The following is a 243,796-nucleotide window of genomic DNA, read 5'->3' as shown; positions in this document are numbered from 1 at the left end:
CTTGTAAAATTGATTTTGGCTTTCATTCAATTAGATTGTTTTTTATTTTATAAAAATGTTTTTGACTCTGTTGGCTAGTAATTTTACCTAATTACAAAATTATTTTATTACCTGATGAATTTATTTTATTAAAATAAAAGTGTTTAGTATATTTGATCTTAGTTAATATTAAGTTGGAATATAATAACTACTTTTACAAACTTTTATCTAAAAAAATAACTTTGTATAAAATATTTGAACATCATCTAAGTATTACTTTTTCTGTGTATGTGTGCGTTAAAGATTTTTCAATTCCTAGCTAAAGAATATATCTTCTAAGAGGTGGAGAGATCGTTGAAGTGGATATCATTTCTAACAATAAAACTTTTTTTAATATACACATGATAACACAATTTAATTCCTATTAACATATTTAAGAAACTCAATTATTTATCAACTTTGTCATATTTTTGTTAATAACTAAGTGCAATATATTAATACTATTTATTATAATCTATTTCTATATATTCAAAAAAATGAGTCTTTATTTTTAAATGAAAATGTTTTTAAGAGTTTTTTTTACTATGTCATATGACTTCTAATGCATTAATTATTATTTTTAAATTTAATATTAATTTAATTTTTTATTTTCCAAAACTTATTTTTTTATTTTTAGACATCTTATCTTTTTAGTTTAGCTTTACTTAATGTAATAAAATATTTAATAATAATATTTTTTTAACTTTAAAAATAATCATATAATATTTGGGGGCGTGATTTGATCAACCAGAATATTCCGATTTGTTTCTTAATAAATGAAACAAAGCCTAACCAATCCTTTTTGAGATTTTTCTTTTTGGTGTGAAATTAATGCTACAAGAATATGGAATTTGAATGGAGAACCATACTTGAAAAGATTTATATATTTGGAGAACTACTTTACAGTTAAGATATTAATGGGAGGGACCAATTAACTATAGGAAATAGAAAAAGTTCATATGCATTAAGCTGATACTCAATACAGTGAAATAGCTAGGCCATATTATTATATCCCAACTATTAAGAGTATAAATACGAAAAAAAGGCCATGTATGCAACGAAACAAAACAAAACAAAACAAAAAGAAATATAAATAAGTGTAATGCGGTTTTAATATTTGATTCCAAATGTGTAATATAAAAACTTAAACCAAGTATTAAAATATTATTACTCTATAAGTTTTAAAGACTATGGGGCTATATATTTTGTTGCATATAGCTTCCTATTTCCAGTTGATTTCTTTTAATATATAATGATATATATAATTAATTAGAGTATGATTTACTCTTCTTTTAATATAGCATGGTATATATTTTGTTGGCTAATTTGATTAAAATTGACGATGTATTAATAAACTCTCATTAGTTTAAGTACAGCTAACAAAATGGAGAATACTCTATTTAAGACTGAATTATAAAATATCACGTCTATTCATGCCTCAAAGATAAATCTTCGAGTTAGGTTTAACGTTGAGTTTTATAATTCCATAAAAAAATATAATGCAAATAAGTGAAATAAAAAATTAATTTAAACTAAAAATTTAACATTTAAATCTTATTTTTTTTAATAAAAGATAAAATTTAGATACAGTTTATTTTAATAAAAAATAATATTTAATATTATTGCATGTTATCAAATAAAATTTTAATTTTAATAGATGATAATATTAACAGCACTTATAAGACAATACATAAATTTATATCTTACCATCTTATCGCCTCTGCTTCCAAGACTCTTCTCCATACAATTGAAGCCAATGCACATATGATATATATGATGTATTGATTGCTTGCTCTCAAGGGAGAAAAATTGTTCGACACTCGAATAACAAATTCAAAATTCAATAGGCAGAAACATTCTAAGAGATAAAATTAATTAAGCAATAAAAGATTGACTTACCAATCCAAATTACATTCAAATTTCATGTTTAGCTTTGGATTGACATGGAGCCGTGGACATTAACAAACCTTGACTATGACAAAGCATGACTTAACAAATTTGTTTATCCTCAATTAGGACAATAGTAACATTATTGATGAGTGAGCAAATCAATTGAAAAAAAGGCTTTTGGAGTGGGCAAAAGAGTTACGTGCTACCAATAATAAAGATGAAATATGGCTACAAAAGGACATCCGGGTTGGTAATTCAAACCAAAAAGAGAAACAAGAAATACAGGATTCAATTCATTTTTTATCCTAGCTAGCATAAACTAAACCATACAAACTACAATAATTTTTCTTTTTTATTTTGTTGTATCAAACAAAGAGTGTCAATAAATATATGATTCAATTCATTTTCGGTCCTAGCGTAAGCGTTTTTTTTTCTCTCTCAATTTTATTGTATAAAAAAACAGAAACAAAGTGAGGATTAGTTTGGACTTAAACAATTGACCTGGCTTGCGTGGACGTGATAATGATTCGTGATCGTAGGGACTCCATTGACTTTTGAAAGCAAGGATAGTACAACTACAACGCCAAATTCCTAAACTCAGTTCAAAAAGTTTTAAAAAGGGATATTCAACTGCTCCCTCTCTCATTTCATTATGGCCTCATTCATGTTCAGCCACGTACCACACTAACCAAGCATACCCTCTATACAACTATTCCTCAATAACTATGCCTCACCCAACTACTGCATCCTCCTCCTCTAATCACTTATTATTTTTCAATTTTCTTTATTTCTAAGAGTCAATCTCTGCCCACCGTTGCATTCCATACACCTCTACGAATATGTTCATTCAAGAAACGCTCACTGCTATCTTAAAGATACTCCTTCAAAGAATTAAAAGTAGAACATTTTTATTTAAAGATCATTAAGGTTTTAAACGTGGATTCAATCTAAAATGAAAGGAAGTAGGTTTTAAATTTAAGTGATTTGTTTGTTTAAAATACTTTAATTAATTTAAATTTATCTTTCTTTTATCTATATATTTTGTAATTAGTTACTAATGTATCTATGTAAAACTTTTATTGTTTAATAAAAATGTTTGTTTTTAATTTTTTTTAAATATTAATCTCAATTTTTAGAGTTAAATATAGGTAATTATATTAATATTAATATTCATTAAAAATTTATTTGTTATATTTTTATAACAATATAATTCATGTGTTACTTTTAATAAAAGATTATTTTTAAATATTTAAACTTAACCATTCAGACCAAATTAGCAAAACCCTTAATTTTTTAACCAGATCAGTCAAGAGTGAAGACCTTATTTATTACTATAAGGCCATTTTCTTTTCCTTATATTTCCCATGCTGTGTTACCTGACCCACGTTGACCTTCTTATTGCTCAATATCAGCTTATATCTCATCTTCATTTAACTCTCTCAACGAATAACGGGACATTAATGGCAACTGAGGAGCTTCGCTGCAGTGTTGTCTTCTCATTTGCAGTCTCTCATCTCTCATTTGTCACCCATTTCAATGCTTTTTAGCAATACGCATGCAACAAATGCCAACGCATGCCTTCCCATGCATCCATATCTCTTCTGCCAACACATACACACTTTAAGAGTCAATCATAAAAGCACGCATAGCCCAAGAACAACCACAAACCATCTTCCAAACCCCCCAAAAACACCATAATGTTACTCTGCTTTCATCTTCATCATTAATAACAATTTTATTGCAACTTGAAACCAAGGGATATTATATACCTCACCACTTTGGTCAAGCTTGTGAGTGTTTGAAAGGTGAGAAATTGAACCTTCACCCAAATGCCACCAACAATGAGGATTTCAACACATGCAATAGTTGTGTTCCTTTTGTGGTTTTCTTCTACGCTACTAGTCCTTGGGCAGGGTAACTTAGATAGTGAGACAACATTGAGAGTGCTTTTGGAAGTGAAGAAGTCTTTTGCGGAAGACCCACAAAATGTTCTAAGTGATTGGTCAGAGGACAATACAAACTACTGCACTTGGAGAGGGGTGTCATGTGGATTTAACTCAATTTCAAACTCTTTAGATGATGACTCGGTGCAAGTGGTGGGTCTCAACCTTTCTGACTCGTCACTCACTGGGTTAGTATCCCCTTCACTCGGTCGTTTGCAAAACCTACTCCATCTTGATCTCTCTTCCAACAGCCTCACGGGTCCCATTCCACCTAATCTCTCCAACCTCACTTCCTTGGAATCTATGCTTCTCTTCTCTAACCAACTTACGGGTCAAATTCCCATTGAGTTTAGCTCGCTCACGAGTCTCCGAGTCATGCGACTCGGTGACAATGCATTAACGGGTACGATTCCCGCGTCTCTTGGGAATCTGTTCAACCTGGTCAACCTTGGTTTGGCTTCCAGTGGGCTCACCGGGTCGATTCCACCTCAACTCGGTCAACTCAGTCTCTTGGAGAATCTGATCCTGCAGGACAACGAGTTAATGGGCCCGATTCCTACCGAGTTGGGGAACTGCTCAAGCCTCACCATTTTCACTGCAGCTAACAACAAACTCAATGGGTCAATTCCGAGTGAACTGGGTCAACTCAAGAATCTGCAAATCCTCAACCTTGGCAACAACAGCATTTCACGGGAGATTCCGAGTCAACTCGGAAACATGAGTGAACTCGTTTACTTGAACTTCATGGGAAACCAGCTCGAGGGTGCTATTCCACCGGCACTAGCTCAACTGGGAAATCTTCAAAATCTGGACTTGTCAATGAACAAGCTCGGTGGAGGAATTCCGGTGGAGTTAGGCAACATGGGTCAGTTAGCTTACATGGTTCTGTCTGGTAACAACCTTAACTGTGTCATACCAAGAGCCATTTGTTCCAATGCAACAAGTTTGGAACACTTGATGCTGTCAGAAAGTGGACTTCATGGTGAGATTCCATTTGAGCTGAGTCAGTGCCAGCAACTGAAGCAACTTGATTTGTCCAACAACTCACTCAATGGGTCCATTCCTCTTGAACTTTATGGGTTGCTTGGGTTAACTGATCTCTTGCTGAACAACAACAGCTTGGTTGGTTCCATCTCTCCCTTCATAGGAAACCTCAGTAGCTTGCAAACTCTCGCTTTATTTCACAACAATTTGCAGGGTTCTCTGCCTAGAGAGATTGGAAGGCTTGGGAAATTGGAAATTTTGTATCTTTATGATAATAAGTTGTCTGGGGCTATACCTAAGGAGATTGGCAATTGTTCTAGCTTGCAAATGGTTGATTTCTTTGGAAACAATTTCAGTGGGGAAATTCCCATCACTATTGGAAGGCTGAAAGAGTTGAATTTCCTTCACCTTAGGCAGAACGAGCTTGTGGGTGAGATTCCAGCCACCTTGGGCAACTGTTATAAATTGAACATTCTGGATTTGGCTGACAATCAGCTCTCAGGTGCAATTCCTGCAACGTTTGGATTCCTCAAGGCATTGCAACAGGTCATGCTCTACAACAATTCTCTTGAAGGTAACCTCCCTCACCAACTGATAAATGTAGCAAAATTGACCAGAGTGAATCTTTCAAAGAATAGATTGAATGGTAGTATGGCTGCATTGTGTAGCTCTCGGTCCTTTCTTTCTTTTGATGTTACCAACAATGAGTTTGAGGGTGAAATTCCTTCCCAACTAGGAAGCTCACCATCCCTTGAGAGGCTGAGATTAGGTAACAATAAATTTTCGGGTGAAATTCCTAGGACATTGGGAAAAATCAGTGAGCTTTCATTGTTAGACCTCTCAGGAAATTCACTCACTGGACCAATACCAGCTGAGCTTTCTTTGTGCAACAAACTGGCTTATATTGATTTAAACAGTAATCTTCTGTTTGGACAAATACCATCATGGCTTGGAAGTTTGCCCCAGTTAGGGGAGCTTAAGCTTTCCTCCAATAACTTTTCTGGACCTCTTCCATTAGGCCTATTCAAATGTTCTAAATTGCTGGTTCTCTCTCTAAATGACAACTCTCTGAATGGAAGTCTTCCAGCTGATATTGGTGATCTTGCATACCTTAACGTCCTCAGGCTTGACCATAATAACTTATCTGGACCAATCCCTCCGGAGATAGGTAAGTTGAGCAAGCTTTATGAGCTCCAGCTCTCTAGAAATAAGTTCAATGGTGAGATGCCAACTGAGATTGGAAAACTTCAAAATCTTCAAATCATTTTAGACCTCAGTTACAATAATCTCTCAGGTCACATCCCAACTTCTCTTGGGACGCTGTCAAAGTTAGAAGCACTTGATCTTTCCCACAATCAACTCACTGGAGAAGCCCCTCCACAAGTTGGTGAAATGAGCAGCTTGGGAAAGCTTGATCTCTCTTACAACAACCTTCAAGGAAAATTGGACAAGCAATTCTCCCACTGGCCAATTGAGGCCTTTGTAGGAAACCTACATCTTTGTGGAAGCCCTCTTGAGCGCTGCCATGGCGATGATGCATCAGGCAGTGAACCGTCAAGCCTAAGTGATTCATCAATAGTGATTATCTCTTCTATTTCAACTCTAGCTGCAGTTTCACTTTTGATACTTGCTGCAAGAATCGTCTTCAAAAACAAGCAAGAATTTTGCAGGAAAGGCAGTGAAGTGAACTATGTCTACTCTTCCTCTTCATCGCAAGCACAGAGAAGACCACTGTTCCAACTAAATGATCCTGGAAAGAGAGATTTCAGGTGGGAAGATATCATGGATGCCACGAACAATCTCAGTGATGATTTCATGATTGGATCAGGAGGTTCAGGGAAGATCTACAAAGCAGACTTGGCCACCGGAGAAACAGTGGCTGTCAAGAAGATTTCATCCAAAGATGAGTTTATGTTAAACAAAAGCTTCATAAGAGAAGTTAAGACACTAGGGAGGATTAGGCATAGACATCTGGTGAAGCTGATAGGATATTGTAGCAATAAAGACAAAGAAGCAAGTTGGAATCTGTTGATATACGAGTACATGGAGAATGGAAGTGTATGGGATTGGCTTCATGGGAAACCAGCCAAGGCAAGCAAAGTAAAGAGGAGCCTTGACTGGGATACAAGATTCAAAATTGCTGTGGGATTAGCTCAAGGAGTGGAGTACCTCCATCATGATTGTGTGCCAAAGATCATTCATAGGGACATCAAATCCAGTAACGTATTGCTAGATTCCAAAATGGAGGCACACTTGGGAGATTTTGGACTGGCAAAAGCAATCATTGAGAATTATGACTCCAATACTGAGTCTAATTCTTGGTTTGCTGGGTCTTATGGCTACATAGCTCCAGGTAGTGATCAAACTGCTGATTTGAATTTACCTTGATATATTGTCGTTTTCGTCTAACTTCACTTGTTTGATATTGGCTTTATTTTCAGAGTATGCATACTCCCTACAGGCAACAGAAAAAAGTGATGTTTACAGCATGGGAATCGTGCTAATGGAGCTTGTTAGTGGTAAAATGCCAACAAATGAATTTTTTGGTGCTGATATGGACATGGTGAGATGGGTGGAGATGCATATTGATATGCATGGCTCTGCCAGTGAGGAATTAATAGATCCTGAGCTGAAACCTCTTTTGCCTGCCCAAGAGTTTGCTGCATTTCAAGTGCTTGAGATAGCCTTACAGTGCACCAAAACTACACCACAGGAGAGGCCGTCTTCAAGGAAAGCATGCGATCTTCTCCTCCATGTATTCAACAACAGGGTGGTGGACTTTGAGAAGATGAATTTGGATCATTACAAGTGATTTTGTTTCCAAAGGATTGATACAAATCTTAACATTGTGAAAGAGTTGCGCTCATGATACTTATTACATTTTTTTTTTCACATTAATTAGACGTTATCCAGGGAGACACTGGCATTGTTGCTGTTATTTAAGTTTATTAAAAGGCATTCAACTCGGTTAAGAATCAAATTTTCTAATATTTAATTAATCAAAAGATATATTTTAATAAATTTTATCTTATTTTATTTTGTTTCTACCGAACTAAAAATCATACAATTCACATTCTTACTTTTAAAGGTCTCCTCGCGACCACCTAACCATCTTGAAACGGAAAGACAAGCCTGGGTGGATAAAAATATACTTGCTGTGTTGAACCGGCACTTTCTTGGTTCAAACTCGGGAATTGCCGAGTCTTTTAAGTTAAATCTATCCTTCTCAATTACCTTACCCATCCCCAGTCCCAGCCTTTAAATAAATGTTAAAAATATTGTAAGGAGAATAAACGTTACAAAGAGATGAAATGTAAATAAGTATTAAGGCACCATAAATCCAAGTCCTTGAACAACTACACTCAGCTTCCAAGGTTTTTCCAGCATTGAACCTAAAAATATCTTCTTTTAATCTTTCAGGTAATTATGCTTTTTAAAATATTAACCACCACCGAGGCTAATGGAATGCATTTGAATCAGGACATCCAAAAGCACCTTTACCATAAAAATTAAACTAGTCATCAACGGCGGGCACGACCACAACGTAGCTGTCCTTTCAAAGTGCAGTTATAATTCAGTTTACTGGGAAACCACTCGTTTCAGCACAGTGAAAAAAAGAGAGCAGTTATACGACCAGAAATATTTAACAGAACTCAACTACAATTTGTAAGGATTCACCAGTGAATATTAGATCAGTAGTGAAGAGAATTACTCATCAATCCAACACTCAAAAAATATGACCACACAAACTTTGGCAAAAGAAAATAAAAAAATCTATCTAGCATTTTTCAGAAACAAACTTTCATGAGATCACTAAAACCCCACAATCACCAAACTAAAGGCATGCACACATATTGGAGTCACAGTTACCATGATATTACAGTCAAGCAAGTTATCGCGTTTAATCTTATTACTAATGAAGCCACAAGGCCATAACATTGTCATCTAACATTTTCCCTGCTTGCAAAAGCTTGGGCACAAAATAGGTTGATTGGCATGAAAAAGATTTAACAACCTTACAAACATGGCAATTTGAAATAAAAAATACAAAGGTAACAAGTTCAACATATTTCATGATTATTTTCACAAACTGCTGCAATCCTTTAAGACATGCATTAATCGTCATCTCCATCTGCAATGCAATATAACAAATAAATAGAATGCAATGAGATAATAAAATGATGATGTAAAAATACCAATGTAATCCAAAAACACCATATCCAGAGCATTCAGCTGAGGAGCAGCTAGATCCAAAAACATTTGAAGCATAAACTCATCATTGACGAGCAAGGAACATGCTTTAGAGATTACCATAAAATTCTACAATGTCAAGCAATTGAATGACAGTAAAACTAAAATTCCAGACTTGAAATGCTAAAAGAGAATTAGTGACCAATCAAATAAGAGCACAACAACAACAACAAAAGCCATATCCACAAAGATCACCAAAAATCCCATCATAGCAGCACATAAAAATATCCAATAACACATTAAGAAAAAGGGTAACAAGAACAAAATTCGAGTAATCAGTTCCCCTAACCATCAGAAGAATCACATTTCTTGCTAGGCTATTCACCATCTCCACAGATTAAAAATTTAAAATTGTAGTGGCCACCACAAGTTAAAAAAATTGTCTGTAGTCTTCTAATAAACCATCTATCGAGAAAACAAGCAAAATCTTCATTACCATTCACCACAACATACAACTCACTTAACTTAAAAAGAATCATATTCTTCAGCACAGAGCGCCACTGTTTTACATGGAACTACATTTCGAGATCACATTATTTAAGTGAATTACACACTTACATAGGCTACATCATCCTCTTCTATTTAACAATTTTCAAACACCATAGTAATTTAAGAGCAAACGAAACAGTAATATTCACCTCACAAGCGATCTCAAGAAGAGAGATATTTATCCAAATCCAAGGTCACGAAAACCTAAATCAAAATGCATTTCATATATTATCTTGTTGAGGCAATTGAAGTGAAAAGAAAGAGAACCTATGTAACGTCTTTCATTAGCGGCCTTGGCTTTTTCGAGCATCTTATCGAGGTCTTGTTCGACCTGAGCCTCCCATTTGAGAAGCTGATTGACGAAGACGACGCCCAAGCCCATTCCGATGACGTGCTCCCATGGATCTGAATTAAAAAACAATTAATAGAATGAAAAATGGAATTGGAATTGCAGGAGAGAGAGAGAGAGAGATACGGCGCATGTAGGGGAGTTTGCGGAGAGCGTTGGAATACATCTGAGTCCCCAAACCCAGTAAGGCTCCGATCGCTGTCGCACTCAGTACCATTTTTCTTCCTTCTCTCTGCCACACACCAAACACTCGGCACTTTGATTCTACAACTTCCTCAACCAAACCAAACCTAATTTTTTCTCAAATTGGAATTTCTTTTTTTCTTTTTCGGAAAGAAAATAGGCACGCCTTCTTGACGTGGCTTACAAATTACAATGTATACAAGTTTTATTATGCTTTGTAGATCGAAAATTAAATTGTATTCTTAATTTTATATTTTAATCTCAAGAATTAATTTTAAAAGAGTATAAAATATTCTTTCAAGTTTATAAGTATTATAATAAATTCATTTTTATTTTGATTTAAAATAAAATATTTTTATTAAATTAAATTAAGATCTAATTAAATATTATAAACATGATTTAATTTATTTTTATAAATTTATATTTTAAAAATTGTTTATATTATTGTTTATTAATAATGTGTCTTATATCCCTACCCCTCATTACAAGAATTGCCATATTATGAATAGATATATGTCATATTACTATTAAATAATAGTAGAAATTATTTTTAAAATTTATAAAAAATACAACTTGATATTTAGAAGTGACATCATGTTTAACTTTATCTAAAAGTCTATTTTGTATTATTTAATTTCTAAATATATTAAATTACTTATACTTTTTTTTGTCTTTTTTTACAAAAATATAAACAAGATATGAGTAAAATATAAATAAGATTAACATATGGGAATCAACAAATTATGAGCAAGTTAATACATTTAGGTGCACTTGAAAATGTAACTTAATTAAATACATATTTAATAAACTTTTTTATTTAAAATTCTATATCATAAATTTAACAATAAATTTTCTTAAAATAAATTATAAAAAACTAATTATAATAAGATATATTGAAAAGCTTATTAAAATAAGTTTAAAATAATTTATAAAAATTATGAGCTATTTTCATAAATTCTTTATAAACTCTTTAATATTTTCTTAATACTTAAATTGTACATAACAAAAATTTTAGGAATTAAGATAACTTTTTAAAAACATAGAAAATTTAGAACCCAACAAAAACAATTGGAAAACTAAGTCGCAGGATATGAAAAAAAAAATCTCTCATAAAATTACAAATTACATTGCCATGTAAATTATAAATTTCCACGTATTCAATAATGAAACTGATTATATTTTCCTTTATTTTAGTCTTCAAATTCCTATCTGCTCTGATAGCTACATATCATGAGAACATTTATGAATAATACTCTGTATATATACACAAATATACAACCAATATGAACATACTCAACTATAACTATACAAAAGCATTGGCATTGAGTGCATAGGGGAACTAGGCATCCATGTATGGTGTAAAGGATTCTATCTGAAAGTTTCTGTTTTGTATTCTCCTTATGATGAATGGTGTCGCTGTTTGTTTTCATGTCCACTTCTTGTTATATAGACAAACCCAAAAAAACTAAGGGCAAGAGAAGAATCGAAGTTTAGATATTTGTAACAGCTTTAAATCTGTCATAAAACATAGTGAAGGAGGGCATGTCTTGATTTGTTCAAAGCATTGCCTTGTCCATTGTAGAAAGACTCAGGATAAAGTATGGATAATAGTATGTATTTATTAAAAACTATTGAATGTACATAATACATTTTGAAAAAAATCTCGTGCATTTCTCCTTTTGAAAAACATAAGTACATAAAGTACCTGGTAATGGAGAAGTAACAAACTAGTATCATTACCCAGCACGGATATCTTGAATTTTAGTTAGACTTGGAAAATAATATGGAGTGAAGATGGTTGAGGAGAGTAGAATGAGTGCATGCTCTAAAACACGTTGAAAATCATGTAAACATGAATCCAACGCACAAGCTGTACACAAGAAGTAACGTTGAAGTTAACGTGAATTCATGACCATACAACGTGAATCCAGATAAGTACTAAGAAATGGAACTACTCTCGACTCATTTTTAATAGAAAAGGGTGGATTTCCTTCTTTGTAGTTTATTAACTTTGAGGACTTATTCCCCTACAACTAAACCATGCCCACCATGGAAGATTCTGTGTCAGCATATACTCGAACAACATCTATGATTGGAGATTGACATTTTGGACATTTTCCACTGTTCCATTGCAACTCATTGGCACACTTGAAACATGCACACATGTGACCACATCTGTAAGAAATAAAGTGACAAGATGAGTACTACGTTTTAAGATTAGAAATAAATCAATTTAACATGATCATTCTTCTCAAAAGGAAATACCTATATAAAAGTGAGTTTACTTTCTTCTCATTGCAAATGCAACAGTTGCCTTTCTTTGGTGTTCTGTTATGGAACTTCTTTTCTTCTTCTGTAATTACAATCATGTTTCATATACATAAGGGAGCAAAGACCTCTATTAGAAAACAAACTTTTCTACAGGTAACTTTATTGTGAAAAAGAAAAAGGCATAAAATGAGCTAAGGCAAAATTATTATTTTCATTCCATTTCCAGGGTTTTTTGTTAAGAAAACTGACCAAAGGAGGAAACGAAATGTTATTCATAACTTTACGATAATCATGTCGTGTTCCAAAATCAATTATTAAACTTTTTTATTCATATATAAATTTATTTATTGAATCAAGGAAAGTAAGTTAATTGTTTAGAATAATGGCACCTCTTGCATTTAAAATGAGTCAATATTTCGGTACAAGACATACATCAACATATAGACCAAAAACAAAGAAGATTCATATTAATTAACATTGTTAAACAAAAATAATCACAGACCTGTGTGAACCTCTTGGTTCTTAGATTGTTGTAATTGCATTTGCATCTGCATGTCCATGCAACATTTTATTGATTTCCTTAGCTCAGACATCTCATGAAAAAGTTGATCCATCTGTCCTCGCAATTCATATATGAATTCCATTTCCTATAATCCACAATAGAATTGTATTGTTAAAAATATATTTAAACATGTAATCAGATTTATTTTCTGGTTAACAGTAAAATAAGACTCACAATTGAATGGTGATTTATGGATGAAGAGTATTGTCGATTATCTTGATAGAATGATTGAGATTGATGAGAAGTTGGTGGTGAGGACATAGACACAAGTCTATCAGAATCATCTCCAGCATCATTGTCTCTGTAACTCCATGATGATGGGGAAGGTGCATGCAGTGATGAAGAGGAATGATTAAAATAATCACCTTCATGATCTGAACCACTAATGATGCTCTTCTCTTCTGCTTCTTCTTCCTCATTTCTCCTCTCCTCTTCCTCTTGGACTCTATCCATTCCATCTTCTTGACTTTTGCTTCTAAAATGCAAGTGTTCTTGAAAAAATGCCATCAACTGGTCCATACTCCCTTCTTGATCTTCCTCATCACATTGACTACTAATTAGGTGTGACTTTGTTCCCATATGAGACTTCATCAATCTTTCCAACCTTTCGTGGAAGCCACTAGAAAGCAAAGTTGACACTGTTTTTCTGCAAACATAATCTTACCATGAATTAGTGCTCAATCAGGTATGTAATAATATCTCCACATGAGTTCTGTTATATGAACATCTAAAACGTAGAGAAACATAAGTTGATTATAATTTATGAGAAGAGTTTTATTCATTTTACTACTTAATTTTTTATTCTTATAATTACTTCTCGAAACGTTTATCCAAACTAGGCCTGGTATATGACACTATCAATTTTCTTTATCTTTCTTTCTTTTTCTTAAACTTTTTTCTATACAAGCATCTCAACAAATACTGCCAATATCAAAGAAGACACCAAAAAATGTCTCATTTTATATGTACAATAATTGTTTTCTGATATATATTAAGATAAAAATTTGTGTACCTTTCAAGGAGCTTACGTATCTCATCATTTGCTGAACTAAAGTCAAGCTTTTCCCTATACCATTCTTGCCTTCGTTCTTCCCAATAGCTTCTAGGCCGAGAAATATGACTGGTCCAGTCATAACTAGTTTCGTCATAATGCTGGTTACTTACCTCTTCCTCTTCTACTGTGTAATCATAACTACTTGCAGCATATTGCTGGTCACTCACCTCTTCCTCTATTGCCATCTCATCGTAATTGATTTCAGTGGTATCACCCTGTCGGTCATTTGTCACTGCCTTATGGACCATCTCATAATTTGCATTTGAATCAACCATGGATGAAGATGTCCTAATAGTTTCTTTAGGATCATAATTTTTAACTCCAAAGAATGTTCCTCGAAATGTGACATCTGAACTTGGATGAGCTTTACTATTTACACTAGTTTTAGACACGAAGTTTCGTGTAGGTTTTTCATAGCGCATGCCAGTGCTTACTATCTCTCTATTAGGACTTCTTGGATTGGATTTTTCAACCAGAGATGGAGTTCTTGGCTCATTTCCTGTGTTAAATCTTTCCCTGCATTTAATTAAAAGATTTATGCCATGTAACATCACAAACAGGAGTTGAATTATGCATCTTGTAGAGTTCTTTTTTTATTTGGTTCAACCTATTTTTGTTAGCTTACTAAGAAAGTTCTTAAAAAACAAGCAATTGTTTCTCTAATAAAAAAATATTTACAAATCATGCTAATGTTAACCTTCCATTACGTCTTGGCCATTGGTATATATATATACATACTGTATATATGATAGCCGCAGATGGTTTAAGGGTCCACATTAAGAATAGGAAGTGTTGCTATTTTTACTTCATAACCTCTAATCTAATTTAAATCATTCATCATATTTCCATGCTAATTGGTATTTATAGAGGAACTCACACAAAATCTTCAATGCATTTGCCATACCTTGACAGTCATAACTTTTTTTTTTTCCATTTTTAACTACTAGGCCAATCAAATCAATGATGTGGTAGTGTCAAAGTCTCAATTACATAAGAAGTACAAGATGAGACCAAAAAAATAAATAATAAAAAAATGGATTTTTTTCTATTCAAGTGTTATTCATCAATCACAAAAGCAGGAAGATGTCATCTTTGATTAAAAATTACTATACCTAAGTTGCATAATTGCTGAAGATCCTTGTTGTCTGTTCACTTCAGATGCTGCCGGTTTCTGGCCAGATAGATCAAAAACAGCTATTCCACGTTGTAATAATCTAAGTCGAAGCAATGACTACATGCAAAGTGTGATACAAAGAAAATTAATTGCAACAGAAAAGTACTTAAACACCACCCTACCTTTTTATCCAAGTATAAAAATGAAGAAGCAACAAGCAAGTACCCCTTTTAGGACTTGTTTGGATATGACTCATATAAGTTCTTTTCAACTTATTTGAACAAGCTTTTTGGTATAACTCATCAAAATAATTTATTTTCTGCTTATCTCAATAAGTTTCATAAATAAATTAATGACATAAGTCATCATTTTAAAATAACTTGTTGATTAAGCCCTTCAATAAGTTATGTATCCAAACACACTTTACCTGAATTCGACCTCTTTGTGTGAACTTGGAAACTGCACCCCGCCTTGCAAGATTGTTGAGCTCTCCATGCCGGTTACTCTCAAACTGCATAAGCAAATCATTGAATGCTTGGCGTCCCCTAATACGCGGGGAACTTATGACATGAGCAAAAGCTCTATGCTCTTGTTGCTTTGGTTTAGAAAAAGGATCGCGCTCTCTGTATGGAGATCCACGCTCTCTATATGGAGATCCTGTCACACTACTACAAAGCTCATGATCATTGTCATCATTCAACAACACTTCTGAACTTCGCATTTGATTTGTATCCGTAAGTCTCTTGATAATATACGCAACTCTACCCCTCTCGTTTTCAGCAACATCTAAAGTACTAATTTTTGGTGAAGAACATGATTGATCACTTAGTCTTGTTTTATTATATTCCTCCCAATCTGGGAACGATTCCTCATTAAGGGTTCTATCACCTTCTTCTAAGACCATGCACTGTTCCTCCACAGAAACTGCATTCTCATTACTGCTTGCATCAGAACTAGTCCTTCTAGGGGAATCTGAAGCATTTGGTTTGGTGCAATTGTTGGATTGGGTTTTAAGCCTCTTCTCCCATATCCGAACAAGGAAAGAAGCACCAAGGTTTGAGATTTCACTTTCAAAGGAGCCATTAGAACGTGTAGGGGACACTTCTTTTCTAGAATTAAAACTTGATGACCTTGAAGGAAATTTGTCCTTTACCTCCACCTTGTTATTCTCAAGTGTTGTTGCCATTTTTTGTGCATGTTGTCTGGCAGTCGCAGCCCATCGATCAATGACTTTTGAGTGCCTTGGGCTCACCAATGCAGACAATGATGATTCATCTTTTTTGATATTGTGAAGCCTATCTGTGAAACTCAGGTTTCGAAGGTTATCGTTCTTAGCAACTCTTGAGACCCAAGGCCAAGTATCAATTTTGTTGGTTGGGTTTTTAGAGTCATTCTTTGGTGCAGAATCAGATATGTTAATGTTGTCTTCGACCATGTTTTTCTGAAATGCAGCATGTGTTGTGGAGCATGCATCACGACGATTAACACAACCAAATGGTGAAGATGGGGTGACTTCAACCTGGGGTGATATCATTTTCTCTTATTCTATTGGTTGGTATTTTTATGTTCCATACCCAAAACCATTGCTAGGGATGATCAATGGCTATGTGAAATTAGTTTTAAGAACACAAATCAATCAAAAGAGGAAGAATAACCCATTTCAAGATGAAGGGTGGCGGAATTGATGAAAACATTCCAACATCAAAAATCAAAATTTTCTTTGCCAAGAACCTCTATTTCTCAAAACTTTCTTTGTCGAAATGAAAAGACAAAAACAAAATGCAAGGAAATCAAAATTGCACAAAGTGGCAGAGAAAGGGTCGTTCTTACACTAAAACATAAGGAACAATTTAAGGCTAAGAAATTGCCAACAATGATCATCGCTAACTTATTTTGTTTTTATTGCCTATAGTTAGAGCATTTACAATGACGAATATGAAGTAAGAGGGAGAAAAAGAAGGAAGAAGACTAGTTTGTGTGAATTAGGAATCTGCGTGGAACTTGTTAAGATGGATTTATTTCCATCCTTGTCTCCACCCAAATTTTAGTAGGTAATTTTTCTTACCTGAATCCACCTCAATCAAACTTTGATAGTATTAAAACAAGGCTGGGTTCAGTTTATATCAAAATATATCAATAGCATTACACACTACTATATAAGTTATAAAAATAATGAACTATAAAATTATTAAAAATATATTTTATTATCTATTTTAAAATACATAATATCAATAAAAATATGATACCATAATTTAAAAATATCAATATTAAATTTTAAAATCTTATTATTAATACAAAATTTCTTAAAAATATAATTGAAAAAATAGCATACTAAACTGAGATAATATAAGATATAATTCAAATTTGTTATTAAAATATACTATATTTAATTTTAAAAACTAAAATTTAAACTCGTCAAAATTAATGTTGAGCCAAAAAAAATTAGAGAAATAAGTTCAGTCTTATACATCGCTAAATATATTTGCAACCAACATATTAGTCACTAATTAAAATCGGTAACTATTTCGGTAGTTAAAAAAATTAACAATCAATTTTTATATTTTAGCTACCAATTTTGTTGGTTGTTAAATTGAATTTTGTTTGTTGTGTGTTATTCAAATTAATATTTTCTCTTTTAGTCGTATATATTGATATTATTAATAATATTAAATAAATTTTTATTATATTATGTATATATATTTAATAGAAATTGTAATTTTAAAAAATAATACAATAAAATTTAATTAGTATCTAAAAAATGACTTTAATAACTTTTTAGTTGTTGTTCAATTTTCTTTAGTTTGTCTTTTTTTTTTTTTTAGTCCCATGCTGTTTTATATTATATTAATATAATATTATATATCATTTTTATTAAGTTAATACATTTAAGATAATTTGGATAAATAGTTATAAGTTATAAATTTTTAAATAAGTTATCAACTATAAATTATAAATTTTCAGTTAATTTTATTAAATAAATGATCAAATCAAGTTAAAAAATATCTGTCATATTTGTTAATACTAATTTTATGCTACAATATTTTGTAAAAATTGAAACGTATATTTAAGTTGAAAATTATAAATTAATTTTTAAAACTTAGTATTCTAAGAATTAGGAAGTTGCTCTCCACGACTGGACAATTTTCTGTGATGTATATCCTCGAATGTCCCACGATCTCATTAATAATAGTCATCATGATTCATGAACAACAGAATTGGCACGTCCCAAAAATTTAAAAAAAAATTTAAGGGTAATTATTGGCAGCGTCTAATAATTTATTTGTTTTCCCGGTTTTTTCAATTAAATAGGTTTTAAATTAAAAACTAATGGTTGAAGAGAATCATACACAATTTTTTATGCAAATTAAATGGTAGTAATATTATTTTCGTTTTTCGAACAGGCTATAAGATGAGAATTGAGAAAGGCATCAAATGGTTCATAGGTGATTTCCATATTTTTAGAGCTAATTCAGGAATTTTAATTTTCCTTTTATGAAAAGGATCCTTTACTCTTATCGGACACAATTATTAGTAATATTTAAAGATAAATATTAAAATTTAAAAATAATTTTTTTTAAAAAAAATACTTTTTTTAGTATTTTAGGATGTTTTGCTATGAATAAATTCAAGCAAATTTAACAATTCAAATTGAAAATTTTAAAACTAAATAGAATAAAATTTTAAAAATTAAAAATTAATTAAATTAAATAACTTTTGTATTTATATTTTAGAATTTAGCTTATATTGAATCATTAAAAATAATTATATACGCATGATACATAATCCGTTTCATTTCCTTCCTATTTGAAGAGCTCTAGATGAATTAATATTTTGACAAATATTAAACAATCTTCCCAAATTTTTTAAAATATATTAAAATATTTGTATTCTAAATTGTAATATGCTATTAGTGTAATTTTTTAGTTACTTTTTTATAATCTTAAATAAATTGTTTTATTCAATAAATTTTTTTAATCACTATCCTTGAAAAATTCCTATTTTTTTAATTGAATTTGTTTATAAAAAAATAAGAAATTATTTACCATGAATTTAATTCAAAGTACATAATAATTCTTCCATAAAATTTTAAAGATGGATAACCCCTTATTTTTGTACTTTATAAATAAACTTTATTTTTGTAGGAAATGGAAAAGATGGCGACATCTTTTGGAGGAAAGCAGAAAAAGCACATAGCAATAAACGAAGACGACGACTTGACTTATGACGCAAGACGAGGAGTGTCAAGGAAGGAAACGAAACGACCACCATTTTCTACAACACAGTGCTACTACTATCCACCTTTTTATTTATCTTTACATTTTTTGTAAAATAAAAATAACAAATATAACTCATGCAAATTTCTGAAATCCCTTAACACCAAATAAAGAATAACTTGGTTTAAAATTTAAAATAATTTTTATATTTTTTAATAAAATATATGATTCAAACTAATTTATGCACATACTTTAATTATATTTAACAACTTAAAATGAATTTTATTAAAATTATTTATACTTAATTTTAAATTAACCAGACACTTAAATAAATACTTAATGGCAATTTTTCAATATCAAAATAGTTTAATCAAAAGTTGCTACTCAAGAATTAATTTTAGCCTGTTTTTAACTAAAAATTAGTTTTACAACTTTGGTGAGAACTAAATATTTTTTAAAATCAATAAATAATTTTTTATAATTTTAGTAAGCAAGCTTATGATAAGAAATTTAATAGAAATTTATATTATTATAAAAATTTAAAATAAAAATATACTTAATAAATTATGACATTTAAACATTTAATATCTTCAAATTTTGATTTTATTTACTTTTAAATTTTTAAATATAAACCAGTGTTCTATTTAAAATAGTGTTTATCTTTTTAGCTGTGGTGAAAATCTTTTGGGTTACCAACACTCTGTTTTACTCGATCAATGTTGAGCAAAAGGCGTGGAGAGAGAAAAATGATAATGGGTGTCAGTCTTCGGATCCTCTCGAAATTTCCAGCCTCTGTAACATATTTCTCATAAAACAAAATCTATAGTTAGTCAAATTCATATTTCACGAGTTCAATGGTTATAAAGCCTCTTTTGTTATCTATAAAGCCTCTTCAGTGCACGTACGACAGGCATAGTACGAGGATTCTTTCACCTTTCTTTCTTGTTAAGGAATCCATTTCTTGTGTACAATGTATTGTGCATTTTTAGGGGTCTAAATCAAAATCGGTTTTTGATCAAACCCTTTGCAGTGACTTGAGATTCTTTGCCAGGAAGGAAACACCATGAGTCGAATATCAAGGAAGAAGATGGCCACTTATGGTGATCATGGCTTCATAGACACTATATTTTCTTGGTCTCTTGAAGATGTTTTCAATGAAGATCTTTACAAGGACATGGTTTGTTTATCACCCTTAACTTCTTTTTCTTTTCTTTTTTGTTTTCTTGAGCTAAGCAACTTGTTAATGATTAACAAGTAATAAAAGTCACCCTTAAAGGCTTTGCTAATGTAAATATATTTGGTGTGCAATGCCTTGAGTTGAATGGAGTGTTAAGAGTGGGTTTAGTGCTGTTGTCCAAGTCTCATTGGATTGACCGTGGACCTTGACGTCACTGTTAATGGTTTTCGACCGCTTGACATGCAGGTCTGGTTCTGGTAGAATAATTCTAAAGTGGAAAGTGCTAACGCAGCACTAGTTGAGAAATCGAAAGTAGAAAAAAAAATTATTGGAAAAAATAAAAATGCGCCCACTCCAGTGATTTCCAATGCATCTTAGCATAATTTTCAATAAAAAATTATTATTCATTAATTCCCTAGCTACTAGTTAGCATGATCATTCTAAATCTTCCAACTTTTTATACCTACCAATCTTCCTAATTACTAAATGAAGAAAATATTAACTAATTTTTATTTTTCAAGGTAATAAACACATTTATTTTATTTATTTAAATACTTACTTTATTAATAGAGGGTTTATTAGGAGGATATATGCAAGATAATATACCAAAGCTTGTAACGTGTTTAAAATTTACTTTGAAGAATAGGTATTTTTACATAAGATTTTGCATACCACTCAAATAATATCGTTTACATTTTACCTTTTGTAGGTGAAACATATTGACCTATCGTTCAATTCAGTTGAGCATTATTTTGGGTCGTATATGTACCCGTTGTTGGAAGAAACTCGTGCACAATTATGCTCAAGTATGGAAATCTTATCAAGTGCACCTTTTGCTGAAGTAGTTTCTCTTGAAGAGGCTAAATCATATGATAAGACACTCTACAATGTTAAAACTGATATCTGGAAAAACAGGTTCTCTGGACATGGAAAAGATCTGTACAAGACATTGGTTGGAGATATTTTCATTTTGGCAGATTTTAAACCTGAAACTGTTAATGATTTACAAAGGGAAGGGAGAATTTGGACGTTTGTATTGTCAGATGGGATTACAGAGGAGGTTGACGATAATGATACTGAAATTATGTCCTCTTTTAAAGTTGCTGCATCTAAAGACATTGACCTCAACGAAGAAGGGCAAAAATCTTTTTTTATAGTATTTTTGACAAATATAATCCCCAATAGAAGAATATGGAATGCACTACACATGTCTGGAAGGTCGAGGCTAATAAAGAAAATTTTATGTGCAGGTGATGTGGTAAGAAAGTTAATTTCATGTTACGGTTTTAAGAAATGTTTTAAAGTTAATATACTGTAATAAAATGATGAGTTGTTGTCATCAAAGATTGTTCTTGTGTTAATCTGTATCAAAGCATATCACTGCAATAATGTTCTGGTTATTTTAATATTCAGTGTTAATTGTCTATTATAGTTATAGTGGGAAGCTGTTTTGCACAGTTTCTATTTATGTATCAGAAGATTCACACCAACTAGCTGAAATGTTTATAAATTGTAAATGAAATTTCCTTGTTAATCTTTGTGGAGACAATGTGGCACCTTTAAGTAGAACATATTTTGAAGTTTAATTGTTGCTACTAGTCTACTAATGGATATGTGCCGGGGCACAGGTCGAGGAAAGTTGTGACTACTGCTCTCTGGGGATGGATCTTCTACAGGATGATAGAAGATATCAAAGGTTATCATCAGAGTTGAATGAGTCCCAATATAAGGCAATTTGTGCATGCCTTTCTTCTTTTCACTGCAATCATAAATCTACTGTGGATCTCATTTGGGGTCCACCAGGAACAGGGAAAACTAAAACTTTGGGCACTCTGCTTTCTGCTCTTCTGAAGATGAACTGTAGGGCTCTTGTTTGTGCCCCAACGAATGTGGCCATTAAAGAAGTAGCATCACGTGTTTTAAGCATGGTGAGAGAATCATTTGATAGAGATTCTGATGCTTTGTTCTGTGCATTAGGAGACATGGTATTATTTGGAAATCGTGAGCGGCTCAAAGTTGGTGCAGACATTGAAGATATATATTTGGATTATCGTGTCAAGCAGTTAACAAAGTGCTTTGCACCAATTACTGGTTGGAGATATTGTTTTGCTTCAATGATAGATCTTCTTGAAAATTGTGTTTCCCATTATCATATATTCATAGAGAATGAGTTGAGAAAGGAGCAAGATCATGCTGATGATGATAATATATTTAAGACAAGAGATGATAACACCTTAGATTGTAGTGGGAAGATGTGCAAAACTTTTCTTGATTTTGTGAGAGAAAGGTTTCTTTCTGTAGAAGTCCCACTCACAGACTGTATTTCTATCTTATGTACTCACGTAGCCAGAAGTTACATTTTGGACCATAACTTTGAAGATTTGATTTGCCTTTTACGCTCAGTTAATTCCTTTGAGTCTTTGCTGTTTCAAAGTAATATTTTTTCTGAGGCACTGGAAAATATTTTTTCTCCTCCAGAAGGGCAACCCAGTTCTTTTGAGTCATTTGTGAGTGTTGAATACTTATTGTACAAAAAGAGAACTGAATTATTGTCTTCTTTATGTACCCTAAAAGATTCACTCGGTGAACTAAACTTGCCAAATGTTATGAACGAAGAATCAATTAGAGTGTTCTGCTTACAAACACCCTCATTAATATTTTCCACTGCTTCTAGTTCCTTTAAGCTGCATTCTGTTGCCATGGAGCCACTAAACATTTTGGTGATTGATGAAGCTGCTCAGTTGAAGGAATGTGAATCAATCATACCTCTACAACTTCCAAGCATAGACCATGTTGTTCTTGTTGGAGATGAATGCCAGCTTCCAGCAATGGTTGAAAGTAATGTATGTGCACGCTACTTTATTTTCAATATCCCTGGTTCTTACATCTCCACTTTTTGAAGCCTACAAAGATTTCCATTGCTAATTAGTAGTTATCCTTGTCTTGGTTCTGTCTAAGGTTTCTTTGGAAGTCGGTTTTGGAAGAAGCTTATTTGAGAGGCTGAGCTCACTAGGTCATTCAAATCACTTCCTCAAAATACAGTACAGGATGCATCCAGCAATAAGTTCCTTTCCAAATTCACGCTTTTATTTAAGCCAAATTATTGATGCTCCAAATGTTGAGAGAAACTACAGAAAGCAATATCTCCCAGGATCAATGTTTGGACCCTATTCCTTTATAAATGTAGTTGGTGGCAGTGAAGAGTTTGATGATGCTGGACGAAGCCGGAAAAATATGATTGAAGTGGCAGTTGTGGTGAAAATAATTAAAAATTGTTTTAAAGGTTTGTGTGAGCACGTGTGTGTGTGTGAAATCTCAGTGGTGATCTATCATTTTAATGCATTTTCATTTCCTTCAAAGGACTGTACTACTCAATAAAGAAGATGTTCATTGATTTCAAAACTACATAGTTGGAATTCACTTAATATTAGCAGTATTCGGAAAAATAGCTTTTTTCTTTTGTGAACATTGTTGACAGAAAGGTGCATGATGAATATACCAGAAATTTTGATTTGTTAAAAATAAAACTTTTAATATGCATATTTTGTTAATAGTAATGTACTGCATGCTTTTTCCCTATGCAGCATGGTGTGACTCCAAGGAGAACCTCAGTATTGGTATAGTGTCTCCATATGCAGCTCAAGTTTTTGCGATTCAGGATTTAATTGGACAGAAGTTTGATAGGCACAATGGATTTAATGTGAAAGTGAAAACCATTGATGGTTTCCAGGGAGGAGAGCAGGACATTATTATATTATCAACTGTAAGAACTAATCGCAGCACTTCACTTCAATTCATCTCCAATAACCAGAGGACTAATGTCGCTCTTACAAGGGCTAGGTAGAGTTACTATGTAGCATTTGTTTTTGCATTTTTTGTTTTTGCCCAAAAAGAGTTTGTATTTGCTTCTAGACAGGATGTAATGCTGGCATTTTGATGTTAAACAGGTACTGTTTGTGGATATTGGGAAATGAAAGGTGCCTAACAAATGAGGAAAATGTCTGGAAATCTTTGGTCCTAGATGCTAAAAAGCGTCAATGTTTCTTTAATGCTGATGAAGACAAGGAATTGGCAAAAAGCATCTGGGATACGAAGAAAGAACTGGATCAATTAGATGATTTGCTAAATGCAGATAGTTTCCTTTTCAAAAATTCCAGGTGGAAGGTATTTGTAATCTCATTCTCGTAAATTACTTATTGTTCTTGTTTTTCATATTCTTGTGTTTGACCTTTAGTTCACACTCATGCCTTCCATGTTTTTGCAGGTTCTTTTCAGTGATAACTTCCTTAAATCATTTAAGAAACTGCGATCAGAGCAGACTAAAAAGTCAGTTATTAGCCTCTTGCTCAAACTTTCCAGTGGGTGGAGACCCAAAAGGATGAAAGTGGACTTGCTTTGTGGAAATTCATCACGTATATTAAAGCAATTCAAAGTTGGAGGTCTCTTTGTTGTTTGTTCAACAGATATAGTAAAGGAATCAAGATATACTCAAGTTTTAAAGATATGGGATATACTGACTCTGGAGGATATACCTAAATTAGTGAAGCGTCTTGATAATATATTTGGAAGCTATACTGATGATTTTTTAAGTCACTGCAGTGAGAAATGTATAGAGGGGTAAGTGCTTTGAGTTACATCCTATTAGATATAAGCTGTTATAGCTAGCTGATATCATGCATTTTGCTTCTTTTCTAGGAATATGGAGGTCCCAGTAAGCTGGGAAAATTCAATAGAGATCCTTAAATTTAAGAATCTTGATAATAATGGATATGAAGCCGAATTAAGTGGTTGTGATCAAAGGATTTATGTTGAGAACTCAAAGGTTGAGGAGAGTTTGTTATTAATGAAATTCTACTGCTTATCATCAGCTGTAGTTACCCACTTGCTTTCCAATAGTAACAGTGATGAATTGGACCTTCCTTTTGAAGTATCAGATGAAGAGCATGAAATAATCCTCTTTTCTAAAAGTACATTTGTATTGGGTCGCTCTGGGACTGGAAAAACCACAGTTTTGACTGCGAAGCTATTTCAAAAGGAGAATTTGCACCATATGGCCATTGAAGCAAGATATGGAACTTTTAGTGCTTCAGTTCCCTGTTTGAATCATGATAGAAAATATGAAGAGAGTTGGACGGTGAATGACAGGCCTGTCTTACACCAGTTATTTGTTACAGTGAGTCCTAAACTATGTCAAGCAGTAAAACATCATGTTGGTCGATTAAGAAGGTATGGGACTTCTTGTATAGACTATGTTTGCTTTCTCCTTGTTAGATTAATGACAAGTAACATGTCTTGTTGAATTTGACATTATCTGGCTATCTTTTGATTAATCTCTCATGTCTTTCATATTAGTTGCCATTATCTGGTCTGCGTGTCTTTCATTTATCACTTTAATACTTGGATTGGTTGGAACTGAATGTTTACTTTGTCATATTGCATACGTGCAAACTTGTAAATAATTTATTGAGAGATTTTTGTATTTTTATATTTTCTCCATCTCTTATACATGTGGATTGTGGTATAAGTTTTTGTGTGGAAAGGGAACATGTGAAATTTGGAGTTCTTTATGAAGGGTCTAAGTCTGTAGGTGTGATTTTTTAAGTGCAAAGCGTGTCACAAAATGGAATATTTGAAGCTGTATTTATTGCTCTCAACCCTGATAATATAAAGTTTATGGCGCCCCAATAATTCAATTTTTACTGCATGAATTGCAATTTTTCTACTGAATTGCATGATATAAGGTATATGTAAAGTTTCTTCAATGAGATTTTTGTATTATTGTCTGCATAAGAAACTATGTAATGGTATTCAAGTTAACCATCAGAAGTCCTTAATTCTAGTTATCATTTTAGAATAACAAGTGCAACCCTTTTGAAATAATTATTCCTCATGTTTTTTCATTGCTTCACATAACTTTGATTTATTGCATAGGTTTTATGCATGGTTTGTTTGGAATTAAACATTATTATAACTTGTGCATACAGATTCATTTATGGTGACAACATTTCTGCTGAAAGCAATTCTATTGAGGACGACATTGATGTTGATACATCAATACAGTTTAAGAATATACCAGACTCTTTTAAGAATCTTCCTAGCAACTCATATCCCCTGGTGATAACATTTCAGAAGTTTCTAATGATGCTGGATGGGACTGTGGGGATTTCCTATTTTGAGAGATTTGTTGACCTATTTTCCAATAGTCAGAACCTTGGTGTAAGATCCGTTGCTTTGGAGTCATTCATAAGAAAGAAGGAGGTGACTTATGACAGGTTCGATTCATTATATTGGCCCCATTTTAATTCCCAGTATACGAAGAAGCTTGATTCCTCTAGAGTGTTCACTGAAATCATAACGCATATAAAAGGAGGGATGCATGCTATGGAATCCAGGGATGGTAAGCTAAGCCGTGAGGAATATCTTTCCTTATCTGAAAACCGTGCATCAAGTCTAATCAAGCAGAAAAGAGAGATCATATATGATATTTATCAAAGTTATGAGAGATTGAAGATGGATAGAGGGGATTTTGATTTGGCTGATATTGTGATTGACCTTCATCGTTGACTCAGAATTAATAGATATGAGGGTGATGAGATGCACTTTGTGTATATTGATGAGGTTCAAGATCTAACCATGAGTCAAATTGCTTTGTTCAAATATGTGTGCCACAATGTAGAAGAGGGTTTTGTTTTCTGCGGGGACACAGCACAAACAATTGCAAGGGGAATTGATTTTAGGTTCCAGGATATAAAATCTCTCTTTTACAAGAAATTTGTGCAAGAATCAAAGGGAAGCATTTATAATGACCAAGGAAAAGGGAAAGGAAAATTTTCTGAAATCTTTTTATTGAATCAGAACTTTCGCACTCATGCTGGAGTGCTGAAACTATCTCAGAGCACCATTGAGCTTCTTTTCCATTTTTTTCCTCATTCTATTGATGTTTTGAAGCCTGAGACCAGTTTGATATATGAGGAAGGTCCAGTTGTTCTTGAATGTGGAAGTAGAAAAAATGCAATTGTAACTATTTTTGGCAATAGTGGACATTTGGGTGGGAAATTTGTTGGCTTTGGAGCAGAGCAAGTAATTTTGGTACGAGACGATTCTGCTCGTAAGGAAATCTTAGAGTATGTGGGGAAACAAGCTCTTGTTTTAACAATTTTAGAGTGCAAAGGCCTCGAGTTTCAGGTTGTCATCATATCATCTTATCGAATTCATTGCTATTGTGTATGTTATGTCTTTTTAATGCTCTGCTGTGTTATATTTTCCAGGATGTATTGCTGTATAACTTTTTTGGCTCTTCCCCTTTGAAAAATCGATGGAGGGTGATATATGAGTATATGAAGGAACAAGATATGTTAGGACCTACAGAATTGAAGTCTTGTCCAATTTTCAATGATTCTAAACACAATCTCTTGTGCTCTGAACTTAAGCAGCTATATGTCGCTATAACTCGTACAAGACAGAGATTGTGGATATGTGAGAATACTGAGGACTACTCTAAACCGATGTTTGATTATTGGAGAAAGAAATGTCTTGTACAATTTAAAGAACTGGATGATTCGCTTGCTCAGGCAATGAAAGCTGCAAGTAGTCCAGAAGAATGGAGGTCACGTGGCAAAAAGGTTATTTATATAACTGACCATCACATTCATTTTATAGTAATAAATTAAATTAACACATGTCATGCCTTTTTTTGTTTCATTAGACTGAATCATTATTTTGTGGTGTCAGGTTGCTTATTGTATTTTGCTTTGAAATCAACATTATCTTTATACGTCATGAATTATATCATACTATTCTTGAATAGTTTAATACTAAGTGAATCATGCAGCTAATTATTTAGATGTTATACTTCTGTCCCGCAAATTTTTTTCCCTCCAAATGATATCATTGCACTTTGGCTGTTCCTTTGCAGCTTTATTATCAAAGTAATTATGAGATGGCAACAATGTGTTTTGAAAGAGCAGGGGACTCTTATTGGGAGAGAAAGTCTAAGGCTGCTGGTCTTTGGGCAACTGCAAACCGTCTGCGTGATTTGAATCCTGAGGATGCAAATGCAATTCTTAGGGAAGCTGCTGAAATTTTTGAAGGCATAGGCATGGGTGATTCTGCTGCCCAGTGTTTTTCTGATTTGGGGGATTATGAAAGAGCTGGTATGAACATGAGCTTTGGCATCTACATCAATATTTTTATCCCATATGCTGACGAATTATAACTATTTTACTTGTTTTAGAGTTTTATTTATTTTCTTTTTAGGAATTAAGACATCATTTTACAAAACAGTGAATTTATATCCTACATGGTCATGTCTTGTGCTCGTTGGCTGGTGTTAGCCAGTTTGCAGATTGGAACCTGCTTATAAAACAGAAAAAAAAAAATGAAAGAGGAACGATAATTTAACTAATGATTATAAAAGTTGAAACTCGTGTAATGAATACAAAATCTTTTACATGTGGACCTATGATATATGTACATGTTAAATACATACAAAGATCTGATTTTATATGCTCCTTTTGAGATCGGTCTCCTATTTTTACCTTTTTTCATTCAATTCAATGAAATCCTTTTTAATTTTCAATTTTGAATCTCATTTCCGAACAGTATCACAGGAATAAAAAAAACCCATCAGCTGTATCTTGCTTTTCTTTTGCATGTTTAATAAGCATTGTTGGATACTATAAAAAATCAGTTGACTTTGAGTCATTGGGACTATCTCTCACTATCCAGTTATCTTAAATACGTATTTTTAAACTGATGCCGTGCATAGCTTACCCATATGTTTACATTGATGTTTTTTTTTTAACAGCATGTAATTGAAATTGAATAAATATTTGTTTCTTGTTTTTGCAACTTTTTTATATATTTGTAGGAATTCTAGTGAGATGCATGTCTATTCCTTTTTAACATTTCTCAAATTTTTGTCGTAAGCCTGTTTTAAAGCTTTAAAAGGAAAATATTTTCTTTTTTCAAATCTCTTTCTCAATAAGCTGTAAAAAAAAAAAAAAGATTATCTCTCTAAATTAAGCTAATCCGAACACTCATTTTGTTAAACCTATTGTTTCTGTTAATGTTTAACTTTAAAATATTACCACAAATTTCAGGGACTACTAAAGTGCAGCAAGATATGAAAGGTTTATGCAGATGATAAAAGTGTTTATTTTGTACAAAGGGGAAACCCTTGGAAGGAGAATTTCCTTTTTTCTGTTCAGTTTTGTCATCAATAAAAAAATTTCATTCTTGTGTGCTGTATATATTTTATGCATTTTCATATTTATGATTCAATCGAATTTTTGAACTTTTAATATACAAGAGTAATCTTGTTTCTGCTGACATGACAGGGAAGCTTTATTTGGAGAAATGTGAGAAACCTGATTTGAAAAGAGCAGGGGATTGCTTTTATTTAGCTGGATGCTATGAAGTTTCAGCTCAAGTGTTTGCTAGAGGCAGTTTCTTCTCAGACTGTTTGAATGTTTGTGCAAAAGGAGAATTGTTTGACATTGGCTTATATTATATTCAACACTGGAAACAAAAGGAAAATGCTGATCATTGTATGGGTAAAAGTCATGAACTATACACAATAGAGCAAAAATTTCTGGAAAGCTGTGCTCATAATTACTTTGAACGTAAAGATACTAGATCCATGATGAAATTTGTTAGAGCTTTTCACTCAATGGATTTGAAGCGTGAGTTCTTACAATCTTTAAGTTTACTTGATGAGCTTCTTGTATTAGAAGAGGAATCAGGGAACTTTACTGAGGCAGCAAATGTTTCTAAGATGATGGGTGATGTTCTACATGAGGCTGATCTATTGGGAAAAGCTGGTAAATTCAAGGAAGCTTGCAAACTTTTGCTTCTCTATGTTTTTGCAAATTCTCTTTGGTCTGCAGGAAGCAAAGGGTGGCCCTTAAAGCAGTTTGCCCAGAAACCTGAGCTTTTGAGTAGAGCAGTATCATTTGCAAAGGAAGAGTCAAGCAGCTTTTATATGTTTGCATCTACAGAAGCTGAAATATTATCAAATGAGCATAATAAAATTTGAGATACTGAATCATTTGAAAACTTCTCACATATATGGCAGTATCAGAGGTGAAATATTATGTTGGTGGAAGCTTTTGGATGCTCATTTTCAGCTTAACTCCTCCAAGTTTGCCTGGCTAAACAGTGTGTTTGATGATTTTATGGAAGGAATGATGTTGAAGAATCAACTTTCTGTGGAGACATTGTTTCATTGTTGGACATGTTGGAAGGACAACATTGTTCATATATTGGAATATCTTCCAGGTCTCAAATCACAAGATATTCATGAGCACAGAAGTTATAGAAAATTTGCATTGAATTATTTGGGTGTTCGGGAGCAAACTTCTATTTTAAATGGCATTTATGTTTTGTTCATCCCTGATGCTAACTGGGTGACAAAACTGGGTGATAGATTTCTAAAGAAGACCGGAAGGCTAGCTTGTATTGATGTTGAAAATTTAGTTTCTGCTGCTCGGAGTTACTGGTGTTCGCAATTGTTGTCTGTTGGCACGGAAGTCTTGCATGTTCTTGATGCACTCTACAAGTTTTCAGTTAATAAACTTCTTTCCGAGTTTTGTCAATTCAGGTGTTTATTGCTTATCTATGAGGTCTCAAAATTTCTCCTTGAATCCAAATGTTTTAGCCACAGCCATGGTAACTTGAAAACATTGGAGAAATTTTGCAGAAATCCAATTGACTATTTCTTTCGCTATTCAGTTCCTCTAGACTGGAGGAAATCCCTGATAAAAGACATGGTTTCTCTTCGAACAACTGAGACTTGTCAGGATTTGGTTAAAGAGGTCATCTATGAAAACATTGATAGGAAAGATAGGCTGACTTATGGTCAAATTGGAAGGGTGGTAGCTATGATACTTGGTACAGCTAATCTGAAAAATGAATTGTATATGGACATTATGACAAGATTTAAAGATAATCCAGTCTGGAAAGAGTTCATTAAGAGCTTGCTGTGGAGTTCAGCTCAAGAAACTTCAGAAGGCAATGCAGCAGTTAAAGAGAAGCATTGCATGTTTAAGTTTTATGAAGCATTGCAGTACACTTACAATGTGAATTGGATCAAGGAAGTTGACTATATATGTCCCAGTTGTTATATGTATCTCATTGACCGCCTTCTGCTCTTATCATCATGCCATAAAGGGTTCATTTTTGCTACAAAATCATCTTTTATTGAATGGCTCATTCACCAGGGTGACAATTCCCTTTCAAATTTAAGTTTAATAGCTGACGTACGACCAGACATAGAAGATGTCTATAAATTCATTGCCAGAGTTGTCTGTGAGTCTCTTTATGATCAAAATAGCACCAAAAATTGGATTGGAAAATCAAACCTAGATGTGAAGAATTATTTTCCTTTGTTTGTTCTGAGATCAGTTGTTTCAATATGTTTGCTTCATCTCATTTCTGGGAAGCATTTGGAGTTACTTTGCCATCTGTTAGGGAATAGCCATGTGATGTCACAACTGCCATCGGAATTTCGTAATGTTCTTCGGAGAGGGAAGAAGCACCTGGGTTTGAAAGTCTTTGCTGAAGCATTTAAAATGATTGGCAATCCCTTGGTTGTTGCCAGGTTACGGAACACTTCAGAGATTTTGTGTCCAGATGCTGTGCATGTGGATTTCACAATATGTCAGCAAAGAGAGCTCGTATTACAAGTGTTGTTTCCGAGTAGAGTAGACAGTGTGGTTGTTGGAGAAGCTTCTGACTCAACATCTAAGGAGTATTCTTCAGTAAACTGTTCCAGTCTTTCAAATAAAAGCTCTGTTCCTGTTTCTGGTCAGACATCGGATAGTGGATTTAAATGTGATATTAACATGTCTCTGAGTGTTGACTGCTTCTGGGATATGTTGGAAAATCTACATTTGGCAGTTGATGAATTGTGTCTTAGTAAGGGACCACCTAATTCTGCAATAATAAAGGTAAGCCACATTTTTTTTACTTTGTGTTGAAATACAAAGTTAAAATGTGACTCTATCGAAGTTCAATGTATAATATATATTTTTTCACATCTTTCTGCCTCCAGGAGTTTTTAAATACTTGGATTGAACGATTGAGTTGTTTGATACATGGAGATGGTGGATTGTCTCAAAACCCTGCTAAATTTGAAAACAAAAATGAAATGGAAGAGATGGTGAGCATGCTTGATGAAACGAAGCAACTTTCTTCTGCATTGAGTGTGACGTAAGTTATATAAGTATGACTATTTAAATTTACTTATAATATGTAAAAGTAGGTTTAACCAAATGTTCAACCTGGCCAGTTCTTTAATTGAAATATTATTAAAAAAGTTTTAATCCATTTTAACAGACGCCGTATTGACTAAAAATTCGTTACACATTTTGTTGAATTATGAAATAGCGAAGTTATATGCAGTGCAGCGAATGATGTCGTTGATAATGTGTATAATGATCCAACTGAGAGTAAGTGGTGTTAGTAGTAACATTGGTGTGCTGTTTGTAGAATAATGGCCAAGCAATAACAACACATAACAAAAGAATAACCTTGTAAACACAAATTTAAAATATTTTAAATGTTATTATAAGATAAAACTTCATATGTAAATTAACATTCTTTTTATAATTTTGTTGGATTTAATCTTTAAAATTAATTTTGAACATTTTAAAAATAATAAATTTTATTAATATTTGTTATGTTTTAATTTGTTAAAAAAAATCGATTTTAATTATTTAAAATTAATATATATTTTTCTATAACAGCAAGTATGATAATGATGACAGAATTGGACAAGACAGTGAATATTTAATGGTGGGTTCAAGATTTTATTAGCGCATGAGAATCTTAAATTTCACCTTTTTTTCTAGCAGTGGTTGGATAGTGTCCAATTTTTCCACAATCCCATGAACTCATGTTGCCGACCGATGCTCTTGGAAAACAATAGTAGTATGTAATATTGCATGTTGTTATTCAAAACTATATGCATACAGACTATGATTCATTGATCTAACTCAATGAATTAAATTTTACGAGCAAATGAGTTGGAATTGATTATTTTAGTTTCATTTTTTTGGTTTGTTAAATGAATCAAAGCTTGACACATGTCTATTTTAGTTTTGATATTTATTATTCAAGTTTAATGTGTATTTTTGTTTATAATATTTAGAATCAAACTTTCATATATTTGTTTTAAAACTTTCAAGAAGCTTGGCACGTGATTTGTTTACATACGGTATTAGATACCTATTGAAATTTAGTTATAAAATTTAAGCATATAATATGAACGTTTCCCATTGAACTCGAGCATCTTATAAATTAAGAAATAAAAATCTAATTTATAAGAAAAAACAAAAAAGATAAACTCGTTTTTCTCAAATAGTCAATTTTATTGTTATTAAATTAAACTTCACGCTAACTCAAGCTGCATCCCTCCCCATGCATACACGTGCTCCACGAGTTTATTACTTATTTGTGTTCCACTTGTCCATACAGAGGACTACTATATTGATTTAGGATAAAATATAATTTATAATTTTATCATATTTCAACTTATTGTTATTACATAATTCCAAGAGTAATAACATAATTCCAAGAGTAGTGTTACATGTGTAATAAAAGTTTACAAAACTTTTTATTTTGTTTTTTTTTTATTGTCACATCATTCATTTTATCTCATGCTTTCCTTTTTTAGACCTCTATCACATGGGCAAATTTGATAAAAATGTTATGATATGTTGTTTTTGACAATAAAATCATGATCATGATTCACGAAAGCAGTTTTAGTCTTTTAGAGTCCATACACTATACATCTCACATTTCTCACTTTTACACTAAAAGTGTTAATTTTATCGTTTAAGATCAAAGTTAAATAATTAATTAAATAAAAACTTATTTAAAATGTTTATTGTGTTTTTTAATTTTAATATAAAAATATTTTTTTAATAAAAAATTGCTTATTCTTGAATGTTTAAACTTAACCTTAAGAAATAAGGTTAACAAAAAAATTTTATATACATTGTACATGCATAATATATATTATAATATTTTTTCACAAAAGTTTCACAATAAACAAAAATATATATATTATAATATTTTTTCACAAAAGTTTCACAATAAACAAAAATAATCTAGCAAAAGAAAAAATTTCTTTTGAAACTTTCATGCGCTTTTGCTACAGCGTTATCAATTTATTTCATGTAAAATAATAAATTTCACAAACATGTATAATTAAGGACAGATTTAGAGAATAAGAGTAGGTTCTGGTCTCCTTCGCTCCTCTCCCCAAAATGCTTTTTTATCTAATTCATCTGTTAAAAAATTGTTGATTATTTTATTTTTTATATAACATTTTATTCATGTAATTTAATTGAGATATAACATAATAAAATGTCTCATTAATAACATTGTTTATTTTTTATATTTTTTAATAAAATTTTAGCTTATAAAATTAGGACTTCTAAAACTAAAATATAAATATAATTATTGCATCGTCATTCACATCAACTATATATCATCAAGTTGAATATTAATAATTACATATTAAAAAAGATAACAAATTACAAATTGAGGAACTGGATGACAAAAAAATTAAGAGACTTATTTAAAAAATAAATTAAGAAAAAGAGTTCAAATAAAAAAAAATCTTGAATTTTTAAGAAATTAAAATTGTCCTTAAAAAATCATGAATTTTAAAGAAAAAGAGTTCAAATATATATTAAGATCTTGTAATAAATAGATAATTTTTTAGTAAACCCTAAATTTTTTCCTCGACTTTTTAAATTGAAAATTTTGCGTAAATTATTTAAATATTTGATGCTTGTAAACACTTTCATTGTGCGCATGTATTGCCTGTGTGGAGAAATAACCATGGAGATAACCCCCTCCCCAGAAAAGAAAAAGACAAACAAACAGGTGGAGGAATATGCACAAAGAAGCAAAATCCATGAATTAAAAAAGATATGCATTTTAAAGCACATGCTATCGCAATGAAATGAGGTCAATCATTGGGCAAACTATTACTCACCTTCATTTTAAATGAAACGAAAGAAAAATTATTCCGCTGTTTATGCATACCAAAGGAGCTTAAGATTTTCCATACCGTATTTCTCAAATGAAAAAATGTTAGCTACTTGCTCTCTCACACCCTTAATTATAAGTTAAAATTACAATAACAACTAAGTCTAATCCCACGAAAAATATTAGTTAAAATTAATTAAAAAAACCCATTTCCATCTCAATCTTTCTCGATATATAAGCAAGTCTACAAGTTTGTAACATTTTTTAGAAGAAAATCTGGTTTCTATGCATCAAGAAAACACATGAAAAGAACATGGGATATTGAGGCTTAGCAGAGTCGGTAATATCAGGAAATCATTTTCCAATTTCCTTTCCCAAACCAATTGGCTATAAGCTTGGAAGAATTGGTATTCAATAATCCATAGACAAATTATGTTGGAAAAACTGTTTTCTAAAATTTACTAAAATTATTACAATTATCATCATATACATAATCAGTTGGGGGAGGGAAAGATGCAGTACTATTCATAAATCAGCAAGATGAACTTGATAAGTGACACTGAAACAACAATATCCAATATTTACAAAGAAACATACAGAATAGGAATTCCAGGAGGAAAGGCTGGTGGGAAAGAGGGAGAGGCTGAGAGAACGGGAGGGAGAAGGGTGGGTGAGAGGGAGAAGGGGGCCAGGAAGGGGCCAGGAAGGGGCTGTGAGAACGTGAGGGAGAGGAAGAGAAGGAGAGAGCCATGCAGTTGGCGCCAGGGAATCCGTATCTACTCAACACACAGTTTGACAAGAAATCAAGCCGTTTATTACATGGGAACTACACATGGAGCACAAGTCATCATCTGTCTCCTCCAAAACAAAGTTACCAGCTACCCCTACCAAACCTCATTCAAAGAAGATTGATAACATGATAAATTTTAGAAAATTATGGCTAATCCAACCACATCAAGTTAACAGCATAACGGCATAGCCATGTTAGAACAATCATGGAATAAAAAATTGAAAGCACAAGTATCATTACTTCCACTTCGCAAGCCTTCACAAAAAAGTGTGGTGGAGTTCAATAGAACTCAATTGTCATCCTTTATTTCCCTACCATTCTAAACATACAAACAAGTTTTACACCCACCCAATACTTAAAAGAGTGGCATAGCTAAAGTAAAATAATTTAACTCAAGTGCAGGTAAGGATAACAAAACCCCACACAAAGATTACACAGCAAAATCTCGTGCTTGCATCCACCACCCTTATTCCAATCGCCAAAAAGACCTCAAATTATTACTCATTATTATTATTGTTATTCTCAGCTCTCGTCGGTACCAAACAACTTCATCCTTGACAAAGGGGTCCTCAAGTATCCATCAACCTCAAATTTCTTGGGACTCAACTCCCTGTACTTTGCAAACTGGTCCCTAGCCTCATCGTTCTTATCAAGCAAGCTATAAATCATGCCCCTACAAAAATAAGGCCTGAAATCACTAGGGTCCTCTTTTGTGAGTTGGTTATAAATCTCCAAAGCTTCGTCAACGTTCTTCTGCAGAAACTGAATCTGAGCCATAATCAACCTCACGTCCCTCGCTTCCTTCGCCTTCTTCTCTTCCTGCGCCACTCTCAGCGCCTCTTCCAACCTCTTCATCACCGCTTCCCCTTCCCCACACCGGTCCATCAGCAAAGCGTTCTCAAACAATGCCTCAAACCACAACGGATTCGACGCCAAGACCTCCTCGTAGTACCCACGCGCCGTCTCCAAATCGCCGGTTTCGCTCGCTAACCTCGCCGCGAGAAACTTCCAATCGGCGACCTCGGGTTGTGCGGAGATCAAGCGTTTCAGGATCTTCAGCGCTTCCTCGTCGTCGCCGAGTTCGAGCTTCTGCTGCAGCAACGACTTGAGAGCATCGACGGCTTCGGAGTTCGTTTCGAGGAATTCGGATAGCGGCGGCGTCGTTTCTTCGGCGAGTGGTGGCGGAGGCTGAGCGCGTGCAGGTGAGGCGGGGAATTTGAGGGCTACGGCGGCGAATATTGCGGCGCCGGCGATGGTTTTGAGGATGGGCGCGTGGGAGGAGTGATGGGCGCTGAGGGTGAAGCGAGGGCGAAGTGTTGGAGGGAAACGGAGAGTGGAGGGAGAGTGTGGGTTTGTGGTTGTGGGGTTGGGGTTGGGGTTGAAGGGGAAGATTGAGGATGGTGCAGTGGCCAGCGTTGAAGACATGGTGGAATTAGGGTTTATGGAGAGAACAATGCTTATTGCAAAGAAGAAGATAGGCGGGGTTAAGGACTTTTGTTTTGGACTTCTGAGGTTTCAACGTCGCAACTGAATGGTTCGGTGGGTAGGTGAGGAATAGGGGTCGATCGCACGAAGTGCTACTATTTAGACTAAACCTCTTTATTTTAGTTATGATAACATTTGAATTCAGTATTTTAGTCTTTAAAAAAATTTAAAATATTATATTAATTTTTAATTTTTATTTATTTATTTATTTTAATTTTTAAATTTATACTTTGTTAAAAAAATATTATTAACAGAAAATGACTTATTACATTAAGTGTCATTTTAAATATTTAAACATAAAAAAATAATGTTATTTAAAAAATGAATGTGATAAAATATTTTTAATCATCAAAAATTGGAAACATGAATTTAGATAATATTTTTTGTGAGATTATAACATTTATATATAGAGTTCTTTATAAATATAATCTTAAATATTAAATTATTCTGTTCCTTAATACTAAAGGAAAAATATCTTTTTGTATAGTTATTAAGTATAAACACAACAGAGTCACAAAATTATTAATTAAATATGTCAAACTTTTTTTTTTCTGGCATTGGGCATGACTAGTATTAGGCATGAAATAGAAGTAAACAAGAACCACATTAGAGTCAAAAATTGTGATGGGAACAATCTGTTATATGAAGAAGTATTGAATAATTATCACATTAAAGTAGTTGAAATTTTGCTACAAATAGATCTTCGTTATTCCTTTTCTTCTAATAAGATTCCAATATCAAGGTTGAATTAGTGTCTATGAAATTGTTAGTAAGTGACAATAACATTTCTCCTTTTTTGCTATTACTAAAGGTTAATAATGGCTTGAAATATGTTATTATAGAGAATCCTCTTCTTAATGATAGCTCTGAAGTTCTTTAGGGGGCAACAACTTTTCAATCAAACTCATGCATAACAATGTTATTTTTAACAATTAAAGGTGTTTGTCAAGTTCATCTCTTTGTTATTATTTCTTAATAGAGTTTGAGTTTAGAGATTAAAATAAATGATGGCGAAAAAAATTGGAGCGTGATATTTTAAATTTTTTAAAGATTAAAATGCTAGAATCAAATTTTTTTCAAGGACTAAAACGAGAGTTTAATTTTTACTTTTAGAATAAAGTCATCTTTAATTTTAAACTAATTTTATATTAATAAAGAGAAATTAATGATTTAAATAAAAATTATATTGATATTCCTTTAATAATAAGTATTTATTATTTATTTAATAAATTTTTAATATATAAAATAATAATTATTGTTAATTTTCTAATAGTAATAAATAATAAATTATTAATTTAAATAAAAAATATTAATATTTTGTAATATATTAAAAAAATTACAACTGTTAAACTAAAAAAAAAAATCAAATATCATTTAAAACTATAGCAAACGCATTTCTTATATTTATATAATAATTAGTGTTTTATTAAAAAATTATATATTGTTTCTAAATTAAATTATTTTAACATCTTAAAGAATAAGAATTATTTGCATATTTTTTAAATAAATTAATAGATTTTTATTTATTAATATAAAATTATTAATTATTATTATTTCATATGTAAATATTTTTTTAATTTACTAAATACTGTAAAGCTTTTTATAATTTTTATATTCTTTGTTTATAGCTGAAGTTAGTCGAATTAGTTGAATTTAATAACTTATTATAAATATTATTATCAATTTATTCATCAAATTATATACTTTTTTAAATAAATTGAATTTATGAAAATTTATATAAATAAAAAATATTTAACAAATTTTTTTATAAAAAAAGTTTCATTATTAATATATATATAATATTATATATTTATAAATATTTAATTTATCTAAAATTTATATGAATGATAATATTAATATGTAACTTTTTATTAATTAAATTGATAAAATTTAATATTTATAAAAAAATTCAATAAAATATTTTTATATTATAATCCTGTTATGTTAATTATTTATTTTATATATTTATTGTAAAAGAAATTGTTATATCTACATAAATTCTAAGATTTTCATCAAATCATAATACATTATTTTTAATATAAAAAAATATATTGATATTATATGAGAGAAAAAGATAGTGATATTCTATTTATATAATACGTCATTTATATTACCTAATAATTTTTTATATAATTTAAAATTTATCAGTTGGATTGTTAAATTATATAATTTACGTTAGTAATTATATAAATTAAATTTTATATAATTTAAATATTTTTAAATACAATATTTAACATTATGTATTTATATATATTTAAAAATATATTATATGTTACCATAAAATAATATGATAAAGTAGTTATTAATTTATTTTTATATAAAATTTATAAAATTAGTTTATTTAATAAAAAATTCAAACTAATTATTAAATAGATAAATTTTATATTATATAAAGAAATTATTAAGTAACGTGTTTAAGCTTAACACTTATTTATGTATAACGTTGTAAATGCATTTTTTAGTAAAAAATAAATTTATCTGAATAAATAACAATTTTGTAATGTTAATTGCAATGCTTATAATATTAGAGTAAAAAAATTAATTTCAATGAAAATTAATGCTAAAAACACATAATTTTCTATATTTAAATTTAGTAAGAAAAAATTTCACTGAAGACCATTACACACATGAAGAAAATCTTTTTTGATAAGTAAATAAACAATAGATGGATATGTTTAATGAACACAATTTACTGAAAATCTTTAAGGATTGAACTGTGAACAGTGAACTTACAAGGACTAAAGATTTATGTATTAATTTATCAATAAAAGAAAACAATGTGGTTAAATTTATTAAATATATAAAAATTAATCCGATATAATTTCTTCCCTCGAGATTTGAGGTATGGATAAATAATTTTTTTTAAATATAGAAAAAAATATAATTATACGTAATGTTACAAATAATATAAAATTTTAAAAATAAATGCTAATAATATAAATTTTAACGTATTTTTTAATGATTAAAATTATTAAAAATTATAATAATATAAAAACTTTTAATTTAAAAATAAGAAAATATTAAAAAATCACACGATTTTTATAATTTTAAATAAATTTTAATGATAAAAAGTGTGTAAAACATAAGTCTCTAACATTCATATTTTTGTATATTTAAATAATAAAATTTTATTTATTAATACTAATTCTTACATAAAATATGCTTAAACATAATAAATAAAATTACAATAAATACTACAAATAAAGACAATAAGTATCTTAAAAAATAACAATATTGGTCACGAAATTATTAAAAAAAATAGTAACTTAATTATCATTTTAACATTTTTGTTATATATAGACTAGATATATAATGTGAATTTTTATATTAAAAAAAGGAAAATTACTAAAATAATGATTTTTTATTACTTTTTAAAAAAATATTAATTTATTATTTTTTAACTATTGTTAAATTTTGATTTTTAATTTTTTTAATATTTAAAAAAATCGTTAATAACATTTTTTGAAACTTTATAAATTTTTATAGTTACATATTTTAGTCTTGATGGCGATTTTTAAATTTATATCTCCATAATTTTTAAAAATGCTATTTTTTAATATATATTATTCTTAAACATGATATGAAAAATAATCCATATAATGTCATTGAAATCTTAAATTGACATTAGCAAAAAAAAAATAAAATCTTAAATTGACAAAATAGAAACTTATTATTTCGATTAAAAATTAGTTGTAAATTATCGTTACACTTACCTTGCATCATAATAATAAGGAGAAATAGAGGAAAAAATAACTTGGAAAGGGTGAGAGAGAACGAGGTCCGGAACAGATAGCAAGAATTTTTGGAGCTCCAAACCAGATCGGACTCCTAGCTAGCTCCTTCCACGCGCCGCCGTGCGCTCTCAAATCTCCCGTCATCTCCGCCGTCTCAACTGCCGGCCTTCTGATCTGGTGCGTTCTATTTGCCCCTTGTTCTGAGCTGTTAAATTTGCGATTTAGTTCTTTTGATGTTGATATTGGTTACTTCGATCCTCTTACGAGGAATTTCTGCGCATAATTAATTAAAATCACTTTAAAGAGAGACCAGATTGTTGAACATGTATTTCAATTCACATTCCGTTTCTCAATTTATAGATCCTAATGGTCTTGATGCTTTTGTTTTGATTGGGATTAATGACAAGTAAGGGATCTTAATTTCAATCGATTACATGTAAAGGGTTCTAGATCTGTGATTATATACTATTTACTATTTAGATTAGAAGCATTCGTAGATTGACTTAGAATTACAATTTTAAAGTCGAGGTTAGTTTGGTTCCCATGAAAAATTGGGGCAAATTATTCAGTGAAGAGTTTTGCATGAAAAACGCATTGTTGAGATTCTTACTCTTAATTTTAAGGGAATACAAAATTGATCCGTAGTAATGAATGGATATGTTTCATACATTTTATTTAGAAATGAATTGCATTTAATTGTTCAATATTATTTACTGTTTAATACCTATGGCTAGTTGACAGTCTCCCCATCTTTTTATATCATATTCAGTCATACCAAATGGCCAACAGAGTTCAAATTCCTACCAACAACTCAGCACTTATTGCCATGATTGCAGATGAGGTAAGAGTGTGTCAATGTTGTATGTGCTTTCTTCGAGTATTGACTGCAGAACATCAGATATGTGTGTGTTTGAGATGTATGCCCTTTTAGATTTTCCTTGGAACATTTTAAATTTCAGTTTGTGAAGGTTGAAATAATTATTGAGGCAATTTTCTTTGATAATCATTATTCACTATCTCCACTTCAATTTGTAGCTTGGAAAATTGAGTTTACCGAGTTGAAATATGCTGATTGTTGCTTCATGAGAAAACATTGTTAAGTAGTTTATGAAATACAGAAGTTGTATTGTGTCACATGATCATGTTGTCTAAAAATCAGGATCTGGTACTGAATAAGAAAACAAATTTCTACAGATGTTCATTATCTTAGCTAATATGTTTTTAAGATTGCTGCAAGAGCAAATTGCAATTTCTTTGGAGACCTTTTTGGCTATCAGTTTAGTAGTGATTATGCACCACCAAAGATTAATTAATTATGAAAAATAATACTATTTTGTGTGTTCCTGGCGTATAAAAATGTAAGGCTTCGGATTTGATGGGTTAGGCTTTAAGGTTTCTTGAATGGTTCAGACTCAGGGGTTAGAGAACAGTGGATTGAATTGATAGGTCATTGGATATATGAAGGCAAGGATTGTAAGCCAAGACGGTTTAAGGAGACAAGCTGATGACAATTCAGATGTTGTGTGAGCTGCTAATTTGGCTTTTTATGATTTGACAGCTCCTTGGGTATATTCAAGCAAGAATTACCAGGAATTGGTAGAAGAGAGTGAAATATTAAGGTTGTTCCTCATCCAAAAAGATTAGATCTGTACCTGATAAAATTGAAGAAAATAGAAATTGTGTGAAAAAAAATAAAATTAACCCAGGTGTCACACTTAGGCCCTGCATTTGGTTTGATTGCATTGATCACACAATCAGAGAGTGATCTGCTGCCATAACACATAAGTTGATTGCTATTTATATTTTGATAGTTAAGTGCGTCAATAAAAGAGGAGTATAGGACATGTCAAAACTTAGGGGTTAGTAGTCCTAAACTTCAGCCTCAAATTCAATTACCTCAAGTCAGACATCCAGCAACTAACATACATAATGGAACCCCTAAATAGAGATTAAAAAAAAAAAACTACAAAGTAAACCCATACATTGACAGTTTGACACAACTAAATTATTGACTTAACAACCCTGACAGCAAAATGCTGAAATATCGCATTAGCTTAAAATTACCATTAATAATTAAAAATAGACAGTTGTCTAATCTTTATAAGTAAAAGCAAATATAATGTAATAAGAATTGTAACATTACAATTAGCCACAAGCAAATCGAAATTAATTAGTGAGATATTTTATTTTTAAGCTTATATTTTTAATGTTTTAATGATGACATATCACACACCACTTCCCCATTCCATTATAGTTGTAAATTTTGTAATTTGTATTCATTCTGATTAAAATGATTAACACATCCTGAAGGCTTATGGCTACTAATTTATTTTACTCAGGATACTGTAGTTGGATTTCTGTTGGCTGGAGTGGGAAATGTTGACTTACGTAGGAAGACAAATTATCTCATTGTGGATTCAAGTATGCCACTGAACTATATTTTACTCACTATTTTGTAATCTGTGTGTATGATTGGTATCAAAATCCCCTAAACTACAATGTTTTTCTTGTTAAATTGTACATCATGAAGTAACTCCTAACCTGCTTTACTACCATCCAAATTGTTATAAATACTCAATAAAAAAAATATGCCTATGGTCTTTTATGTTCTTATAAAGGTTTATCTTCAATTGAAGACATCATAAGAATATTGATGTACTCATACTAAATGGGATATGTGGAGGAGTAAAGGGCTTGTTTGATTTGGATCTTCTTTTATTTTCACTAATATTGTTTGTTTTCACTCTTATTTTCAAAGATTTTTATAGGTTATTTTCACCATTTCCTATACAAATATTTAAAACAAGAAATGAAGTAAAAACAACGTAGCATGTTTGTAATTATTAGTGAAAAAATAATATTTTTTACACCAAACAGACCCAAAGTTTCTATATGAAAGTCCTTGTTCCTTATCTGCTGCAGTACATGTCTACACAAAGGATAGAGAATACAATTTTATAGCCTAGATCCTCGTAAGAAATTTACATATCATACTTTTGTTGTGCATGTGTTATTTTTTTTTTTTAACTTTCTCACTGGTTATTAATGGACATCCTAGCTATGGGGTTGATTTGATTATGTTTTTGTTTTATCTTGACTTTGATTTTCAGAAACAACTGTCAAACAAATTGAGGATGCGTTCAAAGAATTTACAACACGGGAGGATATTGCAATTGTGCTGATTAGCCAATATGTAAGTCACATTTCATGGCTATAAAAGAAACGGGGCTGGCTGTTGTGCACCCTCATGTTAACGAACACTATATCTGCAGTTATTAGTTCCTACTCTCTGAATCTTGACCATATTATTTCCAATAGCCCATTTACCTACTGTTAACTATTATAGTTTAGCAAATTTCCTACTTTAAAATCGAAGTTATTGTTGTGAGAATTGAGAACCCCTGGAAGGAATCTATTTATATCCACTACAGTAATCTGTTTCCTCACATTTGTTTCAATTATTGGGTCCCTTTTTTTTATTTGTCATTCAGCCATTATGGTACCGTAACTGATATTCGAAAAGTGTTTTGTGCACTTTGTTCTTTTTTCAGCATCTTTTTGCTCATTCGTCTTATTAGCTTGGGCTGTAACCACCCCCCCAGTTGCCTCCACAAAATCAAAATCGTGTACTTTCTTTCACTGTGCAGGTTGCAAATATGATAAGGTTTTTGGTTGATAGTTATAACAAGCCTGTTCCTGCAATACTTGAAATCCCCTCAAAAGACCATCCTTATGATCCTGCACATGATTCGGTTCTTTCGCGAGTAAAGTATCTCTTCTCTACCGAATCAGTGGCATCCGGGAGACGCTGAATTCCCTCTTTACAGTTGCGGCTTTTTGGGTGTTTATTGTTTTTCTTTGTACATTATGGTTAATAATTTCTTAATATTCATGAGTTCAAGGTAGCTTAAATAATTTGTGCTGTCTGGGGATTTACCATTCCTGTCATACAATTTCTAAAGATGGGCGGATATTTTAGTGTCATGTCAGACTCAGATGAATGATTAGCTTGAAATGTGCACTTATATCGTTGCTCACTGACTAATTTCAACCGTTTGATTGAAGCTTGTATGTTGTGGCATGTGGTATGGTGTTGTTTGGCAATGCCTAATGCATTGTTTTCGTCTTCCGCAATCGCATCTCTTCAATCAGACGCATAAGTTGTCACAAATTGGTTAGTGTTGTTAGCTTGTTATGATGGACTAGCGTCGAATTTATTCTTATTTGCTTTGTAATACGTAGTAAGAAAACATGGATATTAAAAGTCATGGTTAACAATAAATTAATCAAATAGCATATATGATCTTCCAAATTTCATATGTTGAGTTGAGCTAGAAAGTTGAAATTCTGATAACTACGAAATTGCCAAAGCTTGATTGTATCCATTGGTTCAGATGAGCTACATGTTTGGTTAGAGCTAGAATGGGTTTCTCGGCATGTGTTTAAGTATTTACAGATTTTATTTTCGATGATTTAAATTTTATAAAATTAATTTTTTGAGTTAAATGGAGTTTAAGTGAAGTAATTTTATGTTTAAAGTTTATATCTAAAAAGTTATTTTAAATCATAAAAGAGAAATTAAATTAAGGACCAAATTTGTGTAATAATAGGTGATTTTGGTATTGTTTGGTAATCTTCCCAATAAAGGGTGGCATAACTAGCCGAAGTGTGAAAGTTTCAATATCGTACATAAGTTTTGTTTTTAATTAACTCATCTAAAAACATTCAATATTTTGCTTCTAGCCTTCTACTCAAATGGAATTTTGATACTCATCAAAAACTCATTTATGCGTAATGCCTAAACATCATGTCATTCAAGCAAAATCATGATTAAGTAAGATGAATGTGCATCTGCTACGGTTTTAAAAAAAGCATAACGACTTCTTTTTTTGTTTGGGGGGAGCAAATGTGTAAAAAAGAAGAAGCAAATGTGTATTTATTATTGCTGTTACTTTTTCTTACATGCATTTGTGTCTGAATACCAGCCTTAAAAAACTAAAAGAAATGCATAATAATTTTTTTTTTTAAATTACAATAAAATTAGAGTGTTCTCTGATGACTTGTATAAGAATAATTATATATAAAGAGCGCGTACGAATAATGCAAACATATTCCTTTGGGACTCATAATTCTCATCTATAAAATTATTGGTAGGCCTGACTTTGATTTAAATAGCAAATTTATTTTATATATTTGATAGAAATGGAACATTTTTATTAATATAAATTTTGAAAATAATCACTATTATTGTTTAATAAAATAAGCTAGTATTATCAGACTTTTTTTTTACTTATAAATTAACCGTATAAGTACTGAATAGAAAATAAGAAAAGTGATTAAATGTGAATTAAGTATATCCAATTTCTTTTTATTCATCGAATTACTATAAAATATTTTGTTTTAAAATTGTTTATTTTCTGACTAATCATTATTTGGAGGAAACTAATTTTTAATTATATGTTTGAAAATTTTAATTTAATTTTGTTAAGTATTATTAATTTTAAAAAAAATTAAATAATTTAAAAAAATTAAGCTGAAGCGAACATAAATCAATCTTAAAACAACTTTTACCTTATCCAGATACAGATAGGTTATAATTAAAAATTAATAGTTTTCTTCTTAAAATTAAATATTTAAACAATTTATAGTTATAATTTGAAAAATTAGAATAAAAGTTTGCCCATTAATAAACAAAACATTAATACCGAAAAGGAAAAAAAGAAAAAGAAAAATCTAATCTAAAGAGAGAATGCAGCTGCTGGGTCATAATATCGCCTGTTTGGCCATGGTTTGGACTTGGCTTCGGTCATCCGTAGTTATTTTAATTTTAATATATTTTATTTTCTTTTTTGGGTAGCCAATATATTTTCTTTTTAAAAGTGGCAGTTCAATAAAGTAAATATTCACTATCTATACATCAAAGAAAAGAAAGGTCAACGGTCCCTCTAGTAACTGGTGCGGAGATGGGAGTGAGGTTTGGGAACTGCTTTGAGCAGCAGAAACCTCAGGTACGGTCTCAACCTCAGGTTTGGACTCTCCCCTCTTCTCCTTTCTCTCTTTTCTCTCTCTATAGTATGGATAGCCGTTAACAATCTCAATCTGAATCTCCCTCTCCACTCTCTCTCATTCATTCTCTCCGATCCTACCATGCTCCCTCTCTCTCTCTTTCTCTCACTCAAACCCTCTTACAGTGACGTATCGAAGCAGCATCAACCCATCGACTTTGGCTGAATTCAATTCACTACCTCTTCAACACTGCAAATCAAAATAAATATAAAATAAAAATGGGTGCTAGGGTTCCGGTGCAGCACTACAATCTCAACTCTCCCTCTTCCTTCATCGAGAGCCCTCTTCACGTTCTCAATGCCGTCGACGCCAGAACTGCAGCCTCCGCCATCGATGACATCGCCGCTGATGTCCACCGCGCCGACGACAGTCACAACGACGATTCCGCCTCTGCCCCCGTCGTGAGTGCTTCGTTTCCCCACTTTTTATTTTATTATCTCCTTTCAATTTTTTTCTCCGCTGTATGAAAATTCTTCGATCTTCTTGTAGGATTGCATGAACGAATCCCATAGGAGCTGTTTGCCACTTCACAGTGTGGAGGTTGACGAGGATCGCACTAGTCTCGAGACTAACGAGTCTTCCAGGGGCTCTTATGATATCTTGACTGTTGAGGGTAAAACTCACTGCAACTTCTGAATTATGATATTGTTCTACATGTATCTGGTTTTTGAGTGGTGAAGATTGAGTCTAGGTGAATTGATTTTAGCTCAACTTGGAACTAGATGTTTCGCCTATTGAATCTGCCAGGGCGAAGTTTTTGCAAATTGTTGTGGATCATTTTATTGAGGACCGTGTGATCGAGGTGCCTGATTCTGACGCTGATTACACTGGCCAAGACAAAATGAGTAAGAGGAGAACGAGAGAGATCCAGTATGAAGGAGACCCAAATTTTGCCCTGCCTTTGATGTACGTGGCAAATATGTATGAAAGTTTGGTTAATGATGTGAATATTAGGCTTGCTTCCTTGAATGGAATTCGCGAGAAGACAATTGGGGTAGCCCTTGAAGCTGCTGGTGGTTTGTATAGAAGATTGGCTAAGAAATTTCCTAAAAAAGGTATTACATTTTCCCACGTACCCTTTATGTATTCAAGATAGATTTGACTTGTTTCTTCTTCTTGTAGATGATTTTTCTATTCCATACTTAATGTTTGTGCATGTTTTGGGATTGTTTTTACTTTTTGGAGAAATAATTGTGAATTTTTCAAAAAATCTCTTAGAAAGCTGATGAAAACAAGTGATTGTTTCTCCAAAATAAGTTGAACCAAACATGCACATTCATCTTTCTTGTAAATAAATTAAATTTGTGACTGCATGTGCAACTAGCAGTAGTGGGAGGGATTTTTCTTTTTTCCTTTTCCTTTTTCATGGCTGTTTGATTATGATGTATTGATTACAACATGATGTCCTTTATTTGAGTTTTCCTCATCAGGACCATGTACATTTAAGAGAAGAGAACTGGCGACTTCTATGGAAACAAGGACAAGGTTCCCAGAATTAGTTATACAAGAAGAGAAGCGTGTTCGCTTTGTGGTGGTTAATGGATTAAAAATTGTTGAAAAACCAAATAACATTCCAATTGATGATGCTGAGTGGTAAGTTGAGTTTTGTATTGTTCTTACATCTATACTCTTTTAATTGTTGTGGGCCCTTTTGATTGGCAAGGTTTTCTTAGGTAAGAGGATTCAATATCTTTTTCCCTTGAGCTGGAGATCTACAATTGGCTCATTATGATTTTCCCTTTTTCTATATTCTTAAGTGTGTAACAATGGATGCATAGGACAATGGAAATAGACCAAGGTTGAAAGTGAAAATAGTGGCATTCATCTTGATGCAAATGTAGTTTGGTCTTTTTTGGTGGTTTCTGTCTAATAACATAGATTATTATTTCTGTTTGTAATGTCTAGCAATCAGAAAAGCAACATATTCTTGAGGGATGAGGAGGGTCCTTCTAAATAAAAAAGAAAAGAGAACAGTGGGCCAAAGTGACTCATAAATGCAACAAAAAAAGTTCTGTCTCGCTGCATATTAAGAATGAAACTTTCCATGAGATTAGTCAATAATGCAAACATATCCTGTTACCTGATGTTTCAAAAAAGATACACCTTTGGAAGTATGAGCGTTCCTCACCAACAAAACACACCAGAGAATTGCATGAACCAGACATTGCTATGAAACATTTCCTCCTTATGCCTTTGAAAATCTTGAAATTGTATTTTGACTTTTTCAAGGTAAATAAGAAGGGTATTGCTATATCAGAATATATTAATCAACAGAGAGATCTAAGGTCCACAAATTCACAGCAAGTAGGTCCATGATTTTTGATGATTGATGGGTTTGGGATTCAACATATTTGGTCTAAACCATACATGCTCTGAAACCTGGATTACATGGTACGATAATGAAGTAGTTTCTAAAGGAAAAAAGGCCACATGTTTATCCTCCAAAGCAGATATTATTTTAAACATTTAGTATTGGGCATGATTTACTCGTATATATCTTATCAGATTAGTTTTTTGAAAGTTCATGTAATTTGTGTATTTATGCATTATCCTAAACAACTGAATAAAGTGTAGTTGGGTGACACTGATATTAAGCATATCTGATACAAGTGTTTGTATTCTACCAAGACAAGATACATTTGTTAAAGATGATTTTTGGAAGGATACACTTAAGGATTCTGATTATTAGAGTTTACACACGCCTTTTATGTAACAAATTTATAGAGATAGTTCCTAAACTACATGAATTCTTTCTAGATTCCATCATGAATCATACTGCACTTCTCTAGTCAGTTTCAGCTTAAGGATCACTTTCATACAAGTGGAGACCTTTAGGAACCTCAGAAGTCGTAGTTTTATGACTATGTATGCATCTCAAATGGCTTATGGTGTGAAATATTGATTTTGCTGTTGAAATTTTTGTCTCTGATAATTTATTTTGCTGCAATACTTGGATTTAATTTGTTAGTTATTATTTCCCAAGCTATGTATGCCTATATACTGGGCTATTTGTAGCCCCAGAAAGACAAATTTCTGTAGGTCCATCACATGGGTTGGCTCTTAGGTCCCCCCCCCCCCCCCTTATTCTATTGAGAGTTTTTTGGGTTGTTTGTTTCAAGTTTCTGACTTGTAGAAATTTAGCTATTCTGTTTAATTTTTTTGCTATATCAGAATATTGTATTGTTCTGAAATTTGGTTTTTGACTGTAGCTGACCTTACCTAGTGGGATAAGGATAAGGCTTGATTGTTGTTGTTGTATCAGAATATTGTATTGTCCTGAGAAACAGCACTTACATTTTATATTGTATTTGTAGTTTCTCAATACATGAAAAAATTTATTATGTCAATTGTAACTGTGCTGTGCCATTTTAAGGAAGAATATTGATAAAGATTTTTTTATCTGTTGATGGTTTATGTTTTATTATCATATGCCTTTTTGTTACTGCATTAGTTGAGCTGTTAACAGTTCTCTCTGACGCCCAACTTGACTGTGCCATTTTAAGAAAAGCATATTGTTGAAGATATTTGATCTGTTGATGGGTTGTGTTTATTGTCGTAGAACTTCTTAATATTGTATTCTGAAACTACTGATGATATTTTAAGAGATTGTGCATTGATTTGAACTTTGCAAGGTGTGTAATGCTTGGTCTCACTGGCTTTGTTTTTGGTTTTAGGTTTAAGAAATTAACAGGTCGGAGTGAAGTAGCTATCTCAGCTGATTATTATAAATTTTACTCTCCAAGGCACAAGTATAGGCGTGGTGCATCAATTTCACTTTCAAATATCCCAGAGATCCCTGTATGTGTGATGTGCCTCATATTGGAAAATGAATTGCTTTCAAGATGCACAATATATGACCTGCTGCAGTTTTTTTTCACAATGTCTAAACTGTAATTTCTAAATTTGAGCCATCATAGAATAGTCTTACTAGCATGCCCTGATTATGAATATATTGTGCTGTCACCTGATACCTGCATAATTATGATGGATATGTCATGACGTATATTATACTAAACGAAATGATAGGATTAGAGAGTTCATTAATTGTAGCTGCTGCACTTCTCTGTCTCCAAATTCTATCTAGTGTTTATGCTATTGACTTATTTTTGCAGAGTTATCATGGAGCAGACAGTTCTAGTACATTGGCTACTACTCAAGGATTTCGCTCAGTAAGTGATATATATAAGTTATTGTATATTACTGTCATTAATGGTTTCTCTTCAGATGCCATGATCAGTAGATGCCATTTTTGTACAATTATTTGGGTGTGAACTGCAGATGACATTAGTGACTTCTCCATTAATTTAAGTGGGATCAAATATAAACTTGTTTCTAGTGGTGATTGGGGTCTCTCCTTATTTATAAACTGACAACATAAAAATTCTATTTAAGCACTGACCGTTAGCTTCCTTTTTTTTTGTGTGTACTTCTGAGAATTGGGTTTGCTTACCCTCTTTTCATGTCTATGCCTCAATTATGCTATCTGTTGCATAAGTTGTGCCTGGTGTGGATCTTGTAACATTTTTTTGCTCTTATTTTTAATAATATTTTAAGAGCATTAACTTTATATGGGGACTTTTTCTTAACAGCCACAAAATCAGCAGCAAACCCCATGCAAACACCACTTGCAATCACTGCCACATCAACCTCAGTTTCACCCAGTTCTCCAAAACAATCAAACTATACACCAAAGTCAGCATGCAGGGCCATATTCTCATAACCATCAAAATGGTCCTCCCTCACACCTATCTGAAATTTCTCATGCTCACCAGCCAACATCAATATCTCAACACATGACTTGCTTACAACCACTCACAGGTGGTCATGTTGGTGGACGTTTGCACATGCTGGTGAGTTTATTCAACCAATGTTGTTTTTAATGTAGATTATGGAACTTTTCAAATGAGTATAGTGTTTTTGCTATTCAATTTGCATCTCTAAAAGCTTGGTAAGACGAACTTATTTATGCTGTTTTGTGTCATTTCTCTAATTCCTGAGTTAAGGAGGAACCATGGTACAAACTTTTGGCTGCTACATAGTATTAGCAATAGGTTAAAAAAAAAGTATCTAAAATATGAAATTTAGATATTTGTACCTGTTGAGGTAAGGAACCATGGTGTATGTTTGGAAGAATTCCATTTTGAGAGAGTTGAAAAAACACTATCCTATGGAAAGGTTCTCCACATATGCCCTTTCTCAAGGCATTATTTTTGGACAAACTCTGATTTTTACTCTTTTTGGATGGTAAATAACATGGAGCACGAATCAAACTCATGTTTGAATTTAAAATGAGATACTCTCAGCTACTTTATTGTATTTTGCTCTGGCCTATCCCTCCTTTGTTGTTTCAATATTTAGACATAACTGAAAGAAGATACTTGTTTTGGATTTCTCAATAGAACTTCATATTAGTATTAAAGGTTCACTAGATCTGCCTTATTATGTGTAGTAGTAAATATGGCACGGTACCAAGCCAATGGATTAAATATCTCTACAATGCTATACGAGTCTCCACTTGAATAAATTTATTGATTTTAATAATTTTAGTTGTTTGACATTTCATTGAGCTACTTTTTCTTTTGCTTGAGTTCTTTCATGTTGCTTATTATACAGCCACCAACTCCTGCAAAGTTTTGTGACGAATGTGGGGCTCCGTATTTGAGGGAAACATCTAAGTTCTGCTCCGAGTGTGGTTCAAAGAGGTTAGGAACATGACAGGTTTGGATTAGTTTTACTAATCCGTTCCCATTTAGCATTTGCCCTCGTCATTTTTTTATCACAGATGTACTCAGGTTTTGGATATTATTAGTTTTCGTGATATTTTCACATTGTATTTAGCCTAATAAATAGAAAAGTGTAGTTTTCACTTGATAGGTCTGGTCTGGTAAATAGTTGTAGATAAGATATATAGAATTTGCTCGTGTGAGCTTTGTGAATCTGAAAGCAGAACTTCAAGAAGTCCTGAAATTTGAGAAACTTGCTTGTTTTGGCTTCTTGCTGTTTCGCTAGTAGTATGCTCAAACTGACTATATTTTTACTAATTAACGACTTGGGTGTGGTACAATCGCGCGTTATATATTTCTGAAGAGATTGTTGATTAAGATTTTGCAGATACAAGAAGCTCAGGTTCCATCAGGATTTGTCTAGCTGCTTTTGATTCAAGTTTTTAACTTTTTTATTATAAATTTTTGATAAATGAAACTTTATTATGAATTAATATTTTTATAATTCTTTTATAATGACCATAATGCTGTCAGAAATATGAAAAATTGGATGGTTCAAAATAACTACCAGCAGAAGCAGGCGCTGTTCTGAAGCATGGCAGTGTGAATTGAAAATCATTGACTTTGAACTTGTTTGGTTTTAGAAAATGTTTTCTTTTAGTTAAAAAACTGTTATCTTATTTTCATTCTATTTCTTAATTTTAAAAATTTATACAAAAAATAATGAAAAATAAATTTTTCTTATTTTCATTGTTTTTCTTACAAATTTTTTAAAATGAACATAAAATAATAATTAAAATAAAGTTTTGATTCTTTAAAAAATTGACTTTTTATTTGGTCCTTCCTCTTTTTTTTTTTTTTTCAATCTGGTCTTTAAGAAATTATTTTTTATTTTCATTCGAATCCTCTATTAAAATAATATTTAAATTTACTCATAATTTGACTAAATTATAATGTAAATAAGATGTGTCATAATAACGTTATATCTTTCGTATTTACAAATGAAAATTAGTTTGTAAAGTTAGAACTTCTAAATTTGATATCTAAAAATATGAAGAAAATAAGATTATAAATGCGATCTCATCATTTATATAAACTGTTATTATATTAGTCAATATGAATATTGTAGAGGTAATGTTAGATAAAAGTAACAAGCTATTGATAGACGAATTATATAGAAAAGGGAAAAAAATAGATATCTTATTTAAAAAATTAAAAATAATAAGTCAAATAGAAAATTTATAAAATTTTAAAGGGAACATAACCTTACTTAAGCCATGAAAACATCAATTTTATGGATCTTAATATTTTATATATTATTTGTAACTACTCAAGTTAATCATCCTTGAATCTAGTGACCTTGTATTGAGACAACCACTTCTCTCCCTAAACTTTTTAATGCGAATAAAACATCCTGATGGCTATATACATATATGTCTTTTTCACGTACAAACAAGTATGGCGTGAGAACAAACGAATCCCAAATCTCTCCACCCATTGGAAGGTCCACAAATTTCTAGCTAAAAGCTATAGACCTTTTTGCCTCCTTAATGTGACCTTTATCCTGATATCTAAATACAACAACAAAACCTTATCACATTAAACAAAATCAGTAACATGGATCATACACCACTGCTAGCTTAATCAAAAACTAAATTTTCAACAATATTATCTATTATGAGATCAATTTTGATTATTTCCTCCAAGGTTTATTTTAGTCTCCTCTTTTTCACAGGTTGAAAGTCCATAAAATACAATCAATTCTTCTCATTGATCCTTCCATTTCCAATGGCCTACTTTGCATATGTTCAAACCATCTTAATTGATTTTTTGCCATCTTCTCAATAGGTGTTATTCCAATCTTTCATCATATGCGATGATTTCTTATCTTGTCTTTTGCCGTGTGGCCACACATCCATCCAGCCTGCCATTTAGATACACCCTGCACAAAACGAAACACACAAGACCATATAAGGTGCATAAAATGCCTCAGCTTCCAAGCAAGGAGACAACCTAATAATGCTATACCACTGGTTATCAGCCTTTTAGCTTAAATAAGTAGTTGGGTTATAATTGGCATGCACATTACAACACATAACAGAAGAACTTAAAAACTGTCATATATGCAGTGAAGTACATACAAAAGCAAAATCAATTACAGCAACCCATCCCTCATCGCCTTAGAAGTAATAGCAGCTTCCAAATCGGACAATTTGGAACTCCAACAGTTAGAAGGCCTAAACCAGAACAAGGAAGATATCATAATTTCAGTCAAACAACCACTAGAATTGTATATATGTTCCCCACCCACCAAATGAAAAAAAAAACATGGTAAACCTTGCACTGCCACCTGCCAACTACAAGCATGTTATCTCTGTGAAGAGTAAGTGGAAAAGTTAGAGAACAGGACTAGAACACTACTAAAGTATAAAAAAGAAAATAACATAACCAGCCTCTGAATATTTCATGAAAATAGGTTTCCAGAATAGTGTGATTAAAAAATAATAGGGTAAAAAATGATGTAATCCTAATAAACCTCCCATGTAGGAAATATCAATTTACTCCAATGGACCTACCTAAACAAAATCTAAAAAATATGGGGTAATGTGGAGGTATTGCAAGAATTAAAATAGAACAATACCAATCACTAGAAGAGTTTGTAAAGTTAACCAGAATATTTCAATGGTTCATTTCAGGAATACATTCACATTGAAGAAGTATAATATGAATTCAGAAAGGAAGAAAATCAAGTAGAATGAGTTGTCCTGTGTGTTAAGCAGGAATATGGGAAAAAGAAATCTTAGCAGACCTATCAAGTTAGAAAGAAAAAAATCAAATTCTAATCTCTTAGAGCAATCAAATTAATTTGTTATATTAGAGACGGAAGTAGTACCAACACCACAATTATCAGATATAAATTCAGAAGAAATAACAATGCTGACAATTATCAAAATAAAAATTGCTTCGCTGTTGTATGAACTATGTGAAAATTGTTCAATAAAAAGTGTTTACATTGTGAAATGTATAGAATGAATCACAAAAGTGGTGCTTCTCTAACAGAGCTAGGAAAGATTTTACAAGGAAAGTCGTTTGCTCATTAAAACAGAGAGAAATTTGCTGTACAGGGCCTATATCTAAAAAGGGAGTACAGATCACCATTATGGTTGCATGTGTTGACATTATTATAATTAATAAAATGCTAAGAAAGTATCATAAACCTTGCATGTCAAAGTGGTGAAAATGGCATCCACTATAGCTGAACTTCTCTACATTTTCTGTATTAAAGTTGTGATGTTCTGAGAAAATCAGTTCCTGATTCAGAAGCTCGAAGCTTGTGCAATTAACACGTGTAGAAGTGAAGGCACTGTAACAAGAGGAAGAAAACCATAAGGCAACTTGCATCAAGTACATAACTTGAAAGAATACAAATCTAAGCATATAGAAGAACGATGAATGTCCAGTACCTATAACTGTGATCCCATCTTAGTAGTTAAAATATTTGCCAATTTGATTTCAAACCGGGAAATCGTCATGTTATGGTTGTCTTGATAATCACATGAGAAAATGAATATTGAAAAGAAACTCCCATGCACGATGTATGTGAAAATTTTAGTACCTTGAGAAATGAGAATGCATCAATTAGAACAGGCACCTGCCATTATATTATGACGCATCAAATTCATTTCAATAAGCTATTCAACTTTGGTATAAAATGAAGTAATCTATATTGTGGGCCACCAAAATGGAAATAGTAACCAAAGCATGCAAAATTGTTTTCCCTCTCAAGTGCGTACAGAGGGAACTGCTATGTCAACAGTCCCAGAAATTAGGCCCCTTCTTATCATATCATCATGAAGTGCCTGAGCTTCATTAATATCTCCTAACTCATAATATTTTCTCAATAGACAAATGCAGAGAACTTGATCAGGAATGATGCCCTTCCTAAGCATCTCATCTAGGAATGACTTTGCCTGTTGTACTTTACCACAATGAGAAAAACCCCAAATTAGTGATGTATAAGCATGCAGGTCTAGCTCCATACCCATTTCAACCATTCTATTTCTCAAACTCAAAGCTTCTTCAGGATTGCTATGCTTCAGGTTCCCATCAATCAAAGTAGTGTAAACTAATTTATCTGGACTGATTCCCTTATCCAGCATCTCATTGAACAGTGTCTTGCCTGCTTCAATACAATCATTTTTATATAGACCATCAATCAGAGCAGTATAAATCATAATATTAGGTTGCAAACCAGTGCTAGTCATGTGGTCAAAGTAACTAACAGCCTGTTGGACTAAACCATTTTTGCATAAACCATCAATTAGTACCCCATATGTTACAACTGTTGTCTCAATACCCAAGTCCTGCATCTCTTGTAATAGATGAACAGCCTCTGCGGTTTTCCCAACTTTAAAATAAGCATCCATAAGGGTCGTATATATATAACTATTTGCAGTTAGACCACAATCCCTCATCTCATGTATTACAGCCTCAAATTCTTGTATTTTTTTTTGGCTACAAAGGCCCCATATTTTGGTTCCATACAACAACTGGTCTGGTTTGAAGTTCTTGTTCATCTCCTCTAAAATATTCATTGCATTTTCTATCATCTTAGCCTTGATATATCCATGAAGAAGAGAAGTATAAATTTGCTGATTAAGAGTCACTCCAGCTTTTAACAGTGCCCTAAATAATTCCTCTGCTTCTTCCATTCTTCCATCTTCACAAAGGCCATCCAGTAATGCAGTGTAGGTGACAATATTTAAGCTAAGTCCAGCCTGCAACATCTCACTTGCTAGTTTAAATGCTTCATTCAGATCACCTATTTTACAATTTGCATCGATCAAAGATGTATATGTAAATTCATTAGGTTGAATACCAACACGGATCATGTCAACAAAAAATTTAATGGCTTCCAGCATCATGCCTGCCTTGCAAAATGCATCAATTAGTGTACTATAAGTTACAACATTTGGTTTCAACCCTCGTTGCTTCATCTCATGCAGATACTCAAAAGTTTGAGGAATTCTTTCAAATTTAGAGAAGCAATTAATTAGAGAATTGTATGTTATCACATCTGGTTCACATCCTGCATCCTTCATTTTCCCAAATATAACAATCGCTTCAGTTAATAACCCTGCCTTTCCATACCCATCAATGAGAGAATTGTATGTAACTACATCCGGCATGAGACCCATACGTTTCATTTGTTCAAATAAGCTCCTAGCAACACCGAAGTCCCCATCTTTGGCCAAACAGCCTATCACTATATTATACGTGAAAACCGAAGGCAAAAGGCCGGCCCCAATCATGTCCTTGAAAAAACTCAATGACTGTTTCCCTTTGCCTGACTTTGAAAGCTTGTGAAGAAGCTCATTACAGGACCTCACTTTTGGTATAACCCTGAACTTGTTCATCTTCCAAAAGCATTGCCTAGCCTCCTCAAGCATCTCCAACTCCACTAAAACACTAAACAAAGCATCAAACACTCCGGACCCGGGCCTACAAACATTCCTGGTCGACCACAACATGTCAAAGGAATCACATCCTGGAAATTCCCGCCCCAACATAATCCACTCCTTAATTACACTTCTGGCATCAAGATAAAACATCCCACAAAACAAAATGTGAGCCAAAACGCAATAAGATTCTGTGGCGTGGCGAAACCCGGCACGAGCCCCTGCCCACTTGAAGAATTTCAATGCTGCTTTTGGGTCCCCTTTCAGTTTCACCAAAACCCTAGACACCCAAATGGGTGCCAATGCGGAATCAAACATGGGGGGATCCTCTTGTTGCATGAAACTACGCATTGATTCGGAAGCAATGTCATCAAAGGAAGGTTTTGAGACAAAATGGTATCTTATAACGCAGATAAAGCTAGTGAACCAAATCATGGGGTGTGAAAAAAATGAATTTTGAGAGTAAGAGGATGAAACTGTGAAGAGAAGCGGAAAAGGCTTTTGAGGAGGTGAAGTGTAGAAGGAGCTTACTCGGAGTGAGGCCCTGCCACCGATGTTGCGCAGAAACAGCAACATGTTTGGTTGAACCAATTTCAATTGGGTTTTGATTCTTCATATTGGGGATTGGTGTTGATGGACCATGAAGATTGAAGTGTTCATTGCTTGTGTTGATGGACCAAGAATCGTTTGAATGAATGTTATTAGGGTTTATGAGAAATACAGGGCATTCTGGTCATTCGATGTTCAATTTCGTAGTACTTTAATCGGCTTTCCTTTTTCATAATTATGTAGAAGTGACCATTTATTTTATTTTATTTTATTTTATTGTCTTGTAAGCCATAGCATAGAAATTATAAATGAAAAATATTGAAAATATGTTAAAATATCGGTGAAGTTTAAAAAATTTTAATTTTAAATAAATAATGACAATAATAATAATAATTTTATATTATATCTTTATTTTATAATTTAAAAAATAATCCTTAAAAAATTGCTATATTTAAAATTAGTCTCTAAATTTTTTTAACAAATTAAATGAGTAAAATATTAATTTTATTAATAACTTTCATCCATTAAATTTTGGGTTAATTAATAAAGTTTTAATTTAATACTTTATATGATAAATATACACTTATTCTAAGTAGTATACAATATTTTAAAATAAATACTCAAACAAATTTTTAATTTTGATAAAAATTTTGTATTTAAAATTAGTCTTTTCGATTCAAATTTAAAATAAATATTTTTATGAAAATTTTATTTTTTAAAATAGAGTGCGTTCCTTTATTTTTAAAATATAATCTCTTGTAATTTTTTTTTTGTTATTTTTTTAAATATACCAAAAAAAAGTTAGTTCCTAATAAATTTTTTCATGGTTTTTAGTTAATAATAAATTAAATAAATAAATAAAATTATCTTCTATAAAAAGTGTAGATGAGAGACATAATTTTAAAATTTTTTAATTGTGTTAATCAAAATAAAGGTATATTAAATAATACTTAGTTAAAATTTTATTATTTATTTTCACTTATTACTATAAATAAAAATAATGACTAATATTTTTATTTATTTAATTATTTTTATTAAATATTAATATTTTATTAAGAATAAATTTAGAATAAAGAGATATTTTAATATGTTATAATTTAAAAAAAATTAGTAATATATATTAAGATTTTATTATTATTTTTTTCACATATACAATTGATCTTTTCAAGACTTTACTTTAAGTCATTACTAAAAATTAAATATTTTACTAATATTTAATATATTATTATTAAAGAGAATATTATTCTACTGAAGTTAAATTATTTATTTTATTATATACTATATTATTAAAACTTAATTTTATTTATTGTTTTTATATTAGATTTCACAATTGTTTAAGAATTTCTCATGCAAATTTGATAAAAACTAAACATTAACAACAAAAAAAAAGTTTAATTATAAATACAACCACTTTATAGAAATAAAAATTTTATTTAATTATTCATTTTAAAGTTTTTTTAAAAAATGTTATTTTTAAATGTTGTATTGTTTATAATTAAAATTAAAATTTTATTTTAATAAAATATTTTCACTGAATACTACCGCAAATTGCCAAAATAAAACTCTAATTTGATGAGAAAAATTCATCAATCATCAACGGTATATAAAGAATTTTATATACATTCATTTATTTTAAATCTTATGTATGAGGATAAAAGTCTATCGTGTGTCCATATCTGCATCAAGGTTGAGTTGAAAATTTTCTTTTGACTAATTCAGGATTTAACGGACAAAAATTAACGACAACGACTTGATATATTATTTGTTTAATCTTTTAAGAACTAAATTTTAATTTGTGTTAAAAAACTAATTTTAAACGTTGCAGGTCTAACATGTATGATCTTTCATTTTGTTAAAAATTATAATTAAATTATATTAAAAAATTTATAAAAATATGTTGATAATGCCTTTTATTAATTTTTTATGTTAATATTTTTTTTGTTATTTTTTATGTTAATATTCTAATCAATATCGTAGAAACACTTATTATCGTTCTCTAATATATGTAGTATTTTTACATCTGTGCTTCATAGAAACATACGTTTTTTATACGAAGAAAGCCACACGCATCTTTCTTACTGTTTAAACTTCATAGGTAAAGTTTGATAATCTCATAGTTTTTAAAAAATATATGCTTTTTTCTATAATAAATGATATTGAAATTTCGCTAAACTTTAGATGAACATCAAGCACACTCTAATTAATTACATAGTCTCATAAATTTAGCTTTGATGACCTATTACTGTATCATGCAATCCCTTGGCTCCATGATTAGGCTCATCAAATTTAAACTCCACTCTTGTCATCATTTTTCCGAACTCTAAACTTTATAAATTTGATTTATTTTGTATTTGAAGAATAATAATTGAATAGAAGTAACACAAGGGATTACATTATGGGAGTGGGAAAGTGGACCACAAAAGCATCTGATGGGAGCCAAAGCACTTCAATAGGCGACAGACAGGTCTATTACTGCATCTCATTGTCCTCTCTCTCTCTCTCTCTCTCTCTCTCTCTTCCTTGAAAGTTGTAACATTAGAAACCGCTGTCACTTTTGCAACTTAAAGCTACAACCCCAAACAGGTACTTGCTTAGCTGAGAGCTGAGGGGAACACACTGCATTATGTAAAGATTGTATTTTTGCTCCAACAAAGACTACCCTTTTGTCAAATATGGATTACGAAAGGATCCAAAAGCCTCAGGTTTCGTCTTCATTTTCTCTTGATTTTTCTGGGCTTGATTTGCATTTTTTAATCTTTAAGTCATATATTATACTTGGAAACTGAGTGTGGTTGTTGTCAGAGTTGTTTCTGTTCCCTGAGTGCACTGCAAAGTGCAAACACTTGTTTTGATCTGTTCATTTTGATTTGTCTTTGTTCTTATGGGAACTTGGGTTTTGCAGGGTGGGGGGGGATTTTCACCAGGAAGATTGAGGAGCATGCTACTTGGTGTGGAGAAGAAGAGGAAAGAAGAGGAAGAGCTTGGTTCTACTTTCACCATGAGATCTCAGAATTCAGACATGGATGAATCTGGTAGGAATGCTCTTTTATTTTATTGCTCATGTTTCCTTTAAAATATGTAATGCTGCCGCGAAGGTTGAGAAATTGTAAATCTAAGATGATAAATTTTCAGATTTTAAGATTTGTTTGAATGTGATTTTTTTCTACATCACCGTTGTTGCATTGTTGATTGTGGTGTTTTCATTTCACTCCTTGTGGAAATTTAGTAGCATACAGTTGTCAAAAGACATGTCAAGAAGGAAGATGAACAGCGGAATCTTTCATGCACTGACAATCAGCCAACAATATACAGAAAAGATTTTCTCATTCAATCTCTTGGAACATGAACAAAGATTAGTGTCTTTTATAGATGAGACAGATACTGAAAAACTAAAGGCTAAGAGCTGAAAAAACTAACCATCTAAAGAGGAGGGAAAAAACTAACTAACTAGCAACCACCAGCTCACCAACTAACTTACTAACTAATTACATCTATTAACACCCTCCCTCAAACTAGAATGTGTATATTCAATATTCCAAGTTTGGAAATACAATTGTTAAAGGGACCAGGAGCAAGAGCCTTGATTAGAATGTCTGCTATTTGATCTCTTGGAGGAAATAGTAACAAGTGAAGAAGCCAATTTGGACCTTATCATGAACTGGGTGAGTCAGTTTCAATGTGTTTTGTCCTCTCATGGAAGACAGGATTGGCAGCCATATAAACTGCAGATTTAGTTTTCACAAAACATGTTTGACAGGTTTGGAATGAGTGACACCAAAATCCTTTAGAAGGAAAGTAATCCACAGTTCTTGACAAGTTGCAAGAGCCACAGCTCTATATTTTGCCTTAGAGCCTGGAGATAATTGGTTATTTCTTGGACTTCCAGGATATTAGAGATGATCCAAGAATGAAACAAAAACCAGTCCCTGATTTTTTGGTGTCTAACAAGCACCCCAATCTGAATCAATGAAGCAAGGAAGGCTGAAATCTGAGTTAACTGGAAAGAAAAGTCTTTTTGCTGAATTACCCTTTATATACTTCAGTATCCTAAGGGCTGCTTGGAAATGAACAATTATTGGGTTGGCAAGGTACTAACTTAGCTTGCTAATAGCAAAGCTAATGCCAAGTTTGAAATTTGTTAAGTAAATCAATTTGCCTAGCAACCTTCTATTGCCTGTAATATCATGATAAAGAGGTCTAGAATCATGTTGAATTTTAAAAGAGTGATCCATAGGAGTGGAACATGACTTTGAAGCTAAAAGTCCTGTTTCTTGAAGCAGATCCAAGGCATATTTTCCCTGATACAAGTACATCCTTTTGGCAGATCTGACAACCACAAATCTAGGGAAGAACTTAAGGTTTCGAAGATCTTTAATTCCAAATTTTGTGTTTATAAGGAGTTTGATGTTCTGAATTTTAGAGAGATCATTCCCTGCCAGAACTAGGTCTTCCACATAAGTCAGGATGGTAGTGAAACCTATGGTGGTTTACTTGGTGAACACTGAACAATGAATAATCAGACTTGGATTGTACATATTCAGAGTCCATGAGAATCTAGGTAAGTTTCAGATTTCATTGTCTGTTAGCTTGCTTCAAGCCATATAAGAACTTGGAACTAACTTGGAATTTGAGACCTGTAATCCATCTAGCGGCTTCATATATACTTCTGCAAGATCACTATGAAATGAAGAAAAGCTATGTTCACATTAAGTTGATGCAGATGCCATTGATAAGTAGCAGCAAGAGACAACAATACTTTGATGGTTATCATTTTTACCATTGGATTGAAGGTGTCCAAGAAACCAATGCCAATTGTTTAAGTGTATTCCTTTGCATTAGTCTGTCTTTGTGTCAATGGAACCATTTGCCTTGTGCTTCACTTTGAAGATCCATTTGCATCCAATAGGTCTCTTCCCATCAGGAATAGTGAGGGTCTAATCTGATTTTTAATCAAGGCTTGCAATTCAGTCTGGACAACATTTTTCCAGCTATCATGTAGGATGGCCTCTTGGTAGGACTGAGGTTTATCAGTAAAAGTGGTGTTTAAAGAGTAGTGTTTATGTGAAAGTGATAAAGGTTTATAAGAGAGGTAATGAGAAAGAAGATACCTGACAATATTTGAAGATGAAGATGCATTTAGGGTGGCCAATGTGCAATGATAGTCCCTTAGGTAGTTGGGAGGTCTCCTCTTTTTTTGAGAATGTTGTGATGGTGGATTGAGATCTTGTGTTTTCCTTTCTTTATTGTTATGATTCTAATGAATTTGTTTCTATGGCAAGTTGTTGAGTATGGGGAGAAAGTATTTGAGGGATTGTTTGACGTGGTGTTAGTGAAAGGAAATCATCAAAAAAGTTATGTGTTTGGTGGGAATTGAATAGAATCATTAAGAACATTGTTTTGAAGTTTAGGAAAAACCTGCTCATAAAACTGGACATGTCTAGATATGAAAACTCCTTGAGTTTTCAAATCATACAATATATATCATTTGATCCTAGATTTAAAACTTAAGAAAACACATCTTGCTCCACTATCTAATTTTTTTCTGTGAGATGTTGCTGTGTTTGCAAAACATAAACATCTAAAGACTTTTAGGTGTGATATGTTTGGTGATTCATTGTATAAGACTTGATATGGAGATTGATTAGAAAGTAATGGTGATGGTATTTTGTTGAGAGTATACAAATTTACAAGATTAAACTCAACTCCATTATTTCTCCTAATTATTCTAATCTTCTTATTGAATTGTGTTTCAACTAAAGATACAAATTCAGCCACAAGGTTTCCAGTTTCTGACTTATGTTTCATAGGGTATATCCAAGTGAACCTAGCTTTATGTTCAACTATAGTTAAGAAGTATCCATGTACATGCATGGAGAGAGTGACAATGGGATCCTGAATATCTAAATGAACCAGTTTAAAATTTTCAAAATACACAATTTCACTATCATTAAAGTATGTCTTCTTTTGTTTTGACATGTGACATATTTCACATGGTTCAACAGACTTATTGCAATCAATAAAGGGAAAATATTTCTACATCATACACATTCTTTCATAAGAGGTGCCCTAACCTAAGATGCCAAAGATTATTTTTATAAGCGTGAAAATTATTTGCATGATGATATTCAACATGTTGTATAGGGGAAACATTTGTTGCATATAAGCCTGATTTCAACTCAGCTGCACCAATATTGTAATCCTAAATCTGGCAAACAATATCAGATAAGATTAACTTGCAAGAAAGAGATTTGGTTAATTTTGATACTGTAATTAGATTCAATGTGAAGCTAGGGATGTATAAGACATCTGTCAGGCAAAAGGTTCATAGAAAAATATAGTTCAACTGATACTAGTTTGGACATGGCTGCCATTTTGTAGTTTTATGAGAATTGGCTTGATAGGTTTATGTCAATGGAAAAAGCTTAATGAATTGCACACATGATCTATGGTACCTGTGTCTATGACCCAAGAACCTTTATGAAAGGAATTATACAGGTTGTAAACCATACTTAAGGGTTTTTTATTATTTGTAACACTTGTGAATTGATTAATTCCATAATTGCCATAACTATTTGATTGCTGAAATAATGCTAACAAGGATTGATGTTGTTCTAGAGTAAAACTCAGACTAGTACATTTTCCAATCTCCTTTTGAGAAGTGATGCTTTTCTTTTCATCTAAGTTCTCATCTTCTTCTTGACCAATAAAATTATTCACAACATGTTCCTTCTTCATGTTGGATGGATACCCATGTTTTTTGTAACATGTGACCACTCCTCACACGCAAAGTGTGAGCACTGCTTGTAGGTTCTACCTCCATTGCCTCTTCCTGAAGGATGCAAGGGCTTGTGATTCCTCCAACAAAAATCCAACTGTCTTTCTTGCTAGATCAATAGACAGAAAACTCTATTGATGGATGGTAAAGGATCCATGAGCATTATTTGAGATCTAAGTACCTATGGTCATTGAGACCTTTCAAGAACCTTATAACATAATCTCCTTCATGATATTTCTTGATTGTGGAAATCAAATTGCATGAACACTTGACTTCACAGCTGCATTTGGGAGTAGGTTGAAAATTCTCAAGTTCTTGCCATAGACTCTTCAGTTAAGTAAAATATGCAGTATTTGATGAAATTCTCTATTTCAATGAATAAATTTCGTCCTAAAACTCTGAAATTCTGAAAACACCTCCCTAGTAGTACATTTCTTTTAGGTCATTCCAAACCTTTAATGTTATGATATTATAAGGATTGTCATATATATACATGTTTGTTAATTGTTATTGTAATAAAATTTCTGTTACAGGTGGTAGCAGTTCAGATCATTGTAAAGATGTAGACATTGTGAGCGTCCTTCCTGAATATTCAACTTCTACTATAGCTCGCACCAGTAGCATAGAGGCAGTTGGTGGTGATCGTATTGTGAAGGTGAATGCAGTAGCGACTTCAAGGAATAGAATCATAGAAGATCCATCTTCTGATTATGATAGTGGGCATGATAACATGAGCATGTTCTCATCCATGTTTGAATTTCAGAAGGCTGAACATGCTCCACAGAGAGTGCCAGTGGGGCCATTCTCTAAAGCAGCTCCATCTAAATGGGATGATGCCCAGAAATGGATAGCTAGTCCAACGTCAAACAGGCCAAAGACAGTGCAGTCCCAGGGGCATGGTGGGCATGTTGGAATGCGTAAAGTTGGTGGTCTTGCTTATGGAAGCCGGCAACCTTCAATGAAGGTTGTAGTTGAAGTTCCAGATCAAAGAGAAATTGCTTTAGATGAACCAGATACCAAGCAAATTGATACAGATCAAACAAAAATGGAAAGTGGAGGACAGAAATTTGTGAGTTGGGAGGCAGATCCCTATGCAATTGAAAATTCTTGTGGTAAATGTTTGATCTTATTTTTAGAATTCTCACTCAAGCTATAACATAAACAAACTTTATGGTTTATTCAAAATATGTATAAACTTTATTTTTCTGCTAGATTTGTAACAAATTATATGGTCTTTATACAGTCTTTTATTGCTAATGCATTGTGTTTTTGCTGGACATAAGATCAAGATTATAATTCAGGTAGATAGTGTTAATTTAGTTAATAACTTATTTTCAGGTTTGTAGTTTTCTTAAATTTTTATGTTGAGGTTCTTTATGTTTTCATTAATGCCTATTTGGGGCTGGTTATTCAACCTGGGCCTTGATTTATGGTTTACATGGACCCAAATTTGATGAGACCTGTATGAATGATGTACTTCGCTATCAAAATAGAAAATAAAAGAGATTTTCTGGGGAAATCCCAGCTGCCAGGTGTGTGCTGCACCTCTTTATCATGGGAAAATTTGTAACCCTAAGGTAATACTGATTATGAGAGTGTGGGTAATTCTTTTTCAAAACATGGTCAGAATTAAATGCTAATTTTCAAGGCAGCTAAGTATTAAAAGAAATAATAATGGAATGGTAGTAGTACCCACTTTTTGAGTACAGTATAACTATAAAATTTTCCATTATGATGTTCCAAGAACTATTGGTGAGATGCCGAGGGTTTTACCCTTCTTTTATTTTGTTCTTTAGTTATATTAATTTTATCAACAACTTGGATCAGATTTTTTTGGTAGGAAGAATTAGACCGTCATGGCATCAAATCCTTTACTGTTCATTGCTTGAACATGTGATATCCTAAATGCCATCAATCCCCAACTCCTAATCCTGGAGGTTTTTTTCATGGCAACCTAAGAGCCACCAAACTAGACCTGCAGCGTTTTCCAGTGCCTTCAAACCTCTTTCATTGACAAAAACCCAATGAATTTCCAATATCTCTGATATTCCCAAGAAAAAAGTTTTGATAATTTGGATCCTATGCCTTCTGCCTTTGACTGCCCTGCATCACCAGTGAAGTGCTTAAATTTTGTTGATATTCTCTTATGATGTTCTGCATTGGCATGAGATAATCAGTTACCATCGAGGTGGATATACAGAATTGACTCATACTTTTCATATGGCATTGCCACAAGATTTTCCAATAAAAGATGTAGACAAAATGGGGAGGTGGAGTGTGAAATAATCCTCGGTTAAAGGTAATATCAACTGGCTGGATGTAGACTTATATGCTAGCCCATGATTGCTGATGTGAACCAGGCAAACTTGTAGGATCAAACTTCTTAAGAAAACATGTATTTTTTGTACATTTTCTTGTGGAGGTTAAATTAGGGCTATATGATAGTGTCTGTCTTTAACCTTTGGCTTCCTGAATTAGTTGTTCCGGATGCATTCACCAAGGCCATTAATTAAAATGTTTGATCTTTTTATAATTTTGCATAAACCTTATTATTTTTGGACATTTTAAGATATCATACTCTAAAATCCATAAATTTTATTGACAATCGTTACTTACTTTGCTGTTGATTAGAGTTCAAAAGTCTCCTGTCATATAACCTAGGTCAATAAAAATTGGGAGAGATGGACAGGTCCCACACTAAAACGCTTGAGAAATCTTTCTATATTAAAATGACATCCAAGAGCTAGAAGTTGATAATACTATGGACATAATTGCATTTGAAGAAGTTTAATAAATTGTCTAATTTAATTTTGTAATTACAGTTCATATAGCTGACTCTTACTTACTCTGTCATTCACTTTCTGCTATTTAATATTGGCAGTTAGTCTCAGCCAGCATAATTCATCTCTTGTGGTCCAGAGTGCAACTACATTTGTTCCTCCCCCTTCAACAGCTCGATCTGTGTCAATGAGGGATATGGGTACAGAAATGACCCCCATTGCTAGCCAGGAGCCATCAAGAACAGGTACACCAGTGAGGGCAACAACACCAATTCGCAGCCCAAATTCTTCCCAACCTTCCACTCCCACCAGAGCTGCCTCTGCATCTACTTTAACTGATCCACACATTGACAATCTAAATCTCAACAAGAATGAGTTGTCTGAAAAGGAGCTACAAATGAAAACCAGGCGAGAAATAATGGTCCTTGGGGCACAACTAGGCAAAATGAACATTGCTGCATGGGCTAGCAAAGAAGAAGAGGATAAAGATGCATCCACTTCCCTTAAAACTAAAACAGAACCACCTAAGAGTGTTGTTGAAGCACGTGCAGCTGCATGGGAGGAGGCTGAGAAGGCCAAGTATATGGCTAGGTCAGTTTATTCTAATTATTTATGTTAACACTGTCCATTAAATTTTTGGTTTCTATCTTGTGTCTTATATTGCTTTAAAGATATAAGTCCATTGATATACCTCTTCTTAATATCATAAGGTTTTAGGATCATTGGTCCTTGACTCCTTGTTGGGGTATCAGAGTTTCTATGACCAAGTGATCAAGGGTTTGATCCTTGTTGACCCCATCATTGATCATTAAATTAAATTTTAACAATTAAAGTGTGCTGCCCAAATAACTCTTTCATGAGGTGCTCTGAGAAATGTCAGAGATGTGAAACTATTAATGTGCCTTCACCTAATAGCTTAAGCTTTCAAGAGAATTGGTCTTTGACATTTGTCACTTTTTTCCCTATAACTAGATACATAAATATTTGCCAAAAGAATCTGGATTGATCACTCTCTCTCAGTGTTCAACCCTAGAAATTAATATTTCTACCACATTTCTTCTGTAAGTATCCCTTAAGAAATTTTTTAAGGTACCGGAATTTCTATGTTCATTTTGAACAATTCATCATAAATGACTTAGTGATGAGAATCTAGAAGAAGTGATAAAAAAGGAAAAGGAGAGATATAGAAGAGGAAACAAATACAGTTACAAAATTGAAGTGTTTAAACACTATAAACTGCAGTGCAGAACTTTAGTACACTAATTCTTTGATTTACATTGATTCCAATCATGTCAATCATCTATATAATTGACCAGATTTTTGGAACATGAGACATATTTTATGAGCATTTAAACCATTTCATAAACATATAGATTATATTACTTTGTATTGCTGCATTCTAAATTTTCTCTGAAGCAGGAATATGGTGTTAATGGCACAGGTTTAGGCGTGAGGAAATGAAAATTCAGGCATGGGAAAATCATCAGAAAGCAAAAACAGAATCCAAGATGAGAAAAATTGAGGTATACACCTTCTATTATTGTTACTATTTTTGTTGTTTCTAACATGGCTGTTTTAGTTTTTTGGACAACCCTTTGGATGTTAACCTCTAATCCTGATACGGATTATCTCAGTTTGACTTCAATTTTATCTATACTTTCTTTGCAAATATCTTGCAAGGGACAAATTGATCTGCAAGTAGAACACTAAAGAGGAGTAATACAGTTTGCTGAAACATGTCATGAATGCAATATATATATATATATATATATAGGATTAAGATCTTATTACATTAGTGTAAATTTAAAAACTCTTACACTCAATTTGAATCTTTCATTTAACTTATATCTAACAAGTTATAATTTATTATTTCACTGACCGTCAGATGTAAGTTAAATGAAAGACTCAGATTGAGTGTAAAAATTTTTAAACTTATACTAGTGTAAGAAAATTATGACCCTATATATGTGTGTGTGTGTGTTTAGTAATTTTTCAATCTCTATTTTGTATTTATCTACCTTCTCATACTTATAAAAGTCTGGGTTCCATAGATGAGATAATTGTGATTCATGATAGTGTCTAGTAATAGGAAGGTGAAGGAAATACCTATCCTGATATTGTATTGCTTTTGGAGGCAATGAATATTTCATTAATCAGGAGTTTGTCTGAATATTGTTTCAAAAATTGGGATTGTGCGCCTTCTGCTAGTAATCAGGAGGATGTAAACCATTTGGGACACTAGCATGGATCAAAATAGTTTCTCTTCATGAATTTATCACTTTAATTGTTTTTGTGGGTAAAGGTCATGGACGTTGGTAGTTAATTTACATTAAGTTGTGTTACGTAAAAATGCTGAATTTTGTTTCTAAATTGGTATACTATTGTGACCTTAAAGAAATAAATTTTCTTGCATGTATGATGCATGCTCTGGTGTTGTGCGTAATAAGACATCTTGTGCCTACATGATGGCTTTGGCTTAATGCGTTAGGTGTGGCTTAGAATTGTTCTCGTGTTACTGATTGGAGCAAGGTTTAGTAAAATTCTAACGAGTAATTAGATTTCTAATGATAAATAAAGTAATCAAAGTAACTCTTATGGACAACTCAAAAAGTTTCTTGGTATAAATTATCAAAATAAATTATTTTTTGCTTATTGCGATGACTTTGTCGTTAAATATATGACATAAGCTATTGTTTAAAATGAACTTATTGAATGAACGCTTAAATAAGTTGTATATCTAAACGTGTCCTTGATATTTACCTAAAAGAAACTTGGGTTTGTTACTCAAAAATATAACAATCATAATACACTGGTTGCAGGTAGAAGTTGAAAGAATACGGAGTAACGCACATGATAAGCTAATGAATAAATTAGCAGCTGCACGGCACAAGGCTGAGGAGAAGCGAGCCACAGCAGAAGCCAATAGAAATCATCAAGCTGCAAAAACTGAAGAGCAAGCAGAGTATATACGAAGAACTGGTCATGTCCCTTCCTCATATTTATCATTTTCTTGCTGCAGTTGGTGCTCTTAAAGAAAGGCAATCCTTGTCAGTGTTTCTTTTTCTTTCTATAGCTATGCGATGCCTTTTGCTGCTTTATGCTTACACCCAAGGATGTTTGCATTTCCCTCATGGTGTAAAATGTTGCATTATTATGCAGAATAAATGCAATTAGAAGAGCTATGTCATTCGTCTAGTTTTTATTTTCTTAATTTATTTTGGGCTTCATAACTATTCCTGTAAATATCTCCCACTAAATATTATTGTATGGCCCCCATAGTCAAGAAAGACGCTTAAAAAACGAAGCTGTGTCATGTCTATGCAAATATAGCAGTCGGTTGAACTTCTGCTTCGTGATCACAAGTGATTTAACTAATGTGGATGTGGATTTTATGCTATGCATTGTTGACTTAATTTGAGTTAAAAGAAAAGAAGTTTTATTGTGGCAACAAACTAAGAAGACAAACTCTTGTTATGAATGTCTTGAACTCTTGATAAATAATTAAATGACGTAAAAAATTAATATGAACATAATCGTTTCCCCTGTTAAGGTAGGAACCGGCCGTAGTAATCCAAGTGGAATTTGGGGAAAGAAGCAGAGAGTAATTATGTTGACACTCCTAAAATGGGTTGTGGTTTAGGTGGAGGAATAGAGACACATGAATTACTCAATAAGCATTGGGTTTTAGGAGGATGAAACCCATAACTTTTGTATCTTGAGCATGCTTAATTTGCTCCGGAGGTTGATGGTGAAAGTAGATGCTAGTGCAAATCGATGGAGTAAAAGATATCTACAAAAACAATCGAACCAAATGAAGCTGATAGAGATACTTTTCAAAGCATCCAACATCAACTCTGCTTGATATATCTATTCATCATTGTCCAAATATGTATTTTCCTTATAAAAAGATAGAGCTGTAAGTTGTTAACGATTATTTTGGACAGGTTGGTTTAGCCTTTCATTACACTGTATGCTAATTTAAAAAGAGAAAAAAAAGAGTCAAACTCAAGAAGTTTTTAAAAATTATTAACCAGTATAATAATTGCATTTTTCTATAATTTATATGTGGACAGGTAGAAAAATTTGAATTTGAGGAGGGGGAATTTGGCCCGCTAATTTATATATGCAAGTATTGGTGGTAATGGTAGCACCAAGTTATGATTTTTGAATTGTTTGAGAAGTTCGTTTGTTCATGATATCTGTCTTTTATTTATATTTACTATCTACTAGGAGGGAAATAGATGCAAAATTCAGTGTGCATTAAAACCTATGGACGAGTAACCATGCAGTGAAAAAAAAATTGAATTTTAATAAATAATGCGACATATTTATATATAAATATTGGACAAATCCTAATAAACATGTTTTTTCCAAGTAAAATTCTAGTTATGAAAATTAAGAATGTATTTAACTTATTTTTTATTATGTTAGGAAAAATAGACACAACTAATATAATAAAACCTATATCAGTATTTTTGCATGGTCTATTAATTTTACTTTTATATCTTTTGTTTTTTTGTAGCATAATATTATTATGTTATCTGTTAGCCTGCAAGGGTTGAATGTAAGTTCTACCTTTTTGTAGCATAATAATAATGATGGGGGAGGGTTTGGTTGGAAAAATCCTTAATTGATATTTTGCTCCGTTCCAATATTTTAAATGAGAGGGTAAATCAATTCTTTTAAAAGAATTGAAGTCAAACAAATGGTACAGATGCAGATATCACCCAGAGGAAGATAGCTAAATATATGAAATTTAACTATTTTGAGGTTTTAAATTGAAAAGTTATATATATATATATATATATATATATATATATATTAATAAAATATATAAAAAATATTTTTTTATGCTGCACGTGAATTGATAAAATAATTTTATTTATAATAATAAATAATATAATTTGATTAATGCTGCACTTTTTAATAAAAAAGTTATTGTATTTTAGTTTAATCCACCGATATCTTTTATTGGAAGTAATCATGTTACTTCATGTTTGTGTCGGGTAGAATTATTACGGACAACAAAATTATTTCTATTTCTCTTAGTATTTAACAAAGCTACATTCACTATAACTTGGACAAAAAATTATTATATTTAAATGCTTGAAATTAATTTATAAAATTAAAGTTAATAAAATTGTAAAAAAATAAACACAATATTTAAAAATAAAAAAGTTTAAAATGTCTAAATAATTATTCATTGTCTTAATATATATATATATATATATATATATATATATATATATATAAAATGTTATACATCTTAAATTTTAAATATTATTTTACTCAAATAATAATTGATCACAACATTAAGAGATTTAATATTATTTTGCATAAACAAAGAAAATATTTTTATGTATAAATAATAGATTTGGTTATTAACTTAATATGTATTTTATTATATTGTGATTGTGAAATATTTTACATAATTTAAATATTTATAAATATATTTTTTAAAATTTATTTATTTTTATAATTTTAAAATATATTACCATTAAATTAAAGTAATATAATAAAGTATTTATTAATTTTATTTTTATCTAAATTTTTATAAAATTAATCTAATTGATAGGAATTTAAATCAACAATTCTATGATTAGTCTCTCGTTCTATAAAAATTTACAAAGTGACGAAGTATTTAAATTTTACCATCTATCAAAATTAACTATTAAACTTAAATATTATAGTTAAATGTCATGCTTAATTAAAAAAAAATTAATTAATAAACTTATGTTAAATTTTCTTTACAACAAAGTCAAAATCTCTTATTTCATAAATCCTACAGATTCATTTATAGATCTAATACTTACTTAAATTGTCAATAGATGACTAATTATATATAAAAGAATACAATTATTTTTAAATTTTCTTTACAACGAAGTTAAAATCTCTTCTTTCACTCTATCTAAAATTATTGGAAAGCATAGATATTTATTGAGATAAAAATAAATAAATACTTAAAAAATTACTTATAACATTATTATTTAATTAAAGTTAGAATTTCAGTTTAATAATATGCATAATAAAAGTTTGCATGTATTTAGGATCAACACATTAACATTAAATGTTAAAACATGTTACTTATGTGAAACATTAAGTTTAATTGAAAAACAATACAAATAATACACATAAGTGTTGTCCTAATCTTTATTTTTTGGAGTTTTTCTTATTTTTTATAATTTTCAATGATTTTTTCTCTTTTGAGATGAGAGTAATTAAATTCTTATATATTTAAAATAAAGTTTTTATTTATTTATTTTTATATAAAATAATTTTTAAATAAAAATATTTAAATAAATAGTTAAAAAATTATTAAATAGTATAAACTTAACATCAATAAATCATGATTATCTACGTGTATTGTATTAAAAAAATTTAAAATTAATAATAATTAATTGACATTACATGTAATAAATTCATAGTCATATATAATAATAAAATAGTTATTGATTGGTTATAAATAAATTTATAAAAATATAAAGTACAATTATTTTATACTTTATAATATTGTTAAATATAACAAAATAAGATTATATATATAATTTGATACATGATAAAATAATATAAAATAATAATTTTATAATTAAATTGATAGATATTATAATTTATATAAAACTATTAACCATGTAAGTGTAAAAATTACTATAACTTATGCAATGAAATTTAATTTCTCTTCCTGTGCATAAATATGCATGCACATCCAAAAACTCATGCATCATAACCCAAAAATAAATGCTATTATAATATTGGTTTTCGGTCATATAAAAAAATAATAATGTGTATCAATATTTTTGTGAAATAAAAGTTCTATTTGTGAATTCTTTTGTCTTTCTATTAGTTTGGTTCAATGTAAAAACATGAATGATTCTAAATTTTTTGTTTCTGGTTGAGAATTAAATCCTAAAGTAAAAATTTTATATTATTAAATAAATATAATTTCATGAAACCATCTTACTTTATGATTAACCTCAACGTATAACTGAGATCTTTGTTTTTCATTCCACAACTTTAAATATTTTTAAACAACGATAACAGTATAATGATGTTAAAAATGAAATTAAAATCCTTCTCCACCCTTTTTTCTTCTCAATAAGTGCATAGTAAATATTTATATTTGTGAGTTTGCTTATTTTACACATATGTTCTCAAATTCTTTAAACTACATTTTTATTTCAAACTGATGAATATAATTCAAATATACAAAAAATAAATTATTATTATAAAATAATCAAATCAGAGAACTAGCCTCAGTAGATTATAAATCAACGTATACCTGACTAAGTAAAATTTAGATTGAGTTCATTAAAATTAAACTAAACTAAAATTTTTGAACATTGTATATTCTATGATAAATTAAAAGTGCCATTAAATAAATAATTTAAAATATTTATTTAATAAATTTATAAAATATCAAATTATAAGTTTATAATCTATTTTAATAATTTTAACTAAATTTAATGTATGATCATTAAATATGACTGGCAGATATTATTTAAATTTATTGAATTAAATTTAAATATAACTCACAAGAAATACAAGTGTATAAAAAAGATATATATAATTTGTTAATAAAATGTGATGGTGATAAAGAAGAAAGGACAATGGAAACCGAAATTGAAGTGAGAAGAGCGTAGATGAGCTGAGGGGTGGGTGATGGACTCATGGAGGTTTACAGAGAGAAGACCAATAGAAACAGGGCAAGTGTCCCGTTGCCACTTAGGCATCAAACATAGAAATGGAATCATTAACACACACACCAACAGACATATTAATCTCAATTTTTACAAAAATTCTGATAAATAAAATAAAATAAAAAACCAAAACCAAACCAGGCTTACCCTTACCCCTTCCTTCGTTCCCTTAAAGCCCATCACATTCACATACTCAACTCTCTCTTTCTCTCTCTACTCTCACCCCAATTTCTGTGGCGGCTCTCTCTCTACTTCTTCTCTTCTGAGATTGAGATTTGGATCCATCTTCTTCTCCTTCTTCTTCTTTGATTCGATCTCCTTCTTCTTCTCACGATCTCTGTTGGGTTGGGTTGAGTTGAGCTCTTCAACTTCAACTTCAACAACAGCCATGGTAGCCCAACAACCTCAACCTCAGCCTCAACCCTCTTCCCAAGATGAGGCCTTGAAGAGGAACACCGATTGTGTCTACTTTCTTGCTTCTCCCTTGACATGCAAAAAGGTTCTTTCTCTCACCTTTTTCTATTTTGAAAGAATTTTTTTTTATTTGGGAATTTTGTCTTTTAGGTTTTGTTTTTCTGGATTCGCGTGTTTCGGCAAATAGTTTTGGGGGTTGCTCTTATTTCAATTGGAATAATTGAATTTTGGTAAAAGGGTTTTTGCCGGAAGTTTGCATGCGAATTCTCAAAATTCGTGTATTTAGGCATAGTCTTGAAGAATCTTGTTGATAGACTGTGGATTTTTTTTTTTAATATTATTATTGGTGCTGTTGTTGTTATTGTTATTATTATTTTGTGGATTATGTTTCTGGGTATCTAGTTTTGGGAAACTCTCATTGATCATCGTGTTATTAATCTGATCTCTGTGGACTTTATTTATCTGTATATTTTTCACTTTGTCCGTTTATTTGATTAATTGAGGGGAATGATGGAGAACGGGGTTCTTGAAAACAATTTTTTTTATGTCTATATATATATATATATATTAAATTAGATCATGGATCCAGCTAGAAACAAACAAAGGGTTAGATGGATCAAGTTTAGTTTTTTCTTTCCCCTTAATATTTTAGAGTATTATTCATTATGTTATGATTTATTCTGAAAGCAATATTTAATTAGCGTTTTCAATGAACTTCCATTGAAATAAAAAAATTAATCACACTACTACCTGGAAGTGGCAAGAGTATATGTGAGTCATGATGATAGATAGTGTTCTGTTGGCGAGATCTGCCATTCACCAGTGTTGCCAACTATGTTTTACGATTAATTCTTTAAGTTGTTATCATTAAATATATTTCAACATTTTACTGAAATAACTACTTGTTTCATAATTATTCTATTAAATGCGTCTTTTCTGTGTGTTCGTGTGCAAATTAAGTTTTTTATTATATGGCGTAACGTTTTGGTTATGCGTTTTGCATATTAAAAGAAAAACTGTTTAGTTAACAAGAATGTCATGCTATCCAGTCATAGATACTGGTTTGTACTTTATTGCTGGCATCATTTTGATTTGTTTTCTTCTATGTTGGAACAGGGAAATGAATGTGAGTACCGACACAGCGAGTACGCACGTGTTAATCCTAGGGATTGTTGGTATTGGTTGAATGGCAATTGCTTGAATCCCAAATGTTCATTTCGTCATCCGGTGAGTGTCTTTTTATACTTTTTTGTCGATTTATGAACTGTTATCCTCAGTATTTAATTTCTTTGTAAGGCTGTTGTTAACTGCATTTTGTTTTCCCATGCAGCCTCTTGATGGGTTATTAGGAACACAGACAGCAACGGCTGGTGGACCATCTGTACCCCCACCACAGATTCCAACTACGACTGCAACGCATGCTCCGTATAATTCTGGTAAACCTGTTCCCTGCATTTTCTTCCAAAAGGGGCTTTGCTTAAAAGGTGACAGGTGTGCCTTCTTGCATGGACCGAATCCTAACACTGGTAATAAAGCAGCTGCTCAGGTCCCAATGACTAGCCAAGGAGCTGAGAATCCTAGTTTTAAGAGGCCTTTTGGTGTAATTGAAAAATATGCTCAGGAAAGGAAAAGTTCCCAGGGAAATTTTGCAAGGTCAGTTGGGGGCCATGATGTTAAACCTGCCCAACAAGTTGAAACTGCTCCACAAAGAAATATGCTTGAATTGGAGAAGCAAGGGCCACCACCATCAGCAGGATTTGATAATGAGGCTTCCAGATTCAAGATAGCTAGTACTCCACCTCTGACCAATGGGCCTTCTGCTGTGGCCCAGTCAAACCGTCTGCATCAAGCTCGTGTGCCAGATGATCATAGTTTCCACAGTGGTAAGGACGGTGATGAGTTTCTCCGAGAATCCTCTCCTGGGTTTGATGTTCTTGTAGCTGATGAACTTAGAAATTCTGATTACTACCATGAGGATGAATTTGGTAAAGCAAGAGCTCAAGATGAAAGGACCTTAGACTCTTTGGATGAATATGATTTAGGACATTCTGCTAATTATAGTTTAGCGGCTGATATTGATCAAGAAAGGTTTCGTGTGCCCCAAGGTTATGAGTCATATGATCACATGCAGGAGCCATATGTTTGGGAGCAGCAGCAGCATAGAAAGGCTTCAGCCCATTTAGAAAGAAGGACTCACCATAGATCTGGCAGTCCTGAAAATGCTGAGGTCTCGGATCTTCGACATCATTTATCCAAGCGCAGGAAGGTCAATGGTTTGAAATCTGTTGTCACTCATGATTATGACCCTGAGAGCCACAGTGAGGAACAAGGTCACCGGTTCTTCTCTCGAAAGGATTCGCACCAGTTACCTTTGAATGAGAGCTCCCTCAGTAATCGCTTCCGAGGCAGGATAAAACTTCCAGCAAATGGTGGTAGTGATCACACAGACAGGGAAGACAGGGGAAGAATCCGGAGCAGATTGTCATCTGGAAGGTCGCAGGCCCCTCCCCAGGGAAGGGTCCAAGACAGAATAAAAGGAAGGTTGCAAGATGATGAGAGGAAAAGCTTCAGGGACCGATCAATGGGGAGAGAATTGATGGGTGATAGAAGTGATTTTGCTGGGCCAAAAAGTCTTGCTGAACTTAAAAATGGGAGGAACACCGAGAATAAGGAGCAACATTTGCTGGGAAAGAGAAAAAGTTTGAGGGATTACCCCCAATCTGAAGATGATCTTCAGTTTGAAGGTCCAAAACCTCTAAGTGAAATTCTGAAGGAGAAGAGAGGAGTTGGAGCTGGTGCGGCCTCTCAGAATGGCAAATCATCTTACAATAAGAATGAAGAAGCTACTGAAAACAAAGATCATACACTTGTCTCAAACCCACAAAATGGAGGGTTGTCTGAGACTAGGGGAGAGATCAAGAGCCATCTGCTAGTTAATGAAAAAGAACCCAAGTTTCAGGCAACTGATGCAGTTGGAAGAGACATTGATAATGCTGATGCAACTCATGGCCAATCATCTGAGGATGGAATGATCTATGATGAAGCGGCGGAGGATCAGGAGTATGAAGGTGATGATCAGAGAGATGGGGACTATGATTATGAGCAAGGTGATGAAGGAGACTATGACTATGAACAAGTTGAGGAGGGTGAAAATCAAGAGCAAGAGTACATGGATGATGAAGATGGGGATGACTTTGCTAAGAAGATTGGTGTCATTCTTACATAATTATGGAAAAGCTAAGAATACACGGATGATATGAATGTGATCTGGTGGACCTCTCAAACTTGTCTAGTTCTCTCTGACTGAGCAGCATTTCTGCTTAAAATTTGCTTGTAGAACTTGGGATATCATTATCAATTTATTTTCTTGTATTAATTAATCCTTTTTATTTTTACTGTGTTTTTCCTCTGATTGAATGGATATTTTTATGTAAGCAATGGGGCATTTTGCTGTGCTCTCATGCAGAGTGCAAGCCTGTAACGTTAGAAAGTTAATAATAATATTCGCATTTACTCCATAGTTTTCTAATACCTTGATTGATCTGGTCAAATAATGTGCTAAGGGAAACATAACAGGTGGCTTTTCAATCTCATAATCTCTTTTTGGTTCTTTAAACACTTTAATTAAACTTCTTAATTAAAAGATTCTGATATCAAGTTGATTGGACAATATTTTAAATGCCTAGACTTTTCTTGGTACAAGCCATTGTAGCATTTGGAAGTGGTGCTTCAATGGTTTGGTTACGTGTTCTATATTTAAGTAGGAGAACATAGTGACACTAATGTTCAGTTCACAAGAAACAAGTTTAAGTTGAATTTCTAGTAAATTTTCAGGGTAAAAGCTGGATTGGCGTTGAATCAACTATTAACTCATTTATAAATTTTATTTTCAGTTGTATTTTATGATATATAGATAAAATAATCTTTTAACATTTTGTTTTCAAAAAAATACACTTTAATCTATTTAACTTAACATTCTTAGATATGTTCTTGAAAATATTTTTAAGTACATTTTATTATAATAAATAATATTATTTTAAAGTTATTAAATTATTCTTTCTTCAAAAATTTAATTTTAATTTGATATCTTATGTAACTTAATCACTTCATCTTTATGGGGTATGCTCCCATTCAATCAATTCAAGGGTGAGGTCTAACATTTCTTACACTTAGAAATTTTTTAAAATTCTCTTAATGACATGTTTTTAAATTTTTTCAAATTGAAAAATTTTGTATTAACTTTTTTTCTTTTTTCTTTTTTTCTTCACTTCCTTATCTTTCAAACTCTTTCCTTCTCTTTCTCTCCAAACTAATAATTAAAGTCTAAGGGGTTGTTTAGAAAGAGAAATTTTGGAGGGAAAAAAAAAAGACATTTTCTTCTAAATTTAATGAATAAAATGCATTCTTTCAATTTGAGACTTTGCCTATTATTGATTTTTTTTATTAAAAAAATTATTTTAAAAATTAATTACTAAAAAATGTAAAAATATTTATTTTAAATAAAATTATATAATTATCTAATATTATTCACTAAAAAGATAATCCTTATTTAAAAATAAAATAAAATTTTCCACTATAAAAATATATACACTTTATACTTTGACCACTATTGAATAATATTTTTAATTTAAAATTTATATTCAATCCTGAGAGATGGAGTGTCGTCACTTAGGGTTTAGGGTTTAGTAGTATTGTCCTTGGAAAGAGACTTTTGTTAAAATTAAGAGAGAATATAAAAAATTAATTATAAAATGTCATAAATTGCACTTCTCTCTTTTATGAAATTTCTGTTTTTCTTTTTGGTTTACTTCTCTCATGTCTCGCTTATTGTAAAAACTATACTACCTGCATTGTTGCCAAGTGATAACACTCTCCTGCGAGTGAATTTTAATTTTAAACTTTAAAAAAATTACTGCTTAAAAAAGTTATACAAGTTATATATACAACATGTGTTAAGTCTTATTTTTGCAATGGATAATCTCATTTTATTATTATTTTTAAATATTATTTATCTGCTAAACAATATTAGTTAATAATGTTATAAAAATGTATTGCATGTGCAACACGTATCAATGCATGCGATGTGTATTGTTTTTGCAATGGATAATCTTATTTTATTATGATGTAATAAGAATTACTCTAAATAGATAAATTATTTTATTATTATTTTATAATAATTATTGTTTAAAAATGCACATTTTTAATCAAAAAGCCTACTATTTTAGTTTGTAAATTTTCACCTAAATAAGCTTACCTTGTTTTTATAGTTTGCTGTAAGTTTTAGAGGTGATAAGACAAATTGCTTTCATTGTATAACCAAGTTTGGCTATGGTTTTTTGCTCTTTCCGATTCACTCTTTAGTTTCAATTTGAAACATGAATAAACAACAATTGATGGCGGTGATGTGCTGGTGCTGAGGCCTATAACCACGTCTTGAAAGACAACCTAAGCTTTTGAAATATTTTATGTAAGAAAACCATAGGTTGTTAATAGTGTTTTGGTGAAAAAAAAAAAACACTGCTCTTAGACGAGGCTTAATAGATTAAAGTGTAATGTATTTTTCTTTTAAGGGAGGGTAGTACAATTATTTAAAATAAAAAAGGAGGAGAACGTAAACAAACATCGCTTGGAAAATGATAATGCAATTTATTCTATAAAAAAAATATTGGTGAAAGGCTTCATAGGTTCATGAAAATCCTACACAATTAAATTCTAACTCTTCATAAAATTTTGATACTAATCAGTGTTAGTTCATGAAACCTTTTATACTTGAAAGGTTATGCCTCTTTATGAGTGAGTTTTTTTTTTTTTTTTTTCATCCGGTTCATTTTCTTTTCTTTTGCCTGAATGTACAAAAGCTAAAATTAAACTGTTATTTTTTGTGAAATTTATTGCGAACCGTGAGTGTGAGGGAAAATTAATTTTGACTTCATCGGACCTTTTAGAGAAATTTTATAATTTCTGACTTTAGGCTAAAAGAATCTTTTGTGTTGTTGAGTTAATTATTAGGATTGGAAGTCATACTCAAGGTCAAGATCGTTTCTATATAAAAAAAAAATGCAATCAGCCCAAATTTCATCCAAGGTTTATTAGAATAGGATAGGTGGGGCAAATTAAGCTTAAAAAATGTTGCTTACACTTCAGTTATGTTATACATAACTTTCCTTTTGATCTCTTCCAACTTGTAGCCTTCAAAACAGTACAAAAACTGCATCTTAATGAGTTTTGGATAGTTTTTATCAACTAATACTCAATAATTTCCTAACCACGGGTCCCAAACACGTGCTTGTGGACAAATGATATAAATTAAACCATAGTTTTATTATTCAAACCTACCATTCTTTCAGTGAACAAAGTCAAACCAAACATTCAAGTACTGACTGGCTGATATTCGATACTAATACCGGTTGAAGATGGAATTACATGCTGAAGCAGGAAATTCACAACCAAGAGCCTCGATATCCCCCATCCAGAAAGCAAGCTTTTGATTAATGGCATCATCGAATTCCAGAAAATATGTCCCGGGTACGAATTCTTTTGATTAAGGTTCTTGCAAGTATGTTTCTGTAATCTTAATGCATATATTTGTGGTATGTCAATGATTATTTGATGTTTGAGTATTTGTCAAGAGAGAATAATTCAACTAGGAAAATTTCATTATGCACTGCCACCGTTGTTTTTTGCTATAACCAGAAACATGGCTTTTCAAGAGCCATACTGATGTTGTATCCAAACATGGCTGCTGAAGAAAGAACGTTTTCAAGAAGTGTTTGTTCATTCCACTTGGTCGGGTTAAAATTTTAGAGATAATCAGATACATCTGTGTAATTCCCAAAGTTAGTTAGCCTAATATATCTCTCTCCCAAAATAGAGATTTAGCCCTCGTCAAAAAGAAATTTTAAGCTTCACAGAGAAATGGAAGAAGGGATATTTAAAAATTGAATGAATTAGTTGGAACTTGACCGAAAAGGAACAGTACATTTCACCAAATTGTAGCAGTTACAGGACTTGAAAACTCTATTATACAATATCAGTGTCCCTTTCTTCCCAAAAGGTTGCTCATTGTGTTGAATTGCTGAACCTGAAACAGCAACCACATTTTCCTAGAGACAATGCAAATATCACATACATAACACAGCCCAACACGTTTGACAATCCACAAAATTGTCACGTTTCAAAATCTACAGACCTTAGGAGAACTATAAAACCATGATATTAGCTTTGTCACTCAAAAGAAGAAAGACCGACTTCTCTGTCCTCTAGAAATTATCCATGGAGGGAGAAACATCAACGAAAACAGAGAATCACTAAGGACACCCTCTGACTAAGTTTCCTCCATATGTTAATCTGTTCAGCGAATTGGGTGATATTGTGTGATACCACGTTTCGGTGGCAACTTCCTCAAAATGAAAAGGACCAAAGAAGAAGGCAATATTTCCACCAACTGCAGCAAAAATGTGCAAAAGATAAGAGAAATTGTATTTGAGAGACCTACAACAAGTAGAACAAGCCTCTTTTTTTATCGCTTACACTTGAGACTGAATGTAAGAGTATGGGGAAAATTGCAATTCTAAAAACCTAACAGCAATTCAATCCTTTTGAATGGACATCAGTAAATGTATTTTCCATTTTTCACAAGAAATTCCATTTGTGGTCAAGAGTTGCTCAAGATATATCCCACAACAATAAAAAGCAATGACTTGATCATCCAATTTACCAATGTCCTTGCCACGTAGCTTTGAAGAAAATAAAAAAAACCTTACCAAGAATCAAGACTAACCTTAACTCATGCCAGAAAGATAATAAGATGAATTTTGGTAGGGTAATAAAAGTATTGCCCATATAAAGTCGGAAACAATTCAACCAGGAAATATGTCAGATTTCAACACTAAGCTCAAACCTAGGTAAGTCATAGCCCAAAATTGACCTAGGTATAGAAATGATAGTTTGACCGTACAAACAATGAGCAATAATGGGAAGTATGCCAACAAAAACATCACAATGAAGAAATACAAAAACTCACCAAGTAGTATATAAAATTAAGAATGGGATGGTCCAAGACATCAAGGTCAGCAGCTTTATCAAATGCATTAAAGCACATCTGAAACAATATAATACAGTCAAACACAATGTAATAATCATGCGACAGATTGAGGTCTATCATCAAGTAAAAGGAACAAACCATAACACATCTGATAAGGAAACATGAAAAGCATATGGTAGTCACATAGCCAACCTGCATTAGAAAGATCAGGTAGATTAATTCTGGGTAAAGGAAGGGAAGAATAGGGGGAGATAAATATAGGAAAATTTCCTTGTAAAAATGAATATAGACCTCTTGCAGCTTCTTTCGTCGCCCTTTGGATTCAACAGGAAAGCGTTGCAGCATCAAGAATAGTCTGTCATATAACACACTCAGAAAATATATGCAAAAATAGATAGGGTAGTGAGATGATACTAAAGATGCATACACATAATGCAAATAGAATATAAAAATTTCCTTAATTGACACATAATCAAAATGATAACAGTATGGACCCTTGACACTTCTGGAGGGTTGCGTTTTCCAGTAAATGCCCATTTCCTTTTACTCGTTCCCCATGCAGTCAAAAATTCATCCTTGACAATCCCATCTGGAGATCTAAAGCCCCCACTGAGGTTATAAAACTGATAACTTTTTGTTTGGAATCCAGTACTTATTTATATCCACTCATTACTTCTCACATCAGTCTCTCTCCAAATGCATTGTTTACAACATAAACCCTGAAACTATCAACCACTCATTTGTGTGCTGCAAAGTAGCTACTTTTGTTCTGGACCAATTTTGGGGTTCTTGATGCGAAAAGGGTGAGCTACTTCAGCGCTGTTAAAAGGTTTTGGTTAAGAGAGAGGCAAAATTTGAGATACTGAATGATTTGCACTTTACACAGTTTTTTTGGTGCTTTGGAGCAGAAATCCCTCAATTTCAAGGATTTCATTTGCTATTAAAAATGCTCAGGATAGGATTAAATTTTGGCCACTAGTGTTTTGCATAAATATCAATGGTGTAGCCATCTCTGACATGTACATAGATCAAGTAGCATTGCTGCATTCTTAGCTCCTTTCTAGTTGTTCTCTGTTATTTCTGTCTTTTCTAGTTGCTGAAGAAATCTTATCCCATTTTCCTCTTCTATTTTTTTTTTCAATTAAAAAAAAGGAAAAAGAAAAAATGGCATTCATAAACAACATTAGAATTCTTTAAAAAATCTTGCACAGCAAGGCATCTTTTACATACAACAATCTAGATAAGCTAAATACCATTCTAACATACATGGAAATATTTTTGTTGAATGCTTTAGGATCAAGGGACATTTTGAATTGCACCCAGAAGACACAGAAGAAAACAAAAACAGAGCAATATATCAATGCAGATAAGTCAACTATCTCTGCTTACAGATATGAAAAATTTATCTGCTTACCAGGGACTAGTAAGTAGTAACTAACAGGAAAAAGATAGATACTACTTTCCAGATATTTCATCATCTTAGCACCAGATGATATCATGAACAGAATCATAAAAAGGCTTCACAGGGTTTTTTCGTCAAGTTGGAGATCTTGGTTAGAATCATATATCAGATTGAACAATTACAACAATGAACCATTTACATTGGATAAAGAATCCAGATAATCCACACTAATAGCTTATGAAGTTACACTTTAGCAGCTATTGAGAAACATGACTATACCAGTTTTATAGAAGGAAAACCAATCAACAAAATATACTTCTTCATGGTGCCTATGTTTTTGCACTATCTGATTTTTCAGAAAGGTAAATTTGGAAAACTCACACAACTACTAAATCTGCTAATACGAATTGAATTTTTATTTTTACTATTCAGAGTTCAGACAAGGCACAATTTCTATGTTAGTGTTATTCTTAAACCTGGATGCATTAATTTAATTCCATAACCCAAATTATGTTAAATGTAGTTGAAAATTGGAAAAAAAACAGTTACCTCCCACCATAGAGAAGAAATCCAAGGGCTGCAAACAATGAGACCCCTACATATATGCATAGAAAATCAGAGTATGTCATGGTCAGTTAAATCGGATACTTAACCCACCGCCCCCCCACCCCCCTAAAAAAGGGGTCCCTTAACAGATATAAACCTGCAAAGAACATCTTTGACAGGATGACCAGCACGCTGACTGGCTTCCACCATAATATCAACCACAAAGCAATCTGAAACACATCAAACAAAAAATAAAGAAAATAAAAATCTACTAATTGAAAACCAGTTAACATGAAAGTAACAGCTATTTAAAATAATAAAGGTCAATGGTTCAATTATTAAACATAATTTTGAGCACAATAATGAAATGAAAGAAAAACATAAACAAGAATATTCATAGAAATGAAATAACATGATACCAGAGCAGTACCATTCACCTCACAGGGTTTCCCTTTCTGCACTGTAGAGTTTCATAGAATTCCTTTGTATTTAATTATCTCTATGTATTCAGAATATCCTTTTTATAGAGTAATTTGTCTGTTTTTTTTTTTTTTACGTAAAAAGAAAAAAAATTCAACAGATCATGACCTATATCACATTTCAAGGCTACGGAAGCCTCTAGTGGCAGCCATTTGAAGATTTAGGTAGTCAGCAAGGGAATATTAGTGATCAACCAGCTATGGTTGACCAGCACCATACGGAGGACTGGTGCAAGCATGAATGACTGATGGTTTATTTGCATACGGATGTGGTGCTTTTTTTTTTTTTTGTCTAACCACAAATATCCTTCACAAAAAGCAATCTTGTTCAATTTGAGAACATCCACATTGTGGGGGGACTAGCTCTCTCAACGAGAATTCTTTCCATGCACAAGGTTTAAACCCAAACCTAGCTTAAGGAGAATCAAGAAATTTATCCCTTGAACCAACCCCCATTGGTAGGGATGGGTGTGTTTGGGCTCTATAGAGAGAGTCACAGTGGGTGGCTGGTGCCTCAACTTCCAACATAGACAAGTGTAAACAATTGTCAGGTAGGTGTGTCAGTGACTCTACCAATGTGTCTGGGGTAGCTGTTTCAGCCTTTTGGTGGGATTTGGTTCCATTTGGTGACTTTCAAGTCTGGGATTGTGTTTTTCCGGTCCAAGCAAGATCATCCCGTAGCTTGTTAGGAGCATTGATGACAAGAGTGACTCCCTGGAAGGAAAGGCTGTTTGGGTTTGTACAATGATTTCTAGTAATTTTCTGGTGTTTTGTTCCCTCTTTGTGCTTGATGTGACATGCAGTGACTGTTCTGCTGTTTGTGTGACAATTATGATATGTGGAGGGAGTTGTGTGGGGAGAGGAGCTGCATAAGGTACTAAGGCATTCATGATAGTGATTGTGTTCATGTAGAGTGGTGGGTGCACAGGTATACAAGTGTTGTCCAATAATGTAGGGTGTGCTTGTGTCCAAGGAGCTCTGTCCCATGTTTTAATAGTGCAGTGAGCAAGGATAAAATCAATTTTGCAAACAGTAGCAAGATCTGAATTAGCAGGAGCTGCAAATTGTTTTAAGGGTCTAAGTCTATCGTGGGGTCATCATTTGCCAAAGGTGATTTTCATATGGTCTGGCATTTCATATGAATTCCTGGGATTATTTCAGCAAATTTTCTGTGTTGGGGGGGGGGGGGGGGATTCTGGGTTTTATTCCTAATCTTGTTGTTAGGTATATGGATTGAAGGCTTTGAACCAATGATAGTGACCGTTTTGCTATTCTGGTGGCTTATGTTGAAGGGTTATGCTCTTATGCTCCACTGCCCTTCTCTTGAATCTGGCGATGGATCACAATGGCCTTGTTGACCAGTAGTTGATTCAAGGTTGGCTAGGTCACTGCAATGGTTATCCTTTCATCCTTGTTGGATTGTGTTTCTCAGTTGATGCTCCTCTTGGGGTTGTTAGCAAGAGAAAACACTCTTTCATGCTTACCTTTTATGTTTGATCCATATGGAAGGATAGCAATGCAAGTCCAATACAATAGGAGTTAGCACAGTCTTTGAGGAGAACTTTCAGAGATCACATCAAACCACAAGTTAAACAGTTTAGGTATCATAGACTCATCTTACAAAGTGATGGAGAGATTGCAGGGATGTCAGAGGAATCAAGCTAGGTTGATTGAATAGGGAAGTACCTCAACAATAATTTGTGATGGCTAAGTGTCTGGCAACTTCAAAGGAAAAGTACCAGACAGCTAGAAAACTAGCAATGGTAATGCTATATGGCAGTGGGTGATAGGCAGTTAAGTGACAACAAAAGCCCAAAAAAATTGAGAATAATGGATAAAACATTATGGAGAGCCTAAGCTGTCTACATGATTTGGCATATTAGGTTGACCAACCCTATAATTTTTTTTGTTGGGGAAGGGGGGTGGGGTGGGGTGGGGTTGGGTTAATATTTTTTTTTATAGCTTATGCTAAGTGCTAACCCAACTGCGTTGAGGGAACTAGCAAGTCTAGTGTGTTTAAGAATGTATAGAGATCAGAAGTTTGAGAAACCGTTGAACCTGATATATTATGCACATGGATCAGAAGGAAAAAGACCCAAAAGCCATCACTTCAGGTTGTGCACATCAGCCAAATCTTATCCTAAGCTAGAACCCAAAGAGTCAGCCCACCAGCCATGCCATCGTACCTGACACCACTGCCAGTATGTGCCACAGAGAAGCCCCTTTCCAGTGGTGTCTTCCTGGTTGGATCTGAAGCAACAATTTCTTCATCCATGGGAATCAAAGACTCAGAGAATGTTTGATAACCTCTAGAAACATCCCCCATTTCCATTTGAAAACTGGTAAGAAAATAGATCTGAGAGTGAGAGAACACAAGCACTGAAAAGTTCTCCAGGGTTGGGGAAAAATTTGTGGACGGATAGACAGATTTGACTTTTATAAGATCTAAATATCAGCATCCACTGTATATATCGGATCTCCTATCAGAAATGGATACTTCCAGAAGTGCTATGTGAAGGACTATTTTGTGAAGCATCAGGATAAGGTAGGCTAACCCATCTTCGATGGCTCTGGCTGTACCTTTCTAGCTGATTGACTGTATTGTTTGACATGCTATCAACTATGGTTTCTACAAAAGCTAAGAAATACAACATAAAAATGGAAACAGACAGCAAGCAACATCCATGGCCACAAAATTCAAAAAAGAAGTGCAACAAACAGTGGTGAGTGGTGACCACAAGTGAAATCATGGGCAAGATTTTTCACCTGAATCACATAAACCACAGCATTGACTGTATAGAAACTTGGTCTGAGACCATCGGTGGATACAGCTCGTGCCTGCAGAACATGTAACACCGAAGTCATAATCAGGCCACTGAAATAACCATGTTCAAATGGAAAATGGAGAAAATAGTCCATGCACCAGAAATTAAACTTGCCTGGTAATAAATCTCAGCCCAGAACAGGACCAACAGCGCATAAGTTGTAAAGAAAGCAAGACTAGGCATGTCCAGTAAGATATGTTGGACAATCTACAGACACACACACACACACAAAGTTGAGCATTAACTATGTGATTACAAAAGATAGAATCGGAAGGGAAATAGACGAAACAATCCATTCCTACCTCTGGCTGAAACTTTTGCACATCCCGACGGAAAACGAAAACTAAACACCGAACTGCAAAACCAGAAATAGCATGCATATTGCACCACGGTATTTAAACCCAATCATCCAACAAATACAAATAGATTCAAATTTTCTTTTATAATAAAAAGAAAAGAAAAGGAAGATTAGAATGATACAAACCCCCATTCACCAAAAAATTGAGAAAGTGAAAGACCTTCTGCGTGGTCCAACCATATTCCGGTACTCTCAATTGTATTCGAACTAATTGAACCTACAATCATAAAAAAATATATGAAACCCTAACCGAACTCAAAATCGAAATCCGGCAAGAAAAGACGTCGAGATTGTTGGAGAATGAATACCAGAGCAACAGCGGCTACGATTCCGTAGAGGATGGCGAGGACGTGGAAGATTCGATCCTGCCAGAGCGGGGAGTCGTTGATGTCCCGCCACCAGTTGGAGGATTCGGTCAAGTCAAGGGCGGCCACGGCAAACACTGCCGTCGCCGCCTCCGCCGGCACGCCTCTCGCCACCATGGAATCGGTGAATGAATGATTGTTCAGAAAATGGGAGGAGCTTTCAATCTTCTTTTGTTAACAAAGAAGGAAAGAAAGAAGAGCGAAAGAAAATCCAATTTAATCTTATTATTATTACTATTAACGTTTTCTGACAAATATTAAATTCCCTTTTTCCTTTTTAATTTATTATTATTGCGAGAGAAGTAACGGAAATGGATTAATTAGCATCGTATAATATTTGGATTATAAAATGAATTTGATATATCAGGGCAACTCATTCGCATGTGTAATACTATTTTTCAATCCATAAAAGACTTGTGTCCTCTTATTTGCGTTGGCGCTTTTCTGGCTTAGGAATGTTTATGCTTTCTTTTTATTTGGAATGCAAAATCTAACGTCACTCATTTATTCACACAACAACTCATTGATTGTTGCATGTCCAATAAGACTCTCCTTCCCACGTTTTCAAAATGTATCCATATGATATAAGTGCTTATATAATAAAATATTATTGAATAATAAGTTGTGATTTCCAATACACCCTAAATAGAAGATTTTGCAACTAACATTTTTTTTATTCAAAAACCCAAAATATAAAGAAATAAATAACCAATTAGCAAAAGTTATGCATTTATTAAACGCAATTATTTATTTTATGAATAGACTAATCGAATCAATTGGTGAATCCAATTGTAATAATACTTAATTACTTGAACCCATTATAACTCTGCTGTTCATCTACACGTCACCAATAACTATTTCATGATTGGACAAAACCATGTTTACGATAAAAATCATCATTATGTTATTTTTCTTTGGTCGTTGGCTAGAAATATTCACAGATAAAACTGAGAGTCAACCTCAAATTAAGGGCAATTAAAGAAGTTTTATTTTTTTTATAATAACAACTCTAGGACTCGACCTCCTAGCATTGTAGATAAAACTCGCATGGAGTCGGGCTATTTTCATTATGACCAACCTTATTAGATGTGTCGGCGACCTTTTAAACAAAAATTTAATTGATTCTCTTTTGTGCAACTTGACAGCTTTAACTCGTTTCATTTACTTTTGAGTGTATTTTTTGGAATCTAAGTATAGCAAAGAAAAGGGAAAAAAAAATTTAAAGGAATAATTACCCACAATATTAAATAAGGTAGCAATTTTAAGTTATTCAAATAACAAAACATAATTTTGATGCATTTGATCAAGTAAACACAATTTTTTTCATTAAGGCATAATGTTTAAGAAATTGTGAAAGGTTGAATGTACTCTCTGGTATTCTCGTGGATGAATATAATGCTTCGCAATTTACCCCTTAATGTGAATCTTTTGCTTCGAGGGGTCATATCAATTGTAAAAAATATTACAAACATTTTGCACATTAAATGGTCATGAGCAGCTCAAACCGTTACGAGTCTCTGACACCCCCCCCCCTCCGACGAAGTTTCTAATCGCAGAGTAAGGTTGTTGTCCACTTCGAACCGTCATGATCGTTAATTTTATGGTTGAACCATTGCTAGCTGCAACTGCACACACCTTTAACGCTGAAATCAATTTTAAATTATTTAATAATATATTGATCATATCTTAGAACAATTTAAAGTATCTTGGATTATCTCCTGATTAATTTTAAATTTCCTCATTATATCCTAAGTTTAGTTCTCATTTGCACATTGCCTAGTGTTTTCTTTCCTTATTCAGTTAGGATTATGATTTAATATTAATAAAAATAAAGATCAGTGCTTTATGTTTTTAACACATTGTAATACATTACATCAATTTAATGTCAACGTTTAGTCCCCGTGTTCTCCTTTTTCTCCCTCTATACCTAAAACCCTATAATTTCAATGCTTACCATCCCGTTCGTTCCCAAACAAGATAGAAACTTCGCCTCATTCCATCATAAAATACCCAAACAATGGTATGATAATTTTTTTTTTTCCATTTCATCTCATCCCATTTCGTTACACCTATCATAATATACTTTTTTTTCGGTCATAACCTATCATAATATCTTAAACATAGCCTTAAGACAAATATTCTAATACACTCCTCATTTGCCTTTTCCTCCACTCTCCTTATTTCTCGGTTTAATCAATTCACCCACATATTATCTTTGCACCAAAAGATTTGATCTGATTTCCCAAAGACGTATCAGCTCATCATGTTACCGACAATTTGTCAAGGAAATTGTTGACATATCATGTATCTTTCTTAAGTGTAGGAAATTTTCTTTTTTAACTAATGACATTTTTATCAAACATACATACGGAGCTCCAGGACAGGAGACCCATCATTTCTTTGCAAGCACCGAAATAAGGCTCCTATAGTCAGTTTCTAATATTATCTCAACCTGAAGTCGAGATCATGATGTAGTATAACCATGACATCTTTTACTATCAACCACTGAAATTAACAAGCCTCGTCGTTACAAGAGATTGGATAATAAACAAATCATTTTAAAAAGGAATAAGAGAAAACATCAATTACCAATTTAGTCAGAGTCTTCATCCTCAAAAGCAGGAATTCTACGAAAACGAGCTAAGGACCGACCATCTGGATTTACATTTTTATCTGGCATTATTGATCTCTTTTGCTTAATTGAAAAACCAAATCCAGAAACTGAATCATATAGGCCTCCCATGCTCATATCCTTTCTAGTGTTAGCATTTTCATTCGAAAAGCTGCAAAAAAATCCCCCATTTTAAAACTGATTGGGAAATAACCATTTCATTACTTGTTCTCAACAAGATATTCAAACAAATATCTAAATAAATGTATGCAAACATGTAATTTGCCACTTCATGGTTAGCTGGGCTGGTCCCAAATTTTACTTAATTAACAATACATTTCAATAATAAAGCCAAAACCCACAACTTTTCCAAAAGCTTAAGCTAGGCAAATGAATGTTTTACATATCTAGCACACCCTCTTATGCAAGATCCCTCACCAGCTCACGCAATCTTGAGTTGAAATTTAACCTTTTTTATAAAATGAGGGTAACAAGGATTGAACTCTAGACCATATGATCATACAAGTTTTACTAACATGTCACCAAATAACTCTCCCATTTTATTACAGCCCATTTATGGTTTTTATATCGAACACCGACCATAGGCTTTCCAATAATAGTATGTATGTCATGGATTTCAAGATTAATGAAAAGGAAAACACTAAATAAATAAATATAAGAACCAAATGATATAAGTTGAGAATCAATTTGTCAATCATATTCTTCCCTCTTAAGATGGCACTTGTGCTTATTGGTTCGCACTTTCTTGCGAAAGTATTCTACTTTTTAGTTAAAATAAAATTTATAGGTTAACTTAAAAATTTGATCCCTATACTTAACACATTTTATGCAAAGTATTATAAAGTGTAGAGACCAAAGTTGTTTTCATGTAGGGACTAACATAAAAAACTTTGTACAGTATAGCCAAATTTAACACCAATTAACAGTAATTTTAACCAGTTTTATATTATAGTATTTTCAATGATAAAATTTCACAGGGATAGGACTGATCCAGAAATCATCTTTCTCTATAATATTAGACCAAATCACTCCAGGAAAACAGAAAAAAAGAGATTAGCTTGAATTCTTGAAAGTATAACCATTTAGTCAAATCTTTTTTGTAAAACTATAGTCCCTATTAAAAGAATCACAAATTGAAATATATACTTAATACAACTAAAAAAAATTATTTCAAAAGGGAAAGCATGACAAATTCCATCACAATTAGAGAAAGACTACTTGCAAACCAGAATAGTCGTACCATTCTCGAATTATTTTAAAAGCTTCTTTTGTAGCATATGGCAGCCCAGTCTTCGGATCACGGTACCTACATTAAGCCAAAGAGAATTCATTAACAGTATGTGGGGTATAGTGGGAATAAACTAGGAAAATCTTCCAACCAATCTACTGAAAATTAATGACAATCATAGAAATGGTTATGCATGATGCAATTTCAAAATCCAAGCAAGAATCAACTAGTCTTCTAATAAGAAAGCATAATGTGGCCTGGGCAAGAAATCAGGTCTGACCAGACAAGAAAATGAGGAAAAAATGATCAAACAGAAGATGATGAACAAAAAAGCAACCTGAAGTTTGATTACAACAAACAAACAAGAAGAAAGCAATATGATGCATAATTCATAAAAAAGATTATTCCATAACCTGGATGTATCACCAAACTTTAAAAAGACTGTCATTTATCCTACAAAGATTATAAAATCTTAATCTTGTAAGAATTTAGACTTCCCTTCCTAAAAAAATAAATGAGTTCTAATTACATGCAAATAACATACAAGCCATCAAAACACCATCAGAACCAAGAACTGCAAAATTAGAAAAGGAAACCCTTTGATAAAAGACAAAATTACTTAGACAGCTTACTAATACTGAGTGCACAAAAGTGATAAACGTCCTGAACATTAGAAAAGAAGCTAGAGAAAACCTTCATCAAATCACCACTCAAAATATTCAAACAACCCTAATTAAAGGCCATGGTGAAACCATCAGGACAAAGAGCATCTAGATCCACACCCCAAAAAGCACTCCTCATGTTCCTCCTCAAAAGGTGCCTCTAGATGTTCATCCTTATGATCAGCTAAAGGCTTCCAATCAAAAGAAATTCATAAAACCGAGTAACTTTGTCATTTTAACTTCTACCATGTGCCACTTTTTTAAAGATACTAAGTTGGCATCCCCTCCTTGGCCTCATTTAACCACCACATATTGATATCTCTTTTCAAATGCAACAAAACATCTCATTACTTGATAGAGAGGGAAAAGAGAAACAACACAGCCAAGGAAAGGGACAGGATATCCTCTTAAACAGAGAAACCAAAAGAAAACAGAAAGGTAGACAGGCACCTAAGAAATGGCAACCAAGTTGTCCAGTGTTTCATTGCCTATCACAAAGTACACTAAACAAATCATGGGCAAGAGAAACATAAAAAAACATCATACTAATAGTCCAACATTGACTTTATATGGTTCACCCGTAATTTTTGCAAGGAATACAAATTAAATGAATCATCGTGGCATCCATCCACAGTGAATGCCTTTTTTTTTTCCTTTTTGTTACAAACTGCTGTCAATGCCTAACTTATGTTATTGCCAAATGCTGTGTGTTTTGTACCACACAACCCTATCCACAGAAAACGAATTCTGAAGCAAGATTTACATTACCATTTCTCCACAAATCTCAAATTTTAGGTGACTTTAAAATCCTCAATCTGTCATACCAATTAATCAATGTAAACGTCTTTTGAGGATAAATCACTTACACAAGAAACCAAAATCTTAAACCATATGCCCATCAGATATAGTAAGGAAAAATGCTATATACACACAATTAGGCATTGATATATGAGCTCTTACTTGGCAGGCAAACCAGTAATCGTGCAAACAGGTTGCTCTGGATCTGAAAAGAAATATACATACAATTGTATAAGTAAAAAGAAAACTTGTAAAATAATGTTATTTTGAGCCATGTTTTGCTTGATTATCAGAACAGAAGGTTAACCCACACATCTTGTTTCGAGAAATGCATTACTGAATCTTGATTATTAGAACAGAAGTTTTATCTTTCAACAATCCAAGGTCAAAATAAACTACTGAGAAATACGTGGACAAGTAATTTTTCATATTTTTGGTTAATTTATTTTAATTGTGTATATTTCAGATCTTCTATACCGCATATTTTTGTTTTTTATTACAAGATTGCAAGTAAAACCACACAAATATCTAAATTCTATTCAATTTTCCCATATGGCCATATTTTCTATGCAATCAGGGTACTCTTGGTATGTTGCAACTAATACAACAATAGTCAAGCCTGATCCCTGTTGAGTGGAGTCAGCTACATGGAATTGAGCCTGCCATTGAGCTCAATCATGTATCATATGTTCATGAACGAGTACCTTAAACACTTCGTAATAACCTTTCCAAGTCCAACCCTGCTGTTTTTGTCCTCCCCTCGTACCCATTTCTAATGTGGTGCCGTCACTAACTTCAGATTTTACCAAGGTCTATAGAGTGTGCAGGTGATTTGCTCTCACATCCCCAAACTATTTTCAACTATTGTCCATCATTATCCTATATAGTTGCCACTCCAACTTTCTCCCTAAAGAACTGATCATTTTATTTTTGGTATAGAAGCCACTCCAACTTTTTCCCTAATGAATACACTCCTTAGCCTATCCATCTTGTTATAGCCACTCATTCATTGCTTCATTCTCATTTCAGTGAACTTCAATTTTTGCTCATGATTGCATGTCTAACTACATTTTGGTAAAGCCTTCATTTTCAGTGTAATACATTCAAGGTCCCACAAACTCCTAAAACATTTCTCTGCTTCATTCATCCTGTTTGGATGTTATGTTTGACTTCATTAATGATCCTCCCATCCTTTTATAAAATAGACCCTAATTATGCAAAGCACTCAGTTGTCTGTACAACTGTACTATCATCAACTCTCCTTTTCCCAACTAAATTAAAATCCACTTAGTTTGTATTTGAGCTACTCAATTGAAATTCAGTAGTCTCCAGAAAAACCAAAACCTTTCTACTCAATTTCAACTGAGAATTTACTGCCTCATTAATCTAATCCTCTAGAACAAAAGGATCAGGGATATGTCCAGTGAGTTTTGTTTATTAGAACAAAAGGTATGGGTTAAATTCAAACCTTGAAGCAAGCCTGATGTTGTAATCAATAACTAAATTAAATTTAATCAAGAAAAAATCATCTGAGTGGCCAAATATGGTGTAAAAGCAATGCTATAGCAATACCACAGGGAATTTAATTTCACTTACTGCAAAATTAATGGATAAATTCTTCAATATAAAAATAAACCAAACTGTCAATCTTCTTTGAACTATTAGTGGTAAGAGGGACTCACATTGTACAGATGTTGTGGCAATCTCAAAATGAAACGATGCCCCTTTAGCAAACTCTAAATACGAACAACCTGGAAGAATTAACAGATTGCTATATGAAAAATGACAACAAAATAAGCAACATTACCAAATCAACAACGAAGGTAAAATGCAGTATCCAAAGACAGTATCATTGAGTATAGAAAAATCTTACCATCTTTTGAAATATATCTTATCTGTGGACCATTATAAACAGTTTTATGCACAATTGCTCTTCTCTTAACTTCTTCCTCTCTAGCCAAAACACGCTCCAGATTTCGCAAGTTCATAATTTCTGCAAAGTCAAAATTATAATTGAAACAGTGAACGATCATTGGGAGTTCAAATAAGCAAAAAAACACAACCAGCAGATGTTAAGTGTCACAATCTTGACCTGTTTGAGCAGCTTCCAAAAGCATTTCCTCTTGTGTCATTCTCTTCTCCGCACCCTCTTTTTTTCTTTTCACCGGCTGAGCCATTTGAAAAAAAAAAAAAAAACATTTTCAGACCAGAATCACAAAACTGGTAACACTATAATGAAATAAACCCTTATCACAAAAAACTCAACCTTCACTGCCCCAATAAATAGTAATACAAAAACACTAAACCATTGAGCATAACTTATTTACATCCTAGATCAGCAAAACAAATGTCAATTACTATTTCCTAAGGCTACGCAAGTGATCAAATAGTCAGGAAGAAAACAGATTGAGTGACAAAATTGAGAAGAGAAAGAAAGAGAATAGACCTTCATGGTTGCTTGAAGTGCTGCACGAATGGCATCTCTCTCAGCTTGGCGAACAATGACGGAAGTCCTGGTGGACTTCCGAACCATTCTCTCTCCAGTATCATCATGCTGTTCCTCTGCAACCTTGGGAGAATTTTCCTCCTCCTTGGGAGAGTTTTCCAATTTGGATAAGATTTTCTTCTTCTTCTTCTTCTTGGCGAGAATCTTCCCGGGAAATATGAGTCGCTTCTTTTTATGCATTTTTTCATCGACATCGTTTATCGGAGGGTCCTGATCGTCGGGTTCGGACTCCTGAGGAGAGAGGAGGAAGAAAGAGGTGATTGATGAGATGAGATGTGATGTGGAGTGTTAGAAAAGAGTAAGGGTTAAACGGAATACGTGTTCGTCGAAGTCAGAGTCGAATTCATCGGCGATTTCAGGCTCCTCTTGGTAGTTATCGTCGTGGTCGTCTTCTTTGAGAGCGTCCTGGTTCCAGAAGAGGTCGTCTTCGTGGATTTCTTCGTCGAGGAGTTTCGTGAGTCTCTTGCCTCTCGTCGCTCGAGACGCACGATCCAGTAGAACAACGCCTCTCTCTTCTTCGCCTGACTTCTCCATCCTCCACCCACTGCAACGCCGTGATTGCTTTTGCCTATGTGCTCATCCGGGTTGCCTTTTTCGCTTTTATTTTTTTTGGGGGAATTATGGGAATAAAAATTTGTATATTTATGATAAATTATCAAAATGTAAATGTCCATTTCTTGTTTATTTAAATTAAAATATTTTATAAACTTAATTAGTTTTAAATAAATTGGTGAATATGCTTACTTTAGAAAAACAAATTCATAATCTTATTTTCTTTCTCTAGATGGAAATCCTTTAATTTTTATCCCTAAGTTAGAACTTTTTTGGATCCTTTAGTATAATAAGTTTATGTAGAAGAAAATAAAATAAAATAATTGAGTGTGCTTTCTACGTTTTATTTGTGCTCAGCTCAAGTTTATGAGTGACTTTTTTCTTTAATTTTTAATAAATGTAAAGCAATCATGGAATATAAATATATTTATTATATGTTTAATAGAATAAATGTTTTCAATAAAAAAGTATTTTTAGTTACTTAAGATCAATTCAAATTATTCTTGTGAATAATCAATTCAAAGAATCAGTTGATCGTGTTTTTTTTTAGTTGTTAATCAAGCCTAAGTATATAATACATCGTTTATTGGATAATTTTACGTACATAGAATTGAATTTGATTAATTTTGTATAAAATTCTAAGGATTACTTTTATACCGTGAAATAACTTGTCTCGGTTGAACAAAATGTTATGTGTACTGAATAATTACACAGGCAGTTAGATTAAAATCAAAATATTATTTAATGAAGTTTAAATTAAAAATATGAATCAGTGAGCTTATTTCAAATTTTCTTTTTATGATTGGCTAAAAGAACCTACGTTCTGTTTGAAAGCATTGCAATTTTTATTTTATTTTTTTGGTGAATAAGCATTGCAATTTATATGAACTAGACATTGGGTTGGAGTATCCCTTTTATCCTATTTGAATTATCCTTTTGCTGATAGAATAAAAAAAGACACTGATACTGTTAGATGCACTTAATAGTATAATAACAACAACAGCCGAACTTTCATAATAAAATCACTGTGGTAAAACGTTCAAAAATGTAATACAACATTATCGATTACATATATCTCAATCGACATCGATTTTGAAGAAATCGAACAAAACAAATAATGAAATAAACTATACGATTTGCACAAAATTTTTCGGAAAAAAAAAAATAAAGCAAATATAGTTAAGACTCGAGTATTGATGGAGTTAGAACAAGTAGTGAAGGCTCCTTATTTAATTGTCTCAGTGAGACGTAACCCTCCCTAGCTAAGCAGCCATGATTTTCTGACGCTTATTGGATTCTTGAGCAATGATTTCCCTATGTGCTTCCAGTGCAGTCTTCTTGACCCCAGTGTCAACCAAGGCCTTCTTCTCTTCCTTAATATTGGTCACTTCTTTGGGGGGAAGAACCTTTTCAAGCTCATGCACCACATTTTCTATGTCAAGCACAAGCCGTTCAGCAAGGGTGCGTGAAAACTCTGCCCTTATCACCACGCGCAGCACGTTGATGTGTTGAGCTGCTGGTGGCATTGGATAAGCCGGAACGATCCAACCGTGGCGCCTCAACATCTCTGATATCTTGTACTCGTCGTACTTGGTCCTGTCCTTGAGAGAAAATGCCACCACAGGAACACCATCGTCTTTTGAGAGTATGTTGAAGCGTCCATTATTCTCCAGCCGTTCCTTCAGCAACATTGCATTTTCTCTGCAGTTCTCCATTATGCTCCGGTACCCCTAGTAAGTCAAATGAGAGCATGTAATGTAACATCAGACACATGTTGAACTGAAAAAATAATCGTTTTTTCTATACATGTACTTATATTACAAATATTATTTTATAATATAATTATAGACTCACCTCTTGGCCAAGGCGAATTAGTTGATAATATTGAGCAATGATCTGACTAGAACCTGCAAGTGCAAGTCAATTTTAGGCTTATACAATAACGTAATTAACTCAATGGTATAAGCAAGTGTTAAGTAATCAAGCATCAAGAAATATAGTTTGTGATTACCTTTAGAAAAATTGAGGGTGAAGGTGGGTTGGTCAGCTCCGAGGTAATTAATGTGGAAGACAAGGTCCTCTGGCAAGTCTTCCTTGGTCCTCCATATAACCCAACCAATTCCCGCATAAACAAGACCATACTTGTGGCCACTAACATTAATGCTTTTCACCAATGGGAGTCTGAAATCCCATTCTAGCTCTGGATAAAGGAAAGGAGCAATAAAGCCACCACTAGCGGCATCAACATGAATAGGCGTATCCCATCTATAATATGACAAGTAAAGCAAATTAATTATTACAGGGTAAAGGAAAGCTACAGGTAAAAATATTTGAATTGGAGAAGACTCGAGAGCTAATTAGTGGAACATTACTTACCCAGTTTGCTTGTTTTTTTCCATCAGTAGGTCATTTAAGAGCTTGACATCTTCGAACTCTCCATTATAAGTTGAACCCAGGATTGCAGCCACACAGATAGTGTTCTCATCTACCAGTTCAACGGCTTTGGCAGGGTCCATCACGTAATACCCTTCCCTCACCTCCACTTCCCTTAACTCCACCTCAAAATACCTAGCAAATTTCTCCCAACATACCTGCACATATAAATTATGCAAAACGAGTATCAATTATAAATAACTCATAATTCTATTATATCTTTAATTCAATCCTATACCACTGATTAGCAATTCAGCATCGATAATAATTCAAAAATCAATATATTTATTTTATGGCAAAATGATTCTCATACAATATTTGGTGGAAAATACAATCAAATTTGGGAATGAATAGTTAAGCAACCATAGTACGTAACTGCTGATTTACATGGCCAATATTTTGTGGGTCAAAATCTCAAAATAATTGTAATCGCCCATTTAAAGGTGATCTGAGATGGGACTAGATCCATCTGACATAATGCTACATTCTCAATTAACGGGACAAAAATGTGACAATGGGAGGGACTCTTAACGTTCGAGGGATGCCAAAGTTTAACGATGGGAACCCGAAATGAATACCTGCACATTGGAACCAGTGACCAAGTTGGGCTTATCATAGGGTTTTCCCTCTGCCTTCCGCTTGTTCTGCCACTTCTTCTTGAATGCAAGACCCGCCAGCATTATGGCCTCTGAGGATCCAACGGTTCCAGCTCCAACTGCAGTCTCATTTTCTCCAATTTCAGCATGGAACAAACGTGCTATCATGTTCACGCACCGGTTCTGTTCCAAAAAAAGTACAACACCAGGAAAACTATAAGTGAGGGGATTAAAATAACAAAGATAATATCTCTTTCATGTTCCAAAATACTAGGATTCAAAAGGAAGATTCTTCCTCTTTTGGGGGACGGCCTAGATTTTCCAATAAGAAAAGAGCAGCAGCCTCCAATATAAAAATAATTATATAATATTAAGCAACCACGTAAGAACAAAATAAACATTTTTTGTGGTTTGAACTTCGAGATTTTCACTGAACTCAAATTTAATCAGTCAAATCTTATAAATATCGTAATGGTACAAATGGTATGTTATATTCAGTTAAGATGAACAGAACTCATATTGTTTCAGTTTATTTTAGGAAAATAATAATAATAATAATAATAATAATAATAATTTCTTAAAAAGAATTGAAAAACATGTGCAGAGTCCAATATATGCAGGTATATGAGAAGATGAGAAAGTACGTGAAGGTCAGTGGTGACAGGATACTCGTCCATGTCGACATAGTTCTTGTTGATGGATTCCATTATTAGCTTGTTGCACTCTTCCTCCATGGATGTGGTGACAAAGGAAGCCAGGTTCAGCTTTGGAATGGCATCAAGCTGCAGTTCATCGTGTATGTTCTGGTATGCAGCTTCCTTGGGCATCGAGTTCTCCGGCATGCAGAACCTACATCACCAAAAAACTTGATCAATTACAGTAGAGTTGGATTTACGTTTGCAAGTATTTCAACGTGCTTCTAAACTAACATTAACATCGCAGAAACAAAATAAAATCAAAGGCATGAATAAGTATGAAAAGCAAATTAAATATACCTAGGAAGAGAGTCCGTGGCATAAGGGGAAGCAAAGTTGGAATGGTGGAGAAAGAGGTCAGACTCAGAAGGTGGTTTTGGAAAAACCATGGTGAAGTGTGTATGATATGTTGTTGATATTGGAGACAGGAGAGAGAGAGAGAACAAAGAGTTTGTAAGGTATTGTTTGTTTGGATGTTTGATGAGGAGGGTTGAAGAGGCACGTTGTGGTATTTATAGTAGGTGGGTCAGAAGTCAGAACTCGGAAGGGGAGAATCGTTCTCGCCTTGCGAATTTTCTCTGCCTGGATTAATTACATGTGCCACAAGACTTTGAAACTCTCTTCATAGCTTTTTCCTTTTCTCATTATTTTCTAGAGAATGAAACGCAAGAAAGTTATTTGCGCGTTCTTATATTTTCAAACATTTTTAATACAATTTTACAATAACTAAATTTATTTATTTATATATAAATCAGAAGGAAAAACTACTTTTTTCTTTCCTTTTAATATTAGCCTCCCCTTTCAACCACAAGGTGGTAAGAGTGTAATATGTTCTCCTCAAATTTAAAAGTCTTATATCATGGATTTATATTTTTAAATTTAGATTTTTAATTTTAAAATACTCACAATACACAACTAGCATGATAATATTTGTTAAACTTTATTTAATTTTTTTACCTTTTCTTTTCTTTTTGACATTCCTTGACAAATATAAATTAAAAAAATTATTTTAGTAAAATACATTACTATTTATTTATATCATAACACAATTAAATTCGTTTTCGGATATACTTCTTTCAAAATACAATGAAATGGTTAAAAGACTTTTTAGCACAATTTTTTAATATTGTTTTTAATCATGAAAAGAAAAATCAAAAGTTTGGATTCATCAAAGGTAAGCGTTTGGAAACATCTTTTTTTTTAGAGTTAATCATTTTAATTTCTTTAAAAACGTTTAGAAATTTTAAAATGAACTCAACAAAACGCATATAGAATCCTCAGCTTTTGCGGGTAGATATTATGCCTTTATATTAGATCGTATACATAATTTCATAATAATAATAATAATAATTTACAAAACATGCAGAAAAAAGTATTAATAATATCATGGTTTTAATTATTCATTAAAATTTATTAAAAATTATGCAAATTTCATTATTGGTTTATTATTTATTACTCTTAATTTACTAAAAATATAAAGAAATATTAAATTAAGAATAAGACTTGCATAATTTTTATAATTTTAATTAGTAAAAAATATGTTAAAAATTGCATTTTTATGGTTTCTCAAAACTAGCTACTAACAACCTATAAGCGTTGGTAAACCGGGTTTCACGTGAACGGACTTTCAGTTGCCGTCCATCCATGATTCGAAATTCGAAGCTCATTTACGACGACTGGCATGAAATTGATTTCACACCTAACATACGGCATGTTTAGATTAATTTTTAAAAATTTTTATTTTTATTTTTTTTACAGTTGTTAAAAACAAATAAATATTTTTAAAATAAACGAAACCAAACATATACTTACAATTAATTAAAAGTCAATTCCATAAACTTTTTAACCGATACTTATAAAAAGTCAATTTATATATACTATTTAAAAAAACCCTCATATAAAAATTTTATAGGTTGAGAAACATAAATCAATTTTAATTTTAAAAAATTAATTAATATTATATGCTCAATTCATTTTATTATCATTAAAAAATGTAAATTAACTTAATAATCTAAACATAACATGTAGTCTTAGAAGAAAGTAAAAACAAAAACAAAAGAAGCCCATGGAATCCGCCAACAGTAAGTGACTCATTTCGGGGGAAGTTGGTTAATTATAAACCCAAAAAAAATGGAGAGAAGACTCCCAGAGAACATTTACTCCGATTAAGGCTTTGCTTAAAGTGTACACGTGAAAATGAGTTTTTTTTTTATATTTATTAAAGTAAATAAAAAGCACAACACTTAAAATACTTTATTATTTTAGTAAGTTAACCCGTAGTTTCAAGTTTAAATATTTAAAACAAAAATACTACACATAATGATTCTACCTACTGCAAAGAATAGCTATAGTTTTTCCTAGTTACACATTAAGCTGCAGTTTTGGGAAGAAGGTTTGAGTTGGTCTCGAGAAGAATGGAGAATCTGAATTTCCAAAGGGCAAAATAAGGAGCTCATGGTTTTGTTACAAACTTGTCATCCTACGCTCCATCTGGTTTCCTTTCGCTCACTGTATCACATTTATCGAGACGTCTATGCAATGGTTGGTACTGGTAATCAAAACCCTTAGAAAACTCTCACTTCTACGCATCGTATATAGCTCATTTATAAATTCACTAAATTCCACAAAACACTTTGAATTAGATTACCGTTTAACTTTTACACAATCATTACGTAGTTGTTGGACTAACCTTTGGAGAAACTTGATTAACAAGTTGGTTTCGTTTGTGCCGTAGAAAAGGGAACAGAAATACTGGGAAGGAGAAGAGGAGGAAGGCAAAACCAGGGGGAAAAAGTCTTATGAAAAGTAAAAAAGAAACCCTCTTCGTCAACGTCAAGCATTGAAAGTAAGAACTCAAGACTCGTTAACAATTTCAAATAACATTTTCAACATGCTCTGATTTTCTCCTCTTCCCATTAACTCATCTTCAAATGTAACCAAAACAGTTTTCCCCGATTCAAATAATTTTTATCCACCTCTCCTTTGTTTTGTATTAATCTGTACTATAAATTTTTAAATATGTTTTGATTTTTAAAACTTGACTTTTCATTCTAATTTTTATAAAACTTTTATTTTTTATTCTAATTATATTTAACAAAAATTATGTAACTTTAATCACTTATTATAGGTTTAAAGCATATGATATTTTTATAATTTTTAGATTAAAAATAAAATCATAAAGTTTAAAAAATGACATATTTTGAGCGATTAAAAATAAAAAAAAAATTGTCAAGATTTGGAACTTGTCAACTTTTTATGTCAATTTTCCCATTATTAGTTGAATTTTTTTATTTTTTATTTTTTTCGTAATGGGGATGGATTGCTTGATTTATCCACTGTTTTGATTTATCCATTATTAAATCACGTGGAATAAAATTTTTAAATGAATTTTTCTAGAATCTTATTAAAACTAAACGTAAATCAATGAATGCATTGTATCAAAGATCTTTGCCTGTAAACCTGTGGAGGCCCTGTAATTAATTGTCCTCGGTTACTAATTTCTGTTAGCTGATTTTTATTTTTCGTATTTGGACAAAATGCTCAGAAGAATTAGGTACTGAACCGCGTTATTAGATTGTATAATTTTTAAGCATGCTCAGATTAGATCTAATGAGTTGAAAATATCCCTTTGGTCTCCTTTAGGCTTTAACTGCAAAAATATTAATCTAGCGCTGACCATTGACCAAATGGATATTGATGTTTATGGTAAGCTATGAGATCATATTTATAAATGTCTTGAGACTAACTAGCAAGCCTTCACAACGAAAAGTTCAGCATGGTTAAAGGTCAACGTTCAGACAGTTTGCTTGGGGTTTATCACAATGGCCATGAAAAAAAATATGGTTATATATCCAATCATATTTAACACAATCATATTAGTATTTAACACAATCATATTTTCACTCTCATTCTTAAGCTTAGACGACAATATTAATAATGACTAATGGTCAACATATAAGATGAAAAAATATTACATTAGCTCTTAAAACTATATACACAGTGGTTTATTTTTTAATTTTATAAAATATAATTTATTTTAGTCACTAAAATATTAGTATTTTAAAATTCAACAATTAATAAAAAATAAAAATAAAAATAAAAATAAAAATATCGTATTCATATAATTTTAACAAATATTTGAATAGTCTCCTCATATGACTAACCGAGTAAGGCGACTTTTTTCTTTCTCATATTTGAAGGGCCGGTACTAGACAACCCGTATTTTATTAAAAATGCAAACGGAATATATTTACTGTATAATAATATGAAACATATTTAACAACTATTTAAAATACTTATTATAACAAGACAGCTTATAAAAATAATATATATATAATTTATTAAATTAAATTATTTATTTATTCAATAAAATATATATTTTAAACTCTTATGTAAAAAAAATTAAATAAATACTTAATTAAATTATGTGTACAAACATACCCTCCATGCCTTTTAAAGAAAGCCCAAAACGATTACGTATTAAACTTAACTTTAAACTCCCATCCCTTCACACATGTTCGATGTTTTAAAGTTTGACCAGTCCCTGCTCGAAATGTATTGGTGTGTATGTGTATAGAGAGAGAGAGAGAGAGAGAGAGAGAGAGAGAGAGAGACCAGTATAAGCCCACGGACCCAAATTAAATGGCCCAAGAGTAACATGACCCACCCATATACCGCCTCACCGTAATCTTTTATTGATTGGGCCTTTTAGTGATGCAGAACTTGCGTTCGATTAAGACAAAACAAAACTTGAGAACATTTCATTTGTTGAACAAAACGACAAGTCGTTAAGAAAGTTTGTTGTTTCAAGCGAAAAAGATAAATCAGAGACATTTGAGCTTGCTTCTTCTCTTGGTTTGCTCACCTTATTGGAAGACCTTCATCTCTCTCTCTCTCTCTCTCTCTGGCATTCTTTATTCTGCCTGCAAGTTACGTCTCTGTCGTACAAACTCCATTTGATTTGCAACTTGCAAGCAACACAAAACAATTGTGGCGTTTCTTGAGCATTTCGAGGATATTTGTTTTTTTATTATCCTTAAATTGCACCGTTTCTCTCACTCTCTTTTCGTAGGAACGAGTGATGGGTTCCATTGAGCATGATTTGTCGCTCGCTGAAGAGGCTCTTCTTCAGGTCAGTCACCTCGTAAGAGCATTCTTACTCTCCCTAGGTTCTCAATATTTCTAATTTATTATTGAGGGGAGTTTCTGAATTTGTAAGGGTGAATGATGAATCCTGTTTAAGTTTGGTTTTGGTCAACCATCTCATTTGGCTTTGCAAATAAAATAATATGAAGCTTTCGCTGCCCTTTTTATTGTTTTCATTTTGGTTGGTGGAGTTTGTTTGTTTTAATTGGAGAGATTTCATTTATGTTTCATTCAATTCTCTGTACTTCAACCATTTTCTTATTGGCCCTCAATGATCCGTTTTCACTTTTTATGATTTCTAGTTTTAAAATAGACGTGAATTGGTTAAGTTAAATGTTTTTGTTGTCAATCCTTTTTGGTCTAAAATTATGTTACTTGATTTGGAAAAAAAAAAAATTTCAGTCACAACTCACAATCGAATCTTGACATTGTAGCGATATCAATTACGGCACTTTGATGTACAAATCTACTATTTAGTTTATTGTCCATTTCTATGTTTTCCCCCTTCGTGTTCTTGGTAGTTAAGCGTTAAATGGTGATCTTCAAGATTTAAAATGTGGAACAAAGAAGTATTTCAGTATAGTCGATGCCTTTCTTGACCTTCCTGTCGAAACTTTGCAAAGAATTGGTGTTTGGCTCTATGATGATCAATTTGTTGTTTTATATCTAAAGGATGAAGAGCGCAAACAATACACAGGAGATGGCTCAGTTGACTTTAAAGGGAGGCCTGTTCTTAAGCAGAATACTGGCAATTGGAAAGCTTGCCCCTTTATTTTAGGTAAGTTTTTTAATTTGTTGTTATCAATCTAAAAATACTTTTGGTTGACCGCATTTTTATATAATGTGAATCACAGGGAATGAGTGCTGTGAACGTTTGGCGTACTATGGCATTGCGACAAATCTTGTTACCTATCTTACCCACAGACTGCACGAAGGAAATGTCTCTGCTGCAAGAAATGTCACCACGTGGCAAGGCACTTGCTATCTTGCACCTCTCATTGGAGCTGTTTTGGCAGATGCTTACTGGGGACGATACTGGACAATTGCTATTTTCTCCATGATTTATTTCATAGTAATACAGACTGAGATAGCTTTATTTTTCCAATCAAATAATTCTCTGCACACATCTCTCCCTTGATATACTTCTTTCTTCCATTGCACTGCTTCTACTTGACATCTTCTAACTTTCTTAGCATGGAACTGAGGAACTTTTATGGATTTCTTGAGTACTGAATAAAATTTTCAAATGCATCATCACATTTGAAAGGTTATGGGGTTAATACAAGGAACATGCGGTGTATGTATCAGCATGTTGGTATTTTTTGTCATCATTTTGTTTTCTGTGAGCCTTTTGCTCCTACATGCTTTGTTTTATGGTCTTTAAAATGGCTATTTCTTGCAGGGGATGTGTACATTGACTCTTTCTGCATCAGTTCCAGCACTGAAGCCTGCAGAGTGTTTGGGTTCTGTATGCCCTCCAGCTACTCCTGCACAATATGCTGTGTTCTTCTTTGGTCTCTACCTGATTGCACTTGGGACTGGTGGTATAAAACCATGTGTGTCATCTTTTGGCGCAGATCAGTTTGATGATACTGATCCCCAGGAAAGGATTAAGAAGGGATCCTTTTTCAACTGGTTTTACTTTTCTATCAACATAGGTGCCCTTGTATCAAGCACTTTTATTGTGTGGATTCAAGAAAATGCTGGCTGGGGCCTTGGATTTGGCATTCCTGCTTTATTTATGGGACTAGCTATTGGAAGCTTCTTTATAGGCACGCCCCTCTACAGGTTTCAAAAACCAGGGGGAAGCCCTCTCACAAGAATGTGCCAAGTTGTGGTAGCATCTGTCCGGAAGCGGAATCTGGTTGTCCCTGAAGATAGTAGTCTCCTGTATGAGACACCAGACAAGAGCTCTGCAATTGAAGGAAGTCGGAAACTGGAGCATAGTGATGAACTAAGGTAATTGTTTTGCTTCCTTTGTGTTTACTGTTGGAGTGTTATTAGCTTACATGGTCACAATACAGGAAAAGGTGTATCTTATTATGCATGTTAACTTATGCCTCATTGAATTTGTCTTTCAACCAAATTCAAAATTAGTTTGTAAAGGGTAATGTGGTGTAAACGAGCCCTGTTTTTACATCATGGAAACAGAGGTTGTTCATTAGGCTCTTACGGGCCAGTTACAGCATTGCTAGACCTTTAGGCCTCGTTTATCACCCAAGATAAGGCCAGATGGGATAGGATAACTAATATTAGCTGGCTTTATTTGTTGTTGGCAGTGCACTATAGAGAGCACAACACTATCTGGCCATGTAAGCTTGTCAGGTGATTTCCGTATGACACTATTTATGTGATGGCACCCCTACTATAACCCTTGTGGCATCTCTTTTTCTTCTCTTGGACTGTCACTTTTTTTTGTTATGCATACACATCCATCCCCTTGTCAGACATGGTAGCTATCACAATCATCAAAGTAGGAGCACTTTTTGGAGAGAACACACATCCATTCTCTGATGGATTTATTCATATTATTCTCCAACATTTCAATGGATCTGCACATTTTCCATTTTTTTTATGAGCAAGTTTTAGAGTATCTTAAACCATCATCGTTATATTATCCAGTGAATGAGAGGAAGACCCAATTGTGTTTGAGAATGTAACTAGTAAACAGTTTACTATTATTCTTTCTTTTTCTCTTTCTTTCTTATCCTCCTTTTTGGATTTCTTAATTCATATCTCAAATTTCCTTCCCCACATCTCTCTGGTTCTATGGTTAAAGTGTAATCTCAGGTGTGATTCTCCCACAGCTGTGCATTTTTATGTTATAGTAGTAAAGGAACCAAATTAGGTTACCCTAATTTTGGTAGCATTTTGATGTATAAAGGGTATTTGTGAACAAATTTTCCAATTCAATTTTAGTTAGTAATCAACAAAAACATGATAGTTTTAAAATGCTAATTAGGTGGATAGTTTTTATTTCTTGTCTTGGATGACTTTACAAGATTTATTTGCATGTCTTGGATGGATATCATCGACGATGACCTTGCTATATTTAATCATTTTTTAAGAGGGATAACAAATATATCAGAGTCTTGTCAGGGTTTCTCCTCCAAGTAGGGTAATGGAAAATTCATTGCTTTCTTGCTTCTTTTCCCTTTTTTAATAAGAATATTATTGGTTGGGATAGTTTTGTACATTAGATTGCGTGTTAACAATTTTCTGTTAGAAAGTCTTTGATGAGTTGAGAAATCCTCTGCTAATAATCTGTTATTCTGTATTATTGATAAGACCTAAAGTATCCTTATCTGCTTCAGAAGATTTAATACATTATTAGCAAGGTTTTGCTGTTCTCTAAAACTCCATTTCCTTTGTTTTTAATGAAGGTGCCTTGATAGAGCAGCTGTAGTGTCTGATGCTGAGACTAAAAGTGGCGACTATTCTAACCAGTGGAGAATCTGCACTGTGACGCAGGTGGAGGAATTGAAAATCTTGATCCGCATGTTTCCAGTTTGGGCTACTGGGATCGTTTTTGCTTCTGTTTATGCTCAGATGTCGACATTGTTTGTGGAACAAGGAACAATGATGAATACAAGTGTTGGTTCCTTCAACATTCCTCCAGCTTCCCTCTCAAGTTTTGATGTAATAAGTGTTATTTTTTGGGTCCCCGTCTATGACAGGATTATTGTTCCCATTGCAAGGAAAATTACAGGCAAGGAGAGGGGTTTTTCAGAATTGCAAAGAATGGGAATTGGGCTTTTTATTTCAGTCCTGTGCATGTCTGCAGCTGCTGTGGTGGAGATTGTGCGTCTGCAGCTTGCAAAAGATTTTGACCTGGTTGATAAACCTGTTGCTGTGCCCCTTAATATATTTTGGCAAGTCCCTCAATATTTCTTATTGGGAGCAGCAGAAGTATTCACATTCGTTGGGCAGCTTGAGTTCTTCTATGACCAATCTCCAGATGCTATGCGGAGCTTATGTAGCGCATTGTCGCTTCTGACTACTTCACTTGGGAATTACTTGAGCTCTTTCATTCTTACTGTAGTAACTTACTTCACTACACAAGGTGGAAATCCTGGATGGATTCCAGATAACTTGAACGAGGGTCATCTCGATTACTTTTTCTGGCTTTTAGCTGGACTTAGCTTCTTAAATATGTTGGTGTACATAGCTGCTGCTGGAAGGTACAAGCAGAAGAAGGCTGCTTAGGATTTTTCGGGCATTAAGTGTACACACGTTCTGATATTTCTCTATGTTGAAATTAATTAAAATGTCTTGCAATTACAAAGGAAAATCTGTGTTATGCCCTCTCTCATGAAGCCTAAAAGTGATAGGATTGCTTGCTACCCATTTAGGCTTATTATGGGCAGTTAATGTTCACTTTTGAAACTTTTGATAAAGAAAAGATTGATACCCCTTTCAGATTGTAGTGTTTGATTGACGGGAAGCAAAAACAAGTAGAATGAACTACGGGGAGAAAAGTCGCGTCAGCTCATAAGCACAGTAGGAATCGGAATAATATGAGAAAGTTTTATTATAATGGATAACATATGAATGCTATTAGTTAGCAGAATAAACTTGCTATGTTGAGGCCTTTCGGAATATTGGTGATTATTGATCAATGCGGTTTGAGTTCATCAAAGGCCTTATATACGTGGATCTAATATGCGTTTCATGTACTAAAAATAATAATAGACGGTGATTTGAGGCCTTTTCTGTTTTATAGGAAAAGCCTTGTTACTTCAAGCACTTCTAATTAAGAAGATAAACAAATTTCTACTGGGGTGTGTTTCGTGTATAGAATTGGAATAACTTTTATGTTTTGGTTATTGAAAAAAAGTTTAAGTGTAGGGTTATAATTGGAAGTTGAAGTTCAATTTTATTCTGATGTTTTTAAGTAGGCGTAGCCATGAGTGGAATTATGTTGCTCAAGTTAAAAAAAAAAACAAAACAAAACGATTCATTGGCATTGGTGGCAAGATAATGATGATTGGAGGTGACAGGAGTGGTGATGAGATTCCTTACAATTGAAGTGATAATAATGATAATAATAATAATAATAATAAGTGTGATAAAGTCGAAAAAACAGTTAAATATTACGAAAATAAAGTTAAGACTTATGATTCAAAAAATAGGTGTTAGGAATTAGAAAGGATCATTATTAGTTATATTATAATTTTATAGAATTAACTCGTAAAATTGTTATTTTAATTCTGACAAACTTTAAAATTAAAGTTGGCTTAAATATACTTTTTAATTCTTATTAATATGAGAAATTTTGTTTTAATTCTTTTATTGATTAATCTTTATAAATTTAATAAATTTTTATGATGTAACATACAATTACTCATATCATGATACAAACCATTCTAAGGTGACAAATAACATAACTTATCCAAAAGTATTTTTAAAAGTTTTAAAATTTATGAAGATTAAGAAAAAAAAAGATATAAAACTAAATTTGACCATATTTATAAAAATAAAAATATAATTTATGTATCAAAATTCAATTTCACATTTGACTCCGTGTGTGAAACAAATGCATTGACCAGAACGTTTTACTTTGTGTGTATATATAAAGAAAAGATCTGCTGACTCAAAGCTTTTAGAATTACGTCCAAGTTTTTGCAATTAGTTAATTTTCATCTAATGACTTAATATCATGCTTGGTAATCTAAAGAGATACAACCGTGCACTCATTGATTTTGACAAGGAAAAAGATTAATCAAAGCAAAACTTCACTATCCCAACAAGGACAGATTTTGTCATTTGGGAGTTGATATATAGAAATTATCAGGTAAACTGAATTAATAATGGACAAAAAAAGGGGGAATTGATCTAATCAAATGTTGGTTTGTATTCTCGAAAATCAGTTCACTTCCTCCTCTTTTAACTGTAAATTCTCCTCTAATTTATCATCTGTATTAATATCACAATTTCTTATTAAAATTCTTTTGCTAATGATTTGAGTGACTCTTTTAGGATAATGCAATTAATGATTTGTGTGTATTTAGTCCTCTCCTTCAGTGTTGGAGGAACATACTTTTCAGATTAATTAAATATAAATTAAATAGTGTGTAACGTGATTATATTAATATAAGATGTTTACTTTAATTGTTCATAGCAGGTTTTTTTAGACAAATTAGTTTTAATTTCCACGGATTAATAAAATTAAATTTAAAATATCTTTCACAAATAAATTATGAATTTAATTAAAATATAACAGCATAAATATTTTTATATTTTCCTTTAATTAAAAATTAATATATCAATAAAAATAATCAATTTTTATACTTATTTTAAAATTTTATATATCTTATATTTTAATTATTTATAATGTAAAAAATTACATTAATAATACATAAAATATATAATCATAATTTGTTTAATATTCATTTTTTAAAATGGTCATGCAATTAACTTTATAATATAAAAATAAATTAATTATAAATGAAAGAAAATAAATTTAAATAATTTGAAGGGCTATCTTCTCTCTTCCATAAAAATTTAAATAAAAAAATTAATTCATATTGTGTTTAAAGAAAATACTGTTTTTAGAATAAAAATAAAAAATAAAGTATTAAGAATAGACATTTCTTTGATAAATTAATTAATTATAATATATTTTAATTTATTTTTCACAAAAAATATATATTTTATCATAAATTATAATACTTTAAATATATAATAATAATAATAATAATAATAATAATAATAATAATTATTCGTCTTTTATTTTGATTACACGCATGTATATATGCAATAGTTGAAAAGAGAAAATAATTCAAATGGGATAAAAATGTGATAAAAAATTTTGAATTAATTTTATAATTTGTAATTCGAGAAAATAACTATTTTAATATGCATGTGTCATACTGTTTTGGTTGCAGAGAAATCCATAAAAATCTAAACTATAATTTGTTATACTCTATAATTCAATAATTATAATAAACTAAAGTGTATAAAAAAACTGTTTTGATCATAGATTTAATATAACTTTTTATTGCAGTAAAAAAATTAATTATTATATCATAAGTAAATATTCTACAATCTTATTTTTTACTTAAGTTTTAATATTATAATTATAATATTATATTGTAGTAATAATTATATTTATATTATAATCAAAGAAAAAGAAAAAATAAAAAAGTGAATAAAACAGTAATCAAATTTAAAGTCTCAATCATGTAATTGTAAAATAGAGATAAAAAACTTGTTAAATATTGTGATGAAATATATAATAATAATAATAATAATAATAATAATAATAATAATAATATATTATTATTATTATTATTGTTGTTGTTGTTGTTATTATAAAAACTATATAAAAGTTTCTTAAGATTAAAAAAAATACTCTTAATTTTTGTTTATAATATAGAAAATTCAAAATTAAATTATTATATATATACATATCATATTAAGAAAAAAAAATATTCGTTATGAACAATTAATTTATATTATTTGTTATGTATTCAAACTAATATATATAATAAAATAGTTATTCATTGGCTCTAGATAAAATTATAAAATATAAACTTTAATTTTGTACGCCTCGTGATATAATAATTATAAAAAACATATAAATATTTTTTATTATTGATTTAATATTTTATATTACAATAAAAAAATTTACTATACAATAAATAAATATTGATTATACATAACAATTGAAGAATATAATATAATTAAAGAGAGAAAGAGATATGAAGAAGTGGGAAAAATAACTCTAAAAATTAAATAAAATAGACAAACAATAATCAAAACAAAGTCTCAACTCTAGAACTGCGAAAAGGAGTACAAACTTGCTCAATAATTAATTTTTATTACCTATTATGAATTTATACTCGTACATAATAGTAAATAATTTGATTTAAATTAATATATAATAAAAAATTTACGATTATTAATTTAATGAAAAAATTTATATTATAGTAAAATATTTATTATACTTTAAACAAACATTTGATTATATATGATAATGGAGTAATAAATTATAATAGAAATAAATAAACAAATTAGTTCTCAAAATTAAAGTCAAATTTAATATTTAATTTTAAAATTGAAAATTGGAGATATAATATTGTTTTTATATATAAGAATGATTACATTGGTGTAAGAGACATGTAGTCTTACATAATTAATAACTTAACATAAAATATAATTTTTATTGATTTAACTGTTGAATTATAATTATAAAATATCTAAATTATTTATGTTAAATTTTCTCAAAATTAAAAGATTATAAGAATGTAATTAAAGGATTTTTATTTTTATATATTTTAAAAGTATGTATTACATTAATTTTAATTTATATGAATAAAATATTAAATAATTTTGAATTGATATTAATTTTTATAAATATAATTTATGTATTTAAAAATTTTAATCAAATTATTTTTTAATAATAAGTTATCTAATAAATATTATTAAACAGTGTAAAAATAGATATAATTTATCCTTGTATAATTTGATATCTCTTATTATTATTATTATTATTCAAAAGTTCTTTATAATAAATTTTTTAATGATCAGTTGAAAACATTGAAACTGTAACCATCGGTTGCTGAATGAGCATAGTAAATAGAATTTCTCCTTCTTTACTCTTTTACTCGGAAAAATTAAAAAGAAAAATAAAAATAGAACAGTGTTAAAATAGATGTCTTTTAATTCAAAATGATTCTTTAGTCTTGTATAGTTAATTTTTCATGTAAAATATATGTTAATTTGATTATATATTAGTTGATCATATAGCAACAACAGATTTGACTGCATTTAAATCAACCAGCTAAAATAAACACTTCAGCAGTCGTTGATATGACTGCAATGATATGATATACATCCAATAATTGACATAGTAATCTATAACATTTTTCTATTAATTTTCTTGATGTAATAAAGGAATATATTTTGATGTTTAAAAACAAATTTTTAATAATTTTCTGAAATAAATAGAAAACTTGTAACAGATTTTATAAGAAAGGTTATAATTACTAGTGAATTTCTTGTACACTATATAAGGAATATTAAATTAAAATATTATTTCAATAAAAATATAGTGCATCTTTTCTAAATTGAATACATTTTTAAAAGTTAATCTTTTAAAAATTATAAAAAAAATTTAAAACTCAATATATCATAATAAAAAAATTAATTCTTAAAATTATTCATACTTAAATTAATTTTAAAATATTTGTATGTAAAAATTAGGGTCAACAATTTAATATTTTTTTATAAGCAAAACAAATATTATTAAAAAAAATTTAAAATTTATATACAAAAAAAATTACTTACTCAAAAAAATAAAAAGTAAAAATATCAACAATTTAATATATATATATATATATATATAAATTTTTTATATTAATATAAATTTTAAAAAATTATACTTAATTAAAATTTTTTATTTAATTTACATCTAATAGTTAATAAAATAATAAATTATAATTTATTAAATATAAATTAAATATAAGAATTTTTATTCCCAACCTCCTCTTAGATTATATGATCGACCTTTTGTTACTTTTAGTTTTTTGGGTAAAATATATTTTTGTTCAGTGGAAAGCGATGTTAAAGCGTCGTAATGATTGAAAGCTGAGTAGCAAAATGTTAACATCCTGATTGGGCCAAATGTGTTAAACCCATATTCACTCATTACCTTCAACACCTGTTTTGGATATTTATATAATATATTTTCCATTTATTTACCTTTTAAATCACAAAAACAAAATATTCAAATTGTATAATTAGGAAAATATGTACCCATCTGTCTATCTATCTTGAAGTTGAAATGCGACTCCATTCTGATCTAAAACGAACTGCAGGCGGTGCAGTATAGTCTTTGAATTGGATAGGGTTTATTCATAATTATATATATTTTTCTCGATGATATAAATCATATATTTTAAATGAAAGGACCGAAAATTTAGGTCTCTAGATGCGAATATGCTAACAGATTAATATGACTTCCACTTTTCCTAAAAATGGTACTCATAATAATGTGACTATTATTATTATTATTATTATTTTATAAGCATATGAATTTTATTACTGGATGATGAAAAAGATAGAATCCTATATTTTATTATTTTGTCTAAGTTATTCTATGCATTATAAATTTGTATGCATTGCAATAATATCTGAATATACTCTATCCTTCGTTGTCCATAAATTGTACTTCTCTGGCGCTTGCACAGCAGATAGAGGCTTCCACCAAAGATATGTGTTCTGTGGGTGATGATGATACACTTTTTCTGGAAGAGGGTCTTCTTCAGGTTCATCTTTCTTTTTCTCCATGCACTTGCTAAGTTTTATCTTCTTGTCATGCTACTTCTTACGTTCTACAATACAGGCCATGCCTTCATGATTAGTGACATAATTCGGTTATGTTTGACCAAAAATTCCAACTACTTTTGAGGATAATTGGACATGGTTAATGCTTACACACCAAACTGGTTTTTTTTATGAGGCAGTGTTTCAGTTACTGTTGCACCAAACCACCATGGTTTGGAAACTTTTGAAAAATAAGTGGAAGATTAAGTCTTCAAGGATACTTCCTGGGTGAGTTGAAAAAATAACCACTTTTTTTTTTTTTTAAAGAATTTTAATTAGTTTTTCATAATAAACTGACCCAAACATGCACTCATCTTTAGCTTTGATGATCAATAAATAAATTAGACTGTGTAAGATTCGAGTAAATAATTGGTATACATTGCCACTCGATTTTATGGTTATATAGTCAATTTCCGTACCATGTTTATGAGGTGAGATGACAGTATTTCAAAACAAGTCCAAGTCTCCAGTTCACACAGGTGATTGATTCCCTTTCCATTGATTTGTCAATATATATATAATTATATTTTAAACTTGAGCAGACCAATCAATCATCTGTTTTCGCTCTATATTTTAAACTTTTTAATCATACATAAGAGATTTGTTTTGATTTGTTTTGTTATTTTATTTTAGTTTTGGCCAAAAACTACGTTATTGGTTGATTTAGATCATATCAGAAAATATATCACTCCCAACTGAGATGAGATATCATTATTAATTTTATTTTGAAGGATGATGAAGTGAGTGACCAATACACAGGGGATGGCTCAGTTGACTTCAAAGGGAGGCCTGTTCTTAAGAAGAATACTGGCAATTGGAGAGCTTGCCCATTCATCCTAGGTATGGTTTTTTACATTTCTTTTATATATTAAATAATCCTTTTTGAAGATTGCTAGCTACACACTGTTATTGGTTGAAATTTATTAGAAACTATAAGATTATGAATGTGGCTCCTTAAATTAAGAGTGAAACCCATATATTTTATGACTTTCAATAAATTTCAACTAATAATATAGTGTATTAAGAAGAGTGTATCAAAAGTGTACTGCTGACATGTCTCATCCTTTTTTGTTTATATAAATTTTATGTATATAAATCACAGGCAATGAATGTTGTGAACGTTTGGCTTTCTTTGGTATTGCAACAAATCTTGTTACCTATCTCACCACCAAACTACATGAAGGAAATGTTTCTGCTGCAAGAAATATCAGCCTATGGCAAGGCACTTGTTATCTTACACCTCTAATTGGAGCTGTACTAGCAGATGGTTACTGGGGTCGATACTGGACAATTGCAGTTTTCTCCATGATTTATTTCATTGTAATAAACTAAGATGCTGAAATTACAAATATGCTTTGTTACATAATTGTCTTTTCATGTTGCAACATGTGATATGGCTGCTGCATGCAGGGGATGTGTATCTTGACACTTTCTGCATCTGTGGCAGCTTTGAGTCCTGCTGAATGTGTGGGTTCTGTGTGCCCTTCAGCAACAACTACACAATATGCTGTGTTCTACTTTGGTCTATATGTGATTGCACTTGGAACTGGTGGTGTAAAATCATGTGTGCCATCTTTTGGGGCAGATCAATTTGATGATACTGATTCCAAGGAAAGGGGTAGAAAGGGATCTTTTTTCAATTGGTATTACTTTTCTATCGACCTAGGCGCTGTTGTATCATGCAGCTTCATTGTGTGGATTCAAGACAATGCAGGATGGGGTCTTGGATTTGGCATTCCTGCTTTATTTATGGGATTATCTATTGGATGCTTCTTTTTAGGCACACCTCTCTACAGGTTTCAAGTACCAGAGGGAAGCCCTTTTACAAGAATGTTCCAGGTTTTGTTTGCATCTGTCCGCAAGTGGAATTTGGTTGTCCCTGAGGATAGTAGTCTCCTATATGAGACACCAGATGAGAAATCTGCTGTTGTAGGGACTCGCAAACTGGTGCATAGTGATGATCTGAGGTATGAGTTTTATTTTATCTGTAAATTACTCTCTAAAACATTTATTCTCCCATAAAATTAGTTCCTCAAAAATTCTTTTTGTTTCCAGTTTAGTCTTCTCTAAGGACAATTATGGTAACATCTTAAATTTTTTAGGAATTAATTTGATGTCAAGTTAAATGTTTGAGGAACTAATTTGGTGTGAAGGATTAATTGATAATGACTAAAATTTTTGAAGGGTTGGATGATGTGGTGACCATTTAACTTTGAAGGACAGAATTAAGGATTTTATCAAAAGTTATTAATGTTAATTGAATGATAATTTTCTTTTTTGAATTCTGGTGGTTTTGGGATCTACATGCAAGGGAAAACTTTTTCAGCTTTTCGCTTTACTTTGAAGTTTATGTTACTTTGTAAACATTTAATATGAAAGCGCATATTCTAATGCTAAGGAGTAAAGACTGATCGCTAGTTGTGTTTTACGTTTTGTGTTCTCACTTTATTGCCCAATAGTCATGAAGCATGATTAGACAAGTACGTGAGTAAAATGAACAATGACTCTTATTCTAAATTGTGAGAAATGAAAATACAAGTTTTATTTGCTTGTTTCTTGCATGTAATGAAATGCTGAACAAGTTGTACTTAATTTTTTCCTAGTATGAGTATTATTAAACTTTACTCAAGGTTTATCCTTGCAGTACTCTGTAATGGCAGATTCGGTGTTTTTTTGTTTCACCAGTTTTCTAGGACAGATTGTATGTGAACATTTTCCTTTTTGTCTTAGTTGCACTGAGAAATCCTGTGCTAAAATGTTAAGTTTTTTAGACATATTTTCAAAGTTTCGTCCAAATAATAGTCTATATTTGATAATGGCTAAAGTATCCTCGCTTCAAAGTGCTTTCTTCCAACTACAAACAGGACTTTGTGGTCAGAACCTTCTTAAACTCCTTTTCTTTTCTCTTTTGTTTTCATTTTAATGAAGGTGTCTTGATAAAGCAGCTATAGTGTCGGATTATGAGAGTAAAAGTGGTGACTATCCTAATCCATGGAGACTTTGCACCGTGACACAGGTGGAAGAATTGAAACTCTTGATCCGCATCTTTCCAATTTGGGCTACTGGCATAATTTTTTCTGCCGTTTATGCCCAGATGTCAACATTGTTTGTGGAGCAAGGAACAATGATGGACACAAGCATTGGTTCCTTCAAATTACCCCCAGCTTCCCTCACAACTTTTGATGTGGTAAGTGTTGTTTTGTGGGTCCCTCTCTATGACAGGATAATTGTTCCCATTACAAGGAAATTTACTGGCAAGGAGAGAGGTTTTTCAAAGTTGCAAAGAATGGGAATTGGCCTTTTTATTTCAGTCCTGTGCATGTTAGCAGCTGCTGTTGTGGAGATTATGCGTTTGCAGCTTGCAAGAGAACTTGACCTTGTTGATGAACCTGTTGCTGTACCCCTTAGTATATTTTGGCAAATTCCTCAGTACTTTTTATTGGGGGCAGCTGAAGTATTCACATTTATTGGGCAGCTTGACTTCTTGTATGACCAATGTCCAGATTCTATGAGGACTTTAGGTGCTGCACTGTCACTGCTGAATTTTTCATTGGGAAATTACTTGAGTTCTTTCATTCTTACTATAGTAACTTATTTCACCACACAAGGTGGAAAGCTTGGATGGATTCCAGATAACTTGAACAAAGGTCATGTTGATTACTTTTTCTTGCTTTTAGCTGGCCTTAGCTTCTTAAATATGTTGCTGTACATAGTTGCTGCCAAAAGGTACAAGCAAAAGAAGGCTTCTTAAGAATTTTCATGGTTCAGGCATTTATTAGTAGTGGAAGCATGTGCTGAGGTTTCCTAGGGTCATTGTCATGATTATTGTGTATGTATATATGTCCTGCAGTTATGTACACTTCATCCATTTATTTGGGTTAAATGTGGCCCTGACCCTTCTCACAACACCTCTAACTTTAAGTGAGGACTGAGAAGGTTACTTGATATACACATATATATAGGACTTCAGATTATTGGACTCAATAAAAAGTTTGACATTTTATGTATATAATGTATATATTCTGTTGTTTGTGGTCATTGTGTTGATTTACGGGAACAAAAAGCAAGGGGAATGAACTCCCGGCATAAAAGTAGCTCACAGCACAACATGAGTCATAAAAAATTTGCTACTTTTTTTAGAGTGGTGGCAAACTATTGAACAACACAGTTCATTATAGCCTTATTAGCCCGGTTCTAAATTTGCCTTCAACAATTAAGAATAATGCTAAATTAAATTTTTAATCAGTGTACAAGAATATTTTTCCATGCTTTGATGTATTCTACTATTTCTTCCTATTCAGTTGTAAACAAGTTTTTCTACGTAGTTCACTTTTGGTCGTTATCCCATGGACTAGAGACACCCAATGGTCTAAAATACTGTTAAACAAACCTTTAGGAGCTTCGATATTGATTGTTAATTTTAGGTCATTAAGCAAACGAGAATTACTCTGACATCTGTTTCAAAAACCTACGAAACGTTTTCCGGTCGTAAATATACAGCGAACAAGTTCTCAACTTCGTTTCAAACTCACCAAAGAGATTTCTGAATTGGGTTTCAACTTTTTACCTACCATTCTTTGTAGACATTAATGTTATAAAAATTGAATGCGGATGATGACGGGCTCTCACGAGACATTTAAAATTATATCATCCTTTATTCGACAACACTTAAATTAAATCTCTTCGTTGGTTGAGATAGTAGAGAATACAATGGAACCTTTGGACGAACTCAGATCACTGTTGGAAGATGGTCTTCTTCAGGTTCATACTTAGCATGCTGCACATCTGTATATTACATTTAATCGTCATGTTGATACTTATCTTCACTTTAAAAGTAAAAAAAAAAAAAAAGTTAAATGCTACGTGACTTTTATTCTTTCAATAAGAAGTTGCAGTTGGCGTCATAGTTCACCCCCCTCCAAAAAATTTTATTTTTTTTATGTGCAGTCTTCAATGCTTCTTTAGAGTAGTTATTTGAAAGCACTGGAGGGCTTTGGTCCTTATCTTATATATAAAATTTAATTCAATCAATCTTCTAGACGAAATAACAAGAAATTGTAGATTCAGCTCCTATAGTTACACTCCACTATTTATTTTTCTCTGCTCTGCAGAGTTTGTTTAACTTTTATCAGTTGTTCAGTATCACTGTTACAGTTGTTTCCTGTGTTATCTGTACATGTTTCAAATTTATTTATATTATCCTTATTAACGCTATTATTTATTTTCAGTCTGAAGACTGTCTTCACACAGGAGATGGGTCAGTAAACAACAAGGGAGAGCTTGCTTTTAAGAAGGAAACTGGGACATGGAAAGCATGCCCCTTTATTCAAGGTGATCACTGATCAGCTGCTCTTGTTCTCATGGGATGTATACAACAGTGTATTTTGAATTTGACATGTCTACATCTGATACAGGTACTTTCTTTTGTGAACGTTTGGCATATTATGGGATTGCCAGTAATCTTGTCACTCATCTCACCACAAAACTACATGAAGGAGTTGTTTCTGCCGCAAGAAACGTTACAACTTTTCAGGGAACATGCTATCTTACTCCTCTCATCGGATCCTTCTTTGCCGATGCTTACTGGGGAAGATATTGGACGATTGCAGTGTTCTATGGAATCTATCTCATTGTAAACTCAATTAAAACTATGATTTGTGATTCTCATATTGAAGTCTAGATGGACTCTGTAGTTTGCATTTGTACTTTACTCAAGAGTGTTTTGGGTCAAGTCTAATGTCCTTCTCTTCCATAACTTTGCATTAAAAGGGATGTGAGAACCTGCTGATCCTTCCTCAATTTATTCAATAATGGGAGGCCTTCTACATTTGATTCTGTCTTCACTATCTAAAACTATGCATATTAAAATTTCCTTTTATGTATCCTAGCTAGTAGTTATTATTTGGTAATGGTTTATTCACATGCAATGCAATGAATCAGTCAGAGGTTAAATTTTCCATATTTTGTTTGGAGCCCTTGTGTTGAGTTTATATAACAGTCTTAATCATCCATTATCTGCACTAATTGTTTATTTGTCTATTTCTTTTTATATAGTTTTTTGTATTTTTAGGTGATAATTAATTTGTGCAGGGAATCTGCATATTGACTCTTTCAGCAACCATTCCAACATTGGAGCCAATGGAATGTGTGAATTCTGTATGCCCATCAGCAACATCAGCTCAACGTGCTGTATTCTACTATGGACTATTTTTTATTGCACTAGGGACTGGTGGGATCAAGCCATGTATTTGGCCCTTTGGAGCAGATCAGTTTGATGATACGGATCATAGGGAAAGAGCAAGTAAAGGATCATTCTTTAATTGGAATTATTTCACTAGTAACATTGGTGCACTTATATCAGTCACTATATTGGTATGGATTGAAGAAAATGTTGGATGGGGCCTTGGATATGGCATTGTTGCATCGTTTGTCGGTATTGCAATCATAATTTTATTTCTTGGTACACCTGTCTATAGATTTCAAAGGCCAGGGGGAAGTCCTCTTACAAGAATTTCCCAGGTGGTTGCTGCTGCTTTGTGCAAGTGGAAATTGGAGGTTCCACAGGATAGTAATCTCCTCTATGAAATTGCAGCAGTTAGGAGGGATACTTCCATTGAAGAAATTCCTAAACTAGAGCATAGCAATGGATTGAGGTATCTCATAGCTTTTAACTTCTATTCATATTAAATTGTACTATCTTTGTGTTCCTTTACTCAATACATAGGTAGTATGAGTATTGTTTCCTTATTATGCATCCCAAATATATGTCAACAGAGAAAATTTTCCGCCATTTTAAAATGTAGCGGTACTATTTATGGAATTTGAATTTTAGGTGAATCTAGAAAGGAATCATAACTTTGCTTTAAAGGGGGAATGGATAAGGAGGAGAGGAGGTGCTCTATAGTCTTAATTAATAGTGTATGATTGTAGGTTTTGGAATCTTTCAACTGTTTATTTTTCTTAAGACAAAGAATGAGGCAACCAGCACTAAATCAATTAGAATTTGTTGACACAAACTAGTATCAGAAGGTATTGAGATATTTCTTTTTCCAAGTAATCTCAAATATCCTTTTTTATTTTCATGATCATCTTTCCAACCAGAACCGGGACCATCTTAAACCGAAGTAATCTTCCGTTTTCTTACTCATAATCCTGTTATAAAGAAATGGATTTTTCTCTCTTTTTTCTCGCTCATAATCCTGTTAGAAATTGCATGGAGGTTAAAGTCCATTCCTTATTCCTGTTCAAATCTATAGCAACAGGCGGAAATACAAATATGCTTCCAAACTTTGTTCTGATTTGGCAAAAGAATAGCTTTGATTTGAGGATTCACATTTATCTAATTCCATTTATTTTGCACTAGCATGATGATTATCCTTGTAAGTGTTCAAGATTCTGTGCTTTGCAGGAAAAAAATGACCATAAAATTCTCTACTTAAATGCAATTCATGCCCTTTAGAAACTTTTTTTGTCCAGGTTCCTTGACAAAGCTGCAGTGATATCGGATGCAGAAAAAGAGAGTGGTGAAGTAACTAATCCATGGAGGCTTTGCACGGTAACGCAGGTGGAGGAGTTGAAGATTTTGATCCGCATATTTCCAATCTGGGCAACAGGAATCATTTTCTGTGCGGTTTATGCTCAAATGTCTTCATTGTTTGTTGAACAAGGGAAGATGATGGACACAACAGTTGGTTATTTCACTATTCCTGCAGCCTCTCTTTCAACTTTTGACATAATTAGGGTCACTATTTGGGTTGCCATATATGATAGAGGGATTGTTCCAATTGCAAGGAAACTCACTGGCAAGGAGAGGGGCTTCTCAATATTGCAAAGGATGGGAATTGGCCTGTTCCTCTCCATCATTTGCATGTCATATGCTGCTTTTTTAGAGAGTAAGAGATTACAAATGGCAAAAGATCTTGGATTGTTTGATGAAGATGTTCCTGTTCCACTAAGTATATTATGGCAAATACCTCAGTATTTCTTGCTTGGTGCTGCAGAGGTATTCACCTTTGTTGGACAACATGAGTTTTTCTATGAGCAAGCACCAAATGGCATGCGTAGTTTCTGCAGTGCATTGGCACTGCTTACAAATTCAATTGGGAATTACCTCAGCTCTTTGATTCTCATTATTATTGATTACCTCACAACGAAGAATGGAAATTGTGGATGGATAGCAGATAATTTGAACGAGGGTCATCTTGACTACTTTTTCTGGCTTCTAGCTGCACTCAGTTTCTTAAACATGGTGGTGTATATTGTCTATGCTAGATGGTACAAACCAAAGAAGGCTTATCATAGGAGTTTTCCTCAAAGGAATTCACTGTAATTGCAAGCACTTTTTTAATTGATTATTTCTTTCAAACACAAAATCATTACGAACCGCACAGCTCATCTTACAGAAGATGGTGAGAAACAGACAATTTTGATGCACTAACCAATGTACATGTCTTACAAATCAAATGGAGTGCTACCCATTTTTGAAATCAGAACATGTGCCAATTTACTACAATGAAATTAAATGAACTCCACTAAGATAATGTTGAAATACTTGAAAGAGTATTGCACCTACAAATTCCTATCTGAGATAATGATAATCATATAGTTCAGAGAAGTGATGCCTGCCATAAATTATGCAAGCAACATATCCCTATCCATCATAACTGCAATGAGGCTTTATATTCCAGCTTATATTTAAATGTTGGTCTCCGTTCCCAAAATGTTGAGGCATACATTTATACATACAATTCTAGAATAAGTTTCGATACTAAGAAATATACTAAACATCATAACGATATCCCTTTATCTTTTTAACAACTATGTAAAAGAAATTTTGCCAATGCGTTGCGTAAAAGGTTAATGTAATCAGTGTCATCGATTTCTCCATTGAAGCTACCGCTGACTGACAACACCAAAATTAAAAATATGCGACGATCAAACATTTTTTTAATAATAATTTATCTATATTTTTTTTAGGCCGGTTACATTTGATTTTGGTCAGGGTCCATAAGCACAATAGTTTGAACCTAACGAGACATTTGTGGCCCAAGGAATGAAGGGCCCGGCCCACGCTAATAAAACCCTTGGCAAATGATGACACCGTGAACTTGTTGGAGCAGAGGCATCTCTTTCACAAGGGTTTATAAGAAAGTAGTGGTTCCTTCCTTGAAATATCAAAAGTGCTCACTGCAAGTAAGGTGAGTAAAATGCTTTTGATTTGCATCTAATTGTTCAATTGGGTTGGATTTAAAATCTTGATAAAGTGTTTCTATTCTTTTATTTTATTTCACAATTTGCAGTTTCATTTTCAATCACTACATATTGATTGATTCTTGTGGTTGTCGGAGAACAAGGAAGCTGCGAGAATATTGGGAAAGTAAGGGTAGGTAAGATTGATTGAATCGTAGAGTCCTCATAATCATATAACATGATTCACATTCTGTTTGCATAATTTGCAAAGCATATTGTTTCTGTTTCTTTGTTCCAGTTTCGTACTATTCACTTTCAACGTTCCTCAACATGGGTTATTGGTAGGCGTTGAGGCCACTACAAAAGAAGAGTGGGGGAAATAGATACCTTTGATCTTCAATAAATTATAGAATAATAATGACCTGTTTGGCTGCAACTGCTGGATTAAAAGCAGACAATCCTCCTTTCCCGCCGCAGACACTATCTTTTTATTCCGACGCTGTATAACCTTCACTGCGACCCAACTTAGTTAAGAGTGTATGAATAGGAAAAAAGTGAAAGTCACCCTGTCATATTATGTCCCTTGGTGCCTTGAAATAATTAATTGTACTTCACCAAAATTGTACAGAGTAAGTGATAGTGGAAAGACATTCATAGATCAACTATATTGTGAGAAACCAAGTACCCTCTTGACTGCTAAAAGAAAGGGTAACGCCTTGCTCATATGCAGTTTAACTACCATTACATATTTCTGGCCCCTCCTTTATTTTTGAAATAATGCATGGATTTGTGAGCTCAAGGATGTAATTGGACACGAGCCTATGTTTTATGAAAGTGCTTTGATTAAGACCACCGTGGATAATGCAAATAGCAGCTGACCCCTAAAATGCTACATCAAAATAGCGAATAGTGTGATGATTGCTGTTTAAAAATTTATAATATTTATATATAAAATGTTATAGACACAAAATTTTAGTATAAATGCTCAAGAAATTCTCAAAATTAATCACATAATAATGGTTCAAAGTAAAAGCGTAAAACACTATAGCTTCTATTCTTGTCGTGAAGATGCCATAGAAGGAGATTAGAAGTCTGGAACAGCAAATAAAGCGTGGATTGTTCAAGTCCTGACTTTCTAAGTAACAGAATGTGAACAAAAAAACAGGGTGTGAAGGTGATCAGCAAAACAGGGCATGAAGTTGTGAACAACAAAGCAGTGTTTGAACAAAAATGCAGACCTTGAACAGCAAAGCAACAGTAAAACAGAGCTTGAACGGGAAAGCAGAGCAAATGTTGGAAAAGCTGATTTCTCTGGTGAACACAGAAGCAGAGGAGATGCCGGAAAAGCTGATTCCTCTGACAAAGTGGAGTGGGTGAGCTGGCAAGGAGGGGAGAAACCGTTTCTGTTGAGGTTCCAACTTTTCATGCAGGAAAATGTGGAGGAAGACAATCGGTTTTATTATATATATGTTTTATGAAGGAGAAATCCTTTATACCCTTAAAAATGATCAAAACGGTGCACTTTATTAAAAATAGAAAAGGGTTTCTTGCTTTTCCAAAAATTGCGTGATAGCACACACAACTTTTCCCTGTTCTAGCTGTGAACCACCTGCAACCTTGCGGTGTGACAAATGACCCGCGACTTGGCAGCAGTGGCAGCCGACTGCTGTGCTGTGCCTGTGCCTGTGTGCCTCTATAGCGCACTATTAGCAACTATGATTAAGACTAATTATTTAGGATTGATTGCCTGTCTAATGAATTACAAGCATTGACATAATGCAATAAATTGCAGAGCAAACGCCGTTTGGTCTGAAATGGGTTATGTTTCTGGTTAAGCTTAGGTATGTAATGGGAGTCTAAACTGACTTCTAAGCCCCTTATGGTCGCATAATTGACTTATTGTTCTAAATTAGAGTTTGCATAAGAATTTTTTGTTCTCAAATATAATGTTGATTATAGTATTATTTCAATGTCCAAAACTTGAAATTGGGCATATTATTGTATCTTTATTGTTTATGAATTTGTTTAGAGTGAAGTGATAGATTTTTCTGTACGCAGCACAAACTTCTGTTGACTAGAAGAACCTCAACCTTCAACAACCTGCCAATTAACTGTAATTCTTTTCACCCCTTTCTCTTTGTATTGTTGAAGTTTATCGTTCAGTTCTTTCTTAGCAGCCACTGTATCAATTTGTCTATTAGACAGTTCTAGTTATGTGAGCCGCACCAGTTTTGACTTTTGCAGGTTTACATGAAGATGAACATTATTGATTTTATTTGGAATCAGGTTTTATGTGCTTTATTAATTTTCTGATTGAGAATTCTCAAATTTTCCTGACTGTTTATGACTCTTCATGTTTGGATTTGACTCTGAGATAGGAAATATGGTCTCAAACAACTAAACTAGGAAATGTCTTCATGATTGAACCTGTGAAAATACATCCCAAGACTCACAACTAAACCTTGATTTCTCAAATTATCAAAAATTATTCCCTATATCCTCAGTTATAAACAAGGAATTTCCAGCACATAGTACCATGTAAATGATAATAGGAAATATCATCCAGCAGCATTTGAATTCAATGCTTAATTTCTATTCTTCAAATCTTTGGAATAGAAGTATGTCTTCACTTTAGAACCTTTGGTCATAACATCATTTCTAGTAGTTTTCTGTAACTTCAAAACGAGCTTCCTCCTCTCTGCGTCAATCTTCTATATTTTCTGTGACCTAGGTGCTGCTGCGTGGGTTTTTGGTTTCTCTTCTTTTTTGCCTTTGGTTTTGTACTTCTGTTGAGGTTCTTGCTTGTGGTTGGGTGTTGTGGCTCGGCATTCTGCAATATTTTGTGATTGCACTCATTTGTTATTTCTTATTTGACTAATTATGTGTTGTATTGGATCTTAAGGCTATGAATTTTGAGTTTATGTTTAGTTAAATTATGTGATTTAGAGGTTATTTTCTTTATCTATGTTATTTTCTATGTTTATGTATATGTTTAAGCGTAGTTTTGAACTTCTTGGATGATCTTACAATCATTGTTATGATCACACGATTTATGATCTTGGATCCCCTCTCAATCCTATGTAGGATTCCGATTTTGACAACATTGAATCAGAGACCTGTAGCAAAATGTTCTCTTACTACAAGAAAATATCCTCACTCATGAAGTCAGTCTTAATAATAATCTGAAGAAGCAAGCTGTATAACCATCCTCCCCTTGAGCTGTATTGAGAATAACATTCAAAGCTTCCTTGTTGACTTCTTCTCTAGAAATGCTTCTATCAAGTTTAGCATTCAATTCATCTGGGTTAATAAGTGATAGAAGTGAGGGCTAGAATTTATGGTGTTCATGTAGTTCAAATGAAATTTATACTTGAATCTTTAGATTGATTGAAACTTATCCACATAGAAGGGTATCCCTAGAAAAAGAAATCTTGTATACTTGGATATATTAAATCGTTTAGTTGGTTTTATTCTCATGACCAAATACAGTTCCCCTATGATTTTGGGAGTTGTGCCTCCAAATATGACACTTTTTTGTAATTAATTATACTGCTACAGGCATTTTAACGTAATCTACTGATTCAAGTTGGATGTTTATTGAAAAAAAAAAACTTCCAAAAATGTATATCTATGTTGTTGCAAAGTTATTACAATGCTTTAATACGACTGAGAACTCACTGTAAATTCCTTGTCTCCTTTCTTCTGTTCCCCTTGCAGCTGTTTTGATTGCTTTGAATCACTTGGAGAATAGGGAAAAGGAGTGCTAGTTGTACTGTGTGTACAAAACCTGAAAGGCTAATTTGTTCAAGCTGCTTTCTGATCTCTCTCTAATGTCCAGTAGGAAAATATAGCCAAAAAGGCTTATAGGTGTCAGAGGTTCTGTAGAAATTCAAAAAAAGGTTTTACCCGCTGGAGGATACTGTTTTAGTTTTGGGAATCAGCAATTTGAAATTACATACAAATGTCACTGGCTGCTCCAAGTTCCCTTTTGAAGGTGAAGGAAATGCATGGAAGAGGGAGGGGAATGGTTGCCCCTCAGCCTCTTAAAGCTGGCCAAATTGTCCTCAGAGATTCTCCCATCCTGCTGTATTCAGCTTTGCCCTTTATCACACAGTCTTTGTCATCATCCTCCTCCATGTCAGCCTCCTACTTCTGTGACCACTGCTTTCGAACCTTGCCTCTTCCTGTACAGGGAGATTCTACATTATCCCAAGTCTCATGCCCCTCTTGTTGCCACTATCGCTTTTGCAGCTCAAATTGTCTCTCAAAGGCACTGAAATCCTCCCATTCTTCTTCTTGGGCATGTCAAGCATTATCTCGTCTCAGAGCCAATTCTCTACTGCTTGAACAGCCACTTGAACGCCAAGTCCAAGCTCGTTTTCTCATTGCTGCCTACAGCCTTGCCCATATCTCCCCTTCAGACTTTCAAATTATGCTTTCTCTTCAGGGTTCTCCTGATGATGCCACCATTGCTGCAGCTAAGTTCCTACACCCCCTTATTGAGTCACTTGCTCTTAGTAGCCCCCTGAATGGATTTTCTTTAGAACTCACTTCTGCACTTCTTGCCAAGGACAAACTTAATGCCTTTGGCATAATGCAGCCCTTCTCTATCGATGATGACCAGAGGTTTGTGAGAGCTTATGGTATTTACCCATATGCCTCCTTTTTTAACCATGATTGCCTTCCCAATTCCTGCAGATTTGATTATGTGGACACTAATCCACCTGATGACAGCCATAATACTGACATTATTATTAGGATGATTCATGATGTTCCTCAAGGTAGGGAGATCTGTTTGAGTTATTTCCCTGTGAATGAAAACTATTCTAGTAGGCAGAAGAGATTGAGCGAAGACTATGGCTTCACCTGTCATTGTGATCGATGTAATGTTGAATCAAACTGGTCAGATAATGACAGTGTTGAAGATAATGCTGAGGATGAAGATGAGAATATGGATGAGGATCGATCTGAAGCATCAGACACTGACAATAATCCCATTGGAGATAATAATGATTTCCCACATGCTTATTTCTTTTTAAAATACATGTGTGATAGAACAAATTGCTGGGGAACTTTAGCTCCTTTACCTCCACAGGGTGATACTCCATCTAATGTCATGGAATGCAATGTCTGTGGGAAATTGAAGAGTGATGATGACTTTGAAATTGATAAAGGGCAAGATGAAGTTCCCATGGAGGACTAAGCAGCTAGCTAGGATGCTACTTTTGTGAGCACCCTGCATTTCTCTATATGTTTAGATTATTTTTATTCTATTTATTCTTTTGGCACCATCTTTTCTGTCACCTCTACGACTCTGTTTGCATTTGTTCATTAATTTCGGTGCCCACAATTTTCTGATATATTTTAGCTTGCCCGTAAACTTCTTGTGGTTGTCAAGTGAACAATTCTAAGGTTTTCCTGTAAAAGACATTTGTCGTGCTATTACCACTGTAAAACTTATTTCTGGAGACTTAGATCTGTTCTGCAATTTTAAAAGCCTTATCCGTGCACCATTTGATTCACGATTTTATTAGGAGATAGTAAGCATCCAATTAGTTATTTCAGATATGAAGTAATTGGATACCAAGGGAAAAAATTGATTATTCTTTTATGGCCATAAGAAAACTTTTTTTTTTTTTCTTATTTTGGTAGTTATTACAATTCATTTCTGATTTGTTAAGTATTTCTTGACGATGTTATTGAATTATTGTCAAACCATTAGTCTTGAGTCTATGTCTTAAGTGAAAGATAATGCCAATGCTCAACAACCGTAGCAAGGGAAGGTATAAAGAATAGGAAGAGCTTTTGATCTTAAGGAATGATCAAGAATTGGAGTACACATGCCTTGCAAAAAAGTAAAAGCAGCCCTAGTGTTAAATAGTTGATTTAGTGAGTGGTTTAATAGTCAATTCTAATAGAAAGTTATCATTTTTTACCCTTTTATTCCTGCCTTTTTGTGCGCATCTTGTATATCACACCTATCAACACTTTTTCTTTTTTTCAAAAATAATTTTCTTTAGAATTTTAAAAAGTATCTCTTGTTAAACTGAATAAACTTTCTATTTTCTCTTTATTTTTATTGGTGTCCCTCACACAATTTGAATTTAATTGGTGTCCCATTACTTGTTTGCGTCCAATTATACACGGAATGTTCACCACTTTTTCTCATTTAATTATGGGTTTATTTACAATATTAATTTATTGTAGTTGTTGTTGCATGTAGATGAGGGGAGTTCTTCCTTGATTTTGCGCAAATTACAGACTGCACAAGCGGAGACCAATGCTGCTGCTACTCAGGAATCAAATGGAACTATTTTGTGATGTTTTTAAGAGTATAATAGCATGCTCTTGCTGTGGTTGGTTGCTTTATTTAAAATTCTTACTTTAAAATTGCCGACAAAATATTACCATCCCCGTTTTTGAAATTTACTTTTTTATAACAAAAGTCCCTTGCTCACAATGCTTGGCAGTACTATTTATTCATATTATTTTTCACTTAAAAATTAAGTTAATATGTCAAGAAAAAGTCAAATAATTGAGAAAACTAAATTAAAAAGAAAATATTTTAATTTGATAAAATGATGTGGATACACGAGGTATTATCACATCTACAGAAGTTTGTGGTGTGTGTACATTTATTCCTTTAAAAGAGAGTTTGTTTTACTATAAAATAAGAAAAGTTTTGCAAGACGGATAAATAATCAAGTAAAAACCCTCTTTACCCATCAAGTAATCCTTAAATTTTTGTTTAATCAGAACCGGTTGAAGACTTGAAACAATTTGGTTTTATTCGACTGAAGCACGATGAAATCAGAGTAGAATTCATATGGTTACGTTTTGAATAGTGAAAGAAATCCAATATTCTCCAGAGATTTGTGGGAAATCAACATCAGTAATACCTGCCACAAGAAAAACCACCAACTCATACCAACCTAACACTTGAATCTTAATTCTCCATTAATTGATGGCTTAACAGACTCTCCAAAATAGTCATTCTGCATTAATACAAAGCAACTTATGAGATGAAAAAGATAGCGTTACTTCATTTGATACTGTTTTTTTAAATTTAATTTTAAGGTCAAGAGCGAATTTAATCTTTTTTTATAAGGTTTAAAAATAGAAAAGTTTTGTTTTCCTCATAATTAAATTGTACCGAACTTTGACCTATCATTTCTCTCTCTCTATTAGGTCATAAACTTCTTTGTAAAAGAAAAAAAAAATACTAAATTGTTATGTAATTATATCTTTTTTAAAATTTAAAGGAGTTTGGCCAAAAGAAAAAGCTTTAAAAATGAGGTGATGAGTAGTTATTCTTCAAAGTCCTAGCATTCGATGTATCTTTTTAGGACTTTAAAGTGGTGTAGTTTGTGTCCTTTTTTATTTAATCATGATATTAAATTAATATTTTGAAAGAAAACAGGATGTCGTACCTAAAAGAAGTTATTCCTTTACTATTTCGTTTTTTCCAATAAACTGTAAGCAATTAAAAATCCCCATACCATGATTAAAATTTGATTCAACGCTTTAGATTCAATTAGCTTAATTTCTCATTTGCCATTCCCATGAATACCTGAACTGGAGTGTTAAATTTCTCGACATCATAATTGTTTGCCCGTTTCATCTAACACTCAAGTTGATATAGTACTCAGAAAACAGTTGCTGGGAATGTGAAAGGAAATTGTGCTTACGGAAACATCAATGAATTCAAATTTCCTCTCTCTCACCCTGACTCAAAAACATTTTACTTTTAATTGTGTACCTATCTTGTACTATGGATCCTGAACCAAAATCATGGGCTAAGTGGGTATTTATGCAACTCTTGATTGAACTCCAGTTTCATTTATATATCAAGGTGTACGAATTGAATTGTATTTAATAATTAAAAGTAACAATAATAGTGAAATGGTGAATAGAGAAATTAGCCTCTGTCAATAAAAATTGACACGAAGAACCACACAAACCTGGACACTTTGGTTGCCGTTAGATTGTGAGTGCATCAATCAATATCCACACAAACTACAATGCCTGCAACAAAGTTCCACAAAATTGAACCATTCAAACCATAGGATCAAAAAGGTGGTCCCTTAGACCAAACCCATGATTTAATTCTTCTTCTTCTTCTAGTCATCTTTTAACATGGGCCCCTCAACAGCATGCCATCTGGTGGGACCCTTTTGTTATATGACACCCACCAAGATGATTTTCCATGTGGTGGAAGATACAGCCGATATGACCCCCACAATGGGTGAGAGAATGTGCAAGAATAAAATAAAATAAAATAAAAGGCCTCATTGGAGAAACGGTTGGTAACCATACCATACAAGGGTCCATGAAGAAAAACACAAAAGGAAAAGCTGAAATTTGAATTATGTCTCTTTGGGGGCATGTCTTTTCCACACCCTTGCTTTACATTTAAGAGCAGAAGCACAATATGATAACCTTTGCAATTATTTAGTCCCCCACATATATAACCAAGGAAATAAATTTTAAAAAACTAAAGTGAATACATTTTCAGAATCCCAAGAAACATCCACTTTTCTCCTTAGCCTCCGTTGACTGACTCCTACTACTACTACTACTTGTTTCTTATACTCATCCATGCTTTTCTGTTTTCTTCCACAACTTGTACATAAATAGACCCTTCCCATCATTTTTTTAGGCACCAAGTCACACTGTATACCCTATTACAAAATGAACGAGCTTCATTCCCTAGCTTACACTAGTAGCCTCTATGGTTCTTCCCTAGGTTGGGATTGTCACAACCTTGGAGTTCTCAACGCGGACAAAATGTCTTTAAGTACTACTTTTCTTCTTTCTCTTTATATTCTATCTATTATGCTCTCCTTGGATAAAGAAATATGCTTATAACTAGCTAGATAGTGTTTTTGCGATTGCAATGCAATGCAATGATTGTTGATATTCAATATGCAGTGCCTGCGATGGAGGGAAGTACACCATCATTCTCACCTCAACATTCTGATTTCTCAACTGGGTATCTTGAAGATGCTTTGATCGAATCATGTGAGCGTTCCAAACGTAGACGCTTGCTTCCATTTGCTGCTGATGAACTTAGCAAGAGTTCCATTGAAGATCTTGAGCAGGTAGAATTTACTATACTCTTTTGACTATTTTCTCTTTTTTCAGTTTGATATTCTCCTCTTGTTCTTGGAGTGACACTAAATATTATTATGTCATCACTCTTGACTTCAGAGTTTCTTGAATTTCAACCCCATATGGCACCAGCCACTAGAGAACTTCAACTTCTACTGCATGAACCAGATAGAAAGGATTTGTGGTTTTTCAGGTATTTTTATATATGTACTCCTTTTTACACCAAAATATTGTTGTTATTGCAACCAAAAGAGAATATATATACATATATAAGAATGAAGAGAACTATATTGATAATTGGTGTTGATTGTGCTGCTACTTCTATCTACCCTTTTTTTTAATTTGTTGTATATACATGATATATTATTAGATGAGCATATAAGCACACTGAGGAGTAGAATCAGCGAGGAACCAAACATTCTTGTAGAAGAAACAAAAACACCAGAAGAGACAATGTCAGCCTCCGAGTCTCCAAATTCATACTCATCTTCATACAAACAACCAATTACATCCAAGATCACAGACCCCACAGTTACCCCATCAGGTACAACTTCGTTGATTCATTCTCTCTCTCTTCAAAATATAATATAATAATATATTCCTGTGTGTAAAGTGTATGCATGACTATGAAATGAATAGTTGTAGTTTAGTATAGAATATAGATTAACAAATGCATTTTGTAATAATTGTATGTATGATGTTGTAATAAATGAACAACACAGGCAATGAAGAGAAGAGACAGAATAAGGTGATAACAAGAGTGGTGTATCCATTTGCAATGGTGAAGCCAGGTGGCAGAGAAGGTGATGTGACCTTGAATGACATAAATGAGAGGATCCTAATGCCTCCCACAAGGCCAGTGAGGCATCCAGTTGGGGACTTTGCATGTCGGCCATGCGTGTCCACAGAGGGTCCAGGCCTTTCAGGGAAAGCAGTGGTGGCCCTTACTAGAATTCACACTCAGGGAAGAGGCACAATCACTATTATCAGAACCAAAGGCTAAGCATAACCAACCAATATGCATCACTCTTATGGCTTTTACTTCATGCAGCTTTTTGCCCCTCATTTGCTTTGTTTTCATCACTCCTTCTTCCAATTGTAAAGATGGAAAGCGATATCCATGTATGTGCATATACCATATATAATAATAAATCCTCAATCTTATGTTAAAGCTGTTCCTCTCAGAGATTCAAGCCCCAACATTAACAATTATTTTAAGTCAACATATTTTAGTCTTGTCATGGTTGTGGCCAATATATATGTTAAAAGAATAAAGATGAGAAGGGGGCAAACACACACACACACACACACACACACACACACACAAAAGATGGCACCACGGAATTAAGGTTTTCTGCCACAGTTTAGGACTTTTGATCTTTGACAAAGACACCACAGTAGATGGCGTTGTTTCTGCACCCTCACTTTTTTCTTGATCAGGGTTTGGAAGGCTATATATGTCTTTTTATATTATATAAATATAAATTCATTTACATTACACAGCAGGTAAAAATTTGAAAATTGGACTTACCAAATATAAATTCATTTTTGTCACCGGTTCTTGGTTTTTGTTAATTAAGAACTAAACAGATCATAAACATAACGTACTTGTTTGTAAACATAAAAGCAGTAGGTTATTCAAATAGAAATTAAAGAAGAGCTCTATTTTTTTTTTTTTTTTTTTGCAATTTAAATAATTTGTTGCATCCACAATTATAAATTACAAACTATACTTCCACAGAATCTCAGTGAGAAAGAAAAAAAATAGTATAAAATAAGGATTAATGCAATTAAATACAATCCTAGCTATATCCCACACTAAATCCTAACTATATCCCCCACTAACTAGACGCCTGTACTAAAATACAAACAACCTCAATAAAGCATTGGGCAAATCTAATTTAGAAGCAAGTATTCTGTCACTTTTCTCTTTCTCTTTATTGATAAGATAATATTACTTTTACGATACAGACACACACAAGAGATAAGGCAGACCCGTGCTTAATTACCAACTCCAAAGGTTTCAATTGACTTTTGGTAATATAAAGACAACATACAGCTACCCCCAAGACTTTTACCTTTTTTTTTAATGAATAATTAAGCTAAAACTTAATTTACTTTATCACATCCCAACCTTGAAATTAAGTTGCTTCAAATATATGCACATTCCATCTTCCTACAATATTGTTTGGGAAATATATGCAACACCACATATAGAAGTAATCTTTCTTCTTTTAGTCAATTAACTTGTTAGTATAATTAATTGTTTCTTAGCGAAATACATTGATAGGCTTAGATTATCGCAATATGTAAAGGCACACTAAAGAACAAACTATATATAATGAATCTCATGAACTAATACCACAATCATGAGTCATACACTAAATATTATAATGTAGTTGTTAGCACAAAAAGCACCCAAATTCTTCATGCGCAGTTGTGATATACTGCTGTATCTTCCTCAAAGGTCAAACCCCGATCAACTTAAACATTGCAAATTATAGACAAAATCTAACATGGGGCCCATAAAAGAGCAATTGAATCATATATAAGTTTCTATACCAAATTTAAGTCACTATCTATCTCTGCATGCTGTATGGAACCACTATCCTAATTTGATATTCTATTCTTTTAGTAGTGTTTGTGTTGCAAAATTCATTTCATTGGCACATCAACTTAGTGGTATTTGATCTTAAGACCAAAACGTAGACCTACCTCACTTGAGGGGAACACTGTCACAACTGTACGGCAAAAGTCTAAACATCTAATCTGACCTTATATGTGTTTGGTGGGGATTGGGTCATTGAGTGGAAGATGTCTATTATATGTTTGGTTTTGTCTCATACTGCCACCATATATTAGATGAACGATCTTATGACTTTTTCTCTTTTCCAAATATTCTCTTGGACCATCTATTTTATGTGATATTTTGAATCTCTTCTCTTCTATAACACTCAAACATATGGATTATATGGGCGGAGATTAGGCTATTTTAAGAATTGTTTAGTTAAAGTTAAATTGTTTAATAATTTTTATAAATTTATGAATATATTTTTAATTACTTAATTATAAAAAAAATGAGTGAAATTTGTTAGTTACTTAATTTTTTGTGATTGTAAATAAATTCAACAAATAATGAAGTGTATTTTTTTAAAAGTGCGTTTGTTAGCATTTTTGTTTTATTAATCTATTGGATTGAAAGTTGTACATAAATAGATTAAGTTTATATATATATATATATATATATATATATATATATATATATAATTCAAAAACTAATTGACTCTCTACTAAACAGTTTTATTTTAATATATAATATATACTTTAAAATATAAATAAAAATTAACTATAAAATTATATATCCGCAAATATCTATTTTATTTAAAATTTAATACACATGATTAATATGTTAATGTTACATTTTTAATGGTTGAATTTATTAAATTTATAGATAATTATTGAAATGAATAATTTTAGCCAAAGTTATTCTTAAAATAATCTCCACTGTATACAAACACTCATTTTGAAATGTTTTAATTTGAATGTAAGAAATTGTACATAAATTTGTGAGAAATTTTATTAAAATAATATAATTTTATTTTTTTAATCTACCTAATGTATTAGGGTTCAGTTTGAGTAAATTTTAGAGAAATATTTATAAAAAATAATATAAAAATAAATAACATTTATCTCATAAATTAGAAATAATTTTATGCTTTTTTAAGAAGTTGATGAGTTCTCTTATTTAATTTTTCTAAAATATAAAGAGATTTTGATAAAAAAAATATTATTTTTTATAAGAATTTTTTAAAAAATTTAATCAATAGCCTAAATAAAAACAGGTAAGCATAGACATTTATCAGTGGCAAACGGCAAACTAATCGTCAAAATTTATAAAATGATTCGTTTGCTTGGATTGCCACACATGGCAACACAATGATAGACTTGGACCTTTTTTAAAAGAAAAATTTATATACTTTTAGTTATATATAAATTAACAAAAAAAATAAATAGAAAGTTGTTATTTTTAAATTGAATAACACACATATAAAGAGAAAAGGAAAAAGATGAAGTATACATATCTTCATCTCGAAATAATTTAAAAATAATTTCCACATTACCTTTATGTCGTGATAAGCAAACACTTTCCTGAATCCACCATCAATTTCATTGGTGAATAAAAAGTGAGGATACGTTCCTTTGACAACTGCAATTGATGGGGTTGGGTTTTCTAGGTCAAGAAGCCAAATCATTTATGTATTTAATTTAACAGATTATTATGTTTATAATATACTTATCTGATGAGAGATGTTTATATAATTTTAACTTTTTTATACAATTTAATCTGACGGATGCATCGAATAACAATAATTTTCAAATAATCTCACGTTGCAATGTAGAACAAATGGCCCAAGTTAGGGTCCTCTCTATTATTACATGTGTGATCATAATTAAAGAGACCAATATGAATCAAAGTGGGTTCCACGCTAATGAAAAACGCGATTCATGATTGTCCACTCAAGAATAGATTGTAGGGTCGATGAACATATTGTTTGAGTTCAAATATTACCATCCTATTTTGATCAGAAGATCCCACAATTAATGTTTTGTCCTATTTGTTCTCTATGTAAGCAGCTGATTCAATTATAGTTTGTCCCGTGCACGGCTCAGATTTTCATCCACATATAAGATCTAATTAATCTAGTGATCCTTTAACTAAGCCAAACTTTATTTATTTTTTATTAAACAGTGTTTGTTTATAACATTAACCCACATTAGTTACTCTAATTAATCTATTTTTATTTGACAGACATCTTTTTCCATTATACTACCAAACTATAACTAACAATTACCAACATAATCACGAAACAATGTGAGGCTCAATTAATAAACTAAAAACTCTTTAGAAGATCTTGTTTTATACTTTTCTTTGATAGATTTTATCTTTAACTTTACTGCTTCTGGTTTTACCCTAGTTCTTTTCCATTTGGAAAAAGAATAACTAAAAATCTTTCTCATGTATATAACTGGTGAAAAAGTTTAGTTCACTCAACAAGAAGAAAATTATGTCTCTAAAGCTTTGGAGCACTGAATTCATGTGGAGGTGTAGCCTAAAACGAGACTTGAAAAACACCATAACCATGTCAACTTATTGACAACACATTGTTCAAGCTTTTAAGTAGTCACACATTCACCACCATTGTGGATCGTTGAATCACCATGAAACCCTCTTTTCACAAAACAATATTAATCTTCTTTGATTAAGAGTGTCTTTCAAAAACTTTATAGAAAATTTATTTGAATTTAGAAAAAATAATTTAAAAATTATAAGTTATTCACAAACTTATTTAACTTCTTTCAATAATTTTTAATAACTTATTAAAATAAGTGTTCCTAACTTATTCTAATAAATTTCATGATTATACAATATAAAAAAATAGTAAATAAATATTCAATTAAATTATTAATCTAATTTCCACCTTATAAGTGATTATGAGTACAAACAAGTGACAAAATTATTATAGATATATTTTAAGTCACGGTTAATTACTTTTATTCAGTGATAATTATCATGGTTTTACTTTTTTTTTAAAATTAAACATGTTAATAACAATTATAAATGTCACATCAATTACTACTATAACAAATTATAAGAATTTGTCGCAGTTTTTCAGTCCCATTAGAAGTGTAGATAAATCAATCTAAGTAACGCGAAATGTACAAAATTAAAAATAAAAAAATAGTAGTGAACTATAAATTATATGGTAATTGATTAAATTGATTTTAAATTTAAAATCAAATTAATTATATGGTAATTCTTTAAAAAAACTGATAAAATTGAATCGGGTGATTATTCTTTTTAAAGCCAATGTTACATACACCTCTAATCTACAAAACATTTTCACTAAATTTATGGTAATTTCACTTTAATGCTATTGTCTGAACGCCATGCATGTGATATATATACATTGCAAACATTTCTGACAGCTTTTTGTGCAAACTTTTCATGGGATTTATCGTTATTGTATTTTAATTTAGTGCTGCCCTGTGACCACCACAAATTGGTCAGCAAATCTCAATCAGAATTTAGTGTGGTTTAATAATATTTTTTTGCACGTATTAGACCCATTAATGTTATATTTTCTTTCTTGTTTTCTATATATATTATAATTTGAATTCGTCACATTTGTTAATATTTTATAATAAAGTATTAATACATACATGGATAATAATAAGACATGATTTAGAAAGATTTTAATAAAGAAAGTCAGTAAAATCATACTGTAAATGCATGGTGTCGCAACCGGGCGATGTGCAACGGTACGACGGATGACAAACTTGTTCCAAAATATCAGAGGAGTCGCCACCAAAGTTTATTTTTAAGAAAAACCTTGGAAAAACTTAAATATAATACGATCTTTGAAACCAAAAAATGAGTTCGGGAGTCATTTACGTGTAGGAAAGGTATTAGCACCCTACAACGTCCGTTTAAAAAACGGTTACCTAAAATTAATTGTACAAAATTATTCTAATTTTAAAAAATATTTATTTAACCCCTAAACATTAATTATTTTATTTTAGAAGAAGAAATATTATTTATTGAAATATTATTCGGGTTATTTTAAAAAATATTTTGACTTGACGGGTACGGTTCCCGCTCCTACGTATCCCCGGATGTAATGGGAAACTCAAAGCCACGTAGTTCTATCTAAAAATTATGAAATTAGTTGATTATAATTAAGTTTAGTAAAAGAAAAATTTATTTTAGAATTAAAATCATTTTTCGTAAAAATTATAATGTTTAGGATACAAGATAATGCAGTTATACATGTACCCTACGAGAAAACAATACAGAAAGTGAAGGAAGATCGCACAACTATACTGCAAATCATTAAGAAATATTTTATTCGTAAATAGAGTATTTGAATTTTAATTTTGATTATGATTAATATTGAAAGAAATTTAAGATAGCGTAAGCTATACATAAACTTCTTATAATTTATTAGACTATCGAAGGCAATGTAAATTACACATCGATATTATAAAAATTTATAAAATGAATAAATTATAGTAATTTAATTTATCAAAATTTGAAACATGACTTAAGAAAATAAAATAAAAAATTATTTGAATTGATTAAAGAAGATACTCATTTAATAAAAAACATTAAAAATTTTATTTGATAGATTTATATTATATAAAACCTAAAGTAACGTTGGTACACATAGATTTTGACAATTTATAGAGTCGCTACACATTAGCATTATAAATTATTTTTTAATAAAATAATTTAGATTTAAATTAGTTGATTGATTTGTAAATTAGTATTTAGAAGAGAAATACATCTTGCATTATTATTAAAGTGATTAACTAATTAATTAATGACAATATGTGATAAGTTAATATTGCATAAAGTCTTGGTAACGTAGGTACACATAGACTTTATCAATTTATAATACATGACGATAGAGAAGCTATACGTTAGTATTATAAATTGATACAATTATATTATTATTTATTAATTAATTATAAAAAAATAAGTAATTTAGTATTCACAATATAAAATAAAATAATCATAAATATAAAATTAAATCGCATTAATATGATACAAATATACAATAAATAAAATAAAAGATAACAATCCTAAAAAATAATTTAAAAAAATCAACTCAGATATGATATTGTAAAGTAAACGGTATCAAGAGATTTTAAATAAATAAAATAAAATAAAATAATTTAAACAAAGTTAACATAAAAAAAAAAAAAAACTCATTCATTAAATAAATTAATAATTATCATAATAACAAATAATAATGATGATGAATAAATAAATAAAACTAAAACAATAAATTATATGTTGAACTAAATAATGATAAAAATAAAATAAATAAATAAAATTCGGACAAAAAAATAAAAATAAAAATAAAAAAAGGATAAAATGGTCTCAAATTTTAAATTTTCAGATTTGAGAGGGAAGGACTTTAGGGTTAGGGGTGTGCTTTTCTCCAAGAAAAACAAAAAAGGTTATGAAAGGGTGGAGGTGAGGTTAATGGAGGCCATGGTTTTGAGTGGTAAAGGTTATTGAGAGCAAAAGGAAGAGAAATGAGACAAGGTAGGGAAATAGTTTTTTTATGGTGAGTTTTGTGTTTATGGATGATGATAGATGGAGGAATGGGTGGAGAGGTGGTGAGACATGGATATTTGAAATGGTGGTTTAAAATATTTTTTTTTTATTTGAGATTGATTTGATATAGGAAATGTTTATTCAAAATATAAATATGTATGAAGAAGAAAAATGTGTAAAATGTATGATGAAACTTACTTGATGTTCTTGAAAATTTTTGCTTGCCTCTTGTTCTTCCTCCTTTCCACTAACTTTTCTTTCTCTCTATTTTCTCTTTTTCTCTCCCCGTTTTTGAATGCCTCCTCTCAAAAATTTTTTAGTTTCCTCTGATGTCTCCCCCTGCTCCATGGTTCTTTTTTCCTTTTATTGTTAGGGTTTTCACCAAAAGGTCTAAAATTCTGAATTTTTCCTATTTTATTAAGACAAATTTTTATTTTTTTTTTGTTTTTTTTTTAAACCTTTTGATTCTATTCTTCTTTTATAATATTAAAATTCAGATTTTTTTTTTATTTTTTTATTTTTATTTAAAATAAAAAATAAAAAAATTTAAATCAAAATTTTAGTGTTCAGACATGAAAATGCATATTAGTCATACTGTTTCTCATTGAACAAAACTCTGATGAGTACTATCTATTTGTGTGTCATCATTCCGTTGATACAGCTGTGTGGCACATATGGTGTAAATTGTTGCTGCATCATACTTAATTTGCTTAATCACGTGGGAATCTGACGTTGCAAAAATCATTTGTGGGAGTGCATAAGTTAATTTGCTGTAAAATTCAGTGTAGTGGGTGCAAGCAGAATCATAATCAATGTTCCAGACACAATGGGAAAAACTTGGAGACTGAAAATGACTGAAATTACACTTTGATTACCTCATTTACATTAACACACTGCGACACAGCACCACTTTATTGCATGGTGTCCGTCATTGCCATTTGCCAACCAAAACGAGGACATGGATCACTTTTTCCTTCCTTGGACGAAATTGTTGAAACAAAGATCAAATTTACAAAAGGAAGATGAACAATATAGAACCCACTAAAATCGTGCAAACAAATTATACATTCAAAGTAATTATTTGAAGTGTCTTGCGCCTTCTCTCAAATTTTGCTCAAATCCCCTTAATCGTTGGCTTGTTGCATTTCAGATTGCTTTATTCACATGGAGTTCATCAGTAGGTCCATAGAGATTAAAGTAACATAGTAATGGAATTATAGTAGTCTGTAATAATGATGCCACAGTAGAAACACAAGTTGATTGGTTGTACCATAACAACAATAGTTATGGAAGTTACTGTTAGAAAAATATTATTATTATTATTATTATTATTATTATTAGTTGAATAGTCAATAGATGTATCATAATAATAATTATTATTATGAAAATAATAATTATTATCGATAATGACAATTAATTTAACTACATTATAGTGAAATAACTTTATTTTAAAATTAAATATATAAAAATCTTTCGCTAGTGTAAACTTATACTAAGTCATCCATAAATTGTGATTATAAAATTATAGAAATGTAAGTATAATATTAAAGAAGGATCAAATTATATATACCGATACTTGTTTAATAATTTTTTAATGAATAGCTAATTTTTAGTGAATAATTTAATTTTAAACTCATCTGTCATATTAGAAGTTTCAACTATATTATCAAATTTTAAATTAATTCAAAATTATTAAATACATTATTTTCATATTTTTTAATTTTAATAACCTGACATAAAAATTAAAATAATATATAATTATATTTCAACAATTTAATCGATAAAAATTATATTTCATATAACACTATTAACATTAAAAGAGGAAATGCAATTTACACTGGTATAATTTGGTATTTTTTATATTTTTAAAATTATTGTATTAAATTTGTGTGAACATGACATAAATTAGGAAATAAAATATTTATATTGAGACTATCTCCATAATTATTGTCAATAATTCTTACTTGTTTGAATTTTGAATTTTCTCACATTCGGATCCATGTTCTTTGTTTGTAAAACTTATTTTTCTGATACCTGGAATACACCCTTTCAATGTCATTGTCTCTGCCATAATGGTCATGCATATGGGGGCATAGCTCTCCATCAAATTAAGCACATGACATGATCAAATATGTCATAATTGTCGTCAACTCCACACAAGATGCTTTTGGTACTTGCATGGATACCAAAACTAGTGATGATTAAACACGTGGTCGTGGAAGAAGTGTTTATCTTGTTACAAGACCAAAAGCAACTCATTTTTGTAAGCAAAAAATGGATAGCAAATTGAAATTGAAAGATGATTTGAAATAATAATAATAGTTTGTTTATCTCGCCATGGTACATGATTTAGATATTTAATAAAGAATTTTTAACCTTTTCGTTTCAACTGTCATTATCGACTCCTTGCATGCTCTTTCTTGCGCTTTTCTTTTCTCATGGATCCTTCTTCGCATTTCTTTTATGTTGTTCTTCAACTGTTGAAGAAAAATCCAAAATATACGTGATAATAATCTAATGCTTTTGCTTTTTCAGATCCTTTGCGGTGGAATTCAGATTCCTGCACTTTTTATTTTAATAATGGTTTCCAATTCAACCCAAAAATAAATCTTAAATTGGGCAAAAATGTTTCAATGACGTCAGCAACGTCATGCCTAATCGGGTTGATTCTTCACTGTTTCTCTCAACCCAATTTGGTAGAATGAAATTGTTTTCCTCACAACCCAAACCCATCCCCAAAAAGCAAACACACCAACTTGTCATTCCACAAAAAACAACTACCTTTTGATATCTGAAGGTAAATACAATATTCCATATAATATATCAAATTTATAGTGTGGAATTCCTAATATCAAATTTTTAGTACACGCGGTAAGACCCTGTTCTTGAGGGCCCTTATTCCCAAGCTTTAATAAATTTCTCTTTTACTCCTCTTAATCAGGCAAAACCCTCACATTCATAATACCCTTCACGTATTATTTCATAAACAAGATAATAGAATGTAATTAAACATATGCTAAATATTTGTTTTAACTATTATACTATTTTTTATTATTTTTATAGTATTACACTATTTATTATAATTCTGAGGAAACATTTAATCTTTAAAAAGTATAAGAACGAACTACTAAAGACTTTAAACCTCAACCATAGACGTGTCTATTTTGAATTTGCATTACTAAACACTTCAAATTAATAAGTCAATTTAACAAATCTTAATCTTGAGTTAAAAGTTAACTTTAAGCTTTAAGTTTGGCTAATTGATAATTATTTTTGCTAAACAAACCCAATATAAAAAGAGAAAACGGATTGCCCGTCCGTACTTATGCTCTAATCTGTGATAACATGATTAAATAATAGGCATCTTTGACTGATTAAATTAATGAAGTGAGTGCAAATAAGGAAAACAGTAGTGGTTGAAAATGATTTGAAAGTTGTGATGCCCCCCATATAATTCAGTGAAATTCCTTAAACATATGCTATGTTGTATCAACCCAAATCATGGAGATGCCTCACACGATTAACAACAATTGTTTATGGTTTAAAGGCAGCAGCTCAAAATCAAACGCGTCAAGTTTTTTCAATGAAAAATTGATACCGAGTTTGGATACTGCTTCTATCTAGATTTTGGTTTACAATCTTCTTATCAGGCTATCTGGTCCAATTTGGACATTGACAATCATTTGTCCATAGCACAGCATCAAGACAAGATTAGTCATTGTTGGCATTGGTCACACATCACAGTCCTGCCCGTAAAGCCTGTTAGCCACTTAGCATAAATGTCACGCTACCAAATCATCACCTCACTCACACGTGCGGTTCCTGCGTTCAATTATTAAATTTCCAAAATAATAGCTTTTCGTTGTTCTCCAAATAACGGGCGTTACACGACAACCCCAAACGTCGTTGCTCACATCAAGGTTCTGTTTGATCAGAAACGAGATAGATACAAAATTTCTCATATGACAAATTATGTAATAATTTGATCCACCCAGAGAGAGGGACAGATTTTATTATGATTAATAATAAACATTTTCCATTCAAATACATACTGCGATTAATCACATTTTGCAAGGTTTGGATCAAAGTATATAAGAAAGTGCTCAATTTTTAATTTTTAATTTTTAATTTTTGGGTTCCGAATTACAAAGAATACAATAGCAGGGCGACGGAGAGAAACGACGGGGAACAAAATGGGTATGTTACTATAACCGTAAAACAGAAGCAGCGCACAAAATTGACGTTGAAGAGTGATTGACTATATTAGATTAGGAAGTGGAGTTGCCTTAATTTGGCAAACCGAGAAGCAGGAACAGGTGATTGATGTAGGAGGTGAAGAAGAATGTTGTGGGCCAACCCGACAGAAGCTGTGAGAGCTGGGATTGAGTTCATTCAGAGTGGACGCGAAGCTTCTGGGAAGACTGAAGAGGAGGTTGTGGTTGTTTTGGGAGCAGAATCAGAAAAACAAGAGAACAACGTTTTGAGGATCCTCTTGAGGACCTGACCTCGTTTGGGGAGCAATCGAGGCGTTGAAGGCATGTTGTGGGGTGGAGATGGCTCTGAGAAGGTGGCAGAAGGAACGAAAGTGAGGGTTGACGAGTGCCGGCGTCTGTAATTTAAATATCAGCCTGTAAAGACCGCGTAAACCGAGTAAGACACTGCGTGTGTGTGTGTCCCAACAACATTGTGTTTCTTTCATAAAAACTATGCTACGGGAAGTGTGTCAATTACTTTCAATCACGACACGACCCATTCTATGTCTGAAGTCACCTTTCTTCATTTTAAGTATCTTTTTGTGGCCCTCCATCGTATATATTCAATCAACTTTAGTAAGAAAGAAAGATGAAAAACATTATTTAATATTCACTTTAGGCTGGTTTGAATTTGATTGGGTCCTCCTTGTTAAGGCGTCCATCCCATACCATACACGGTTCCTTTGTTTATCCAGGAATAAACGACGTCGTCTTGGAACCCAAAAGGAATCTCTGGTTTGAACAAGTCATATTCTTCTCTTCCACCATTATCTTTTTTTTTTTTGCCATCATCCTTTTCCTCTTTACTAATTATCAATTTTTAATAAACTATCATATTAAGCCATTAGTTTCTCTTTAACGTGTATTCATTAGTATAAATTCGTCATGGATCTTGTTTGGAACGAAGGATAATTCTACTCCACCGGCCAATTAATTATGCTTTCGTTGCTTATTCCCAACTTCTTCAACGTGTGGAGTCAATTGTTTGATTAATCGCCAAGTCAATTATAAAGCGAGCATGAAATTTGGAACAAAAAGTAAAACTAAAAGCAACGAAATATGTGAAAAAAATACACTTTCTTTTCCTCCTTCGGGCTAATGCAGGTACTAAAATTCATGTATTGACTGTGTCAAGACTCAAGAACTGTTCACCCAAAAAAATGCCTAACTTTAGTAGAGAGAGAAGACATATGAGTAAATAAGAGTAACATTGTGCCATCATCTTACAAATTTGATGAAAATTCATTTTCTAAAACCTTGAGTTGTAATATGATATTGTTCAATGTCTAAGATATCAATCTCAATATTTCTTTAAAAATTTTAGTTTTGATACAGAATTTATATCGTCAATTAAAAAATTAGTTTAATTAATTTAATATATCAAAATGACATTGTTATCACCTTTCACCCCGTCGAATTAGTGTGTTGTCTATCTTAATTATTTATGTTTTAATATAGCGAACAATATATGATAAATTAAATATTTGGTAGGGTTTTTGTCAACCATGGTCGATTTATACATATGATTCAAAGGATCCAGACTTTTCCAAAAAGTGAAACCTCAGCCCAATCAATTCATGAACAAGTCACATCCACACGGAGTGCCAATTTCACAGATCTGAACTAATCAAACTCTATTTTGCATCGGGCACCCAGGTTTGTAACTTGGACCCATTATTAATCTAACCCATATTTTTACTCTATTTTTTTTATTTACTCCTCGCTCAAATATATCATTGTCTGCTCCTTGGTGACTTTCCTTTTGCTATAGATCTCTCTTCATACAAGCAAATATCTCATATGCATGGATATTTGTAAATAAATGTAAAATGTGAATATATATGAAGTAAACTCAAAATAATAATGAACAAAATATGAAAAATTCAAACTCCCATCAAAATGCTTACTGAAAGAATGAGATATATTGTTTTGAAAAAGAAAATGCCAATAAAAATAATATTTGATTTAGATTTATTTTAGCTTCTGAAGGTGCATGCATGAACTTAATTTGTATTAGATTTGATCCTCTTATTCTGGAAGTGATGCTTTATCTTTTGCATGTATAAAATGCTCAAGACAATAGTTGTGGGAACATGGACCAGTCTATCATCAACTATCTAACATATTGTGCCTTCTGGGAAACGATGTTTTGTCAAGTACTTTGCAAATGCAGCCAACATCCATGAGGTCAATACAAGTCAATAAAGAAAATAAATTCAATCGAAAGGTTTTAACATAAATTAATTAATTCAAGTATATTTAGCTTAATTTGTTTATTTGACCTTTTGCTATCATAAACACTTAAATGCATATATATTTAATTTGATTTAATGTATATAGCTTAGCAAAATTAGAACACTTGTTGTCAAATAAGCAACAAAGCACTTAAGACTACATTTGAGATTTATGTTTTAGATGAGACATGCAAATTTGTGAATTCAGTTAAGATATAAGTAAGACTATTGCATTTTATTACGGGCATCGTTTGTTTTATAAATTTATTTAAAGAATGAATGATTATTAGTTAGCATGAGTGGTCATTTTTTGTGAATAAAATTCTTTGAAATTATTACAAGTTATTACTAATTGACAATTTTTAACTATAATTATTTTTTTAATTATTCATCTTACAAAATTTAGACATCATTTTATAAAATATATTAAAAAAGATTATAAAAAAAATATTTGATTCATTTTATAAAATATAATTTTAGGTTTTTCATATTTTATTTTCTAATTATAATTTCTACCAAAATAATAAATTTTGATTGTAAGAAAATTATTACAATTTAATATTATATGCACATAAAAATATTTTTAATATATATATATATATTCAAAAAGTCAAAAAAGTTAAATAATATTTTTAAAAAAATATATTAATTTTAATAAAATAGTAATTTTATCATCTACATATAATTTATATCTTATTTTATTATTTTTTTTATCTCAAATATTGAACATAATAATGTAAATCTGAGAAAAATAAAATAAAATAAATAGACTTTACAGGTTTTAGTAGAAAAATATTCTACATGAAATTAAAAATGAAAAGTTGTTAATAATTTTGATTGAGAGTATTCTAAAAAATAAATTAAGTATTATGAATTGTATAAATATATACATAAGTATTCATTAAAAATTTAAAAGCTTGTATAAGGTAATAGGATAAAGTTATATTATTTTAAAAGTTTAGAACAAAATTAATAAAAATATAAAAAAAAAATTATTGCAGTAAAAGAATGTATAATTCACATGTTATTTTTAACCAATTAATATTATAAAATAAATGTAACTAATTGTGAAATAGAATAACTTTAAATGCTTCAATTTTTAGATATTATATTCTCTTTTTTAATATATTTTCTTCATGCATTATTAAACATAATAAAAAGTGACATGAGATAATGTAGTAATTTTTTTTTCAATTTTTATATAATTTTTTATAGACAAATATATATTACCTTATATTATTAAGACAAGAAAAAGATAGGAGAAATAGCTGAATTTGTAGAACTTAATTAAATAAAATATAAACTTTTAGTGTAATGATTTTTTTCAACCAAATTATCATATTTTTTAATGATTTTTTTTGTGTGGAATGATAATAATTTTTTTAATATAATATGTTTGAAATTGTGACTAATTTGTTCTGTTTAAATTTATTAGAATTTTAATTATTTTTTAATAGTTCTAAACTCAATTTTTATTTATTAAGTCTATATTATTTTTTATTAATAATATTAAAAGATTTACTAAAACTAAATTACTTATATTAAGTTTATAAAAGATATAAATAATTTATATAAATAGTATGTAAATCACTTTGTTATAAAATGATTCATTTAACATAGACGTACCTTTTACTTCGGTCATCGCATGCCTTATTTGTACTTCAACCACCAAGCCTCCTTCCTCGTTATTCATGCTTTCTATAGCAAGTATTCTAAGTTATCCCTAACGATAGAAATAAAAAATTAAATATATTAGAGGTTTTTGTATTTTGAAAAATTTTAATTTTAGTCTCTATATTTAAATTTTTAATATGTTTTGTATCCCTAGTGATGATGTAATAAACTGAAACGTTATCATATACTATTTTTTATTATGTATAAGTTTTTTTTTTCCATTAAGGCACATTATCACTATAGAATAAAAATATTGATTTTTTAAAAATTATGAACTAAAATAATTTTTTTAAAAATAAATAAAAATAAGAGTATTAAAAATATATTTAAGATTAAATAATAATAGTAGTAATAATAATATTAAACATAGTTAATAATATAATGTGGTAGGTAAACAAGTGATAAAAAGTAAAAAAAGTATCAAATAAATAATTACTTTATAAGAAGTCTGTAAATAATAATTGTTAAGTTATAGTGGACTGAAAAGAAGAATCAAATGTCCGCAAGTGCATGCATGCATTACTATGGGGCCAATGTCGTTGCTTTGATGAAAGTCAACTCATTATAAGTGCGTGTAACTCATATTTAAATACATAATTCTTATCACTGTCATGGTTAATACTCTCCTTTTATTATTTAATGATTAAAAATAAATATATTTATACAATTATTTTTCTTACATTCATTTTTTATATTTCTTTTTTCAATCTCTCCTTTTATTATTTTATGTATCACATTTATTTGTAATTTAGAATAAAGCATAACTATAATGTTATCATATGTAAAATATCATCCATTAAGTTTTTAAATTTTATTACTGATATTTAATTAATTTAAAATATATACAATCAAGTTGAGACAACCTGAAATCGTTTTCAAACTACGTAAAGTCTAATTTTAAAAATCTCAACCTATCAAAATTAACATTACACTAAGATGGGGTTGGTAGGATAAGTCGAGACTTGTATACCCCATCTCTGAATTTCTCCACTCCAAACACACCTTATTTAAAGAGTGTTAACATAACTCAATTAAAAAATATAACTTGTGGTTGTAGTTAAGATGCAAAACCTAACTTCATTAATTGAAATAAGATATTGTTAACTAGTGATTAAAAAATTTATAAATAATAAAAAATTATCAATTTTTTAAAAAAGATATTAAAATATATAAAATCAATATTTTTTTAATAAAATATAATAATAAGTTTTCTTTAAAAAAAATTATTTTTCATTAGAATATGCAAATGTAAATGGTTGTATGTAAGTCCAACTGATAATTATGAGCATTGTGGCATAGAAAGTGAAATAAATATTTCCGGGGATGACTTTGGGGTAATAATAGTGATTATCAAATTGGATGGCAAAATTGGATCCAGGTCTCTTAAAAGTAAAGAAATATATAAAATTTAAAATTGTTTTTATTTAAAAATTAGATATATGATAATTACTTAAATTTAAATCCATATTAAATAAATACTACCTTCAGTCCTATTTATAAGAATCAAACAATTAATTCATCAAAGTCAAGAAAATAATCACATACCATAAGTATTAATATTATTTAAAAAAGTGCATTATATTAGATGACTAAGCAAGTGACTTGTATATAAAATAAATGAATACTTTATAATAAATTAAGGATATAAAAGACATTTAGCAATTAAGATATTTGAAAATAAATATTTATTTCTTATAATTATGACAAAATGTTGACCGTTGTTTCTTATAAACAAGAATTAAATCTTTTAGTATTATATCTAAATTACTGCTGCAACTGAAATATTGAAATAAGGTCATTTTTACTGTCACATTCAAATTTAGGAATAAACACAACTCGGAATAGTTTATGAGTTGGTTTTGATGGTAGAATAAAATTTATCATGTTTAATTTACATAAATTAAAAACATATTTTACCCATTAAAATGAATTTGTTTTATCATTTACTTGATACGAGTCTTTCTAATATTTGTACCACAAGAAGTGTCTTAATATTCTATCTAAATTATCCTACTATCCACAAATAATAGTCATTTAAGACAACCTTAAACTAAACGTAAAGAAATGTTAACAATGTCATATTCTTTCAAACATTCCGTCTAAATTATTGAAATGGGGTTATTCCTCGGTTAAACATTCGTAAGAATAGGAATAGAAACAAATTTAGGTTATCTTTTATTTTAAATGATCCTAAATTATTTCTTTAAAAACTCACTTTATAGCCTCTTACATAACTTGATAAAATATCTCCAAATAAATAAATAAATGCACATCATTAAGATATTAAAATAAAATAACAACTATAATAGGATAATATAATTAATCGAATAATATTTAAATTAAAAACAAGATAACTATGAGGAGTGTATCGGTAGCAACTCTTGGTGTTCATCAAGTTCTATCGGTTTCTCTGTGAATCTTTCGTGTTTTCAATTATCGTTTAAAGTGGTTCTAATGCATAAATTATAATTAAGTAGCATTAATATATGTATTTAAACGCAAATTCAAACATTAGATGATCAGGACTTTCATTTAATAATTATTATTTTCGTTATCAAATTCTAAGCTGCTGGCATGGAATTGTAGTTGTTTTTTCGTTATCTCGTGTGATTCGCATAATTTGTTTTTTTAGTAATTTAATAATATATATATACTTTTCATCTTGAGATGATATATTTTTTATTTGTTGAGTTTAGTTTTATTACGTTTTTGGTATCCTTTTCATACAAAGAAACTATAGTTTTATTACATTATTATTATCATTCTTACATCCACTAAGCAATGAAATCTCAAAACGATAGCACTAACGTAAAAAGTTCAAGTTGATACAATGAATTTGATTATATATACTTAATTTCAAACTATTATTCAGTGTCTTAGTTTGAATATATACACTCTAATAGTATTCATTCTTAATTTTTCAAACTATTATTTTAGGGTTATCATTACTCACTGTCTGAATGTTAAACGTCGAAATTCGAACATCTCACAGGTACATCGGTTACTACTGTCGGTATAAAAATTTTGTTGATAATCAATTTGTAAAAATTATAGTTTTTAAGTTAGGAGGCATATTTTGATCTTACTGAATTCTCAAGATATAAGTTATCTAAATCTTTTAATATACAAAAAGCATTATTTAGCTAATTTTTAAAATTATTTTTTTTCATTAATAATAAATAAAAATAGTTTAACTTTGGTTCATTATTAATATACAGATTTTTATATTGTTAATCAATAAAAATACTGTAGATATAGTTTTTATATTAATTATTATAAAAATTAATAATTTACTAACATGACGATTTATAATTAGTTAACGGTATAATATTTTTTACACTATTAATTTTTTAAATTAAATTTATAACATGCTTTTATTTTTGGATGAAAGAGACCAAAGCGCAAAGCAAAAAGAAACAAATTGTGTAGCAGACGTGTCCAAATAACTGAGCAATGCTTTCTGCTTACGTTATTTCTTTTTTACATAGCACACACTGCACGGATACTAAAAATTAGACTTAATTCAAGTTTCTCACTTCTCTTTTTCCTGCCAGTTTTCAAAAGCCAAATGACACCATTAATATATTAGTATAAACAGTATTATTACCAAGTGTTTTGTGTATTGTAAGAATGTTTTTAACTTAAATGAAATTTACAAGTATAAATTGAAGGCATTTAAAATCATAAAAGAAATACAAATTTATTACTTTAAATAAACAAGTAGCTTAGATTTAAGATAGAAAAGAATTAAATTTTAAAAATTTTAAAGATAATTAAATACAAGGTGAATGATAATTGTTATAATGAAAAAAAATAGAATGATAAATAAAAAGTTTTAAGAATTCTAGAGAAAAAAATAAAATAAAATAACATATATTATATATATAATTTTTGTTCCATAATTAATTATATATGTTATCCCATTTCAGCATTAATTTGACTTTAAAGAGCAAGAATTAACTACTGAAAACATTTTAAAATATTGGATAGTAAAAATGGGAAACAAACATACCCTTAATTCATAAATTCCAAGGCTCAAGTAGCATGGTTTTCTCAAGAAGAGGTTGCCACGGAACGGAAAACAAGTGTGAATCTATATAAAGCAGTTTCATGTGAAAGTAGTGTGGAAGTACCTGTCTTGTCTTCTCACACGCACAGTACAAAAATGGATGGCCATCTCCAACTCTCTTCGTCAAACGACGTCGTCGTTCTCGTCAACGGCGACTCTGCTCCCAATGCTGGCTGCCTTTCCCCTCTGCCACAGCATCAGCAGGTTATGTTTCCCACATTAATTCATTTACGATTAATTAATTTTACGATCTGCGAATAACAATAACATAATAACAGGTGCAGCGGGGGAAGGAGAAAAGGGACAATTTTGTTCTTGCATACAAGACCCTGGGTGTGGTATTTGGAGGACTTGTGACGTCACCTCTCTATGTTTACCCTTCAATGCCTCTCAACTCTCCAACAGAAGATGATTATCTTGGCATTTACAGCATCATTTTCTGGACTCTTACTCTCATAGGCCTTGTCAAATATGCCAACGTTGCTACCAAAGCTGATGACAACGGTGAAGGTACTTGTACAATTTCATTGCTTTCTATTATTTATTGCTATTCACAATAACGCTCAACTCGTTTCTCTTCCAGGGGGGACTTTTGCTTTGTATTCATTGCTTTGCAGGCATTTCAATATTGGAATCCTGCCTTCTAAGCCTGTTGCTTTTAACTCCTCTAAGGTTATTCGAACGCGTCCTACTTTCCTTGCCACCTTCTTTGAAACAAGCCTGGTTGCTCGGAGGGTGTTGCTTTTTGTTGCTATGTTGGGTACTTGCATGCTTATTGGCGATGGTATACTTACGCCTGCAATTTCAGGTTTGCTTTCTTCCCTCCTTCTGAAAAGGTTCGCTGCCTTTTTTGTTGCTTACATATGTTTTTATTCAACTTTGCTTTATTTGTTTTCAGTGCTGTCAGCAATGGATGGACTAAGAGCACCTTTTCCTTCAGTAAGCAAATGTAAGTTTTTTTGGGCCTAAAACATAAGTATACTCAGTGGAGATGCAATACTGTCATACTTATGAAGACAATATAATTAATTTAACGATTTTGTTATTTTGTGCTGCTCAAAATGGGATGTTTTTGTTGGAAAAATATTTATTACACTTTTTTTGTATTTCTAATATCATAAATGTTTCTTTAATAAAAACTTTTCATGTTTTAGTTGCTTAAAATCAACTGTGATCCGAGAGATGATGTTAACAAAATTCTTAATTTAATGAGATGCAGAAGATGTGAGAACTGGCTGCCAGCAGCATCGTAGACTAATACTTGCATAATACAAAGACAAAACATATGAATATAGCAGTATAGGAAGAAATTATAGAAAACTTATTTTGGGTCACTGTTACTGTGACTGGGATACCTACATAGGTTAAAAAGATTGTGAACATCATGCTTCTTTAAAGTCTACCTTGAACAATTTAACGATTTGAATAAAGAATCTGTTTGGTGAGTAAAAAAGGAAACCTTTTATCATAAGGCATTTTGAGATTATTTCAAAATTAGGTTTATTTAACTCTAATTTCTGTTTTTTGCATATCCTGTTGCAGCATTTGTGGAAATACTCTCTGCAGTTGTCTTGGTGTTTCTGTTCTTGTTGCAAAAATTTGGTACATCCCGTGTTAGTTTCCTCTTTTCTCCAATAATGGGAGCATGGACCTTGAGTACCCCACTTGTAGGAATTTACAGCATCATACACCACTATCCTAGTATATTTAAGGCCTTATCTCCACACTACATATTCCGTTTCTTTTGGAGAAATGGAAAATCTGGATGGCTTTTACTTGGTGGTACTGTCCTTTGTATTACAGGTATTTTCTCGAGGAATGCTTCTAAATTCACCCTATTTGATTATTCTGTTGCTATTTTTTTATCTTTTGAAACAGAGGCTTCACAAAGTTATTCATTCTAATACTCTATATGTCTATGACCACCTTATTTGGCTTTACCGTTGCTCTGATTTCTTTTTGAACTATGACACATGGCATGATTTTGCTTCGCGACACTTATAGTTGTGTTGTTGATTCCTAAAGTTTAAAACTATACATAAGATATATGATATATTTCAAGGTATTTTTCATTATGTCTTTTAATCTTATGATTCAATACAATTTACAATTCATAATTCAAGAATTAGGTTGGTGATTCATGACTTGAATTTCAATTTGCTAGCCTTAAGAGAGCCTCTAGAATATGTGCAAAAAATACTAAAAGATGGAAGATTGTCTAGAAGGGGACTGGGCAATTCTTTTGTTGTTATGACTGCTGATATGCATATAGTGATCACTTAATGCATGATAAAATTTGATTACTTGTGGCATGTGTTTATTCACCTTTCTTTAAATGTGTATGCATGCCTATCACAATCCAGATTTTTTCCATTTGTTTTTTCTTAATTTGTTCACATTGACAGGTTCCGAGGCAATGTTTGCTGATCTTGGTCATTTCAATCAGCAGTCCATTCAGGTTGAGTTGTATATTCTTTTGGATCTATCTTTAAAGGCTGAGCTTCCTTTTTGAACACTAGTCATTTTATCTTTTCTTCGTATTTGTTATTTTGGTAACAGATAGCTTTTGTATTCACAATCTACCCATCTTTAGTTCTGACTTATGCGGGACAGACAGCCTACCTGATCAAGCATCCCAATGATCATGATGATGGCTTTTACAAATTTATACCAAATGCAGTCTACTGGCCTATCTTTGTTATTTCCACTTCAGCTGCGATTGTTGCTAGCCAGTCATTAATATCAGCCACTTTTTCTGTAATCAAGCAATCTGTAGTGCTGGATTATTTTCCCCGTGTAAAGATTGTACACACATCTCACAGTAAAGAAGGAGAAGTTTACTCCCCTGAAGTGAACTACATCCTAATGGTCCTTTGTGTTGCTGTTATTCTTATCTTTGGAGATGGAAAAGATATTGGAAATGCTTTTGGTATGTCAGTTTCTAAAACCCTTTGTTTGCATACAGTCTTAAATAATTACCACCTGAGAATTGTTTTCTGTTTAGTAATTGGAACTATGTACTATGTAGGCTGTCTTTGCAATCTTCTCATGATGTTGTAACATTTATTGCAGGTGTTGTTGTGAGCCTAGTAATGCTTATCACCACTATCTTACTTACATTAGTCATGATCATGATATGGAGGACTCCTGTTCTGCTGGTTGCTTTATATTTCTTGGTGTTTTTTGTGATGGAAGGGGTTTATGTCAGTGCAGTTTTCACTAAATTTGCTGAAGGTGGATGGATTCCTTTTGCCATATCATTTTTTCTTGCTTTCATCATGTTTGGTTGGTTTTATGGTAGACAAAGAAAGGTTGATTATGAGTTAACCCACAAGATAACCTTTGAGAGACTCCAAGAGCTTTTAGCTGACCGCAGTGTTCAAAGGGTTCCTGGGCTATGCTTCTTCTATTCTAACATTCAAGAAGGGTTGACTCCTATTCTTGGACACTACATAAAGAACATGAAATCCCTTCATAAGGTCACAATATTCACTACCCTTAGATATTTGTTGGTCCCCAAGGTTGCTCCACACGAGAGGATTGTCATCAAGAAATCAAATCTCAAAGGGGTTTATTGCTGTGTGATTCAATATGGCTATGCAGATGCTCTAAATTTAGAAGGAGACTATTTTGTCGATCAAGTCATTAATAGTTTGACACTACATATACAGAACTGTCAAGATAATCTTTCATCTGATTCTCAAGAGGTTGAAGAGGCTTCCATATTAGAAGAAGCAAGGCGCGCCGGGGTTGTTCATGTTCGAGGAAAAACAAGATTTCACATTGGCCTCAACTGTGGCTGGTTTGATAAAATGATGCTTAGTTTTTATGAAGTAATGCACAGTAACTGTAGATCTGGCCTACCTGCTTTAGGGGTTCCACCACAGCAACGGATTGAAGTTGGAATGCTATACGAGGCTTGAAGGGGTTAACTATATTCAAGCATCTAAATTTCCCAAGATTCAGCACTTACACCAGCTCACACATGCATACTTACCCAAAATGAGAGAGGGCACAAATAATTGAAGTGGGATAAACACAATGGCTCGATTAATATGTATCTTGTATCCATAGATCCTACTAGTAGGCAACATCATATCCATGTATAACAGCTCAAGTAGTCATAATTTTGACCGAAAATGATAGCAGAATTACTTCCTGTTTATGATTTTCTTATATACACATTGAACTTTAAGATATTTAACCAAAACAACGATTAATCAAGTGGATAAAAATATTTATTTTGTTAGTTGTTTGATAATATCTTAACAGTAATTCACTCAAGTAATGGCTAGTTGAATTAAATTGTAGTCACCAGTGGAGTAATGTGAAGAAATATCGTCTTGCAAATCCTTTACAGAGTGTTGCGTCAATTTGGTTTTGTAAAAGTTAAAGAAACATAAAGTCATGATTTAAATTGCTCTGATATGAACATAAGAACAATAAAAGTATAATTTTAAGGACAATATTTATCCGGTGCTTGTTATGATACTCTTAAAGTTGAAGGGACATTGAATATTCTTTTTAAATTATACTAAGATATTGAAGAATATTTATATCTTTTTCAAATATATCACTAACTTTGTTACTTTTCACCTATACAAGAATAAAGAATACTCCTTCATTCTCTAGAGTACTATAAAATTTATCTATTTGTCTGGTCCATTATTTTAATTGATTTTTTTAACGCTTAAGTATTTTAAGGAATGAATCAAAGGTGATTGTATTTTTTAATAGTATTTTTTAGTTTAAAAGTTTTTTAAAAATATTATTTGTTTTACTTTATATTTGTCTCTTAGAATATGTTTGTTTACACTTTTAAAAAGAGTTTTCTCTTTTTAAAAATTAAAACTCTTTTTAAAAATACAAACTCTTAATATTTGGTATTTCAATTTTTAATTTTTTAATATTTTTTGGTTATTAATGTTTTAATATATTTTTTATAATTACTTTTATTCTGTGAGAAATTTTTATAATACTAAATATTATTTTTGTTATTAATATTTTGCAAGGTTGGTATTATCTTTTATAAGACTACAAAATATCTGTTATTGACAAGGTTGACATCTATAAAAAAAATATTATTGTTGTTGCATGTTATTTGTACTTAAACTATTATTAATTAATTAATTTGTTTTTGTAATACCATGAAAATTTTGTTAAGATCGCAAGTTGATGGTACGATAGAAGTATCTCTGTGGTTAGGTTAATACTTCAAAAATTTTGAAGCATGAGATAAGTGATTATTATTATTAATAAAAAGATATAATTTTTGAAAGAGAAAAGTGGTGTGAAGTTTTAAGGTAACAAAAGAGTAATTAAAAAAAAAAGATTCACGTAAAATTCAAACTTTCTACTAATTAAGTTATTTCGAATTTGATATCAATAATTTTTTTTAATTAAGATGGTAAAAAATATATTATCCTCAAAAGTTATGATATCATGAAAAGGGTGTTTGATTGTATAATAATTAATAAATAATTTTCGGCAACACTTTATCCACAACTAGGCTTGAGTTTAAGAATCATCAATTATTAAAGAAAGGAAATGATATGGGTGACTGAAGGGGGGGGGGGGGGGGGGGGGGGAAGGAGTGGCTCAACAAGTTCTACCTCTGCCTTAGGTTAAGTAGAAGCGACACTTGTAATATAGAGTTTTGCTACATTCTATTGCCAAACATTTTTATCTTAATTCTTGCATAATATAAGGATGTAACTCCCTTTTATCTTTTAAATTTTGGTTGAGGTGAAATATATGCCAAATAGTAATAACTAATGGAGAAAATGCCCCATAGTAAATAATTATAAAAAAATAATATAGCTTAGTAAGTGTGCCAAAAACCAAAGACGGATGCTTTATGAAAGAAGTTTAATTGTTGAATGAAACAAGTACGATAATGTTCATAAATTTTAAGATTCAAAAAATATCTCCATCATTTAATGATCATATCGTATTTATCAAAGATGAATTCATCTTATTTATTTTTGGTGACTTCAAATTAAAGATTTATAAAATATGAATATGCGATCTGTGATATGCAAGACCTTCTTCTACATTTATGTTTAATAAATAATTTAAAAGAGCTGAGATAGGTTACATAAATGTCAAAGTGGTGATAGTCTGATAGATGAGTTTTGGGGATTTGGAAGTACAAGTTGCCATCTGAACATATGTTGTCAAACTAACACTCACCTTTGCTTTCAGTGGTGTACGACATTTTCACATTTTAACGACACTAAACAAACCATAGAAGACAACAAAAAGGCATCGTATTCATCAGCTTGACGCAGACTCTTGACAGACAGACAGTAGCAGCTTCCCAGATTCCCATCTTTTGCTGCTGTTAATGTCGGCGGTGACAGAATCGCTGCTTCCCTATGGAACCATCATGGAAGATGAACAACACCACCACCTTTCTGTTTCTGTTTCTGCTTCTTCTTCTTCTTCTTCGCAGGAACACTCCACTCCATCAGATGCTGTAATCTTCTTTGGGTTGAGTCTCGCTCTTGGAATTGCTTGTAGGCACCTCTTGCGTGGGACCAGAGTCCCTTATACTGCTGCCTTGCTCATCATTGGCATCGCTCTTGGATCCATAGGTTCTCTTCTCTTCTCTTCTGTTTCTTTATTCTTTTTCTCGGCGGCTCTTTCTCTGCTTGTCATCAAATTTTAAGCCCAAGCCAACAAAGATAGATTGACACTGAGATGTTTTAAGGCATCTTTGAGCGTTGACTTTGTTGATATGGATGTGAACTTACTCAGAATACCCTTTTTAGTGCCAACAAGGACAAAGATTGAATCAACTCCGAAAATTCCTTGTTTTCGTCCAACGACAAGGAAAAGATTTTAAGGAAAAAAGATCATACCCAATATTTTATTTTACTTGAAGGGGTAGTTCTTGTTCCTATGCCAACATGTTTGGACTACGGAGATAGAGAAAGGATTATTTCAAAGCAAAGGGAAGTAAATGGGAATCGGGTGTCTCTTTTCTCCTTTTCTTTTTTTAATAATGTATTCTTTTATCAAGAACCAAAATAGGAATAAGCTGTGTACGGTGGAACTTTCGTATTTTCTTGATTCTATATACGTTATTTTATTTTATTTTAATTTGATCTTTTTGAATTTCTTAGTTATTTGAAGCTCCAACCAAGGACACGGCCATACATAGAACATATCTCATAGAACATATTTCAGAAGATCATGATAGATTATAATTCAAATTTCAAAATAGATAAAAAAGAAAAAAAGAACAGATAATTTCTCAACGGACGTGAATTATGATGTACTGCTAGTTTGATCCTGAAGCGACACACGGAGTCGTGATAACTGGCAAAAACACAATTGTACTTCTCTAATCACATATAGCAAGACAATATTTCATCTATTTTTCTTTGAAAGTGCAAGAGTGAGTCTAGGCACAACGCTAAGGTTGTTGCTTTTTGACCTCTGGTTGAAGTATTGAAAACTATGGCAGAATAATAGAGATGGTATAGATAATGTAGTTAGTTAGTTGGTTGTTGATCTTGGTTGGTAGTGAGTTTCAGTTAGTCTTTTCCCTTGCTGTTTTGGCCTATGTATGTATTTTGTTAGGGCTTCTGCGAAGTACACTTTCAGCAATCAATTTGATACACACATTCTACATACTAATCATTTGTAGTTCACAATATGGTATCAGAGTAACAGCAAGCTGAGAAACAACTCATAACAGCAAGCTAAAAGAATAGTATGTGAAATATCATATCATATTAAGCTAAAAAAAGGAACTCATAACTCACATTATGGTACGAAAAAAAGGCAACTCATATCAGCAAGCTAATCTGATAACAACCAACTAACTATTTACATTATCTATATCATCTCTATTATTCTTCAATAAAAACAACTTCTCCTGTTCTCCACTTGTGGGATAAGGCCGCTTTCATCTGTCTTCCTTAGTCCATGCATGGTGGGATCCTCAAGAATCAGGCCACCCTTTTCTTTTTCTTTGAAAGGGCAAGTTTATGCATATCAGTATCATGTTATTGTTGCCTAAACCCATGCTTATGATTATCATGGGAATCCAATATAGATCAAACAAGATATTTTCATAGAATTGTTTTGTAATTTGCTGACTGTTATTGTTTTAACTTTTAACTAGTTGAATTGATAACTTGACTCTTTACTGGTGGATTTCTAAACAGAATATGGTACTCATCATCGGCTGGGAAAGATTGGGGATGGAATTCGTCTTTGTAAGTTTGTTCTATTTTTATTCTAGTTATTTTGAAAATTATGTACTTGCCAATAAAAGAAGAGAAGGAAATCGCTTTTTATTGTACATCTTTGTAACATCCGTGTAGACTGGGCTTTTAGAAGATGTTTCAACTTAAGAAGCTTTCATCTTCACTAGTTCTTGTTTAAAATTTATTGAAGTGATTGATATTTTCCATATGCAGGGTCAGATATTGATCCAGATCTTCTATTAGCTGTTTTTCTTCCTGCTCTCCTTTTTGAAAGTTCATTCTCAATGGAAGTTCACCAAATCAAGGTGTCTTTTCTTGGATTCTTCTGAGTACAAATTTATTTTTATTTGAGTTGTAAAGTGATATTGTCATGCTGTCATGGTAGTTCACAAACTTGATGATTTTATTATAATACAAAATTATAAAACCATCATGATTTTTATTATAATACAACTCCCCTACAAAAATCTAATAAAGTCCTATAACTGAATGACGCCAACTTGAAAACTGAGCTAAAAACTAACAATTCTCAGTCAAATATCATTTTGGCTTTGAAATCTTTAATGCACAAAATAAGAGTAAATTACATTATTTCATTGAGTTATCAGTACTCCCAACTGGAAGATGGAGATATCAAATCGACTAGATTAAACATAGATAACATTAAATGCCACTAAACAGGGAGCAAACTTGATTTTTATTATAATACAAGTCATTTAAGTATAAAATGCATGCAGAGGTGTCTTGCACAAATGATCTTACTAGCTGGTCCTGGTGTTGCACTTTCGACCGTTTGCCTTGGAGTTGTTTTGAAGGTATGTGAACCAATGTGTTTAGAATTCATCATTTGTGTCATATGATTTTAACTCATTTGTCATAATCCAGCTGACTTTTCCATACAACTGGAGTTGGAAAACGTCACTGTTGCTTGGGGGACTTCTGAGTGCAACTGATCCTGTTGCTGTTGTTGCTTTGTTGAAAGAGCTTGGTGCCAGCAAAAAACTAGGAACAATAATTGAAGGGGAATCCTTGATGAATGATGGGTAGTTTTAGTACCCTTTCTCTTCTTTAAAGTAATATCTACCCTTCAAATGAATTTTGGTGTTTGCTAACTGAATCTAGGGTGTAAGAAGTGGCTTAAAGCCTTGGAAATGTCGAACACTTGGCTATATCTGCATGTTGCTTTTTCTATTTTATTTTGTATTTGACAAAGCTTAACCTTCATTTTTGTCTAGGACGGCTATTGTGGTTTATACCCTTTTCTATCGGATGGTTCTTGGAGAGACATTCAATTGGCTTGCCATAATCAAATTTCTAGCACAAGTTTCACTTGGAGCGTAGGTTTCCACCTATTCCTTGTTGCTCTAGTGGCAAAAATTATTGTTGCTCATGTGATTCTTTGCTCGGTCCAGTGTAGGAATGGGTGTTGCTTTTGGGATTGCATCTGTTTTGTGGCTTGGGTTTATTTTTAATGATACAGTGATTGAGATTGCTCTAACATTTGCTGTTAGCTACATTGCTTATTTCACTGTAAGTACCTTCAGACTTGGATTCATCTTTTAGTAAATTTTGAGATTATATTTGGATCATGAATAATTATGAAAACTAGGATATTGGTTTTATATCCCTAATTTCTTGGACACATATTTTAGCATGATGAGAGATTATATCTGATGAAATCATGTCATCATATTTGGTTTCTGTTTTTGGTGTTATTCTGAAGTACTTCCATCTTGTGCATGGAGAAATTGATGATCAAAATCTTTTATAGGCTCAGGAGGGTGCGGATGTCTCTGGTGTTTTGACAGTGATGTCTTTGGGAATGTAAGTTGACCTTTAGTACAAAATATTTATAACACTTGGAAAATCTTATTGTTGAAATCTTTTCACAGGTTCTATTCTGCATTTGCTAAGACAGCTTTTAAGGGTGAAAGTCAACAAAGCTTACATCACTTCTGGTAACCTATACTCATCCTTGTGTATGTAAATTAGACACATTCTATGGGAGACTATTTTTATTTTTTCTATTTTTCAGTTTAGACTTAATTTAGAACAAAGAAAAGGAATTGCAAATTCTTTGTGGAACATTAAACACATTTTATACACATTTTATCAGTTCTCCTCCCCATCCTTTATTTTACATTTTTACACTTGAAGGGTTTTGACATCTTTGTGAGTTTCATCTGAGTACCCTTTTTGATTTGAATAAGGACTAGAGAGTTCTTCTGGGCTAATGTTCTTTCTCTTTATTGTTGGAATATACAAATAAAGTCCCACATTGACTAGAATAGAAAAAAATCAAAGGTATATAAGTATGGTAGATCTTTATTAGTATGAAGCCTTTTAGATGATATCTAAAAACAAAATCATGAAAGTTTAGGTACAAAATGGACAATATCATATTAATATGGAGATATGGTAAAAAGGCCATATTTATTTTAACAAGTAGTATCAGAGCTCGGATCTCGGATCTCCAAGTAGTGTCACATGCATGTGGATGTGTGTATGCAACGGTCCTAGGCAGTGTCACATGGCCAAGAACGGGCAAGGGTGCCTCCAAGGTGGGCTCTAGTGTTAGAGGACCTCGTTTGAGGGAGAGATTGTTGGGATGTGCAAACAAAGTCCCATATTAACTAGAATCACGAAGGATCAAGGACATATAAGTATAGTAGATCTTCATTAGTATGAAAGATGATGTCCAAAAACAAAACTATGAGAGCTTAGGTCTAAAGTGGACAATATTATACTAATATGGAAATATAATAAAAAATCCATACTTGTTCTAACATTTATTTGGTCTCCTGTTTTGTCCTCGCTTCACTTTAATTGTGTCATTGATAATCACATATGACAGTTACTTTTTGGAATATAAGAAATACAAAGGAAAGAAGGCAATGAAACAAACATAAAAGACATTATTTCCACTAGTAGTTATAAAAAATTTTATAAACATTGAGCAAAATGTGAAATTGATTCTTTAACGATGAATGTGTCACTAAGTAGGTCTTCTAAATATTTAGGTCGCTAAATTAGTTTTTATGGGTTGTTTGGAAAAAGGGGTTTAGAGGAAAAGAAAGAGGGGGACATATTTTGTATTTTAAATAAATATATTTAAAATTAATATTTTTCATAATAAAATATATAAATTAATATATTGACATAAATTTATTGTATTAATAATGTATTTATCATTATAAATGATATATATTTGGTTTAATTTAAAATTTAAAAATATATATTCCCTCCAAAATTTTCCTCTCAAAAATACTCCTAAAGATTTAAATTGTTACTGCATTGGTGCTGTAACAATTTTGTTGCCAAATTAGTCCTTTAAGAGTTAATTTGTCATTAAATTACTCTTTTATAGGTTTAAAATACCACCATATTGATCCTTAAAAAGGATTAAAGTTGTAGAAAAAAAGAGTTTAACTTGACAGAAAATTAAATCTTTAAGAAAAAGATCTAAAATTTCCCCAAATTAATCCTTATAAAGGACTAAAGTGGTGCAAAGAGACTAATTTGATGACAAACGCTTGGGAAGACTAACATGATAATGATTTAAATTCTTGAAGGATGAATTTGGTGACTCAAATCTTTGGAGAACCTACTTGGTGACACTTTCATCTTTTAGAGGATCAAATTGAAGGTTTTTCTTTGTAAACATTGTTTTGATGAATTTTTTTCCATGATAAATCAGTGTTATGTTTAATTTTAGCAAATTTCTTGTCCTTTCTATGTATTTTTTTTCTGTATTAATACTATTTCTCTAAAGAAAAAAAAAAAATCTAACTGGAAGTTAAAACAGTACATTAGTGTCTTACTGCTGCAACAAGATCATGTCTTAGATTTGTCATTTGAGATCCTCTCGATTTCTTTATTTATATTTTGTTGTCACATGTAATTATGTTTTAATCCTTTATTTATTTTTCTCCAGGGAAATGATTGCTTATATAGCTAATACCCTAATTTTCATTTTGAGGTAAGAGCTTAGTTGAAATCTTGAATCATAATCTATTGATATGACTTGTGAAGCAGGCTGTTAGTGGCATTTGGATTGAAAAATCTAGAATATATGTTTTCTAGTTGAACAAAGTTTTGAGCTGCTGTCAAAAATTCTTACTTGTATGTTATTACTTTAATTAATATTTCCATATTATCTTTTTGCAGTGGAGTTGTTATTGCTGAAGGAATACTAAGTGACAGCACTGTTTTCTATCATGGTAGTATTACTTGAAGAATCATTCAATATTTTCTCTTCTTTTTGCACCATTCCATGGATTGTATTCTTGGTTTTTGTTTAATTTGACAAATCTATACCATGAAATATATCAAATGCAAATACATAAAATGTTGTTAATTCATAAACATGAGTGTATTGCTCTCTTGTATGATTATGCTGATCAATCTTAATTTTGCTAGAGAAAGCTGTATTCTATAGACTTAAATTCATCTATCATTGGGGAGGGCGAGGGTATTGGCAAGTCAATACAAATTTAAAGAGATAGAATATCTTTAATATTAAGATGTCTCATATTGGTTAGAACTAGAGTAAAAATATTTTTTATAAGAGTTAGAGTAATCCTCCTTCTATAAGTTAGCTTTTGGGAGTGAATCAGACTCAAATTTCTAAACATGGTATTAGAGTCTATCCAATTTGAATGTTGGGCTACCTATAAATGTTTAGTCTTGTTAGATCACTTATGTAGATGTCCAGTCCTACAAATTTTACGTAATAGATATCCTTTCGTGAGTTAGACACAAGTTTCTTAACATTTAAATTATTACTTTTACCTTTAAATCATATATCCTCATGCTATGTTTTGCATTGCACTTGCTATCAATTGCATACGAGTTCATGCACAAATGTTCTCATGTTTTAAGGATTTTAATCTTACGATCAAAATTGATAAATGATAAATTTGTGTTTTTAGTTCTTCAGAAAGAGGCAGCCGTTACTCAATTTAGATGCTTTGATAAGCTTATGTTTTCTAGAATCTCTTGCCACTGTCACTTGCCTTTTTATTTTGTTTAAATACTTATGTTTGTTATGTCTAAAGGGAGACTACAAAATATTGGGTATGTTTTAGGAACATCGTGGACCCACCTCTTGCTTCTCTATGCATATGTTCAAGTGTCTCGATGCATCGTTGTTGGAGCATTATTTCCCTTACTAAGATATTTTGGATATGGTTTGGATTGGAAAGAAGCTATTATTCTCATCTGGTCAGGATTGCGAGGAGCAGTTGCCTTGTCACTTTCATTATCAGTTAAGGCAAGTATTTTTTGACTAGCGATGCATATTTGTAGCTATCCATATAGATATAATTCTTCATGGACAGTGCCTTGTCATTATTTACCAATGATATAGGTGCCTTTGGGATTTTTATTTTTTTTGCTGATAAAAGGAAGCACTCTTATTTTAAGGGAACATAAAAAGAAAAGGGGCAATAAGGTAAAGTCCTTCAACTAAGTAATGAAACCAACCAAAACTAAAGTACATGAAGACAATTATAGAATGTAACTAGTTATGGAATTCAAATAATAATGGTATATGAATTAGGTATAATGAGTTATATTCATCTTCCTCATAAAATTCGGTTTGTAGAAGAAATTAATATTGGCTAATGGAAAATGTAAAAGAAATTAGTCGTTCTTATGCCTATTAAGAGACTGGTTTTGTTTGGTCGGTAAATCAACACTATATTATGTATTATTCCTATCTAATACCATTGTTTAAATAACAAAAACTTGACCTTTGAATTTCAAAAGTCCCTTTTCAAGGAGGAATTTTTTATTTGAATTTCCAAAGTCCCTATAGGACACATAATAAAATTTACTTGAAGAATCAAGAGTTTATCCTTTGAGTCTAGATTATTTTATTTTATTTTTTTGAATTTCACCCCCCCTGCCCCCAATAATTTCAGTTTGATATTTTTCTTAATTGGAGTTTCTTTTCAGTATTCTTGGCTTTATTAATTGGTTTTTTGATTTGGATACATGGTTTTGGTCTCTTGATCCTTCTGAGGTGTTTTCATGGAAATCATGTTTCAAATTTATGACTTATGCAATGAATAAATGGCTTTGGAAGTTCAAACTTCTTATAAGGTCAAATCTTTTATTTGGGTTGTGATGCTTGATTGAATCATATTGGGAGAACAATTAGAGGCTTAAAAATACAAAAAACTTGGGTTTTAACCACACAATGGAAGGTGAGTATATTTTTAATGTTATTCATGTCACAATAGGCTTTTCTGCCTTGCTTCATTCTATTCCTCTCGGTAAAAAATACAAAGCATTTATAATTATTAATGTGAATTGATTCTAATTCCTAATTTTTAGAACCTAAATGAGGAATCCTAAATACATACAATTAATAGGTTGAACTGAATCCTACTCCTAATCCATACAACTTAGGAAACAAGTATACATATAACAAATCACCAGATTCTTAGGGAAATATGAATGACTCAGCTAACTCCTTGCCTAATACCCCCCTTAAATTGACATGGGTGGTCAAGAAGCATCAATTTGCCAATGAGAAATTGATGACATCGATAGTAAACAACCTTGGAAAAGATATTTGTGAGCTAAAGTTAAGAGTTAGGGATAACATGATTTTCAAAGGCCCCAAGAATGGAATGATAGTCCACTCAGTAAGTTTGATGGGTTTATGGACGATTGAATTGACAACAGTCTGAATGGTACTAGTCTTGTTATCATAGAAGTGTGGCCTGGTTTTGAGGGAAGCCAAGTTCAGTTAAATAGACCACGAATCCCAATGAATTTAGGGCAAGTTGTAGACATGACTCAATATTCAGATTCAGTGGAAGACTTAGAGACTCCAACATACTCTATTTTTCAAATAAATTGATGTAGAACCATGAAACATCAACCTGTGAAAGATTTCTTAGTATTTGGGCAATATGCTGAATTTGCATCACTATAAACCCACTAAAGTAATAGGCGTTCTAGTAGGAAAGAACATCTTCCTGGTGAGAAGTATCTTTTAAGTAACAAATGATTCGTTGAAAATAGCTGACTGAAGGTGGTGAGACATGTGCATAAATTGGTAACCTGTTGCATTGCAAAGGAGATGTCAAGATGTGTGATGGTCAAATAATTAAGGCTGCTCACAAACTGACAATACAGGGAGTAGTAGATTGATAAAGTGATGCTTCTGGATAAGATCTTTTCTTTGATAAAGTAACAGTCTACTCAATGTGTTGAGGGATGAAACAAACTCTTCTCTTTCTTGAAAAAGATAGATTATATATGCATTTTAACCAAAACAAACTCTTGCTTAGTGTTTATGCTTCGAATTAAGAAATAATCAAATTCTTCTCTATACAAGCTCTTTCATCCGTTTTTACTCTCTTTATTCTTGCCTATTCTTATTCTAGTGGCATCGTGTAAAATGATAATATCTTGGAGTTACTATCTTAATAAAATGCATTTTAGAATGACATTCTATATTTAAGGTTGATCATAATTAACTACTAACTTAAGGATATGCCATACATTACTATATCTATCTACAGGGATGGATCCAAAAACTATAAGTGAATGGAGTTGAAAATAAATAGACTTCAATGTATATGTTATATATTTTTCATATGTATTAAAGATGTCTTCTTTAATTTATTGTTAGAGACTAATTTCTTTTAAGACAAATATATTACCGAAATAAATATAACCTCCTCCATAATCAATATACTCAAAGAACCTACGTATCTGCCCCTTGTCCCTTGGCAAAGCAAGCTATTCCACCCTGCCAAAGTCCACTTCAAAATGGATTAGCCTGTCTTGCCACCTAAAAATTTTCTAGAAAATTTAAAAATATAAAAACATATAAAAATAAAAAATATTAAAATAATGAACTTTTATTAATAACTAATTAATAGATAAGCATATTTTAATTTTAAGAAAAAGGTCTTGTTCTCCATTGGCTGGGATTAAATGGGATGAACTAGGCAGGCAATAGGTGCATAAATCCTAGCCTGGCCCATCACTTTTGGTGGGTTAAACAGGCTAACTTGTCGGGCAATGTTCATTTTGTCACCCCTAACTCGTTTCCTACCTGTTTATATGCCACAACAAATTTTTCAGCATTTGTTTTTCTCTACAAGGCATGTTAAGAAGAAAAGTTGGGAAAAAAGCATGTCTATGCGAGGCTATCATTGATATTCATGTTCATATTTTTATAGTTTAATCTTTTACTTATTAAATTTTTGGTTGGTTTAGCGTTCGAGTGGCAGATCAATTGAATTGACTTCAGAGACGGGAACAATGGTATGATTTTCATTTTGTGATTATTAGAAGACTTATAAATTTCAACTGCATGACTCTTTTCTATGATTATGTAAGGTGATTACAACCCACATATCCTTGATATCATAATTGTCTTTGTGAACTGACTCAATTGTTTTTTGATTGTGCAGTTTGTTTTTTTCACTGGTGGAATTGTGTTTTTAACACTTCTAGTGAATGGTTCAACCACACAATTCATTTTACACTACCTTGATATGGATAAATTATCAGCAGCTAAGGTTAGGCTTCTCTTGATATTCTATATTCAACTTATGTTCTTATTTTATGTGATGCCCTAATGTCTTCATGTTTTATTTTAGTCGTTAGTCTGTCTCTTGTTTTTTAAACTGAGAAAATACCTTGAAAAATATCTTTTATCGATATAATTCAGTGCTGTTCTTACAGTGAAGATGTATTTGTGAGCCAAGTATTATATCTTCTTAATGGGTTTGTAGTTACTCTGCCATTTTTGGAGTATTTGGGCTTCATAGCTATATATCCATTTTGTAGTTATATTAATTTGCAAACAAGTAAATGTAGATTGTGAGAAACAAAGGAAAGCTTCTGTGCTGCATAAATGCTTGTGATTGATTCTGAACGAAAATATCACTACATTGCCTGCTTCTCTTCTTTCTGAGTTATATTTGCTCTTGCCCTCATGTTTTGCACATGTAATAGCAGAAACGTATCCTTGAGTTTACTAAGTATGAAATGTTGAACAAAGCTTTGGAGGCTTTTGGTGAACTGGGAGATGACGAGGAACTTGGGCCTGCTGATTGGTCCACTGTGAAGAGATATATCTCCTGCTTAAATGACATTGAAGGTGAACGTGTTCACCCTCATGGAAGTGATAGTAACCTTGATCCTATGAATTTGAAAGATATACGCGTACGCCTTCTGAATGGTATGGGAACTTTTGCATTTGTATCAGTCCTTAAGAGTTATTTACCTTTATAAATTTTATCGTGTGTCAATTCTTTTAAGTTTTACAAAAGAGGGAACCTCATCCGGTCTGTGCCAGGTGTTTCTGTTTGATTAACTGCTTTAAACATTCTAAGCTTTTACAGTCCTTTAAATTAGTCTAAAAGTATAGGGAAAGACACATAATCATAAGACACTTGCATTTGTAAGGACAAATATATATTTTGGGATTATGGGTTGGATTTTTTCAATTTATTTGAAGCTTTTCATACAATCAATTATCCACCTTTTTATTTAGGAATTATATTTGAAACTTGTTCATATCAAGTATATGGTAACGTGCTTTCCATTAACTTTTCAGCTGTGCATCTTGTTTTCTGTTTTACTTTCATATTTTGTGGCATGTACAGTGCAATGAAGGGTAGGGTTAGAGATTGATCAATATTCTTAGACGTTTTCCCTCTTAAAAAATAACTTTGGGTTAATTTTTAAATTTCTAGCAACCAAGTTCTGCAGAAAAATCAAACTTAAACCTTCATATAGTCAAATTAAATTTTGATGGATGGATTTGTTATGGTGGAAAAACACCAACAATTATTCTTGGTGAATGTGTATGTTTCACTCAAGGCCTAAGTTAAGAAGATGGCACTGTTGTTTTCTTCTTGATGTATATATGACATTGCTTAATAAAGGTTGCTTTTGTTAACTTGTTAGTACCTTTTTGACAGGCATGCACATACACAGACAAATGCATTCTTAGTCTTTTGTTGGCTAAGACTCAGTTTGGGTGAGCTTGTGGATAAGTCCTTGTAGAGAAGGAAAACAATATAAAAAATGAATGAAACTTTTCCCATAAATTTAAAATAATTTGTCTCCTTAAATTTTGGAGAAATTAAATGAGAATAGCTTCTAAAAAATCAAGCAATATAAGTTAATTTTAACTTATAGGAGGAGTTTTATTCATTTTTTATATTGATTTTCTTTTTTTATAAGGACTTATGCATACCCAAACTACCTATGTCCTTTGATAAGCCAAGTTCTTATTTGCTAATACCATAAATTTGACTGCTTCAATTATGTCAATATCATGCCTAATTTGAGAACTTATTGCTCATATTAGGTGTACAAGCTGCTTACTGGGAGATGCTTGATGAAGGAAGAATTTCTCAAACAACAGCTAATATCCTAATGCTATCAGTGGAGGAAGCAATAGATTTGGCTTCATCTGAGCCTCTATGTGACTGGAAAGGTTTAAAAGATAATGTTCACTTCCCAAATTACTACAAGTTTCTCCACTCCAATATGTTCCCACCAAAGTTAGTTACATACTTCACCGTGCAGAGGTTGGAATCTGCATGTTATATTTGTGCTGCATTTCTCCGTGCCCACAGAATTGCGCGACAACAATTACATGACTTTATAGGTATAAGTCTACCTAAGTAGTTCGTCTACTTATCTTAATAATATTATTCCCAAATTTCAACGTTTCTTTCTTCTTCTTTTTTTGTATCTTTTCCATTTTCTTAAATCATCGTGTTGGTCAGATAACATATTCTTAATTATATTTAGGATCATTTATATTTATTTCCTCTGCATATACTTCTGTAGGAGACAGTGATGTTGCTACTGCTGTCATCAATGAAAGTGTTGTAGAAGGAGAGGAAGCACGGAAGTTCTTAGAAGATGTTCACGTAACATACCCTCAGGTTTGCTAGTTAAACATGCGCTCTGATGTTTTTGACTTTTAGTTTTAGTGGACTACTTGGATTAAGCCTGTGAATATCCAATTCATTGGTGTTTTTTCTGTTTATCAGTTTAAAGTTAGTTTTGCATCATATTTCTGGTCACGGTCTTAAAATAAGCTCTTTTTCTCAATTTTTCTTTATTATTATGAATGTCAAATTCTCAGGTTTTGCGTGTTGTAAAAACAAGGCAAGCAACATATATAGTGTTAAATCATTTAATTGAATATGTTCAAAATCTTGAGAAGGCCGGGATATTGGAAGAGAAAGAGATGCTACATCTCCATGATGCTGTGCAGGTATCGTGTGGTGATATTCATTCTTTCTGTTTATCTGTTATCTGATGGTTTAGTCTTCTATGAATTATAATTGGGTGTACGTCTATTAAATGTTTCATTTACTTTTCAGACTGATTTAAAGAGATTACTTAGAAATCCTCCTTTGGTTAAGCTTCCTAAAATGAGTAGTATACATCCAATGTTGGGTGCTCTTCCATCTTCAGTTCGTGAACCACTCGCAAGCAGTACGAAGGAAATGATGAAATTGCGTGGTTTGACACTTTACAAGGAAGGTTCCAAATCAAATGGTATTTGGTTAATTTCTAATGGAGTTGTGAAGGTATTATATTCTCTCAGAATGAAGCTCAACATGTAATTTCTGATTGTGCTTACAAAAGATGCATCTTTTAAAATTGCTGGTTTTCTAGTGGGAAAGCAAGACGATAAGAACCAAACACACTTTTTGTCCAACATTTACACATGGGAGCACGTTGGGTCTTTATGAAGTGCTGACTAGAAGACCATATATCTGCGATGTCATCACAGATTCTGTCGTATTCTGCTTTTTTCTTGATGCTGACAAGATAATATCGTGTCTCAAATCGGACCCTTCAACAGAAGACTTCCTGTGGCAGGTAAGATTAATTCATTATTGCTATTACTGCTTTGACATTAATGACTTCTGATTGCTTATGTCACTGCATTCTGAAATTCTGGCATTCATTGTCAATGAATTTCACAAGTTCCTTAACACAACAGGAATTCTGTTTATTAAGGATATCATAGGTCATAAAGATATGTCTTGATGTTTATGTTTGGTGCTGTTGAAGACATAAAAATGATTGGACTTCTGGTCGCAGTCACACTTACATTAAAATTATCTTGATTTGCAGGAAAGTGCAATTTTCCTTTCGAAAATATTGCTTCCTCGGATATTTGAGAAACTGGCTATGCAAGATTTACGAGCTCTTATTGCAGAGAGATCACAGATAACCATATACATAAGAGGGGAAACAATAGAAATCCCTCATCATTCAGTTGCCATCTTACTAGAAGGGTATGTCAAAACTCAAGGTCATCAAGAACTCGTAACAGCACCAGCAGCCCTACTTCCTTCACATGGGAATCGAAGCTTCCAAAATTTGGCAAGTTCAGGTATTTGAGCTTAAATTAATGCCGCCTCTAATATTTTTCCCTGTCTGAATACTGATTATTTGAGTTTCCATTAAGTCAGCTGATCAGGAGACTTGGGATTTTATATGGTTTGGTAATACTAAGGCACAAGGAGGTGGAATTTAAGTGCAAATATCATAACTAGGCTGAATGAGGAAACTAAGTTTATCGAAGCAGAAGCAGCAGTTCTGTGTATTGACAATTTGCTATGCTGTTCTGAGAAAAAAAGTGACTTGAGAGCATTTAGGCACGACATTTCTCAAGTTTTTTTTAACCAATCGTTATTTTTCTTCTATTTTCTGCTTTCTCTATTTTGATGGTGTCTGTTAAGGACCAACTCGTTCAAAAGCTTTCTTTTGGTGGAGGCCTAATAATAATTCATATGATCTCTCTGGCACACCTCTTGCATGAACCATCTGGGCTTGAAGCCTGAACATTGTACTTGCCCTCTTACCTTGTCACTTAGTCATAGAAACCCTAGTAATTTTTAAAAAGCTTAAATGTCAAGTGGAGGCCCATTGGCCCAAAAATGGTTTTACTATCATTATAACTTCTACAGTATCAGTCAAAATTTTATGTTTGCTAGCATTTCATAATGTATTATTTATTTCTAATTTGATCATTATGTTTCCTTTTCCTTGGCTAGTTACCCTCATAATGCCCACCCAACCTTTTCTGATTCAGTGCATGGGAAACTGTTAAGTCTGATCGTGGACGACAATAATTTTGATCAAACCTTTACTTTCAATTATACCAGGTTCTAAGGAAGATAGTTTTACTCATCAAGTATCTAGTTATCTAGTTGAAACTAGAGCAAGGGTTATTGTGTTTGACATCGCAGCATTTGAGGCTGATTCTGCTCCTGTTAGAAGGTCAAGTTCACTGTTATCACATGGTGCAGATCATCCCCATAGATCTTTACGTAGAGAACATAGTGGTCTTATGAGTTGGCCTGAACATTTCTACAAGCAGAAGCATCATAAGCAGAGATCTGAAGGGAGACAAACCAATAGTATGTCTGCAAGGGCAATGCAGCTCAGCATTTATGGGAGCATGGTATGTCAGTGTAGAATAACATTTGCTCCATTGAAGTTTTTTTTTTTTTTTTTTCAATTTCATTAATTCTTCTTTCCAAATTTGATTGATCAGTTATACAAAGAATATAGCTTTCTTGCAGGGTTTTCAAAGGAGAATCTACCTTCTCTTTTATTTCTCTTGCTTAAGTTCATGCTAAAATCTATAGTTGCCAATATATGCCCCAATAGTACATGGTTAATTAATTAGGCACTGAAACTTGTGGATCTGGTCTAGCACGGATCATTAATATGCACGAGTGGAACTTCCTGAAATAAGTGATTTAATATCACAAAGGAATTCGCCCAAAGTGAAATTACCTGTAAGGTGATTTTCTTATCAACTGAGAGTTCTCACCATTATCGATTCACCTAGGCCTACACTGGAGATAACTGACTATATGCAAAGCTCACTAACAATCAAGTTACTATCTCAAATTCCTATAATCTTTATTTGGCTTGCACTAGCAATGTTGTGATAAGAAGCTTTATTTTGTTTTATGCATTAATTATTATCATTTTCTAGGTGAATGTGCCTCGCTGGGATAGAAGTTGGTCGAGTAATCAGGCTATGCGACCTCATAGCTTGTCTTATCCAACCATTGCATCACATGAAGGCCGTCAACTGGTGTCAGTCAAATCAGAAGGAGCTGCAACTGCCAAGAAGGATCATGAGGTGAGGGAGTTCACGAGGAATGTTACAAATCTCCCTTCACAAAGCACAGAACGAAGAGAACATCATCATGGAGATGATTCAAGCGATGATTCTGCTGTTGAAGAAGATATTATTGTGAGGATTGATTCACCAAGCAGGCTATCTTTCCGCTAGTCTTGAGGGTGAAGAGGTGAAAATTCTGTTGTGATTATTTTATGTTGTGTAATAAATATGTTGCTTCTATATCAACAACATTGTACGTTAGAACAAACCGTTAGAATACACCATAACAGTGGTCATGAAAGCTTTCAAAAGCTTTTTTGTTTGTTTTTAATAATTAAAAAATAAAAGTATATGGAAAAGGGTGTTCTTATTTAAGTTTTAAAATAGTCCTAAAAATGATATAAAATTAGAAAAAGCATAAACATCTTCAAGATGTTCTCAAAATCTCATCTTGGGGGCTTTCTTCTTTTCGTCGACCGTGGTTACAATTTTATGGTTAAGCAACCTCATTAATGTTCATAACAAATTCAACACCATCACCCAATCCTCTCACGAGTTTAAATACAAATTCAACACGCAAATTGACTTATAAACCTTGAGACCAACAAAATGTTAATGATCCAAGTAACGTGGGACTTGGTTCCTTAATAACTTACGAAATACATCCATAATAGCCAATAGCATCATCACTTGTTAGGCAGTTGCTTGCGTGACCCTTGTCATTTGTCAGCACTTAACTAATGATTTTTCCTGTCCCTGCGGTCTTCAATGCAAATCTTCTCTGGTTCATGTGCGATAAGAGATGGGCTTGTTAGAGAGAGGAAGAGACACGAGAGAAGAATAATATAATCAATGAGTTTTACAACTGATTATGGTGGTTCTTTTCTTTTGTCTTTACCGAGAGGTTTTATATCTGGATGCAAGCTAGTTAAATGATAGGATTCATCTATCTAAGTCCTTATAATGTGTGAAATAAGTGGGTTTAGAGAGCTAATAGAACAACTTAAAAAAGTGTACCAATCTATATTCAACAACACTACGAGAAAAACATTTTTGGATAAATTTGTAATCGAATGTCTCCTAGCGAATAAATCATTGATAAAAGATATGTATGCTTGGAGTTTAAGTTCACGAAAATGTCAGTTACTTAAAAACTTACAGAGAACTTTGTTAGCCATTACAGTTCTATTTAACTTGACCTAGATTTGTTGAATATTCAATATAGTATATAGATATTAACGGTTTTAGAAAGAAAAAAAAAAACTCCTTTAAAAAATTACATCCTAACATTCCTCTTAATTCGTAGTAAAATTTTCTTTCTCAAATTAATATTTCTTAAACACAATTTTTTGTTGCTTTTAAAACCTTATATACGTGCGTATTGCCTATAATTATTTTTTCACCCACAGATTAAAAATATATTTTAGGGAATAACCTATAATAAACTTTATATGGTTAATATAATAATAAAAAAATATATGCACGTACATCGCATGTGTGTTTAGTCTTATTTTTAAGAGATGATTATTTATTTTTGTAAGCTTTCAAAGATAATTTTTTTAAAAAAAATTGAGCAATTATTTCTTAAAAATTAAACATTTCCAAACATGCACTCCATTTATACAAAATCTAATTAACAATATAAATTAATGTGAATAAATGATATTTTTTATTTCCTTGGACATTTTAATCAGCAAATATAAAACAAGCAACGAATGAATTATCGGCATAGATAACAGTAATAACAACAGGTTATCAAAACATACCCTTGATTTCATAAAAAACAAATATACATAAATAAAAAAGGGAAAAGAAAAAGTACCAAACTTTGTTTTCTTTTTTCAATAAATTTGGCGAATTACCCAAAAATTGTAGTGAATAAATTGGTAGTTGTCTTGTCTTTGCTCGTTGGTTTATTTGTTATCTATCTGATCTGATCGTGAAGATAGAAAGTGGAGAATGGGGTTGTGGTCGTTGCTTGTGGCGATTCCATTTCTGATCTCTTTGCTGGGAACCCACGTTAGATCCGACGCCTCCGATCATCGTTACAAGGATGGAGAACTCGTTCCTCTCTACGCCAACAAAGTCGGTCCCTTTCACAACCCCAGGTTCCGATCCCCCTTTTAGGGATTTCTTCTCCAACACTTGCTTTCACCCCTTTTACATTTTGGGTCATCTTCAAAATCTGATCTTGTTTTCATTTTCGTGTTTAATTGCTATCACATTGCCACGTTAGTAGTTTCTTACGAGGTTGTAACAGTTACAGTTACAGTTTATATTCGTTCTGATTTCTCATTTAATTATTTAATTGTTTATTTGTTTGTTTGGTTGGTTTCAGTGAAACGTATCGATACTTTGACCTGCCGTTCTGTGTAACGGGTAACTTTCTGAATTTATGCTTCAGCTTTTTTGTTTTTTATTGCTATCTTAAATCAAACTTTGTTATTTGTTTTAGTCCCAAGTTATTTATGTGTCTCTTTTTAGTTATTATTGCAAAAGGGTGATAAGGTTTAGGCATGCGTGAGATTTTAGTTTAGCTTAATAGACCTTTTATGTTTTATCTTTGTTGGGTGTTTCAGTTTTAGCAAGGGACAGAATACTAGACTGGTCATTGTCTTTTTTCTAATGGAATCATTAGTCGTTGATGGATCTGAACAAATATGTCGATTTGTAGCTCTGTTTGATGAATTTTCCAATTTTCTATACTTTTATGGGTCCTTGTTGTATTTCTTTTTAAAATCAGTACATCTAAATGCCAGGTCACGAGAGAGAAAAGACTGAGGCACTTGGCGAGGTGTTGAATGGTGATCGCCTTGTTAGTGCTCCTTATGAACTTAATTTCAGAACGGAGAAGGACTCAAAGGTTGTGTGCAAGAGAAAGCTGACGAAGGAGCAAGTTGCTCAGTTCCGAGAAGCAGTTAAGAAGGACTATTATTTCCAAATGTATTATGATGACTTACCAATCTGGGGATTTATTGGAACGGTTGACAAAGAAGGAAAAACTGATCCTAGCGAGTATAAGTATTTTCTTTACAAGCACATTCAGTTTGATATTCTGTACAACAAAGATCGAGTGATTGAAATCAGTGCCCGGATGGATCCTCATTCTGTGGTCGACCTCACTGAGGATAAAGAAATTAATGTTGATTTTATGTATACTGCAAAATGGAAGGAAACTGATACTGCTTTTGAGAAGAGAATGGAGAAATACTCTCAGTCTTCATCTTTACCGCATCACCTAGAAATTCACTGGTTCTCAATCATAAACTCCTGTGTAACAGTACTTCTTTTGACTGGTTTTCTGGCAACTATTCTCATGCGTGTATTGAAGAATGACTTTATGAAGTACGACTTGCTTGCTCATTTATCATCAATTCATCATATTGTCATCTTATTTCCTATAACATTATTTTATTAATATTTTTTTTCCCTTGTTTCTTGTTTTTATATGCTGTAATGTTCTCCAGATATGCTCAAGATGAGGAAGCTGCTGATGATCAAGAGGAGACAGGATGGAAATACATTCATGGTGATGTTTTCCGGTTTCCAAAGTACAAGTCTTTGTTTGCAGCAGCCCTTGGTTCTGGTACTCAGTTATTCACTCTGTAAGAATCTTCTGATGGCTCTTTTTCCCTTCTGTGTTGAAGCTTTTTTTTCTCCCCTAAATTATGTACTTCACTGAACGTTGTTCTCTATTTTTTCATGCTTGTGCAGTACAATCTTCATTTTTATGCTTGCACTGGTTGGTGTATTTTATCCATATAATCGAGGAGCATTATTTACTGCACTGGTGGTCATATATGCTCTCACATCTGGCATAGCTGGCTACACCGCTACTTCCTTCTATATTCAGCTTGAAGGGTCTAATTGGGTACATATGGACTCCTTGCATTGATTATTGTTCATGGTTTGATTGTATTAATTTATATAATTCTTGTGAAATGGAATTGAATGACTTGTACATTTTTTTTCCTTTCTGGCAGGTTAGAAACTTATTGCTGACTGGATGCCTCTTTTGTGGCCCCCTTTTCCTTATGTTCTGCTTCCTTAACACAGTTGCAATTGCTTATAGTGCAACTGCTGCTCTTCCATTTGGCACAATTGTGGTGATTGTCCTAATATGGACATTGGTAACTTCACCATTGCTTGTGTTAGGTGGCATTGCAGGTAAAAATAGCAAAGCTGAGTTCCAAGCACCTGTCCGCACTACAAAATATCCCCGAGAAATTCCCCCTCTGCCTTGGTACAGGAGTACCATTCCCCAGATGGCAATGGCAGGGTTTCTCCCTTTTAGTGCCATCTACATAGAGCTGTACTACATTTTTGCTAGTGTATGGGGCCACAGAATTTATACTATCTACAGCATTCTCTTCATTGTCTTTATTATTCTGTTGATTGTCACTGCTTTCATCACTGTGGCTTTGACATACTTTCAACTTGCTGCTGAGGATCATGAATGGTGGTGGAGGTATGTAACTTGTCTTATTGCCTCCTTCTACTATAGTTGTTTCACTTGTTTGAGAATTTTGAGTTTGTATAGTATTATTCTCACTGTAAAATTTTTGTCTATGCTTGTATCACTAATTCTTAGTTTTCCCATTGTTTATTCTTGTGCTAAAGGAAGTTGTCAATGGCTCTGGAAAGATCTGGAAAGAGGAAAAAAAACAAATATAAGTTGGAAGCATATTTACATTTTTACTACAATCATAGAAACAAGAAATAACTTTCGTATCTAAGTAAAGGTTAAAGCACAAACCCTCCTTAACACTATTATTGGATCATAATTCTAATTAAACAAACATTGGAATATGAGGAAATGTGGGAAACTAATCCTAAGCAACAACAAGGAAATATGAGAACCAATCCTATGAGATAATAAGAAAATATGGAAAGTACTTATTTATCTCAAGTTTATTGTGTCCAAATAGACTTCCTTTTTCCCCTTCTAATATTCTAACACTTAAATTTGAGCTAAAGCTTAACTCAATCCAAAAAACTAGCTTGTAAGATGAAGAATGTTTTAACTTTTATAAGTTTTTATTTAACTGTATTTGTAGGTGATGTGAAATTTAAACATATCCCCCACACTCAAGATTGAACATCTAGAGTGTGAAAATTATAGGACTGGAATTTTTTTTTGTAATATTGCACTGGGAAACCGTGAAGGTCTGGTAGATAGCACTGGAAAAGTCGTGAGACCAAGTAAATTGCACTGGGAATTTCATGGAATTAAGTTAATTGCACTGGAAAAATCTGTGGGCCCAAAATTTTTTTTTTCAGTCTAGGGTGGTAGATATTGGATTTATGATAGAATCTTATACTATGTTAAATTTGCAATTAAGCTTAATTTAATCCCAAAAACTAACTCATAAGGTGATAATTGTTTTAACTTTTATAAGCTTTTATTTAGTCATATTTATGGTTGATGTGAGATTTCAACACTATTTAATCAAACAAATAGATCCTTCCTATGAAATCATAGTGACACTACTTTTTCTGCATAGGTAGGACTAATGGGTGGCATTGATAAGATTTTTGTTGATGGTATAATGGAACGGAATGTACCCTAGAATGTTTAGCTTATTTAGGAATATATCATTCCTAAATAATAACCTTTTTTATGGCAAAAGCTAAAGTGAAAAAATTTTGTTGGAAAGTGTATCAACACACTCCTATTGTGATTTTTAATGCAATCAAAAATTTATTATTAATTAATTTTTAACAAATGCTTTAAGGCCACTGATTAGCTGGATCATTTTTTTCAGTTGCCCGCATATCAATCTCATTATATACAATGCAACTGTAATTTTTTTTTATTTTAATTCCCCTTTTGAATGACATTCTTTAGTATATGTTGCAGCTTGGCCTGTCTAGGATTTTGGAAGCCTAGGGGGCCCTAAATGTCTTGGCCAACGCCCAAACCTAACTAAGTTTTGGCTCATCTTAAGGGTTGGGCCGGCTGAGCACATGAGCAGTGCTAGGCATGGCCCATGGCTAAACCTATGTTAAGATATCTTTGTTTAAATTTGGAAAAGAAAAAATGAAAACTTAGTGAATGAATTTGACAAAACTTTTGTAAAGAAAATGCTTTTTGGTCCAAAATTTCAGAAAATATTACGAAGGTTTTAGTTTAGTATCATTTTTATGAATAATGGCAATTTTTCCAAGCAGTGATATAGATGGAAAACCAAGTTTACAGAGAAAGTTGGAAAGACACATGACAAGATAAACTTGTAAAAAAAGAAACAACCAAGGATATTTTTCAAAATTTTGTTTAGGAAGATTATTTTGCTGCCATTTTGGACCAGGTCTGGGCTGATCACATGCCCAATTGACCGAAAATTTTAGGTCTGAGCCCATACTGATGTTGGCATAGGACAGACCCATCCTTTGTTCTGGTGGCTGGTATTGGAAGCCAATCATGGAATTTCTTGCAGTAACAATTTTCCTTCTGCTGCCAAGATGTGTTTTTTTAAGCCAATAGTAATTATTTTCTCAACTTTTTCCTTTTCTATGACTAAATGACGTTATGAATCTTTTAAAGGTAGAGGCAGTTTAAACATTAGATTCTGCATTTTGCTTTCAACATGGACGTTTTCTTCTTGATATTGATGTTTGTATGTGTTTTCCATAGGTCTTTTCTTTGTGGCGGATCAACTGGGTTGTTCATCTATGGCTATTGCTTGTATTATTACTATGCACGATCAGATATGTCTGGTTTTATGCAAACTTCGTTCTTCTTCGGTTACATGGCCTGCATCTGTTATGGCTTCTTCCTCATGCTTGGTAGTGTAGGTTTCCGTGCCTCCCTGCTCTTTGTTCGTCACATATACAGGTCCATCAAGTGTGAGTAGCTGGTGGCTGAACGTGTGGTGAAGTTTATATTGTTTCTGTTAGGTGAAAAGAAAAGGGTCTATGATTTTTTGTTTCCTGTCATAAGGTAGGTTATATAGTGTACCTGGGAACTAGAGAAGCGTTGATTCCTTTCATACATTGGTGTCATGCTTACTCTTTTAACTGCACAGGTTTGCACTTGAGGAAGATTTTTGGAACCATGGTTTAATCTTTGATTACTGTAGTCACTGAAATTTATTTGAAGTAGCTTGTGCTAATCAATTTGCCTGTTCTTAAACTGACCGTTTAATATGATTATGCTGACCTAACTAGATGTTCTCATATGGTTTATAATGACGTAGAAATAAGTTGTACTCAGCAAATATGAATCTTCTATACCAGCTAAAATATGGTTTGAATAGGAGGCTGGTTTTTATCAAATAACCTCATGTTTTTAACAAGTAAGAAATATAAAATTTTGACTTGAGTTGAGTAAACACCTCAAACTCATTTTGGATTTCAATTTGTCATTTTAACCAATAAGTTGAAATTTACAATGTCATTATTTTTTTATTTTTTTATTTTTGGGGGGTTGGATGTATGCAATTTTTTATTTTGAAATGTCGCACTTGTTGGAATGTTATTTGGAAGTCTTGCACAAGATAGTTGATATCTGATTTTGCATTTAAGTTTAATTCTTTGTTGAGTGGCGAAACCAAAATCATGACTGCCACGAGAACCGGTATTGCATGATTCCCTCACTTGGATTGAAAAACCAACTTAAAAATTGAGTTAGCAGCCGCAAATATCAATTGTGTTTTACCCAATTTAGCAAATGTTTGATTTTGTGCTCAAACAATAACTTGTCTGAAAAACACAACACAAACAATTTTTCACTATCGTTTCTTTACAATTTCTCTAAAATTCAACTCAATTGTTCATGAATTTCCTTTGAATAAGTTTCAACACTCGGAATTTGAAGCAAAAGTCAATGTGTAATAAATTTCTTATTAACAAGATGCCCAACGATCCCTGTCACCTCTCATAGTTTTTGTCAACTTGCGACAATTGTTTTATAAATGCATATATGTTTATTTTTCAGAACGGCATATCCACCAATTGGCTCTTTTATGCTGCGTCACCAAAGTAATATTTGTTTAAAGCATGGTGAAAGAGAAAACGATATGACAAAAAGTATGAGCTTTAAGCTAAGTAAAGCAAATTAATGATTCTTCTTCTTCACTTTATAACGAAGTGGGGTATTACATATACGAAAAGGCCATCATAAGTCCTTCCCAATGAACCATCTTTTATACTGCAATTGTTGCAAGCTAAGAAAATGCAGTGACTACTTTATTTTTCTCTTTAATAAACAGTTATCAACCCTTTCTTTTGTCAACTCTGGGAAAGAAAATTCCCACCACTTGCACGTATAAATTCTAAAGCCCTATTGCAATTATTTGGAATAGAGCCCCTTAATTAACTTTGTTATAAGGGAAGACAGAATCCCGTTTGGGATTTCAAGGGTCCCTAATATGATGGCCTTAGCTCTATTGTTCCTAACGATCACATACATTGATAAAATAACAAACACCGATAATCACATACACAAACACACGATACAAGTATATTTAAAAATATAAATCCAAAATTTAAATTAATATAGCATTTCTGTGGACCCAATTAATATATAATTTCTAAGACAATGAAAAAAAATTAAACCAATCGTCAATCCTATAATAGTCAACTTTACAATATATGTATAAAGTTAATGCATTTACTTGACTAATATCCAGGACAGTTCGGAATGTGTTGTTTTTACTTTAGTTGATTTTCAATCTTTTAGCTTTTTAGCTCGATAAATTATTAGTATCTAGTTTTAATTAAAGTGATTCAGTTTCCAATTGTTCTAATTACACAACTACGGCATTCGTATTCTATATTATAACGATGAGGAACACTCAAATAAGTTAAAGCCATATTTACCAAATTTGTTTTTAACTTGGTTAATCAATCTATTTTCCTGGTGAAATAAGTTTCAGACAGACGAAAAGGAAGAAGTCAACTTGAATATAATCAATAATTGAAGGAGATAAAGAAAACACAAAAGCAAGTATACATGAACGGATATTTATCATGTCCAAAATCAAAGATATTATACCATCATTGAGTATGACAAAAATATAATGTGATGGGTATGAAAAAGTCATAAAGAATGCGAACACACTATCCAACAAAGGACTAAGTCTTACACGCCAAGGGAATTATCTTTTTATGATTTGAAAAGGGCATTCATGGTTACATTTTCTTTGCAAAGATTCACAAAATGACATGAATGGGGGAGGGAAAGAGGGAAAATATTGGGATTGGAGAGACAAAAGATGATATGGCTTTTGGGCCACAATCAATGATTTGGATTCTTTGAGGAAAATCCCATTAGTGGGAAGTGATATGTCAGTCGGTCCCTGGCGTGCCATGGACGACAATTTGGTCTTACCCTTACTCCTTCCATATTTGCATCAAAAGTCCCATTCCTTTGGGACCCTCTCAAAGGCTAAATATACTTCAATACATTCCAAATATATAAAATAAATAGTGCCATTCAATTTAGCTTCCATTCCACATTTGTGACCGAATATATGTACAGTTTCAAAAATTTAATCTACCTTGCAGACCTTGTTGGCAAACTCACACCAACTCAATTCATCAAGCTTCTCCAAATCACCTAAAGTTTGTCAAATTTTCAAAGTTTCAATCAAATAAAAGAGAAAGCCAAAGTTATTGCTTCTAAATTTAAAGTACGACTTTCTTTAGTGTGTTTATTTATGAAATTAACTCTTCATTTTCCATCCTCTTTAAACCCTTAATTTATTTCTTCAAAAAATGTTTCCTAGACACTTCTAAGTGTATGCATGCATACCTAGAAAAAGGTAAGCAACGAAGAAAAAGGAATAATAAATGCATGTGATAAGTATTGTAATATGATAAGATAAGAAAAATAGACGATAAATGAATGATGATACTGTTGAAGTATTTATACATTAAAACTAGGCTAATCATCCATGTACAGTAGACCACATATGTTGTTGTTAATTATTAAAGCCCAGGGGTTATATACCCAACATATATTTCTTTTGTAACACACTCAAAAGTATATTGATTGAAGCCATGCCAACAAGCAACCAAGTTGAACTAGTTCTAGTTGAGTGAAATCCTACCTGAAGCTCCTCCTTATGCTATAGCCAACTAATTAATGAAGAGTCCAAATCTGAGGATTTACATCATAAAATTGATCCTACGTTGCCCAAATGATAAAATGAGGATCATTGGATCAAACTAAAATATTGCAGAAAAGCATGACAATGGGATTTCTCAGCATACCAGGATACGAAACTGAATTTAGATATATAACAAAATAAAAAATCATCCATACGACATGATTTCATTAGCTACTATTTTGATGAATACTATTTATGAAGCATTATATATGTGCATATTTTTAATCGTGTAATATTTTTGGTTTTAAATACATACACAAACTACTCTTATTATTAAATAAAAAGATGTGTAGCAGTATAGGTATGTTTTATACTTCTATATGTTTCTTTCGTTTATTTCAAACTATTTACAATAGAGGAATGCCTTTTGTTCCATTAGATTCTTAGTTTCACAGGGTACGAGAAATATCTCTCTGCTGTGACCGGAAACCATATAACAATATGTCGTAGTTAAGATTGAAGTTCTTTGAATATGAAACCCATATGTAAATGTTAGTTTTCTAAACTTTGAAAAAATCATTAAGATTTGACTTTATACGATATGTATAGAAAAACAATCATTAGAAGAGAATATATTCACTTCAGTAATTTCTATCTCAAAATAGATTAACTTTCAACAGTTAATTGAAAGGTCCAAAACAAAAAATATAGATATAAATTAAGAAAGCACAGACTTTTTTTCAAATCAGAAAATACACACAGCATTGGATCATGGTAAGATGATTTTCTCATGAAAGTGCGAATTTCTATAAATGTTACAACAAAATTGTTGTTTTTACTAAGGAGATTGAATCCCTCAGTTATGTTGTTTTGAATTTTATTTATTTATCAACTTAATTTTTATTTGTTTGATGGAAGTGAAATTGAAGAATTGAGTTGTACATAGGAAAGTAATCCCTCACTATGATTACGAATGGGTCAGCATATTGAAAAGTAATAATAGTAAGTATAATTATCACACAGTTTCCCCGTAACATCAAACTCTCTTCGTCAAAATGCAATCCTTCAATTTCATAATAACAAAGCTCCTCTCTCTCTCTTCCCTATTTCTCATTCTGATTCTATAGAACTTTTTAAAAGATATCCAAAAGAAGAAAAGGAAGAGAAAGACAACCTTATTGTTAAAAGTTCAAAATTATAAAAACTAATTACTATATTATATCAGAAATTGAAGAGAGCATTCCTCATTGATCATGTTAGATTACGTTTATTTGTTTCATATGAGACATTTCATATGCAATTAAGAATATAAATACTGATCGCTGCTTTAGTTTTATGAAAAATATCTACAAGAACATGGGTTCTCATATTATATCAAAATCTGTGTGTAAGGCTCTTGTCTAAGAGTGTGGATAGAAGAGTGAGTTAGGGAGTATTTTGAATGTCCTGCTGCCCATAAATGGCTTGACATTTTACACTGACACTTCTCTTATTTATATTCTATTTTATTTGTTTTTAATCCATCTAGAATTTATTTTATTTATAATATTGTTTTTGAGATTTTGATGATAGTATAAACTATCTTATATATAAATAAGATTTTATTGCATCTCATTATATTTCATTCGTCTTTAGATATTAAAAAATTATATTTTGTTAATATTGTTTTTTAATCAAAATTACAGCCTTTGATAAGTAAGCGTTAATTTTTAATATCACTTTTATTATATAAATTATTGTAATAAAATTTTATATTTAAATAAAAAAATAAAAGAAAAACACCTAAAATATTATATTTAAATTTATCATTCAAATAAAATTTAAGACTGTTATTTATTTTATTTAAATAAATAACCATCGTTATTTTTACCTTTCTCTTTATATGCAAGTTTGTCGTAAAAGTGAGAGATAAAAAGAGATGACGTGACTTGTATCTATATAAGTTATGCACTTATTTTTATATTGTTAATTATTAATAATTTTATATAAAATATGAATTCAATTTATCTTACTCTTAAATTATAACTATATATTATATTAATTATTTATATTATAATTATAAAAATTGAATAATAACAAAAATATGATAAAAATAGTCTCAATTTATAATTTTTAAAAGTATAAATTACTTCAATTAAGATGTATATTAATGACATCATAAATAATTTTAAATAAATAATAATTCATATGATAAAAATTTTAATATATGTATTTTTAGATAAAATTATTTAATTAAATATTGAATATTAAATATTAAAATAATAAATATAAATTAAATTAATAAAAATTGATTTCTCCTCATACATATACTTTCAGGCTTTTTTTATATGGAAAAAATAAAAAATTAATAAAATATGATATTTTAGAAAAAGTTATGAAAATATGAATTTTTTTCAAAAATTGTAGTGGCAATGATTTTTCAATTTCTTTTAAAAATCGTTGATAATAAGTTTTAAAATCTGATACTTTTTGTTGTTTCATCAGTATCTACACTAAAAATTATCGGGACTGATCTTTAAATTTCATATTTTCGTAATTTTTAAAAATATTATATTTTAGTATATATATATATATATATATATTAAATATCATATATAAAAAATTAATCCATATATATTAATGACATAATTATTTTTATACAAACAAGAAATGAATAAATATTAAATATACATATATAAACAATCAAACTTAAAAGATACTTAAATTTTTTTAATATCACATTATTTATTTTTAAAAAATAATTAATTTTAATAAAAAGTGATAAGTGTTAAAAATTAACTAAAAAAAGTAATATTATATTTACATAAAAATATATATTTTTCTATAAAACAAAAAAAATATAAAAAATCACATAAACATTTCGTTAATCACATCATTTAATATTTATCAATAAATTTAACAATTAAATTTGTCAAATATTTCTAAATTAACAGCTTTTAACCTTCAACTAAAGGTTGACTTTCATAACATTTAACTAATTTTTAGATTATTATAGCCAGACATGATTGTAGTTAGCCATTTCATTTGGGCAATAAAAAACTATGAAACTGTGGTTTAAATCCCTCAAAAAAGTTGTAAAAGTACTTCATAATTAAATGTCTTTTCTTACACATACTAGTTTGAGCCCTTGTGTGTGAGTGTGACACAGGAAGAGACATAAAATAACATGGGGATGTAAACTCTTATAAAAAAATTCACCACTTGCAGACACAAAATCTGAATTTGGTGTGAGCACAACTCAAATGGGATTCACTAAGCAGAAGCTGCTAATTAGAGTGTGTAGCAAAGTAAGAGATGGTCCCAAACACAGCTAAAAAGTTAAAACTTTAAAGATTAGGGTGGATTGAACCAAGTCACTATTTGAAGAGTGAATAGTGATGTGTGCAATGGCCTCTACCTCTGCTTGCAAAGGAAGAATGCAAAGGCACAAAAGGGGGCATCATCACAACCCATGCCATTAACATTCAGCTCATTCATGTTGCTTCATGGTGGGCTCCATTTGTTTACCTACAATTTTTTTTTCCCAGGAAACATTCAACCATAACACACTATCATGAATTTCCCTTCACATTTCAACACGTGGGCCCCTCACTAAAACATTTTCAATTCTTTTAAAGGCTTTATTCTAAATCAAACAATCACGCTAACCAAAAGCTCATCTGTAGATCGATCACAAATACTGTCCAGAGAGTATAGTTCAAGTGTAACTGGTACAGTTCACACACACACACAAAAGCAACTGGTAAAGATTATCACATTAACAACAACATATAATAATCAGAGTATGTTTATGTGTGTTTTCAATTTGCAATTTATCAATCTCACCATGTCTATCAAATATTAGAGTAGACCTTAATTATATTTTTAGTGTCTTTATTTTAAATTACATGGGATTTTGATTTTTTTTTAAAATTTATTAAGTTTTTATTTTTAAAATCATACAAATTTGTTCCTTCTGTTAATCTTTTTTTTAATCTAAAACCTTTAAATTTTTATTTACTAACCTGATAATTGAGAGTTTGTGACATATGAATAATTTTAAAAGTTAGAAATTTAATAAAATTTGAATGTTTTATAAAATATGAATTTTAGGTTTGAAGACCAAAAATAGATGTTTGTAAATTGAAAGTTAATTTATAGATTTTAAGTAAAAGAAATTGAAAATATTATAATGAATTGAATTTTTGATGATTTTAAATTGAAAATAAAAATCTGAAATAAGGAATTAAATGAATCTAAGAAATTAAAATGAATATAATTGAATTAATGAGAAGAAAAGTACAATAATGATATGATTTGGGAAAGCAATGAGGCACATAGGAGAGAGAAGCAATGGTTGAAATAAGAAAAGAAGGAGAAATGGTGACAATATGATGTTGAAGAAGTAGTATTTGTGTGGGATATATATATATATATATATAGGGAAACATTCTCACGCTCACTGACACACAGTGACTCTTGGATCAAGCACAAGCACAGGCCGTTGCCATTTGCCAAGGTCTCATTTTTATTTTCTTTTTCTTTATAGCGCCGATCTTTAGATATAGACCTTTGTCTCTGGGTCCCAAATCTCTTGACCAAAAGTCAAATCAATCCATTCACTAAATTCTCTCAGTTCTCTACACTCTACCCACACTGATTATTATACCAACCAACTTACGAGTACACAACACAACACAGCATAACCTTATTCTTTCCCATGTTCTCTCCTTTCAATTTTATAAAACACAAAAAGCAAACACCTTTTGCCAAAGGTTTTGCCACAACAAATTCTCATCATACTCACCACTCTCACTGTTTCTTTCCTCTCTCCTCAACTCTACACACACATCACACTGATCTATATCTCTCTGCGACTTCTTTTCCAGGTCTCTCTCTACCCAGACCTGTGTTCTGGCTTTTTACAAGGCTTGTTTTGTTTTCTCAATGGAGAACAACCCAGTTCAGCTTTTTCCTCATCTCACAGTCACATTTCTTCTTATGATGACTGCTTTGCTTCCTTTGACTGAACAAGTTGCTGCAGTTTCCTCCATCAAGACCGATGCACAGGCTCTTTTTATGTTCAAAAAGATGATTGAGAAGGATTCAAATGGAGTTTTGTCAGGGTGGAAGCTGAATAGGAACCCATGCAGCTGGTATGGAGTGTCTTGCACCCTTGGGAGAGTTACTCAGCTTGATATTAGTGGGAATAATAACCTTGCTGGGACTATTTCTCTTGACCCTTTGTCTTCTTTAGATATGTTATCTGTTCTGAAACTGTCTTTGAATTCATTTTCTGTAAATTCTACTTCTTTGCTTCAGCTACCATATAGTTTGACACAGCTTGATCTATCCTTTGGTGGAGTCACAGGTCCTGTCCCTGAGAACCTTTTCTCCAAGTGTCCAAATCTTCTTGTTGTGAATCTTTCTTACAACAACTTGACAGGCCCTATTCCTGAAAATTTCTTGCAAAATTCTGATAAACTTCAGGCCCTTGACCTCTCTTCCAATAACCTTACTGGCTCAATTTCTGGCCTGAAAACTGAGTGCAATTCCTTGTTGCAGCTTGATCTATCTGGAAACCGTTTATCAGACTCAATTCCACTCGCTTTGTCAAACTGCACCAGCCTTAAAAGTTTGAACTTAGCCAACAATTTGATTTCTGGGGAAATCCCAAAGGCTTTGGGTCAGCTAAACAAGCTACAGACTTTGGATCTTTCCCATAATCAACTTACTGGCTGGATCCCTTCTGAATTGGGAAATGCATGTGCTTCCCTTTTGGAACTTAAACTTTCTTTCAACAACATCTCAGGTTCAATTCCATCTGGTTTCTCTTCTTGCACTTGGCTGCAACTTCTTGACATATCTAATAACAACATGTCAGGGCAGTTACCTGATTCTATCTTTCAGAATCTTGGGTCATTGCAGGAATTGAGGCTTGGAAACAATGCTATTTCTGGGCAATTTCCGTCCTCAATATCTTCTTGCAAAAAATTGAAGATTGTTGATTTCAGCTCAAATAAAATTTATGGATCCATCCCCAGAGATTTATGTCCAGGAGCAGCCTCACTTGAGGAGCTGAGAATGCCAGATAATCTCATTACAGGACAAATCCCAGCTGAACTATCAAAGTGCTCACAGCTGAAGACACTTGATTTTAGTCTCAACTATCTCAATGGTACAATCCCTGATGAGCTTGGACAGCTTGAAAATCTTGAGCAGCTAATAGCATGGTTCAATGGCTTGGAAGGAAAAATTCCACCAAAGTTGGGTCAATGCAAGAATCTTAAGGATCTCATACTGAATAATAATCACCTCACTGGTGGAATTCCCATTGAGTTGTTCAATTGCAGCAACCTTGAATGGATATCACTCACAAGCAATGAACTCACTGGTGAAATACCTATTGAATTTGGCCTCTTGACAAGGTTAGCAGTTCTACAGCTTGGAAATAACAGCTTGACTGGGGAGATACCTGCAGAGCTAGCAAATTGTAGCAGTTTGGTGTGGTTGGACTTGAACAGCAACAAGCTCACTGGAGAGATCCCTCCAAGACTTGGAAGGCAGCTGGGAGCAAAATCATTGTTTGGAATCCTTTCAGGGAACACTTTGGTGTTTGTAAGAAATGTTGGAAACTCGTGTAAGGGTGTTGGAGGTTTACTAGAATTCTCTGGAATTAGACCTGAAAGGCTCTTGCAGGTACCAACATTGAGGACTTGTGATTTCACAAGACTCTATTCTGGTCCTGTCCTCAGCCTGTTCACCAAGTACCAGACTTTGGAGTATCTTGATCTTTCCTACAACGAGCTTCGTGGAAAAATCCCAGAAGAATTTGGAGATATGGTGGCTTTACAGGTTCTTGAATTATCTCACAATCAACTATCTGGAGAAATCCCTTCATCCCTTGGCCAGCTCAAAAATCTTGGTGTGTTTGATGCATCACATAATAGATTGCAGGGTCATATCCCTGACTCATTCTCAAATCTCTCATTCTTAGTGCAAATTGATCTATCAAACAATGAGCTGACTGGTCAAATTCCATCTAGGGGACAACTAAGTACACTTCCAGCTACTCAATATGCAAACAATCCAGGTCTTTGTGGGGTTCCATTGCCTGATTGCAAGAATGACAACAGCCAACCCACAACAAATCTCAGTGATGATGTTGGCAAAGGTGGCCATAGAACATCAACTGCATCATGGGCAAACAGCATTGTCATGGGAATTCTCATCTCTGTTGCTTCTGTATGTATTTTAATAGTGTGGGCAATTGCAATGCGTGCAAGGAGGAAGGAGGCTGAGGAAGTGAAGATGCTTAATAGCTTGCAAGCATCCCATGCTGCCACAACATGGAAAATTGACAAAGAAAAAGAGCCTCTAAGCATCAATGTGGCAACATTTCAGAGGCAGCTGAGGAAGCTCAAGTTTTCACAGTTGATTGAAGCAACTAATGGGTTCTCAGCAGCAAGCCTTATTGGGTGTGGTGGTTTTGGTGAAGTGTTTAAGGCCACACTAAAAGACGGGTCAAGTGTGGCCATAAAGAAGCTCATTCGACTAAGCTGCCAGGGTGATAGAGAATTCATGGCTGAGATGGAAACCTTAGGGAAGATCAAGCATAGAAATCTTGTCCCTTTGTTGGGGTACTGCAAAGTAGGGGAAGAGAGGCTCCTTGTTTATGAGTACATGGAGTATGGAAGCCTAGAAGAGATGCTTCATGGGAGAATCAAGACACGTGATCGGCGCATTTTAACCTGGGAAGAAAGGAAAAAGATTGCAAGAGGTGCTGCTAAAGGACTTTGTTTTCTGCATCACAATTGCATCCCACACATCATACACAGAGACATGAAATCAAGCAATGTGCTACTTGACCATGAAATGGAGTCCAGGGTCTCAGATTTTGGCATGGCAAGACTAATAAGTGCCCTTGACACACATCTTAGTGTAAGCACTCTAGCAGGAACACCAGGATATGTTCCCCCAGAGTACTACCAAAGTTTTAGGTGCACTGCAAAGGGTGATGTTTACTCATTTGGGGTTGTCATGTTGGAACTTCTTAGTGGGAAACGGCCCACTGATAAAGAGGACTTCGGTGACACTAACTTGGTGGGGTGGGCTAAAATGAAGGTACGTGAAGGGAAGCAAATGGAAGTGATAGACCCTGATTTGCTTTTGGCCACTCAAGGAACTGATGAAGCAGAAGCCAAAGAAGTTAAGGAGATGATACGATATTTAGAGATTACTTTGCAGTGTGTTGATGACTTGCCTTCAAGAAGGCCAAACATGTTGCAGGTAGTGGCCATGCTGAGAGAGCTTATGCCTGGATCAACTGATGGAAGCAGCAACAGTGCTTGAACCATGTTGTCCATAATTATGACAAGAAAATGAAGATATGAAATGTGGCTTGTAAGATTTTCTCTACAGCTGCTACTGAGTTTATTGTGCTTAGTTTCTCAATTTCTTTCTTCATTTGTTGTGTTATTTAGTATTTATTGTCAATGATACTATGTAACTTGAACCAATATTGACATTGCAGTAATTACATATGAAATCAAAACCAAGACACACATGAAATTAAGCTGATCTAATCAAATCAATTGAGGCAATTCACCAAACACAAAAGGTGGTATGCAAAAGAATGATGACTTAATTAGTGATCAGCATGCTTAAAGAAATTCAATTTAAGAACAATTAATTAAATTTCATATCTAAAGATTCACTAATAAGTTTGAGAATTTGGCTTGGGGTTGACTGCACTGGGATAATACCTGTAATTTTCTCAACCAAGGAAGTTGATAAGGATCGAATCACTTTGATTGGGTTTAATTCTTACTAAAAGCATATTACTCATTGATAAGGAAATTTAAGTATACCTAAGGCCAAGTTCAGAGACATGTAACAATACTTTAAAAACATTTTCTATAAAATAAAATGTATACTGTCGCCTAATTATTTTATGATTTTCATGGAAATATAACCTACCAAGTACTAATCATACCATCAAATATAAGTCAGTCAGAACAGTATGAGAGGATTATTGTTCTTGTCTGGCATCTATTTATTTCATCTTTTATTTTTAAAAAACGGTCAACAAAAAAATGTATTGTGAAGAGTATTTATCTCATAAAAAAAAAAAATGGTTGACAATAGTCTTAATAGAACAGATCATTCTTGACATTAAAAAAATTATTATTAATCCATCTAATTAATTTCCTTAATTACTAAATTAAGATATTCTTAATTTCTGTTTTCAAGATATTTACAATTTTTCTTCAATATTTTTATTAACTATTTGAAGAATATTTTAAGAAAGTATAACAAAATTGATAAAATCATCATATTTTAATTAATTTTTGTATTATTCTTTTATTTTGCAATTAATTTCGCTTATCACGTTATGTTGGTTGGCAAATGAAAAACGTTGGCCACCACAACGAATTAATCATAGTGTGAACTCTATATGTCTTCGTTTTTGAATTTTCACATTAGTTTTCTTTTTTAATAAGGAAAGGCCATCACTTACGAAAGAATCCCAACCAACCAGAGAGACATGGGAAAGCTGTCATAATGCATTATAGGATTTGAATCCGCACATTTTCTTTATATATTACTCAGTAGTACGTGAAAATATAAATTTTTATGTGTGTGTATATATATATATATATATATATATATATATATATATATATTACAGCTGTGTATAATACTTAAATAAATAAAATTCATACACAATCAAAACTAATTAAAGTTTAACAATTTTGATAAATTTTTAGAAAATTATATATAAAAAATATAAAAATAAATAATTTGTTTCTGATAAGTTAGAAACAACTTATATTTTTTTATTATATTGATTTTTTCTATAAAACCTTTTCTAGGCTTATTTAATTAGATCAAATCATAAAAATTACCCTCTTCGTGTAAAATGAATCTTGAGAAAATCTTGATAAATTATAAAGAAAAAAGAACTCATTTTTTTCCAAGGAGTTTATAATTTTTTATTTTTAGGGGAACCAAGTAGTTTATTTTTAGGAGTGGTCAAGATTCAAGAAGGATCTGAAAATGAACCTGGTTGTGGGGGAGTTCCTTTTTCTACACCTAAGCTTAAAATGAAAAAAAAAAAGATAAATGGGCCAATACGTGATCCAGTACTATACTCACAACCCAATGGACGAAGGAGCAGACAGTGGGAAATTATTGTTATCATATACAAAGGTATATAGTTTTATTATTTGATTGAGTATCCTTTGTATATTAATGTAAATCAAATAGTATAATTAATAATTACTGTCAATATATTAACTATTAGTGGCTAATTAATTGTCAGAATATATTATCAGCCATGTCATTGATTTTATAAAAGTTTTTAAAATATCATTTTATTAAATTTAGTATTTAATGATATTTATTTTGTTCTTTCTTTCTCTATCTATTTATACATACACACAAAAGAGAGTGAGAGAGATTGGGACATATAGATAATGCAATTGCTACTAGTGTTTTGATGGCTGTAGGATGTTTGTGAATCCAAATTTTTTTTTTTTTCTTTCAATAAAACATTATAATAATTTTTTTAATAATTATAAAGTTTTCAAATAATTACATAAAGAGAAGTTAGGAAAAGGTTGAAAGTAATTATAATTAGTAAGTGAAAAATATTTGTACGTGTATTCTTATGTTTATATTTCATTAATATAAATCATATTTGATTAAAATTTTAAATAGTTATCAATTAATTTTTTTATAATTTTTACGGTGATCATAATATTTTATGTTCTCTTTTAGTAACACGTAAAATAATCATAACTTTTAATTTTATATTAATATACAGTAAAATTAATAATTTAATTGAAAAAAATATAAATCTTTTTAAATCTTTAAAATATTAAATAAATTATAATCCTTAATTTAGAAATAAAATATAATGACCTCTTAAATTTAAATTGACAGATACAATTTTTAAGTTTTTTTGTAATGAATATTATATTGATGATCAGATTCATACAGAAGGTAGATACAAATTTTTGTTTATAAGAAAGAAAAATAAAAGTTATTATATATGACTTTGTACTTTAGTTTTATCTAAGTGTTACGAATGGCGAATCCTGAAGATATGTGTGAATCTTGGAAGTTGGAATTTGCAGCAGTGAGCAGTGAAGTGGAGTAGAAGACCCCACTCGTATGGCAACAACTCATTCAACAATGCATCCAAACAGACATAAATCACATTCTCCGCTGAAAGGGTTACATTGCAATAACTCATCCCACAATGCTTCCAAACAGACATAGATCATATTCTTCGCTCAAAGTGTTGGTACATCTACTCATTTACTATTCAATTCATCAAAATATATACATATCAGCAAAAAAAAAAAACCCTTCTTCTCAATACCCATTCAAAAAAGTATAATTAAATGCATCGTCTGATGAGGTTTTCGCACCTTTATTTTCTCTGTCAAAGTTACACCTTTACTCACCCTTCCATGTTTTTACCTTTATGCCTCACCCCATGCTTTCACTTTCTGCTCCAAGCTATATAATATATCTCAGGTCAAGTTCAATAAATATCACTGTTCTCCACCCAAAAAACTATATGCACTGATGGTTAATTATTGATTTAATCTTTGTTAATATAATTTTTATTTTAAAAAATTATTAATATAAGTGTTTTATGTTAATAACATGATGCATAATATTATTAGTGTAGATTTATAATATCTATCCTAAAAATCATTTTCTTGGGAGGAGACCTTGTTTAGATTTGAGAGAGCTTCTAAATTCGATCAACATTCATTGCCATCAATTCAAATTGCTTTCATTTCTTGGCTTTAATTGTTGAGAGGTTTTCTTAGATAAACAGATGTTCCCTCAGATCAGAAACAAACATCTAGCTATCCGACATCTTACTACAGTGCATGTCCATTAATTCACTGTTGCAGCTAACAAATGATTATGAGATGGAAGTACTTGAATTCGAGTATTACGTATTTAGAGAAAAAGTTTTGTTGTTTAGAATAAAATTACTTCCAATAAAATATAATTGTAGTATTAAAAAAACATTGCACTATAATTACAGTGTATAATCTCTCTCTCAGGCATGTGATAATAGCATAAACACCTAAACTTTTTATTTATTTGATCCACTAATGCAACAATATTGTTATCCACGTAGTTTATATACAATAAATAAATATAAATTAAGGTATAAAAAATTATTGTTCTACCACAATTCCACAAGTTATTCGAATTGCCATATGTTAGAAAGATGATTATTGATTACCTCTGAAATATGCAGTTACTGATTAAAACTAATAGAAAGAAAAGGAAATGTTGTAGTGTAGCTATACAGAGAATATAGAGGCAAACTCTTGCACCGTAGCTATCTATCAAAGAGAGCCAGAAAGGGAAGGAATGCATCAAAAGGTGGGGAAAGTGGTCCCAAACACTATATATCATTAACAGGGTAATCCTATAGGAGCACCCTCCTCATGCCTTCTTTCTTGCTTTGGTTTGAATCGTCAAAGAACAATTACCAAACACACCCACTTTTCCTCCCTTTTTTTCTGACACAGTTTAAGCTTTAACGAAGATACACATCAATATGCCGAAGATGCACATCAATTATATATGTTTTGAGGTTTTATAAATAAAACTAAACAAAATAAGGGTAGATAAAATAGTTAATATATTTATTTTTAGTTAAGTATTTGTTGAATTACAAAGATAGAATTAATTTTTATATTTTTATATTTTTTATTTTATTTTATTTTATTAGTGTAATATTTTTTATTTTAAGAATGTGACTGTAGTAAAAAAGAAAAGTAATAATAAAAAAAATTTTCCTCAAAGTGCCTTTTAGGATTTAGGATGTCATGTTTAAGAATGAGGAAAGAGGAAGAGAAGAGTTAGAAGTGTTTAATTTTGGGAGTTAATTAATTAAAAAGAGAAAAGTTAAGAAATTTTTCTAAATTATTTAAAACCCTTTTGAGGTTAGTTTTTTGAGTGTCTATTTTGAGATTTTTTTTTTCTCTTTTATTCTCTCATGTTCTTTTATGATTAGATTCTATTTTTTTAAAATATGTTAGTTTTTAAATTAATATTTGTTTAAAAGATTTATAAAAAATAAAAATTTTATTTTTAATAATATTAATTTTTAGAAAGAGAAAAATATTTTATTTTTTATATTTAAAAAATAAAAATATATGAATAAAAGATATAAAAGACAATAATATTATTTACAAAATTAAACCTTTGTCATTCTCTCTTTAAAATTTTTTTTTAAGTTTTTTTTTAAACATCTAAACAAAGCCTTAAATGTTAATTTACTCTTTTACTTCTCCTTTTTTTCTTCTCTTCTCTGCTTTTTATTTTTATATATTTTTAAATTTTAAAAATATTTTAAATTATATATATGTTTTCTATAAATTAAAAATAAAATTTATAAAAAAACTAACAGTTTCATAGAATTTGATAAATTTTATTTACTGTTTATTGTAAAAACTAACAGTTAAGTCCTTTCCATCCGTTCCATTTCAATATTTTTTTATACATCAATACTTTATATTTATAAAATTATTTATTGACATAACACATCATAATACTAATAGTATAAATTTATAATATTTACATTAATAATTTAATTATTATATAATAAAAATTATATGAACATATGTTAATCCAAAGTTAAAGCACAAGGAAATGATATATTTATTAATTTTTGGTAACGATTGATATAATTGTTGTTGTGGCCTAATTTTTTCTGCCATTCCTTACTCTTTTCATTTTATTTGCATTGGAATTACTATTTTTGGTTTCTTTCCATGTACAGTGCACATGGGATGTGCTATTCTAATATAGTAATTAAATTGAAAACGACAGTGTAGAAATTCAAAATATAAATAATTTTTAATTTAATTCATACACATTATCCTCTTGTATTTTTAACAAATAATATTATAACAGTAATAGATAAAGAATATAAATATAATTATCAAATTAAAATTTGTTAATTATATGAATTTAAAATACATTATAATCCTTCATTTTTATTATGTTTTTAATTCATTTCTTTTGTTCCTTGTCAATTTTAATTAAAGATGTGTACTATGTTCTTTTTCCCAAAACTATTTTATTAAACGATAACGTATTACTTTAGATTTATTTATTCAATATTATAAGTTTGAGTCATTCAACATATCATTATTATTAATATTTAGCTGGAAAATGATTTTAAATGTACTTACATTAGATTAATGTAATTCTAACAAAAATTATATTTAATATTCATGAGTTAAAATACTATAATAAATAAATTAAAAACACGAAAACTAAAATGAACACAAATAAACATAATGACAAAAGATGTAACTGACATTTTTCAATTGTTGATTAGGTAAAATGCACTTTATACTGATATTGATTTAGTTCCTATATTTTTTATATATTTATATGCATAGTTATTTTCGACAACTATAATAATATTAGTGATAAAGTTAAGCAGCCTCAGTGTCTATATCATTATACAAAAAGTATGAGTTTTAAGTCTGAAAAATCAAGAAAATGGCAACAGAAGTCAAATTAAAAGGGGTCAATGTAATGAAAAGTTCAATATGTAAATTTTCTCTCTTTCAAGTTTCAACAACATGAAAGCTCCGTCTGATTTTAAAAAATTTAAATAAAGAGTGACAGGGACTCCATGCTATCTTGCACCTAAATTAATGAAAAAGCTACTGTACCACCCTATGCTGCTGACACTGCATCTCCCTCTCCTGTTAAAAGCATGTGCGCCTTTAGAGCCTTATGCGTGTTTGTTTATTATGAGAGAGACGATTGCCTGTGCACTACCATTTCAACTGTGGCACTGAAAAACATGGCATGTTTTTATATGTATATATATGTGCATTTAAAAGGAACACATATGCAATGAAAACGACCCCTCTATCTTTCACCCTTTTCTCCCTCTTTTCCTTTTCTCACATCCAATTCGATCCCAAAAGACACCCGCCCTACACGGTTCACATAGAGAAATTGGTCATAACCATTCACCCGGATCAATGTCACATGTATCATTCATTTAATATTACCTAAAGGGTCCATATGCTCAAGCAACCTGACATATCAAACATCATAATTTAGTCCTACAACATTCATAATAATGTCTCAATTTTTTTACCCAAAACAATAATATACAATTTCGTCTTTTTTTCCTCACCACATGCCTGCATTGCCTCTAATGTAGTATAATCCGTATAAATCCATTCTGGATATTCCCATATATTGTGGTTTTTGTTTTATATATATCCTTTCACTGATTTCAATATTTTCTTAGCCTAATCAGGCATTAGCATCTTAATTGAACAATTAATATTAATTCAAAATACTAGCCACAATTCGGTGGAATCCAACTTGTATTTTGAATTAATATGTAATTATTTTTGGTGAAGAAAAATATGAAGTACCCCCCTCCTATGTAAAAATTGCCCTAGATGTGATTAGGTTAGACATAAGGGTTTAGGTAATTTCCCATGATCGTGAATAATTTTTCATATGACAAATGAACAGATGAATATGTCAGATGAACAAAACAAATTACAACTGAATATTGAACAAACCTTCAACAGCTGTCAGACTCAAATCCTAAACGCTGCATCTCGACAACAATATTATAATAAAGAATATGAACTTTCTTTAAAATAATACAAATTTCACTGAGTCAAGAGAAAAGAAAACATGAAAGAAACAAAAAAAAAATAAAAAAAATAAGAAAGAACAATATAACTTCTTATAAACTGTCCCGCAATATCATCTTTCCCTTATGCAGAATAAAGGTTTTTTCTTTCTTTGACTGAAAAGCTAACATAATGGTTACAGTGTATGTCATTCTGCTTCACCTTCTGTGGTGGCTGAGGACATGTAACTCATCACAATGGAGGTTTCTTCTGATGGAAACCCCCCAGCAGTTGAAGACTGAAAGTGTTGTTTGCAAGTTTGACACGTTATTTCCATAACAGTGGAGCTTATCTTCTTGATGGCTTGCTTTCTCAAATCTTCCGCCTTGGAAAGCTCAGCTTGTGCTTGTTTCCTTATACTTTTCGCATTCTCAAACTCAAGTTCAGCCATCTCGATTTGTCTTTTAGCTTCTCTTCTAGCCTCTTCTGCATAAGCTTTTTCTGCCATGGCCAACTTGAGCTCCTCACCTGCAAACTCTTTCAACCTTGCCACTTCCAATGTGGAATAATCATTCACATTCCTTTCTGCACCAGGCGGGCTCCTATGTGTTTCTGAACATGCTCTCTCCGATTCACTCCCTTTGTCATTACTACATGAACCTATTGAAAGCTTCAAATGGGTCTCATAGTTTTCCTTTGAATTTCTCTTTTCTTGAGAACTTATTGAAGAAGATAAGAGTTGAAGTTCTAAGTTATGAGAGATGCTATGTTTGTTGGGTATCTCTGAAGTTAATAACGAAGCTTGTTGATCAGCTGGTTTCGGCAGTGGCATTCCTTGCAATGTTGGGGCTATACTAAAATTTGCCTCACTAGATGGACTTGCACTTGAAGCTGTTCTAGAAGAGCACGCAGGTTGCAGTGCTTGCAACTCTGGCCGGTGCTGCCGAACATTGCATGCATCTTGATGTTCTATGAAACTCTCCACCCTGAATGGATAAACAAATGTTTAGGTAATTAAAAGACATTATATATTAGAATATCATATATGCAAATATATGTTATGTCTTTGTTTTGTTGTATCTGAATATATAATTGGCTAGAGAAATTTAACTTGTTTAAACGAAGGTATGTATATGTATGAAAATCTTGGTAGTGTAGTGTTTATATAACAAGCATGAAGCAATATGAAAAATAATTAATCAAAGATCCAGTCCATCCATGATTCCGTGAGTAGGTTCAAATGGAATACTATAATAAATAAAATAAGACAGAGTGATCAAATTGATGTGGTCTTCGTAAGTGAAACGGAAAAAACAAATTGTTCCCAGCTACTGTATATGAGGGTATTTGTGTCTTGTTTAGTTTGTCAGTAAAAGTGTGAAGATACACTGTCCACAAACTTAAAAGTTGTTGTCATAGGAACTCCTAAACGATGTGCAAAAGCCAGAATGAGGTGGATTAGGTGTATACAGTATTCATAACACAATGCTTATAAATATGAAAATTTTCAACTTCTGTTACTTTTCAAAATATAGTAATTAATAACCTCAACAAGATGGAAAATCTTTCACATAAAGGGTATATGAGACTTATAACTTCTATTTCTCTACACCATCCTTGTAACTAGCTAAAACTTTAGGGTTTGACTTCCAAGAAAGCTGCAGAAGAATAATCACATAATTATATACATAATTTAAGAGGTAAAATAATACCAATAGTTTGTTTGGTTTCCGTTATTAAGAACAAAAACAAGTGCAGCTGAGCAGGGGCTGAAACTGATGAGAATACACAGAAACCGAGAAAGAGAGAGAAAGAAAGAGAAAGATGGAAACTTGGAATGAACGTGGGTGTGTGAGAAGTGGAAGAGATAAAAACAGAAACCTGGAAAAGACACGGCCACAGTCACAGGAATGGCCTCTGGTGCCACAGGTTTTGATGTGGGCTTTGTAATCAGACTGAACTGCATAGCCTTTGGAGCACTTGTCACACACCCACTGCTTATGATTACTGTGCTTCCTTCTAAAGTGCTTCTTAATTCCCACGAGGTCTCCAAGGGCATGGCACGGGTCATGGTGCAAACAGCTTGGTTCTGGACACACAAAAACCTTCTTCTTTTGCCCTTGTGTTTCCCTCTTGAGTAATTTCCACGGCACCTTGTGCCTTCGCCTGTGCATTTGAAGATTCTGGTCCCTCTGAAACCCTTGGTTGCAGATCTCACACACGTATCTGTCAGATTCCAGCAAGGTGGTGGGTGAGAGGGACACAACCTCAGCATCTGGATCTGCTTATATGTATAAATATATAAACACACGACAACAACAACAACAAAATTTAAAGAAATTAACTTTGGAGAGAAAAACAGAACCCCACAAAATTTGTTTAGTTTAAGATAAAAGCTTGAAACTTAAGACCCCCAAAAAAAGGAAAACTTTACCGGGTGTGCCTGCGGGTCTTCTTTTTCTTTTGTTAGGAACCCCATTTTCAGATAATGCAAAGGCAGCATCAGAAGAAGAAGGAGCACCAGAAGAAGCACTGTTGTCTAACATGGGTGGAATTTTTGTGCGAGTGCTTTGAGGACTATATGTTAGGAGAAGTTTACGCGATTAGTTGCCACAAGCAGTACAACAGATGAGGTTTGTAATAGTGGGGTTTCAGCTTTAGTCGTAGAAAGAAGGTGAGAAATGATGATGGCACAAGAGAAGAGAGAGAGAGAGAGAGAGAGAGAGAAAAAAAGGTGTTGCTTTATGTAATCAGCTTTCTTTAACGCTTTTTTTTCTTAGCTTTTTCTTCTTTTCCACGAGCTTTCTTTCTTACTTTGTTGTTTCATTGACCCCTCACCTCGAGCAGGTAAGGTTGAAGGCAAGTCTTGTTTATAAAGCTCCCTCATCAACAGTGTGTGTGGGATTAAGGGGTCTTTTGCTTGGGGCTGACCCAATCCAATGAAAACATGGTTGAAACTACACACACACACACACACGGAATTTTGGACACAAACAAAAAAAACATACTCTTGGAACCACATGAGAAAACAACAGCATAGTCATTATTCATTCATGGCACTGTAATATTTGCATGAATAAATGCAGGCCAAGAGCTTCACATCACGCGTGAACTCACTCACTCTCTCTCACGTGACACGTGTGTGACACTTTGCTACAGAAGATAATGGCAGGGTAAATAATGAGATGCGATAGGGTACAGCGAAAATTCAGTTACCAATGGCGCACGAATCTTCCATCAATCCTGGAATTAACATATCCATAGACATTATCTGTTGGATCTAAGGGGAAGGACACAACACCCAATTTCATATCTAATATATTTTAGATCATTTTAGAGCTGTTTTTGTTATTAAATTTGATCATGTATTAATTATTCTAATGAGAATTATTCATTATTAATACTGTTTTTTAATATACGATTTATTAAAGTAAAATTTTGTTTCTAATTAAAAAGAGCTTCGTTTCCTGTGAGTAAAATATAAAATCTAGGCCTAAAAATAAAATTAAAATAAATAGACAGACTGTTGAAAGAATTTTGTCATTTTAAATGACCCTATAAAAAATTAACTTAAATTAATTGAGATTGAAAGTAGAGCCGATAAAATGAATTTACCTAACTGAAAAAACTCTAAGCAAGAATATACAGTTTTGATTTTAAATTTTGAGTTCAAATTGCTAAGTTTATAAAAAAATTAAACCTTACCATTTTTTGGACATTTTTTATCAGCCCAAATTAAATATGAATTTTTTTAACATAATTTATATGATTATATATATATATATATATATATATATATATATAGGATTAATTTGAATTTATATAACAAAAAATTTTATCTACTATTTTTTAAAAATATCAACTCCTTTTATTTGTTTCTTAGTCATGACTATAGATGTAGAATTTAAAGATTATTTTCCTATTTATATACTTAACAAAATATTGTTAATTTTTTGCTCGTATAAACATTATTTTTAATTGGAAAAAGTTTGAGTATCTACAAATTAAATTTTTCATAAAACCATATTTTCATTTAAAACAAAACATACCTTGAAGAGCATTTTGAAACCATTTATATATGCTGTGCATAGTTGATGGACGTAGATTTCGACAAATTTTAAATTATTTTATTGTGACGTAATTTGGACTACATTTGTAAGACAAAATTGTGCCATGCATTCAATGCAAATAGAAGTACTTTCACATGGGAAACTACACTCAACATGCATGGTATGGTGGTAATATTGTATAACTCAATTGTGTTATTTTATTATTATTATTATTGCTAAAGTGTCTTTAACTTTAGTCACCTCTTCTCCCAAAATTTTTATCTTTGTTTTTGTTTAATTCTCATTTCTTTGGTAAAGTAAATTTTGTTTATTTAAACCACATATATTCAAAGGTAAATTCTTTTTCTAAATATTCAATTCAAAATTTAAATAATATTATATTAAATTAAGATTTAGTAAAATCAATATTAGTCGATAAATAAGTAAAAGTGATGGGAGATTATTTTTTCACTCAATTTAAAAGTAATATTTTTTTATTTAAACAAAATTTAGTTTCTTTTTAAAAGTCATGCAAACAAATTAAAATGATATTATTTTTGTAGAAATTTTGTAATATCCTATTTTGTTGACTCTAAAGTGTTCTCTCATGACACAGTCCACCATTCTCTTATCTCTTATTTTTCTTTATTGGTTGTTTGTTTGCTCTTATCTTGTTCTTACTTTTTATCTTTCTGTTAGATTTCACGAAAATTGGGCGTTATAACATGGTCTTATCCAAAATCATTCTTGTATTTATTTTTTATTGGTAGGATTGGAATTATTCAAAGCTAAAGTTGGAGAATTATTTGCAGGACACTTTCATCTTCTCTCTTTTCTAAATATTTTTTCTGGGATACAAATAAATCACAGTCTTCTTAAACTTAGAAAGGTGTTGCAGTGGCAGGCGCTGATCCAGATACTTTCTAACATACATGGAAAATAATGTGAATTTGACCAGGATGATTAGGAAAGGCTTAAAATAGTGATACTGAGTAAAAGACAAAATAATAAATGGATCATTTAATAATGTGGACGCAATTAATAAAAAAGTGTTCAAGATATATAATAGAAATTACTCAAGTTTATGCCTGGAAATTTTCATTTAGATCTAGAAATACAATAGTAAAGCTCATGCGAAGCTTAATTAGAGCTTTGTGCCAGTAATCAGAAGCTATTGCTCTTAACTTTGTGCTGCTTTTTGTGTTTTTCTTTATTAAATTTGAACAAAAAAAAGAATATATTACTATTTCAAAAAATGAAAATTAATATTATGTTCGTGTATATATATATATATATATTAAATAATCTAAATATTCAATTAAATAAGTACTTCATTTAACCCAAAAATTAAGAAAAAAAAACTAAAATTAGAATTTGAAAGAAGAAACACTGTTAAAATAATAAAATTGCATATCAGCAAGTTAGTCTCAAACTAAAAGGTATGTAAATACGAAGTCAACAACTCTAAAATGTTTAAGATATTTTAGATTAACAGCTAACTCAATTTTAAAGTCTAAACTCTCTTTAACTATTGAATTGAGTCCACGTTTCAAATTTTAATAGTGTCATAGCCCAAGTAAACAATGGTCCAATGAAAAGAATCAATTGAAAAAAAAAATGTTCCACCATCTTAATACAATTCCCTTACTCAACAATCCAACCAATTTTGAATTAGATTTACTTTCGGGTCACAAAAAAGTCTTAGCCACCCACTTTTGTCAAATTGTTGAACTTAATTGAAGAGCCAATCTGCAACACAAAGTCTGACGAGTTCAGAAACAAACTTACGACATATTTGTGTGTAAAGTAAAACTTGTAAATTAAGATTCACTTTCACACAATCTTTGTCCTCGACGCTGAAAAACATGGTTATTTTAAATTGGAGAGTTTTTTTAATTTTTTTTTTTTTTTTGTATATTTGCATGGATTGTCGTATCTAGTTCATTATTAAATTGAGCCAATTGAGCCTACTTTACGTTTATGATAAATAATAAAGGATTATATCAAAATATATATCTAGATGTATACAAGATTCAATTTGTCCACTAATTTGTGTTGGATCAACGTTAATTTCGACGGACTTAAATTTTTAAAATTAGAATTAAAGACGAATTTGGATCTAATAGAGACAATGAAAATCATGTTTCGCGTACGCTCCTAACAATATATCCATTAACTAATCTCTGTCTCTATCTTTATCTTCTGAAATACAATTACGTTTCGTCTCTTTCAAGCTTCTCTGATCAGGACCGTTGAGCAAGAAAATAGACATCACCACAATTCCCAAGTATGATATTTTTGGAGGTCAGAGAACACTACCCTCAATTGCATGAGGCAACCTATGAAGAAGGGCTGATTTGTTGATGTGAATTGAAGCAGCTAGCAACAATAGTTTGATCTCCTAATTATCATCAACACTATGTGAAAAGAAGGATGAATTTCATGTTCAGCCTTGCATGCGCTGTGTTTTAACGTTTAACACCGTCTTGAGAAATGATGGTCATGCATGCACGTCACTTAATTTGCGTGATTGAGTATGGATGCTATAGGTGTAAGCTTCCTTCGTAAAAATATGTTGGAATATAACCTTCTGCTTTTGGATTCTCATGCATGTAACTAATTCAATTCATTTCGAGTTAATGCCGCATGTTTGTTCACTTTTTCAATGGCTTGTGTTGCTTGACATCATTGTCAAATTCTTAGGGAATACAGTGAAGTGATTTATAACTACAACATTCAGCATCACTAAGACCTCTATTAGCGTCCAATTCAAAGCCAAATCAAGGGATTTTAGCCTCACATTTTTCTTTTTCTTAAATTTGGATTAGAGCCTAAGTAAACTCCAAAAATTACCATGTAAGGAGAGGATTGCTTTAACTTTTATGAAGTCATATTTGTAATCAATGTGAGACTTTAACACTTTTGATCCCTTCCACCTCATTTTTCGGCTTTCAGCTACCGGAAGCATTCAATTGTACTCGTGTTTCAACACATTTGATACAGTGTCCTCTTTATCTCCCCCTAAGTTCCCATTTTCATCATTTCCATAATTTATTCCATATTGGCCCATTTATTTATCTACTGTTTGCACCCTTTCATGATCCACAATAGATTCAGGAAACAATGACATACACTGTAGTTATAACTTTTTTAAATAACTTATAACTTTCCCATTTTTTAAAACTTATTTTAAGAAGTTTGATAGTTAAATTTATTAGAAAATTTTCACTAACAAAAACTTATTAAATAAGTTGTTAATTAACATGCATTATGATACGCACCCAAATTTCAGTGGTTACAGTTCATCTAAAATAGGCACAAAGCCGATACATGATGAAGCTGCTGCATTCGTGTACCCCAATTTCCTAATTGGTACAATAGCCCAGTTGCATAACCTAGTGACGCACGTTCCAATAGTTCCTTGTGCCATCATTGCAACTATGCCAATGCATTATTTACTCTCACCATGATGCACTTTAACTGTTTTACATTCGATTTTACTCTAAAAACCATTAGAAGAACCAAATTTCATTTGAATAGTTTAATGCTTGCATTTGTTTAATTACTTGTGCAATGAAATAATGATAGGCTGCAAAGAATATTGTACAAAATAGAAGAGACAGAGCAAGACCACTGGGAGGTTCCATCACCTCATCTGGGACCCAACCTTTGAGCAAAGGAATCTCACCAACATCATTCTTTTGCTTAGTAAAATATTAGGGATCTCAAGAAGATTACCCTTTTACCCAAATTAGGACAGTAGGGCCCAACTACAATAGTCACTATAACACACTGTAGTAGCTACAATCTTCTAATCAAGATTTCCTTCCATCTTGTGAAAATCGCCAATTTATCATCCTCCTCTCAGGCTCTCCATTTTACCCTTTTCAATTCATTCCCTTATTTCATGTTTATTTTGGCTTTGAATCCTAACAACATAAAATGATTTAAGTGTGTTACAATTGTAAAACCGCACTGTTGCTTAGAAGTTTAGAAAGTGTATTTTATTTGTTATTGTGTTTTATCCTCTGTTTTAATAAAGAAATGATCATCTTCAGCATTGGATCCATCTCAGTCTCTGCTCTTCCCATCATTGATGTTGACAAGTAGCCTTTAGGAAAACAGTTTTTAACTTTTTTAGAAAAATATGTGCGAGTTAATGAGCAGTATCATTACAAACAACTTGTATTTATATATTTTAAAACTTAGTTAACTCTAGGGAGTTGGCCTAATGCTTAAGGAGATACATTTCCTAACTAATATTTTTGGCTTCAAAAACTTTAGGCCTATACTTACAAGAATTTATTCTCCTAAGTATACTTTTAAAATATTCAGATTGTTCTGATGAGAGATATCCTTTTGTACCCAAAAAAAAAATAAAAAATCAGAACTCACTTGTACTTGTTGAAATGTTAATTGTTTGAAATTGATTCCTTCACGCTATTATGAATCAAAAAGTGAGCCTAATTGCTTTTGACCATTCTAAAATATTATTAATGTCCTGTATGGGAAAAATTGATCTGAAAATAAAGCCCACGTATATGGCATTAATTGATTTATTAGATAAAAGTTTACATATGCAAAAAAGTGTATTTATGATTCATTAAGTTTGTCTGAGTTCAATTTAGTTAATTATTAATATTTCAGTTATATAAGGGTTTAGTTTTCTATTTGCGTGCAAATAGGAAGTCATGAAAAAGCTAGCCGGTTGACTCATTATATCATCAAGGTGGACCGGACTAGATTATGAACAAGAGATTCTGTAAGATGGACAACTTTACTCACCCAATCAAAGGTTGATCCCTTCATTTGACCTTACTTTTTGGACCTTACCATGTAAGAGAACATTGGGTCACATACCAAATACAACATGCACCCTAATTTGTTTTTGTGAAACTAGAAGCTTTTCGATGACCCATGTACCCATGGAGGAAAGTGTAAATGGGCTTGGCCCAATTCGTTGAAGGCAAAAGCAGTACATACCCCACAAAAATTGAGATCAAAATCGCAAGCAATATTTTTTAGGAAGCTGTCATCTTTAGCAATCGAGCTTAAATGTTTTCAACTCTTGAACAAAATAAAAACTTGTCTCTTGGATCTATCCCCAAAGGCCCAAGTGTTTGGATTAGCATCCAGCTTTGTCCAGGTTGATATTTTGGCCAGAATCTTCATAGTACAAGTGTTGGATATCCAGAATAACACCAGTTTCTTTATTTTAGCTTTGAAGAATATGTACTCTCTTCGACAGCATGAAGTGCCTTACAACACTTTGAATTAAACCTGAGTTACCATTTACTCACAATTATAAATTACATTTGACAAATGAGGGGGAGAAAGCCCATGGAATGTAAGACTGCAACCAAAATGCTTCACTCTTAATAATTATAAGCTTTGGTGATATCATACTTTATCTCTCCCTATCTTTTTTTCTTTCTTTCTTTTTTTCTCATGTAATGAAATATATCATAAGCAATCAAAACATTATCACTTATGAATCTACTTTGCAATTAACGATATCTGGATAACTTTCAGCCTATTTGTAATAATTTTGATTATATCTGGCAACAATCAAATAAATGTATGTACATCATTGATAACCAGCCGGGCAACTTGATTACCACAATTGCAATTATATATGCCACATCTCTATCATATGAACAATAAAGTAGTGATGAAAGGATTTAAGTGTTCAATTATAAAAAATAACAGTAATGCTATTCTATATGAATAGTCTGCCATACATTTTGATGGATTTAAGAAAAAACCACTCAAAAGGGTTTGTTTCATCACAAACTAGACAAATACGAACTTTGGCATCCTACGATAAATGCGCTTTACTCAAAATATTAAAGATTTATAATAAAGTAAAAATTATTAAAATATAAATTAAAGCAACAGCTACAACAGAAAAAAATTGCAATTACGATTATAAATTTGTCCGAGAATTTTAAATCATACGACAAATCAGAAAAAATAAAGAGTATTTGAAAAGTATATAATTTGTATATTTTCAAAGAGAACATTGAAATGTAACTTGGCTTTTTCCCCCTTTCAAGAAAAAGTCTATTAGATATATATACCTTAGAAAAAATAGAGGAAAAAAAAAAGATGTCTATAGATGTTTAAATATTTATTTAGAAAAAAAAAAGTTTGTTCGTATCAGTAAAAAATTAAAAGAAATAATCTAAATAAAATTATAAAAATTCTTATTATTGAAAAGTGTCAAATGGGAGTCTCAAATAGTAATTAGTAAAGATATGATACACGATAAGATATAAAAACAAGATTATGAATATTATGTCATAAACTTCACTGAACACCTCACACATATGTTCGAAAATTACATTAATGTTATCTAGGTTATGTGACGTAATCTAATGATATTACATTTGTCACATAAATCCAGTTAAAAAAAAAAAAAAAAACAGAATAAAAGTACTTACAAGTTAAGTTAACTTGAGTTTCATATATATCCAAAAAAATGTAGTTTGACAAAAAAACATAATTGTTTGTCGGTGAATTTAACTTAAGAATTAAGAATATTAACATTTAAAGACTTGAAAATGGTCAAAAATGATTTTTAAATAATGGATTTTTTCCAAACTGAAAATTAAAAGAAGATTAAATTTTATTTTGTTTTATTTTCTGTATTTAAATTTTTATATATATTTTTTTTGTGAAAAAAACTAACCAATGCAACTAACTCTTGATGAATTAAAAATAAAAAAGTGAGAGCCTCAAAATCGTTATTCACTAAAAAATCAAAGAATTGTTTTTTTAATAATTTATTTGCGTTAGTTATTACATTTTGGTCATAAAAAAAAAGGAGTTATGCCAGTCAATGGGAGTATAATAATATATTAATATTCATAAAAAAAACTCGCGTGACATAAATTCTTTAATAAATTCAACTTTTTGGATGGCAGGTTTTTCTTTTATCGAAACGCATCGTACTGTTAACAGGGAAGGGACGAAAAATAGAGAGGAAAAAAAATGAAAAAGTAACACAATTTTTAGAGAGTATTTTATTATCACTTCTTTACATTTAATTTTTATTTAAAACTATTTATTTATTGATTTCATTAAAAAATAAAAAATCCAAGTAAAAAAATTATTAAAATAAAGTAATAATAAACATTTTGAAATATAATAGACATACTTTAATTTCTTTCTTTTTTTTGGCTTATGACATACTTTAATTTCTAATATATTGTTTAAATAAAATATTTTTTTTATTATGATTAAATATTAAAGATCATAAAAATTATGCAATCTACTTTCAAATTTTAATGAATTTTATTTATAATCTTATAGTTTTATTATATTTCAACTAATATTCAAAGGCACATTACAAAATATTTCAACTATTTCTATGTTATATTAAGTCTTCTTCACCAATTTTATCATTAATTATAGTTCTTATTTCATCCATTTCTCCGGTCTCACTTGTTGCTAGGTTTTCTTCTCGTGGTAGGTTAGTATTTAATTTATTGCTACAACATATCAATGAATTATCCTAATTAAAGTAGGTTTTTTCGGTTAATTCGAATAAATTTATTAATAAAATTTCATATGAAAAATAAATAAAGAGGTAAAATAAATAAAATATTTTTTATAAGTTTAAATTAATTTATATATTTTATATTCTTTAGATGATCTCTCATTTAATTTCTTAAATAAATTGTTGTGAATTTAATTAATTCACTTGATGTAATTCATTTACTTATATTTATTTGAAACTTTAATATACATAAAAATTAGTGTCCATCATTCAAACACTATAGTATATATATATTTTTTATAATCAACTTAAAACACATTCATAGTTCTATTAATATTGTCATAAATGACATTGTTAAGATCAATTTGAAAGTTAGCTCAATATTTAAAATTTTAGAAATTTTATTTTCTTCGTTAGATGAGAATTTTATGAGAAAAAAAATTTAATTTTTTTATTATATTAATTGATTTTTATCTTTCTTTTTCTTATTTTATAAAATATTATTTAAATTAAAGCTAAATAAATGAATAAATAGATATTTGGTCAAAATTATAAACAAAGTAGATATATTTTGACAATGTGTTCGTGAAACATAATTTTAGTTTCATTTTGATTTAGTTGATAGTTATTTAAAGATTTCAATTAAAATAGCGCTAATTAATGTGCATTGTCAATTTATTAAGGTATATACCTTTTTATAACAGGAATTAGAAATTATCTTAAATATAATTTTTGAAATAATTATAAAAATAAATAACTTTATAGTTATATCATAATCCAAAATTAAATGATAATGAAAGTATACTGTCAATATGTTTTAATTAAATTGTAAACTTAAAATAAGTTATTTAGATTTGATCACTTTAGATTATCTAACAAGTATCTAAAATGGGAGTTTATATAATAATTGGCGATGGAAATTCACAAAATGTGTATTATTGAAATATAAAAGGGGAATTGAGATTGACATGAAAGATGGATATTAAATGGATTGAGACAAAGTGGGATGAAGAAGGGAAGTTCTATAGAAAGGCAAACATATATTTTCTGTGCATTGCGTTGTTGTCGACATCGTCTCTCTCTTAATTTAAAAAACTGCTTTTCTAAATGGGTGCTTACGGCACCTCCCAAAAGCTAGCTATGTCTTTTGGACTTTCTATTATTCTTAAAAAAATGACTGTGCCAAATATATATATAATACATATATGCCCATACATGAGCTATTTTTTAGCACCGTTTCTCTCTCCCATTCCTATTGCCACTTCCTTCTCTCTCCTCTCTCTTCCTCTCTCTCTCTCTCTTTCAGATTTCTGTCTCTCTCATCTTTCTCTCTCCGGAAGGGCAAACCCTAAAGACCGTTTGCACCCACCAAGTAAGTTTTCTCTCTCCTGTCTCTCTCTCTCCTCCCTTTCTCTCTCTCTTTCTCTCTCTCTTTATCTTTCTCTCTCCTTTCAAATTTGAATAGATGGGGTCCTTCTTCTACCGATGAACCTCCTTATAAATATTTTGTTAGATGAATTTGTTTTTCTTCGCCATTATAAGCAAGATCTCTTATCAAATTTTGGAACCCTAAAATGGGAATTGGGGATCTGCACGCCTTGCTCCTTTTTTTTGTCTCTTCTCTTTGGTTCCTAAGGAAATGTAGGAATCGTAATGGCATTCAGATCGCGGGCTTTTCTTTTTCCGGTGATTAGATCGACCAGGTTCCCATTTTTTTACTCGGAAGCGGTAAATCTAGACTTACTTGAGCCTGATTTATGCGTTTGGCTTTGATAGTCTTAGACATTTGCGAATTTTATTGAATTTGCGATTGTGGGTTCTAAATTTTTTCTCCTTTTCCAATTAAACTGTGGGGTGTTTGGTCAATCTATGATTTAGTTTCCCTATTGAAGTGGTTATCAAGATTGATTGTGTTTTCAGTTCATGGTACCTTGTTTAGGATTTTAATTGAAATGATGGACACTGCAAGAAGCAAAAGACAAATGTTGAAACTTTATGATCCATTGTTTTCTGTTGTATGTAGTTGTCATGGATGATGATGTGTTGAACATGCCCAATTGGGGTTACTATGAACCCTTCAGAGGGGGACATCTTGGTCTGCAGCTCATGCCTGGTATGACTGATCGAGACACAAAGTCATTTTTGCCTGGTCGTGATCCAGCTATGTTAATGGGTGCAAATGGAACTTTTCACCCGCGAGATTGTGTTGTTTCCGAAACACCAATTCCAATGAACTATGTCAGAGATAATTGGATAAACCAGAGAGATAGGTTTTTTAATATGCAGCCCACAAATCCTAATTATGCTGTTCTTCCAGAAACATCAGGAGCTCCGTCCTTGCAAATTATACAGCCACCACCGGATACATCGAGAGATGAGAAGGTGGATAGAATTGAAGAACTAGTTGTTAAAAAGGAAGCTGGCCAGTCGAAGAAAAGGCAGGGTAGGGGTGCTCAGACAACGCCAAAAGCTAAGAAACCTAGGAAGCCGAAAGATAGTAGCAATGTTTCTGTTCAACGCGTGAAGCCACCAAAGAAGACAATGGAGCTTGTAATAAATGGAATTGATATGGACATTTCTGGTCTACCCATTCCAGTTTGTTCTTGTACTGGAGCTCCTCAGCAGTGTTATCGTTGGGGCTGTGGTGGTTGGCAATCCGCTTGTTGTACCACAAATGTGTCTATATATCCTTTGCCTATGAGCATGAAAAGGCGCGGTGCAAGGATAGCTGGGCGGAAAATGAGCCAAGGTGCTTTTAAAAAGGTGTTAGAGAAACTTGCAGCTGAAGGTTATAATTTTGCTAACCCTATTGATCTGAAGACTCATTGGGCCAGACATGGCACCAACAAGTTTGTCACTATCAGGTAGATAGAAGCTGCTGAGACTCATGACATCTGGTCTGTTTAGCCTGTATATACACCTGTGTGGTCTTCCACACAGATGTCGAGTTATTTGTTATCCAAGAATTTTCTGTTGTGGTACTTCTGCCTAAAATTTGGACATTCCCGTTCTTTTGTTCTTTTTCCCTCTTCGGCTTATGTGATAAGGGACACCCGTGTTATATGACATCAAAATTTGTGTAGATGAGTTATTACTAGATAGACTAGTTTTGGATAATTCTCATTCACATTTTAATTTAAAATTGTCAAGATTTTTCAATGCTATGTTTTTTTATGAATTATCTTTTCATCATTCCTTTGACTCTTTGGTTCATCAATTATGCATTGACTTTGTTTCTTTGATTTAACCCTTCAGTTTTTTAGTTCTATACAGTTCATAAATAACACTATAAGTGAATGCTGCTTGATATGTGCTTGATTAGGTGTACAATATCTTTCAGTTGGAGTTCTAGTAGTACGCCATGGTTTAACCTCACATTTTCTTTTAAACAATACTATAAATGGATGCTATTTGAAATGTGCTTCATTGGGTGTACAAAATCATTCAGTTGGAGTTCTAGAGTATACCATGGTTTAACATGACAATTCCTCTCAAGAGTCCTTCAGAGTTTTAGAGGCTGCACAATGGGGGTAAAGAGCTTATTCATCTCCCATAATCATAACCCATCTGATACCAGTGAGACTAAAAGCCGGGGCTCATACTATAGATATAGAGGCCTAAGTTCACAACCATTGTATCCTTGGTGAGCTGCCCTGGTTTTTTGGAATGAATTTATACTGTTTTTTTGTTGGTTAATCCAATGGTTGTTCATTGAGTTAGTGAAGTACTCAATGTTTCTGCATGATTCTTAACTATATTACTGTCTATAGATGTATTTCTGAGTCCTGTTCTGAACAGTCTTGGGGCATAATGGGAAATAATTGAATGATAAAGCATGTTCCCCAAAATCTCGTTGATCTCACTTTTTTTTGGTACTGGAAAGCTGAATATTTTCAAGTCTAGTGACTCAGCAGCAATTTTTCTATGCCTCAATTGTACCATATGTTCTCAGCAAATAGAAGAAATAAAGACAAGAGAGGCATAATTAGTTCTCAGTTATCTTTTACCCTCTGAATAGAATGTGTTTTGCTTCCTTATTTTAGTTGGTTCTAATGAGACAGTGTCGGCATTAAGTCGCAGTTAAAGATTCAAAAATAGGGTGGTCTTCAAGGTTGGGTTGTTATATGTTATGAACTTTAGTGATAGAACTTGATGGTGATAGTTGCCAATGTTGAAGGATGCATCCTTTAAATAGGGAGATCTACGGTAGTTGGGTTACTTTTAATTTGTTAGCATAAAATAATTTTTTGAATTACAATGGTTTACCATGAGGAAAAGGTATTTGCCTCACAATATTAATCGGAAATAAAAATGAAAATGAAAAAGAGAAGTCGAGAGAAAATTATGATGGCCAAAAAAGAGGATAAATCCTGTTTTTGAGGGTTAGAAGCCGTTTAATGAAGTAGTTTGAATTAAGAGTATGGGGTGGTTTATACATACATGATTTAAAGGAATTAACTTCAAATTTTGAGCTTTGTCATTTCGTAGTTTGATGCATCTTTTACCCTTTTAGAGAGCGTTTATAGATACATGATTGTCGCTCTTGGATTAAATGTAGCTTGCTTAATTTTACTCAACGTCCATTGCATGAAAACTCATATTCAAAATAAGTTGTAAATTATTATGCGGCTTTTCTCATAAATGAAGCATTAGAAAAAGGTGATACTTCATTTCAAACTAACCAAAAAGTGACATAATCAAATCTGGATCTATTACATTGATTATTTTCTTTGAAAAAAATACGACCTTAGTTATTTATTATTTCTTAAATAAAAAACAATAAAAATAATTAAAAGATGTAAAACTTAATTATTTAAAAATGTTATTAAATAAAATAATATTTGTTAGGAAAAATGCCACCCTTTTTTTTATTTAAAACCTAATTATCAAACATATTTTTCTGTTTGAATTAATAGAAAAAATAAAAATAAAAATGAATAGAATAAAGTAACGCCATGTTTTATTATTTGATTTAGTAAATTGAAATCAAATATAATGAAACCTAGTGAAATTAATTTTTCTATTCCATTACTCACTCTCATTTTTTTTCGTTTTAATGTGAAACGAATGTAATGGAACAAAAATATAATATTTGATAAAATTATAAAGTTATTATTTTATACTTGTTATGTTAAAGTCTCAAATTTCATTTTCGCTGTAACACCTCACATTACGTTCCTGCATTATGGTTGTCCTCAAGAGGATGACATTCTTGGTCTTACTAAAATTATAAATGTAATTCACGTATAAGCCAAAAACCTAATATCTCATCCCTGTCTTGTATTGCCAATCAAGAATTTTCATATAAAAAAAAGTAAAATTATATTAACCATGTTTCTCAACATTTACATGCACCTCATGTGTCTACAACTCTACATATTAATGGAAATTTTTCTATTTAGCAAATCATGCTCTGCCCTTGAAAAACTGAATTTTGATGATACTTACTCATAGACAAACCTACGGTTTTTTAGACTATGCTAGATCTAATGTTGAAAAAACAAATTTAAGTGATTTATTTATCTAAATTTTTTTAAATAATTTAGACTCTGATTTATATACTCTTTAATCTTGTTAATATTCACTAATGTATGATATTTCTTGTCTAATAATTTTCCTAAAATTTAACTGATTTTGACTTAAATATAATTTAATTTTAAATAAAATATTAATATTTCAAAATAAAAATTATAACTTATTCTATTTTATCCATTAACAAAATAACAAAACGAGAATTTAACTTTATTTTATTAAAAATATCTAAATAAAGAAATCAATCATTAATTTTATGATATTTTATTTTATTATAATTTGTTATTTTACATTTTATTTCTTTTTATGAATTCAAACATATTGTAAAAAATAGTGCAAAGTGATGGTCCTTTTAATATAATTGGATGTCGTCATTGGCAAAATTGACCCAACATTTAGAGAGAACATCATGGTTGGGATTTTCTTCCACTTATAATTACTAAGAAGATTTGAAATATTCTTTATTGCACACTCCTAGATCAACGGATAATGTTGGTCATTGGGGAAGATGCAGTAGCACCCAAGAGTTTTTAGAGTTAAAGTAAATTTAAAAATAAATTTTTTTATTAATAAAATAATTTTTTTAAATTATTATAATTTGATTTAAATTTTATTTTTAAATTTTTTTGTAATATAAAATTATTTATAAAATTATCGTGATTAATTTTACTTAATATTTTTTCAATAAATAATAAATCTAATCCATTTAATCTTAGTTGAAATATTTTTGATCTTAAGTAAATTTTTATTAATTTTAATTTTAAAAAACTTTTTTTAGCTGAAGTAATTAATATTAAAATTATTAACATTACTCTGTAAGTTATATATGTATTTAGAAAAAAAATATATTCTTTTTATATAATTAAGAATGTCAGTTGGTTTATTATGTTCCAATTTTATAATTTCTTTTAAAATACTTAATTCTGAAAATAAATCTAATCTATCAATATTTAAAAAATTATCATGTTTCAAAGATTTTTTAAGGTTTAGATATTTTTCTTTCAAAATTATACTATTTAGTTACTTTAAATTTTTAACACTAAATAAAAAGGCAAAAATATCTTCATATATTTTAAATGGTTCAAATTTACTTTAAAGTACAGCAATTACTTTATCTACAATATATAAAAAGTAGTCAATTTTAAATAATTTTCGAGGAGATTTTACAATTTCATTTCAACACTTTCGTCAACTTGTTTTTGTCTACGACTAATAAGTTTTTTATGAAATTTAGGCGTTATATTCATTTCAAAAGTAATTTCTTTGGCAGAAGTCCATACATTTTTAAATTTATTTTCCCTAAATTTTTCAAAAAATAAAAGAAGACCTTTTATTTATTCAATAGCCTCATCAATGCAAATATCTTTTGATTGTAAATTTTTACTAGTTGAGTTAACTGCAAATAGTATGTCATATCAAATTATCATTCCTAACAAAAATTCAAAATTTTCAAGCTTGTAAGTTGTTAAATAATTATCTTCACTTTTTATTTTAGGATCATCACTAAGTTTAGCTAATTTTAATAAAATATCTCTTATTTGTGAAGTTTGAAATCTTACAGCTTTCACACTTTCAATACGACTTTCCCAACGTGTTTGTAACAATGATTTAAGAGTTAAGTTATGTATATATTTTTGTAAAATTTTTCACCTTTTTGTAGAAGAAGAAAATAAAGTATATATATGCTGTAACACAAAAAAAAAAGATATAATTTTAAGACAAGAATTAGTCATATCACAAAGTACTAAGTTTAGACTATGACAATCACATAGAGTATAAAATGATCTAGGATTAATATCTAGAAATCTTTTTTGCATACCTTGATGTTTGCCTTTCATATTAGACCCATTATCATATCCTTGTCTTTTAAGGTCATTAATATCAAGTCCAACAATTTTTAATTTATCAATAATAGCATCAAAAAAACCTTTTCCACTTGTATTATCTACATTTTAAAATTCTGAAAAATACTCATTAACTTGTATCGAAGTTGATGAAATATCCACAAACCGTAATACAAAAGACATTTATTATCTGTTGGTTAAGAGTTACGGTTTATTAAATGTTATTTGTAATATCAATAAAAAGTTAATAATTACTTAAAATATTTAAATTAAAAACTACTTTTAAATTTAATTTTTTCAATTTTTAAAGGTATATTAAAACTAAAAAAATAAATAAATTTGTGGGCCTAAAGCCCTTGCCTTACTTGTTTGGGCTTTAGACTTCTCACAGGGAGATGGTACTTTTTTTTTTCTTTTAATTATTTTTATTTTTTTTATTCAGTTTAATTCAGATCCAATTCGAGTTGTACATCTAAATTGATAGATGAGTTTACAGTTAGAAATTTTTTCATACACAAAAACACGAACTTGAGACATTATTTAAGCGATACTGAGCTGCTTACTACTCATACTAACCTCTATTAATTTTTTATTACTTTTTAAATTTAGAGAACAATAACCAATGAATAAATATTAAATTTTTTTAAAAGAAAAACTAAATAAATGATTAATATTATTTAAATACGAAAGCTTTGAATATGAACACGTCATTTTTTTCATTAACGTCTCAATTGTAGGGTCTTAAAATACTTTAGAATTTGTGGAACTGATTTACAAAAGAGTTCGTAGCTTTGATATTTTTTGTAAAAACTTTTTGCAAGGACTGCCTTGATTTTTATTAGACTTTCTCCAAATTGTTTATTATATGATTTTTTCTTCTTTATAATTTTTAATTTAAATGCAGTAAATTAATTTCTTTGATTTTTTTCACTCAAGAGGATAAGAAAAAATGAATGGTCATAATTGTCAGTTTCATTCACATTAATTAATTGCGTAGAAAAATTAAAGATAATTAAAAAAAATACATTATTTACCGACAAATTTAATATAATTAACTAAATTTCTTAAATTTTATAAAGTAGTTAAAGGAGTCTTGTATATAAGACTGAGAGTTATATACTTTTTTCAATATAAAATTATAAAATAAAATAACAATTTGGGCTATATATCGTATTGGAATGGAATAATCTTCTCATCTTTTTTGAAAATTTCATTTTCCATTTTTTGAAAAAATATATAAAATAAAAGCACAACCAATCAGAAAAATAAGATGTTAATAATATTTCAATAATAAATTAGCTTACGAAATAAAATTTTATTGATATTAATGTTAGACATATTGGTCAAAGGTAAGTAATTATATTTGGTAAGCAGTAATCACTTTCACTCGTTCCATCAATTATAGAATTTGTTTCCCTCACTTTCTCCTTTAAAATCAACAATGCTTCTCAACAATTAATTAAGGACCATAATGCTCTTAAAATACGGTTTTATTAAGAAAATAATGAAAAGACAAAAATATACCACTTGATGAATATGGCACGTATATTATTTTGTATTATTAATTATTCAATTAAAATTGAAATCCTTAATTAATGATGAAACTGAAATTTTAAATTATAAAACAATACGTTTTAAAAGTGTAGTTCTTATTTGATTATAACAATAATGTTAAAGGTTCTGCAACATATCTCTCGAACATGTAGCCTTTTCATAGTTTAATCATTTGCGATATGTAATTTTCTCTCGAGCAGAGCCCAAATCCAATCATTAAGACATTAACCCTATTAGCTATCACTGATGACGAGGTCAACGTAATATAATACGTGAGAACAGAGCATACAACAATATACGAATACATCAAAGTGTTATCTAATCTTGAAAAGGAAAGATTGGATGTTAGCTAATATGTGTTGGGAAAAATGGAAACAAAATGTAGCATGCTAGCTAACCTTGGAGTTCAAGAACATGGGTGTGTCCATGTCGGCGATGAATTAGAGGTGCTATGCGACACATAGAGGATGAAAAATCAATGCTAAAGTGCAAGGAACATATATATATATATGTAATAGTCAGAGATCAAACGCATTTAGAGCGTACACAGAATGAGACACAGACATGCAAAAAAAAAGAGCGGTTAAAATAAGCCATCTGAAAAAACAGTTTGAAACTCTCTTTACTGGGTATTCAATACAAGAAAACAAGCTAAATGCATTGATTTATCTTTATGACTATTAGGTCCATATGATTTACATGCATGTAACATACACAAATACTAGCTTAAAATGGGGGACTTATACGATTAAACAATATTAGGGGAAGTCCAGATACAAGGCATGAAATATTAGAATTTTGAGTATGGGTTGGATTCAGGATTGGAGATGCTACCTCTTTGTCTATATCATGACTTTCTTAGTTATATACTCTTTGAAGATTTGTTGCTAACCCACCAACGTGACCAACGTGAAACTTTATTACATGAAATTAGTGAAAGGGTTGATTGTTATTGGTTTGTTGACATTAGGAATGAAATGTGAAGTTAATTAACCAGAATTAAGAGACCTTAGTTGAGAGGAGAGCGACGGCGCATTCAAACATGAATAAGAAAACAATTCCTGAGCAATAGGCCAATTAATCAAGTGCTCATACAGAGGAATCATGCCAATTATCCCAATATAAGGGCTTATAACACTAACAGTTCGAGATTAGACAAGATAGCTGCCAAGAGTTTATCACAAACATTTAAAATAGACTACTAAGAAAACTCACCTGCTTCAAATCAAACACGTAGGCATATAACAGAATCTGTAAGGATACCATCCATTCATGGTAATACCATCTCTTAAAATGATCTATCACATTGAATCTATATAGTATAGTGCTCCCTGTCCTCATTATAGAGCCACACAAGAATATGTATACATTTTGCTGAAAATCCTACAAAATTAAATTGGGGTTAGGTTCATGATCTACATGAATCCAATCTTTAAAATGCTTTATTTCAAAACAAGCTAATTAACATCCAAAGAAGGAAAAATAAAAACTAGATGGCAACAAAAGTACTTTAACTTCAATATCTAATTATTGTATTTTCAATAAGTACAGAACTTTGTGTGTTATAAAATTTTCCTAATACTTAAGAAGGGGAAATCGCAAATTCTTTTGCTAATGTGGAAAAAAGAATACGTAAGAACAACAATTACCCTTTTCGATTCCATTTTTTTCATATTCCCTTCCCCCAGAATTATGAATATACATATAGCATAATGAATCTAGTGAAGTAAAAAGGGAACCATACATAAACCTCAGTTCTATGATTGTAGCTACAAACTAATTAGATCAGGAAGAGCTTGATTTTGAACAGGATGATAAGGTACAATGCTATATGATTCCTCAAAAGGGTTGGTTGTGCTGCCAATAATCCTTGAACCATTGGACACATAATATGTTCTTTTAGCATCAACCATCATTATATCATCATCAAACACTTCCCATTGGTGAGTGATCACTGTCGTCAGGCCATTCTCTGAATCCTTCTTATGCGAAACGGTTGCAGTGGCAGAACAATCTTTCATCACAATGGCCTTGTCCTTGTCATTTACAACACCACAACTACCCTCATTACCCTCCAAGCTTTTCTTGGCAGAGGTACCACTGATTATCCTCTCAAGATCTCTAATAACTTCTTCAGAAATTCTCTCAATCTTGGGGTACTGAGAAGCATTGAGAACACCAATATCCCTACAAAAGTCAAAGAACAAACAGAGCTCTTCCCTTTGAATCGATGCTTTCTGAAGAACCTTAAGGCCAATACTTGCTTCCACCTTCCCGCCCATCTCATATATCCTCAACAGCACCTTTGCAATCTTGTTGCAAAACTTACTATACACATCAAAAACCTCAACTATAACACAATCCATTGCTTCAAGAATAAGAACATTATTCATGTCAACATGCTTGGGCCTGATCTCCATAAGCATGCCAATCATTCCCTGTAACTTTTGCAACTTCTGAAGCTCTTCCATCAACATCTCCTCAACCTCCACGTCCTTGTTATTATTCTTCTTCTTAAACTCGGAGGACACAAACGATAATCTTTGGTCTAAATACGCAAAATAAGCACGAATGAAGGAGCTGAAGCCCCAAGCCTTTGAAGGGCTCAAATGGCCATCAGAGAAGTTGGATAGGTCAAAGGGTAACCTATCCATGTATTGAACCCCGGGAAGGTCAGAGCAATAAACGCCATGGATGAGCATCAAGCCTTTAAGGGCCACAACCCAGCTTCGAGTCTTTTGCATGCGCCTGGAGAGAGCCCATGCAAGAGGTTTCAGGTATATGGGTGATGTACGTATCCATTGGAACACTCTTTGCACGTTCTTGCAATCGATGCGGTGTTCATCATGGCTTGTTGCCTTAATTATCACCGTTTCCAAATCAGGGTTGCGAAATGCACCTTTTCGTGATAACTTTGCAACCCATATGCTGTTTTTGTCTTTGATTGCACCACTCGCTCTTTCCCATACCCTCATTTCCTTCTCTTTATTGATTCGATCTTCGTATAACGATGGTGGAAACAAGGGAGAGGGCGATGGTGGTGATGATGATGGTGATCCCTTCACCACCTTCAACCTTCCCTCGTTTCAAATTTTTATTATTTTTGTTTTGTCTTAAAGATTTGGTATGTTGTTGAAGTATATATGTGTGGTAAGGAGGTGTAGTGAATGAATGGGACAATTGCACAAACACAAGGGCTTAGTTTCTTATTAGTTTTATCAAATGATGATGAGCTGTCACTCGTTATTTTGTTGGTGTTATCATCGAGTATTTTTGGTCCTCAGGTGGTGGAATTCGTCAAGGTTGTTGTCTTAATCATCTGTGTCGACCTTTATTTTCCTAAGTAGGATGAGTTGTCATATACGTAATTCAATTCTAGATCCTATTGTGTTTCGAAATTGAAATGCTATTCGGAAGTGATGGGGCCCAAAATGGATGCAAAATATTTTGTGGCTCACTAAAGTTAGATAGGTTAGTGGCGAATATTGTTAATTGGGCCAGAAGGAATATGTGTTTCATTGTTCCACTTGTCTCATGGCCATGCTCAGACTGTACTCTCAAGTACATGCATGCCTTTGGGTTGCTTATCTGTATGTCTGATGTTGTGGCTATAAATAAACATTCTTAATATCACTGCCTTCTCGAACCACAGACATTTGGCGCTGTTTATCTGCTTTATTAAAAATTTCATTATTAAAATGTCTCTTTAAATAACTTTATTTAAGATTATTTTGAATCTCTGCTTATTTTTAATAGATCAAAAATTACGTAATCTATTCACTCTCCTCACTCATACTTTTAAAGATCTTCTCTACTTGTGATCAAGCTACTTTAATCTATTTTCAGTCATTTTTCTTTACAGATGCTATTCCAATATTCTCACATTCTTACATATACTTTCATTTCTTATCCTGTCTACAAAATATTTTTCAAATTTACACACATTTTATATGAAAGAAAACTTATATTCTATTTTTAACTGTTTTTTAATTGTTTATTAATTAAAATTATTGTTTTATTTTAATAAAAATATATTTAATATATAAAACTCTAAACTTAACTGAAACATAACACAAAACATACCTAGAACAGTGCCTAAATTATATGAGAATTGTTGAACCTAACCTTGAGATTGAGGGTTAATAAGAATAATCGAGGTCCTTTTCCTGGCTCTGCTATTGCCAACGATGTGTGGTGAAATTACTTACAAAAATATTCTAATGTTAAAGTTTTTTATTCCAACTGATTACTACACTCGTAATAGATAACATACCTAACGTGGTTTTATTGATTTGTTTTTAAGGTTCAGTCACTGTTAAATAAGGGAAGCATAATTTATTTAATCACTCGTAGAATAAGGGGGTTATAGCTCGCACAAGACCTGTGATTATATTGCATCAGAATCTTTGGTTTTAAGCAATGTTTTGGAACGATTACGCTTGAGGGCATCCATATCTAAGAAAAGTCAAGTTTGGATAACTTTTTAAGAGGTTATAAGAGGCAAAAATAAGAAAGAAAAATAAATCAATTTCTTCATATAAATTAAAATCAACTCTATTTTAAAAAAAAAAAAATTTGAAAAAAATTTAAGAACAATAAATTAATTTTAATTTATGTACGAATTTTAATTTATTTTAACTCTTTATTTTTTTTCCTCTTTTACACGTTTATCCTAATTGGGTAAAGATGTTCAGTTAATTACATATATTGTTGGGCTTGATCTGAACTATGCTTTATACCTGTTGAACTAGTCCAAATAGAGCTCATGGATCTAGGTTTAGTGATCATATTAGTTAGACCCAAAAAAGAAAATTGAAATCCCAAATTAAATTTAGCATAAGTAGATTTGAGTTCTTAACTGTGATTTATTCAGCATGAAGTAGATATAAGTCTTTTTAAGTGTTATTTGAAACTCAAACTATTCCTACTTTGGGATATAATATCAAGCTCTCACCTTAATATTTTTTTTTAAAAAAGAAATTATGTGGTAATGTTATTTTTTACTAAAATTATAAAAATTAGAAAACAAAAGTAGAAATACATTTTCTAATACATTATTAAATATTGACTAAAATATATTAAAAATTATAAAGTATGAGAGAGAAATATTAATTTAAGAATAAAAAACAGTAAAATATTACTCATCTTCTAGTATTTCTGTGTATCGTCTGTGGAAGGGTCAGCAATGTTACAGACCTGTGAAATGCCTGTAGGCTATAAAGGAACTAGTGGAGAGGGGAAAAATTAATGGGAGTGAACTGCTAGCATTTGCAAGTTAAATACAATATGGATAACATAGCATGGCTTCAAACCTTAGTGGTTGCCAAAATCTGGTTTCTTCTCATTAGCAAGACCTTTGACATCAACCAAATCAATTATTGTCTATGCCAAATTCAGTGAAAACTACAAGTTTTCCCAAGAACGAATTTCGACATGCAACCTTAGCGAGGTTTACTGATTCTCTCCTGTGGGAAAATATGGCTATAAGATGCTTTGTTCTGTGATGATTCAAACCTAAAGGTGGAATATTCAGTTAATAAAATCATGTGGGAAAGGATATTCCAATGGAAAATTTTCTGTTTTGAGGGTACCTATAAGATGCCAAGATTCTTCCACTAAAATATAATATGAGAGGACATAGTCCTTCCTCTCACAATAACGAGTTAAAATGTGAAAGTTTCTATTTTTCATTTAAAAAACTAAAACCGTACATAGCTGCTGTCTTGATTTTAGAAAGGGGAGCATCTATTGTAGAAAGATTGAAAAAACTTTTCCTATCTCCAACTTTGTCAAATTAGGCGATCAAAATTTATATTTTTGAATTTTATGATTTTATTTGGTCTAGGAATTATGTGAGGGATAGTGTGGTCCCTAGGGCTATACATTCTCAAGCCTCAAACCCCACAAAGTAGCCATTTCACTTCTTGGGGTTATGAAGGGTTATTATTTAATGAAAATAGGAATAGGGCGTGTTTGGGATCATGAGTTTTTGGGTGTATTTTTATGGAATCTTTAAATGGGCTTTGGAAGAGTCGTTGTTGAATCTGATAATCTGATATTGGTCTTTATGTCACCCAAACATGGTCCCTCCTTTTGTACCCAATGGCACCCCATCTTTGCAGCCACTTTTGCTTGTTCATACATCAGTGAGTGAGTGGGGCGCCTCTGTTCCCACATGCTCTGTTTTTTTGCTCACACCTGATAGGTTTTTGTCCCTTTACTTTTGCCTTTTGGGCCTAGTCTCCAACACCAACAAAATATATGATATTGAATAACTTGTACGAATTATGGACCAAAACAAAAAACTTGCAGGAATTCCCTTATTTACTTAATGAATAAACTTTTAAGTTAGTCATTGAGGTTTTATGAGTTATATATTTAGGTGTCTAAGATTTATTTATTTTTAACTTTGTAAAATATCATTGATGTTAGTCTAGGTTTTTAAAATTTTAAAGACTAGTTTTTTTTTATTCTTTACATAATATTGTCCCTTTAAAAATAATGTCTCTCGTATATTGTTTATTATTTATTACATTTTTGGCAACTTTACTCTTGATACTTCCATCCACCTTCAAGAATTTATTATCGTGTGATGTTACAAGTTAATAAGTATTGATACACTATCATTACTTATTACACAAATGCTATTTTTAAAGTGATTTTGTATCTTCTTTAAATTAACAGGTGTAATTTTTTTAATTTTAAAAATTAGAACATCTTTTTAACTAAATTACTAACACTACTATTTATTAATATAAAATTAATGGTAATGATTGTTCTAAGTATAAGAGAAAGTATTTACCTTTTTTCTATGTATTAATAATGCATCAAATTTTAATTTAATGCACTTGGATATATTAAGTCGATATAAAAACTTCTCATTTACATTCTACAATAAAATTCTTGTGACCAACGAGTTATAGATAATTTTGGCTGGAATTTAAAAGAAATTTCACGATGATTTTTGCTTGCTAAGGATGATGTTATCATTTTACACTTTATGTTAAAAAGCCCCAACCTGCGGCTTAACAAAGCTACTACAGGTAACTTTTCTCGATTTTGATGTTTCCAGTTCTTATCTCATGAATTAACGTCAAGTTTTTAACAAACTTTAACTTGTGTATAATTATGCATATACATTTAAAATAATATTTTGTTATTAAAAATTATAACAGTTAATAACTATATTATATATAAATTTGTATTGTAGATTTTTAGAGACATCTAAAAGTTATTTTTAAAATATCAATAACAAGGTTCTGTAATCATGAACTTCCCTTAATCGTTGAAAACTGTAAGACAACGTGAGAAATATGCGACGTTGTTTCTCACAGCTATGTACTAGTTAGTAGGATGACAACAGAAGCATCTTAATTATTTTAGGATAATATGAAGCCCTATATATCATAGACTATCAGTCACTCTCACACACATGCATCCTTAACCTACACCTACTTATTTTTTAACAATAATACTTTAAAAGTTACATTTTCGATATATTTTTAAAAAGTTTAACTTATTAATATAATTCTAAAAAATAAGTAAATATATGTTAATAATCATAAATATTAATTAATATACATCAACTTATTTTTAGTTAGTGTATATTAACAAAGTTACATTTTTTAGTATATTTTAAAGAATATATAATTATTACATGCTTATATATACTCTCGGTTAGTATTAGGTTTATTACGATTGCATCGTATAGAACCAGAAGAACTAGAAGCTAGTATTCTGGTACATAACAAAATGATCTTAACTACATCTTATTTATACCATCTTAATGTAAGTGTTATTGGGCATGTATATTTTACATTTATAAAACGTAGCTTTGATATTGAAACTGAAAACTATTGCATTATTCTACGTACGATTGTCACTGTCCTCTTCTACTTTAGGAATGCGCTACATCGAAATAAACGAACGGCTACTTCAAAAGTGTGGAGACTAAAGTAATGGCAATGACGCGATATTTTTGCTTTCGGCACTCGCTTTCTCTTTCTCCACACCTCATTTTCTATGCTTTGTTTTTCCTCTTTGCGAAGGGGTGTAACATAGCAGCAAGCACAAAATCTGTTGGTTATTTCCTTCTCCTGCAAAATCCAAGAAAAGCAGAAAGTGTTTGTGTGTGTTAGAGAGAGAGAGAGAGAGAGAGAGAGAGAGAGGTCGCTAACATTTTCAACCAAACTACACTGCCACACTTCTTAAAAAGCACCAAAGCAGAGAAAAAAAAGGCATGCCTCTGATTCGCCAAGAGACAAGGACCCATGTAAAAATTAAAATTAAAATTAAATAAGAGAAAGCAAAAGGTAAAAATTTTAAAAGCAGTAGCAAAATCCCAATGGGAATCTTTCTTCGTCTTCAACTGTGTAAGGTGATCCCACATTGTCACCTTCTCTCTCTCTCTCTCTCTTTACTCCTCCTTTTTATGCTGTCTTTCTCTTTTGATATCTTTTCCTCTCTCTTTCGCTCTCTCTCTCTCTCACAGACACAAACACACACAACAGACAGACAAACCAACATTTTCTCAGCTTCTGGCATGAGCTCATATGTTCATGGGATTTTCATGCGGGGATCATTTTGTAAGTGCTCTTAAGTCTTAACCTTTGTTTTCCTGTCTCTCTCTCTCCAAATTATTCATCGGCATAATGGGTAATTGAAGAATATCTTAAAAGAGAAGAATTTTGGCTCTTTTACTTTTCTTCTATTCTTGTGACACTTGAAACATTTCTTAACAACAATTTTTGCACATTTTAGGATGAAAAGGAGAGCGAGTTTTCCTTGTTAGATGAGAGCAGTGCAACACAACAAAACAGTGTCATCATGGAAGTGCATCATCTTCAAGGGGTTGATAAGAACACAGATTTCTGCCCAGTTGAACACCCTATGGAGCCACCAGATGAAGATCGTCCCGTGAAATGCCCAATGCCAGAATCTTCCGTTATCAATGTAAGCACATGCGCTATGCTATTTTGTAGTTTAGTCATTTAGTTATCCAATGATGGCATGGTTAACAGGGTTTTGCATGGTAAGAAAAACCAGTACAGCTTTGCTTCTTTTTTTTTTTTTACTTTATCATGTTTGCTTTGTGCAATGGTATATGTGGTTTTCTTAGTTCTGCATTTGTCTTGTAGTTGCATTCGCATAATTGTCTCTGTCTCTTGCTAGTCAAGGGGCCTACTTCTAAAATTTAGGTGATGTACTTTACATATATACAATATAATATTTATGACGAATTTGAAATATTAAACAATATTTCTGGCGAGCAAAATTCTTGTATATATCTAAATATGCATGCACAAATTGGGATAGGGGTCACCCTTCACAGCTTCTCTTTCTAGCTCTGAATTACAGCATACGGATGTGGTGGTAGACTTCTTAGGGTACTGTACAGCTTAGAAAATCACTCAGAAACAGAAGGAAGCTTTTGAAAGGAAAGACAAATATATCGGAAATGAACCTCAGTAACATGCAGATTGTTTGCTTTGAAACATAGAAAAATAGATTCTGGCATACTGTCATAATTTCTCATCTAGTTGTCTGTGATAACCGTTGTATTTTTACTCATTTTTTCTTACATTTATTTATTTTTATCATATCATTTATTATAATTTTTATTTTTTTCTGTTGTATCTATCTCTTCCTCTATCCAACTAAACAACAAAAAGTGTCAAACATTTTTTTTTCTTTTTCTAACCGTAAGAAAAGGTAACTCTTTATTAAACAATTATAATCTCCTTACATCAACTTCTTATATATCCTCACTAGACATAGAAGTAATAAAAAATAAAATAAAATAATTTTTTTATTTGATCTTATTTTCAGTATTTATTTAGCTAACATAATACAATAAATCTATTTTGTAGAATTGATCTTATCGTTTTACTCTGCGAGCAGGTCTATGTTAAAAGTAAATAGAATATGCTAGCATAATATGATAATATATCTAATTTATTATTTTAGTATGTATTAATTACAAAATAAATTTCTATTATATTCTTATCTAATTTTTATATCGTATCATTTTCTATCAAACATCTCATAATGTCCTTTCTTATATATATTTAATACATATGCATTTATTTTTTTATTTATTACTTTCGTTATAAGGTACTATTGCTGTTTCTTTTGTGTTATTTAAAAGATTTTTTTATTCTTATTTGTTGTTTTGTTAATAGTCTAACACAACATCAATTATTACATATCTAATTCTTAAATACTTTATACACTTGTCATAAATAAAAGAAAAATATAATGAGGTCATTAAAAAAAATAACATAAATAAGGCATTTTTTATTTTTGATAAATTTATGTTATTATAAAGAAATAAGCAAATAAGAAAGAGCATATGTAATATTAGGACTAATAAGAAAGTATTATAAGATAATAAATTAATCAGTTTTCTTTTATGCATGTTCTTTTTAATTGTCAAACATTTGTTGAGATTGATTCTAACTAGAGTAATGCTATATTCTCTTTTAATGTCTTTTTTTAAAATCATGTATTAAATGAAAAACATGCATTGAATATCTAAAAAATTTTAGAAAACATTTAATATTTTTCACGTGAGGAATTAAAAGTATTCACAGAAAATATTATAGGATAATTTATAATTATTTTTTTTAATAGATTTGAAAATCAGTACCAATGAATGTTTGGCAACTAATTATTACTGTCTGGGAAAAGAGAAAGACAAGTGCCATAGTATTTCCCTCTTCATCTTTGATTTCACGAAAACGATGGTCGGGATTGTTCCAAAGGCCCTCAGAAAACGTATTATGAGAATAAATTCAATGCATTTTGAAGTTACTCTGAAGTTAAGGGAAGAAACTGATCCGGTATGTTACTTTTGCAGGACGATAGGATGCATGAAAAGAAGTTTGCAGAAAGCCTAAGGAAGAGGGTAGAGACAACTGGGGCCATGGTGGGTGGAGAAAGAGCAGCAACCATGGACACAGAGCCTCCTGCTCGAGGAGTACGAAAGCGGCATCACACCCTCACACATGGAGGAGACCTTGTGATGACTCCATTGATGAGAATGCCACCTCTCCCTCCCCTGCCAGCCCAGAACATCACTATCTATCAAGTGCTTCAGCAGTTGGACAAGTTTGAGTCTTAACAAAGAAATAAATCCCATCACAACATTGCATGTAATGAGGGATGCATTTTGATTATAAGCCCAGTAAGCTTCAATAGAGCAAGACGAGAAACATTGGTGCTGCAAGAACCCCAACTACTCATCATATATGGTCGTAAAAAATATGTATCTCTCATTTTTTTTTATTATCAAATCCAGATATTTTCATACTCTGCAGGCGTGCTCATTTTTCATTGTAATAGAATAAGAAAAATAATTACAAAGATAGCAAAAACAAAAAACAAAACGACAAAGGAAGAAAAAGCGTACAACATCAATCAGACACGATTACTGTTTTGATCTTACGTGTATGAGAAAGGGCAAAGCATTGACAGCTATACAGCTCAAAAGAGATAAAAATGTTACAAGATACTTAGTTTGACAAAGACAATCGGCTTTTGTTAGGTTAACAATAACGACAGTAAAAAACAAAAATTTACTGTACAAAGTTCAATGTGTAAGGGTGAAAGGAATCATCACTAAGTTTAAGCCTGACCATTCTGTGTGATCTATCATTTTCTCTTCAGTTCTCCTCTCCTAAAAGTTTTTGGGTTCACAATTTTGTAAAAAGCAAATAAAAAGAACATTTTTAGACATGTTGCATAATTGTGGTGAAATAATTGGCACATCACGAATCAAGATATGCAAGTCCTAAAAAGAACATATTTCATTCATTCTACAAGGGAAATACCAAGGGCAACAGCCATGCCCAATGTCAGTGATATTATTTGGACAATTGTACTTCTTAATGTTGTATTTCCACTGCTATTCATTTCTGCAAGTACTCCTGCAATTGCGATGTATATAAATCCACCTGCTGTAAACCCCTGTTAAAACGGAAGAAGAAACAAGTCATCGTTGAAATCAATAAACTTAATCTAAAAAATAAAATAAAAATCATTATGAAACATTCCTCACTTCAATCAAAGATGACTGTCCAGGATCCTTCCCCCATAGCAGAGCCTACACCAAAAACAGTAATTTTCTATTTCATTCCATGTTCATTCTTGGACAGAAAAGGAAGGAAATCAAGAAAAGGAAAAGGGAGGTATCAAAATGTACGTAGATGTGATACAATAATCCAAGTCCTAACTCAATCGGTTAATTCCTTAGAGTAACAAATTGCATAGAAGTTTAGACAATTCGTTACAACACACAAATCTAAGGCATCATGAATCTCTTTCATCTTTACCTCATTTTAATTTAGTACGAAAAAATAAATACAACTCTTGCTCTTCTAGAAATATGTAAGTCGATTGCCCTTCTATTACTCCTGTGCTCATTTACTTAATTATACTCTTCCACTCCCCCATTCTGTACACTATTTAATCCATAATGTGTCCTAACTACAACAAATTTGTACACACATTAATGGCAATATTCACATTTTTATTCTTGTTTAAAGGCTGTGCGTATGCAAAGTTTGTGGATCCACCAAACAATTGACTCTATTAAATGAAGTCAACCCTCACCAATGCGGTGCCTGCAAGTGCCACAAGTGCTGATAGAAAGTTGAAGAACAAAGCCTTTGGTATGCTGAAACCAGATCTTATCAAAATGCCAAAATCACCAACCTGTACGTGATATAAACAAATAGCATAAAACTTTTAATGAAACAAAAGTAAGATCTGAAAAATACAGATAATACTGATGCCATGTACATGATGACAATAAATAAAATCAAATCTAAAGAACAAAATACTAAGCTTAAAGCATTTTAAATGAAAACAAAGCAAGAAACCCAAAATGGCAGTGATGTGGTCACTTGCAGCAGTTTTGCCTCCCCAATTAGGGGATGATACTACCTAATGTCCAACTTATATTTCCCTGAATGTGTTATTAAAGTGAGATACTTTAAGATCTTGCAGTTCTCATGCAGATTGATTAGATTTGCAACAGCAAACATAAAGCATACTTAGTCTGTGAAAAAATTGATTCTTCATGTAGGGAGTAGTGGTCCGTCAAAGCATTGTAGAAATTCAACCACTCACAGGATAAAAAAAAAGTAATTATCTATGCTCATTTATTTAAACAAAAGTAAAAAATTAAAGCATAAATATATTTTATAGAACATCTCATTTTTATATATTAATTTCTAAACAGAACTCTTGAAGCTAAAAATAAGGGAGGTCATATAGGTGATGTATGTAGAGTTCCACAATCTAGTGGAATAAAATAGGTATGCTACTTTCAAGTTCACATGACAAATAATGCATCGCATAAACAATCCATGACCTGTCAAGTCTGACACAGACAAAAAGTAATACAAATTAATAACTATTTTAAAACAATGAAAGATAATTTCAGACATGTATTTCATAAAAGTAACCAGAGAGTAGTGACTAGGATTATATCAACTAATTCAAATCATTCATAAACCTAGAATGTACATTTATGAAGACGTGTGCAAAGAGGTCACTGGATGAAGTCTGTATAACAATGTTTGTGATTTTTTTTAGTACTAAATAAAATTACATACATTGAGCATTCAATTCAGTGGCCTTAGATGAATCATGCTTTTTGGCCATTCTGACACGAAAAAATTTGCAAGTCATAATAAGAAAAATAATTTAGGGATTAAAATAAGGTAATTGCCAAATTTCTCTTATTAAAATAAAGTAATAAAAAAATCAAACCACCTTATGAAGTTAGATAAAATCATTAAGCAATAAGAAAAATAAATAACATACAACCATATAAAAATTTAGGGACACAAAGATACACATTGGCTGCACGTCATCATATTAAACAAACAAATTTTTAAGGCATTCAGGAAATTGTCTGTTACAATCCAAGCTACGCCTGAAAAGGGGTTGAAAATATTCTGCAGAAAGGCATAATACTGAACATGTGGTGGAACAAGGATGAATTTGGACCTCTTGAGGGAGCTCATGTGCCAGCAAAAACAGAGTTCTAGACCAGCCACCAACAGATCCATAAAGCATGAATGCACTTCCTAATGCCATTCCATCGGTGAAATTATGCTGCAATATTAATTCATTTTGCATAAATACATACATTGAAATCTTGGCTTTGCTATTACTAATGAAAGGTCAATATAACTTACAACTCCATCAGAGAAAAGATTGAGATAACCAAATACAAGGCTTGTTGGTGATCTAACTGGTTCCTTAACATTCAAGGATTTGATGTTATCTGTGGAGCCATCTACAGCACTAGCATCCAGATTATCACCTTTGGATGCATTGCTTCCAACTCTCTGTGATTCAAGTATATCATATGTCAGATAATTTTTTTTCATTGCCTCCAGCATTCCATTCAAACTAAACCACATTACAAACATAAGCTGTTCATGCTTTGCCTCTATACTGAACAACAAATAGGATGAAACAATGGTTATGTCTAATGTGGCATTATATAGCCCTTGTAACCAACTGTTGCGGCCTAAAATAGTCAAGAAGGAATTATGATCCAGCAACCATATAAGAGGCCCACAATCTGGAGGGTTTATAGGAGGAGAAATAGGAGAAAGGAAGAAATGAGTGATGAGCTGGCAGAGAGAGAAGGCGGTAGCAAGAGTTAGTTATTACGTCATGCATCTTTCCTTATAGGGAGGGACAAGCTAGTATTCCTAACCCATTTTCCAAAATAGATTGATCCAACCCACTTTTTGAAAGGCTTTAAGTGAGCCAGGCTGGCATTCTCCCCAACCCTGCATATATGTGTGACCTCAACAACAGTTCAAACCAAATTAGTGGTGCATTCCAACCTGTCAAATGTAGTGACATACTCATCTTACCTTTCTAAGTGAGGATTCAGATTGAGCTGAATTATCTCCCTTTGAAGAGTCATGTGATGCCTTATCTGATGGCAAGTGGATAGTAGACTTGTTATCATCTTTCAATTTTTTCTTTTTTTGGTGGTTATGGTGGTGATGTCCATGTGTCCATGAATTAGCTCCTCCTGAGTTTTCTTCAACATACCTCACTACCTTCTCCACAAGAAGAAAGAGTACAATTCCAGCTACCAGAACCACAAAACATTGTAAAAATTAGTGGTTCTAAGTCTGCCTATTTTCTGAAGACTAAAAATGTCTAGAGAAATTTAGAGGTTAATAAAATTGAGAGAAAATAATATAGACTAATAAAGTTAAGGAGATCATTCATAACTACAAGCATTACATTAAGCAAATAAACGACAAAAGAAATTCAACCTCAAATTTCTCCCACCCCCTTCCTTGTCTCACTTTTATGAAAGTTGCTTTCTAGATAGTATTGTATAGAAAGGATGATCTTAACATCTGGATTAAATCTTGTATATATTTTTCATCTGAAAGTCTAAGGGATCATCTATGAGAAGAAAACTGTAATTGTTAAGAATTAGGAGAATAGATGAAAATTTGGGAGCCTTAATAAAGACTTCAAAGGAGTTAAAGACCAAACCAGAGGACAGGGGACAAACAGAAACAAGCAAACCAAGAAGCACTTCCGAAAAAAATTCTCCAGAGATAAGGGAAATTGCATCCAGGGGAAAGACTTGTATAAAAACCATTTTGGAAACCAACAAAGATGAAATTCGGAACTATTTTTCCTTAAAGATTAAAAGTAGCATGATTCTAAAATATAACAAGCAGTCTGACTTTTTTTCACTTTTTGGTAATTTATTTAGCAGAGTTATAAATACAAAATGCTAAAAGAATGGATATCAGAGATGGATGTTTTCCACATACTGAAAGATGACCATTACTGTTCACTCTTCAAGAAAGAAATATTATTCTATCCTACCATAACAAAAAAAAGACTAAAATAAGCTTCCTTTCATTCATGCTAAAATCTTAATTATCTAAAAAAAAAAAAGACAAACTTATGCCATGCAATTAATCAGAGGAAGTAAAGGAAGCCAATAATTTAAAATATCCTTGCTGGTGAATGATCAAAATAATCAGAAAGAAACTTTGAGCATGTTACTACTAACCAAGGATGGATATTCCTGTAGAAAGATCAGCTAAAGAATGCGAATGACCATGTCCAGAATTAGCATCATGGTCATGGTCTCCATGGTTACCATGAGAATGGGAGTGTTCACCACCTACCATGTTTTTAGAAAAAGAAACATTATTAGAAAGAAAAAAGGAAAAAAGGGACAGCAAAATTAGGGAAATAATAAGATATGCTCTGTACTGTAACAAAGAAAAAGGTAGAAAAACAAGAAAATGGATAGAATCAACTCAATCAAGAATACAGCTAGCTTGTGCAGTCTCTGCAAATTAGAAATGGAAACTTGCTTGTAAAGTAAAGAGCACAACAAATTATGCTCTAAAGTAAACAGCATCCAATACCCCAAATCCTTAATCCCTTTTCTACCCGAAGATATAAAGTGGAGCACGAGAAGTTGCTCTAAATTGAAGTGAGCACCTAATTTTCATCAAAAACAACTTTTAACTCAAAAAAGTAAATGAATAAACACATGAAAAAAACTTTTGAAAGGAAAGCAGCAGCCTGACATTGTAAAAGTAAGCTGCTCACTGTTTTTGAACTTCATCTAGACAACACACAAATATCAGTATAAAGAGCAGTAGGGAACTCTCCAATCCATGTTTCATTCATAATCCTATAAGGCATAGCTCTCTAGACAAAAGAGTTGACCATAGTGAATTGTAGATTTCCAATTTAGTTGGTCAAGAAAATTTTTCCAGATTAAGAAAATGATTAACAAAGAGAAAATAGGAGTTACAAGAAAACACACCATAAGCATCAATATCCAAAATTCTGGAGTCTTTCATTTGAAAAAAAAAGAAAAGAATCAAGTAACACAAGAAGGGACTGTAGTTCAAAACTCTTCCAACTTCCAATCATTCAGCTACTTTCAAAAGTTAAAATACCAAAAAAATTAGGGGATTATAGAGTACTATATATATATAACCAGTACTGCACTTTTAGTCTTTGTCTCCTAACACACAGTTGATTAAATGTTTTACATTTTCAATGCAATAGAGATCAAACTAACACAACCATTAATACTCTAAGCTTGATACCAGTAAAAGAAAAGGCAAAGAGACACATGCATGGTTTATAAGAAAGAGGAAAGAAGAGCAGAGAAAGAGAAATGGAGACAAAACTTCCTCCAACAATATCAAATAATGTAAAACTAGCAAATAGCAATTATAAGAATTTAACTGCACACTGATACAAAATTCAGCAAAGGCATCAACCATACTGAAGACAGGTTCTGATGCATTTCATACCAAAAGCATGTGGTAATTGGTGAAGAAAAGCATCCCCCAACATAGCTCCTGCCTGCATAAGACATGATCAATGAGAATGAAATTGGAAAAAAAAAAAAAAGTGAACCAGAAATAAAAGAAGATATTTAACTAAGCTATAGACAAAAACTTGTAATTTAGTAATTTTTCCTAGTTTGCATCATGCCAGCAGCCCGGCACTCACAAGTTTCCAAACCATAAGTATAAAATGCCATAACAATAAAATAAGAGTAATAGCCTAGATAACCAGAAAGAAGGAAGGGCTAGATACTGATTTTCACTTAATTCTATTCAAGAATTTAAACAACATAAACTTAAAAATTGACACACCAGCAAATATGTTTTTCTAATTTTCAAACATACACAAATGTGCACCAAAGCAACCACATTTCATGCATCCAAAAAGAATAGCATCTAAGAAGAAATGTCATCAACACTGAACAAAAGAAATGCAGTAAACATAAATGAAAAACATGCTACATAGGTAAGTAAATAAGTATGTATGTAGTAAGTGAAAATTGGAATGCAAATGACATGGTGAATACTGCAGGATGATCAGATCTGTAATAGAACAAACTTGGTTTGGATGCATGCAATGAGGTCACAGCTTACTAAAGCTTTTGAGAATTGTGACATAACTTCTACAAATTATCTTTTTTAATGGATAG

The 243,796-nt window shown here is 31.7% G+C and overlaps 27 protein-coding genes and 1 pseudogene across 49 annotated transcripts in view; 18 read left to right on the top strand and 10 right to left on the bottom strand.

The window, feature by feature from the left end:
• The first annotated feature begins 3,749 nt into the window (after positions 1–3,749).
• Positions 3,750–7,647, top strand: LOC113855869 (LRR receptor-like serine/threonine-protein kinase GSO1). The gene is made up of 2 exons (XM_027487499.1): positions 3,750–7,188; positions 7,277–7,647. Exons 1-2 carry the CDS (start codon positions 3,750–3,752, stop codon positions 7,645–7,647), a joined length of 3,810 nt encoding a protein of 1,269 aa, XP_027343300.1.
• Positions 7,648–7,953: 306 nt separating this feature from the next.
• Positions 7,954–10,291, bottom strand: LOC113856198. 2 transcript variants are annotated; one of them, XM_027487921.1, is made up of 3 exons: positions 10,051–10,287; positions 9,843–9,980; positions 8,726–8,967 (listed from the first exon to the last, which is right to left on the bottom strand). In XM_027487921.1, exons 1-3 carry the CDS (start codon positions 10,139–10,141, stop codon positions 8,951–8,953), a joined length of 246 nt encoding a protein of 81 aa, XP_027343722.1. In that variant the 5' UTR covers positions 10,142–10,287; the 3' UTR covers positions 8,726–8,950. The 2 variants fall into 2 exon arrangements, with proteins under 2 accessions (XP_027343721.1, XP_027343722.1); XM_027487920.1 differs by having other exon boundaries at positions 7,954–9,980; positions 10,051–10,291.
• A 1,849-nt stretch (positions 10,292–12,140) lies between these two features.
• On the bottom strand, positions 12,141–16,642 carry LOC113855868. Its single transcript, XM_027487498.1, has 7 exons — positions 15,536–16,642; positions 15,107–15,225; positions 13,953–14,510; positions 13,115–13,586; positions 12,881–13,025; positions 12,373–12,460; positions 12,141–12,282 (listed from the first exon to the last, which is right to left on the bottom strand). Exons 1-7 carry the CDS (start codon positions 16,640–16,642, stop codon positions 12,141–12,143), a joined length of 2,631 nt encoding a protein of 876 aa, XP_027343299.1.
• Positions 16,643–19,262: 2,620 nt separating this feature from the next.
• Positions 19,263–30,651, top strand: LOC113855867 (annotated as a pseudogene).
• A 1,079-nt stretch (positions 30,652–31,730) lies between these two features.
• On the top strand, positions 31,731–32,713 carry LOC113855866. The gene is made up of 3 exons (XM_027487497.1): positions 31,731–31,806; positions 31,950–32,447; positions 32,552–32,713. Exons 1-3 carry the CDS (start codon positions 31,777–31,779, stop codon positions 32,711–32,713), a joined length of 690 nt encoding a protein of 229 aa, XP_027343298.1. The 5' UTR covers positions 31,731–31,776.
• A 3,772-nt stretch (positions 32,714–36,485) lies between these two features.
• On the bottom strand, positions 36,486–37,828 carry LOC113855271 (protein SLOW GREEN 1, chloroplastic). The gene has a single exon (XM_027486841.1). The coding sequence runs from the start codon at positions 37,712–37,714 to the stop codon at positions 36,812–36,814; it is 903 nt and encodes a 300-aa protein (XP_027342642.1). The 5' UTR covers positions 37,715–37,828; the 3' UTR covers positions 36,486–36,811.
• Positions 37,829–41,513: 3,685 nt separating this feature from the next.
• LOC113855411 (V-type proton ATPase subunit F) lies at positions 41,514–45,533 on the top strand. Its single transcript, XM_027487044.1, has 6 exons — positions 41,514–41,623; positions 41,655–41,685; positions 42,278–42,349; positions 43,848–43,929; positions 44,619–44,701; positions 45,156–45,533. Exons 3-6 carry the CDS (start codon positions 42,287–42,289, stop codon positions 45,318–45,320), a joined length of 393 nt encoding a protein of 130 aa, XP_027342845.1. The 5' UTR covers positions 41,514–41,623; positions 41,655–41,685; positions 42,278–42,286; the 3' UTR covers positions 45,321–45,533.
• A 1,894-nt stretch (positions 45,534–47,427) lies between these two features.
• LOC113855096 (uncharacterized protein At2g02148) lies at positions 47,428–53,654 on the top strand. Of its 4 annotated transcripts, none has more exons than XM_027486570.1 (9): positions 47,428–47,534; positions 47,700–47,975; positions 48,064–48,187; positions 48,297–48,629; positions 49,005–49,167; positions 51,249–51,372; positions 51,687–51,743; positions 52,164–52,424; positions 53,188–53,654. In XM_027486570.1, the coding sequence occupies exons 2-9, from the start codon at positions 47,793–47,795 to the stop codon at positions 53,287–53,289; spliced, it is 1,347 nt and encodes a 448-aa protein (XP_027342371.1). In that variant the 5' UTR covers positions 47,428–47,534; positions 47,700–47,792; the 3' UTR covers positions 53,290–53,654. The 4 variants fall into 4 exon arrangements, with proteins under 4 accessions (XP_027342371.1, XP_027342372.1, XP_027342370.1 ...); XM_027486571.1 differs by having other exon boundaries at positions 47,428–47,516; positions 53,188–53,624; XM_027486569.1 differs by having other exon boundaries at positions 47,433–47,532; positions 47,696–47,975; positions 53,188–53,624.
• A 940-nt stretch (positions 53,655–54,594) lies between these two features.
• Positions 54,595–59,518, bottom strand: LOC113854022 (putative pentatricopeptide repeat-containing protein At2g02150). Of its 2 annotated transcripts, none has more exons than XM_027484815.1 (3): positions 56,762–59,518; positions 56,516–56,661; positions 54,595–55,239 (listed from the first exon to the last, which is right to left on the bottom strand). In XM_027484815.1, the coding sequence occupies exon 1, from the start codon at positions 59,330–59,332 to the stop codon at positions 57,080–57,082; it is 2,253 nt and encodes a 750-aa protein (XP_027340616.1). In that variant the 5' UTR covers positions 59,333–59,518; the 3' UTR covers positions 54,595–55,239; positions 56,516–56,661; positions 56,762–57,079. The 2 variants fall into 2 exon arrangements, with proteins under 2 accessions (XP_027340616.1, XP_027340615.1); XM_027484814.1 differs by having other exon boundaries at positions 54,780–55,239; positions 56,516–56,609; positions 56,762–59,474.
• A 2,179-nt stretch (positions 59,519–61,697) lies between these two features.
• LOC113855402 (uncharacterized protein At3g61260) lies at positions 61,698–72,206 on the top strand. 3 transcript variants are annotated; one of them, XM_027487033.1, is made up of 7 exons: positions 61,698–61,769; positions 61,889–62,007; positions 62,208–62,337; positions 66,614–67,192; positions 68,962–69,451; positions 70,302–70,383; positions 71,680–72,206. In XM_027487033.1, exons 2-7 carry the CDS (start codon positions 61,978–61,980, stop codon positions 71,890–71,892), a joined length of 1,524 nt encoding a protein of 507 aa, XP_027342834.1. In that variant the 5' UTR covers positions 61,698–61,769; positions 61,889–61,977; the 3' UTR covers positions 71,893–72,206. The 3 variants fall into 3 exon arrangements, 2 of the variants coding, with proteins under 2 accessions (XP_027342834.1, XP_027342835.1); XR_003502848.1 differs by lacking the exon at positions 61,698–61,769 and having other exon boundaries at positions 61,926–62,007; positions 70,280–70,383; positions 71,680–71,700; XM_027487034.1 differs by lacking the exons at positions 61,698–61,769; positions 61,889–62,007 and having other exon boundaries at positions 62,253–62,337; positions 66,624–67,192; positions 71,680–71,999.
• Positions 72,207–76,710: 4,504 nt separating this feature from the next.
• On the top strand, positions 76,711–80,484 carry LOC113855098 (zinc finger CCCH domain-containing protein 17). The gene is made up of 3 exons (XM_027486574.1): positions 76,711–77,053; positions 78,085–78,195; positions 78,299–80,484. The coding sequence occupies exons 1-3, from the start codon at positions 76,943–76,945 to the stop codon at positions 80,192–80,194; spliced, it is 2,118 nt and encodes a 705-aa protein (XP_027342375.1). The 5' UTR covers positions 76,711–76,942; the 3' UTR covers positions 80,195–80,484.
• A 2,309-nt stretch (positions 80,485–82,793) lies between these two features.
• LOC113854148 (protein TOM THREE HOMOLOG 1) lies at positions 82,794–91,245 on the bottom strand. 2 transcript variants are annotated; one of them, XM_027485019.1, is made up of 11 exons: positions 90,931–91,245; positions 90,749–90,839; positions 90,567–90,619; positions 90,379–90,471; positions 90,206–90,277; positions 87,118–87,190; positions 86,964–87,009; positions 85,304–85,367; positions 85,151–85,204; positions 84,992–85,069; positions 83,908–84,412 (listed from the first exon to the last, which is right to left on the bottom strand). In XM_027485019.1, the coding sequence occupies exons 1-11, from the start codon at positions 91,102–91,104 to the stop codon at positions 84,320–84,322; spliced, it is 891 nt and encodes a 296-aa protein (XP_027340820.1). In that variant the 5' UTR covers positions 91,105–91,245; the 3' UTR covers positions 83,908–84,319. The 2 variants fall into 2 exon arrangements, with proteins under 2 accessions (XP_027340819.1, XP_027340820.1); XM_027485018.1 differs by having other exon boundaries at positions 82,794–85,367.
• Positions 91,246–92,280: 1,035 nt separating this feature from the next.
• On the bottom strand, positions 92,281–99,427 carry LOC113854969 (SWR1 complex subunit 2). 3 transcript variants are annotated; one of them, XM_027486346.1, is made up of 9 exons: positions 99,132–99,427; positions 98,754–99,044; positions 98,400–98,475; positions 98,181–98,300; positions 97,990–98,058; positions 96,470–96,512; positions 94,860–94,925; positions 93,577–93,770; positions 92,281–92,630 (listed from the first exon to the last, which is right to left on the bottom strand). In XM_027486346.1, the coding sequence occupies exons 1-8, from the start codon at positions 99,345–99,347 to the stop codon at positions 93,581–93,583; spliced, it is 1,071 nt and encodes a 356-aa protein (XP_027342147.1). In that variant the 5' UTR covers positions 99,348–99,427; the 3' UTR covers positions 92,281–92,630; positions 93,577–93,580. The 3 variants fall into 3 exon arrangements, with proteins under 3 accessions (XP_027342147.1, XP_027342148.1, XP_027342146.1); XM_027486347.1 differs by having other exon boundaries at positions 92,293–92,612; positions 99,132–99,395; XM_027486345.1 differs by lacking the exon at positions 92,281–92,630 and adding an exon at positions 93,230–93,492 and having other exon boundaries at positions 99,132–99,395.
• Positions 99,428–100,523: 1,096 nt separating this feature from the next.
• LOC113854213 (glutamate decarboxylase 1-like) lies at positions 100,524–103,548 on the bottom strand. The gene is made up of 7 exons (XM_027485104.1): positions 103,390–103,548; positions 103,039–103,243; positions 102,377–102,577; positions 101,742–101,956; positions 101,377–101,630; positions 101,220–101,272; positions 100,524–101,095 (listed from the first exon to the last, which is right to left on the bottom strand). Exons 1-7 carry the CDS (start codon positions 103,476–103,478, stop codon positions 100,628–100,630), a joined length of 1,485 nt encoding a protein of 494 aa, XP_027340905.1. The 5' UTR covers positions 103,479–103,548; the 3' UTR covers positions 100,524–100,627.
• A 4,343-nt stretch (positions 103,549–107,891) lies between these two features.
• Positions 107,892–112,866, top strand: LOC113854002 (protein NRT1/ PTR FAMILY 8.3-like). 3 transcript variants are annotated; one of them, XM_027484776.1, is made up of 5 exons: positions 107,892–108,220; positions 108,907–109,012; positions 109,089–109,306; positions 109,637–110,193; positions 111,618–112,866. In XM_027484776.1, exons 1-5 carry the CDS (start codon positions 108,170–108,172, stop codon positions 112,438–112,440), a joined length of 1,755 nt encoding a protein of 584 aa, XP_027340577.1. In that variant the 5' UTR covers positions 107,892–108,169; the 3' UTR covers positions 112,441–112,866. The 3 variants fall into 3 exon arrangements, with proteins under 3 accessions (XP_027340577.1, XP_027340576.1, XP_027340578.1); XM_027484775.1 differs by having other exon boundaries at positions 107,956–108,232; positions 111,618–112,827; XM_027484777.1 differs by having other exon boundaries at positions 107,956–108,220; positions 109,637–110,117; positions 111,635–112,481.
• A 5,100-nt stretch (positions 112,867–117,966) lies between these two features.
• LOC113853583 (protein NRT1/ PTR FAMILY 8.3-like) lies at positions 117,967–123,393 on the top strand. 3 transcript variants are annotated; one of them, XM_027484029.1, is made up of 6 exons: positions 117,967–118,058; positions 118,428–118,505; positions 119,295–119,403; positions 119,666–119,883; positions 119,974–120,530; positions 121,492–123,393. In XM_027484029.1, exons 2-6 carry the CDS (start codon positions 118,452–118,454, stop codon positions 122,312–122,314), a joined length of 1,761 nt encoding a protein of 586 aa, XP_027339830.1. In that variant the 5' UTR covers positions 117,967–118,058; positions 118,428–118,451; the 3' UTR covers positions 122,315–123,393. The 3 variants fall into 3 exon arrangements, with proteins under 3 accessions (XP_027339830.1, XP_027339831.1, XP_027339829.1); XM_027484030.1 differs by having other exon boundaries at positions 117,974–118,058; positions 119,298–119,403; XM_027484028.1 differs by having other exon boundaries at positions 118,021–118,217; positions 119,298–119,403.
• LOC113855865 (protein NRT1/ PTR FAMILY 8.3-like) lies at positions 123,274–129,587 on the top strand. Its single transcript, XM_027487496.1, has 8 exons — positions 123,274–123,324; positions 123,792–123,894; positions 123,978–124,195; positions 124,654–125,216; positions 126,040–126,888; positions 127,863–127,945; positions 128,989–129,205; positions 129,545–129,587. The coding sequence occupies exons 1-8, from the start codon at positions 123,274–123,276 to the stop codon at positions 129,585–129,587; spliced, it is 2,127 nt and encodes a 708-aa protein (XP_027343297.1).
• Positions 127,673–134,207, top strand: LOC113854473 (histone-lysine N-methyltransferase ASHR2-like). Of its 6 annotated transcripts, XM_027485472.1 has the most exons (6): positions 127,678–127,760; positions 127,863–127,949; positions 129,811–129,865; positions 129,997–130,038; positions 131,470–132,979; positions 133,976–134,207. In XM_027485472.1, the coding sequence occupies exon 5, from the start codon at positions 131,714–131,716 to the stop codon at positions 132,953–132,955; it is 1,242 nt and encodes a 413-aa protein (XP_027341273.1). In that variant the 5' UTR covers positions 127,678–127,760; positions 127,863–127,949; positions 129,811–129,865; positions 129,997–130,038; positions 131,470–131,713; the 3' UTR covers positions 132,956–132,979; positions 133,976–134,207. The 6 variants fall into 6 exon arrangements, with proteins under 6 accessions (XP_027341274.1, XP_027341276.1, XP_027341273.1 ...); XM_027485473.1 differs by lacking the exon at positions 129,997–130,038 and having other exon boundaries at positions 127,673–127,760; XM_027485475.1 differs by having other exon boundaries at positions 127,674–127,760; positions 127,863–127,945; positions 129,997–132,983; positions 133,981–134,207.
• Positions 134,208–136,404: 2,197 nt separating this feature from the next.
• Positions 136,405–137,993, top strand: LOC113854475. The gene is made up of 5 exons (XM_027485477.1): positions 136,405–136,549; positions 136,684–136,853; positions 136,963–137,056; positions 137,234–137,407; positions 137,586–137,993. The coding sequence occupies exons 1-5, from the start codon at positions 136,444–136,446 to the stop codon at positions 137,864–137,866; spliced, it is 825 nt and encodes a 274-aa protein (XP_027341278.1). The 5' UTR covers positions 136,405–136,443; the 3' UTR covers positions 137,867–137,993.
• Positions 137,994–157,414: 19,421 nt separating this feature from the next.
• LOC113855261 (probable potassium transporter 17) lies at positions 157,415–161,258 on the top strand. The gene is made up of 7 exons (XM_027486822.1): positions 157,415–157,728; positions 157,802–158,026; positions 158,117–158,167; positions 158,761–159,021; positions 159,624–159,676; positions 159,778–160,147; positions 160,291–161,258. Exons 1-7 carry the CDS (start codon positions 157,602–157,604, stop codon positions 161,139–161,141), a joined length of 1,938 nt encoding a protein of 645 aa, XP_027342623.1. The 5' UTR covers positions 157,415–157,601; the 3' UTR covers positions 161,142–161,258.
• Positions 161,259–163,343: 2,085 nt separating this feature from the next.
• On the top strand, positions 163,344–179,942 carry LOC113856501 (sodium/hydrogen exchanger 8). 3 transcript variants are annotated; one of them, XM_027488333.1, is made up of 23 exons: positions 163,344–163,814; positions 165,396–165,446; positions 165,651–165,742; positions 166,175–166,252; positions 166,323–166,480; positions 166,673–166,774; positions 166,850–166,967; positions 167,209–167,261; positions 167,330–167,395; positions 169,372–169,416; positions 169,605–169,657; positions 170,525–170,709; positions 173,679–173,726; positions 173,876–173,983; positions 174,426–174,648; positions 175,786–176,088; positions 176,274–176,371; positions 176,575–176,706; positions 176,816–177,025; positions 177,114–177,320; positions 177,579–177,840; positions 178,616–178,914; positions 179,458–179,936. In XM_027488333.1, exons 1-23 carry the CDS (start codon positions 163,565–163,567, stop codon positions 179,758–179,760), a joined length of 3,444 nt encoding a protein of 1,147 aa, XP_027344134.1. In that variant the 5' UTR covers positions 163,344–163,564; the 3' UTR covers positions 179,761–179,936. The 3 variants fall into 3 exon arrangements, with proteins under 3 accessions (XP_027344134.1, XP_027344132.1, XP_027344135.1); XM_027488331.1 differs by having other exon boundaries at positions 163,348–163,814; positions 174,423–174,648; positions 179,458–179,942; XM_027488334.1 differs by lacking the exon at positions 176,575–176,706 and having other exon boundaries at positions 163,489–163,814; positions 179,458–179,878.
• Positions 179,943–181,407: 1,465 nt separating this feature from the next.
• Positions 181,408–186,748, top strand: LOC113856502 (transmembrane 9 superfamily member 3). Its single transcript, XM_027488335.1, has 7 exons — positions 181,408–181,697; positions 181,928–181,968; positions 182,349–182,934; positions 183,057–183,194; positions 183,304–183,460; positions 183,573–184,057; positions 186,224–186,748. Exons 1-7 carry the CDS (start codon positions 181,549–181,551, stop codon positions 186,441–186,443), a joined length of 1,776 nt encoding a protein of 591 aa, XP_027344136.1. The 5' UTR covers positions 181,408–181,548; the 3' UTR covers positions 186,444–186,748.
• Positions 186,749–194,315: 7,567 nt separating this feature from the next.
• Positions 194,316–198,190, top strand: LOC113854840 (serine/threonine-protein kinase BRI1-like 2). Its single transcript, XM_027486098.1, has one exon. The coding sequence runs from the start codon at positions 194,568–194,570 to the stop codon at positions 197,970–197,972; it is 3,405 nt and encodes a 1,134-aa protein (XP_027341899.1). The 5' UTR covers positions 194,316–194,567; the 3' UTR covers positions 197,973–198,190.
• Positions 198,191–205,139: 6,949 nt separating this feature from the next.
• Positions 205,140–208,191, bottom strand: LOC113855229 (zinc finger protein SHOOT GRAVITROPISM 5-like). Its single transcript, XM_027486777.1, has 3 exons — positions 207,720–208,191; positions 207,167–207,566; positions 205,140–206,271 (listed from the first exon to the last, which is right to left on the bottom strand). The coding sequence occupies exons 1-3, from the start codon at positions 207,829–207,831 to the stop codon at positions 205,494–205,496; spliced, it is 1,290 nt and encodes a 429-aa protein (XP_027342578.1). The 5' UTR covers positions 207,832–208,191; the 3' UTR covers positions 205,140–205,493.
• A 9,873-nt stretch (positions 208,192–218,064) lies between these two features.
• Positions 218,065–220,028, top strand: LOC113854867 (protein BASIC PENTACYSTEINE2-like). The gene is made up of 2 exons (XM_027486152.1): positions 218,065–218,207; positions 218,859–220,028. Exon 2 carries the CDS (start codon positions 218,864–218,866, stop codon positions 219,701–219,703), a length of 840 nt encoding a protein of 279 aa, XP_027341953.1. The 5' UTR covers positions 218,065–218,207; positions 218,859–218,863; the 3' UTR covers positions 219,704–220,028.
• A 4,630-nt stretch (positions 220,029–224,658) lies between these two features.
• Positions 224,659–228,874, bottom strand: LOC113856586 (putative clathrin assembly protein At1g25240). Its single transcript, XM_027488462.1, has one exon. It carries the CDS (start codon positions 228,738–228,740, stop codon positions 227,535–227,537), a length of 1,206 nt encoding a protein of 401 aa, XP_027344263.1. The 5' UTR covers positions 228,741–228,874; the 3' UTR covers positions 224,659–227,534.
• Positions 228,875–234,237: 5,363 nt separating this feature from the next.
• LOC113856578 lies at positions 234,238–236,978 on the top strand. Its single transcript, XM_027488449.1, has 3 exons — positions 234,238–234,350; positions 234,526–234,717; positions 236,624–236,978. The coding sequence occupies exons 1-3, from the start codon at positions 234,318–234,320 to the stop codon at positions 236,885–236,887; spliced, it is 489 nt and encodes a 162-aa protein (XP_027344250.1). The 5' UTR covers positions 234,238–234,317; the 3' UTR covers positions 236,888–236,978.
• Positions 236,979–237,074: 96 nt separating this feature from the next.
• The window catches only part of LOC113855132 (IAA-alanine resistance protein 1), a 9,709-nt gene continuing 2,987 nt past the window's right edge, over positions 237,075–243,796 (bottom strand). Inside the window, exons 4-11 of one of the 2 annotated variants that reach the window (XM_027486628.1) lie at positions 243,111–243,162; positions 241,841–241,954; positions 240,666–240,889; positions 239,973–240,125; positions 239,782–239,889; positions 238,378–238,479; positions 237,824–237,868; positions 237,075–237,732 (exon numbers count right to left, since the gene is read on the bottom strand). In XM_027486628.1, the coding sequence (XP_027342429.1) occupies positions 237,577–237,732; positions 237,824–237,868; positions 238,378–238,479; positions 239,782–239,889; positions 239,973–240,125; positions 240,666–240,889; positions 241,841–241,954; positions 243,111–243,162 (954 nt within the window). In that variant the 3' untranslated portion in view covers positions 237,075–237,576. The remainder of the gene's footprint in view (positions 237,733–237,823; positions 237,869–238,377; positions 238,480–239,781; positions 239,890–239,972; positions 240,126–240,665; positions 240,890–241,840; positions 241,955–243,110; positions 243,163–243,796) is intronic. The other variant, XM_027486629.1, reaches the window with a different exon arrangement.

The sequence above is a fragment of the Abrus precatorius genome, unplaced genomic scaffold, assembly GCF_003935025.1.
Source record: "Abrus precatorius isolate BTA unplaced genomic scaffold, Abrus_2018 Scaffold11, whole genome shotgun sequence".
In the NCBI taxonomy this organism is placed as follows: Eukaryota; Viridiplantae; Streptophyta; class Magnoliopsida; order Fabales; family Fabaceae; genus Abrus; species Abrus precatorius.
This window is presented reverse-complemented; position numbering and strand designations above follow the sequence as displayed.

Coding starts and splice junctions, on each gene's coding strand:
- LOC113856578 (XM_027488449.1), top strand. CDS start 234,318: ATGTTCATGGGATTTTCATGCGGGGATCATTTT. Junction 234,351..234,525: donor TTTCATGCGGGGATCATTTT/GTAAGTGCTCTT, acceptor TGCACATTTTAG/GATGAAAAGGAGAGCGAGTT. Junction 234,718..236,623: donor CAGAATCTTCCGTTATCAAT/GTAAGCACATGC, acceptor TTACTTTTGCAG/GACGATAGGATGCATGAAAA.
- LOC113854867 (XM_027486152.1), top strand. CDS start 218,864: ATGGATGATGATGTGTTGAACATGCCCAATTGGGGTTACTATGAACCC.
- LOC113853583 (XM_027484028.1), top strand. Junction 119,404..119,665: donor AGCTTGCCCATTCATCCTAG/GTATGGTTTTTT, acceptor TATAAATCACAG/GCAATGAATGTTGTGAACGT. Junction 120,531..121,491: donor GTGCATAGTGATGATCTGAG/GTATGAGTTTTA, acceptor ATTTTAATGAAG/GTGTCTTGATAAAGCAGCTA.
- LOC113856501 (XM_027488331.1), top strand. CDS start 163,565: ATGTCGGCGGTGACAGAATCGCTGCTTCCCTATGGAACCATCATGGAA. Junction 166,253..166,322: donor GCCTTGGAGTTGTTTTGAAG/GTATGTGAACCA, acceptor GTCATAATCCAG/CTGACTTTTCCATACAACTG. Junction 169,417..169,604: donor ACCCTAATTTTCATTTTGAG/GTAAGAGCTTAG, acceptor ATCTTTTTGCAG/TGGAGTTGTTATTGCTGAAG.
- LOC113855261 (XM_027486822.1), top strand. CDS start 157,602: ATGCCTCTCAACTCTCCAACAGAAGATGATTATCTTGGCATTTACAGC. Junction 158,168..158,760: donor TTTTCCTTCAGTAAGCAAAT/GTAAGTTTTTTT, acceptor ATCCTGTTGCAG/CATTTGTGGAAATACTCTCT. Junction 160,148..160,290: donor AGATATTGGAAATGCTTTTG/GTATGTCAGTTT, acceptor CATTTATTGCAG/GTGTTGTTGTGAGCCTAGTA.
- LOC113854148 (XM_027485018.1), bottom strand. CDS start 91,104: ATGGTGGCGAGAGGCGTGCCGGCGGAGGCGGCGACGGCAGTGTTTGCC. Junction 90,840..90,930: donor TCGTAGCCGCTGTTGCTCTG/GTATTCATTCTC, acceptor TTATGATTGTAG/GTTCAATTAGTTCGAATACA. Junction 87,010..87,117: donor GTCAAAGATGTTCTTTGCAG/GTTTATATCTGT, acceptor GCATATATGTAG/GGGTCTCATTGTTTGCAGCC.
- LOC113855868 (XM_027487498.1), bottom strand. CDS start 16,642: ATGATATCACCCCAGGTTGAAGTCACCCCATCTTCACCATTTGGTTGT. Junction 13,587..13,952: donor ATACGTAAGCTCCTTGAAAG/GTACACAAATTT, acceptor TTATGTTTGCAG/AAAAACAGTGTCAACTTTGC. Junction 12,461..12,880: donor GAACCAAGAGGTTCACACAG/GTCTGTGATTAT, acceptor TTGTAATTACAG/AAGAAGAAAAGAAGTTCCAT.
- LOC113855402 (XM_027487033.1), top strand. CDS start 61,978: ATGGATTACGAAAGGATCCAAAAGCCTCAG. Junction 62,008..62,207: donor AAAGGATCCAAAAGCCTCAG/GTTTCGTCTTCA, acceptor TGGGTTTTGCAG/GGTGGGGGGGGATTTTCACC. Junction 62,338..66,613: donor TTCAGACATGGATGAATCTG/GTAGGAATGCTC, acceptor TTTCTGTTACAG/GTGGTAGCAGTTCAGATCAT.
- LOC113856198 (XM_027487920.1), bottom strand. CDS start 10,141: ATGGTACTGAGTGCGACAGCGATCGGAGCCTTACTGGGTTTGGGGACT. Junction 9,981..10,050: donor CAAACTCCCCTACATGCGCC/GTATCTCTCTCT, acceptor TTTTTAATTCAG/ATCCATGGGAGCACGTCATC.
- LOC113856502 (XM_027488335.1), top strand. CDS start 181,549: ATGGGGTTGTGGTCGTTGCTTGTGGCGATTCCATTTCTGATCTCTTTG. Junction 181,969..182,348: donor CCTGCCGTTCTGTGTAACGG/GTAACTTTCTGA, acceptor TCTAAATGCCAG/GTCACGAGAGAGAAAAGACT. Junction 184,058..186,223: donor GATCATGAATGGTGGTGGAG/GTATGTAACTTG, acceptor TGTTTTCCATAG/GTCTTTTCTTTGTGGCGGAT.
- LOC113855869 (XM_027487499.1), top strand. CDS start 3,750: ATGAGGATTTCAACACATGCAATAGTTGTGTTCCTTTTGTGGTTTTCT. Junction 7,189..7,276: donor TTATGGCTACATAGCTCCAG/GTAGTGATCAAA, acceptor CTTTATTTTCAG/AGTATGCATACTCCCTACAG.
- LOC113854002 (XM_027484775.1), top strand. CDS start 108,170: ATGGGTTCCATTGAGCATGATTTGTCGCTCGCTGAAGAGGCTCTTCTT. Junction 109,013..109,088: donor AGCTTGCCCCTTTATTTTAG/GTAAGTTTTTTA, acceptor TGTGAATCACAG/GGAATGAGTGCTGTGAACGT. Junction 109,307..109,636: donor TCTCCATGATTTATTTCATA/GTAATACAGACT, acceptor TATTTCTTGCAG/GGGATGTGTACATTGACTCT.
- LOC113854473 (XM_027485473.1), top strand. CDS start 131,714: ATGTCACTGGCTGCTCCAAGTTCCCTTTTGAAGGTGAAGGAAATGCAT.
- LOC113854213 (XM_027485104.1), bottom strand. CDS start 103,478: ATGGTTTTTCCAAAACCACCTTCTGAGTCTGACCTCTTTCTCCACCAT. Junction 103,244..103,389: donor GCCACGGACTCTCTTCCTAG/GTATATTTAATT, acceptor TTGGTGATGTAG/GTTCTGCATGCCGGAGAACT. Junction 101,096..101,219: donor TAATTCGCCTTGGCCAAGAG/GTGAGTCTATAA, acceptor TTGACTTACTAG/GGGTACCGGAGCATAATGGA.
- LOC113855866 (XM_027487497.1), top strand. CDS start 31,777: ATGTCTATAAATTCATTGCCAGAGTTGTCT. Junction 31,807..31,949: donor ATTCATTGCCAGAGTTGTCT/GTGAGTCTCTTT, acceptor AAGCATTTGGAG/TTACTTTGCCATCTGTTAGG. Junction 32,448..32,551: donor CTAATTCTGCAATAATAAAG/GTAAGCCACATT, acceptor TTCTGCCTCCAG/GAGTTTTTAAATACTTGGAT.
- LOC113854969 (XM_027486346.1), bottom strand. CDS start 99,347: ATGGAGAAGTCAGGCGAAGAAGAGAGAGGCGTTGTTCTACTGGATCGT. Junction 99,045..99,131: donor ACTCTGACTTCGACGAACAC/GTATTCCGTTTA, acceptor CTCTCTCCTCAG/GAGTCCGAACCCGACGATCA. Junction 98,059..98,180: donor AAGATATATTTCAAAAGATG/GTAAGATTTTTC, acceptor TAATTCTTCCAG/GTTGTTCGTATTTAGAGTTT.
- LOC113854475 (XM_027485477.1), top strand. CDS start 136,444: ATGAACGAGCTTCATTCCCTAGCTTACACTAGTAGCCTCTATGGTTCT. Junction 136,854..136,962: donor CCATTGAAGATCTTGAGCAG/GTAGAATTTACT, acceptor TCTTGACTTCAG/AGTTTCTTGAATTTCAACCC. Junction 137,408..137,585: donor CCCCACAGTTACCCCATCAG/GTACAACTTCGT, acceptor TGAACAACACAG/GCAATGAAGAGAAGAGACAG.
- LOC113854840 (XM_027486098.1), top strand. CDS start 194,568: ATGGAGAACAACCCAGTTCAGCTTTTTCCTCATCTCACAGTCACATTT.
- LOC113855096 (XM_027486570.1), top strand. CDS start 47,793: ATGGGTGCTAGGGTTCCGGTGCAGCACTACAATCTCAACTCTCCCTCT. Junction 48,630..49,004: donor TAAGAAATTTCCTAAAAAAG/GTATTACATTTT, acceptor TTTCCTCATCAG/GACCATGTACATTTAAGAGA. Junction 49,168..51,248: donor CCAATTGATGATGCTGAGTG/GTAAGTTGAGTT, acceptor TTTTGGTTTTAG/GTTTAAGAAATTAACAGGTC.
- LOC113855865 (XM_027487496.1), top strand. CDS start 123,274: ATGGAACCTTTGGACGAACTCAGATCACTGTTGGAAGATGGTCTTCTT. Junction 124,196..124,653: donor TCTATGGAATCTATCTCATT/GTAAACTCAATT, acceptor TAATTTGTGCAG/GGAATCTGCATATTGACTCT. Junction 126,889..127,862: donor TTTCCTCAAAGGAATTCACT/GTAATTGCAAGC, acceptor CACAATTTGCAG/TTTCATTTTCAATCACTACA.
- LOC113855098 (XM_027486574.1), top strand. CDS start 76,943: ATGGTAGCCCAACAACCTCAACCTCAGCCTCAACCCTCTTCCCAAGAT. Junction 77,054..78,084: donor CTCCCTTGACATGCAAAAAG/GTTCTTTCTCTC, acceptor ATGTTGGAACAG/GGAAATGAATGTGAGTACCG. Junction 78,196..78,298: donor AATGTTCATTTCGTCATCCG/GTGAGTGTCTTT, acceptor TTTCCCATGCAG/CCTCTTGATGGGTTATTAGG.
- LOC113854022 (XM_027484815.1), bottom strand. CDS start 59,332: ATGTTGCTGTTTCTGCGCAACATCGGTGGCAGGGCCTCACTCCGAGTA.
- LOC113855271 (XM_027486841.1), bottom strand. CDS start 37,714: ATGTCTTCAACGCTGGCCACTGCACCATCCTCAATCTTCCCCTTCAAC.
- LOC113855411 (XM_027487044.1), top strand. CDS start 42,287: ATGGCCAACAGAGTTCAAATTCCTACCAACAACTCAGCACTTATTGCC. Junction 43,930..44,618: donor TTATCTCATTGTGGATTCAA/GTATGCCACTGA, acceptor TTTGATTTTCAG/AAACAACTGTCAAACAAATT. Junction 44,702..45,155: donor TTGTGCTGATTAGCCAATAT/GTAAGTCACATT, acceptor TTCACTGTGCAG/GTTGCAAATATGATAAGGTT.
- LOC113856586 (XM_027488462.1), bottom strand. CDS start 228,740: ATGAGGGTATGGGAAAGAGCGAGTGGTGCAATCAAAGACAAAAACAGC.
- LOC113855229 (XM_027486777.1), bottom strand. CDS start 207,831: ATGTTAGACAACAGTGCTTCTTCTGGTGCTCCTTCTTCTTCTGATGCT. Junction 207,567..207,719: donor AAGACCCGCAGGCACACCCG/GTAAAGTTTTCC, acceptor ACATATAAGCAG/ATCCAGATGCTGAGGTTGTG. Junction 206,272..207,166: donor TGTGGCCGTGTCTTTTCCAG/GTTTCTGTTTTT, acceptor TTATCCATTCAG/GGTGGAGAGTTTCATAGAAC.